We start from the raw sequence: 278,742 nt of genomic DNA, 5'->3' as shown, positions 1-278,742 counted from the left end.
TCCCTACGTTTGTAAAATAAACAATTAAAATATAATAACAAATTTCTGATTTTCTTTCTTGCAAACAAACGGACATATTTTTTAAATGAAATCAATTAACAAAATTCTGTTACAGAGAAAAGTTTCCTAATAGTCTAAAGAATGTGTGTTCTAAATTTCATGTATGTATATTTAATAGTTCAGAAATTATATCCATTTTTGTCTGGCAATGTAGCAAAAAAATGAAGTTACTGGAAACCGATAAAAGCGGGCGTGTAATTTAAAAATCCATAGCGCAGGAAGTTTAAAAATGACGTCTCAACATCCAATAAGGGCACAAATACCCACAAAATGTTATGCAATACATTCCACATATATCAAAGGGTATTTTAAAGAAGAAGAAACATTTTTTGAAAATTTAATTTACCGGAAACAACAATAAAAGTGGGCGAGTGATTTAAAAATCCATAACGCAGGAAGTTTAAAAATGGCGAATCAACATCCGATAAGGGCACAAATACCCACAAAATGTTATGCTATGTATTCCACACATATAAGAGAGTATTTTAAAGAATTTGTTTTTAATTTACTCATTTTTCACCAAAAAATACCATCCTCTCCCCTTAAGAAGTGAAGACACGAGAGGTTTATTCAGTTTACATTTACATTTACTTGAACGTAATTCACAGAAAGTGTTCAAAGTGTCTGCCGTTGCCCTGACGACCCAATTCCATTCGTCGCACCCGAGGACCGTTGGACACCGTGTGCGTTATCGCGAACTTCGCCTACAGCAGCGGCAATTAGTGCCACTAGGTCTTCCTCAGTGTCTACTAGATTCTGATATACCAAAGTCTTCATGTGTGCACACAAATATAAATCAAGAGGCGTGAGATCAGGTGACAGTGCTGGCCAATGAACCGGCCCACCACGACATGTACTCCGTCGAGATGACAAACACAACATTAACTGGAGAGCAGTCATCAGATACACTACATAGCACTACGTAGTCGAAAGGTGGTGTAGCAGTGTAACCAAATTAAAGGTGCTCTTTTCAATGCCGGTTGCCTAACTTCCAGGCGGATAGACAGCATGTTAACATTGGATAGCGTGAGAATGTGTCATCACGGACACCACGTTCTTTTGCGAAACATAAACACATAGGTACAACCTATCGTCCCTAAAAAATTAGGTACTTATTTCTGAAATACTTTATACATACGTTTCCTATATTAAATATGCCCTTCATAAAATGAATCGTTACTTTTGGGACACTCTGTATTCTGACCAATTTAAAAGTTTACGCTGTTTTATCTCAAAGATATCCGCCATTAGTGAATCATAAGCTAGTTCTGTTGAAATAGAATGGCCCAGGACTGTACACACCTCAACTTACCAGACAAAAAAATCCAGGACATGGGAGAAATCGAACTCCTACCACATTCAGCTTATAGCCCTGATCTTGCGCCTTCGCATTACGATTTGTTCTAATCCACGGCACATTTTCTACCGGGAAGAAAATTTCCAGGGCTTCGAGGAAGTCGGAGTCGGTATCCGCGAATTCCGAATACTTCGAGTCAAAAATTAGGGACCAGAACTGTCAATCAGCGTATTCCGAATCTCACCGGACCGGTGGACAACAATGACGTCACGCTGCAGCGAAATAGGAACAAAACTGCTGGAAGGATCGATGGCTGTCATGGCGACTGTACAAGTTGTTGTCTGTGTTACGCTAGCAAAATTTTGCGAAATTTCTGTACTGCCATCTCGTTCATAGAGAAGAGAGCATAACAATTTATTTCTTGAACCGGTAGTAATAACTGGTCCGTTGACATGTTCGCTCATAAGCTATAACATATTGTTTTTATGTTGTGCTCATTACAAACAATAAAGCAGAACCAACGCAGAACACACCGCCATGACACAATAGTGCACGATGTCATTCGTCTGCTAATTCCCGCCCTATACAAGAACCAATCAGATTCACTGATGTGCCACCACCTCTGCAAGCACCGATAGGTGCGACACCGGTGCAGCATCAGTGACGCCATCGGTGAAATTCGGAACACCGTGATGCCATCAGATTGCTCAGCGCTGAGATTCGGAATACGCTCAATGAATCATGAACTGGTTGATCAAGACCATGGAAACAAACGATCCTTACTTTAAAGACTAAATAACTTATATTCTGTATCACGACTTAATAGGTCAAAAATAGTTTTAAAATGACAATATTTACGAGACAATATCTTTATAGTTTATGCTCGACCATGCCGAAATGTAGTAATTATACACCTGGTAGCAGTCCTTTAATGCATGTCATTAAAGTACATCTATTCATTAAAGTTCAGGTTTTCTATTATTCTCCGATATGCAATCGAAAGACAACGAGGGAAATGTCACGAGGCTGAAAATCCAATACTGTCGCAGAAGGTTATGTTCTGTTACTATAATAATTAGTGTTAATTGTAAATAATATTCAAATAAATTCAATTTGTCATCTCGTTTTTCAATTCTAAATCAATTTCCAGGTTATATCAAGACTAATGTTCTCTCGGTTATATCAAGGTCAATGATATTCGTGCCTCGGAAAAAATAAATACTTTCGCGTCTGCGCACATCTCACAATTCCGTTCCGTTCGTGACTCATAACTATAACAAGAAAACTTAGAATAATTTCAAGTTAGAAATATGGTCGAGCATAAAAAGTCGTATGAAACTTGCCTATAATGATAATTAAGACGCTCGTATGAAAATTATGAAACTCGCTTGCGCTCGTTTCATGAACTAACATACTTGCGTCTTAATTACTACCACTATAGGCTCGTTGCATAATGTACTATTATTGCATGTTCTTTATTAATTACTTTGTCAACATAGACTCATATTCTCCGTTTGTAAACCGAAAAAAAAAATAAAGCATTCAACCAACACAACTGTAGTTTCATTCCCGACACTGGGAATTGTATTCTACGTACCGGTGTATACCTGATACAGCGCAGAGATTTTTGTTTGCAAGTCATTAACATATTATATTGGCGAAGATTTATAATCATATTATGGATCATCCTTTTTAAATACAGATATAGATTAAACTGCTTACAACAAACTACTATGAACTCAGCGTTTTACAAAGCAGAACAATAAATATGAAATATTAGACGGGTTTATTTACTCTTTCTGATGAACACACATCATAACGACTACACTAGGACGTTTTAAGTGATAACCTCTGCTAATACCAGGTTAAAGAACAATGTTCCAAAAGTGAAGTAGTCCTAATAATCCCAGCACAGGCAAAATGAAAAAATTCTGTTGTTATGTGTGTCAACCGGATAACTTGCTTATTAGATAATTAGGGCCGTATTCATAGACATTCTTAGCGCGGGCTTTCGGTGGATGATCAGCGATCTAACGTTTTTCGTATTCATAAACCAGTGTCAGCGATATGATATGATATAAATCCTGTTTAGCACGCTCGTAGCGCGGGCTAGCGAAATGTCTATGAATAGCACCCTTAAACTTCAAAGAACGGATTAGTATCACAATATTGCATAGAAAGACACGAAGTTACTCAGTTTTCAGGAGAGAAAGAACAAAGTTTCTACCTCTCTCATAAGCCAGGGTTTAACTATTTGTAGTACGCGAAAGTCGCCTGTGCATACCAAAGTACAAGGTGGTTCAGAAGGAAGATAAAATACTTCACGATAATGCAGTTGGGTTTAATCTAAATCGATATAACCTGATATACCCAGCGTATAGGGAACTACAAGTATGGACACTTCGCGTCGGTACCTTTGATGTAGCAGGACTGATTTAAATGATCTTCAAACCAGCTTGAGCGTGAGATTCTGCTTTTCCCAACCGCTGACATCACACCAGCTAGCAGTCGACATAGCGGAATATAACAGAGATATGAGGGGTTCACAACCAAAGTGGACCAAGTCCATCTGGAATAGTTCTGAGATTTTGAGTCTTAAAGTTCCTGGCTCACTCTTAGCAACCTTTACCTTCCATAGGAAATGCTGCCCTCTGTGGAGTAACAAATGAGTTATAGACTTTGTTTGTTACGGCAATGAATAAATCTAAGTTTTCTTCATCCGAGATTGTATTAATCCACAAACTGATCACTGGTGGACTTTGTCCACTCTGGTTGTGAGCCCCTCATATAACAGACATACATCTAGGTACATTATGTAACTTATTCAAATAAAATAAATTGGACCGATGAAATAATAAATCCGTCATTATCTGTAATGTCTAGACTCTAGAGTTCCTTTATAATGAGAGTTAAGACGTTGACCCCATCAACAATATTAAAATACGTAATGATTTGATAACGCTGACAATGGAGAAACAAAACTCCTATGAGAAGTAAAACCATACGCATATATATATATATATATATATATATATATATATATATGTATACAAATATTAAACAAATCTGATATATAATTTTATAATGTATAACTTATTATTTTATAATATAATTTATTACATATAAAGCACAAAAAATATTATTACAACTATGATAGTTTATCTGTTAGGAGAAAATACACAAACGATTAGGGAAAACACGGAAATTTTACTTGAAGCAAGTAAAGCGATCGGTTTGGAAGTAAATCCCGAAAAGACTAAGTATATGGTTAAGTCTCGTGACCAGAATATTGTACGAAATGGAAATATAAAAATTGGAGATTTATCCTTCGAAGAGGTGGAAAAATTCAAATACCTTGGAGCAACAGTAACAAATATAAATGACACTCGGGAGGAAATTAAACGCAGAATAAATATTGGAAATGCGTGTTATTATTCGGTTCTGCTGTCAAAAAATCTGAAAGTTAGAATTTATAAAACACTTATATTACCGGTTGTTCTGTATGGTTGTGAAACTTGGACTCTCACTTTGAGAGAGGAACATAGGTTAAGGGTGTGTGAGAATAAGGTGCTTAGGAAAATATTTGGGGCTAAGCGGGATGAAGTTACAGGAGAATGGAGAAAGTTACACAACACAAACTGCACGCATTGTATTCTTCACCTGACATAATTAGGAACATTAAATCCAGACGTTTGAGATGGGCAGGGCATGTAGCACGTATGGGCGAATCCAGAAATGCATATAGAGTATTAGTTAGGAGACCGGAGGGAAAAAGACCTTTAGGGAGGCCGAGACGTAGATGGGAGGATAATATTAAAATGGATTTGAGGGAGGTGGGGTATGATGATAGAGACTGGATTAATCTTGCACAGGATAGGGACCGCTGGCGGGCTTATGTGAGGGCGGCAATGAACCTTCGGGTTCCTTAAAAGCCATTTGTAAGTAAGTAAGGATAGTTTATCATTAATAAATAAGGAGAAGCTGTTAACTTGAACCAAAGCTTTACTGGATTATGCAATAAAGTAGGCGATGTTTGGATCCTGTGTCTCAACTCTTATATTCAATTATTATCTTAGAATGTGCTCGATTACACTAACATCTAGTGCTTGAAAATGGAACTAAACGCCGACGAGAAACAAAACAGGAAAATTCGCTCAGTGTCCATTATATTATATAATCCCTATTCGCCGGTGAAACCGCCAGCATAAAGCTAAAATGAAACGGAACACCATTACAAAATCCGTTATCGGCTAGATAGAAAATATTCCCGCTATGTTAAGGTCGGAATCCGCCAGATCTGGCGGAAATTCCGCTGTTCTGGTAACATGTCAGTACAATGACCTCTGTTGTGCAAATTTTGTCTGAGTGTGCATACGGCACTTGCGCAAGATGAAGTTGTAAATAAACTTATATGCAGATGTGATTAAAAAAAATAATCTGTGGCGTGACATCCCGAAGTAAACACTCCGCATTTACGTGTTAATCCACAAGATATTATAAACCGGTTGCCGATGCAATTGAGTCCTTTGATTTTTCTAGTTTCGTGCAGTCGCCAAAACCTGCTGCGTGGTCAACAATAGAGGACGAGATTGTTTCAAGGAGTAAACGCAAGTAGCTCATTTATCTGCAGTTAAGTCAGTTCGATTAATGACATTCTGAAAATTTACACACACATTATACATACAGGGTGTATCAACAGGTAAGAGAGATCATTATGGGGGTAATAGAGGATCTGATTTGCTGCAGATATGTTAGTATCATTTTTATTTTCGAATTCGGCCCAGTTTCCGAGTTGCACAATAATACACGTTCCTTCGATTTTCATAAGCTATGGACACCTTTGTCGTTTTATTTTGCTAATTATGCAGTGTTGTGACGAATTTACTGAGTTTTTATAGCCTACATTCGGTCTCTCCAACTAATAGTGGTTAGTAGGGTTCGAATGTTCATGATCAAAATGTTAAAATGACACTGATTATACAGGGTTAGTTAAAAGTCTCGCCCCACCTAAATAACTTTTGAAGCATATGGTTCAGTGACATGAAACTTGCTATGTGAGGATAACCATATAGGGTAAACATTAGTAATTTCGTGAAAATTTCATGAAATTTTAATTTAAAATGCAAATGTGCAAATATATCCTTATTCCGATTTTTTCATCTAAAACAGTGTTGTCAGACAGAGACTAAACGGAGCGGAGCGCTCCACTAGATTCGTTGCGTGCTCCGGTGTTTCCACAGACATAAGCAAGTTCACGCTCCGATCTAGCTCCACAACCGGTTTTGGAGCTTACAACTCTGACACTACTGATCTAAAAGACGATAATGTGCTGTACAATTCTGGGCACATAAAAGATTGGACACGTTCATGAACAAGTGCCAAAAACCACTTTTACAACTTAATCTAAAAGGTTGGTTATTTCGTGATAACCTTGGTAATTTCGTGATATTACATTGATAATTTCGTGAGAGTTAGAAGAATTGTGTGAAAATTCATTAAAGTCAAATGAAATTCTCATTTTTGTTACAAGACTTCAAACATAGTAATTCCGTCTAAAATTCATAGCAATAAAACATAGATATACATATCAACACATAATAAGAATGAAATCAAAGTAAAATTTGAAATTGAAAAGGCATCTTCTTTGCCCTAAAAGGGTGAACACTTTTATTACGGACTTTACTATAGCCTATATTACTAGGGTAACTCCAAAAGTAATGCATAAAATTTGTTTAAAAATTATATTTATATCCTACAGCTTTGCTATTTTCACAGAATGTAGATACATTCCTTAGGAACAAAATGTCACTTTTCCACATAATTCCCGTCCCTTTCAACTGCCTTACATAACCTAGGAACGAGGGCCTGTAGACCAGCACTGTAAAAGTCTAGACCAACACGTCTGAGCCACTCTTTAACAGCGTGCACAAGGGAGTCATCTTCTAACCTCGTTCCGCGAAGGGATCCTTCAGTTTACCAAAGAGATGGTAATCGCACGGTGCCAGTTCAGGACTGTAAGACGGTGTTTCAGTGTTGTCTATCCGAATTTTCTGATCTGGTCTGCAGTCTTGTGACTGACATATGGCTGTGCGTTGTCGTGCAATAGCAGAACATCCTGCTTCTCCCGATGTCGTCGAACACAACTCAGTCGAGCTTGAAGTTTCTTGAGAGTTGCAACATACCCGTCAGAATTAATGGTGGTTCCGTGTGGCATGATGTTCACAAGCAAGAGTCCTTCTGAATCGAAAAACACAGTAGCCATAACTTTTCTTGCCGAAGGTGCACTTTTGAATTTCTATTTCTTTGGTGAATTTGCATGATGCCACTCCATTGTCTGCCCCTGTCTCCGGTCCAAAATGGTGGAGCCATGTTTCATCTTCTGTCACAATTCTTGCAAGTAAGTCATCTAGCACTTATCATTGACACTTAGCATGATAACAAATCAAACAGAAGTTACACTGAACCCATTGCGTTCCCCTTTTCTTTTTTGTTATCACATCTTATCTTCAGATTTCTAAAATTCGTATTGTAATACCATTTTTAAAATAGTATAAAAGTAACGCTTAATACTCAACAAAATTTCTCCTCAAACAGCTAAGATTTCTATCAGTAAAGCTAAGCCTATATGGCGACTACAGCTGTATCTAAAATTCCAAAAACATTTCCTAAAATTTCATTAAGATATAATAAATTTTTGTACCAAATTCATATGCTTACCTTTAGTAATAAGCCTGTAATGTAATTACAAACATCCACAAAATTTGTACGCCTGAGAAGTCGACGCTAACTTGCTCTCTCCAAACATAAAAGCTCACTGAAGCAGCTACAATAGTCACACAAAGCGTAGCTGTATGTTTCTGGAAACTGGACAACATATGCAATCCCTTGGCGGAAATTTGAATCTCGTAACACCATTGGTTAGTTCACGAAAGAGCAAAGAAAAAGTATCACGAAATAACCACTGCCACGAAATTACCAATGTTTACCCTACTAAGAACTCAATAATGGTATTACAGAGTTTTTTCTATTTCCGGTTTAACCGGAAGTAACTCCAACTCTCTTATTTTAAATGGAACACCCAATATTTCTTTTTATTATTGAATAGTGCTCATTAAGAGCTTTTCAAAAAGTACCCACATTTGATACTTCTGTACAAATTCAGTGTCACTAAGTCAAGAAAACTGAAAAGTGTATCGAATATTAAAATAATAAAAGCACTATCTTAATAACTTTTGAAGCATACGGTTCAGTGATATTAAACTTGGTATGTGAGGATAACCATATGCTAAGAACTCAATAATGGTATTACCGAGTTTTTTCTACTTCCGGTTTAACCGGAAGTAACTGCAATTCTCTTATTGTAAATGGAACACCCAATATATATTTTTTTATTTTTGAGCAGTGCTCATTAAGAGCTTTTCAAAAAGTACCCACACTCGATACTTTTGTACAAATTCAGTGTTACTAAGTCAAGAAACCTGAAAAGTGTATTGAATATTAAAATAATAAAAGCAGCACCTAAATAACTTTTGAAGCATACGGTTCAGTGATATGAAACTTGGTATGTCAGGATAACCATATGCTAAGAACTCAATAATTGTATTACCGAGTTTTTTATACTTCCGGTTTAACCGGAAGTAACTCCAACTCTCTCATTTTAAATGGAACACTCAATATATTTTTTTTATTTTTGAATAGTACTCATTAAGAGATTTTCAAAACGTACTCACACTCGATACTTCTGTACAAATTCAGTGTTGCTAAGTCAAGAAAATAGAAAAGTGTATCGAATATTAAAATAATAAAATACTCCTTCCTTAACAAAAACAAAACAAAGCTAGCTCACCTTCTAAATTATGTGTTCAAATTGGTAGCCCTCAGCTGCTTTACAATGTGTCACTCGATCATAAAAACCATTTAAGGAATGATTGAACCAGGCTTTAGGAATATCTTGCACCACTTCCATTTTTATTTAGCAACACTGAATTCGTACGGAACTACCAAGTGTGGTTACTTTTTGAAAAGCTCTTAATGAGCTTTATTCAAAAATAAAAATATATATTGGGTGTTCCGTTTAAAATAAAAGAGTTGGGGATACTTCCGGTTAAACCGGAAGTAGAAAAACTCGGTAATAGCATTATTGAGTTCTTAGCATATGGTTATCCTCACATACCAAGTTTCACATCACTGAACCGCATGCTTCAAAAGTTATTTAGGTGGTGCGTTTATTATTTTAATATTCGATACACTTTTCTGTTTTCTTGACTTAGCAAAACTGAATTTGTACAGAAGTATCGAGTGTGGGTACTTTTTGAAAAGCTCTTAATGAGCACTATTCAAAAATAAAACTATATATTGGGTGTTCCATTTAAAATAAGAGAGTTTGAGTTACTTCCGGTTAAACCGGAAGTAAAAAAAACTCGGTAATACCATTATTGAGTTCTTAGTATATTGTATATTGTTTCATGTCACTGAACCGTATGCTTCAAAAGTTATTTAGGTGGTGCAGGACATTTAACTAACCCTGTATATCATTGGTTGTGTTTAAGAATATGAAGTGTTAGCGCATGATTTACACTGCTTTGAAATTTAGAGTATTTTGCTTAACATTTCGTCATGCGGAAATTGGCTGGGCCACTCGATAACAAAAAAACTCTCTACTGAAGGATGCACTGGAAGGAATTGTGAACGGAAAGAAATCTCATAGCAGAAGAAGATATTAGATAATAGACATTAAGATACACGGATCATTTACGGAGACTAAGAGGAAGGCGGAAAATAAGAAAAATTGGAGAATGTTGCGTTTTGCAGTGAAATACCTGCCTGCCCTTGGACAGAACGCTATGAATGCATGAACTAGACTTATTTTAACAGATTCTTCGATATCGGTATCGAAAGTTTCCTAACCATTTAATAGCCCCATGTTATGACTCTCACTAGAAAATTAGATTAGTTCTTTTGAGGATATCACAGGCCTACATAATTATAGTTTACTGCTTAGAATGGTATTTTAAACAACAATGTTATGTATGTTGCTTTTAAATAATAAATTTCATAAGATGGAAGACAGCACAAATCTAGACATGTGTTGATACAAATTAGCATATAATTCAACCGCTTCTGAAAAAGCGTGAGCGTAACGAATGGCATTAACCGTCACGGGTTGATTTACTCGGGCTGATAAGACGATAACGTCCGGAAATTGATGAACATATCGACCATAAACTAAATGTGGAACACTACAGACTTAGTCTCTTTCAGGTTATGAGTTGTGTATGCATATAAAAATGATAAAATTAGACCTTTATCTATGTGAGCTATGAGAGCGTTCCTTCAAATTACGATAATGTCATAACAATTCTATAAAAGTAGATGTCGCAGAGACTCTTTGGAAAATTTGCAGAACAAGGTTACTATCAGTCATCCCCACCCCGAGACACTAGAGTCTAGTCCAAGCCATGCAACTAATAAGAACAGCACGACAAACAGCAAAGTCACATGCACGACTTTGCTAGATTCACGGAGCTCGACATTAAACTACTTGTAACTACATACTGTACGTCTAACCACCGATACTTGCATATCAGTAGACATCAATGAATTTTGAATAGTTAAGTTAGAGTGAAACTGGTTACAAATGAAAAGCCCATCAAGGTCTTAATAACAACATACAGTATAGACAGAAATTCTGTGACCTCAATAAGTGCTTCGTTTTCCAGACAATGATTTTGAATTAGGACCAGCAAAACCGCCCTATTTAACGGCGTAAACGATTGACCAACACAGCCATTCCAACAAGTGTACATGGCTTTTTACGTGTTATATTTTATATAGTTTTTTTTAAATTGTTTAAAACTGTATCTTATTGTATTTTATATTACACCGTTACTGTGAATTCCGATCGATACATTAACAACGTTCAGATCTTTTTGGCCAATGAACTGGAGAGGTTCGCAGAGAATGAACCAACTTTATTTCAACAGGTTTGACCGAAGGTTCACATTGCAAGAAAATCGAACGCCGCTGTACGGGAATTGTAAGGTTTATTTAAACCATAACATTTGCAGCAATGACGATATTTTTTGGTCAGCGGGATCCCAATATCTTTGTGTCGTGTGATTTCTCTTATGGAAATTCGTGAAAAGCTGTGTTTGTGCGAGATCGTGCGTATTTGCTTTTTTCCCGCACAGAACCAATACGCGGTAAGTGTGAAATACCGCATTCAGTATTCCCAACGTAACACACATAACAATTTCCCTCTTCTTACCGCTTAAGCGCGACATTCATTTTACTGCTTTAGGCTTTTAACATATTATTTTTAGAGACGTTTAACATAGTAATAATTATAAATTGGAAACTTACCACTGCAATTTCACCTAAATTGCAATGTTAATTATTGTTTTTAAATATTTGCAAAAATTAAGTAAAGTCTACTACTCCACGAAACTTATTGCATTCCTGATACAAGTAACATTAAGGAAGCCGTGAAAAAATCAACAAGATTCCAGATGCCGATGTTATTACTGCAATATGTTATATAAATAATATTGTTAAAATATTAAAATGAAAAGTAAATCATTACATAACCTTACCGTTTGTTTTAAGTTCGCATTTATAGACTGGGGGGGAAAAAAAGACAGACGTTTATCACGGCCTGCTGGAGTATAGTAAACACAGAAAACATTTTACAGCAACAAATTTGAAGAAAGATATTTTGGTGTTTCGAAGTTGGCGTCATTAAACAGAAACCAACACGGAGATTTCATTGCAACTAATTATAAATTCGTTTTTCAGGTATGTAATAAACTATCTTCGCACAAAATAATGTACGATACACGAGCGGTATGTTTGTTTTCATGTTTTCGGAAATTAAAAAAGCTCAACTACGTTTCGCTTTTTCAATCTTTTCCTCGATCATGAAAACGTCAACATACCGCTCTTGTAACGTATATTACTATTGCACGTCGTCCTAACGACATTAATTAATTGAAAAGATTTGCTTCATCTCCGTTGAGATTTTGCAATTGGTTATGGGGAATCTGTGTTCGCGAATGTGGGTAGGCGTATGTAGATTAGATGTTAACCTATGTAATCTTAAGAAATGATTTTGCCGTTAGGTAAGTGATAAATGGCACAGTTACATCACTTCAACAACCATGGTCTTATGAAAGTCTGATGTATCTTAAGATCTATTACACGACTATTAAAACTCCCGTTACTTCGCGCCACCTTGTTAAAGATATAAACATGCACACATTTGATAAATATTCTATTCTTTGCAGGAAATGTTAAACGCAGAGCAATTCTACAAGGAAAACCAACTCACAAAAGGAAACGCCGAACAAAACGTATCTGAATACATGCACTTGATGACATGGAAACCTGGCGAGCGGATACTGGATCTGGGATGTGGTCCAGGGACGAACGCTGCAGAGGTTCTGCTACCTCGCCTACCAGATGACTTCGAGATTCTGGTGGGAGCAGACATATCGCAGCCCATGCTGCAGATTGCCTCCAGCCAGTACAAGCATCCCAAACTCAAATTCTTACACCTGGATCTCAGCAAGAACATACCAGCTGATTCCCAATTCAGGACTCCAGGCTTCGACAAGATATTCGGCTTCTACATCCTGCATTGGATTCCTGACCAGAGGTTAAAGAACAATATCATTTTTCTCTCACAGCAAAAACGTGTCTAACATTTCACAGAACATTTCATGAATTTTGTATAACGTAAAATAAAAAAAAAAAAACACTCTGGCCTCTGTTAGAATTTTATATTCACATATTTAATTCAGTCTCCATGCACTAATTGTATTGTTAATACCGCTACATTTCAAGATATTCTAATATAAGAACTAATGTATAGTTAGGCCTACTAAAATAAAGATTGGGATGTTGGAATATTCGAAGTCCATAAATGAAGAGTCCACTGCAAGAATGATAGATGTCACTTTCTTGTCGAAAATGAACCAAGACTGTCAATGCATAGCTTAAGATATATAGACTGTATACAGAGAGTTATATGGCATTAACACGGATAGCCATTGTCCAGTAATGATTGGAAAATTACAGTTAAGCTTTGAGCGCTAAGCATTTCAAACTTTCAATTGCTTCTCCTGCAAAATGTACTCCAAATGACATCGATCATTCTTGCAGTGGACTCTTCAAATATAAGGCACTGCAAATGATCGGAGAATCCAGAGCACAGGTACACAAGACAACACATAATTTAGTTACGATAATTAATTTGCCTGCACTAGGTATGTTGTTTCAACTCGTTTCGAATCTCACTTGAAAAACTGCGAGAAAATGTTAATTAGTTGTAAATAATAAATAATATTATAAAAATTTATTCTTAGTAAATGTGAAAGCAACTGTTATGAGTTTCCAAATGATACAGGTAAAAAGATGTTAATTTTTAAATAGTTTATCTGTTAAGTGTTATAACAAGGATACTGAACTTGTTGAATTGTCAAATTATATGCTGCTGAATCGTTAAACACTTGACGTTACTCAACCTATATCTTAAATTGGTTGATGAAAGAGATCTTTGATTTCTGTTAAGGACTCTCTGTTTCTGCACTGTTTTCAGGATAGCTATAACTAATATATACAACATGCTGCGACCTGGAGGACAGGCTGTGCTTAGTGTCTTGACAAAATCTGACATAGTGGCAGCAATGATTAATCAAAGCAAGAGAAATGAATGGCAGTCTTATGTAAAGGTGAGAATCGTTTTAATAGTACGCCTATAACCATGCATCACTATAAAAGCTCAAGGAATCTTATGCCTGCTACTTACGGTCAAATTTTTCGTTAAATTTATTTCTCACTAAATTCAATTCAGTTGAATTGTGTTATATTTGTGTTGCTCTCGGTCAAATTATAGTAGCTAAAACAGAGTTTTGTCAAATACTGAACACAACTTTTCTTTTTTTTCGTCAAATATTCAATGAAAACCACCAAAAAGCGAAGACGGTATGCTGAAGCAGCGCTATCTGGTGTGCAGATTGTGAAGTTCAAACAAATATTAAACATGGCCGACTATATGTGGAACCAACGAATATCTTCTCGCTCGTTGGGTGGATCAAAGAAGCTGTGAGTCTTTTACTAGACCAGGGCTGGGCACCAAGAGCAAACTTAGTGTAGGCCTACCACATGAGAACGGAAGTTAGTTTAAGGACAGCCCTCATACAACTATTGAGAAATGTGGGGTAAAGGGTTCGGTTTACATTTTGTCATAAAGCCAGATCACACAGGTAAGAAACTATTCTTGAGCTTTGGAACAGACAAAAAGAAAACTTGCAGTATTTACCATTCTATGGACGTAATAATAACCACTATCAGTTGCGTAGTTTATATGTGGTGAATTTCTTAAATATTTCACGAACTTACGAATAACAGTGTACGAGTATATGCAGTTGGATCTTAATACTACTTAATTTCTGGCTAATTATATTTATTCAGAAAACTTTTATGACTGTTTCAGGACGTTGAGAAGGCTGTAGCACCTTATCAGCATTCAAAAGAACCTGTTGAAGAGTTGAGAAGCCTCTACAAAGATGCAGGGTTCGAGATTGTAGACATTAAATGGAGAGAACTTTCGTTCGATTTCAAGCTCACTAGCAAAATGAAAGGTGAATGTTTCATTCATTCATAGTTTTCTGTCCAAAGGCGGGTATTTCATTGCAAACCCAGCATCCATATACCTTAATGTTGTCTATGATCTGATATCTTCTTCTGCCCCGAACATTCCTCCCTTTCAACTTTCCTTCCAATGGGCAGTTTCTTCTTAGCCAGTGATCCCAGCACTTTCTTTTTCACTTAATTATTAGTTTTAGTATTATACTTTCTTCATCCAATCTTTCTAGCACAACTTCATTTCTCATTTTTACTGTCCATTTCTATCTATTTCACACGCTCCATTCTTCTGCATATCCACATTTCAAAAGCTTCCAGTCGTTTCTCTTCACTTCGTCGTAATGTCCATGTTTCTATCCCATACAATGCTACACTCCACATAAAGTACTCCACCAGTCTCTTCCTTAGTTATTTTTCTACAAATCCGCAGAAGACGCTCCTTTTTGTATTAAAAGCTTCCTTTGTCTTTGCTATCCTCATTTTGACTTCCTATCAGCAGCAGTTCTTAACACTCAAAGTAATATGAAGTTGTTCACAAGAATTATTATAATACATTCTACAGCAGACCTGGGAGTAAATAACTCGGTTGGGTCACTGCAAATCAACCCTTAACTCCTCACTCCACCTTCCCCAGCTGAGACAGTAACGTTTTGGTGCGGTACGAGCAGGCAGGAAGTTCAGTGACGGATTGTATCAGGAAGACATCATAGCTTTTACGAACTTTCGACTCTTGCTGGTCGCCTGAAATCCACCACTGATGCACAAAGCCTTACTGAGCGTTTTTATAAGGCGGTGTAAGCAAAATGGGCATGGGCGGTAGTTTCTCCGTCCCTTTCACTTCCCCTCTTATTCCTAGGGCTATTGTAGAGTAATGCACTTATTTACACGAAACACTTCGTCTGCACATTTATTAGTATAGTGAATAAATAAATTATATTTTATGTAACGACGCTCGCAACTGCCGAAGTTATATCAGCATCGCTGGTGTGCCGGAATTTTGTCCCGCAGGAGTTCCTTTACATGCCAGTAAATCCACTGGCACGAGCCTGTCGAATTTAAGTACACTTAAATGCTATCCACCTGGGCCGGGATCGAAGCCGTATCCTCGAGAACAGAAGGCCAGCACTGTACCGACCGCGTCACCCAGGCCGACAGTAAAGTAAATATTTACGGTCTTACTAATAAACCGTGTATAATTTTTATACGAGACTTATGCGGAGTTGAGACAGAAGACGTTATTAATAAACCATGCATAAGCGATGGATGTATAAACAGTCTGTAACTACACAATGGAAATTGCTTTGCAGTAGTTATATACACGAAACCTCTTGTTTAAGCGTTGTATATAGAGAAAAAATGGCCGCCCCTCTAACAGCTGTTCGTATCGACTGTCATTTTATGATGATGGCTGCCTTGTAAGCACAGAAGAACAAACCAAAGAGCATAGAATAATTAGAGTAATATTGCTGTAGCTTGTACTCTTTGACCAAAATATAATGTGGTAATCGATCAGAGCCAGTTGTACTATCGATACTTAACATGGCACAGTAGAGCGCTCTACCGGATGCAATAGGTAATCTCAGATATTCTATTACCTTTCGTAATGAAGTAATGACGAAACTATGACGTAGTTGTGTAACAGTTATACTGTGATACATGACGTATGTAGTGATTATTAGTAAGAAATTTACACACGACTTACAAACGAGCTACTCATTGTATAAGACAGTTAAACATCTGTATATAGAGTTTTTATTAGTAAGATCGTTAGTGTTGAGAAGGAAAGAAAAATGTGTATAATATTCTATAAAACCGTTTATATTGTGCCGCTGTATGCTAGCTGGCAAGTCCAGATGGCACTGCAGAAATATTGTAGTTGTGTTCATTGGCCCGTACCAATTGGTCAACTCGAACCCGACTAATGTCGGTCCAGTTCTGAAAAGAGTAGGCCTAGGCAGTGGGACGTGCCGATTGGCTCATGCGACTTTAGTCGAGATTCAGCTCTCAAACAAGATGGAGCGGACAAAGGACAAAGTCACGTCATTACACCACAGTCTACTATATACAGTCACGAAGCTTGAGTTTTGAGGGTGCTAGAAACAATAGACTGTGACGGTACTATTCTGCATTGCCTGTAATGAGGCGATATTAGCGATCCTAGTGGTGAGCAACTACCTAATGTTTGCATATTTACTACGTATTGAGCTTCGCGACTGTATATACTAGACTGTGATTACACCTAATCCAGTTATAGTTATACCGCGATTGGTCTGTTTCCTGAGATTGTAGATTAAAAGTATAAGGATCGTAACAGAAGGCATGGTGCGCTCATGAAAATCCCATACAGTTTGGTATTGGAAAGACAGAAGATGAAAGAAAACTAAAGAATTTAATTTGTCAAACACAGAGTAACAGCTAGATGTTCATGAGACAGAATGGCTCTTCTGAATGAAGTGTCACTCTTCCTGATTTTCAACTCTGTCAAATTGAGAACAGTCTCAAAATTACTACTCGACATCCAGAAAAATTTGCAACGCGATATATTTGTTCGTAGCTGGCTTTCGATGGCCACTGTGATAAAAAGCACAGTGCGGAAATCAACATTGAACAGGAAATGAGGATCGCTGTGTACAGTTTGATTCCAAGATTTGACAAGATGTGCAGCAAACAATATGCTCGTTCGTCCAACTCATTATAGACCATCCGTTCATTACACCTAATCCAGTTATACCGAGATTGGTCCGTTTTTCTTTTTTTTATTGTTGAGTAAGAGTAAAAGGTTCGTAATAAAAGGCATGATGCTCTCGTGAAAATTACACACAGTTTGGGAAAGACAGGATATGAAAGAAAACTAAAGAATTTTCAACCGTAGCGTAACAGTACACTCTATACCAGATGTCTTTGGAGCGGATATAAACAACGGAACGAAATGCAAGTGAGCGCGGTTCACACGATACTAAGTGTCTGTGTATGAATTAAGTGAAAATTAAAGTAATGTCTTTGAACATACCTTCTTGCATCAGTCATTAGTTGTACTGCTGTCGTCTGCTCTCACACCGCACAGATGCTAGACGCAATAGAACTGTAGTTGTGGACGCGTCCCTGAATACCATATCGTACTGTTCTCCAACCAGGAGATCAACCGTGAAAGGACTGTGCTTACTATTGCGTCATCTATTGGAGCGAAGTAGATAGATAATATTATCGTTATAACGTCAGTTTAAAAACCATGCGCTCTCCTGCATGTTATTTCTTATATGGAGGGATTAAAAGACCAGGGCCGTATTCATAGACAATTTTTAGCGCGGGTTTCCGGTGGATGATCAGCGTTTTTCGTATTCATAAACCAGTGTTAGCGATAAGATATGATTTGAATTCTGTACAAGTAACCAGTGGATAGCCGGGGCTAGCTTAGTACGCTCGTAGCGCGTGCTGCGAAATGTCTATGAATAGCACCCCAGGAGATTAACAGTGATCTAATTTTGTAGCTAGGGTAGTATAAATATGTGTGTAACAATGTTATTGTTTGTGCTGTGAGAGCGAGGAATAGAGATAAGAGTACCCACGTGTGTGACCTTATGACATCAACATTCATTCACAGCATTACCCCGCTCCGTTTCATTCCGCAAAGACTTTCTCGTGGTTGGAGCACAGTAACCAGGATATGCACGCGCTAGTGTCTACAACGCTCTCAGCTAAGTAATGATTTGCCAACCAATGGGAGCGCAGTGATAACATGAGATGCATCGAGACCCTTGTTACGGTCTGCTCCAAAGACATCTCGTATAGAGTGTAGACGTTCATGGGAAGGAATGGCTCTTCCGAATGAAGTGTCACTCTTGCTGATTTTGGACTCTGTCAAATTGAGAAGAGTCTCAAAATTACTACTCGACATCCAGAAAAATTTGCGACGCTATAGGCCTATGTCTGTTCGTAGCTGGTTTTCGATGGTCACTGTGACAAAAAGCAAGTACCGTGCGGAAATCAACATGGGACAGGAAATGAGGATCGCTGAGTACAGTTTGATTACAAGATTTAACCAGATGTGCAGTAAACAATATGCTCACTCATCCAACTAATTATAGATCATCCGTTATTTCGCGAAACTTATGGTGGCAGGGGAAGAAAAAAGTGGACTGAGAAACTTCCCTCCCTCGCTGCACATCTACTAGCGCACTTATCCCACCACAAGATTCTTACTGTAAGGCCTGATCACATAGTTATAAGCTACGGCGCATTCATGTATTTAGTTTCACGAGATAACGAAAGAACTATACTATTTATTTAATATATTTTATAATTGTTCACAATATGAAGACCTACTTCTTTAAAACGGTTTACATTAACTGTTTGTGAATTTAAAACATGTGCTTAATTTCACTCACCAACGTAACCATATCAAGTGTTAGGTAGGTCTATGTTCTGACTTCGGGCGTCGCGGGAAAAGCCTGATACACATAGACGCTGTGAACCACTGGCGTAATGAAGGTATATTAAATAAAAAGTACAATATTTTTAACTTCCTGGTTCCTTTTAACTCTGTAATTTTTGTATTAAATAGAGAGGTACTGCACAAAATGAACATCTCTGTGACTGAAATTCTACATATTAATTTTACACTCTTGTAAATATATTCACTTTCTTTATTACTGCATTACGTCATTAGTTGATTACCATCATACGCTTCACTAATTTGTCCAGAACTGACATAATTACGGAATTACTTTGCCGTTCTTCACATGAACTACTGTTACAATTATTATTTAAAAATGTTTCTTTCCTTTACCAGATTTCATGACTGGAGTCAACCCTTTTCATCCCAACATACCAAAAGAGCTGCAGGATATTTACATGACCGACTTTCTGATGGAATTAACGAAGGCCAAATTCAAAAGAGAATTCATCGATAACGATAACATCACTGAAACGAAGTACGAACAAACAGCTGCATTGCTCAGGAAAACATGAAGTTGAACAAACAATACCGTTGTTTCTGTGTTAGTGAAGTTAGTTCTGCTTGCCTCCTATGGATTGGTGCTGGTATTTGTTATTTTTGTTTATGATATGTGAACTTGAGCAGTTAATAAGAAATGGGTCTCATTTATAACTAGTTTGGAAAATGCACACAGATAATCAAATTAAGCATTCCAGTAGAATAAAGAATATTATATTTTTGAAAAGCTGTATCAACAAATTATAGATCAGAATTAACATTATTTATGTTTTTATTACAGTGATTGATAATGTCTTAGTGCAGAAGTTCTCAAACTGTGGTACGCGTATCCTCAGAGATATGTGGAGATTTGGTAATTGGTACGTCTTGGATTTTTGTTGAACCCAGTTAAAACTGAAATTGTGACTTTTACTCTAAAGAAGACCGATCACGAACAAAGTCAGTTAGGAATTATTGTTGATTCCAAGTTGACATGGGAAAGTCATATTTCTCATATTTCTACTACTTTCAAGAACTTTGTTTCTCCTTAAGAGATTAAAAACTATTGTATCTGAAAACTATATTCGTGATGCTTATTTTGCTTACTTTCAACGTACTCTTACCTATGAAATATTGCTATGGGGCAACAGTGCTTAAATAGAGCCCTATTTCTTCAAATAGGGCCATAAGAATTATATCAAATGCTGCTTTTAATGAACACTGTAAACCTTATTTGTGAAAAACAAAATCATGGTTATAATAAATTTGTATTTTCTAGAATTAATTTTGTATGTTAAGGACAATCTCCCAACTTTAACATTAAGAAATTACATTCATTCCTATGACAAAGGAGAAGGAAATGATTATAATATCTTAACTTGTTGACTTGCTAAATCGCAAAAAAAAATTTTTTGTCAAATGTCATTGAAGGTTGCAAATAAATTTCCAATGTATATTTTTAATTTAAGCAGAGTTGCTCTCAAATTTTACACCTACAGTTGCTTAATTTTAAATCCTTTTTTTTAACCTTGACGAATTTTTTTATTGTACAAGCTCTTTGTAATTGTTCCATTATAACTAACCTTGTCTATACATATTGTTTTAGACATATAATTTGAACTATTAAAATAATTAAATTTGTAAAAATAAGAAGCGATTTTATTTAAAAGTTCGCTGTAAGCAGCTATTCCTCTGCCGTATGCAATAATGCCAACCCTCTCTTCAACGACTTACAATAGGTTAAAAATAGTTTCAAAATGACATTATTTATGAGACATTATCTGTATTGTCTACTGCATGTCTTTTATTAATTACTTCTGTTAACATAGACCTATACTTTCCATTTGTAAACCGAAACAAAATAAAACATTCAAACCAACACACTGTAGTTTCATTGCCGACACTGGAAAACATATTCTACGTACCGGAGTATACCTGATACAGCGCAGAGATTTTTGTTTGCAAGTCATTAAATATTAAAATGGTGAAGGTTTATAATCCATATTATGGATCATCCTTTTTAAATACAGATATAGAGTAAACTGCTTACAACAAACTACTATGAACTCAGCGTTTTACAAAACAGAATAATAAATATGGAATATTAGACGCGTTTATTTACTCTTTCTGATGAAGACACATCATAACGTTTTAAGTGATAATCTCTGCTAATACCAGATTAAAGAACAATGTTCCAAAAGTGAAGTAGTCCTAACAATCCCAGCACAGGCAAAATGAAAAAATTCTGTTATGTGTGTCAACCGGATAAGTTGCTTATCAGACAATTAAACCTCAACTAACGGATTAGTATCACAATATTGCTAAGAAAGACACGAAGGTACTCAGTTTTCAGGAGAGCAAGGACGAAGTTTCTACCTCTCTCATAAACCAGGGTTTAAACGCGAAAGTCGCCTGTGCATATCAAAGTACAGAGTGGTTCAGAAGGAAGGTAAAATACTTCAGGATAATGCAGTTGGGTTTAATCTACATCGATTTAACCTGATATACCTATGTCCGAAATGTAACGCTTCGGAAGTTATTGATGGGCGATCATTTAAATGGAGAGAAACATTGTAGACGTATTTGTACCTTTCAGAACATTGTGATATGATACATTATTGAAAATGCTTAATATTATGTTGTTCCAATAAGTTTATTTCATAACCTATATATATATATATATATATATATATATATATATATATATATATATATTTTGAAATGGTAATGGAAATTACGGGAAAACGGCTGAACGGATTTTAATAAATGACCCCTCATTTTGTTGGAACCCAAAGTTTTTCAGAAAAATATTAGTTTCCTGTGAAATGTCAATTTTCCTACATCATTTTCCTATTTTCCAAAATCCATCTTTCGTCAGTTTTGAGAATTAATTAATTGCATTTCAGAATAAAACAAAACACACACTACAATAAACAATAGACTATAGTATTACACGAAGGCCATGACCTACACGATTGCTGACATAGAGTTCAGATGGCTTAGATTCTTTCACATCATAATGCCAATATGTCGATCTTCATTTGTGTAATTTTTTGATAACGTACAAAAAATAATTTACAGGTCTGATTCTCTGGTCTGTAGTTTTCCGAGTACAGCTGTGTATTGGATATTAAGAACTACAAAACTTAAGAATGTTTGATGACATTATTACCATTAAAAATGAAATATTATTAGTTAATGCAACACATAGTGGTATACTGATGATATGAAAATGAAACCTTTTGGGGCTTTAAGTAAGTAGACGCAGAGAAAGAATATTTTATATTAAATCTTCATTTCTATAATTTACTGAGTAACGGCTATATAATATGTTACTGAAAACTATAAAACTTACGTAAGGTAACAATATTGTTATTCAAAATGAAATACTTTTATAGTTATTAATCAAGTAGTGTGGGTCTTTCTCATATATTTAATGCCAGAGTGATATAGATATTTATATGTCTGATTCTTTCATTTTCCTTGGTAGTAATTGAGTCATGCTCCCTATTTTAGCTGCGTCTTTAAACTACATCAAAATTAATTTCATATTTCTTTGGTTTAATCGATTAGATTTGTGATCGCTGACAAGCATATTTTGTTGTAGGTAAAATAGCATGCCATTTCACTTCTTGCTACCGTGATGAGTAAGTTTATTTCCCGCAACCAGCAACGAATGAAACACTGAAACTTCCAACGATTTACGATGGACAATTTTATTTAGGGTGCATATAAGATTCTACAACTCTGAAATATCATTCACCTCATTTTCCACATCTCAGCAATAGATTCCTCAGAACAGCCTATATTACAGAAAATATACGGGATAACATTCATTGTTACACAAATTAATCCAGCAGTGTTTGGTAGATCAGTATTGTCTGGAGGAAGCGCAAAAATTACAATTCCTAAGAAAAGACCAAAAGGTATTACTTACTGATAAAATAAGAGGCCTACAAGATTTTGTAGTCTCTTGATCACCTCAGCAAGATCTCTTAGTGGGGAAAAAGTGATTCTGCCCTCTACATTTCAGGGTAGTTCACGAAACATGCAGCAGCTATACCACGATGCTAAGTCTTTTGTTCAAAGCATGACAAACCTTACATTTTCTTAACTTTCACCTACAATCCGCAATTATCTGAAATGGCTACTGCATTACTCCCACATGAAAAACTCACTGATCGTCCTGACATTGTTACTTGCGATTTCGCATTGAAACTCAAGAACGGAAGACGGATAGATTCAAGGAAAAGTATTTGGCAAAAAAAGAAACATTCAGAGAGAGTATGTTTCACTATTATGGAAGCAAATAACTTTCAAAATGTCTGGTATTCTTCATTGAAAATAAATCTGAACAATTTTTATTTGAACTTCTTATGGACTTAGTTTGCAGTATTTGCTGCACAAGCCACTAGTCTATATATATATAATTTGAACTGGTAATGGAAATTGCGGGAAAACGGCTGAACGGATTTTAATAAATAACCCCTCCTTTTGAAGCTCGGAACCCAAAGTTTTTTTTTTTTCAGAAAAACAGTAGTTTTCAGTGAAATGTCAATTTTCCTACATCATTTTCCTATTTTCCAAAATCAATATTTCGTCAGTTTTGGGAAATAATTGTATTTCAGCACGGCCGACTTGAAGCTCCCTTCGCGTAAAGGAGAAGCGAAGCGAGCATCAAGTCGGCCGTGATTTCAGTATAAAATAAAACACACACTACAATAAACAGTAGACTATTACACGAAGGCCATGACCTGCAGGATTGCTGACATATTTAGAGCTCAAATTGAATTGGTTATTAAAAACTTCAAGACTTGCTAGAAATAATTTACCGGTCTGATTTTGCGGTGTGTAATTTTCTGAGTACAGCTGTGTATTGGATATTAAAATCTACAAAACTTGAGGTGGTTTGATGACATTATTACCATTATAAATGAAATATTATTATAGTTAATGCCATGATGTGACTATTTTTCATTAATTATACATATTAATGCTATACTGACGATATGAAAGTGAAACGTTTTGGGGTTAAGTAAGTAGATGTAGAGAATATCGTAAATTACATCTTCATTTCTATAATTTACTGAGTGTCGGCTATAGTATAACTACAAAAATTACGTAAGATAATAATATTTTTATTAAAAATCTAATATGTTTATAGTTATTAATCAAGTGAGGTTGGGTCTGTTTCATATACTTAATGGCGGTGTGGTGTAGATATTTATATGCGTCATTCTCTTTCGTATTGGCTCGAGAGAGAGCAAAAATTGCAGTTCCTAAGGTAAGACCAAAAGGTATTACTTACTGATAAAATAAGAGGCCTACAAAATTATGTAGTCTCCCGATCATTTCAGCAAGATCTCTTAGCACAGCCTTGGCGAGAACGTGACTCGCGAGACATTGTGGCTCGCAGTGAAAGCTGTGCATTTCGCTTGCTTCTAACCTCCGCCAACCCCCACCCTCTCACTCACTGGAGTCAAACTCCGTTCCATTTGTATTTGTCTCTGACCTGCGAGTGGCATATGTCTCTCTCGAAACCACGTACGAAAGTTCCAATAGGATGGAAGGACTCATTTTTTTGCTGTCAATATGATGAGAATATTAAATGTATGATTTGTTCACAAGTATTAAAAGGAAAACGGTTGTATAACATAAAACGGCATTATACTACATTTTACTGTTGAAACATTAAAAGGTTAAGTGTTATCATCATCATCATCTCTGTACGTCGACCCTTTTTCAGCAGATGTACGAATAATGCGGTTAGCTCTTCAATTTGAACTCACTGATTTACTATGTGATGTCAAATGAAAGCTAGATGTAAGGACTTGACAAATGTTGAACTTTCAAATCTTTGCCAAAAAATAAATATCCGAAGCTTCGTTCTTTCGCTTGCTCCGTTGAAGCCATGTTCGCTATAACTTACGTTTGTGAAAAATTATTTTCAACAATTAAAATAGTAAAAACCAAATTTAGACCACGACTGACGGACAAATACCTTCGTGATCAACTACGACTGGCAGTAAGTGACATAATTCCTGATTTCGAAACTTTGTCGCAGAGACATTCTGAAGACAGTTAATTTTAGGTTGTGATATTGTTCATTTATTATTCATTTCTTTCTTCGTTACACGTAGGTACTGAACATTAGTTTGTAGCCTTGTACTGTATAAAATTATATTTAAGTGCTTGACGTAAGGAAAATGAAAATCCGTTAATAAGTCAGACAGTTGCTTGACTTCCCCTTCGGGTGTCCGCCTCTCTCCATAGGTGCTATGCACGTTGCAGGTTACACAGTGGCTCGGCGCACGATTACATTTTCGCCACCGCTGTCTTAGCAGGATAAAATGATTTTACCCTCTAAATTTTAAGCTCTACATCCAGCAGCTATACCAAGATGCTATGTCTATTGTTCGAAAGCATAGCAAACCTGACAATTTTTTAACTTTCACCTAGAATCCTCAATGACCTGAAATAGCTATTGCTTTACTCCCACATTAAAAAACTCACTGAACGTCCTGACATTGTTACTTGCGTTTTCGCGTTGAAACTCAAAAACTGAAGGTGGATAGGTTCAAGAAAAAGTATTTGGCATACAAAACCATTTAGGTGGAGTATGTTTCATCATTACGGAAGCAAATAACTTTCAAAATGTCTGGTATTCTTTATTGAAAATAAATCTGGAAAACATTTTATTTGGACGTCTAATGAACTTAGATTGCAGCATTTGCTGCACAAACCACTAGTTAAATATAAACTCAGTAAGAAAAAAATAATTACAAAACACAAATTACTAAGGTTTCCCTTCTTATGGATTCCATGAATTGTAAATTCGTAACATTTACCGATCTCAGTGAAACACTTGGTACTTTACCAGTTTCAGATAACATTCGGTAAACACGGAAAAACACACAGCTAGATGGAACCCTTCGATTGGGAAATGTTATCTGTATTCTGCAACAGCAGCCAATGCATTCCCATCACAAAATCCATAAACAGAAAGCATATCCGCATAATTATTCACTATGTGAATGCACGAATTAAATATCTAGTGATCGTGTACTCAGTTGTGTTTTGCGTTTGCGTTCGGTGCTCAAATACTTAATTTCTCACCAACCGTTAGATTTCGAACATAAGTAGACTGTATCAGGTTAAATCGATGTAGGTTAACCCAAATTACTTTATCCGGAAGTATTTTACATTTCTGCATATCAGAGAGTTAGGAAGTACAATGCAGTGTCTAATTCGTTTGTGTTGTCTTGATCTAAATTTGTTGCTATGCCAAAAAGGGCATAACAAAATATTTTGGTTTTCGTAAGGGGGCACGACAGTATTGAGCTCACAGGTGAAATGTGAAATCACCTGCATTAAGCTAAAATGAAACTGAAAACCACTAGAAAATCTGTTATCGGCTAGATAGAAAATATTCCCGCTATGTTAAGGCTGCAATCCACCAGAACTGGCGGAAATTCCGCTGTTCTGGTAACATGTCCGTACCTTTGTTGCGCAAATTTTGTCTGAGTGTGTACACGGTACTTGCGCAAGATGAAATGGTAAATATAGTTAAGTACAGATGTGATGAAAAAAATATAATCCGTGGCGTGACATCCCGAAGCAAACACTCCGCATTTACGTGTTAATCCACAAGATATTATAAACCGGTTGTCGGCGCAATTGAGTCCCTTGATTTTTCTAGTTTCATGCAGCCTCCAAAACCTGCTGCGTGGTCAACAATAGAGGACGAGATTGTTTCAAGGAGTAAACGCAAGTAGCTCTTTTATATGCAGTTATTAGTGATATTCTGAAAATTTACACGTACACATTATACATACAGGGTGTATCAAAAGGTAAGACCGATCATTACGGGGGTAATAGAGGATCTGATTTGCTGCAGATATGTTAGTGTCATTTTTCCAAATTCGACCCAGTTTTCGAGTTGCACGATAATACACATTCCTTCGATTTTCATAATCTATAGACCCTTTGTCGTTTTATTTCGCTAATCATGCAGTGTTGTACCGAATTTGCTACATTTTTATAGCTTACATTCGGTCTTTCCAACTAATAGTGCTTAGCAGGGTTCGGATTTTCATGATCAAAATGTTTATTTTTATTTTATTGGGTTATTTTACGACGCTGTATCAACATCTAGCTTATTTAGCGTCTGAATGATATGAAGGTGATAATGCCGGTGAAATGAGTCCGGGGTCCAGCACCGAAAGTTACCCAGCATTTGCTCGTATTGGGTTGAGGGAAAACCCCGGAAAAAACCTCAACCAGGTAACTCGCCCCGACCGGGATTCGAACCCGGGCCACCTGGTTTCACAGAAAGACGCGCTGACCGTTACTCCACAGGTGTGGACCCTCAAAATGTTAAAATGACACTGATTATAATTATAACTTATCATTGGTTGTGTTTAAGAATATGTAGTGTAGCGCATGATTTACACTGCTTTGAAATGTAGAGTATTTTGCATGACACGTGGCATTTCGTGGCATCGTTTTCTGTGTAAATCGCCACTACAGATTTTGTTACTGTCAGTGACACAGCTCATCTGCCCTGGAAGGAATGCGGAGTTGGGGTAGTAGTTTCGCACTAGTAGTGGATGGAGAGAAAGTTAGAAATACAATGTAACATGCATTATAAAAACATTGATTTACCAATTCCGCGCCACGTTACTATGGAGTACACTACATATGAAAGTTATATTGCTACGTCTTAATTTTGAATATATATTTACACTAGCAATTCTATTAAGCAAACGTTTACCTTCGTCTTCCAAGTACAAATGAAGAGAGAGAATTTTTTTTTTTTTTTTTTTTTTTTTTTTTGGAGAAAATAGAAACGGGATTAAGCAGAGGGTATTCACACCAAAAGTACCGTTAGCCAGCCGCTTGCTCCAAAGTTAGCCTCACACCCCTCTAAACAACACCCCTAACTTCCCCAAGGTTCAGAGCAGATGAGCTGTGTCATCGACAGTACCTGCGTGAAGAGTACTACAGTATTATCTTCCTTTAGTTTACGTTCACTGCCAAAGAATTTAGTAAATAGATTTCGGAGTCAATGTTCACCGGACAAATTACCCCGTGATGTGCGACAAGAATGAGCTTGTTGTACCAAGGCAGATTCTTTACTTTATTTCTCAACGAACCCACTTTTTCTTTGAACCATCACCAAAAATGTGGAAAACCGGAGAAGAGACGAGAAAAATCAGAACAAGAATAATTCCGGAATATGTATTATATTTATTTCTCGTGTTAAATTTTACCGTACTGGTTAACTTGTTTCAGCCTGTTGTGAGTCATCTTCAGAACTGGTCGGTGCTGATCTTGGCGCCTTTTGTTTGTGTTTCCTGTGGAGATTTGTTTGTGTAGTGTAATGTGGAATCAAAGAGTGTGTGTTCTGAAATTGAGTTGTGTGTTGAGAATTTCATTTGGATGTGTTTTTGTGTGTCTGTATAGGCTATTTCGTATTGTTCTAGTGTGTTTAGATTCTGGCTTTTTGGTTGAATATGTAGAATTTCCATGTATGTGTTTATGTCTCTGTAGGTGCGATTAGCATTTGTGATGTGTTCTGCATATGTGGAAGAGTTTTGTAGTTTCGTTATGGCTGTGATATGTTATTTGTAACGTGTTTGAAATGATCTGCCTTTCTGTCTTATGTAGAAGTTGCTGCAGGTGTTGCATTTGAGTTTCTAGGGCCTGTGTGGTTCTATTTTTTTTCTTTGATACTTAAAGCTCCAAAAGTGCACGTGTTCATACAACTGTTGTATAGTTTATTATATTTTATTGCATTTTATGAACATTAATGACCACTCTTGAATATTGACCAAATTGCGTACTTTATTGTCAAAATAAATATTATTCAACGCCAGAAATATTAAGGACATTGCTAGAGAGTTTAAGGTGATATTTATTATTTACTTATTTAGTAATTTAATGATTTATTTATTTGTTTACTAATTTAGTAACTTACTTATTTAATAAATTAGTTCTTTAGTTTTTTTTTACAGTCTGCATGCTCCATTACTGTGGAGTAATACTACATGCATTGGTTTACCTTAAACTATGTTCATATAATTACTTTATATTGTTCTAAGAATTACATTATAGGCAATATAGATGGATGAATTTTGTACTTTTCTTTCATTGTAATTTGTCAAACTGTATATTGTTAGTAAATTTGATCAAGTTCTTCTGGTATTTGTGCACTAGTTTGTCTTTATTCACTGGCCAGTTTTCAGACTTTAGAACTGCCGCTTTCAGAATGTCTCTTTCTCTCTCAAGTAATTTACAATCAAATGATCTATCGTTTGTTCGTCATTGTTGCATGGACATAATGGGCTATCTATAATTTTATATTTATGTAGATAAGATTTTATATTTCCGTGTCCTGTTATTATAGTTATGAAGTTTGGGGTTATGTTAAGTTTCAATTTTAACCGATCGTTTATATTTGGGAAGAAAGATTTTGTGATTTGTCCTTTTGCTGAGTAGTCCCATTCGTTTTGCCACTTCACTAAACTGAGAGTGTGTATTTCACCTTTCACTGCACTTTTTGGTGTCTTGCTGTAGCTCTCTTGAATATCCTCGGAGCGTGCTGCCTCCTTCGCAAGTTGATCTGCTAATTCATTCCCCTCGTGTCCAGCGTGGGCCTTAATCCAGTTGAATTCTATTTTCCAGTTCTTCCTCTCTGCTTCCTTTACTTCTCTTCTGATTTCTTCTATAAGATGCGTATGATTTGTTTGACTTTCTAAGGGAGTCTAATGTTATCCTGCTGTCTGTAAATATTGAAATTGTTTGCTGTTGACTTTCCAGAGTCTATACATGTTGAATAGCTTTTAATATGGCTAGTTGTTCAGCCTGATTGTTGGAACATTTGCCATAGTTCTTTAGTTATTTACATATTTAGTTATTTACTTACTCAGTTATTAGTTACATATTTACTTAATTATTTACTTATTTCCTTACTTACTTCCTTACTTACTTACTTTTTCACTTAGTTCTCTACTTCTTTCTTTATTTGTTTACTTATCGTCTGTCTGTCCATCTAGCTGCTTATTTACTTAATCACTCACTCAATGCTAAAACTGAAGAGGAAGAGAAAAAGAAATTGGCTTGGCCACTGGCTAACAAGAAACTGTCAACTGAAGGATGCATTGGAAAGAATTGTGAACGGAAGGAAGTCTTGTAGCAGAAGAAGATATTAGATGATAGACATTAAGATACACGGATCATTTACGGAGACTAAGAGGAAGGCGGAAAATAAGAAAAATTGGAGAATGGTGCGTTTTGCAGTGAAAGACCTGCCTGCCCTTGGGCACAACACTATGTATGAATGAATGAACTAGACTTATTTTAACAACAGATTCTTCGATATCGAAAGTTTCCCAACCATTGAATAGCCCCATGTTATGACTCTCACAAGAAAATTAGATTACTTCTTTTGAAGATATCACAGGTCTACATAATTATAGTTTACTACTTAGAATGATATTTTAATCAACAATGTTATGTATGTTGCTTTAAAACAATAAATTTCATAAGATGAAAGACAGCACCACTCTAGACATGTGTTGATACAAATTAGCATATAATTCAACCGCTTCTGAAAAAGCGTGAGCGTAACGAATGACATTAAGTGTCACGGGTTGATTTACTCGGGCTGATAAGACGATAATGTCCGGAAATAGATGAACATATCGACCATAAACTACATGTATAAAACTACAGACTTAGTCCTTTTCAGGTTGTGGGTTGTGTATGAATACAAAAATGATAAAATTAGACCTTTATCTATGTGAGTTATGAGAGCGTTTCTTCAAATAACCAGTACCTATAAATTAGGGTAATGCCATAACAATTCTATAAAGGTCGCAAAGACTCTGGAAAATTTCCAGAACACGGTTACTACCAGTTATCCCCACCCCGAGTGGTGAGTTGGGTGAAGGAAAAGGAAGGGAAGGTTTTCTCTTTCGCTTTACTTTCCCTATTTTCTTTCCCCGTCTGTCTCCATTCACTGGCTTTCTGTACTTCACTCTTTTGTGTTAACAGTAGTCCTAATACAGAGACATCATTTTATTTTTACTTCAATTTTTATTGCATCTGAGTTTTTGAATATACTTCACTCCCACCCCTTCAACTAATGAAGTTCAACCGTTCTCCACACAGATCCAAGACAGTCTTACGATCATAATGAACAGTACGTTCCAAAAATATGTTCGCATTTTCCAGTGATGAAAGAGCTTTCAATATTGAATCATTTTCGCACAGGTACTGTCGTCCATTTGCCTACGTCGTATTCCGGCTTCCCCACCAGCTTTTATTCGCCAGCTAGTGGCAGAGCTGTCGTCTTAGCTCTTTTGTGAGAACATTAATTTCTGTTAGGAATTGGACGTATACGTAATATTATACAACTGTTTAAAATAACTTAAATAAAAGGGCCTCGTCAAGTAATTTACTGTCACGTGATGTCCTCCCTTTTTACGACCCTACGACATAACCAGTTGGATGGACAGTAGATAGTATGTCTGAATAATTTTATCTTTTCGGATCGGGCAGAAGTGAAGATTGAATTTACAGTACGTAAGGTCTCTTTTATAGAGTAGGTACAGAATTATTTCAACATGAGTTACTGATACGAAGTACGAACCTGGTAATTGGAATTACGTACAATAGTCTATAGTGCGATAATATGCACATCAGAACTGAAGCCTGTATCGAAATGAACGGCCACCATTTTAATAAATGTGTTTAAATATCCATATTAATTTATTTTTCAATTTAACTTCATTCTCTATATTGTACGCTAATGTACTGTAGACAGTATAATATACACTGCATAATGAATACCTCCACATGGACAGCTCAGTTCGTGAGTAAAAATACTCACTGTTAATACTATATTGTATTTTGATTAAACAAAAACCTGATGAAAGTGATCAAACTCAAAAGCGCGATATTTCCTAGTTCACGTAAATGGATGAACTACTTTTCTTCCCTCCTATACTAGTAAAGTGATTTGTTTGTATATTACGCCAGTATCATCGAGCTCCAGTCGTGGAATGGGGTAGCAAACGGCGTTGATCCAAAGGTATAGCCAGGTTAATATTAAAAATGTTAGTAAAAATAAAATGATGTCCCTGTACTTCGTAACTACATCCACGATGCTTTGAACAGACTGTAAGTATGCTGCACAAAGTACACTTAGAAGCAACACAAGTGCATATAATAGTAATTCTAGATAACCTACAATCAAGACGCTTAAGTGTCATAATAAGAATTTTTCTAAAGTAATTTGTAATCAAAATTTAATTATGGGAATTTGAACAAGAACTTCAGACTCGTCAAATTATGTATTTAGAAATAAATATGGATTTATCTTAATCATTACCAGCGGTGCTATCGGTACCTTACTCATAATCCTATTCCCTCAAATAGCCTCTATTCATTCGTAAAACGGTGACATATAGAGACCTAACACGCATTGACAAGACAGTTTTAGTAAAGGCGCAATCGTGATTCTCTGGCACACAATTTGAAATACTCCTATTCTAGACGACAAGGCTTCGGTTTTTAACAATTATATTACCGAACTGTAGGATAAGCATGCACTAATGAAATCGAAGTGTGTGAAAAGTCCAGAAGTTCCACGCGCACTATGACGACTGAACGTGACGCAGGTTACCTTAAGTACACAAGAACAAGATCTGAGGACAATCTGAGTACAAACAATTACGTAACAAAGTTACCCAAGAAATAAGAAATTCGGAACTACAACACATGTATGACTTTATTGGACCATCTTCAAATCCATCAGCGTTATGGCGAGACTTGAAAACAATGGACATAGGAAGGCAGAAGAACCAGGCAAACATTTCTATTTCACTTGACGCTCTTAATGACCATTTTACCACGATATAGTCATAACTAGGGCTATGAAACGGGAGCAGTTACAGCTAGTGATGGTACCGAGTATAGCTGTGGAAAGTGGAATGGGGTGAATTTCCCCTACAACTTGACGTAAGCAGTGATACAGTCTGTACGCTGTTTACGTCAAGTTGTATGGGAAATTCACCCCATTCCACCCTCCGCAGCTCTACTCGGCACCATCACTAGCTTTAACTTCTCCCTTTTCATAGCCCTACTCATAACCAATGGACCCCAAAAAAAAGAACAGTTAATGCATGAAATACTGCAAGCGATCTGTTAAACCAGCGAGAAATTTTTCTTCATATACGTAACAGACTTAGACGTAAAGAAAGCTATAAAACGGATAAGTATTAAAGCTGATGGTGTTGACTTTATCAGCATTCGATGAAAGAGTAATGGAACGGAGAAAAATTCTCTCCGGCGCCGGGATTTGAACCCAGGTTTTCAGCTCTACGTGCTGATGCTTTATCCATGGGTATCCGGTGTGGCTTAGTGGACAAAGCATCAGCACGTAGAGCTGAAAACCCGGGTTCAAATCCCGGCGCCGGAGAGAATTTTTCTCCGTTCCATTACTCTTTCATCGTATGATGATGCAGAATATCTGCATGGAAATATCATATGTACTTCGGTACATTAAAATAATATTTATCAGCATTGTTCTACTGCTTGGTATCATAGACGTAATATTGGCAACAGTGACACACATCTTTAATGCCTCGCTTATGACCTCGACATATACGACCCTACGGAAGAAAACTTATGTACCTCCCTTACCTAAAAATAATAGTTCTTCAAACTCAAACGATTACCGGCCTACAAGCATCTTGCCCAACCTGTCAAAAGCTTTGGAACGCATTGTTCACAAGCAATTGAAGTTCTTGAACGAACTGACATGGCACAAATACAACATTACTTAAAGTTACGGAAGACATACGGGGAGCCTCAAACAAACAAAATTGGACCATTTTGACACTTCTTAACTTCAGCTTGACTTATGTTCTGCACGGTGACATGCCGTTTCTTTGGGTTTGTCACATCGAATTTTGGGCAGAATATTGCCAAAAGTTAACATTTCCAGCCTTATAAGATTCAGGTACTTCAAGAACTGAAAACTTGTGCTTGTGGTTTGAATAACAAACTTACTTTTGTTGAACAGTTCTTCGCAAAAGTGAATGAAAATTAAAGTTTCCTAAAAAATCTTTTGATAACAGATGAGGAGCACTTTCATCTGAATGACTGCGTGAATAAACACAATTTTAGATATTGGTCTAGGCAGAATTCTAACCATTTACATCAACTTCCATTACACAGTGAAAAAGTGACGGTGTGGTGTGAAGTATTTACGAAAGGAAAAATTGGATCTTATTTTTTCAGGATGACAATGCTCACACCGTTACTGTGAATTCCGATCGACAAGTTAGCAACGTTCAGATCTTTTTGGCAATTGATCTGGAGAGGTTCGCAGAGAATGAATCAACTTCATTTCAGCAGGATTGACCGACGGTTCACACTCCAAGAAAATCGAACCCCGCTGTACGGGAATTGTAAGGTTTATTTAAACCATAACATTTGCAGCAATGACGATATTCTTTGGCCAGCGAGATCCCCATATCTTTGTTTCGTGTGATTTCTCTTATGCAGGTTTGTGAAAAGCTGTGTGTTTGCACGTCGTCCTAATGTCATTAAATAATTGAAGTGATTTGCTTCATCTCCGTTGAGATTTTGCAATAGGTTATGGGAATCTATGTTCCCGAATGTAGGTACGCTTATGTAGATTAGGTGGCAAACTATATAATCTTAAGAAATGACTTTGCCGTTAGATAAGTGATAAATGGCACAGTTCTATTACTTCAACAACCATGGTCTTATGACAGTCTGATGTACCGTATCTTAAGTTCTATTACACGGCTATTAAAAGTCCCGTTACCACGCGCCACCTTGAATTAAATTTAAACATACATTTGATAAATATTCTATTCTTTGCAGAAAATGTTAAACGCAGAGCAATTCTATAAGGAAAACCAAGTCACAAAAGAAAACGCCGAACAAAACGTATCTGAATTCATGCACTTAATGACATGGAAACCTGGCGATCGGATACTGGATCTGGGGTGTGGTCCAGGGACGAACGCTGCAGAGGTTCTTCTACCTCGTCTACCAGATGACTTCGAGATTCTGGTGGGAGCAGACATATCGCAGCCCATGCTGCAGATTGCTTCCAGCAAGTACAAGCATCCCAAACTCAAATTCTTACACCTGGATCTCAGCAAGAACATACCAGCTGATTCCCAATTCAGGACTCCAGGCTTCGACAAGATATTCGGCTTCTACATCCTGCATTGGATTCCTGACCAGAGGTTAGAGAAGACGATCTTTTTTCTCTCACAGCAAAAACATGTGTAGCATTTCACAGAACATTTCATGAATTTTGTGTAACGTAAAATAAAAAAAAAACACTCTGGCCTTTCTTAGAATATTATATTCACATACTTAATTCGGTTCCAATGCATTAATTGTATTGTCAATACCGCTACATTTCAAGATATTTATTCTACTACGAGAACTATTCATAAAGTAACTTCAGTTTATTGTTTACAAACCTGTGAATGACGTTATAGAAATGGGTTACAACACGTTTGAAAGTATACACTCTAGTTTATTTTTCCACATAGTTTCCAGTCACATTGAGACACTTGTCCTAGCGTTTGACGAGCTTTTAAATTCCGCAATCGTAGAATTCGGCCGCATGCGACTGAAGCCGACTTACGACGCTGGTTTTCAACTCTTCGTCATCGCCAAAGCGCTTCGAGCCAAGCCACGTCTTCATGTTCATGAAGAGATGGCAATCGCTAGGCGCCAAATCTGGGCTATAGAGAGGGTGATCCAATACTTCCCAGTTGAACTCTTGCAGTTTGGTCGAGTACGACGCGCTGTGTGCAGCCGGGCGTTGTCATGCAGAAAAATCACGCCAGAGCTCAACATGCCACGACGTTTGTTTTGAATGGCCCTTTTGAAGTTTGTTAGTGTGTTACAGTAACGCTCAGCGTTAATTGTGGCATTCCTCTCCAAGAACTAGGAAAATTCCTTTTCTGTCCCAGAAGACAGTTGCCATGAGTTTCTTCGTCGAAAGTGTTTCACGACACTTTGTGGGTTTTTTTTCGGGGAGTGAGTATGGCCCCACTACATTGATGGAAGATTTGTTTCTGCATTCACATACCGCACCCAAGTCTCATCTCCTGTCACAATCTGATCGAGAAAAGCATCACCTTCTCTTTCGTAACGCTCAAGAAAGGACAGTGCTGCTCCCATCCGCTGAGCCTTTTGTTCCTCAGAAAGGAGTTTAGGCACCCATCTGGCAGAAAGTTTCCGGTAGCTCAAATCTTCGGTAATCACTTTGTACAGAAGAGTGCGAATAATCTGTGGAAAATCCTCACTAAGCTCCGACATGGTAAACCTGCGGTTTGGTATAACCCTTTCATCAACCAAATGAATCAAATCTGCATTCACGATACTCGGTCGACCACTTCTCTCTTCATCATGGACACTGGTTCGCCCATTTTTGAACATACGGCACCATTGTCTTACACCACCTTCACTCATTACGTCTGACCCATAAACTTCACAAAGTTGGCGATGGATTTCACCAGCTTTACAGTTTTTGGCCACAAGAAATCTTATTACAGAACGTACCTCACACCTGGTGGGACTTGCGATTGCAGCACATATTTTGACAGCACGTGACTCAGAGAGAAACAAAGACACGACCTTGACTCTACCGCTGCTCGACGCGTAGTGCTTCAAGGTACACTCCACCGCAAGAGTGGCGCCACTGTCTCTGTTGTTACGCAAGCTATATGAATACGGAAGTTACTTTATGAATAGCCCTCGTATAAGAACTAATGTATAGTTAGGCCTACTAAAAGATTGGGATGTTGGAATATTCGAGTTCCCACATATAAGTCACTAAAAACGATCGGAGAACCCAGAGCACAGGTATACAAGACAACACATAATTTAGTTACGGTAATTAATTTGACTCCACTTGGTATTTCAAAGGCATGTTGGGTCCGATAAGTATAATGATAAAATTTCAAATATGTATGGATTTATTACCGTCAGAATTACTTATCAATAATCAACCATTTAAATTATTAGATTATGACATAAAATGGTACATAATAATGGACGAACGTTTTCGCCATGAATATGGCATCCTCAGGTCTCATAGAAGCAAAGACACATAATGAATACTTATGATTTCTAGTTTAAATACAGTCATTAAAAATGTTTGGAAAAAGTTAAAATGATAGGCAGTGTAAACATATGTAATTATGAACATACGTGTACCATAAAATTTAAAACCATACAAGGTATTATAATAACAAACAATGTGCTAGTGAGTAAATGTACAATGAGATAAAATATTGTAGTTTGACAATCTTCATACACCTTCAACTTCTTCATAGTTTCATACACAGCTCATTAAGCAGCACGAGCGAGCTATATACCATAGCATGTTCTACTATTTTGTGATTTATGACCACCTGCAATTGAAGATTGTCAAATTATTTTATCTCATTGTACAGTTGTCAAAAAAAAAAAGTGGTCGCACTCGTGAACAGCAAATATTTTCATAGTCCACTTCGGGTCGCGGCGATGTTACACGATGCATGTGCTTGTACAAGCAGTTCCGGAACTATGAAAGTGTTCCATGTCTGCGCCTCGTACACCAGCGGTAGAGTGCTTGTTTAATGATTCAAAGGTTGTGGGTTCGGGCCTTCTTCAAGTTTTCATTTTATTTTTTAATCGTTCTTTCGCGATGTAAATGATATTCAAATTATCATTTATATCCAGTTGTCGTTCTTTATGGATATCACGTTATTTATATTTTGTTATCGTTCTTTAGAGATATGAATAAAATTCAAGTATCATTTGTATTCTGTTATCGTTTTATAACGATATGAATAATAATAATTATTATTGTATCTCCAATGGGGGTTAGCCCTATTTTACATATGCATGTTAGGGCTATAGTTTTATACACAAAAAGATAAGCATAAAGAGAAATGGAAAAGAAAATTAAATTAGCTTACGCGATGTAAACAAAACATAAACAATCCGTAAATTAGGCATTGCGATTGCAAAACAAATATCAGTTATCAATTTGAAACATATAAAAACATTAACAACACACATACGTAACACTTCTATAACACAAATATGCAGCTTTCCGTACCATACATCATAAATTAATACACAATAGCCACACAAACACAATCAAACTATAATTACGACATTGCGACGACATCAAGTATCCCATAACTGACTCACATACATAACAAATCAAGCATCCGTTACAACACATACACTTCAACATAGTAACCACACTTTTAAAAATTACAAATTTGGCTCCAAGAAGAATAAATAGGACACTGTTACTAATTACTATTCTTCTACAATTTCTTAAATACATCTGTAATAAATCTGTGAAATTCCGATATGAATAATATTCACGTTTTTTATATTGTTATCGTTCTTTAGCGATATAAATAATATTCAAGTTATCATTTATATTCTGTTTTCCTTCATTAGCATTATAAAATAATATTCAAGTTATTTATATTGTTATTGTTCTTTCGCAATATAAATAATCTGTATTTTATGTAAGTAATTATTATAACACAAATAACCATCTTTCTTTGTAAAATAGGTTATTTTATTTAGATAATTAAATACGTATTATATAATATCTTATATTAATTAAACAAACCCATATTTATCATTTATATTCTGTTATCGATCTTTAGTGATACTGTATAAATAATATTCAAGTTATTTATATTGTAATCGTTCTTTAGCGATATAAATAACATAAATTTAATATTAGGTTTGGAAAAATCCAGTTGCATAATACTGCTATTAGTTTTTCTTTTTGTATTATTACATTATACTATCTTGAACCGCAATAAAATGAAAAGGAGTAACGAGGAATTGAACCTGAGACGTTGACATCTAAATTCCGACGTCCGTCCGCTGAGCTACGAGGGCAAAAGTGTGGAAACAGTTTCGGAAAAATTGGCCCAATCACACTCTAAGATTTTCTGATGATTTAGAAGCTAGTCCAGGATGCGGGGGGCAAAGGCTAATTGAGATTTCCCGGTCTCTGATCGGGTCAAACATCCTGATAGAATTAATATTTAACCCTTGCCGTGACTTTCGGTGAAGTCCGGAGGGCCCAATTAGTCAAATCCACTCTCCTCATCTCCACGCTTGGGCCCCCTTGGAATTTAATAAGATGCGAAAGAGATACTGGTGTGCGGAAAGCAACGGGATGTTACCGCATTTAGGCCTATCCCTCCCAAGAAAAACTGCAAACATGGACAAAGGAAGCTTTTAACAGAAGAAGAAGGATCTTCTGCGGACCTCTGGAAAAAGAACTAAGGAAGAGACTAGTGAAGTGCTTTGTGTGGAGTGTGGCATTGTATGGGGAAGGAACATGGACATTACGACGAAATGAAGAGAAACGAATTGAAGCATTTGAAATATGGATGTGGTGAAGAACGGTGCGTGTGGAGTGGACAGACAGAATAAGAAATAAAATTGTGTTTGAAAAAGTCAGTCCACACCTGTGGAGTAACGGTCAGCGCGTCTGGCCGCGAAACCAGGTGGCCCGGGTTCGATTCCCGGTCGGGGCAAGTTACCTGGTTGAGGTTTTTTCCGGGGTTTTCCCTCAACCCAATATGAGCAAATGCTGGGTAACTTTCGGTGCTGGACCCCGGACTCATTTCACCGGCATTATCACCTTATCACTAAATAACCAAAGATGTTGATAAAGCGTCGTAAAATAACCTACTACTACTACTACTACTACTACTACTACTACTAATAATAATAATAATAATAATAATAATAATAATAATAATGAAAAAGTGAGTGAAGAAAGAATGATGCTGAAACTGATCAGAAAGAGAAAAAGGAATTGGTTGGGTCTCTGCTTGAAAAGAATAATAGACATTAGGATATGTGGATCATATGCGGAGACTAAGAGGAAGGCAGAAAATAGGAAAGATTGGAGATTGCTGGGTTTGCAATGAAAGACCTGGCCATGGACAGAACACTTATGTATGTATGTTCAGAATGCCTGGAGTATCGTATCGAAGAACAGTCGCTATTTGCAAAGACTAGTCAATTCCATGCCCACTCGACTGCAAGATGATCGAGATGAGAGGAAGATAGACTAAATATTGAATTGTGGCTTTTTGTTTTGTTTTTTGAACGCTTAATTGTTTTAATGTTTTAAGGCCGACGCCAGTAAATTTGTTTTGTTTATGCCACGACAGATATTTTATTGAGAATAAAATCTTTTTTCTTTCCATTTGCAGCCACAATATCATAATGATAAAGTCATGGCATAATATATTAATGAACCTGATTTTAATTACTAAAATAATCGTAAAAGAGAAAGGAGCCATTATGTATAGTTTGTCTCTCTCAAAAACAGAACAAAAAAGAACATAAAAAGCATGAGGTTGTAGTCGAACGCAGAGCCTCATGAATAAGAGGCCTGAACGCTACCATTACGCTATCGAATAACACACAAAATGCTTCAATTATAACTGTAGATATCAGGCAACGTGGTCCAACAACATGTAACATCGCCTATCTCCGAAATGTAGCGAAGATACCCGAAGGGAATTTTGTTTCAGGAAAGCGGCCACTTTTTCTTTTGACAGCTGTACATTTAACCATTAGCACATTGTTTGTTATTTTAATACTTTGTATGGTTTTAAATTTTATGTTACACGTATCTTCATAATTACATATGTTTACACTGCCTATCATTTTAACTTTTTCCAAACATTTTTAATGACTGTATTTAAACTAGAAATCATAAGTATTCATTATGTGTCTTTGCTTCTATGAGACCTGAGGATGTTATATTCATGGCGAAAACGTTCATCGGTTATTATGTACCATTTTATGTCATAATCTAATAATTTAAATGGTTGACTATTGATAAGTAATTCTGGCGGTAATAAATCCATACATATTTGAAATTTTATCCACTTGGTATGTTCTTGCAACTAGTTTCGAAACTCACTTGAAAAACTGCGAGAAAATGTTAATTAGTTGTAAATAATAGATAATATTACAGAAATTTATTCTTAGTAAATGTGAAAGTAGTTTTTTATGAGTTTCCAAATGATACAGGTAAAAAGATGTCAATTTTTAAATAGGTTCTCTATTAAGTGTTATAACAAGGATATTGAATTTGTTTAATTGTCAAATTATACGCTGTTGAATCGTTAAACACTTGACGTTACTCAACCTTCTTAAATTTGGTTGATGAAAATGATCTTTGATTTCTGTTCAGGACTCCCTGTTTCTGCTCTGTTTTCAGGATAGCTATAACTAATATATACAACATGCTGCGACCTGGAGGAGAGGCTGTGCTTAGTGTCTTGACAAAATCTGACGTAGTAGCTGCAATTATTAATCAAAGCAAGAAAAATGAATGGCAGCCTTATGTAAAGGTAAGAACCGTTTTTAATAGTACGCCTATAACCATGCATCACTATAAAAGCTCAAGAAATCTTATGCCTGCTGCTCACGGGCAAATTTTTCGTTAAATTTATTGTTCACTAAATTTAATTCAGTTGAATTGCGTTACATTCCTGTTACTTTTGGTCAAATTTTGGTAGCTAAAACAAGTTTTGTTGAACGCTGAACACAACTTTTCTCTTTTTCGTCAAATATTCAATTAAACCAACCAAACAGCGAATTGGGTGTGCGGAAGCAGAGCTATCTGGTGTGCAGATTGTGAAGTTCAAAGAAATATTAAACATGGCCTACTCTATGTGGAACCAATGAGTAATTTACTTCTAGCTCGTTGGATGGATCAAAGAAGTTGTATTTTACTAGACAAGTGCTGGGCACCAAGGGCAAATTCTACTTTCTCACGGGGAGCCATATGACTTCTCTTCAACCACTTCCTTCCCCGTCGAAACCCGCGCAGCGTTGTTGTCGTTACGGATGAATATTAAACATCCCCGTTTAGAGTTTGGATTCGTTCCCGGTGCCCAGCCCTGTACTAGACGAATGGCAATCACAGATTTGAATTGAGAAAACAGTATAAAATATTGCTCATAGATGGTAGGGAAATAGTATCCTGCGATACAAGTGTGGTAAGTGAGATTTACAGAGACGAGGAAAAGCTTACAAAGAAGAGACGAGGTAGAGTCTTTTCAAATTCCATGTTTCTGTAATACACTTAACACACATGTATTATTGCACACTATTTTTTGGCCGATCTGAATAAAAAAATTAAACTATTATTAATCATTAGCCGTACCCGTGCGCTCCGCTGCACCCGTTAGAAATAAATATAAAGTAATTACATAATTAAAATAGGACATTTGATCCAGGGAAGATTCGTGTTTGATAGAAGGATAAATCGTTTAATATGTTACTTAATTTAAATTGTATTTAAATAATTAAAATGCGATCATTTTGGTCCAGAGACCACTCATTTGGTGCAATGACAATTCCTTTAATATGTTTCTTAATTTTTATTACATGCATCCATACTTTAATGAAGACTGACATATCATTTAGATTTAATGTGTATATTTACTTGCTATATGTTTCCATTGAATTATGATAACTTAATTTTAACTCTTGTTTTCTACGTATTCAGTAAATGGCGCTTGGGCCACTATGGTTCTGAACCCTTCAAATAACTTAAATAACTTAAATTATATTATATTATATTATATTATATTATATTATATAAAAAATGTGTTGATAACGGATGTACACCGATAAGTAAGTTTTTAATATGTTATGGGGCTCTTGAATCTCAGGAGGAACAAATTTTATTTTACAACAGCGCAACATAATCTGCTTGGCTCATTACCCAATTTTTTTGCATTGCATTTAATGCATATGTATTTTATGTATTTTAACACGATTCAATTGAGCATAGTTAAAATTTGGATTATAAAATAATGGAATGCTAAGCTAACATATTATTACTGCATACTAAATCAATACACTCTTGTGGTTCGTTAATTCTCTGAGATAAACATTATTTTAAGAAATACAGGAAACGAATACACAGAATAGCCTATCAAGTTGTTTGTGCATAAGAAGCTATTTTAATCTTACCTGTCACTCCGAAGTTACTGTAATAACATTATAGCATTATGTCCATATAGATAAACTACACTTTCCAATGGTGAAATAATAATTAATTATACAAATCGGTTAATTTAGCTTCCGATATTACTTCATACAAACACAGAAACATTCTCTGTAGGCTATGATTCATAGCTTTCGATTGTTGTTGACCAAGGCCCCTTATAGACGAATTCATTTGTTTATTTCATTACACCGCCTTAGATGGCAGTTATTTTAATTTTGAAACTCATTTATCTCATTAAATATCAGTCCTATCAAAATTTGTCAAAGAATAAAACTTATCGGAAATGATTTTTAAAGAAATTTTTGTTATGTAACATTTTTCACAAAAATCAATAATAAGCGAGATATTTCGATTTATTTAATTCAGACCCCTTATAAATAATGTATTTTGAATGTCATATAGCCTAAAATCTAAGTTACAACGAACTTAATTTATATTCCAATTTTCATCGAAATCGGTTCAGCCATTATCGCGTGAAAAGGTAACAAACATACAGACAGACAGACAGACATACAATCAAAAATTTAAAAAAAGCGATTTTCGGTTTCAGAGTGGTTAATTATATATGTTAGGACCAATTATTTTTGGAAGATCGAAAATTACCAGAAAAATTTCGGCTACAGATTTATTATTAGTATAGATTTTCATGTATATATAGTTTCTTTTTGTATGTGTGATCGCCATTTTTTTATTTTTCGTATTTGTCAATAGGTGTTATTCATTTGTTATTTACTTACCGTACATGTGTTTTAAGTTTAACTTACAAGGCCTATCAAGAACGTCGGTAATGTTAAAAAACACAATCGGTCAAAAACCGACTCTAGTGTCATAATTAATTGCATACCCATACATGGAAATAGTGTTTTTCAGAGAAATTTGATGAAAAATTTGACCGTGAGCAAGGAACCTATTTCATAAAATAGGTATGAAAACTTTTAACAAAAAATTTGACCGTGAGGAACCTATTTCATAAAATAGGTATCAAAACTTTTAACAAAAAAATTTACCGTGAGCAACAAGCATTAGAAATGCAATAACATTTAATTAAGGCAGAAATACAAAATCCATCCGCAAAAAATACTGAAACCTCTACCTTCAAAGAACTCTAACAACTACGAGAACCTGTAAATAAGAAAGATTAAAAAATTGTTTGTTCAGATGATACAAAATTCCTCAATATACTAATTTACTTACTTAGACAGTTTCCAATACGAACATGAACATTGTTTTTTTATTCCTATGCGTACAAAGGCTATTTCTGAAAAGTAACTTCCGTTACATCATTAAAAAACACCCATACAGTTACAGACTTTTTAATATATGGCCTACAACTTCAAACTACAACATTCAAATATTTCTCAATACAGTCTCCACCCAAGTCGAGATATCTGTCTTAGTGTTTCACAACTTTTACGATACTCTCGTCATAGAAGACTGTCGCCTCTGATTTGAGTTATGTCTGAAAGCTCAATGGCCCACCTTAACTGCTTTAATGTCTGACAATACACCTCTGCATTGACTGTGATGTCTCGTTCCATGAAATCCACCAGCAGTATTCCTTTTCTGTTCCAAAAGATAGCAGCAATGAATTTATTGCAAGAGGAAGTTCCGTGTAGCTACTTTGGTTTTATTGATGAGAATTACGACTCCATTCCATTCACTGATGTTTACCTCTACATACTCTCCACAAGATGCCGATAAATTTCAATTCCTTTAGAGTCTTTGCAAGAAGAAATCTTCTTACTGACCTATCTCACAGCTAGCGGAATTTTCAATCGCAACACTCTCTTTGAACGGTCGCTTTAAAGCAGTGGTCGGAAAAGATGACGTCATATTAAATGCAACCTGTAATACACAGCAAATGGGAAGATAGGAGGGAAGGATACCCAGATTGCTCAATGTTGAATAAACAAGTGATGGCTAATGGGAGAACATGCATTATCCTTCCGCCATGCTTGTGTATTAAGACGTTTACTCGCGAGTTGCGAAACGCAGATCTCTGCTGTAAAGCAACTAAAGGCGGCATTATCTTGAATCGACCGAATCTTGCTGCGTACTGAGTCACACTACATTCCTACGGATAAAACGGCGTCGTTACCGACAAAATTTAGTGTACCACATGAAAACGGAAGTTAGTTTACGGTCAGCCCTCATACAATTATTGAGAAGCATGGGTAAAGGGTTCGGCTTACATTTCGTCATAAAGACAGATCACAATTGAAGGAACACAGGTAAGGAACTTTTCTTGAGGTTTGGAACAGACAAAAACCAAACTTACAGACTTCACCATTCTATGGGCGTAATAATAACCACTATCAGTTGCGTAGTTTATATGTGGTGAATTACTTAAATATTTCACGAACTTACGAATAACAGTGTACGAGTATATTCAGTTGGATCTTAATACTACTTAATTTGTGGCTGGTTATATTTATTCAGAAAACGGTTTTGACTGTTTCAGGACGTTGAGAAGTCTATAGCACCTTATCAGCATTCAAAAGAACCTGTTGAAGAGTTGAGAAGCCTCTACAAAAGTGCGGGGTTCGAGATTGTAGACATTAAATGGAGAGAACTTTCATTCGATTTCAAGCTCACTAGCAAAATGAAAGGTGAATGTTACAGTCATTCATAGTTTTCTGTCCAAAAGCGGGTATTTCACTGCAAACCCAGCATCCACATACCTCAATGTTGTCTATGATCTGATATCTTCTTCTGCTCCGAACATTCCTCCCTTTCAATTTTCCTTCCAGTGGTCCTTCAGTGGACAGTTTCTTCTTAACCAGTGATCCCAACACTTTCTTTTCTCCTCTTAATTATTAGTTTTAGCATAATTCTTTCTTCATCCAATCTTTCTAGTATAGCTCCATCTCTCATTTTTACTGTCCATTTCTATTTCACACGCTCCATTCTTCTCCATAATCACATTTCAAAAGCTTCCAGTCGTTACTCTTCGCTTCGTCATAATGTCCATGTTTCTATCCCATACAATGCTACACTCCACATAAAGTACTCCACCAGTCTCTTCCTTAGTTATTTTTCTAGTAATCCGCAGAAGGCCCTCCTTTTTGTATTAAAATCTTCCCTTGTCTTTGCTATCCTCATTTTGACTTCCTATCAACAGTAGTACTTAACACTCGAAGTAATTTGAAGTTGTCCACAAAAAATAATTATAATACATTCTACAGCAGACCCGGGAGTAAATAACTCGGTTGGTCACTGCAGATCAACCCTTAACTCCTCACTCCATCTTCCCCGGCTGAGACAGTAACGTTTTGGTGCGGTACGAGCAGGCAGGAAGTTCAGTGACGGGTTGTATCAGGAGGGCATCATAGCTTTTACGAACATTCGACTCTCGCTGGTCGCCTAAAATCCACCACTGATGCACAAAGCCTTATTGAGCGTTTTTTAGAAGGCGGTGTAAGCAAAACGGGAATGGGCGATGGTTTCTCCGTCCCTTTCACTTCCTCTCTTATGCCTAGGGCTATTGTAGTAAACGCACTTATTATTTACACAAAACACTTCGTCTGCATATTAAATGTTATGTTTTAATTAACGACGCTCGCAACTGCAGAGGTTATATCAGCGTCGCCGGATGTGCCGGAATTTTGTCCCGCAGGAGTTCTTTTACATGCCAGTAAATCTACTGACATGAGCCTGTCGCATTTAAGCACACTTAAATGCCATCGACCTGGCCCGGGATCGAACCCGCAACCTTGGGCACAGAAGGCCAGCGCTATACCAACTTGCCAACCAGGTCGACGTCTGCATATTTATTACTATAGAGAATAAATAAATTATGTTTTATTTAACGACCCTCGCAACTCTCGGGAACAGAAGGCCAGCACTATACCGACTGCGCCACCCAGGCCGACAGTAAAACGAATATTTAGCGTTTAGAAGGAAAGAAAAATGTGTATAATATTCTATAAAACAGTTTACACTACAAATCCAGATGGCACTGCCAGAAGTGGTATAGACGTGTTCATTGGCCCGTACCAATAGGTCAACTCTAACCCGACTAATGTCGTTCGAGTTCTGAAAAGAGTAGGCCTAGGCAATGGGGACGTGCCGATTGGCCTCTGGCGACTTTAGTCGAGATTCAGCACTCGAACAAGATCGATCGGACAAATGACGTCATTACACCTAATCCAGTTATAGTTATACCGCGATTGGTCTGTTTTCTGAGATTGTCGACTGAGTAAAAGAATCGTAATAAAAGGCATGGTGCGCTAATGAAAACTGCACACAGTTTGGTATTGGAAAGACAAGATGAAATAAAACTAAAGAATTTAATTTGTCAACAGCAGCATAACAGCTAGACATTCATGGGATGGAATGGCTCTTTTGAATGAAGTGTCACTCTTGCTGAATTTCGACTCTGTCAAATTGAGAACAATCTCACAATTACTACTCGACGCTATATATTTCTTCGTATATACTTGGTTTTCGATTATCACTGTGATTAAAAGCAAGCAGGCCTACCATGCGGAAATAAACATGGAACAGGAAATGAGGATCACTGTGTATAGTTTGACTCCAAGATTTGAGAAGATGTGCAGTAAACAATATGCTCGCCCGTTCAACTAATTATAGGCCATGCGTTATCTCGTGAAACTTGCGCGTCAGTGGAAGATAAAAGTGGACTGAGAAGCTCTCGTCCTTCGCTACACATCTACTAAAGCGCTTTCAGAATAAGAAGGCATATAAGGCGGAGCTAGTTCAGGCCGGTCTATCTCGACTAGCCAGTGACAATGAAGCGGTGTTGCCTAGTTAAATCGTCGCAAAGTCTCGCTGAAGCGTCGCGTATTAGTTTCTTTCTTGCGCGCACAATACTTATGGCTAGGAATGAATTTTAAGCAATGGCATTCGATAGAGCTCCGAATTCTGAATCCAACAGTACAAGAATGGCAACTGTATGTCAACTGGTTCGCGTGTTATCGCTTTAAGACTAAACAGAGATATCCAACCTACAGCATAGAACATATTTTGCTCTGAATTCAGTCTCTGTAAACGAAGATAGATTCTGTTTATTTTCAAATTGAGATGTCGACTGTTTTGTCTTGTGTGATGTGTAACTTACCGTAACAATGTCTCTTGAAGGGATTGCAATTAGCTCTGGTGTTTCATCTGTTATACGCAAAGGGATAGTCCAACACTCACAAGCGAGGAGTATGGTATTTTTGTATATTATTTTTAAAGAACTAACTTATGATTCAGTGCGTGTCAGTTTTTCACGAACAAAGAATCTGACTGCAGAGGTGTGTGGTTTAGAAGTGCATACGTTATCTCATATTCTCGGACAGGACAAAGAGACAATTAAAATAGGCGGTATACTTGAATTTACCTCTCCTGGAAAATAACGCAAAACAAACGTGTTAATTATTTGTACAATTTTCAGAACCGTGTATTACTTCATCGTACGATATTTTAAATACATTAGTAGTATGTGTTAGCAGTGTCATTATAATAGAACGTGGAAAGAAGAAGAAAGCTGAGAATAGTCATAGGTACGATTTTCACTTTTCATTGAAATATTATACATGGTATAAGACGAAATATTGCATAAACATATGAGATATTTGGATGATATTGTAAACATAAACACTCCTGCCTCTTTTTCATGAATTATACGAAGAGCATTAACAACATTCTTCCTTAAGAGCATTAGAAACTTAATAAAATGAAGCACATTAACTACATTTCACTTTTAAAATAACTACCTTCACTCGTAGATTTATATTGCCACAGGCCAGAGTGATAGAACATGGAATCCTGGACTTCTAGGTAGGTATAAGCTTGAGGATTAAATTAAATTAGATAGGCTTGATTAAATAATGTAAAAGAAAGTAATCTTCAGTTTCAATATGAGTACTGAATTAGGCTACATATGAACAGATATGCTTATATTCTTATAGCCGGATTCTTAGCCAGAATATGGAACACTGGACCTCTATATATGTAAAAATTATATGATAAAATAAAATTAGATAGACTTAGTTTAGCAGAGAAAAATAAAACAATCTACAATTCCAGTATGAGTACTGAATTATATATGAACACACAATATGATTAAGTTGCATTATAGCCAGATTCGTAACCAGAATGTAGAACCCTGGACCCCTAGGTATGTATAAGCTAGAGAATTAAATTAAATTATGTAGGCTTCATTTAACGGAGGAAAAATAAAAGACTTTCCAACTTCAATGCTAAATTACGTATCTACAGATATGTTTTCGTTTTGTTATCGCTAGATTCTTAGGCTGCCCCTACAAACAAACTGTACCTTAACTTTCCTCTGGAGAAATAAACAATAATAAATTCAGCTTTGCTGTACAAGGAAGTCTCAGACTCTGAGTAAGAATTAAAACATTCTTTCTCAGACATTAGCAAAGTAAATTTCTACTATCTGTCACTTTATTTCGCAAGTCAGTGACTCCAAGAGCTACTGATCTATGAAACGAAGAAGTAATAAAAATTGAGATGACATTTACTTCAGTGAGAGTAATTATATTTAAACATTACACACAATGAAGAAACAGGTCTCGACCCGCTCGCTCAGCGAGAGGGCTGCAACTGATATGTTCTGTCCTTATCTGTTGTCTCTGTCTTCCACGTCTCGTGCACCGTGCACTGTGTGACAACGTCGGACTGTTGCTAGCACTCAATTGGCTTAGGCCATATGCCTTCTTATTCTGAAACCGCTATAGCGCACTTACCCTCACCACAAGGTTCTTACTGTAAGCCCTGATCACATATAAACTACGGCGCATTTATGTATTTAGTTTCACGAGATAACTAAGACATACTTCTTTAAAACTGTTTACATTAAATGTTTGTGAATTTAAAGCATGTGCTTAATTTCACTCACCAACGTAACCATATCAACTGCGCACTACGACTGTTAGGTAGGTCTATGTTCTGACTTCGGGCGTCGCGGGAAAAGCCTGATACACATAGACGCTGTGAACCGAAAAAGTTTCGGAACCACTAGAGTAATGAAGTTATATTAAATAAAAAGTACAATATTTTTAACTTCCTGGTTCCTTTTAACTCTGTCATTTTGGTATTAAATAGGTAGGTACTGCACAAAATGAACATCTTTGTGACTGCAATTCTATCTATTAATTTTACACTCTTGTAAATATATTCACTCTCTGTGTTTCTACATTACGTTATTAGTTGATTACCATCATACACTTCACTAATTTGTCCAGAACTGACATAATTATGGAATTACTTTGCCGTTCTTCACGTGAACTAGTGTTACAATTATTATTTAGAAATGTTTCTTTCCTTTCAGATTTCACGACTGGAGTCAACCCCTTTCATCCCAAGATACCAAAAGAGCTGCAGGACATTTACATGACCGACTTTCTGATGGAAGTAACGAAAGTGAAATTCAAAAGAGAATTCATCGATAACGATAACATCACTGAAATGAAGTACGAACAAACAGTTGCTCTGCTCAGGAAAACATGAAGTTGAACCAACAATACTGTTGCTTCTGTGTTAGTGAAGTCAGTTTTGCTTGCCTCCTATGGACTGGTGTTGGTATTTGCTATTTTTGTTTACGATATGTAAACTTGAGCAGTAAATAAGAAAATGGGTTTCATTTATAACTTTAGAAATAATTTTTCTAGTTTGGAAAATGCACATAGGTAATCAAATTTAGCATTCTAGTAGAATAAAGGTCCCGCGCCGTGGCGTCGTGGTCTAAGGCATCCTGCCTGGGACTCGCGTTACGGAATGCGCGCTGGTTTGAGTCCTCATGGGGGAAGAAATTTTCTCATGAAATTTCGGCCAGTGTATGGGACCGGTGCCCACCCAGCATCGTGATGCACCTGGGGATCTACGATAGGTAGCGAAATCCGGTTGCGAATGCCAGCTATAACGGCTGGGGGGATCATCGTGCTAACCACACGATACCTACATTCTGGTTGAATGATCGTTCACCTCAGCTTCGGCATGTGGGTGTGAGACCAGCAGCCGTCTGGTCGGTCTAGGCCCTTTACGGGCTGTAGCGCCACGGATTATTATTATTATTATTATTATTATTATTATTATTATTATTATTATTATTGGTGAAATAAACAATATTATATTTTGGGAAAGCTGTATGAACAAATTATAGATAAGAATTAACATTAACTTATTTATGTTGTTTATTACAGTGGTTGATAATGGCTTAGTGCAGGAGTTCTCAAACTGTGGTACGCGTATCCTCAGAGATATGTGGAGATTTGGTAGTTGGTACGTCTTGGATTTTTGTTGAACCCAGTTAAAACTGAAATTGTGATTTTTACTCTGAAGAAGGCCGATCATGAACAAAGTCAGTCTAATATGTTAGGAATTATTGTTGATTCCAAGTTGACATTGGAAAGTCATATTGATCATATTTCTACTACTTTCAAGAACTTTGTTTCTCCTTAAGAGATTAAACACTGTTGTATCTGAAAACTATATTCGTGATTCTTATTTTGCTTACTTTCAAAGTATTCTTACCTATGGAATATTGCTATGGGGCAACAGTGCTTAAATAGAGTCCTATTGCTTCAATAGAGAGCCATAAGAATTACTATATCAAATGCTACTTTTAATGAACACTGTAAACCATTATTTATGAAAAACAAAATCATGACTATAACAAATTTATATATTCTAGAGTTAATTTTGTATGTTAAGGACAATCTTCCAACTTTAACATTAAGAAATGATATGCATTCCTATGACACAAGAGAAGGAAATGATTTTAGTAGGTTATTTTACGACGCTTTATCAACAGCTTAGGTTATTCAGAGTCTGAATGAGATGAAGGTGATAATGCCGGTGAAATGAGTCCGGGGTCCAGCACCGAAAGTTAGCCAGCATTTGCTCATATTGGGTTAAGGGAAAAGTCAGGAAGAAACCTCAACCAGGTAACCTACCCCGACCGGGGATTGAACCCGGGCCACCTGGTTTCGCGGCCAGTCGCGCTGACCGTTACTCCGTGTGGACGGAAATGATTTTAATATCATAAATTGTAGACTTGCTAAATCGCAAAAAAATTTTTGTCAAATGTCATTGAAAGTTGCAAATAAATTTCCATCAAATATTTGTAATTTAAGCAGAGCTGCTTTCAAATTTTACACCTACAGTTGCTATATTTTAAATCCTTTTTTTTTAACCTTGGCGAATTTTTTGGTTGTGCAAGGTCTTTGTAATTGTTCCATTTTAATTGACCTTGTCTATACATATTGCTTTTAGACATGTAATTTAACCTCTTAAACTATTTAAATTTGCAAAAATAACAAGTCATTTTATTTAAAAGTTCGCTGTAAGTCATAGACTTACTAAATAACCGCGCTGTAAGTACTGTCAATGACACAGCTCATCTGCCCTGAAAGGAATGCGAAGTTGGTGGTAGTTTCGCACTCATGGACTGTAGCTGGCTACATTGATTGCACATATCAAGGCTTATGAATACCAAACAGAACGCTTCCGAACATGAGTTCCTATATGAAGAGTCCACTGCAAGAATGATGGATGTCACTTTCTTGTCGAAAATGAACCAAGACTGTCAATGCATAGCTTATATATATAGAATATATATATATATATATATATATATATATATATATATATATATATATATATATATATATATAGAATGTACATAGAGAGTTATATGGCATTAACACTGATAGTTATTGTCCAGTAATGATCGGAAAATCACAGTTAAGCTTTGAGCGCTAAGCATTTCAAACTTTCAATTGCTTCTCCTGCAAAATGTATTCCAAATGACATCCATCATTCTTGCAATGGACTTTTCATATGAAAGTAATCCACGTCAATCAATCTGAGAATTGGAAATTATGATGAATTGTAGTCAGTGAACCATCGTGCGACATTTACATTCCACGGAAGAATTAAAAAATCGGGTGTATGGGTACCGCACACTTTAAATGAAAGCAACAAAAATCAGAGGATTGTCATCTGTGCTCGTCATCGATTAGTTCATGAACAACGAACGTTCCTATCCAAGACTGTTACTGGTGGCTAAAAATTGTGCCTTTATGTCCTCCTGTTCTATATAGACTTGTAACATTCCAAGTACCAAATCTCAAAACCTTATTCCTTTGCTGTGGTCGTGCCAGAGAATCAGTCCCATTCCGAGGCTTATTTGAAGGATTCGTAACAAGCTTTTTTTTTTTTTACGGTGATGGGTTGTTAGCCCTTCGCCTAACCCCCAAGCTGGAGGACCACCCCTCATTGGCTGTCCGCAACTGCTCATTCAATATATTCACAGCTACCCTCCATATCTGGAGGCCGTCTCCTCGATCCGCAACCTGAGGACGCGCCATGCCGTGGTGATAGGGACCCACAATACATGGTATATAAATATACTGAACAAAATGTCTAGTGAAATTTAAGTATTTATTATAACTTTATTTTTAATTTGTACAATGCCATGTTTTTAAGATTGATAATATTCTATTTGCTGCATTTCGAGTGAACATGAATGCCCAACACATATCAATGCACAACAGAGACACAAATGAGTAAACGACTGCTTCACTGCTTCAGCGTATGTATCAGACAAAATAAATAATGGCTGCCTATTCTCATTTCCAAACAAAAAAAACCTCATAAAACATATTTCTTTACTAGGAAAACCTTGATAGTTACAGAAAAACATTATTGACTTTCTTCTTCAGTTATTTATGCTTATACTACCAGTATTTTTTGACAATTTGTATCGTTTACACCCTGTATATTTGTAGTTACTTGATACTAAGTATTAAACATTTATTTTATTGGTACATGAATTGTTAGACGTTATTTATGATCACTATATTCCCGATATTTGTACTCATCGCATAATTCCCTCTCGATTTTTCGCCTTCGAAGTTTTAGGAAAAAGGTGGGAAATTACGCCATTAAATACGGTGTGTTATTAAAAACTAATTACAAATTATATTAATAACTAGTTGCTTGTGCAGCAAATGCTGCGAACTAAGTTCATTAGACGTTCAAATAAAAATTTTTCAGACTCACAGTATTTTGAATGACGAATACCAGACATTTTCAAAGTTATTTGCTTCCATAATAATGAAACATCCTCCCTCTGAATGGTTTTTTTATGCCAAATACTTTTTCTTGAACCTATCCACTTTCAGTTTTTGATTTTCTGCGCTAAAACGCAAGTCAGGACGATCAGTGGGTTTTTTTCATATGGAAGTAAAGCAGTACCGTAGCTATTTCAGATTATTGTGGATTGTAGGTGAAAGTTAAAAAATATCAGGTTTGCTATGCTTTCGAACAATAGACATAGCATCTTGGTATACCTAGATATTACATGTAGAGCTTGAAATGTAGAGGGTAAAATCACTTTATCCTGCTGAAATGATCGGGAGACTACAACATTTTGTAGGCTTCTTATTTTATCATTAAGTAATACCTTTTGTTCTTTCCTTAGGAACTGTAATTTTTGCGTTCTCTCGAGCCAATACTGAAGAGAATGACGCATATAAATATCTACACCACACCACAATTAAGTATATGAAAAACACCCAACTCCATTTGATTAATAACTATAAAAATATTTCATTTTTAATACCAATATTATTATCTTACGTAAGTTTTGTAGTTACATATACTATACAGCCGCCACTCAGTAAATTATAGAAATGAAGATCTAATTTAAGATATTCTCTACATCTACTTACATAACCCCAAAACGTTTCACTTTCATATCATCAATATAGCATTAATATGTATAATTAACGAAAAATAGTCACATCATGGCATTAACTATATTAATAATATTTCATTTCTAATGGTAATAATGTCATCAAACCACCTAAAATGTTGTAGAATTTGATGTCCAATACACAGCTGTACTCACAAAATTACACACCGCAGAATCAGACCTGTCAATTATTTGTAGTAAGTGTAGAAGGTTTTAACATTAATAACCAATTGAATTTGAGCTCTAAATAATATGTCAGCAATCCTACAGGTCATGGCCTTCGTGTAATATCCTATTGTTTATTGTAGTGTCTTTGTGTTTTTGTTCTTTCTGAAAAGCCATATTTCTCAAAACTAACGACAGTTGGATTTTAAAAAATAGGAAAACAATGTAGGAAAATTGATATATCACTGAAAACTGCTATTTTCTGAAAAACTTTGGGTTCCAAGCTTCAAAATGAGGGGTCATTTATTAAAATCCGTTCAGCCGTTTTCCCGTAATTTCAATTACCAGTTCAAACTATATATATATATAGATTTACCGAATGTTTTAGATTATTTACAATATCTTTACCTGTCACTTATTTTTATACAAGACATTTAGCAGTTTTGGATGTATTTGTTTAGACAGAATAAAAACAATGAAATTAGTATAGTTAGAACTGGAGACATACCGGTAACTCCAAAAGAATTCAATGACAAAAATATCAAAATTACTTCTACGATTTCAAACAATAAGAAATAGGCACATAGGTCGACCAAAAGAAATAGATTTGAGGTTGGAAATGGTCGAGAGGGAATTAATCCCTGAAGAACAAAAGAGAACCACAACCAGATAGTGAAATTCTGTCATCATTACATACGGAAAATGTAGGTCACAATGGAGGAGTATGCAAGGCTAAGAAACGAAAGGAGCTAATAAAGGAAGTGGGAAGAAATGAAAGCAGTGCATAATTCACTCCACAGAGATCAGCAAATGATTCAGTGCAGCTAGTCATTATAATTGTTGTGAAAGTACCGATTTAATGTCGTAAATTTTTACACAATGTGATCTATTTATTGCTAAAACTGAACAGGAAAAGAAAAAGGATTGGGCTGGATCACTGGCTAAGGAGAAACTGGTTACTGAAGGATGGACTGGAAGGAATGGTGAACGGGAGAAAAGTTCGGAGTAGAAGAAGATATCAGATGATAGACGACATTAAGATATAAGGATTGTATGCAGAGACTAAGAGGAAGTCAGAAAATGGAAAGACTGGAGAATGCTGGGTTTTCGAAGACCTGCTCTTGGGCAGACAACTACACCAAATATATTTAAAATAGCGAACAAATATAATAACAGGCCTAAACATTTACAAAAATACTGACGTAAAAACTCAGCAAAGAGGTCTATGCACTGCCTTACATTTAAAGATTTACATATACCATACAGACATTTGTGAAATTAAAATATTTTATAGTTTATTTATGTTAAACAAGGCTACAATGATAATAGTGTACCCATAAAAACCTTTACTCTCTGTGGAGAAATTTTAATAAACTAATCACTTACCCCATTACCTTGCAATTTATATTATAAGACTTCAAACTTTCAATTCTCCTGAAATTTAATAGGTGGCAAAGAACTTTACAACATGTGTATGGCAATATTTTGTATATTTAAATCACTTTTTAAACATTTAGATACTTGAGATGATGTACCAGAAAATCTGTGCACACAATCTCTAACTTCTTTTTTAGTTTTTTTTTAGTGTATGGCATACCTTTAAAAGAATTGCACTCTACACACAAAAAAGAAATATAATATATACAAGTAAACTATTGCTGTATATGGGATGGCAACTACATAATATGAGTAAGACAAGACTGCCTTGTAAGTTTAAAATTTCGCCAATGAACAAGTAATTAGGGCTTACAATATCGAGATGTATGGTTTCTGATCTTTTGCTCCAGTACTCGATCAAGTATTGGCATTCACAGAAAAATTTCTGGTTTTTTGGTACTAACTGAAAAATAGTTATTATTTATTCACAATGTTACATTATAAATAAAATCTAAAAATATTTTGTTATAAGATTAGTTCCAGTGCTTTTTTTCTGTAAAAAAGTTTACCGGAACTCTATCACTCTATCACATTATACAACAAAAACATAGGTTTAAAAACATTAGGCCTACATACCTTATATTACAATAAGTTCCAAACGGAGCTCATCGATTTTAGGCATAACGGAAATTTTGCGATTTCGAGCTATAGTTTCAGGATCAATAACGGAAGATGTCAGCACTAGATTGCATGAGTTACTTTTGCACCAACGATAATAATGATAAAATGCAAACTCTTGGACTCAGCAGTGGCGGCAATTTTAATTTTCAATTTCGCTTATAAAATATATCTCCTTGGAATTTGTAATGGCAAAAAGTTTACTGGAACGAGTTCCGGACCGTACCGGCTGAAAAAAGGGCTGTTTATAACAATGTTTCGGTCATGACAACAGTAATGGAAAAAATTATTTTCTGGAACGGTTTTATTTTACCTGTATTACCAGGTATTCTGTAATTCATTCTCTCATATTTAAGGCTGGTTCACAATAAACCGGGAATGGAAACGACAACGAGAACGGAAATATTGTTAAAATAAATGTATTTAAATGTGAGCATTCACAATTAACTATTCTGAATGCTCACATTTAAATGCATTTATTTTAACATTTCCGTTCTCGTTGTGGTTTCCATTCCCAGTTTATTGTGAACCAGCCTTTACAATAAAACTGTGCAGACACTTCAAGACTATTGATACCAGAAGTTTTCTAGAAAAGTGAATTTAATTTGAATTTGCGTGAAAGTCGCAGATTTGGCATAAATTCGTGTTGCAGCTTGTGCTTACTGCTGACACACTCTTAAGCATCAATTCAAAGAAGCCCACGAACAGAGCACCAATCAAAAAACCTCTTGTGACAAAATGACTTTCGAAGTTTCATATTTTTCGTCCCTACTCTACACTTTTCGAAACTTCATTATCTTAAATTATGCACTTAATGGCAACCATATACAGTAAAACCCCGATTATCCGTCACCCTATTAACCGATTGGTGGATTATCCGACTGTCTTTCTCGCTCGCAGAAAAAAGTATGAAGTACTGTACATTATATTAGTACGAATTTTTTCTACAGAGTGTTTTTTATAAATCTTTACCCTTACGCATCATGGCCGTACTGTCTAACTTGTATGCAAAATATCTTCTACAAGCGCCAAAAGAAAACATGTTGTACTACGGAAAAAAGTGCAAGTAATTGAGTGGTTTGGAAAAAGAGAAAATGTGGTTCATTTCACATCACAATACGAGATAGGAATAATACAACTGTACGCGATTTAGGCTAATGAGAAATAAAATATAAACTGTATAAAATTTGTAAATCTACAACATGAGACCTCTACCATTCCTATGTTTCCACAGTCGTCATAAGGAGTTTCCTTAGCCATTAAAAACCCGTCATTGAAAACCAGACTTAAGTACAATAAATAACGTTTTAATAACTGACTTATCAGAAAATCAAACATGAATTGGATACTTTAAAGTAGAAAGGTGCAAAGTGCCAAAATCATAGAAAATGAAATTATTATGCAGAGAAGTGCAATGTGCCTAGGAGGATGATGTATGAAAGAGGCTACATCCACTTGTGTTTCTTAAGCGAGATATTTAGATGTTACGTTGCCAGCACCATGCAGTTTCAGACAGTAAGCGCCCTCTTGAGCTGCATCATAGAATGCAATGGATCTTCAACAGATCATGTTTGTGCCCAAACTTACACACAGAGAAATGTTTTACAGATGTCAGCTTTCACGTTATAACTTTGGAGTTTGTGTATGGGATACAATGCAGCCTTATATGTGTATGTGGGATGAAAGCATCGCGAGTAGAGGTGCCAATGAGATTGCCTCGTGTCTGCTAAAACTGGTCATTATGGACATAACAAACAAAAAGAATCTGATAACTGTGCAGCTGAAAACAAAAATCGTGTAATGGTTTTCATGTGTCTCTTTTTAGTTGCCATTGGTTTATTTGAGCACATAGAACAACATTTCCTTCTCAGCGGTCACAGTTTCTTGCAATGCGATTCTGATTTCGCTTTGATTGAAAAACGACAGAAAGTGACAAAAGCCTTCATTCCTAGTGACCTGCTTAAAATCGTACAAGACTCTAAAGTTGTAAAACCATTTCAAACCGTTTCAATGCTAGAGTCATATTTCCTTAATATGCAAGATGTTGCTGATCAACTAATTTCCATCAAGAACTTGAATATTTCTAAGGCATGTTGCATTCAGTATGATGTTAGTAAAGCAGGTAGTGTTTCTGTGAAATAGTCCCATGATAATGAAGCAGTGCATACCATTAAAGTGCTTAAAAAAGAAAAAAAAAAACATGAAAGATGTGCAGTCAGCATTGTTTCAAGTTAAAGTACAAAATAGAGAATTTACTGAAGAAAAGAAGGAGATTCTACTAGCAATGACTCCCTATTTTCCAAATGAGGAGCATAGGCAGTTCTACAGAAAGATCTGTGAGTAAAAATTGCTCCAGAATAGAAAAAATAGGTATTGGACTGCACCATTCTACTGCAACTGTACCCATTACTTAACCCTTTTCACAATCTGTGTTATATAATTAAATATGGAGAAATAATGCCATTACATACCACTATTATTAATGAGTAAACACTGTACTATTGCTGTTTTCTATCAGTAAAAAAACGACACAAATATGTGAACAATTATTCTTATAGCTACATTTTTTTATCTTATCTCTAATGTTTCATTTTGGCACTTTGCACCCTTCTACTTTAGAGTATCCAATTGTAAAAAAAAAAAAAAAAAAAAAAAAAAAAAAAAAAAAAAAAAAAAAAACCGACTTAAATTAGTGAACTTCTAATCCACTACCTAGCGTATTAAAAGAAAAGACCATGGAGGAAATTACGAAAATATTATGTAGTTAGTTTATGTAAACTTTTTATGGTACGGATTATCCAATTTTTTCGATTAACCGTTCAGTCCACCCCCTTCATTACCACGGATAATAGAGGTTCTACTGTAGACTACTTTAAACTAAGCATTGATGCATATTGCCAGCACAGTTTGCAAATTTCTTTAAGATATGAATTATTTTTAGTAAGTTGGATTACATACTGAATTCTTATATCGTAAGTGTTAATGGAATTGTATTGAAAAACATTTGTGAGATATAAAAAGGGTGAATAATTATGATGTATGAAAGGAAGCTATGGAAAGCGCAATTATTCTAAATGGTACAGTAGTTACTGTGCATATTTAAAGTTAGTTAACATTTCTTACACAATGTGAAAGAAAGAAGTGGGTCATATTCAAAGAAACAAAGAAAAAGTTTACGCAAATATTTGCCCCAAAACATCACTTTTGCCATCTAACATTTCTTCAACGATTGTGGAATACTGAAGGTGTGGCTTAGAGCACTGCAATGCAAATTTTTTTGCTTCCTTGTATTCGTTCGAAAGTCTTGCACTCGAGGACATTTCCTTTGAACGAAGAGCACTATAAACCACGTTGATGAGCAAACTATGCTCGTGTAGAAGAACATTCAGATAAATGTTAGTAACTCTTTTCTTTGTTCAAGTTTGTGAAACCATAACCTGAAATTATGACCCAATTTTCTTCTCTCATTCAGTATATTAATAATTTTTTTCTTCCAAAATACAATCCTGCACGTATGTGTAGAACTATTAGTTGTGAATGAACAGACCCTTTCCTAACATACGAAAATATTTTAGCTAATATACAATATATTCAAAATAATCAGAATTATTTTTCATAAGGGGAGAGGATGGTATTTTTTAAAACTTTTTTCCTACTTGGTGTAAAATATTAATTTTTTGTGTGTAGAGAGCTCATAGATGTAGAAACTCAACCGAATATAAATATTTAAAAAAAAAATATTTGATGGCCCAAATTTGAAAAAAATATTCCCAATGCAGGATTGTACTAAAACCGATATATCTAAACCGTTTTCAAAGATAGATTCAAACTTTTTTTTGCAATTTATTTGCAAAAGCATGTTCTACAAACTGTCTGTAACAGAATTTTGATATTAGTCCTTACGTTTGTAAAATAAACAATTAAAATTTAATAACAATTTTCTGATTTCTTTTCTTGCAAACAAACGGACGTATTTTAAAAATGAAATCAATTAACAAAATTCTGTTACAGAGAAAAGTTTCCTAATAGTCTAAAGAATGTGTGTTCTAAATTTCATGCATGTATCTTTAATAGTTCAGAAATTATATCCATTTTTTATCTGGCAATGTAGCAAAAAATGAAGTTACTGGAAACCGATATAAATGGGTGTGTGATTTAAAAATCCATAGCGCAGGAGCTTTAAAAATGACGTCTCAATATCCGATAAGGGCACAAATACCCACAAAACGTTATGCAATGCATTCCACACATATCAAAGAGTATTTTAAAGAAAATTTTTTTTTTTTAATTTAATTTACCGAAACAATAATAAAGGTGTGCGAGTGATTTAAAAATCCATAATGCAGGAAGTTTAAAAATGGCGACTCAACATCCGATAAAGGCACAAATACCCACAAAAGTTATGCAATGCATTCCACACATATCAAAGAGTATTTTAAAGAAAATTTTTTTTTTTTTAATTTAATTTACCGGAAACAATAATAAAGGTGTGCGAGTGATTTAAAAATCCATAACACAGGAAGTTTAAAAATGGCGACTCAACATCCGATAAGGGCACAAATACCTACAAAAGTTATGCAATGCATTCCACACATATCAAAGAGTATTTTAATGAAAAAAAAATTTTTTTTTAATTTAATTTACCGGAAACAATAATAAAGGTGTGCGAGTGATTTAAAAATCCATAATGCAGGAAGTTTAAAAATGGCGACTCAACATCCGATAAGGGCACAAATACCTACAAAAGTTATGCAATGCATTCCACACATATCAAAGAGTATTTTAAAGAAAAATTTTTTATTTTAATTTAATTTACCAGAAACAATAATAAAGGTGTGCGAGTGATTTAAAAATCCATAATGCAGGAAGTTTAAAAATGGCGACTCAACATCCGATAAGGGCACAAATACCCACAAAAGTTATGCAATGCATTCCACACATATCAAAGAGTATTTTAATGATTTTTTTTTTTTTTTTTGAAAATTTAATTTACCGGAAACAATAATAAAGGTGTGTGAGTGATTTAAAAATCCATAACGCAGGAAGTTTAAAAATGGCGACTCAACATCCGATAAGGGCACAAATACCCACAAAATGTTATGCTATGCATTCCACACATATCACAGAGTATTTTAAAGATTTTTTTTTTTAATTTACTCATTTTTCACCAAAAAATACCTTCCTCTCCCCTTACAGTAACAGAGAGAGTAAAATTTTCTCAGATGTGGGTCAATTATAATAATTTTAAATAAGCACAGTAGACTAACCACCTTCACCTTGTTTTTATTACTCCCACATTTTGGTTCTTTGGCATGCATTATTACATACCACCACCTTACTAAATTACCACACCATGATGTCAGACTACATGTCGGGTGCGTGGCAGTTATTTCTTCAACTCTTCTTCACCTGAAACATTAGTGTATACAGATCCAAAGTACAATTACTGTTATTAACTCGTCACATGTCCATCAACTTAAATAAAAGGAGAAAACATTTAAACTAACTACATTATTTCAACCTCTAAAATTACACAACACACATTCAAACTACACATATAAGAGGTTACCGGTATTCTTTGTATCAGAGGAACACCAGGATAATCACGGTTTAGGTTCGTTTTGATCTTTGTTTGCCTTCAAATTATATTAGTCGTGGTTATCTATAATTGCTTAAAATGTTGCTATAGTCCGATCATCGGATCTGTGCCCCCGTAAGATATGCGAACTGAACCTTAATTCCTTTTCAGCCTCGGCAATTCATTTCTCTCCCTGTATTCCTATTTCTCTCTTTTCTATCCCTCTCTCTTTCTCTCCCTCACTACGCACAATTTTGAGCCTTCTTGCGGGACAGTTTATTTGCACTTAGTCCAGTGTTGTCAACTCAACATGAATACTGTAGCACGGAGTGGTGAAAGAAATATTATTAAGCAAGTAATAGCATTTTGCGATGAAGAGAAACAAACAGGTCAATATTTGTTTCCTATAAATCAGGCAACGAAAAGAGCAACTGCGATCACAGGTGAGGCTTATTGTATTTCAATTAATTACGTTTTAAAATTACATACTTCACTAATACTAATATAATACAACTTTTTTATGTAATTTATATAGGCAGGTCAGAGCGCCTAATAAAGAAAATCAGGAGAGAGGGAGTCTGTACAGGAGATGAAAAGCTAGAGTCACCAGGGAAGAACAGACCAAGGGAACCTTTAATTCTTGTAGATGATATGGACAGATGTATTTTAAGAAGAAAGATACAAGACTTTTATACGATGCAGAAAGAAGTTCCGACATTGGAGAAATTATTGAAGGTTGCGAGAGAAGCAATAAATTTCCAAGGAGGGAGAGAAACGCTACAGAAAGTGATTCGAGACATGGGATTTAGATTTTAAAAATGTAGAAATACAAGATGTACTTTGATTGAAAGACCTATTTAAATTAAATTATGAATAAGTAATAATTAACCTTACATTATTATAAGCAATATTCAAGAGACATGACACTGTTTGACAGAAGTTTGGCAACATCCCTATTAGGGAAGGTTCGTGGTCTGCTGTTTGACGTAGTGGGAGAGAAATGGGTGGAATGGGGTGAGAGAGGCGTTAACTTTTCCAAGAACGACGACAGCGCTGTAGGGGCACAGATCCGATGGTGCGACAATACTATTGGTCATTCCATTTCGTCTTTGGGTGCCCTACATTTCTGTATCCCCAAGGGATGTATTTTTGTATTGCTTTTGGTAATCTGTTATTTTCCATTCTTGATATTATGTTCTTCCCATTTACTCCTATGATTTTCAATTATTTCAGTAAAACTATTCATACCTAGTTCTGTACAAATAATATGCCAGCTCTTACGGTGTAGGCGAGTATACCCAGCTACCGCACTCAAGAACCACATTTCAGAGGTTTCTAATCTCTTCATTTGAATTTTCTTGAGGCTGAGACAGTACCGGCCAGAGGTCTGCATAGGACATTTTCGCTCAAGCGCCAAGTAGTTCATAGCGTAATCCGATAGGTAGCGCACATTCATGATGGGTAAAATTGTCACGAGCGATAAATCCTCGAACGATATAAGCCAAGCGTTAGACATTCGTTCTTGTTACAGTGATGAACTGTGTAGTAACATCATAGATGTTTATCATTTCAAAACTTTGCAGTGTTTAACTAACCTCTCCATACAAAACTTGCTTTAAAATGTAATATAAATGTTGTAGATAAATGTTTCCCCCCCACACAGGAGTGATTTTGTTTTTGCCACATCTGTTAGATGTTATTGGATGTAAATGTAATTATTATAAACGGAGAACACAATCACGATAATGCAAGAACTGTATCAAGTTTCTAGTAATAATAATAATAATAATAATAATAATAATAATAATAATAATAATAATAATAATAATAGTAATAATAATAATAATAATAATAATAATAATAATAATAATAATAATAATAATAATCTCTAATAATTAGTGTATCAATCTTTGCGTCTGTAACAGTTGTGCAGCATGAATATTCGTTTTATTATATTTTCTGTGACGTTATCTCTGTACTAACATTGTTATTAATCTACTGCTATATCAATAATATTTTGTAAAACGTTTCTACATTGTCGCAGTACATAGGCGGAACACTATGTGTGGACCTATCATATTATATATGTGGTAAATCAAATATTGAATAATTATTAATTAGCAATAATAACTGTATATCGAAGTTTTTCATACTATTTTATTTATAACTTCATGTTACTGTTTTGATATGTTCCATTAGACTGTTCCATTAAACGTTTGTCATAAACGCAGAAAATAAAGCCTTATTTTTACCGTGTGAGCAAAACATATGTGTACCTTATCTGTCACCTTCCATACAAGATATGACCTTGTACTGTGCTTCTATTTATTACGAGCGTATCACGACCGATTTTTTCTCATTTGAGGGTGCAACACTCGACCGAGTTCAAGCAAGCGATTTAACTCCAATCCAGCACTCTGGTACCGGCTATTAATTTGGAGAATCTAGGTAACTATATTTTCCATGGGAGAGTTACCAATCCTTCGCATGTCAGGTTTTATCTTGGGGTTTCCTTTCCCTACAGGGTTGGCAAAGTAATTTACTCGTTGCGTTTGTTACGTAATTTACTTGACATAAAATACGCAGATGTAGAAAACTAATTTTATCTGTATTTATTTATAGTCGCTGTAACTCCTAGGGCATATCATGATTATCTGCAGTTTACTATTGGGAACGCTTCTTGCTGATGTACTGTGTGTCTATTATTTTGTGATTAGCTTTTTCTTTGTGAATGTGAAGGCTGGAATTAAAACATAGAAAATGGTGTGCACGCACTCGACTCGCGATACTTACATAATTATGATGCGGATGTGGTAGTTTGTAATGTTCCAATAAAAGTTTAGAGCAGACCTGCAGAACTGTAGCTCCTCAGAACAACTGCTATTGTACCCCTTCTAACCCCACCCACCTTTTCTACCAGTGCAGTCGTAGCGTTCTAGTTACGCTCGGCTGCATCAACATTCATTCTCGCGGTGGAAGGTATAAAATACGCTATCAAAAATTACAAATGAACAGATAATAAAACTCCTTAGGAACATACCTTTAGAAAGTTGAAAAATGAATGAGGGAAATAAATAAGTTAAAAGACATGTAAAATAAATGTTAACATGTATGTGTGCAAATAATGTAAGCATATATATCATCCTAATACTAGTAAAGCCGATTAAGTCCATTTTTTGTGTAAAATAAGTCCCCGACTTGTCTTTCCATGCTCTGTATTCTACTAAAATGAAATAAATCCGAAATGTTGCATGCAGGTAACAAATCAATTACTTTATTTGAAGAATTTATTATGATTTTCGTGCATTAATAAAGCTTTAATTCCTGCTTTTACAAAACTTGCATTACTGATCTTAACTGGTTTTACTAGTAATAGAACGATAAATAAATTGTACGTTGATAAGTGAGTGATAGCTATATGATCGGATGTCAATGCTGTCATTCAACATTGTAACGCACTCCAAACAAACAAATAAATAAATAAACAAATAAATAAATAATAAATAAATAAACAAATAACTAAATAAATAAATAAATACACAATCCGCATACTGCAGTTTAAAGAGAATTGGAACGTGGCAAAATCTAAACCCGTGAAGAAATACTACTTCCAAAGGAAATGGGAATATGATTATTTTGTTGTTGAAGACGAAAGAATTCCTTGTTTATTGTGTCCCATGCAATTTATTTCTACTCGTCATTTCAATATTAAACCATATTTCAACAAAGCCCATATTAAGAATTATGGAATGCGCAAACTTTCGGGTAAGTTAATTATTACGAACTGTATATTGATTATTTATTTATATACTGTAAAATTAAGGACGTCACTCATTGTGTTCATTTTGAATTGAAAGTAATAGTGACTTTCAAAGTTCATTACTTAAATGCTATAAATTTATGTTTCCATAGTTGATGAAAGGAGGAAAGTTTTCGAAACTCTAAAGCATGTTAGGTGCAAAGAAATCTCAAAGAAACTACCGACAGGAAATCTAGCATAAATTATAAACCTTGAAATGAGATAACGCTTTATAAATACAATGAATCCTTTTTGAAAATTACTGTGCCACTACTGATGGACCTTGCATGGACAGAGAATATGAACAACTCCAGGCGGAAGTCGATCATCCCCAATAGAAGTGGAGTGAGGCTGATGTTATATTTCCCCAACTTACGAGTTCTGCATTTTTGTTTTCTGTCATATGTAATAACAATAACCATCACAAAAACCATGTTTCCTTTCAATGTTTAATTGTTTTGTGGTTTTTACGTACTTCACGTTTTGTACATATCTTGCGTATTCTACGCGTAATTTATGTGTCACATAGGAAAAAAATTAGTTATGCATAATTGTACAACTGTGTTTCCTTAGAAGAGCTGTCTTCACTATGACTATGGAATCTCTCCTATCTTCCTTGTAACCCTGAGGAAGAGCTCCTCACCAGATACTACCCACTGAACAAGTGTTTGAAATCACCAATTTTGAAGATTCTCTTTCATGTTAACTGACAGAAAAAGTTGCGGTCTGCTGCCTCATTAGTTTATGCACACTTCTTCCGGCATTTACCAAAAATCTACAGTAACCCAGAACATCAACACCAGACTGGTAATGAAGAGGTCTCAACTTTGAGATTTGTCTAGTTTGCTTTTCCTTTCTCGTTACATTAAGTATAAAGAAAAAATATAATCATTTTCGCAGCAATATACTTTTTCCACATAACCAATACCAAAAAAAAAATGGCTTTAGGTATCCATCTGTCTACAGCGATTTCTCGTAAATTATTGGGTGAGTTTTGTTCATATTCAGTATTTTTAAATGTACAGGACTAAATAAACATGGACTAAACTTACCTCTGTACAGTGCTCAGCGAAGCAATGTTGAAAACTTTTCTTCATATAGAATCATCGTCGAGGAAATCATGATCATTGCTGTGATCAGGAAGGCAAACAAAGAATTCCAGCAAATTGAGAATTGGTCCACGAGAAAATGGATTCTGATACCGGCCTCTCTTATCTCTCAAATAGGAGTAACGTTTGTAATTGAACATCTCATTTGTTGTTAGATTCATACAGGCATGTAGTATCTGAAATCAAAAACGAAAGCAGTCAATCAAATGCTAATTGATTATGCGAACCGAAATGAAATCAGTCTATCCCATAATATTATCTGGTCCGAAATTGCTTGCGATATATTTTTCTTAACCACAAGTGTGAAAGAATGCTTGTAAAAGTGCAATCAGAGATGGGATGTATGGTCAAACACATCCAAAATATCAATGAGCAACAATTCAGTTTCTCAAGTCATAGGCTATGCAGCTACATGAATTTGTTTTTTTCGAATGAGTCAAGAACCGGTACCGGTACTTCACAATCAAAATACAGCAGTGCTACAAGGGTCTAACTCTTGCTTATTGCGATTTATAAAAACTTCACTTCACAATCAGGATATAGCAGTGCTACAAGGGTCTAACTCTTGCTTATTGAGATTTGTAAAAACTTCACTTCACAATCAGGATATAGCAGTGCTACAAGAGTCTAACTCTTACTTATTGTGATTTGTAAAAATTTCACTATAAGGATCTAACTCTTACTTATTGCGTTTTTTAAAACTTTTAAAGAATCTTAAAAAGAAAAATTCTATTATAAACCAAAATACAATAAAAAATGTTTGTTGCCAACATTTTGGAAGAACTTCCCTGAAAGGAAGTTTAAAATAAGATCTCATAATGACTACTTATTTTTGCTTTATGATGAAAATTCCGCTATATTTATTTCATTTTTAAACGGTATTATCTAAAACTACCTGTAGATCTACCAAATAAGTTAAAGGTTCCAGTTTTAGAGAAACAAAATATTTCACTTTAATCTCTTTTAAGCATATTTAATATTATACTTAATTTTCATTTGCTGAGGAAACCTTCCCTTACTTATGTTTTCAATTACATTTTCTTCTTCATTTTAAAATAAAGCTTGATTTTTTCTGAAATATTTTTAATTTCATTGAAATAAGACATATTTAAAAAGTAGGTTGAAGGACGAATCAAGAAAGGTGGTACACTTACTGATGTGCAAGTAAGAATCCAACCCAGGCCACAGAACACCAGAGCTTCTATGAGGCCGAGGACGTATAGAATTTCAAATCCTTCAATAGCAATGCAGTAACAGGCAAAGTAGATTGTGAAGGAGCAGTTAATAGCAATGCTCATCACAAACAGGAAGAACCACATCCTAAGGAGACAAAAACAAGTGCATTACTTACATTCTCGAAGCTAATTCCGGAATATTGAACTGTTTAAATAGACAAGTGAGGGCAAAACACTAAACTAACCAGAACAGAACTTAAGGGGAGAGGATGGTATTTTTTGGTGAAAAATGAGTAAATTTAAAAAAAAAAAATTTTTTTTTCTTTAAAATACTCTGTGTTATTTGTGGAATGCATAGCATAACATTTTGTGGGTGTTTGTGTCCTTATCGGATGTTGAGTCGTTATTTTTAAACTTCCTGCGTTATGGATTTTTAAATCAATCGCCCACTTTTATTGTTGTTTCCGGTAAATTAAATTTTCAAAAAAATATTTTTTTCTTTAAAATACCCTTTGATATGTGTGGAATGCATTGTATAACATTTTGTGGGTATTTGTGCCCTTATCGGATGTTGAGAAGTCATTTTTAAACTTCCTGCGCTATGGATTTTTAAATCACACGCCCACTTTTATCGGTTTCCAGTAACTTCATTTTTTTGCTACATTGCCAGACAAAAATGGATATAATTGCTGAACTATTGAAGATACATGCATGAAATTTAGAACACACATTCTTTAGACTATTAGGAATCTTTTCTCTGTTACAGAATTTTGTTAATTGATTTCATTTAAAAAATACGTCCGTTTGTTTGCAAGTAAGGAAATCAGAAAATTGTTATTAAATTTTAATTATTTATTTTACAAACGTAGGGACTAATATCAAAATTCTGTTAGAGACAGTTTGTAGAACATGCTTTTGCAAATACATTGCAAAAAACTGTTTGAATCTATCTTTAAAAACGGTTTAGATATATCGGTTTTAGTACAATCCTGCACTGGGTATATTTTTTTCAAATTTGGGCCCCCAATAATTTTTTTTTTTTCAAAATATTTTTATTTGGTTGAGTTGCCACAGCTATGAGCTCTCTGCATACAAAAAATTAATATTTTACACCAAATAGGAAAAAAGTTTAAAAAAATAACATCCTCTCCCCTTAACAAATCAAAACTTCAGAATTAGAATGATAAACCTAATTTCGAAATATATCCAAAACTAACACATCTTCGTCACTTGCACACCTTTATTAACTTACGTCCTTCTTTTTTTTGTCTGATTATAATCAGGGTAAAGAAGTTCATGCATTTGCATATTATTTTTTCAAAGGTTGTTATTGATATGTTTAATTGATATGTTTATGTTAATTGTTATTAATATGTTTGTGTAAATCATACACTTTCTAGTCTTTCAGATAAATTTTATTTTGCATATTTGCATTTTTAAATAACTACAGTATATGATATATGTTTTCATAAATGTATTTTAATTTAACATATTTTAACACTGCCATCGTAAATAAATTTAAAATTTTTAAATACTCTTGAAAACGGCTTTAAAATTAATCATTTTTGTCAACTAACATTAAGACTTCAGCTAAGCTTACTAACAGATTGAAAGAATTAGCTCTCTCCATACTTCAAGTTTCCAATACATACTGTCTTTGAATTTTCCTTCTCTCTACTGTATTGGTCGTCATACACCAGACAATGTTCCCTCATAGTACGAGGTTCATTTCATAAATAATGCACAGGTTGGCAGAACTGTAAAGTGGATGACGCAACATCAATGAAAATTACGTCGGTTGCTGTTGAAGGACTGAGGAAGAAGCAAGTGTGTTCGTTTTGTCCATAGCCTACTCGGTGTTTAGGTAACAAGAGCTTTAAATGGGGCCTATGTGTGTCTCGGGTACTGCGACGATTGAAGATCAAAGATCTAATCTTTATGTGGCAAAACCTCACAAAAATCCGGAGTTTGTGGTGAGCTTATAGTGCACCGCAGTATATTTCTCGTTGGACTACTCGTTTTCGAGTCAGCTTAGACGATGATGCAAGACCAGGAAGGCTGAAAACATCAACACATGAACAAAGTGTGAAACTTGCTGCAGATGCTCTTCAAGAAGATTGTCGAGCGACGTGTGAGGAACTTTAGAAGCTACAAGGCTTTCACCAGTATTCCATATTTTGACAAAGAATTTGAAAAAGAGAAAAATTTCTGCACGATGGGTCCCTCACTGCTTGACTACTGAACAGATGCAGAAACTCCTGAACATTGCAAACTTGCTGACAGGACAATCACAGAAATGAGTAGCCCAACGAGAAACTGTATTACGGCCCACTCTAAGTTCACCACAAACTCCACTCAAAGCACATTCAGAGAGCAACTTCTTTACACGTAGTACATTTAACCTGCATTTCTAGCAGTCTGCTATCACCAATATTTCCTCTGCTCTAATGATATTAAAACAAAGGATAGCACTTACCTATTCCGAAGACCAACACAGTTGTAGATGAAAGGGCAGTGATGATCGAAGTACTTCACACATCTGTTACAAATACGGCAGTGTTTTGCTCTCAGTGGACGCAAGCAACGACAAGTGTGGCACAGACGAGAGAGGACCAGATTGCGTTTCTTCCATTTGTCGAAGTATGGAATCTGTTTGATAGCTCGGTAGTATCCGTCTGAGTTGAGAGGCAGATAACCTGGGTCTCTGCGGTTGGCTACCACCCAACTCACCCACATCAGCAAGTTCCAGTAGATAAAACAGTAGTGAGAGCCTCGTAGTATGTTCCATGTGATGGGTACACACTATAGAAAAGAAGATGTGAGATCATGAATAATATACAACAATAGATATTTTATGCTCGACCATGCCGAAATGTAGTAATTATACACCTGATAGCAGCCCTTTAATGGCCTCATTAAAGTACACCTATTCATTAAAGTTCAGGTGTTCCACCAATCAGAAAACACCATTGTAGCAATATGAAAGCGCAAGTATCGATTATTCTCGGATATGCAATCGAAAGATAACTAGTGAAATGTCACGGAGGCTGGAAATCCAATACTGTCGCAGAAGGTTATGTTCTGTTACTATAATAATTAGCGTTAATTGTAAATAATATTCAAATAATATGAAAAAAAAACATATGAGAGAAAATACTGATGTGTTACATCTTATTGTAAGAAAACACCCAAGCCTACAGCTACACACGGTTCCATTGCTCTGCACATTAAAATGAATATAAACAACTTGTGATCGTATTGCAGTTTATTCCATTAGACCGATTACGTGCAAAAAACACATTCCTTCTGTTCAACAACCCATGTATGATGATTAGACTCGCATGATGTTATACGAGGGCATTGAACATTTAACGAGAATTCCAATTGCTCTACGAAATTAGTTATACACGCTTTTATAACTCCACATTTGATAATATTAGGTTTTAATTTTGTATAGTTTTAGTATTTTTAATGACTTTATTGACAACAACACAATATATTTGAGATACCATACAAGGGGATCTACTTTGTATAGCTAAGCAAATTCACATTGTTTTAAATTAAATTTGTTTTTAATATTTTGACAGGACATTTAATGTTGGTATAGATAATATTGTCACTATGTCATATTTTATTCTAGTCAAGGCATTTCCAAATGTAAAGCTTGTATTGTAATTGATTTTAGATGATACTTATATTTGTACCTGAAGATGCCCCATTAGGGGCGAAAACGTTTCTATCAAGATTAAATAAGATGTAACACATCAATATTTTCTCTCATATGTTTTTCTTTCATATGTAATTCAATGCTTAAGCCATATTACGGAATAATAATTAATCATATTTTGATATACGTTATTAACTGCAAAGCTGACTGCAAAAGTGCAATGAAATGTGAATAAGGAAGAATATTTCTATTTACAGCAGGAACAAGCATGCAATTAAAATAATATGGCTAATAAGACAGAAAATAGATGCATATAAGAAAAGTAAATAGAGAAAGAAAGATAGATTAGACGGCCTTTGATAAGCTGAGAACGCAACAAAAAAGACATCTCGTGAATTGTAAACAAATATTTTCTTCTGTAAATGTACTGGAATCATAATGAAAACGAAAAGCAGCTAAATAACAAAAATAAGAAAACAGTAGAAGACAGAGTGACTTGTACTTTATGAAAATGAAGAACATCGTACCCTGAGAAGATACATGGGGTAACCCCACAAGAGGACAGATCCCATGAAGAGAAGAAGAGGGCCCTTGGAGTCTCCTGCTCCACCAAATAAAAGGGCCCTGAAAAAATACAAAAGAGAGGAGAAAAATTGTAACACTACCGGTACAGCATGTCAACTTCTTGGACGAAGCTGACAAAGAAAACAAGCCTACTTTTCTTCAATCTGCTGATAACAAACGACACCTTCATGTGCTGTCATGCCATGGATTACTTTGCATAACCAGTTACAACTGAAGTTCCTGCATGGCAGTTTCTTTTATGATCCCAGCCAGTAGATCCTGCTAATGCTTTCATAAATAAATTTTCTTTTGCTGTAATTCTATTTACATCTTTATTTCTCACTATCAATCCTCACTTTCGTAACATATTATAGGTCTTGTTAATGCTTTATGTACCCTTATTTTTTGTGTGTCGTAACAAGGAAGGTTTCAATACTCTGTTAAGTATTCTCATCATTTTACTGTACCGTTTTTACTAATTTTGTGATATACCAGGTGTTTACAAATTTACACCCGATTTATATTCATGCAAACGTACCCCTTGTACAGGTATTAGTATGATTAGTATTATTTTTATTATTTTGTGAAACTATAGATGAGTGTCAGTAGAATAATTATTATCATGGTTATGATTATGGTTTGTTTCAGATAACCATATTGTTGGAAAAAATAATTCTTGCATTCAAAATCGGGCATAACTTTTTGCACACTCAGTATACCGTAATTAATAAAAAAATGATAAATATATCAAAGATATGTAAAATTAATTACCGGTATTCTTTCAATTAACTAAAAGTTTAACTTTCAGTATTCAACTATACATTGTAACTAAAGAAATAAGTGAACTACTAAAAATTTATGCAAATATTTATTTGTGCAATGCAATTCAAAAGGTGTTTTAATTTCCTTATAAAAATGTGGAATTATTTAATTTGAAGATGCCAAATACTTTTTACAGGTACAATTCTACGTGGCAAGCTTTCTTTTCCTTTTATTAGGAAGAACTGTTGGATATATAAAATTAGACAAAGTTGAATAGGTTGTTCTGCAATAGAATAAGATGTGCCATTAGAGCAGGGTAGGTTCTTCAAAGGGTTAGGTACAGCTTACAGCAGTAAAATTTTTGGAAATATTCAACATTTTTTTTTTCTCCATTACTGTATCTTGTACAATAACGAAAATTGGTACCTGTAAAACACTGTCCATCTACTATATGAAAAAAATATTTTTACGGGTTAAAAAAAAAATATATATATATATATATATTTTTTTTTTTTTTTTTTTTTTTTTTTTTTTTCAAAATTCGAAATGGTGGCAGTTTACTGTGCAGTGATGAAGCGTTTTCTTCATAACTCATAAACTTGTTAACTTTTTCATGTTCTCTCTCTTTTCTTTTATTGCTGAAACTCATGTTTACAATATCATGCTCTTTCAACTACATTCCTTAACAAATAATATTTTTTTTTATTTTGTGTTAGAAGAAAATACTGATATTTGACCATTTTTTAAATGAATTTATTTTTTATCAGACGATCTATCAAAGGTAGAGAAGTGATCTTGCATCATATTGTAGATATTACATACATAAATACACACAAAAAATTTCATCACAGAATGGTCGATAGTTTTTTAGTTATGTGGGAAATGCTTCATCACTGCAAAGTGAACTGAATTTAAAAAAAAAAAAAAAAAAAAAGTAAATAATTTTTTTAAATCGTAAAAATAATTTTTTTATATAGCAGAAGAACAGTGTTTTACACATACTAATTTTCATTATTGTACAAGATACAGCAATGGAGGGAAAAAATGTTGAATATTTCCAAAATTTTACTGCTGTAAGCTGTACCTAATCCCTTAAGCTGGAGGATTCCGCATCTGCATTATAGGTTCTACGAGTGTTTAATTACACTCTGTGTTAAGGTCAAGAAAGCATGGAAACTCTTTATCATTCTGCCTTCTTACAGGTTTTTCCCAACAAGTATTCAATTGAAGACAAATTTAGCAGAAAATACTTTTGCTTTAACCTACAAATTATTTAAAACAAAATGTGATTCAGAAGAAAGTAATACAGTCCAGAGATATCCATTTTGTATCAATTCCATCCGATTTTCGTAATATGAAATTAGACCTACTTCAATTACAGTATAAATGTTTAAATATTATCTGTGTACCGGTACTTCTTCAGCAAATGAATATGAATTTATCAGCAGCACAATTCATGGTCATATGGAGAGACAGCTGAAAATTTAATTTCACTATCAACGAAACAAGCATAATGTTCATAGTCTTGAAGTAAATTTTATGCATTCTCCTTATACCTTCCCTATAAAGTGTAAATAAATTGCTAAAAAACACTCCTGTCATACTCTTCAGAATTGTCATGAAAGCAAAACCTGTGCAAGACAAGCAATGAGACATGTTTACTATATTGATCGAATTATTTAACGCTGTACCAAATATTTTCAGTAATCACTTTCAATAATAATAATATAAAACTCACCATATTTCAGAAAGTGGGGGCATCCAACGAGCTCTCCTCTTCTGTTCAGTAACCAATACTTGGACAATGTCGCTATGACGATGACTCTTAGCAAGTAAGAGTGGTGTCTTCCCATTTTTATCCTTAGGTTCCAATTCAATTTTACTCTATAGATAAAATAAAAAATTCATGTTATAAAACAGTCTTAAATGCGTCAAAAGCAACGTTAGTTACTCATATATAAGTAGGCCTACATTTAGTACTATAAAACTGTGTAAAATATATCTAAGGAAACAATACATTTAATAGTATAAAATAGTGTCAATGTATCTAAGGTTAATACTGTAAAACAATATCTAATATCGATATATATATAAGGTCCGATATTATTCAATGTAGGCCTATATACTTCGGACATTCCTGCAACACCAACTGCACAAATTGCTATGTAGGCCTATGTAGACGATACAGCTATTTATGCGACCCATCGCAACATTAACATAGCCTCAAATCACCTTCAGGAAGCCTTAAACATCATATGCCCTTGACTTGAAAATTGGCGCATCGCACTGAACTACAATAAATGCGAAGCAATGATATTTACTTTGTGTCGTCCTGCTAATCCTCCATGCATAAATCTTTCAGCCAACGTGATACCATGGAAACCAAAGGATGAAGCTGTAAAATATCTTGGAGTGCACTTAGATCGCCGTCTATCATGGAAACATCACATCAACAACAAACTTAAATTGGCCTACTCAAGATTCACTGAATTATATCCGCTTCTCAACAAGAAATCATCTCTAAAGCTACAAAATCGCATGCTACTTTACACATCTCTATTTCGACCTCTACTGCTTTATGCCTGTCCTGTCTGGGGAGGAGCTGCAATAAGTGAAATTAAACACATCCAGCCATTTCAAAATAAAGTCCTACGAATTTCACTCAATTCTCCTTGGTTTGTCCGTAACAGCCAACTACACAGAGAAACTGGTATTGACACAATCAGTTTATTCATTCACAAGCTAAGAAGTTCTATAACAACCTAGAAAATGTTCCAGGCGCCATCCACTACTCTCTCGGAAGGAAGTCCACATTTCCCACCAGAATCAAGAGCCGACTTCCAATGGACCTCATATTATAATCAAAATTTATCATCACACCAACCTATGTAAATAATTATTTATTAACAATTATTTTTGTTCCTTGAGGAGCCCAAACTAGGCTGCCCTCAATTTAGTGTCATGTATTGTATTTATACTTTATTTATGTACAGCGCTAAATGCGCTGATCGATCAATAAATTATTTAAAAATAGGCCTATATATATGGTAATCATGATTCCCCATATACACATTTAATACTATAAACAGTCTTAATTGGAAATACTAAAATTAATTATCTGAAAATTTGAAATTTCTACCTATAGGCATTAATCCATTAAACTTGAACAATACAATCATTGGGTTAAAAACAATTCTTTTATGTTGCCAAACTTGAAAGATACACGTACATTTACAAAGCACCGGAAAAGGAGTAGTTGTAATTAAATTGTGACACACTGTACAGCAAGGATACAGTTAGTCAAACGGGCTAGAGTGTCAGCTTTCCATACTGGTGACCTGAGTTCAAATCCCAGAGATTCCAACTGGAATTTGTGGTGGACAAAGACGGTGTATCCTCTGATTGAGGTTCTGGCTGATATGTACATTATCAGGCAGTACATCTCACTTGACGATATTTGTCAGAGAAAGAACAATTGTTTGTATACATCTGAAATCTGACTAGTGTAATGTAGCTAATCGCCGATGTATGCAATGGAGGGGGGAAAGGAACTGGTCACCCTACCCCATTATCTCCTGGCCTAGTTGCCTCATAAGTGGTGCCTTCTTGGTATCACTTGTGAGGTTCAGACCTGTCTTCAGACAGTTGACCCAAAAGTTGACGAGAACTCAGTTTTGAACAAGGAATAACATTGTGGTGTTCCTTTGAGCGAATTACGGGCTATTCTGCACTCTTATATCAATAAATTCAAAATTTACTGCTCAATACAAATACGATTTTTATTGGCTTTTTACAGGTGTTTCCTTAAAAAATTAACAGCTAACCAATCATGCCTACACACTTCCTACTGTGTTGTGAATATGTTCTTATATATTACAATATCGATTTTAAAACATTTCTGGTTATATTTTACTCGCCTTTTCGCATAATATCTTGACACAGCTAACATTTCCTGAAAGGCAGGCTAGATGCAAAGGTGTTGATCCGAAATTATCTGGTTTCTGCAAATCTACTCCAGAATACAACAAAAGTCGTATTAAATCAGCGTGACCTGTAAAGAAATTTTAAAAATTAAACATTTTTACAATCTTGTTTATAAAGCTAGGCTATATTTAAAGTTAATACAATTGGATACTTTAAAGTAGAAAGGTGCAAAGTGCCAAAATCATAGAAAACGAAGTTATTACGCAGAAAAGTATAATGTGCCTAGGAGGATGATGTATGAAAGAGGCTACATCCACTTGTGTTTCATAAGCGAGATATTTAGATGTTAAGTTGGCAGCACCATGCAGTTTCAGACGGTAGGCGCCCTCTTGAGCTGCATCATAGAAAGGCAGAGTGTGCACAAAATATTATGAAGACTGACACCAGTCTTTCACAGTTGCCTGATAGTAATGCTTGTTCCCTTGCAATGGATCTTCAACAGGTCATGTTTGTGCCCAAACATACACACAGCGAAATGTTTTTACAGATGTCAGCTTTCGCGTTATAACTTTGGAGTTTGTGGATGTGATAAAATGCAATCTTACATGTGTATGTGGGATGAAAGCATCGCGAGTAGAGGTGCCAATGAGATTGCCTCGTGTCTGCTGAAACTGATCATTATGGACATAACAAACAAGAAGAATCTGACATTCTGGAGCGATAACTGTGCAGCTCAAAACAAAAACCGTGTAATGGTTTTCATGTGTCTCTATTTAGTTGCCATTGGTTTATTTGAGCACATAGAACAACGTTTCCTTCTCAGTAGCCACAGTTTCTTGCAATGCGATTCTGATTTTGCTTTGATTAAAAAACGAGAGAAAGTGACAAAAGCCTTCATTTCTAGTGACCTGCTTAAAATTGTACAAGACTCTAAAGTTGTAAAGCCATTTCAAACAGTTCCAATGCTAGAGTCAGATTTCCTTAATACCCAAGATTTTGCTGATCAACTAATTTCTATCGAGAACTTGAATATTTCTATGGCATATTGCATTCAGTATGATGTTAGTAAAGTAGGTAGTGTTTCTATGAAACAGTCCCATGATAATGAAGCAGTGCATATCATTAAAGTGCTTAAAAAGAAAAAAAAAACATGAAAGATGTGCAGTCAGCATTGTTTCAAGTTAAAGTACAAAATAGAGAATTTACTGAAGAAAAGAAGGAGATTCTACTAGCAATGACTCCCTATTTTCCAAATGAGGAGCATAGGCAGTTCTACAGAAAGATCTGTGAGTAAAAATTGCTCCAGAATAGGAAAAATAGGTATTGGACTTTGCACCATTCTATTGCAACTGTACCCATTACTTAACCCTTTTCACAATTTGTGTTATATAATTAAATATGGAGAAATAAATTGTCAAACACTTGGCATTAGAAAACAACAACAACAACATACCGCTATTATTAATGAGTAAAAACTGTACTATTGCTGTTTTCTATCAGTAAAAAAGACATGAAACAAATATGTGTACAATTATTCTTATAGCTACATTTGTTTATCTTATCTCCAATGTTTCATTTTGGCACTTTGCACCCTTCTACTTTAAAGTATCAAATTATGCATCCACCTTGTTACAATGTAGGCCTACAAACCCAGAAACAAAATTTGGGCCACTTGAATTTTCCAAGTTTCAGTTACAGCATACCGCGCATACTCAGTGCTTACTATTATCATCATTTTTAACACTCTTAATGCTTACTGAGTATGCGCAGTATGTTATAACTGGAACTTGGAAAATTCAGGTGGCCCAAATTTTGTTTCTGGGTCTGTACCAGAGGACTGCATCAGACGTTTTCGCTCGAGTGCCAAGTAGTTCATAGCATAATCCGATAGGTAGCGCACATGCATGATGGGTAAAATTGTCACGAGCAATAAATCCTCGAAGGATATAAGCAGAGTGTTAGACATTCGTTCTTGTTACAGTGATGAACTGTGTAGTAACATCATAGATATTTATCATTTCAAAACTTTGCAGTGTTTAACTAACCTCTCCACAGTACAACTACAAAACATGCTTTAAAATGTAATATAAATGTTGTAGGTATTTTTTTTTGTTTTCGACACAGGAGTGATTTTGTTTTTGCCACATCTGATAGATGTTATTGGATGTAAATGTAATTATTATAAACGGAGAACACAATCACGATAATGCAAGAACTGTATCAAGTTTTCTAGTAATAATAATAATAATAATAATAATAATAATAATAATAATAATAATAATCTCTAATAATTAGTGTATCAATCTTTGCGTCTGTAACAGTTGTGCAGCATGATTATTCGTTTTATTATATTTTCTGTGACGTTATCTCTGTACTAATATTGTTATTAATCTACTGTTATATCAATAATATTTTGTAAAACGTTTCTACATTGTCGCAGTATATAGGCGAAACACTATATATGGACCTATCATATTATCAGACATCGGATTCTAGGGCAAATGCCTATTTTGTTTCTTTAGGAGAAAAGTAAAGATAATTATTAATATTTGTGTTTCATGGAAATTGAAAGATATTGAAAGAGTTTCATAGTGCCCTAAAATGCCCTAAAACGGTTATTAGAGCCTAATTTGTTAATATTCGCCTAAAAATGCCTAACTCACTGTAAAGTTTCGCATTTTACTCTTACTTTTTATAATTTATACATGCATTCACTGCGAAATTTAAGGCATTTAAAAAGTGGAAAGTTTGCTTCACATCGGCCATTAAACCATTGATAAAGGAAACAAAATGTTTTGAATCTCACGACACTCGCAATAGATTTCACCGAATTTAACATGTTTGGAGGCATAAATGCCGACAAAGAACCAACCTTAGTTTTGAAGCAGGCAACAATCACAACATGTGCTGCTACCGATTCAGAGATATACTATACTATAAAAATGACTGTTTTCGGTCTGAAACCGATTAGCTGTACTGCCCTTCAGAGTGTCATAAAATCACAATTTTTGGAGAAAGAGTGTTTTTGAAATATCTATGAAAAGTCGTAAAACTGCGAATTAGTAGGGTAAACCTTTACAAAATATTTAAAAGAATGGCCCTCCTAGTGTTAACACTACCACGAAATGCAACAATAAGTGGAACTTTGTATTTTTGTCCAATTGAATCTCAATAACAACGGTTCATTTGAATGCTCGTTAACAGTTGCTCTTTCCCTCACCTTATTTGTGTTGAGAAGTTTTGAGCGGTAGGACGTTTTCCTGTGAAGTTTAACGCGATAATGCCGAAAAATATAAGTGCAAAATCTACATTGATCCGGCAATGGCTAACAGAATATTCAGAATTCACTTATGATGGAAAAATAATATTCTGCAAGATTTGTAGCAAACAGGTATGTAACAATAGTTGAAATATATAAATTCTATTAATTTTAATGAGTAGGCCTATACATTGACTGAGCTATCCTGAGGTATAATTCTTTTTAAGACCACTACACTTTAACCTTTTAAATTCCGATAGTTAAAGTATTTGCAGGTCATTAAAATTTTGATTGTTCGAACCCACTAACTTTGTGATAGAAATACGGCAATACAACAATTAGCATTTTATTTTAATTCAGTTTACTTTACATTTTTAGATTTTGCAAGAAAAGAAGTGCCACCTAAAGCAGCATGTGCAAGGAGCGGCTCATAAGGCTAAAGCTCAGCAGAAAAATCAACTGCAACAAACTTTACTAACACAGCCTACTTCATCCAATCTCAGCAGCAATTTCTATGCTGATTTAACCAGAGCGTTTGTTGCTGCTAACATTCCCTGGAATGCAATTGAAAATCCGGTTTTAAGACAGTTTTTACAAAAATACTGCAAACAAAATATCCCATCTGAGTCGACCCTAAGAAAAAATTACTTAGACAGAATATACAATGAAACTTTAGCTTCCATTCGGGAGGATATAGGTGATTCTTACATATGGGTCTCTGTGGATGAAACCTCAGATCCTATGAATAGGTATATAGCAAATATGGTAGTAGGAAAACTTAGTCCTGATGGACCTTCGATTCCACACCTCGTATGTGTTAAGGAACTTTCGAAAGTGAATAGCCAAGCCATTGCTTATTTTGTAAATAAAGGCCTACAGTCTTTATACTCAGGTAATATAGACGATTCTAAAGTTCTGTTGTTTTGTACTGATGCTGCCTCATACATGGTTGCTGCAGCTCCACTTCTTAAAACATTTTATCCTAACCTCACGCATGTAACCTGTCTAGCACATGGCCTTCACAGGGTTTCTGAAACAATCCGGAATGAATTTCCTCTTGTCAATTCGTTTATTTCTAACACAAAAAAATGTTTTTGTAAAGCCCCATCCAGGATTTCAATATTCAGAGAGAACTTTCCAGATATCCCACTCCCACCTCAGCCGGTTGTTACACGATGGGGAACCTGGATTCAGTCAGTGGTGTATTATTCTAAGTATTTTAAAGAAGTGGTCACAGTTATTGATAAATTACCTGAAACTGATAGTGCAGCGTGTGTGAAAGCAGTGAAAGATTGTCTGAATGACTCACGAGTGAAAAACGATATTGCCTACATAACATCAAACTTTTCTTTCATACCTGCAAGCATTGAACAATTAGAACGTGAAAAACAATCTCTTTGTAGCCAAATAGCAATAGTAAAGGAAGCTCAAGTGAACATACGAGTACATTCTGCTTTGGGCGAAACTGGGAAAAAAGTTAAAAATAAGTGGGACAACGTATTAAATAAGAATGTAGGATTTTCATTGTTGGAAAAAGTATCAAGAGTGATATCGGGGGAAAGTGTAAATGTTCCAGTAAGTATTGATGTTTCTATTGTACCTAATTTAAAATTTGCGCCTCTCACATCAGTTTCGGTTGAAAGAAGTTTTTCTGCTTTCAAAATGATTCTCAGTGACAAAAGGCAAAGGTTAACTGTGGAGAATTTAGAAAAAATTCTGGTGGTGTACTGTGCAGATAATTATAATAAAGTCTGAGCATGGAACTGAATTTCAATAACTTAAAATGAGTAATCTTGATATCAATAATCATTATTTCATTAGTTTCAATATATTAAATTTGTGCAGCTCTGTTTATAAATATAATATAGTATTCTTTTTTAATGTTTAAACATACTTTTTTGTGCGTATTTTAGTGTATAACTAAAAATTTCAGTGAAAGAAATAAGTATGATACCTTGATGTGCCTAAAATGCCTATTTTCATTAAAATAGAGCCTAATTTTACAAATTTTGAGCTTATTTTAGGCGCCTAAAACAGCAATTTTTAGTGCCTAAAAATCCGATGTCTACATATTATATATGTGGTAAATCAAATATTGAATAACTGTATATCGAAGTTTTTCATACTATTTCATTTATAACTTCATGTTCCTATTTTGGTACGTTCCACTGACTGTTCCATTAAACGTTTGTCATAAACGCAGAAAATAAAGCCTTATTTTTACGGTGTGAGCAAAACATATGTGTATCTTATCTGTCGCCTTCCATACAAGATAAGACATGTCTGTGAGATGACCTTGTACTGTGCTTCTATTTATTACGAGCGCATCACGACCGATCGTATCTCACTCGAGGGTGCGACACTCGATCGAGTTCAAGCGAGCGATTTAACTCCAATGCAGCACTCTGGTCTGTACAAATCACCTACTTCAATTTTGAAAGCTACTAAATATAATATTTAACAATATACAATATGAATTTAAATACTATTATAGTCACAATCATGCCATGGCATGAATGAAAAATTTCACAACCTCGAGCGGGAATCGAACCTGCGACTTCCTGTTCTCCGGTCAGGCGCTCTACCACTAAGCTATCGAGCTATTTTTAAGTTATTTAATAATACCTTTGTAAGCTGCCCAGTGAAGTGCTGTGTCACCATTTATATCAGTAAGGTGATTCAGGGCTCCCATTCCCAAAAGGAAAGCAGCTGTTGCAACTCGACCGAACATGCAGGCTGTCATAAGAGGTGTCAGACCCTTGAAATCAGCAGCATTTACAGCCACACCAGCCTAGAAAAGAAAACTGGACTAATAAAGTATTGGCCAAAATGTATAGGAATAATTCTGACCAACTCCATAGAAAGTAGCTGATCCATTTATCCTAAATTTTTCCTTCTCGACATAGGAAAATGCAATATTAGAATGGCAAAGTTTCTGAAGATGAACAGAAAGATCCGGAGAGCTAATTTGGAATAAATGTATTCTTCTGCACCTTCCACATAATCAAAACACAAATTTTATCGAGTGTCGTTTCAATGGTTTGAGTGAGATGGTAAAAAAACTTAGTTGTCTATCACCTGACTCTCCATAAATGTTAAATACAATTGCACAAAGCTAAGCAATTCACGCAACTTACGGTAAAGACATCTTCCCAAGGGATTCTAAGTGTGTGATTCATTTTCAGTGATTTGATCTCAAAAGTAACAATGATTAATCAAAAAACTCTTCCCTTTTCTCTTAAGAAATATCAATTTCTTTTATTTGATTTTGCAGAAGTTTGTCAGGCTTTAGCATTGCTCTGACAATTCCTGTTAAAATGCTATAAAGCTGGAAAGTGATTTCAATCAACTGATTTTTTAATCTATGATTTAAATCATTTTTTAGTTTTTACATTTATATTTTAAACATATAAAAATGAATTCTGTGGTGGCAGTTTGAGCTTGTAACTGAACCAGCAAAGTTATCTCCTATGCTAAAATATGCAGAGTTTTAGTTTTGTTTTGCTACAATGTCTAATGTAGGAAGAAAAAAAGATCCTATATGGGGAAATTTTATAGAATTTTCAACAAACAGTGGCATAGGTTCCAAAGCAAAATGTAAAAATATGTGGTTCAGAAAGAAAAGTTTAGTAGCAAGAATGAAATCTCATCCTTTGAAATGCAATAATTTGCTGAGTTTTCATCAATTTGTGGTTGTGGTGTCTTTTAACATATGTTGTAGTATTTTTATTGTTTCACGTATGGATGTTAGTGAGTGTATAGACTAGTGATGTCAATCAATGCTAGTGTTCAATTGTGGGGTATGTGTTTGTCCCTGATGTGGTTGACTAGGTCTGTGTTGTTCTTGACTGCAGTGTGATAGATGAATTGTATGTTGTTTCTGATTATGTTTTCCATGTATTTAGCTAGCTTGTATACTGGTCAAAGATTTAATTAACAGGGGTCTGATTGGTATATTAGGCTTGTGTATTTTAGGTTGAGCATTCAGTTGTGGAGCTTCTGGTTTCACTTGTTTCAAGTAATTAGCCTATGTTTTTTTAACTTAAAACTGGAAAAAGTCTAACTTCTCTTTGGTCATTGATGTGATTTGTTATTACTTCAATAAATCCAATTTAAAAAATAAATTTAAAGTGTTTAAGTACTGTAAAAGTTTTTATTGAAATAAAAAAAATTGATTTAAATAAAAAAATACTGATTTTGATTTATATTTAAAAAATCATGATATTTTTCCGTTCTGCCACCAAGTGGTTTGTAGCCAGGCAACTAGACTTCGAAAAAGTTATAGGCAATTTCTCTGAGGACAAAGTCGAAAGAAACTATGAAGTATAGGAAATGTTTATGATTTCAAAATTTAATTAAGTTAGGCTATAAATTATGAATTACTAATTTTCATTTTCTACTTAGCACATAGTCATACATTTCTAATATGCATTATATAAAAGACAACCGGTTAAACGAGCGTTAAGCGACTTCTGCCGATTTTGGAATAGACGCATTTAGGTTAGGTTAGGTTAGTTTAGGCTTTTATTATCCCGTCAAGATGAAGGTGAAATCGATTGAGTGTGATTTTTTTGTTTTCTATGTTGGCAGTTCAAGTGCGTCGGTGTCTATTCCAAAATTGGCGGAAGTCGCTCAACGCTCGTTTCACCAGACAACCTTGCTCAGGATAGGGACCAATGAAAAGCTTATGTGAGAGAGAAGCAAGAAGCACTCGCATAGTAATGTGTAGGCCTATATCTGTAAAATGTATTACTTACCGACAGCAAGACTTGTACAACGGCAGCATGGCCCTTGCGACAAGCCCAGTGTATTGGACGAGGTCCTTGTGTGCCAAGACATGACAAATCTACAGGGGCAGAGCGCTCCACCAAATATCGCATGACCTCAACATTTCCGTCCAGTGCTGCCCAATGTGCAGGAGTGTAGCCCCATTCGTCTCGAGAACTTAGCGCTTCTGATCCTAATTTTTCTACCAGCGCTTCTATGTCACACACTTCACTGAGAAAAAAATAACAAAATGGTATTATTCAATTTTCATAATTATTACATAACGATAGCCTAGTTAAATATTCAATCTTCGCCAAAACGATAAATATTGTATTACTGGTCCAGGGAAAATAACTCGCCTTTTACGAAAATACTCAGAGCATCTATAATTATTTACCTACCGCTTTGACGAAGTTTATCTATATTCATAATTATTGAATTAAATTTTGTATTATTAAATATTAAATTCAGTATTGATCCTTCATTAGGTACCTAAGTAAGGGTAATTTGATAGGAGAGGTCGTTGCATATGGACCACTTTTACACTAAATCTAAAATTTGTTTTTGCAAGATATATTTACTAAAACCCTAAACTGACATAACCTAACCTTTTCCTTAATCTGTGACAGGTTACGTTAGGTTAGGTTAGTGTTTTGGTATACGTTGTATACGCTAAGGTTATGTTTAGTGTAAAAGTGGTCTATATGCAACGACGTCTCCTAGCAAATTACCGATTTTAAACTGACGCTGTCAAATTAAATTTCTGTATTATTTGAAACTAAAAATGTCACATAATTCTATTGATAACCTACAGACAGCTGTCAAATAATTTTTTTTTTCTACTTGGTTACCGGTACCGTATTTAATGACGTTGTACAAATTACTGGGTTATTTAGCGTCGATGGAATTGGTGATAGCGAGATGAGGCCGAGGATTCGACATGGATTACCATACATCGCCTTACGGTTGGGAAAACCTCAGGTAAAAACCCAACCAGGCAATCAGCCCAAGCGGGAATCGAACCCATGCCCGAGCGCAACTCCGGATTAGCAGGCATACCGCCTGAACAACGCCAGTGGCAAACTCCATTCTTGCAACATTTAAAATTCTAATTACATATTGGCAAGTTAAATTTCTATAGTATTTACAAATCTAACGAAATCCTTACCGTAGCTAGATACTGTATTAAATAGCAGCAGTCCGAACCTAATCTGTCAAAATGCATTGACAATGAATCAAAGAATAGGAACATTCACTTATGATAATATATGTACAAATTTGCCTTACCCAGTTCTAACGACATCAAAAATTGATTTGCAGGAATGACCCATATGGAAATCTGTGCTGTCAGAGCAGCACAGAATATTGCTATCCTTCTCCTCTGTGACAGTTGCAGATGCATGTTCGGCCACCATGTTGCAGGATTGCCCTGTCGTCGGTAAGCCCCAGACACTTCGGGCTGTGCCCGGGCTTGGATATACTTTGCACAGCGTCCTGCTGTCTTGAAATGCAAACGTTGAGAAGAATTAGTCGAACTAGATGCTAATAAAATGTACGTCAACGTATTTCTAATGTTATTTCATAAATGATTGGGTAAACGAACACTTCCGCGTCTAGCAAGACGCCATATTCAATCGACGCTTGCATCGCGCATGCACAAGAATTGTTTTGCATTGCGGATGCGCGTGAAACTAGACGCAAAGGTAATTCATTTGGTTGCATGTCAGAGCCTTCGCTCTGATTATGTTGAATTCGTGTTTGCGTTTGGTTACTATTGCTTATAGCGGCCAAACTCAACTCACACGGCCGACAACTTTGCGATTATTTTGCAGTTTGTGGTCGTGCTGTGGGTGGTCAGGAATTAGTATTGAATTGTATGGAAACAGATGATGCTAACTCACACGGACCACAAAGTGAAGTCATTGTAGACGTCTGTGATCGTGAGCCGCGTATCTTCCATAGCACAACTGCTGCAATGTCGCTGTCGGTGGTCGAGCGCAACTCACATGTGCGAGCGACACACCAACCACTCGCCGCCGACACTGTATCCTTGAAAACGACAGACGCTTTCTTGACAAATAGCAAGCTTGCGGTTTGGTTGTCTGTGATTGATATGGACCACAAAAAAAGAAGTTCGCGTGTGGTCAGTTCCGCCGACAGCACAACCACACACAAACTGCAAAATAATCGGAAGTTGTCGACCGTGTCAGTTGAGCCTAATGCTTTAGCAGTTCAAAGACAAGCAATTGTCATTAGGCCTAAACAAGCCAGAGGAATATGCGAGAGGACTACAACACGTCCTATTGTTTACACGAGCAGGCTAACCACTTCTAAGCAGGCGTGATATTGTTGTCAGGAAAAGATGCGAACAAAATACTTACAAAACGAGAATTTAGGAAGCAGCAACGATGCTATGTCATTGTTCTCTCTCGATTTGCGGCCGATTATCATTAATTGTTACGGATTCTGAACGCAACACGGCATTCTCGCAGCCAGGCTTCGACATATATCCCATATCATAGTAATATGTATAATTACATAATACTGTAACCTTATATTTTACAATGAATTAATAAATTATTATTAGAAAAGAACAAGAAAATATACTGTATACTGTAATCTCTAGGTCTAGTCTGTAGTAGCCTACTCCAGATCAGAGGTAGTACATAATACCACAGTCTAGTATATACAGTCGCGAAGCTCAATACGTAGTAAATATGCAAACATTAGATAGTTGCTCACCACTAGGATCGCTAATATCGCCTCATTACAGGCAATGCAAAACAGTACCATCACAGTCTATTGTTTCTAGCACCCTCAAAACTCAAGCTTCGTGACTGTATATAGTAGACTGTGATAATACGATATCTATACAGAAACCAAAAGTAGCCTATACACTTTATTATCTTCATTGGTCTGAAAGGTCTAACTAAAGTTTGCTTTGTTGCGTGATATTAAGATTTTGTGTTTTAATTTGGGATGAGCATTAACAATATAAAATATTGTGAAATTTAATTTTGAACACATAAAACGTCATCAGTACAATAGCAGATACCCGCACGGTACCTATAAGAAACTTACTTAGGCCTACTTATGGCTTTTAAGAAACCCGAAGGTTGGTTGCCGCCCTCACATAAGACCATCGGTCCTTATCCCGAGCAAGATTAATCCAATCTCTACAGTCATCCCACCTCCCTCAAATCAATTTTAATATTATTCTCCCATCTATGTCTCGGCCTCCCCAAAGGTCTTTTTCTCTCTGGTCTCCCAACCAACACACTATATGCATTTCTGGATTCGTCCATACGTGCTACATGCCCTGCCCATCTCAAACATCTGGATTTAATGTTCCTAATTATGTCAGGTGAAGAATACAATGAGTGCAATTCTGCATTGTGTAACTTTCTCCATTCTCCTGTAACTTCAGCCCTTTTAGCCTCAAATATTTTCCTAAGCACTTTATTCTCAAACACCCTTAACCTCTGTTCCTCAAAGTGAGAGACCAAGTTTCACAACCATAAAGAACAACCAATAATATAACTGTTTTATAAATTATAACTTTCAGCTTTTTTGACTGAATGATAAAAGCTTCTCAACCGAATAATAACAGGCATTTCCTATATTTGAGTTTAATTTCTTCCCGAGTGTTATTTATATTTGTTATCGTTGCTCCAAGATATTTGGATTTTTCCACCTCTTCATAGGATAAATTTCCAATTTTTATATTTCCATTTCGTATTATATTCTGGTCACGAGACATAGGCCTAATCATATACTTTGTCTTTTCGGAATTTACTTCCAAATCTATCTCTTTAATCGCTTCAAGTAAAATTTCCGCGTTTTTCCTAATCGTTTGTGGATTTTCTCCTAACATATTCACGTTATCCGCATAGACAAGCAGCTGATGTGACCTGTTCAATTCCAAACCTTCTCTGTTATCCTGGGCTTTTCTAATGGCATACTCTAGAACAAAGTTAAAAAGTAAAGGAGATAGCAAATTTTTGCAAAACTTGACTTTCTGCGAAAAATCTTCATTTCTACAATAAAATAAAAAAAAAAAAGCATTTTATTTTAAATAAATACAATATATTAGTTTTGAAGATGTAAGCTGCAAAAGATCTGGGAGACAAATTATTTGGGAATTATATTATTTGTTTTAATAAGACATCCTCGGCAGCCTAGTGGTTGCCACGCTTGCTATTGTATCCGAGGTTTTGAAGAACAACAAAAATTTGTAGTAGCATTTTATTTAACTATGCTTTCGTATACAGAGATTATTCAGCTTCAGAATTCAATATGAACAAGAAATGTCTGATGGATTTTGCCTGTAGCCCTCTTATCAGGAACAAGGTTCTACATGCCATAAGTCTATGATACAGACCTCCAGCTTTACTTCCCTCCAGAAGGAAGTCATGGTAAGAATTTAATGGCCGTTTAAAACGCAATGTTCTCAGTCAGATTGGAACCCCCGAAGTTTGAATTCAATGGCTAGTGTGATAACTAGGGAGCGGATTTTTATGTGCTAAAAAATTTAAATATATTTATTTTTTATGTGCTAAAAAGTACGAAAATATTTACTAAAAATAAGAAAATATTTTTTTTAAATATGACAAAAATACCTTACTTAGCTTGAAAAAAAATGTTACTAGGTACTCACTAATCACCAGGGAACGGATTTATATGGACTAAAAATATATGAAATATGTAAATATATATGTAGTTATTTTTACCAAAATATGGAATTAAATATGGATTTTTACCAAAATATGGAATTAAATATGGACTTAAAATTATAAAAAAATGACTATGTACGTTAAATATTGGTACATTTTAATCAAACTAAACAAAAAATATAATGGACGTACCTTATCTTCCAATGTAGTTTCAACAAAACACAATTTTTATTGTCTGTTACCATAACAATAGGTTACAAACATTTCTTTCAAGTGCTGAAAAGTGAATCTTCTTCTATTGTCTCTGAGGATAGATTTATACTGACTAAAAGAGCGTTCGACGTCACAAGAAGTAACTGGTACATAATTCAATTTCACAATGTCTGCTGGGGATAAGTCCAAGTTAATCTTCACTGTTGATTCACCACTCATCACAGCAACAACCTTTTGTAGTTCTTCATATCCAGGGTTTTTTGAAAGTACAGTGTCCACCTTAGCTCTTACTGCATCTGCAACTTTACCTCTACCACGATTCAGTTGTTCCACAGTACTATTTATAATTTCAAAACTTTCAGATAGTGAAAGGTGCCTATTTTGGAGACTTTTGAGCGTTTTTATGATGCATGAAAATGTATGCTGAATGTGAGCTAAGTCATTCTTCACACTTATGTCACAGGTAACTGTTTTCGCAGTATCAATTGAGACAGCATCTTCAGAGTCCAATGCAAGGAGAACATTGTTAATAGAGTCTATATGTTCGGCATAATTTTCAACTGCTTCTAGCCATGTACCCCATCTAGTTAAAATTGGCTTTGGTGGCAATGGAATTTCAGGGTACATTTCTTTCAACACGTTAACTCTACTGGGAGCTTTGAGAAATACTTTTTTCACTGATGAAATCAACAAATCTACTTTAGGGAAATTGTCTCTGACCACTTCTGCCACACGATGAAATGCATGCGCCACACAAGTAAAATGAGTCAATTTAGGATATACAACAGATAATGCTTGTCCAGCTTTGACCATATAAGGGGCAGCATCGCTAATAAAGAATAACACATTATCGTACATAATACCCTTTGGCCACAGGATACCCATAGCTTCGTTGAACAGTTTAACTATAGTTTTGTTATTGCACTTTTCTAGAACATCACAATGTAAAAGAATTCGTTCAGAATATTGTTCACTTAACAAACCGATAACTACATTACCAACAAGTCTACCTTCTTTGTCGGGAGTCTCATCAATGGAAACCCAAATTGAACTATCTTTAATTTCATCTCTTATCTTCTGTATTGTCTCATCGTAGATGGATGGAGCATATGTCTTCCTAAGTGTTGACTCATCCGGGATTGTATGTTGAGTATATTTTTCAAGGAATTCCCTGAAGACCTTATTCTTTAGTTTGTAGAGAGGAATATCAGCAGAGATGAGAGAACGGCACAGGTCGATGTTAAACTCAGATCTTACATTCGATGTTGTTGGTTGTGTTAAAAACAATTGTCTCTGCTTGGAATTTAGTTGTTTGTTGGCCTGATGTTTACTAGTTGTAATGTGTTGTTGCACCAGGAACTTTTGTGTAGATGATACTGCACACTGACACAAATTACAAAATAATATTTTATTGTCAGTTGATAAACCATCTTCTTTAAATTCTGAAATGTAACTTGTTAGTTTTGATTTTAAATTGACTGAATGACGTACTTTTGGCATATTTACCGTCTTTATAGTATGATTTACAAAACTGAACCTATGTGTACTCTGACTGGCATTTAACTGTTGAGCTGCACAACTGAAGTCTGTTAAAAATTTTAAATTAAATTAATACAGTTTTGTAACTTACTTTCCCATTGTTGATAGGACTGCTAATTTTCAAATAACTCTGATGTTAAAGGGATTACTGAACATGTGTTTAAATCTCTATTGTTGAAATGTATTTTTAAAAGTTAATGGAATTTTGTTTTGTTTTATTGTTAAACCTAATATAATATGGACTGTTTTATATGAAATATGGAAAATATATGGAAATTAACGAAAATATGTACTAAACTCTAAAATATGGAAAAATATGGAAAATAAAAGTAGGATTTTTCAACCCTACACATTGTGAAACATAAAGATAATGCAAAATATAAATTATATTAGCTTTATAAGTAAATATGTATTTACATATAAATCCTTTCCCTGCTAATCACACTTGAGTATCAGTTGCTAGTAGTTGTCCGAGAATTGCAGTGAACAAAGGTCATTTCCAAATTCTCCATCACAAATGCATGCCCATTATCTTTGAACAACGACTTATAGTACTGTAACAACGATCTTTCCACATCACAGGACGTCAGACGTGCATATTTAAAGAGAGGAATGTCACAAACACCTACACCGTCAATTTCACCTACAGGCACACCATCCAATACTTGAGCAACTTTACACATTTTTTTATATCCACTGTTTGCCTTGAATGCACACGTGAAGCAGCGGCAATGTGCTTGTTTCCAGAAAAATGTTAGGTTACCTGAGAGCTCTGATCTGCACTTACTGATTTACCACATGGTTGGCAAAATAACACTTTTCCGTCGGTAGTAAAAATGTTTTTAAATTCATCTACATAGTTCTGTAGACGCGATCTTAAACTCGATTTGATTTTAGGCATCTTAAGAGGCATCTTAAGAATGACGTCTTAACGTAAATAATGTATCTAGCTACTGACCGACAATGTCGGAGAAAAGCTTCCTATAGCGACGCCACCACGTCTACACTACGCAGCTTATGCTTAACAAGATGTATTTCCTCACTTCATAGGCATGAGCGAGAGGCGAGAAATTTGTTTAAATTAAATAATGTTTATACCCGAGCTCTTATCCGTTGTGTTTCACAAACAAAGCGCGGAATGAAATCGTCTTCAGCAACAACAAATATTCCTAATTATGTGTTGCAAAATCTCTCCTTGTCCATGTTAATTTATTCTCGTATAATAACACTGATATGCTACTTAGTAGTTCTCAGGCGATACTATTACAAAAATGGATCACGGATACACCACACAGCCCATAGAAACACGAAGCAACCAAGAATTCTTAAAAAGATAACGTATTTCTGAGTGATATAATTGATTTAGTTTTAAAATATTTAAAATTTCTTGTAAAAAATTATTTAAGTAAAAAACTCCAAGATTTATGTGTTTATAATAGATTTCCTGAAAATATGTATTTACATACATTTCTTGTGAAAATATGTATTTTTATGTGAAATAAAATTCGTGTTTTAAACTTGAAACTTGACATTCGGAATTTTTAACTTTGTTAATTGTGTTTTATCACACGCAAGAAAAATATTTAATTACATAGGAATCCGCTCCTTAGTGATAACCATCAGACCACTGAGACACGAATAAAATTTTTAGCATGGCTTCCTTCAGAAGGGAAGTCAAGTTAGGGGGTTCCAAGTCGTACATTTTCGGCTTGACTGAGAGCTTCAGGCAAAATTTGCTGGCCATTTCTCGCCACGTCAAAGTTGGAGATAACACAATAGGCCCATGTCTATTCTGTAAGCAGAGTGATCTTAACCTATCCATAAAAAAAAAAAAGTGACAGCGGAATCATACAATTCCTGTAATTGAGTGAAATGTTTAAAATATTCTCGGTTGGAAGTTATTGTGATATTTATAATTTTAAGCAAATTATTCTTATTTATGAGGATTGTGAATATAATTGAGAGTGAAATAAATTTAATGCAATTTATATGTTGTATTAATACTTTTCTTGTATTTCTATATTGAAAATATACCATATATTTATACCTGCATAGAATTGGAATATATCAGTCCCCTAACTGCCCATTGTGCAACTTAAACCAAGAAATGGATTCGGAACACCTCAAAATCTGTGCTTCAGTAGCTGGTCATGATAATATCTTTGAAAAATATTGGAGTGCAAGAGGTCAAATGACTTTATTGTCAAACGCCTGGCATTAGAAAACAACAACATATTTATACAAATATTTAAAATGGAATTACTGTGTTTCATTTGTCCTTTGAATGACAGTTGAAAAAATAAAACTATTAACAATAGTATCATTGGTAATACGATAAAGAACTATAATACTGAAAAATGTGCAAAACATGAGAAACTATATTGTGTTATCTTCATGATACTGATTATTAAACTATACAAAAATGTACTCACCACAACAAATTAAGTCAGCTATGCACTGATCCAAGTCTGGTCCGGTCCGGTATTTCTCAAATACTAATATTATGCAAAACATCAGGATGGTATTTAGCGAAATGAGGCCGAGGAGTCGCCATGTGATTACCTGATATTCGCCTTACAGCTGGGGAAATTCTGCATAACTGAAGTTTTTAAAAATTTAGTCTCTTGTTAAAATAAAATGTCAGACTTTATTATAAAAAAATTTCGTTATAAATATCTCAATAATTATTGTAGTAATACAGCAACCCGCGTGGCTCGATTAACATCAAAACATAAAAATTATTTTATAAGCTTAGTAACAGAAACATAGGCCTATGTTGCTGAACGACAAATAAGACACTGTGCTTCGTGTTCATTCCTCCGTGATGTAACCATATATACTTCTTTGCTAAAACCTCAGTTAATCTACATTTTCTTTTTGGTATCTTGACATACGTGTTACAACTGAAACATTACTCACAAGTTCCGTACTTCAGCACTCTGTGTCGACCAAAAAGCAATGAACCAGTGCAGTGTTTGCATTGCTGTCCCTTCCAGCATGCTTCAGAGGGCCATTGCACTCTTGCGATATCATTTGTCCACTGCCACGACAGCAAAAACTATGATCTCTGTTGATAGCCATGTTCCAATGGTGATTTGCCCTAATTGAAGGGTTCAGAGCCATAGTGGACCAAGCGCCATTTATTAAAAACAGAGAATGCAAGGGTTAAAGTTAAGTGAATACCATAGTTTAATGAAGATTGACATATCATTTAGTTTTAATGTGTATATATTACTTGCTATATGTTTCCATTGAATTATGGTAATAACTTCATTTTAAACCTTGTTTTCTAACTTTTAGTAAATGGCGCTTGGCCCACTATGGTTCTGAACCCTTCAATTTCATTCTTTCCTGGGTCACTCATCTATTTTAAAATTAATGACTGTTTTTCTGCCAACAAAATGTAGGACATTCAAGATTTTTCAGAAATTCCCCCGAGATGTCGAACACAAGGTTAAATTGTAGGGCATGTCCGGGATTTTTCGGATGCCTGGTAACCCTAAGTTAGAAGCTTACCAGTATGTAGGCCTAATTGTATTTTTCATGTAGTATGTAAACAGTGGTATACAAAGGTACAGACAATTATGTTTAGCCCTTAAAAGTATTTCACCCTAAGTTAGAAGCTTACCGATATGTAGGCCTAATTGTATTTTTCACGTAGTATGTAGACAGTGGTATACAAAGGTACAGACAATTATGTTTAGCCCTTAAAGGTATCTCAATCACGCAGATTGATACAGTCTAAAACATGTCAGCGACATTATAACACACAAGAACACAATGTGCGGTTCCCAACAATCTCTTGAAACGTATCTGAAATGAAGTCATGGTACTGTCGTATTGTGTGTGGCCTTCTTTCATAAACCTTATCCTTAACCATATCCCAAAAGAAGCCACTATTGTATACCTAACTTTGAGCCACTTGGTTTAAAACCACTATAACAAGCAATAACTCTCTCAAGAATTGCACACTCGAAACACCTGTTACAGATGCTATTGGTTAAGTGGAAAGAAACTCACCCTACTCACCTCTGTATCACACTCCATGTTCCTTGCACATACTTCTCAAAGCCGCATTCCGAACTACTTTCTAGTCTAGTGGACACATTAATGATCTTTCGAAGGCTATCTCCAATAATAGGTAAAAAAAAAAAAAGTGTTATGAGGCAACAGGCGAGAAAAAGAGTTCTGGGGGAAGGAAGGTACACTATTTGTTAGTGCTCCTAATGCTGGTTTTAGAAAAAATGTTCGGTTGATTTGGCTTAAACTTAAAATAGTCTTGTATCTTCAACTATCTCTTCTTAACAAACTGTAGTGAATATCAGTATATTGACAATAAAGTAAAAACATGCAAGTAATTGATTAACTAATGGACTTACTCGTGTTAACCTTTCAACAATCAAACGCACCCACATAACAGGCAGAGAAGTTCGAGATGACGCCGAGATCTAGTAGGCTCTGAGGATGGTGTGATGAAGCACCGAAACAGCTGTAAGCCCCACAAACTTACATAATTAACACGAGTAAGTCCGCTAGTTAATCAATTACTTATATTCAAGTGTTAAAAGTAGTGTACACAAGATTCAAAATGGATTAAAACATGCATTTTAATATGTTTTTTTTATTATTTGATGCTGTATCAATTACATTATTTAGCGTCCATGAAATTGGTGATTACTGAATCAAGAAAGCCTGTAATATTTACTATCAATCAAGTAACTTAATATTTTAGGAAAAAGTAATACTGCCTAAAATAAATTAGAGAAATACAAACCTGTTATATAACCAACCCTGCTGTATGGAGGGGAAAGTTGGCCAGTGACAAATGAGAGATCAGCAATTGAAATGAAATTCTAACAGAGAATAGTTCGAAAAACAAAGAGGGATAGAGTACGAAATGAGAGAATTAGAGAGAAATTAAAACAGAAATCAGTAGAAGAGAAGTTAAGAAGAAAACAACTAAAGTGGTATGGTCACATGGTACAAATGGAAGAAGAAAGAAAACCAAAGCAAGTAATGGAGGCAATGATGGAAGGGAGAAGAGGTAAGGGACGACCAAGGACGATGTATATGGATAATATTGAGATGATGGCAAGGAAAAGAGGGAAAGGAATTGGGGAACTGAGAAGAATGGCGAGGGATATAGAGGAATGGAGGAGATGGATCGAGGCAGACCCGACACCGTGAGGCAAATAGGAAAGATGAAGAGGAAGAAGAAGAAATTTGTGATTACAAGATGGTATTTGGTGAAATGAGACCGAGGATTCGCCATGTGATTACCTGACAATCGCCTTACAGTTGGGGTAAACCTCGGAAGAAACCAAACCATGTACTCGGTCCAAGTGGGAATGGAATCCACACCATGTGCAGCTCAGTATCAGTATACATGATTTTCGTTCTTATTTACTCATTTCAAGGAAATTTTATTTTTAACAACAAAAGGCAACTAGTTCATTTCAGATTTTTAATTCATCCACTAAAACTCCCACTTGGGACCACTATAAATGTTGAAATCTCTTGGCTCACAAATAACTAAGAACAGGAGGCGAGAAAATAAATTACTGCAACTAAAATTACCTGTGTGGAGTTGCTCGTCTCCCATCAAGTGCTTCCCGAGGTGGTGAATTGGAGAATGCTCATCAGATATGGCGGGTACCGGGAAAATAAAATACCCGGAGTGGACCAAAACAGCTGCTGCTACTTTGTAACATAAGGAGTTGGTTCTCCAAAGGTTAGAGGAAGATAACTCTGATCAAAAATTACCCGGTCCTCCGGGCAGGGGATCTGGTGATGGGCTGACTACCCATCACAGTAAAAGCGTATAGTTACGAAACCAACATGAATAGAAGCCGGACTGTCTAATGGAAATGAAAAAAAAAAATTGTTTTTTAAATCATGGAAGAGGCCAAGGTTCACATTGAACTGCAGCGCCAAGAAAGAGGAAGAAGGAGAAGAAGCAACTAAAATTAAAGCTCGCCAGAGCCACAAAGAGTCCCAAAAAATATACACACTCTTTGAATACCCAAAACTCTCACATAATTGAAGGCAGACATTTTTCCCTTCTACATAGATACTACATATTCACAATGTTCGAAGTGTCCACCATCAACAGCAATATATTTCTGAAAATAAAAGCACATATTTTAGATTATTCCTAATTGAAAAGCAACAGCACAAACAGATTTAACTTCGTGTCATAGGTCCTCCAATGTGTACGGTTTTGATGCGAACACATAATATTTAATGTGATCCAAATACAAGAGAGTCCTGCTCCATACCATGATCTTAGGCACAGTGGCAGTACGTCAATAAGAACACAAGAGCACGTGAACACCTTGTTTCCATTAATGCACGACTAGTTTTATTATTTAATACCGTATTGACGTAGTGGGGATGTATAATATCAGGATCGAGCATTTTAAACTTCCCGCATCTTGCATAAACTTCTTATGTAAACTTTGCAACATCCGTTCACGTACAAGCCGTGCTCTTTTCAAGAAGGTTACAGAAATTTCACGCATGCGCGGGAGAAAATTGTCTTTCGCTGTCTGCATATGACTTGTCAAGAGCACAAAGCATTAAGTGAACAGTGAATCTATCCTACAGATGTCAGGTGCATCAATGCCTATCGTTTACGTGCTATATCTCGAGGAGAAAATTTAATAAGTCTGTATTTTAGCCTGCAGGTGTCAGCATCTCACTGTCGGACCATTTACTTTATGTGGATGTGTGTACAGTGCTGCTACGAGAGTGTAGTTTGTGAATTATTATACTTCAGTGTCGGCATATAGCATAGCTTGGCTTTCAAAGACGTGCTGGCTGAATGTGATGGTGGTATGAATTTAAATATCTGTATGGTGGTGTATATTATTTAAGAATAATATTTACTGGCATGTATTTATAGTAATCAATCTATGCGAATGGGATTACAGTACTGGTATAGGCAATAGTGTATCAGTGTGTTGTGAATGAAAATACTGTATATTACTGAACACACGCTTTTGTAAATTGTTTTATGTATTAATTTTTAACAAACGTAAACAATGAACTCTGTTCAAGTAATTTTGAAGAGTAAAGAACTGGGTAAACTGGCTTTCCAGGAAAAATTGGAAATAAAAAGACTAGGTTTCATTATTATTATTATTATTATTATTATTATTATTATTATTATTTATTATTATTATTATTATTATTATTATTATTATTATTATTATTATTATTATTATTATTATATGTTGTTTTGAATTTATATACGGTTTTTTCGACAGTGAAACATTGGAATCATGACATTTCATATTAGGCTAAAAACATACAATTTCAAATTCTCTTCGATTTTGGAACACAAAATTTTGAACACACATAATATTTTATCACGGGCCGCCACTGCTTAGGCATCATGCCTGGACCTATGTTATGGAATGCACACTGGTTTGAATTCTCATGAAATTTCGGCCAGTGTATAGGACCAGTGCTCACCCACCTGTGAAACGAGTGGGCCAGGTTTAAAACCTGGTTGAGGTTTTTTCAGAGGTTTTCCTCCCTTAATCAAGTGAAGCAGAATTGCTGGGTAACATTCGGACTCATTTCATCTTTCAATAGTCTCAGGTCGACCGAAGATACAGCAGATGCAGTACCATGATTTGCATATAGATAGCATCTAAGGGAGTTGCATACGTCCCAGGGGGACAGATTTTCATAGTGTACTGCGTCAGACCTGGGTGCTGTGTAGCTGAATCAACAGACGACACCACAGTGAATCAAACACCTTCAGTAATGCGATCTTGAGATCAATATAGGGTGCAGCAGAATGTAGTAACGTGATTTGCGAACAAGTTGCAGAATTCCCAGGGGACAGAGGGCCATTCTTTGCTGACCAGGCAGCCTCTGTCGGACCTGGATGTTGTAGCTGAATTGATAAATAAGACCAAACAGTGGATCACGATACTTACAGGAATGCGGTCCTGAGAACTTCAACAATCATCCCATAAAAACAAGGTTGACACAATAAGCCTGCAGGCCTTCCTCAGTAGAAAAAAAATCTCTGCACAAATGCCATAAACTCCAAATCAATTGTGTCCGAAATACATTAAAACTGTGCATATGTATTTTTAGCTCACTCTGTATTGTACAAGAGACATCTTGATGCTTTCGAATATCCTGAACAGAATCAAGGTTTCTCTTTATCTAAAAATTATGAAACAGTTTACATTACTTACTTACTTACAAATGGCTTTTAAGGAACCCGCAGGTTCATTGCTACCCTCACATAAGCCCGCCATCAGTCCCTAACCTGTGCAAGATTAATCCAGTTTCTATCATCATATCCCACCTCCCTCAAATCCATTTTAATATTATCCTCCCACCTGCGTCTTGGCCTCCCCAAAGGTCTTTTCCCCTCCGGTCTCCGGTCTCCCCTCTATATGCATTTCTTGATTCGCCCATACGTGCTACATGCCCTGCCCATCTCAAACGTGTGGATTTAATGTTCCTAATTATGTCAGGTGAAGAATACAATGCATGCAGTTCTGCGTTGTGTAACTTTCTCTCTTCTCCTATAACTTCATCCCTCTTAGCTGAAACAATTTACACATCTCTTCAAATTTGAATTATTCATATTTTTATTATATAATACAGTTTAACAACTTATTGTAAACTTAATTGTTTCCACAGTTTGTAGATAATACTTGTTGTATCACAGTCAAGTTAAGCTATTTACACTTTCTCATCACAGTGAATCATCCCAGTCATCGTGCTGCAAGACATTGTTGCTGGCATATTTCTGATACTTCATCAGATCTGTAGGGCTCGGTTCAGAGGCACCTCGTGTTCCTTTCTCCACGTATTGCCTATAGATTTCCCGTGATGCTCTATTCACTTTTGGTGGCATTACTTGAAATGACGTATCCAAGGAAAATGCACTTTGCTGTATCAGTTTCACAGACTTTGAAATACCTGTTCCTTTCTCACTCTTCAGGGCACAGCGACCAATTAGTACATATCTGGAAATAAATCAAATATATTTTCATAATAAATTCATTAATGAACATAAAAATACAGAGTCTAAACATCCATAGTTTCAGAGTGGTTAAAATTATTGTTCTATTAGGTATACAGAATATCCACCACCTGTGGCACACACTGGATGGTCTCTGACGAATTAAATGATCTATACATACGAATATATAGAGTGGAAGGGAATCTATTACCACAGTCTAGTATATACTGGGTGTTCAGTTCAAAGTGTGTCATGGCTCGCTGTATGCCGCCATGTGGCTAGTCGATGAGCCTAGAGAATTCAATCTTCCTACACTTCCGCAGAGGTGTATTACCCAGAGAAGTTGCCTAGAAAGTATACGGCGTTCATTCTGAAGAGTACTTACCGATACATACGGTAACGCCGGTAGTGGCAGGAATGTGAACTGTTTCGAAACATGTACTTGAGTTTTTTTCTTACTGTCGAGATATGGGGAGAGGGTTAAGACGATTACTTACGTATTTGTTGACATTAATTTCGACGGTCAACATGGACATGGAGCATTTGATTTGTATTGTGAAATGTTGCCATATGCAACCGATGATAACAAATACCCTCCGCACAAAACACAGTTCGAAAGAGGTTATGGTAGCACATAGACCGTACGGACCGCCATCTGTTGCCACGACGTTCAAGTTATATCGTACACGTTCTCAAGTTCAGATTGAATGCCTTGATTAATAGGCAACTTCTCTGACATAAAAGCTGAAACTCGCTTCTAATCGTTGACTCATCAACAGTGACGTCATGACACACTTTGAAATGAACACCCAGTACAGTCACGAAGCTCAATATGTAGTAAATATGCATCCATAGATAGTTGCTAACCACTAGGATTGCTACTATCGCCTCATTACAGACAATGCGAAATAGTACCTGCACAGTCTATTGTTCCTAGTACCCTCATAAACTCAAGTTTCGTGATTGTATATACTAGACTGGGCTATTACATTAATTCACAAAGGTAACAGATTAAGTCAATGCGAACAGGTTTTGTCAAATAAGTTTTCTGATACGTCCCATAGTTTTGAGAATACGAAATGTAACAGTTGCAACGCTGCAATGAGTAGCAGTGTTCCTTGAGGTCATTGCTCTGCAGTGGGAGTAAAGTGTACAGCTCTCGTATTTTATCTCTGCCTCTGTGCAACGTCACAATTGCAGCGGGGATGCAAAGAGACACAATTCAAAAGTTAAATACATCTGTCTCAAGGACTGACCTGAAAAATGTCACAACAGGGATATCAAAATTGGTAGTGGCTATTACTTACAGTATACCACATCTTACTGTATTTGCAGATAGAAATTACTCAAAATATTGAAGATGCAATATATATACTTACAAATGGCTTTTAAGGAACCCGAAGGTTCATTGCCGCCCTCACATAAGCCCACCAGCGGTCCCTATCCTGTGCAAGATTAATCCAGTCTCTATCATCATACCCCTCCTCCCTCAAATCCATTTTAATATTATCCTCCCATCTACGTCTCGGCCTCCCTAAATGTCTTTTTCCCTCCGGTCTCCCAACTAACACTCTATATGCATTTCTGGATTCGCCCATACGTGCTACATGCCCTGCCCATCTCAAACGTCTGGATTTAATGTTCCTAATTATGTCAGGTGAAGAATACAATGCGTGCAGTTCTGTGTTGTGTAACTTTCTTCATTCTCCTGTAACTTCATCCCGCTTAGCCCCAAATATTTTCTTAAGCACCTTATTCTCAAACACCCTTAACCTATGTTCCTCTCTCAAAGTGAGAGTCCAAGTTTCACAACCATACAGAACAACCAGTAATATAACTGTTTTATAAATTCTAATTTCCAGATTTTTGGACAGCAGACTGGATGATAAGAGCTTCTCAACCGAATAATAACACGCATTTCCCATATTTATTCTGCGTTTAATTTCTTCCCGAGTGTCATTTATATTTGTTACTGTTGCTCCAAGATATTTGAATTTTTCCACCTCTTCGAAGGATAAATCTCCAATTTTTATATTTCCATTTCGTACAATATTCTGGTCACGAGACATAATCATATATTTTGTCTTTTCGGGATTTACTTCCAAACCGATCGCTTTACTTGCTTCAAGTAAAATTTCCGTGATTTCCCTAATCGTTTGTGGATTTTCTCCTAACATATTCACGTCATCTGCATAGACAAGAAGCTGATGTAACCCGTTCAATTCCAAACCCTGCCTGTTATCCTGAACTTTCCTAATGGCATATTCTAGAGCGAAGTTAAAAAGTGAAGGTGATAGTGCATCTCCCTGCTTTAGTCCACAGTGAATTGGAAAAGCATCAGATAGAAACATATATATATATATATATATATATATATATATATATGTGTGCAATAATCTCGCAAAGGAATATTAGAAATGGGAATCAGAAATTAATTTGGATGAATGTGAATATTCAACATTAGATCAAAATGAATAACTTGTAATTGAAACTGAAACTATCGAAAGAGTAAACAAGTTTATATATTTGGGATAAATTTTTAACTGCAATGGAACATCCACTTTAGAATTTGGAAAAGGATAAATGACGAATGATTGGGAATAGTTATGTTGCATGCAGTTATACGGAGCAAATATATGTTAAAGAAGACAAAACTAGATACATACAGAAGAGATTGGTACGACCATGTGATCAGAATGCCCCCAGAAAGAATACCACAAAATATCCTATACTACACACCAATAGGAAGGAGAAACATTGGCAGACCAAAGAAGCGTTGGAGGGACCAGCTGAATCCAGGAGATGAAACAGGTCCAACGGCCTAATCCGAAGAGCATTTGATGATGATGATGATGATGATGATGATGAAGACAAAACTCTCTTATCTATCAGCATTTGTTAAAAGTAATTTGTTATACAACGTTAAAACATAAGACAATTAGTAGATATTAAAGTAAGAAATTCGAAATTATGCAACATACATAGATATTTAGAGAAGGACCATAGAAAAACCGCAGAAAGAAAAGGTAAGAAAAACTACTATTCGAAAAATTATGAAGGTTAAAAAGATAGTTTTTGATAACATTGACTTAATTTTTGTGAATGTGTTAAATGGATTATGAACAAAAATGTTATGTTAATTCGTTAATTATTAACAATTTTATCAGCTATACCATGAGAGGAAATCGTAGAGAATAACACTGTCAGGTATTTTGTATTGTAATTTACAATACCTTTTTCAATTTATATTAATTAAATCGATAATAATAGTAAAATTAATACAACATATAATTCATGTTTACCTCATTTTATTTTCGGTCAGAAAGCAAATCCTATCTCTTATATAGAATATACTGCTATCAACATTTCATTGTTTATTATAAAAATAGTTGTTTTCTTTTTCGCCTATAAGTATCTCATACCAATAGTGAGCCAAGTATGTAGATGAAGGAAACCATACCTCTTATACATGAGAATGTCGGACTTCTTGGGGTGCTGGATCTCCATTCCATACACCTGGCGCATGGATGGGAACAGTGACTCGAATGTGATGTTGCCAGAAGAGCTGTCTTTGGAAGGCGTGAGCTGCGAGTCAGTGTTGTGATCATTGTCCTCCTCATCACTGTCTTCGCTTTCAGGACTTGAGCTTCAACCACAAGATAACATCAGTCTTTGGCGCTCGGTTGTTATTAGTGTAGAGCCTGAATATATATGCATTTATAAAGGATTTATATATCTCAAGGGAAAAAATGGAACTCTCTGCACCATAATCCACAGTTAATTCCCGATTTACCACGAAAATCATCTGTAGTTGCATTTAGATTGGCTACAGGCCATGATGCTTGATCAAACACCTGCTTAGAATTGGAATATATCAGTCCTCTAATTGCCCATTGTGCAACTCAAACCAAGAAATGGATTCGGAACACCTCATAATCTGTGCTTCAGTGGCTGATCATGATAATACTTACTTACTTACTTACAAATGGCTTTTAAGGAACCTGAAGGTTCATTGCCGCCTTCACATAAGCCCGCCATCGGTCCCTATCCTGTGCAAGATTAATCCAGTCTCTATCATCACATCCCACCTCCCTCAAATCCATTTTAATATTATCCTCCCATCTACGTCTCGGCCTCCCTAAAGGTATTTTTCCCTCTGGTCTCCCAACTAACACTCTATATGCATTTCTGGATTCGCCCATACGTGCTACATGCCCTGCCCATCTCAAATGTCTGGATTTTAAGTTCCCAATTATGTTAGGTGAAGAATACAATGCGTGCAGTTCTGTGTTGTGTAACTTTCTCCATTCTCCTGTAGCTTCATCCCGCTTAGCCCCAAATATTTTCCTAAGCACCTTATTCTCAAACATCCTTAACCTATGTTCCTCTCTCAGAGTGAGAGTCCAAGTTTCACAACCATACAGAAGAACCGGTAATATAACTGTTTTATAAATTCTAACTTTCAGATTTTTGGACAGCAGACTGGATGATAAGAGCTTCTCAACCGAATAATAACACGCATTTCCCATATTTATTCTGCGTTTAATTTCCTCCCGAGTGTCATTTATATTTGTTACTGTTGCTCCAAGATATTTGAATTTTTCCACCTCTTCGAAGGATAAATCTCCAATTTTTATATTTCCATTTCGTACAATATTCTGGTCACGAGACATAATCATATACTTCGTCTTTTCGGGATTTACTTCCAAACCGATCGCTTTACTTGCTTCAAGTAAAATTTCCGTGTTTTCCCTAATCGTTTGTGTATTTTCTCCTAACATATTCACGTCATCTGCATAGACAAGAAGCTGATGTAACCCGTTCAATTCCAAACCCTGCCTATTATCCTGAACTTTCCTAATGGCATATTCTAGAATGAAGTTAAAAAGTAAAGGTGATAGTGCATCTCCCTGCTTTAGCCCGCAGTGAATTGGAAAAGCATCAGATAGAAACTGACCTATACGGACTCTGCTGTATGTTTCACTGAGACACATTTTAATTAATTGAACTAGTTTCTTGGGAATACCAAATTCAATAAGAATATCATATAATACTTCCCTCTTAACCGAGTCATATGTCTTTTTGAAATCTATGAATAACTGATGATAATGATAATATCTTTGAAAAATATTGGAGTGCAAGAAGTCAAATGACTTTATCTGCCAAGAACTCAGCACTAGTTAACAACAAAGTATTACCAAACTGACAAGGGTCTGGAGCTGTTCTTAACACATACCTCGCACTGGAAGTCGTTGAGCTGGTGGAGCTCTGCCCAGTGAGAGATGGATTCTTTATTGTTCCGCCTTTGGAAGATGTCTCTTCTCTTCTTCGACCTGGACGAATACGCACTGTGAAAGGACTGAAGTTGGTGGTGAAGTGTGGCATGAAGTCTCTGAAATCATAATACGCTCATAGATGAAGATTCACAGTCTAATGTGTACCGCATTGTCATGAAATAAACTGAATTGCACTGAATGGAAGTCAGCTGTATACTAATGCTTTTACTTTGACGTCCATTCAGCGTGTGTTATCTGTCCAAACTACGCAACACAAAACCTTCCCATGCTCGATCCTGAGAAAATGTACATACTATTTCCTTGGCAATCATGTTTGATCTACAACAGTAAAAGGCTGACGGCATTTATCTGAGCGAAACCTGTTTCCTAGCAAATGCTCTGTACAATGCAGTGAGACTGTTTTTGTGTCTAGGCATTATTGGCAATACAACAATAACAGAGACTCGTATTCCTATAGTCAGTAGCCTAAACTTAATTCTGCATACAGAAACCTAATTTAGAGTGATACACTTCTGAAAATGACAGTTACTTACTTATTTTCAATCAGACCTGCATTCTATTCATATGATTCAGATACATTCTTTTACTGAAAATTATTTCAAGGGGGAACGGACACTAAAATGCAGAGCTGTATTCAAATTCTTATAACTTTCAAAGCTTTATAAATACAGTAGAATGCCTCGTATCCAGCAACTGTGGGACAAAGCCAGTGCCGGATAACTGATTTTGCCAGATAATTGGAAAATACGTTTATAGGTTATGTAAAGACACACTGTACTGCACAAACATTTTTTTTCCATGTTGAAATTTAGTAATTTTCATATAGATAATTAAAAATAAAGTTTCGAAATACTTAAAATGTTTATTTTTTGTACTGAATACAGTAATGTACATTCATCATTTCATAATTATTGTAATACAGCAATACATAATAGCGTAAAAAAATGCTCAAAATTTTCGTAACCTTATGACAATTCTAAATGGCAGTCATGTGACGTGAATAGTAGTGTAGCCAACGTCGCTACTATAAAGATTATGAAGTAGTGCTCGATTTGAGCATAAGAACATTTTGCTTGCATTTTGCAGAATCCATTGTGCAACAGCAGCACTTAGCGGTAATAGCCATTATACTATCCATCACTCGAATTAAATTTTTACGTGCTATAGGAACAGAGAATTTCACACTTTCGTATTTAGACTCATCCAACACCCCTTCGAGCTTTTTTAATTGGTTATTTAACGACGCTGTATCAACTGCTAGGTTATTAAATAACCTACATTTTAGCGTCGATGAGACTGGTGATAGCAAGATGATATTTGGCGATATGAGGCCAAAGATTCGCCATAGATTACCTTGCATTCACATTACAGTTGGGGAAAACCTCGGAAAAAGCCCAACCAGGTAATCAACCCAAGTGGGGATCGAACCCGTGCCCGAACGCAACTTCAGACTGGCAGGCAGGCGCCTTAACCGACTGAGCTACGCCGGTGGCTAACACCCCATCGATATGGGCGAGTTCAAGTATTAAATTGAAAGGTATTGTCTCTGTGCATTATTTGCAAGGTTCAAGTGACAGATTATCAATGCTACTCTCACTCCAGGGACATAACAGGTTTTTTTGTCTATGTTTTCATGTGCGAACAATGTAAAGAATAAACACAATATGCGGCATGTGCGAACTACGAAAACCATTTACATCTTCGTCAGACTCTTCTCTTTCTTTCATATGAATGACTTTTTTTTTGCCTAGCCAAAAGTGCCTTTGTTTTGGTATTGCCGGTTATTTGGGTGCCAGATAAGAGGGATTTTATTGTAGGTGCTTCAAAATTGGTATGTTTACTAAAAAAGGCTTACTTTATATTCCCTAATTTTTCACAATTTTTAACGAAGGGAATTTCTTTTTTTTTTTTTTTTTTTTTTTTTTTACTAGAGTACGGGTATATTATAATGTAAGAAATAACTCATTTCCACCCAAATTTTCGAAAAACTACGGTTTATATCAATCTGGTGTTTTTCACAGCAGTTTTAATAGTTTAAGAATGATCATGGTGGTTCTGGCTTTTGTTTTTGGCTATATCTGATCTTATAAAAATAAATAAAATATAAATACTTTTTGGAATGAAAAAACATATATGTATTTTACAACACCGAAACCATACTATAGCATACCATTAAATTTTGAAATCAACAATATGTTTATTACTGTCTAAAGTAGCTGTATATAAAAATTTCATTATCCTACAATAAGTAGTTGCTAAGAAAAAGATATTATAAACAACACTCCATATTATTTTAAGACCATAAAAAATGTCCCTCTTTTGCCATTTTTACAGCTTTTTCCCCTTAAGAATAAGCTGTTTAAAGGTAAAGACCAAATTCTGTGAAATCACCCTTTAGGTTTTCTCATTCCTTCCACAATGTGGTTTTTGAATCCTTAATACATAAACAGAAATACCTGACAGAGTGACTGATCTTGTATGCGAACATCTCACTCAGCAAACTGAATTCATATGGACGGTGGTAATCCAAGTACCCATCTACCATTTCTTCTTCTCTATTCACTTGCACAATCTCACTGCAACTCTTGTACACTTCATCATATGCTCGAGGCAAGCATTTCAGCACCTCAGAATCCCACCACTGGCTCTGGGGCACTCTGTCACATAAAACATAATATTCAACTATTACATTAGGCAATAGGATTTTCAACAGCAATGTAAGCATTTCAATACATTTTATAGAGTAGTTTCTAAATGATGCCTAAAACTGTCCATCGTCTCTCAATTCTTTTACACATTTTGATTATCGACTGCAATTTGTAGTTATTCACTACAAAGAAAAAATATTTGATTCTTAGATGTGCAATATTTATTAAATTATTAGATTTTAATCTGTCATTTGTTGAGCTTAACATATTTGCATTTTTATAACATGAGTTAAGGGCACCATACACGCAAAGGCTTATCAGAGATATCTGCACAAACTTACTTCAGAGAGGTGTGTTGAATTGGATGATTGCCCATACACACTTAGACTAACCTCCTAGATATATAGTTCAAAAAGAATTCGTAAGAGGTCAATGAAATCAATAATTCCCCTTGGAGAAATGCGATCAATTGAGAAATACTACGGTTCTACGTCCATAGAAATGCGTGAGAATAGTTTCTCAAATCTGTACTTTCATAGCTTATCACTATTCCCTACACAGAACTGCTAAAAACGAAACACTGACGAAATTTCCACCACATGCTCGTAGTATTGTTTGTTTCTATTCAGAAAAATTCAAGCAGCTGCTGAAATCTGGAAACTCACCTCAAGACTGAATGTCTTAATACTTTTCGCCCATACAGACTTACAGTACCTCCAGGTAAGCGTCTGCGTGTATGGGGTCCTATAATGTACTTGTCCAAAGTGCAACTTAAATTGCATGCAATGTCGAGTTACACAAGAAAAAATTTAGTTGCATAGGCTAATGTAAGCAAGTGTGCAACTTCAAGAACTGCATATGCCACTAGCATCATGCGCAAATTTAAGTTGTGTAAAATTTCAAAAACGACATGTGTACAAAACAATAAGGACAGGATTGCGCCTTCGTGCTTTGAATCAATAGCTATACTTCTGCATACACATTACAAAGTGCTTATGAACATACACATAACAATAATATTTCAATTATCAGAGTAAAATAGTGTGAGCAGACATAAGGAAACCTTCTCAACTTCTTTTGTCCAAGAGCTTGTGGATGATGAAGATAATAGTCCGTCATAATTTCCCAAATTGGTGGCTTGTTTTCCTCAGGAATAAACAATCCCAGGAACAGGTTCATTGTGTGCTGCTTTTCTGCATCTGTAAAACAGCAAAGACAAAATTCACAACATGATAATTACTCAACTCGTCAACTAAGAAGTGAATAAGCAGTCACGGACAGCCGATAAGGGGTGGTCCTCCACCTTGGGAGTTGGGTGAAGGGCTAACAACCCATCACCATAAAAAAAAAGCTTAAGCCTCAGAATGGACTGATTCTCTGGGATTATCACAGCAAAGGAAAGAAACTTCGACCTCTCACTTTGAGGAACAGAGGTTAAGGGGTGTTTGAGAATAAGGTGCTTAGGAAAATATTTGGGGCTAAGAGGGATGAAGTTACAGGAGAATGGAGAAAGCTACACAACACAGAACTCCACACATTGTATTCTTCATCTAACATAATTAGGAACATTAAATCCAGACGTTTGAGATGGGCAGGACATGTAGTACATATGGGCAAATCACAAATGCATGTAGAGTGTTAGTTGGGAGGCCGAAGTGAAAAAGACCTTTGGGGAGGCCGAGACGTAGATGGGAGGATAATATTAAAATAGATTTCAGGGAGGTGGAATATGATGGTAGGGACTGGATTGATCTTGCTTAGGATAGGGACTGATGACAGGCTTATATGAGGGTGACAATGAACCTCCGGGTTCTGTAAAACCCATCCATGAATTGATTTAATCTAAACTAATATTGTAATTAGACATAAGAGCAAAATATATCATCTGAAGTGCAATTTTCAATAACTCATGTAACTGCACGTTAGGACTTAATAATTTTAATGGGGGAAATCTTTTTGTCCATCAATGTGTCACCCAATGGTTTGTCAATTTCATTACATTAGTTTAAGAATATAAACAACGAAGGATTTAAGTGCACAGAACAAAATGTTTCAGGAGAGACAAAAAAACATGTTTCCATCCAAATCATCTACTACTGGTGACTAATGTGCTTACATACATTAAGTAGCACCTACTTTCACTTTGAATTTAACATGTCTTTTGTAGGTTACTTGGCTTTATATCTGTTTTGACAGTCACTTAAAAAATGACAAAAATGGCCCTTACAACCTTTGCTATTTAGAGTCTAAATTGCGGACTTATCTATACCATTAATTTATCCTTACTTACTTACTTACAAATGGCTTTTAAGGAACCCGAAGGTTCATTGCCGCCCTCACATAAGCCCACCATCGGTCCCTATCCTGTGCAAGATTAACCCACTCTCTATCATCATATCCCACCTCCCTCAAATCCATTTTAATGTTATCCTCCCATCTACGTCTCGGCCTCCCCAAAGGTCTTTTTCCCTCCGGCCTCCCAAGTAACACTCTATATGCATTTCTGGATTCGCCCATAGTGCTACATGCCCTGCCCATCTCAAACGTCTGGATTTAATATTCCTAATTATGTCAGGTGAAGAATACAATGCGTGAAGTTCTGTGTTGTGTAACTTTCTCCATTCTCCTATAACTTCATCCCTCTTAACCCCAAATATTTTCCTAAGAACCTTATTCTCAAATACCCTTAATCTCTGTTCCTCTCTCAAAGTAAGAATCCAAGTTTCACAACCATACAGAACAACCGGTAATATAACTGTTTTATAAATTCTAACTTTCAGATTTTTTTACAGCAGACTAGATGACAAAAGCTTCTCAACCGAATAATAACAAGCATTTCCCATATTTATCCTACTGAAGTATTTAAATAAATACACAACTTAAGTTGGGCTAACCTGAGAAAGTATTGCTGTAATATCTGCTGAGTGTCTGCATGATATCGTTGCCTTGTGAGGTCCAAGGAGCTGTTTTTCTGTAGGTTTTGATTCGATGGACCAGCTGAGAGCCTCCATATTGTAGAGCCAATGTATCTCCATGATCTTCATATAATTCTTCCAGCATTCGAACACAATCAGAATCAAACTCAAGAGTTGGTGATTCTAGGACGCCAAGAGCACATAACTGAAAATAGTACCTGATGTTACAACAGCAGTTACAGCAAGCTTTTTTCCTTTGGGAGAGGAATGAAACAGGGAGAGGAGTATAATATGAAGTTAATAAACCATGGAATATATAGGCTGATCCATTTGGGTATGGACAATATTAATTTATTATTATAAAGCTATTATGATAGTAAGAAAACCTTATTTCTCGTAACATTATGCTTAAAAGATGAGAGTTTCCATACATGGCAAGACTGAAAAAGAACATTGCATGCGAAAATGAGTTGGGGAAATCTTATGAAAAAACTCAACCAGGTAGTTGGTCCATGCAGGACTTGGGGACACACACACACACACACACACACACACACACACACACGCACACACGCGCGCACACACGCGCGCACACACACACACACACACACACTCCCCCCCCCCCTGGAATTTCACTTTGAGAGAGGAACAGAGGTTAAGGGTGTTTGAGAATAAGGTGCTTAGGAAAATTTGGGGATAAGAGGAATGAAGTTACACGAGAATGGAGAAAGTTACACAACGCAGAATTGTATTCTTCACCTGACATAATTAGGAATATTAAATCGAGATGTTTGAGATGGGCAAGGCATGTAGCACGTATGGCCGAATCAAGAAATGCATATAGAGTGTTAGCTGGGAGACCAAGACGTAGATGGGAGGATATTATTGAAATGAATTTGAGGGAGGTGGGATATGATTGTAGAGACTGGATTAACCTTGTTTAGGATAGGGACCGATGGCGGGCTTATGTGAGGGCGGCAATGAACCTCTGGGTTTCTTAAAAGCCAGAAGTTTTATATATATATATATATATATATATATATATATATATATATATATCAGTGGCGTAGCGTCAATGTAAGCTAAAAAGCTCAGCTTCCCCAGTTAATAATAATAATAATTTCATAACAAACTTGCAGTTTATGAACAAAATTATTTATTAATTAGCCTAACCCTCAACTGGTATCTATGGGTCAATATAGACCCATATCGATAGATACCTTAACGTACATTTAAAAAGCAATACCAGTTGAGGGTTAATGCAATTTATATTTACGTGTTAAATATTGTGATGCGGCAGCTCAGGATGATTTATGATGCAGCAGTAAACATGAAGCCTGCACACACTAGCTTCCAATCCCCTCATTCTTCTGTGTAACCCACCCCACAGATTTTCCATCTCTTTCTATCAAAACTACCCTGGTCGCAAGGCTCGCAAGAAGCTAGCTTTAACATTGAAAATAATTTAGTTTCTGAGTTATCCCTTTCGTGAGTTGTGTTTAGTTGAAGTGTTAGTGTGCATTGTGGCTGATATAATAAATAATGAGTGAAATAACTGTTGCTGACACTAATTTACTTGAATTTTTAGGACAATTCCATTATCAAGACTGACTTATGAACAAAAATGTGATTTAAAACAGAAACAACCTTGCTATCAATGAAGGACACAACCAAGACAGACGCATACTTACGTAATTACTAATACTGTGTTTATTGACCGTTAATATTGTGATTTCTCTTAATATGACAGAGAGTGAGCTAGTGTTAAATTATACGTACACGTGTCTATTTGTTAGAGATATATGTAAACCATGAACTCATAATTAACTATGTACCATTTGAGGTGATGCCTTATTGGTGTTACTTACGAGGTTCCAATCAATCTTCGGACTGCTGACTTGACATTGACTACTATTTATTTTAAGACTGTATTTTTCCATTATCTCATATGTACATGGAAGACAATTTAAGTTAGCTTCCCCTGCTCAAAATTTCATGCTACGCCACTGATATATATATATATATATATTTGATCTAGTGACATTCCAAATAAAATAAGTAAAGATGAATCTTATTTAAACAATCCAGTCTTTAAGAGGTAACAGAAATACAATGCACTTACATTGCTCAAAGGTTATTTCCTCCTAGACTCATACAAAGGAAATTACCGAGGATAGTTATGGAGGTTACTTTAGAATCAGTTGACACTAATTATAAAAACCAAACTGCACAAACCTGGAAGCCGAGTGCGCATTTTCCTACTGCAAATTGCGCAGTATTGGTTCTGTCTAGACAGTCAACACAATTGACTCTTATCACTCCAGTCTGAAGGCGTCTCTCCACGCCATGAGGTCCAACAAAAGGCTTTCCCAAGATGGCTTGAGGATTCTGAGAATAGTAAGGCGTCTGGCTCTGAAATATTCCCGTCTTGCAAATAGCACTGTGCGCTATCTTAGCCAATCTCCCCATAACATTTGCTTCTTTTCTGAAAATGTGAATATAAGCAAATCATTAATCTCTGAATGAAGGTATTTTTTTCTGTTCTGAAAGCACTACAGCCTGAAGGCTTATTATGCTTGTCAGTGGAACCAGTTATGGCAAGATGGTATTCGACGAGATTAGTCCAAGGGTTTTCCATGGGATTACCTGATATTCGCCTTACAGTTGGGGGAAAACTTCGGAAAAAACTCGACTAGGTAATCAATCCATGTGGAATTTGAGCCCACACCCGCGTATAGCTTCAAATCTCGAGTCCAATTCGTTACCATATCAGCTACACAAATTATCAATTTTTCAAAACATTTCAAAAAGATCCTATAATGTTCATTGTTACTTTTATTTTGAAAGTCAATAAATTTATATCTTTTTTCTACATTGGTAAAGATATTACTTGTGCATGCCACAAAGGTTTTTTTTATTTCACTTAGTTATTTATCAACGCTGTATCAACTACGAGATTATTTAGCGTCAATGGGATTGGTGATAGCAAGATGATATTTGGCGAGGTGAGGCCGAGGATTCGCCATAGATTACCTGACATTTGTCTTATGGTTGAGGAAAACCTCGGAAAAAACCCAACCAGGTAATCAGCCCAAGCGGGAATCGAACCCGCACCTGAATGCAACTCCAGATCGGCAGGCAAGCACCTTAGCTGGCTGAGCAACGCAGGTGGCTGCCACAAAGGTGCATGGGGGACATTGAGGTAGAGCTACATGCTTTCAGACCTCGTCACAGAATAAAGTGAAGTGGTCATCAGCATCACTTTCTTACTGCCTTTCACCCCTAGGAAAAACGCAACATTCAATTTGAGAAATTCCCACTTTGTGTATCACCGACTTTTGTCGGCTGCAGTGCACACATGTTCAACAGTTTGTTAAAGACTTTCCAGAATGTCTGTCACTTTCAATGGATTCCCGGCCAAATTTGAAGTATCAGTACCACAGTTATATCTGAACTTAGTCAGAGGATGATACTCAAAAGCCTTCTTAACCATTCAAATACTTTCCACGAACGAAAGTCCAAATAGGAAACAAACTTGATGCAGATTCACTGATCTAGACATTATTACGAATGTGAAGATTACACAGAACACGAGCTCATTCAATGGTACCCGTTTTTCCCAACCGTAAGGTGAATGCCAGGTAATCTATGGTGAATCCTCGGCCTCATCTCACCAAATACCATCTCGCTATCACCAATCTCACCAACGCTAAATAACCTCGTAGTTGATACAGCGTCGTTAAATAACCGACTCAATGGTACCTCACTGCGAACTAATCAGTCTAATGGGAAAATGAATATTTGCGCATGCACATTAAGATCCCCTCTGACTTTCTACCAAATAACATCAAGGCCACGTAATTGGTTCTCAGGATATTGAAAAGGACTTGATACTTTTTGGTCAGACCTGGTATAAAGAACGTTGGAGGGAATCATCAGTTAAAACTGGTTAAATATGTTATTTCAGAGCTATAAGTATATCAATGCATTAGAAATCTTTATCTATACTCAAAAAATATATAGTAACATAAATTATAATGCCAAACTGTTTTGATTAATTATGAATAAACTATCTACCAGTTTAGACTTCTTTGAAGTGGCATAATTTTTATCACACCAAATTCTGGCTTGTACTGACCCTTTATTCATGCGAGCCATGTCAAAGCTCACATACTGTATATGGTGATCAGGTGGCAGGAACTGATTCAGGTACTTAACAGCAGTGCTAAATTCCTCGCTTAACATGCTCTCGTGCTTCTTCTTTTCTCGTTTCTTCACCAAATTCAAAATACAGATTGGTGAGCCATAACGTCTGAGAAGCTGGTTAAAATGTTCACCTAGATATGAGAGTTACGTATTACTGACAAGATAATAATAATAATAATAATAATAATAATAATAATAATAATAATAATGATTTATTTAACCTGGCAGATTAAGACCATACGGCCTTCTCTAACACTCAACCAGGGGCGTATTTTGCGGGCTACCGGGGCTACCGGTGGTAGCCCAAGGAAATTACAAAAGAAAAAGTTTATAATATAACATAATGTAATAATTTTGTATTATTAGTTTTACCATAGTAATTAAAATTAAAGTAATTGTTAGATATATTTTGTGTAATAATAGGGTCAGCAGTAGCCCAAACCCTTTAACCAGTATACGCCCCTGCACTCAACCAGGAGTAAAACTGCGTTACAAAAAACACTACAAATTTACAAAGTACACTACAATTTTACACACAAAACTGAATACGATAATAATAATAAGATGTAAACAATAAGTAAATAGAAATCAGACATAATATATAACATATAAAGAAAGAAAGAAAAAAGCATAATAAAATGTGAACAGCAGGTCAAAATAAATGAGACATACAAAGTATAAAAAAATAAGACAATTATTGATAATAATAATAATAATAATAATAATAATAATAATAATAATAATGATAAAAATAAGAATAGTAATAATAATAATAATAATAATAATAATAATAGTAGTAATAAAATAGTGCTGTACAAAGCATACAATAGAATACAATATTTTTAAGTACACACAGTAAGGAAAATTATGATTATATAATATAGCTCAACTTATCACATTATAGATATACCATTATCGGAAAATATGAAAACAAAAATATAGAATAAGTTAAATATCACTAGAACATAAAAAAAAATGTGAATAAGTGGAAACATGCAATACAACACTTGTCATAATAGTAAGTTAGTTTGGCAACTCGTCATAAGATAATTTTCTAACTTGGATTTGAAAGATTTCAATGTTCGGCAGCCCTTGACTTCAGGCAGCAGAGAGTTCCAGTGACGAGAGGTAGCAACAGTGAAAGATGAGGAATACAGAGATGATGTGTGAAGAGGAATTTCTAGCATGTTATCGCGTTGTGATCGAGTATTAATATTATGATAGCGAGAGAGAGTATGAAAACGAGCGAATAAATAATAGGAGGATGAAGTGTGCATAATTCGATATAAGAGAGAAAGTGAGATAAAGTATTATCAAATATTTATTCCATATAATATTTGTAAATTACTTATTTATTTATGCAATATCACTTTCAAATTATAAAGAGTTGGCTTAAAAATAATATCATATAGAAACATTTCGAAATGGTGCAATATGAATGGTAGATAGAAAAAAACAGATTAGAAGCATCTGAAATGGGTAATCAGCAGAATGATTCATAAAGGCACGTATAACCGAGATTCTACTGTAGTAATTTATTATAGAGATATCTTCCTATAAACTACAATATTGTTTTTAAATACATTATCTTACCAGCAGTTTCACAAAAGGGGTCACTCAGGTCGAAACTTATGGCAGGTTTGGGGACCATTTTACTTATGTCTTGGCTCCACTGAGAAGGAACAGAGCCCCGTAACTGTACAAAGGAACTGAAATGCCCTGATGTCAAGGATGACAGACCAGAATCGTGAATCATTTGCTCTGTTTCCACTTCGTTTGCGACATCACCCTGCAAGAATTTCATATTCAGATCACAGTTGTATCTTCATTTAATAATCAGATGGTATTGTTAAATTTTCGAAATACATTTAATGGGCTCATGTAGAGTTTTGAATAAAGTTGCAAGATGGAAATAAATCCAAGTGGTTGTAAGCCAAGTCCCAAGTTCTTTATACAACTCAAACAGAACTTGTTTCTGTGCCACGAGAATTAAGTCGTAAACTCTAAGATATGGTAAGAATACATACCTCGAAGTTAGCTCCCCGTTTGAGGAATCTTGTGCCAGCATATCTGTTGGAGCGGCGCGCTATTATGGTTACATACACAGATCGTCCATATATACACATGTTGGACTGTCCGACAAAGCCATGAGTCACATACAGAATCCAGTCTGGGTGTAAACTGGCCTCTATTTTGTGCAAAAGATGAGAGTTCCAAACAAATCTTCTGTTTGGTTTGTTACGAACTCCATAATCCATAGTCTTATTTTTACTATATATAGTTTCTGGCCTAGATAAAAAAAAATTAATATAGATTTGATTAAAGACTTCACATGATATAACTGAATAACTGTCTCAAGTAAGAATACAATGAGGTGAAATTTTTATTTTCTTAACCATCTGAGCTACATCTTTGAAATTTTGTACACATATCATGATGTATATAAATAACCTTTGTAGACAGTTTCTCCCATTTAATCCAAAATTATATGAATTATTATAATTTCTGTAAATTTAAATTGTATTTTGAAAAATCATAATTATAATTACTCCTATAAATTTCAAAATTTCTGCCTGAAATTTACTTCACATACCTTTCAAACTCCCTGAAACATAACTTTTTTTTCAGATTATTCCTTAAGAGCTAAAAAAAATATTGATGGTGGTGGCAGCGGCGGCAGTGGCGGTGGTGGTGGTTGATGGCAGTGGCGGTGGTGGTATGAAGAAAAAGATTAAAATGAATATGAAGAACTAGCTGGATATGGAATAGACTTTGTGGGAACACAGGAACGACATAACACAAATAGGAAATTACTTGTTGTATTATGGAGAAGGAAACGATTGTCACCAATTAGGAACAGGATTCTTTATTCATAATAGAATAAAATCAGCATTAAAAAAGGTCGAATTTATCAGTGATAGATTATCGTATTTAGTACTTAAGGGTAGATGGTGCAATATTGTAGTTATAAATGCTGATGCCCCTACAGAAGAGAAAGACGACCATATAAAGGATAGCTTCTATAAGGAATTGGAACAGACTTTTGATCAGTTACCTAGATATCACATGAAAATTTTATTGGGAGATTTCAATGCTAAAGTGGGACAGGAGGATATTTTTAACCGACTAATGGAAAAGAGAGCCTACACGTAACTAGTAATGACAATGGAGTTAGGTTAGTCAACTTTGCCACATCAAAAAATTTAATTGTCAAAAGTAGAGCATTCTCCCATAAGGATATACATAAATATGATGAAGAATAGAAGATGAGAAATAAAAATGAAAAATATAGTCATGACAAACTTTGTGAAACAATATTGCACATTACTGCTCACTTGTTCTTCTAGCATCATACTCAAAGAGTCGGACATCAAAGTCATTTCCAGGGATTACTATGAATGTTAAGATAAGAATACGATAATGATATGTCGAGAAATAATGGAATAATCCCGCACACCTATCTCTATCCATCAATTCGTCTTACATTTGCTCGAATTTGAACTCTGATCTTCTGCATAGATTGCAGAGTCTGAGGAAGTCAAAATATATTTAGTTGTATATTCTTTGCACTTACTTTTTCTCCTGCTGTTTTTCTTGATCTGCGGGGAAATTCCAAAACGAAAAGAAGTCATCTGCAACTTGTACAGAATCATTGTCTCCTCCATCTGAAATAGACAAATCAGACAGCTGAAAGTTTCAGAGCATGACCATTACATTTGCACATTTAAAAATAAAGACATTCAAAATTATCAATTCCCCTTCCCTGTAATTGAGGAAATCACAATTATAGTCACAAAAATGTTGCACATACGACAACTTTTCACATTACTCCTGTACTCTGTGTAATAAATGTGTAGTTTTTCTACTTAAACTTTAAACATTTTATATTATAAAAGAAATTATCTGGAGTAACATGACTCTGTTACAAGGAGAAGAAAAGAAATTGGAAAGATTTTTACAACGAAAATGATGTACGATTTTGGAGTAGTATTAAGTCTACTGCTGGGTCTAGTTTGCTTTAAAAAAATACACTCATGTTACCAGTTTCTCTGTATGGTTGTGAAACTTGGACTCTCACTTTGAGAGAGGAACAAAGATTAAGGATGTTCGAGAATAAGGTGCTTAGGAAAATATTTGGGGCAAAAAGAGGGATGAAGTTACAGGAGAATGGAAGAACTGCACGCATTGTATTCTTCACCTAATATAATTAGGAACATTAAATCAAGACACTTGAGATGGGCAGGGCACGTAGCACTTATGGTAAATCCAGAAATGCGTATAGAGTGTTAGTTGGAAAACCTGAAGAAAAAAGACCTTCGGGGAGGTCGAGAGATAGATGGGAGGATAATATTAAAATTAATTTGAAGGAGGTGGGATATGATGCTAGGGACTGGATTACTCTTGGATTACTGATGGTGCCCGCCATCTTTAAATAAGTAAATATTAAGTCTACTGAACCGAGAACTATAATCTTAAGAGAAATTTTCTACAATTTACAAGAAAGAAAGTATAATAAATAAAATTAAAACAAACATATTGTAATATAGACAATGTTATTTTGGATGAATTTTCAATTTTTTTCCATAATACACGGATAGTTCAGTTGTTATCAACAATTCAAATTTCCTTTCAGAATGAATTAGAGACTGATACACCCATCCACTTCTAATATCTACTTATTACCTAACTACCAACCAACAAATAAATTAATAATTTTAAACAATTTACACTTTTCATAGCATTTATCTCCCAAAGAAATATAGCCTAATGTTATATTTAAATACTTGAAATCTGATCATTCATCTGTCCTGCAGCTATGTCGTCTTTTTTTTTTTTTTTTTTTTTTTTTTTGGCTACAGAAATGACTCATTTATGCCACTTACCTTTGATTAATGCTATATAAGTAACACAAAAATACAATTATTAAAATAAGAAATAAGTAAACATAATGAATAAACAACCCAGAGGCCTATTAGATGTATGGGCTAATAAAAATTCACATAAATGACTATGTACGTAATTAATAAAATAGTGTTTCACAAAAGATTACATATAAACATATAAACTTATATTTTATGATACCACACTTAGAAGTATAAACAAGCATAATAAACACATTTCATACCATGTTGGATTCACTTCTTCAATGGACAGGAGAGACAAAAACACTGAAAAAAGTTCATATTCACATTTGTCTCGTATGATCTTCTTGCCGAGTTAAAGCCAATTTATCTGTAAATACACCAGTGGCGGCCGGTGAGGCATTCTGGTGATGGTGCCAAAAATGAAAAAAAGGTTTTACGCAAATTACCCTAGTGAAACTGATAAACGCAGCTCACGTTTACATTATGTTAAATAAAACACATTAATTAAACCAGCTATTTTATCAGGTGTATAATTAATAATGCATCTAGTAACGGTTACAATAACATTTCCGAAACTAATAACGAAATTTACAGATACAGATAATGCAAAACTTTCACAGTATTGTTAGTCAAATACAAATAAATTTTATAACTAATAAAATTACTGGCAAAAACACACGAGATAAACAGTGATATAGATAATAAACGAACAGGTTTGCATTTTATTAAGAGGCCGATGAATCCAAGGCAGCGACCTGAATAACACATGTTCATGTCCTGCACAGATCTCATGTATCGTTAACAGAAGCCTCAATACTATAGCAAAGTGTAGTGATATTTAGTTGCCGCAAAATAAAACAAATATTACACAACATTAACAAACAGTGTTATATAATATGAAAAAATATTTATCTTTCTAAAAAGAACCATGACTATCTCTGCATTCAATATAGTTAAACGGATAATACTTTACACATTCAAAACCAAGTTATGTGTATTAGTTTTGAATTCGCAACATTACATTAAAATTTGGCGCGGAACTTTAACTTGTGTTTTCGTGCAAGTCTCCGACAACCCTGCCATCTAGCGAAATTTCTGCATTACTGTGCTCTAGCGGGCGGAATATTAACTACTGAGTCAAACTGAATTCGGCTCAAAGTCTGCCATAAGAAACGTATATAAACTAGAATCAGTAGCCTTTTGTACAATGTTATATGGACGTAAGCAGTGCCACACAGAAGTGGCTCCAAAGTTCGGAAAAACGCTGCAAGAGTGCGTCCCGATCTGTGCGCGCGCTCGTTCAGATGAAATACGAATAAAAGTGTAGAAATAAACTATTGCAACTGCTTTGTAGGATATTATTTTTTGTTTATTTCATTGGCGGTGCCATGGCACACTGGCACTACCCCAAAAGCCGCCCCTGAAATATACACTATCTCTCGACCTGTTTACTAGTATGCATGGCTGACCTGCGCGTTCTCCAGACCTAAATCAATTGGATTTTTATTTGTGGGGCCATTAAAAACAACTGTTTATTCACAACCCATTCCCAACATTGAAATTGAAATACTTTGTCAGTGTATCCAAACAGCTGCCAATTTATCTGGCAAACCCCTGGTATTTAAAAAAAAAAATATGGTAGTCTATAGCAAAGAAACTGTAGACCTGCATTTAGGCTGAAGGTGGACACAGTTCCACATTACTGTCATACAAACATGACTATAACTTGGAACCAAGATCAAATGGGACAGATGTATGAACATTTTGCATTTTTTTGTCTCTGCTGTCCATCGATGAAATGAGTCCAGCATATTGCAGAATACTCTGTGTATATTTAACGACACTGTATCAACTACGCATTCATTTCGCATTGGTGAGATTGTTGATACTGAGACGTTTGTTGTTTGGAGAGATGAGTGGGAGGCTAGCATAATGATGGTACGAGGAAAATCACTATTTACCTGAAATCTTGTTCTGTTGCATATTTGTCTCTTCAGATGCAGGTATGATGTTGCGTGGAGGACTCATATTATTTTGTAATGTGTGGGTAATGTCATAACTGTAGCTGCAAAATGAAAGTTAGATATAAAATCTTATCAGTTTTGTTTGTTACATCTATACAGGAACTGGGGTAATGGAATTAGGATAAATAAATACAATATTCGCTGTAAGATTTAAGTGAGTCTAATGAACGAAATGAAATATGCTATGAATAATAGTCAGTCCTCCTCCTCCTTCTAGAACTACAACAACAGCAGCAGCAACAACAACAGCATAGCAGCAGCAGAAGCGGTAGTAACAATAATAATAATAATAATAATAATAATAATAATAATAATAATAATAATAATAATAATAATAATATTGTACTAAAACAGAACATACTGTTTCATTTTTTCTATTAGTACAGATCGAATATAGACGTTATAGGTTACACATTAAGATACAACTACAGATATAGTATTACTAGAATAGTGCAGTGAATTTACAAAAAGTTGCAGTACTTAAATATAAGCTCGTAACCAAACAAAATATATATATTGCGGTGACTGCAAGTAACGAAACTGTACCATAATGGCACACGATCCAGAAGAAACGAAATTGGTAGAATTTTCACGAAAATAAAATTTAATTGTGTATATGGCAAACGACAGTTAATAGAATAATGATAGTTAAGAGACAATAATTTGAAGCACTGAACATTTGAGATATTGGGGAACCTTACTTACTTACAAATGGCTTTTAAGGAACCTGAAGGTTCATTGCCGCCCTCACATAAGCCCGCCATCAGTCCCTATCCTGTGCAAGATTAATCCAGTCTCTATCATCATATCCCACCTCCCTCAAATCCATTTTAATATTATCCTCCCATCTACGTCTCGGCCTCCCCAAAGGTCTTTTTCCCTCTGGTCTCCCAACTAACACTCTATATGCATTTCTGGATTCGCCCATACATGCTACATGCCCTGCCCATCTCAAACGTCTGGATTTAATGTTCCTAATTAAGTCAGCTGAACAATACAATGCGTGCAGTTCTGCATTGTGTAACTTTCTCCATTCTCCTGTAACTTCATCCTGTTTAGCCCCAAATATTTTCCTAAGCACCTTATTCTCAAACATCCTTAACCTATGTTCCTCTCTCAGAGTGAGAGTCCAAGTTTCACAACCATACAGAACAATCGGTAATATAACTGTTTTATAAATTCTAACTTTCAGATTTTTTGACAGCAGACTAGATGATAAAAGCTTCTCAAATGAATAATAACACGCATTTCCCAAATTTATTCTGCGTTTAATTTCCTCCCGAGTGTCATTTATATTTGTTACTGTTGCTGATATTTGAATTTTTCCACCCCTTCGAAGGATAAATCTCCAATTTTTATATTTCCATTTCGTACAATATTCTGGTCACGAGACATAATCATATACTTTGTCTTTTCGGGATTTACTTCCAAACCGATCGCTTTACTTGCTTCAAGTAAAATTTCTGTGTTTTTCCTAATCGTTTGTGGATTTTCTCCTAACATATTCACGTCATCCGCATAGACAAGAAGCTGATGTAACCCGTTCAATTCCAAACCCTGCCTGTTATCCTGAACTTTCCTAATGGCATATTCTAAAGCGAAGTTAAAAAGTAAAGGTGATAGTGCATCTCCCTGCTTTAGCCCGCAGTGAATTGGAAAAGCAACAGATAACCAGTAGGGAATCAGTGATAATATTTTCAAAACTATTGAGCTGGAAAAAGTACAATCGTCAATTTGAAAATATAATTTAAGTATGGTTGCTTCTCCATAAATGTCGATTATCCAGCTCACTATCAATTCCATACTTGCTAGATCACTAACACACAATTTCCAATGTATGTTTAGAATAGTCACATACCTGAAATAGAAGTTGCTTGACAGATCAATACTCTGGAACATCTTAACATAGCGCTGCTCATCAGGATGGCTCACTCGAATGCCGTCATTTGGAATGTAGATCATGCTCGTGTCCTCAATCTTGTAGATCGTGTGATAACCGATAAATGCCACACGTCTTCTCTTTGTAACGAGGATTATATAGTAACCTTCCAGGAACTTCACAAACCCTATGGATTATATTTGTCATCTATGAATTAATAGCTACCGATATCTAAATAAATACATTATTGTCTTCTGAAATCCCCAAAATGATGATGCAATATCAACCCAGAGGACATTGACGGTTAGGAATACCCTTTAAAAGACTGTTAGATGAGGCCGAAACAGGCCTACACAGGGCTAATTTGTGACAGATGATGATGATGATGATGATGATGATGATGATGATTGTCTTCTGAAATTTGAATGGTGTGGGTATCATGAACAGATGCTGAGGAGAATATCTGCAATTGTGATTTGAATGCAAAAACAAGGAAATCTGAAATGTCTCAACTGACTTTTACTGCCCATGTGAGGTTCAAATTTGATCTGGAATTTATTTGTAAGCAGTACGTAACACATTAAAAATTCAAACCCTGATTACTTTTCAAAATAGTTTCCGAGTTCAGGAACACTTTCGCCAGCAACCAGGTAGCTTCTTTAATACTTTTTTAAAGAACATCTTTGGTTGGTTGTACAGCCCTATCTGCACTTCTTTCATCACCAGGTCATTCACTGAAAATGTTTTGCCGTCTGAGCTTTTCTTCAGTGTTTCAAACAGTTTAAGTCGCACATTCCAGCTATATGGGGGAAGATGTGGTAACACTTCCCACCCAAGCTCAGTCAGTGTACCTTGTGTGATTTTTGCGCACTGAGGACAAATGCTGTTATGAAATAAGACAATGCTATTAGACAATTTTCTATGTCTTCTAAACCTTATGGCTTCTTTCAATTTGTCTTTCAAAATACTACAGTGGACTCCAAAGTATCGCACCGGTAGATTAGATTATATTAGATTTGTATTAGCCATTGGAATACAGTTTTATTATTCATGGCATCGTCAGTGTACTATTAACCTGAAACACTGCATTATAAGTAAGTTCATACTTTCCATTTACAAAATGTTATGATGCAAGAACCTTATTTTCACGTGCCTATATAAAAAGTAATTTAAAAGACAAAATGGATGTTTTAGTATACTAAACAGTTTCGTTCTATTACTTCGTATATGTAACCCAACTGAAAATAAGTGTTATCAATGCGATGTATTATAAAAGACGCCAAATTGAATCTAACAACCTGAATGCCTCATCTTGACACCTATGTTAAGAAATTTTGATTCACAAACGAATCCAGATGTACTTATTCGTACTAATTAATCCTCACGTTCATTATTAAAAATTACAGCATACCAATACACTACCAGTACTGTAATATTAAAGTTCTATAATTTGTAATGTCAATTTTTTCCTCTGACTGTACCTTTGAATTTAAAATTACTGAATATTATATCAATTATATAGTCATTATAGATACAAGAAAGGTACCGTACTTATGATGAAGTTTAAGCCTTATTTATATTTGTATTTAATGTCAACAACAGCAATACAAGCTATGGCGTGCCTTCACATTTTTGTTTAGGCTTTATGTATTCGTTCTCACTGAACTATGAACTTCTACTACCACATGGCGGAATGATAAAATAAATGTATAGCAGGAAAATAATCATTTCTGAAGATAAAAAAGTAAAACTCTGACATCCATAAACTTAATTAGCCTTCAACAATAGTTATTTATGGTACTTGTGAGGTAAGTGTATCTTTATTGTGGGAGTGGAAAGATTTAACCACAAGGTGTCAGCCAAGCAACATGTTGAATTATTTCAATTATGGTTTGTTTAATGACTCTCGCAACTCCAGAGGTTATATCAGCATCGCCGGTGTGCTGGAATTTTTGTCCCCCAGGAGTTCTTTTACATGCCAGTAAATATACTGACATGAGAAAGTCGCATATAACACACTTAAATGCCATCGACCTCGGCCGGGATCGAACCCGCAACCTCGAGCATAGAAGGCCAGCACTATTCCAACTGCGCTACCAAGGGCGATGCAACATGTTGATATTTAATCCACAAATTGATATAGAAAAAAGATTTTTTGCTGATGAGCATAGAAACAATTACATAAAGATAATCTAATAAATATTCTATTGATATTACAACTGCAATATGACATTGTTACATGAAAACCTAAATCTACAATTCACAATAATGAAATAAAAACCATACTGACTACTTAGCAGTCCCAATTCTTTCCACATATAAAATGCATTATATAAAACTTAGTGTTAATCGACTGTTATCTCAGAAAAAAGAATTCTCAAAAGTTAATGAAGTATTAAAAGAATATATTGTCAAAATAGCACGAACAAATAGACATTATCCAAAAAATAGTTACATGAACCAGACCCAGGTTTTTGCAACCTCTTATGCTTTAATAATACACAGAAACGTATGCCCAAAATGCTACATAAATGAGGCCAACCACACAATTCTATGCAAACAGAGATGCTTCCAATAAGTAGAAAGTTCTGGACAAAGTAGGATTCTGATTTTCATTTTTTTCTTTAAATATCTTTTTTTAATGTATAATACTTTATCATCTACAATAATTTCAAAATTATAAATATAAAAAAAACAGTTAAAGTATAGACACTGAAAATTGTCCATTGTGATTTTAAAATGTCTATTTTGAAAATGAGGTATGACTTTATAGTACTGTACATAATATATCATACCAAGTAGAAAAATATGTCTAACATTTTGAGAAATCTAGAGGGATATAAAAAAAACTTAATATGGGCACATTGCTACTCTCACTAATCTCATGCCATTTCTTTAGATGAAGCAATAATTTAATTATGTTGTTTTCGAATAATATCTTCAAATGTCTTATTAACCATCTGGCATCGAAATTCTATGCTCCTACGATACATAGCTAACTGGATTTAAATACTATACTAAATTTAAATTTAAAATCTAACTGAATTTAAATAAAAAGAGATTTAGATTGGATTTATTCTATTGCTGTTGACAATAAGACAGCACAAAGATCAGGACAAAAAAAAAGGTGAAAAAGGACACATACCAGGTACGAGTTTTTAAATATAGCAGCACCTTTTTAAAACTACTTAATTGCTTTGAAATTAGTTTAGCTGTTGTTCAATGAAAAAAAGTCCACATTGGGATGTCTGATTCTTGAGAAATATCACAGAACACAACAGAAGTTCAGGTGGAATGGAAGAAGAGTAATACCAGCTTCTTTTCATGGAAGGCACCATTGCTTTCTTCCCCATTTAAATCGATCTTATTGGATTTTGTTTTCATAAAATCAATGGTAAAATTACCGAAAAATTAAATTTTAACTTTTTTTATATCACTATAAAAGAAATGCACTTTCTATCCCTATAAATGTGTGTGTGTGTGTGTGTGTGTGTGTGTGTGTGTGTGTGTGTGTGTGTGTGTGTGTGTGTATATATATATATATATTTATATATATATTGGAAGTTACCGTATGAAAGTCTTTGACAGATCCTACTTTGCATTGTATGAAGCAATTCTGTGCATAAGAATATTTCCATCAGGTCTCAATTAATTCCACATATCTGACCACAGACGAAGCTACAGATGCGTACAAGAGGCATGAAACATTGCATAAATTCAAATGAAGATTGTCATATCATGACATTGGCACTTTAGCAATATGTACCGGAACTGCCAAGTTACACCCTCCCTCGAGAATGTTCCATGGAAGTGAAATTTAAATCATGCAAAAGAAGTTAGGCAGTAAACAACTTCCCAAACTTAATTCTCAACCAATTCCAGAAAAACTCAAATTGTTGAAAACGATAATTATAATATTATAGTTATAAGTCCGGAAATCCCTCAAGCAATGCAAATGCACTTCGTTAACACAAAACTCATGCAAAACTTCTCTTACAAAGAATTTAAGTCCATGCAAGTTGCCATGTGTGATCTTATGGTAAGTGCACAGCGACATATTCTGTAAGAAACACATTTCAAACATGAAACAAAAATGCATTGAGTCACAGCTGAGTATTGCAACTTGACCCATGAACTAAATACCCATATATTGCAAATCTGAAAACATACAGAACAAGGAAATGTTATTTATTTGAAGCTAAGACTAAATACAAACAAATTTTTCGTTACGATACTCATTTTATACTGACTAGAGCTCGGATTTATATGCAAAATACATGTTGAAACATATGCAAAAATAGGGTGATCAGACGTCCTCTTTTGTCAGGACATGTCCTCCTTTTCAGGCCTTTGTCGCGGTCTGGGCGGATTTTTAAAAAATTAAGAAATATCCTCCTTTTCGTAACTTGTATGCCTGATATTTCGAAATTATCTGCTTTGACGTCTTTTCAAGTAATTTGCCTGCAGTTGGCAGAAACATCGAAAGAATATACTCTTTGCCAACGATCATAACTCCCTTTGCTCCTCCTTGTTATGGTCGTTGCTCAGAAGTAGCTAGTAAATCGAGGTGCGAATGTGAATCTAAATACAGGGTGTCTGGGAAAGATCTGACGAAAAATAAATAACTATATCTCTGAAACTATTGCATTTATTGTCGTGATGTTTTCACAGTTACAAAGAGAAACACAATAAGTTTTAATATACCTTAATATGAGTACCATTTATGGACAGTATTATGTCCAGGCGATACTCAATCTCTTGCCACACACACGAACGCATTTCCGGTGTGACTAGTCCTATTGCTTCATAGATTCGGCCAAGAAACTCATGTCCTTCACAAACCCCACAGAAAGAAATCCAGTGGGGTTACGTCCGGCGACCATGGTGGCTTCTTCCAATTCAACGTTCAGGTAACGTGTCATCGAGGAAAGTGCGCACATGGTTAGCATAATGTGGGGACTCCGTCCTGTTGAAACACGGTTTCTGGTGGTAGTTGTGGGACAGCGTAATTTCGCAGCATATCCAGGTATGTGTTACCTGTTATTGTGAGCTCTTGTCCGTTTAGAAACGACGTTGTACATGCATGACTGACTTAAACTCAGCCAGTCACAAAACACATTCTGCTTTTTCTACTGTGGTAAATATTGCTCGGCTGTTCACTTGGTACACGCACAACTTGCATTCCCAGCTCTGAGAGCAAAGCTGACTATATACCCTGCGCAGAACGAGCTTTTTCTTGTTTTCTCCTATCGTAATGGTACGCGCACGCATGTAACATGTTGCTAGATAACAAAACTTATTGAGTTTCTCTTTCTAATTGTGAAAACATTGAGATAATAACTGTAATAGTTTCAGACATACAATTACTTCTTTTTCGTCAGGTCTTTCCCGGACACCCTGTAGATATTTTCTGTTCTCTTTAATAATTTTATTATAGTTCCCATGATTTTCATATTTAGCTGTCAACTGCAGAATCCCAATATGTGACAAATAGCTTTTGTCCTGTTGCAGTCAGTATGTCTATAATGGGTTGTATTAAAGGATCTCCCAGGAATAAGACTGCAAGGTAGCTCCAACTCTATGATGTATGTTATTCTGTAGCAGTTCGCTTTTCCTGTACTGACATATTCAGATGGTGAAAGAGGTTTTTTGCTGAACATCTATGAATTAACTTTTGTGCACTCGGCAGTTGACACCAAACTTGGAAAGAACTAGTTCTCAGAATTTCCCCCCATGAAGAGGCTGAAGACGATTGCAGGTATTAAAATGCAGTATACTGGCTTCCCATTCTGCACACAGTATACCCAGTCCACGAACATTTCTAGATGAATATAACAAAGAATTTGAGGTGTCGTCTGATAACATTATAATTTCTTTAACAGCACTTCTAACTATTTCGTCAAGATATCTTAGGAACACGGTAGATAATTGATTTAAAGGAGGATAAAGCTTCCATAGAAACATCTCTCTCATGTGTATGTTCTGGAACAAAAAAAATAAGACTACGGATGTGTGTAAAATGTGTTGTCTTTATGTCTAAAACTGGAATATGCATTTTATAAAAGAGTGTAAAAGGTACATAGTTCAGTATTTGTTTTTGCATATAATCTGGACTCTAGTGATCTTATTAATCATCTAGTCTTTTAGTAAATTCATTTTAGTATGAATTATTTTATAAGTTGAACAAAATACAGTATTAAAGTAAAGAATATAATTTCATTATGTGACAGGTGACAAAATATTTGCGTTAATGAATACTGAAACTGTAGATCGTAACTGTGATGAATCTATTAACAATTTCTAAAATGTTTTTAAATTATTTGAAACCAGATACAATGAATTTCAGTTTACAGTGCTGGATTGGTGTGAAGACAAGTGCTGACATGAAAATTATTTCTGATTTCACTCAAACATTTCTTTTATTAAGCATCCTCCACCAGCAATTTGAAATCTGTTAGCAACAAAAGGTGGATCCACAAGGACAAAATTTGCAGAAATTTCTTCCAATACAAATTAGCAAACTAAGCTACAATTTCTAATCTCTCTTTGTAGAATCTTATATCGCATATCTGATATAAACATTATGTATACCTTTCCTTTCCGTATGCTCTTTTATTACAAACACGCAAACGATTTTTAGGAACAGCATTTATGATGGGAGTAAAAGTAGAAATCTTATATAATTTAGCCACAATATATTGAATAAGTAATGATAGTTTCAAAATCGATCTGACAAACAAAAATTCACCTAACTACACCAACTAATATAAAAGATATCTAAGTAGGTAATGGCTAACAGTTCTACAATTTGACTATATTCATGTGGTTTATATTTTAAAGACAGTATAAAAAGCCTATTTATTTCTTTTAACTATAAAATAAAAAATTAGTTATACAGCGTGATTACAAAAGAATACTCCAAATTTGAAAGGCTATATTTATATTACTGGAAAACTTACAATCTGGGTTCACCATTCCCATCACTAATTATATTGTAAAGTTTAATTCTGATTATCATAACTTCACAAAAGTTTGATTTTCACTTCACAAATGTTTGATGTGACAGCCATGAGAAACCCGAACTATATTAACTCGGTAATCAAACTCAGCCCACATTCTTTGTAGCATGTCTAGTATTACTGTTTGGATGGCTGCAGACATTCGCATTTTTAGTTCGTCAATGTTAGCCAGAAATGTTGGAACAAACACTTGATCTTTCATATAACCCCACAGAAAAAAATTGTGTGCCGCTATCTGATTGAAAACAAACTCACAAAAATCAATTCTCTGTTCTTTATCATTTTCGGTAAGATGTTGTACCAGCTGTAACCTGTATGGTTTGAAAAGCAATCGCTTTTGCAATGCTTTCCACACCGTTGGTTGAGGAATTTCAGTTCCTGTCTAGCTCATTGAGTTGACTTTCTTGGACTGGGAGCAAACATCTGCTGAATCTGTTGTACATTCAACCAAATGACAGTTCAGAACGTCACCTACACAATGATATGTCCAGTGGTGTTCTAAGTTGTTATGTTGCCGAAATATAGCCTTTCAAAATTGGGGTAGTCTTTTGTAATCACGCTGTACTACAACATTAAATTATACCTACAATACCGGTACATATATTTATTTAGAAGTCAGGACACTTTAGAAATAACTGAAGCTCTGCTAAAACTGAAACACCATTTCATTAAAAAAGAATGGAGTTTTGAGCCACAATCCTTATAAGCAATTGTTTAATTTCGAAATACAATAAATCAAAGCTTTTAGGCTAGGTTATTCTTGCATTCATTATTGCTGTCACATTGTAGATAAACTGAAAGAATGTCAATTGACAAGATTATATGATGTTGTTTCCGTATGCTTCTAAGGTATACTACTAATATTTGCTTGTGACTGTACACTTCACCACATACAGTTCAGAGCACAAGTGAAAGTGGCGACGTAACAAAAAACAGTACAAAACAGCAAAATGCAGTTACATTAAACAGATAAACAATACAAAACAGATATACATTTAACAACATTTCTAATTCAGACTAAAATATTATTATAAAATAAGTACTGTATAATATACCAAATTTCACAATAATTTAATTGATTTGAATTTTCAATGACATGACATAATTCTGCCTTCCACTTTCTTCCGATTTGTCAGCAACTGATTTTCAGTTCTGTTTCGTATTTATTAAGACGCGAATGTTTTTCAGATCAAAACTTTATCCTCTGCGCAAAAGAAAGAGATTGTGTGTATATTCAGAGAAAGTCTACACTTGGCTTTATGAAAGATGAGATCCAAGTTACTTTAAATTTTAATCATATTTGTCATTCATTTTTAAGCAATTAGAATAGATTCAACCTTGCTAGCTAATACTAAAAAAGAAACGAAATATCAATAACTACAATATACTTTGTACTCTATAATAACTAATGCGATAAATTCAGTTTATAAAAATGAATATTTTTCATTAGAAATCAGTAATTTTATTGGAAAATTTAGTATCACAAAATCATTTCAATTGTTTTTAATCTAAATTCAAGTTCCAGATATAACATATTGCGCAGTATGTTATAATTATTGGACTTGGAAAATTCAGGTGGCTCTGATTTTGTTTCTGGGTCTGTACTACCAAAATAATTTTTCCTATGAAACCAATTATTTTATAGTCTTATCAACTGAAATTTCCACCCCATATTCCTCACAAGTAAGTTCCAATTGAAAAACCGAATGTTGGATTTTATCTTCAGAATCCATCAATAAACTATTGAACAAAACTTCAGTGATTTTAAGTGTCCTGATTACTGAATAATTATTCCATACAATTGAAAAACAAAACAGATATAATGACACAAGTTGCACAATATTTTCCATACGGCAACATCTTTATTTTATATCTGCAAAAATATAGGCCTACCAGTTCAGATGAAACAGATTTTTAATTCAAATCCTTCAAATACAATGTTTATATAAAGGTAGTAAAATTAGCTCAGTATGAGGCTCCGTACTTTGAAGTAAAATGTGTTTAATTTAATTTGTATCACTTTATACAAACCCTTTGAAATATCATCAACAAAGAAATCTGCACATGAGACTGCTGCATAAGTGTCCTACAAATTTGAAAGGAAAAAATGTCATATGAATCCACCTTTGTTTGACCAGGAGGAAAGAGCCTTACCGAGCAAGCCAAATGCTGGTACTAGTCGGGGGAATGTGTTGCGTTTCCAAATTGAACGCCAAAGGGAAACTTTGGTCCGAGAAGCAGCAACATTATCTGTGTCTACATCATCCATTGCTGCTTCATCGTCATTCACTTTCTTACCCCCTGAGTGAGATGGAAACAAAGAAAAGGTAATATGCATTAAATCATAACAAAAGCAGGTGGCATGTTTGTCCTCCACCTTATAAATTCTTGTCTGTTGTCATAGAAAAATAAAAATTCACGAACGATCAAAAGTGCGAGATACAAAGCTGTATCTATTGTAATAAGGAATAGATGTACTGTCTAGAAAACTGGTATTAATTACGAAAAACGTATCATATAAAAATATAAAATTCGTATTTAAATTTATTATGTAAAAAAGATAAATGAAAACAGAATCAAATGAAAATGAATGGCATATGATTCGTTGACTTCTATTTAGGACAAAAAGAAGTTCTAGTGTCTATGTTAAGCAGATGTCGTAACAGTGTAAAACTGAGGTTCTTTGTTTTTTAAGTGGCTATTATATTGGTTGTTCACTAAGGAATTTGAATTGATTTAAATTTAAAACTATTTTTACAATATTAGATTTCATGAAATACAAATAATTATTGTGTTCTTTTAAACAGTTCCACACAATGTCAAATATTTTTCAAATTTGATACTTAAGAGCCCTTTCAGACGCGGCCACTTTTAAAAGTGCTGCTGAAATGCTGTCGTTTGTGAATAATGGATTTAAATGGAGGACTTCAGGCACAGTCACAGAATAGTGACACTGCAGACACTCTGAGTGGTTGGCTTTGCCGCAGGTGGCGGCCACTAAAAGTGGTGCTTCCAATCATAATACCAAGAATTAAGTTGTAGGTTTCACATAGCACCACAGCAATGCCACTATTTTAGAGGCGCGAGAGTGGCACGTCTATAGCACTGCTAATGGACAACTGTTGGGCCACTAATTCCTTACACTGCCACGACAGTATATAGCCTATTATGCCATAGTGTCTTTTTTTTCGAATTTCATTGTCAATTCCATCTAGAAGCTCTTGAAAAGTCTTCTTAGGCATGCGAAAATACGAAAAAACTTTTTATCGTCCTGATGTAAATCATCAAAGTATGAAAATATTGTAACTTTTATACAAAACAAGACTAACTTTTATTCAAAAGAACAATAATCACTTTCTATAATTGAATGTAAACACTCCCGTCAACAATGGGATTTCCACTCCACGCAGCAACACAGTATTCGTTATTGCACTCCACAGACACAATGACAATTTACTTGGATTATTGAGAACAACAATGTACTGCTAATCTTAACTAATGTTCACAAAGCACTATTTACAACACAGAACTGTCAGTTCTCAGTTCACAGTTCGTTTGCCTTGGCTAATTCTTCTAGCTCAGTCACTTGGGTTCACAGTATCTCGAACCCCAGACCTTCAGAGACAGTCCATTGAACTTCGAATTCAGGTCCCCCAACTGCGGTCCACTGCACTCACACAGCTGCGGACACACTCCACAAGTCGAACTCCGGTCTCGAAGCTGGCTTCACTGCTACACTGACTGGCTGACCAAAAACTGAGGGCTGCAACAACTCACTGCTCACTGTTCTCTTATTTATAACTAAACCATAGTTTCCAGAAAGTACGATTTTTACAGATGCCGAGAATATGGCACCTTTCTGGGCTTCTCTGGATTTCTCCCCTCAGTCGCAGGCGCATTACTTCCCCCTCTCAGCGCGGAACAGCGTGCTGTCGTTCCCCTTACGTCGTGCCACACCGTAGGGACCAGCGTTTCCTCTGCGCCGCGCCCTCAGCGCTCCACGGAGCTCGCTCTGCCGGCCGCGCACGAAGTTCCCCGAAGCGCCGAGATTATTCGGCCTGCCGTCACAATATAGTCTTCAATTCAGTCTTTCGAAAACCAATGGATGAACCTAGACTTTTATTCTATTTTTACGTCTATTCTTTCTCCATATGAGCAAATTTGCCAAAAGTATATCTCTTTCTATGTCCATGTTCACTAGAAGACTGAAATATCTTCTTGTACAAAGCAGGGATTCAAATGCACGTTGCAGCACAACTAACACTCGTTTGCAGTGCCACTAATGCACATTCACTGCGCCACTAACGAGCCACTAGTGGCACTACTAAGTGGCTTCGTCTGAAGGGGCCTTTAGTGTCTTGTATTAATTTTGTGTTACATTTAATTTCCTTCAAAGTTTACAGGAATGTGTGTTTCAAATGTAGGCTATATACAAATTTATTTTCAATAAAATATTTAATTTATCTTAAGATCAGAGTAGTGGAAATTCTACGTGAATCAAAAACTAAGAACTGCAAATTACGAGCTTCCATTTCATGAAAAAGAACTAGTTAATAAAGTGTACAATAGAACATTAACTATACACAGAAAAGTACTTAATCTGAAATTACTTTTAGAGGACATTCAATCTGAAGCACATAAGCTATTGCACGAATAACCAAGCATAGATTAGAAGTGGTGAAGTGTTTTAATTGAAGCAAAATATAGCATGGAATTATTCCTTTGCAATAACAGGAAAGCCATATCAATAGTTATTTTCTGACCGCGAAATAAATTTAAGTTATTTTAATTCCATGAACTGTCCGTTTATTATCTCGAATTTACAATAGACAGTTGCTCCAGAAAATCTCTTCAAGTATATCTGTACAAGATTATTATGTAAACTGTAACTGATTATTATGATTTGTATACAATTCTTATAATTGATTTTATTTCTCCTGAAAATGTCCCTCTTAATTTTCGAACTGCACTACTCACACATTGCTTACTGAAAAGGGCTAATGTTGATTTCAAGTTAAGCAGACGCAGTTGTTAAAATTGAGATTAATGATATTAAATTATGCATAAATTCAAAATATCCCTGACGGCTTCAGAATTGTTTTTGCTTTTAAAAATTGTCTGTGAAGGACTTACATTTCGTGATAAATAAAATGGCGTATGTATTTTTAAATTTGAGAATTGGTTCATGAAATAATTTTCTTACAAGTCATAATTTTTGCTTGATAATTTTCTTTAATTTTTAAAAGTTAAAAATTCATACCATGAAAAGTTTTCAGTGAAGAGCTGATTCCATGCACAGTTTTGTGTATTGAAGTATGCTGTATATTCTTGCAAAATTTCATGTAAATCGGAGCAAATGGAAACCATTAGGAACTTTATTACTGATTAAAAACGTAGTTTTGAGAAAACTTCATTTTTAGTGAGTGTGATGGGTTTAAAAGAGTTGCGTGTAGCATTTTAAAATTGGTCGCCAGACCTTTAAAAGTAGTAGTAGGCAGGGACTAGATATAGGACAATGTTTAACAGGGCTATTCCATATGAAATCGATCAGTAAAAAACCTCGCATTTTTTTATACTCTAATTTTTTTCCCTATTTATACAAGGTGCTGAGGAGAGTGCATTTTCAAAAATATACTATCGAAAATCAAACGGTTTTCGTATTGTTGAGCGACAAATTCAGCGTATTTTAGAAAAAACAAGCCTCTTTCAGGGCTCAGAACTCTGGAACCATTTACTGCAGAACATTGAACGAGAGCTCATTTTGAAGCTGACATTTGGTAGGTTATGATAAGTAGTAATCCTTATTTACAGAGAGACAGATAATCTGATTTTACTAGTTTTAGGCTTTTTGCCCATTTGTAAAAATGTAAAAAAATATTGAGAAAAAACCTTGCATTATTAAGAGGGATTCGGCATTGTTTGCTTAGTGTCACGGCAATAAGTTTCGAGGGTATTAAATAAATTATTTTCACATGCCTAGACTTGAACGGCGCAGTACCGCACAGACTGGCCAAGAGATGAAGATAAGCGAGCGCTGGGCGTCATTTTACTCCTGTGTTTATGAAAACCTGTGATAAAGCTAGTCCAGCTATGCGCTACTAGACGAAACATCACGTGTTTATGTCTCCTGGCCTTGCTTGCCTAGGCTAGCTCCCACCTCACAGTCAGCTGGTTAGCTCACACGCGTACTATTTATTTTCTTTATTTGATTTTTCAATACTTTCTTATTAACGTTGCACCAGTAAAAAATACGTGTTTATTTATACTTTCAATATGGAATCTAACCATATATTTTTAAAATATTTTTTTCGTGTCTTAATGAAGAAAAATCTTAATTTCTCCATTTCCATAAAAAGTAAGAAAAACTGTTTACATGTCAATATAAACTTTAATTTTTCAGCATCAAAATAAACCATGATTTTGATCACTGGGTGAAAGGGTTTCGGAGCCACAACAGTTTAAAGTTGCTAATTTTATGAAAATACGATAAATTAAAATATTTTTAATTTAAACACTATGAAGTTCTGATGCCTCAAACTTTGCACAAAGCATTGTATCATAGTTGTCTATGGACAGAAAAAGTTTCATTGTATTTAAAAATTGCAAGGTCAATTTTCTCTATATTTCGGTCGATTTGAGATGGAATAGCCCAACAAATGTATAAGGTAATTATGAAGCAAAAAACAAAAAGATTTATTTTTACCATTTTGGCCAAGCATAAGCATCCGCTAAGTGGTGAAGAGGGGATATGGTCGATGGAGTTTGTCCGACAATCCTCCAGGCTAGGACATATGGATTCACAAACCAACAACAGTTTTGATCCTTCAAGCAGTTTGGGAGTTATGTGTAGGTCCCATAATATAAAAATATGGTGTCTATTAAAACAGTTATATTTTTTTCTACACTGTATGTGAGAAATACTAGGCAAGAGAGTTATCACTTTACTGCCAAGAACTCAGCATTAGTTAACAACAACAACAAAAACATTTTGAAACATTCGTTCTAAGATGTAGACATCATAATTTAATATTTTCGTAATTATTTAGTACACAGTTACATAAAAAAACAAAAGATAGCACACTTGCTGACAGGTCAACTGTAACATCACAAAGCATGTCATTTGGTTTTCAGAACTGAAAGGTAATATTCCACTCATAATGTAAAATTCAACCAAGCAAACAATTCCTCATTTCACATATTACAATACTAGAAGTTTTTATGCAAGAAAACAATGACTAGTTTAAGCTATATCCAGACATAGCATTTAAAAAATGAAGTATCACATGATTCCATTTCTCAATTCTATGTGAGTATAACCCATCAATGGTCACACAATGATACAAAAATCTAAAAATCCCATAAAAAAAATCACACAAAAATGCAAAACACAAAATTGCATGCCACTAAACTCACTTTTGAAGAAAAGTCACATTCTCAATTACACACTCAAGAAGATCATACAAATTTTGTGAAAATACATTCCACGAACAAGATATTCAAATCGTACATGCTAAAATTAGTGCTTAATTTCGCATCTTTTTTAAATAACAGACAGTCCACACATTTTGTCATACTACTTCATAGCATCAATGCAGCAAAGTTTTTTATGTGGTGTGCCGTGGCTATAACATCACATCCAGTGAAGAAAGAATGATGCTGAAACTGATCAGGAAGAGGAAAAAGAATTGTACCTAACTTCTAGATAATCATAGTACATACGTGAATTCGGGAAGTTTCAAAGCGTTTTTCATTAGCATAGACAAAAGCTTTAATTGATATTTTAATTAAGAACGTCCAACATAATGCAGGAGTAACATCCTTACTGCTACTCAGTGCTAATTGTTTCGTGAAATTGGGGACTTAACATCCCACCACTCTAAGGACTTTCTGGGGGCTTGTAATGGGATAGTTTTGCTAAAAATCTTGTGTACACAAACAATAGGTAGACAAATGTCTGTGTAACTGAGACTGTAGTACTTCTTTTATTTTACATAGCTTATCTGAAAACAGAAATGAGATTCAGGGGTATTTCCTTAGGGGTAAAGACAGTGGCTATGAAGCTAGAGCTGGGGACGGAGCGAGTAGATCCGTTGAGTTACTCGGTTCTATCGGTTTATGTGCTTGACAGCTGAGCACCAAAGTTACTCGGTTAACCGTAGCCGTTACCGGTCAGTTCAAACAGAGTTCTCGTGTTTTACTTAATTGTAGCAGCCAACAACGTAGGTACTGTTGTATTTAAATATTTTCTGCTGCAGGACAAATTATTTCCTTATCTCCAAAGCGGGCTGAAAGGCCTCTAATATTGAAGAGGAGTTCATTCTATTATATGACCTGTCAAGTGGGCCTAATGAACACTGAATCTGAACATATTACTGTACTGTATTGTTATTATTATTATTATTATTATTATTATTATTATTATTATCATCATCATCATATTAGAGTGTTGGTTAATATTAAAATATGTTAAAAAAAAAGAAGTGCATTATGTTTTTCTTCTATATGTGTTTATTGGATTTGTGTTACCTCATCAATCATCATTTTATTTGTATTTATTTCTACGAATTATGTTACCTAATTACTTTAGTTTATCAATAATATTACTGTTCACCAAAGAGAACATGGTTGTATTGAAGGCTAGTAATGTTATAAAATAAATAAGCATTATGTTCTTCAGTTTAAGATTCCAAGTTTTATTGACTATTTTATCCACTTTCCATAATAGTAAATAATTCTGTGTGTTATTTTTAAGTGTTTTAGGCAGCGCTTCATGGAGCCTGTTTCTTTCTATCTTCTTTTTTACTTAGCTGCAGTGTTTAACGTTTGCTTCACATGTTAATTTATTAGCTGTTAGTATTATAAATTGTTTTATCAATTTTATTTCGTCTGTCATACATAACAACACTGAGAGTTAAATAGGCCTTTCATACAAAATAACTCCGCAAATAGTTGTAATCACGCAAATGAAATTTGCAACCGCCATTTTCCAATGAAGAGAAGCACTTTTTTATCGTCAATCGGCAAAGCAAAAGCGCTTTACTACAACTCTTTTAAAACACACTTAGTTTTCACTTTCAAAGTACGTTCTAAAATCGACTCTATCTAAATTTTAAATCTGCCGCCACAAATTTGTACTCGGTACTGTACTCGGTTCCACTGAGTAATGACATCACAGTAACTGCTCCAAACCGAACCGCTCCATCCCCAGCCCTATATGTAGCCATTAATACCGATTATCTGTACAGGTAGGAGCCTTAACATCTTGCCTCTTTGTGGACCTTCATGGCATGTAACAGCAATGACTTTACCTTCACCTTTTTATTTGAAAATACAGTTCTCTCTTGTTTTTTTAAATAACTTGATCAACAACAGATGGTTCCAACTTCACTATCATGAGTGTTATAAGAAGAAGGAGTAACAGTTTGTTTTTTACTATCCTTATATTGATTTAAAGTGTTTTTATTTGTTTGGAAGTATAAAATGAATAATTAGTAAAAAAAAAAAATGCAGCGGATGTAGTGTTAATGATCAATCTTATAAGAAAACTCAAATACATTTCATCAACCAGAGGCTGATGCTAGCTCATTGTTCAGAGCTTCACTGGAACTATACAACTTTTGTTTAGGAACATAAGAGTTAGAAGGTGGGGGATAAAACCAGGAAAGATACCATATTAAAATTGTATAAAGTACTGATAGTGCCTGGCCTTATCTGTGAAAGTGAATATCGGACCTAAAAGATAACAGGAAAGGAAAAATAGTCTGCAGAAATTCACTTTCTAAAGCAGCCCTTTGACAATCAATATTACTGCACGAAATTTAAGGTTGCGCAATAATATTGAGCATAAGTTTGTTTGAAAGAATGTGCAATATTGTTTAGAGTATCAAAACTTTTTTCGATTTGGTGCTATGGATTGAGCCTCGGCATAGCTCAGTGGTTAGAGCACCCAATGTGTAGAACTAGGGGTCACAGGGTCGATCCCCAGCCCAGAGCGAATTTTTTTCCATTAATAACCAATGGTAACCATAACAAATGAATCATTATAGTATTTCACTACCTAAGTCTTCTCTGGTATACTCATTTAAAGTAGTTTCAATGTTTCTTTGGTAATATTGTTGTTCATTTATGTGAGAATATCCGAGTAAGCAGACAATGCCTAATCTTAGACTATGTTGTTTATGAAGATGAAAATACACATGAAATTGAGTGAAGCAATGTCCTCAAACATTCCTCGCAGGACTCAATGGACGACATCTACTTCATTACTACTGGATAATTTTGCACATTTGACAAGAGACCGAATATGACGGTTTCTATTCACGAGATTTTCTCCAAAGAGGTTTCATATTATTTCATTTCCGTCAGTATAACAATGATTGCAATTTTCAATATGCATATTTGAGTGGTAAAAGAGTTTGAAATAGGCATAAACATTGAGTGGAAAAAATCGCGAAAAAATTTGTCCCATTTCACAAATAAAAAAAACTGAAGTAAAAGCAAATATTTCGCAATATATAAATATTTCGTGAATGAGATCTTTACATTCCATCTCTCTCTATCACCACAAAAGATGAAATTATCAAGTTTCATACTAACTCTATTCATATCCCTTTTCGTCAATAATGAAAACTTTGAATATCTAGTTATGAAAATATTTCAGCCATCTTACTGTGTTGATGTTTCTCTGAATTGCATCAAATTAATTAAGTTGACGCAAATTAAGTGAACAAGAACAACACAGAAGATACTAACAAAGAATTAAATTAATTAACTTACTTGCAACAGAGAAAATTGAAAATGTAAGACGCAAAATTTATACAGTTATGTATGTAAATGATATTACTTACTTAATTCAAAGTTGAATTAGGCTTTACCAAAAAATGCATGATCTACAATACGTACTCTAAGTACTCTGGAATAAGTATGTGACGAAATACGTATTAGTGTAGGGTACTTACCAACAATTCCAAATGCTGACACTACTTTGGTTACCCCACTATTTGATGATCGTTGACCTGCACGAGTACGATTGCCCACATCAATCATGGTGACCAGATCTCGAATTTCTTCTTGAGAATATTCCACTTTGTCATCTGTAACTGATAACTCATATGGTTCCATGCGATCTATCTTCAAAACACGGAACCTTGTCTGAGTGTTATTGGAACCAATTAGATAAAATCTCTGTAAAAACAAAAAGTGACAGACAACTCCTATCAGAAGTGAATTAAGACATTAGGTTAGGTTAGGTACCAGTAATCATAATGGGCGTATTTCTTGTTCAAGATACTCCAGATTTTTGTTGCATGTCAGGTAATTTTTGAGTCAGAAATCTGTGTTAAACCATCTGTGAATTACTTCTCAAACCACAGAGATAGCAGCAAGTTGTCTTCACTCATACTGTTGTTACTATTCATTTTAATTTCAATATTAACTTAAAAGATGCTCAACAGCATTGCTATAGCCACATAGTCTAAAGCAGGGCTGCCCAAAATATGGCCCATGGGCCACATCCGGTCTGCCATGCCTTTTTATGTGGGTCACCTCTATTCTTGTAAAAATTGAAAATTGTATTCTAAATTCCTAATGACTTTTGAGTTTTATTTCTTGACTAAGGCTCTTTCAGCATGTCTTGACAGAGAAATCTGGATGCAGAAGTAAGATGGCAGAGATGCGGATACATATCAGCAAGGTTTTTTGCTCTACAGGAGTTAAATTCTCAAATTCCTTAAAGAAAATGGTCGCCAGTGGGCATTAAGTGAACCTGATTGGTTATCCTGCTTAGCAATTCTTGTTCATTTAACAAAACACATTAATGATTTGAACAATGTATTACAAGCCAATGGTAAACTAATCTATGTTGCATACAGTGCAGTGAAAAACTGTCAGTTAATATTAAGATTATTCAAGAGACTTTTTTTTTTAATTTGGGACACTTTCTTACAGCAGTGACCTACAAATCCAATGTTCTGAAACATCTTTCAGAAGTGATTCTTTTATGGGAGTTATTGAAGGTATAGAAGAACAATTTATTAAAAGATTTGTAAATTGTATGAATATGGGTTCTGAAATTTCTTTCTTTTCGTCTCTATTTGCCTGTGATGTTAATAGTGCACCACAACTGCCATTAGAACTGCTAGATTTGAAGTGCGATGATGCAGTGAAAAGTGGCTCTGATCCTGAAGATCTGGTAATATTCTATAAATTAATATGAGATGAAAAGTATCCAGCTTTAAAGAACCAAGCCCAGCATATGATCACTATCTTTTCTTAGACATAATATATAAGTGAACAAACATTTTGAAAAATGAAAAATTCAAAACTGAGATAGAGTTTGAGTGACGAACATCAAGATAGCTTGTTCCTCAGCACCACTGAACATAAACCAGATATCAATATCTTCAAAAAGCTAATTCCACATTTCTAATTAGACAATTATGCAATATGCATGCACCATTCTACCAAAATTTGCAAATTTAGCTAGTAGGCCTATCAGAAGTTTTTTTTTATTTATTTATTTTATTGGGTTACTTTACGACACTGTATCAACGTCTCAGGTTATTTAGCATCTAAATGAAATGAAGGTGATAATTCCGGTGAAATGAGTCCGGGGTCCAGCACTGAAAGTTACCCAGCATTTGCTCATATTGGGTTGAGGGAAAACCCCTGAAAAAACCTCAACCAGGTAACTTGCCCCGACTGGGATTCGAACCCGGGCCACCTGGTTTCGCGGCCAGACGCGCTGATCATTACTCCACAGGTGTGGACTATCAGAAGTAAAATTAAATACATGATATTAGCAAAATATTTGCTCAAAATTATTATACAGCCTATATAAATTTATTTTAAATTACAGGAATTATCTTTAGTATAACAAATGATCCGCGACTGATCATCCTTGTAGTTTCTGATCTTACAAGAAAAAAAACAAGTTAGGGTGCCCCAGGTCTTAAGTGTCATGGCTTAGAGTAGCGATACAGAATGAGTGTTGGTTCGAGTCCTCATAAGGAAAGAAATTTTTTCATAAAATTTCGGTCAGTGTGTGGGACCATCCAGCATCATGAGGAATTTGGGAAGCTACAGTGAATACCGAAATCCAGTTTCAAAAAGTAGCCAGTGGCTCATCGTACTAACCACACATTACCCCTGTACTGGTTAGTTGATAGTTCACCTTTGTTAAGGCATGTGGACGTGGGAGTATTCTTAAAAATCTTGATTCACATGAAGACGTACAAGCAAGAGAATCCTTTAATGTACAATGTTGCCCAAAAGAAACATTTTCTAAATTACTCGTATTATGATGAATACTGAGATGATAAAAATTATAATCAAGTCAATTTTTTTTTTTCATATAATGTAGAAGAAACAAGTTTTATAAATGAACTGAAATTTAGTAATGGGAAAATAATTAAAATGGTAAATTTCCAGAAGGGAACGGACTAAACTCCGAACAGATATGCTAGAGAGGAATAAAATTCACACCAGATTAACTTACTTCACTTTGTCAACAATTGGCCTATATTCAACAGAAATCCCTACGAAATGAAGAGGAAGTATTCTTACCCCCAGTCGATAAAAATGGGATCAAGACATATTCTGGAAACTACCATGGTATGAATTTATCAAACTCCTACCACAAAATATACAGTCTGCTATTAAATTGTACATTAAAAATATTCATGGAATAATTCACTCCTGAATGCCAAAATGGTTTCAAAAGAGGAAGAGCATGCAGAAAACAAATAGGCTAAATAGAGAAGTCAAAGAAGGATGTCCTCTATCCCCACAGTAGGCAGCTGGTACTCTATTCAATATACAGAATAAACAATAAGTATGGAATATTGCTAATATGTAACGTCTTAAATTTTAATTTTACAAAAAAAAAGTTTTATAGAAAAGCTGTTGGAGATAAACCATACAATATGATATCAGTGTTCGAAAAATGTTTGTTGTTCATGATAGGTACTGAATCGTGGGCTTGTAGATTTTCTTTTTCTCTTTGCTCACTTCAGATGGTTGAGTGGCTGAGATTTCAAATCTGATCGTAAGATCAATTATTTCGGCTGTCTGTTTATTTCTATTTATAGCTATGATATCAATTCTACGACTGTTCCCACTATCAGCAATACAATTAACTTCCTCGTGAACTTCTAGATTTTTGGAACGAAGTGCATCTGCGATCATAGAACATAGCCTATGATGTTGTGACGTTTTATTCTGAGTACTTCTCCCTGTGGGCAACAAAAATGTGTCTGTGTTGCATCGCTTCACCAACAGAGCAGGAACTGGAGTGTTGGCAGGCAAATAATGTATGACTGTAGCCATGGCACCACTGAAAGTGAGTCTGGATAAAATTATAGCTCTGCATATATATATATATATATATATATATATATATGTATGAACGAAATCGTCACAGAACAGAATAAAATATATACAATCAAAGAATTACAATTTAAAATCATACATCTTTAAATACGCATCACTGTATGCTGATGACCAAATAATTATACATTATTCAGAGGAAAACCTGCAAATAGAAGTAGGCCCACATACTTAAAACAAAATTCTAACATATTATGGAATGAAAATATCTTACAATAAATCCAAAATGAAGGCATTTTAGGCCAATAATTTGTAGGCCTACGACGTAAGATTATGATTGAAAATAAAATTCTGGAACAAATTAATAAGCCTACGTTTAGTTATTTGGAATACAATTTGTCATTGGTAGACGAAAAAATATCAAAATAAAAATTATACAATTCCTTAACAACGTAGACTTATTAAAAAATATTTAGAGACCCAATCAAGTAAAACAAAGAGCCAGATTAAGTGCCTACGACACAATGGCAGTTCCAAGCTTAATGTAAATGAAAGTGAAGTTTGACACATTCAAAAACAAGATAAAAACAAATTAGCTACATCAGAATCCCCTTCGGTCAATGTAGAGTATCCACCGCCCACTGAGTGTTGACTTCGATTTTGGAATAGACACCGACGCACTTAGGTTAGGTTAGTTTAGTTTAGGCTTTTATTATCCCGTCAAGATGAAGGTGAAAGCGATTGAGTGTGCTTTTTGTTTTCTATGTTGGCAGTTCAAGTGCAGTTCCTATAGTGGGCGGGACATAAGTAACATTCACCTTAAATTCTTCGGGAAAACAGAGGGATATAGGCCTACCTTAACAGATCACAAAATAGACTAACCGAAAATACATAAATTAGTCTACACCAATTAAAAATTTGAAAAATATTGAATTGGATACAGCATATTTAAAAAATATTACAGAAGACAGGTACCCACGCATAATTCTCCAATAGCAACCCTGAGGAAAAGAACACTAAGTGGTAGATTCCTGAAACGACTGACAGATAAAAATCCACTTAACTTAGTGACTTTTCTGTTTCGATCATGACGTCTTAATTCGAAATAGGATACCGATATTATAAGCATTGTTTCTGAAGCCAATTATTATTGAATATGATGGATAATATAACTTTACGGCCCACAAATGATATGTAACGTGTGTACAGTAAGTACGGCGACAAATATATTAGTGAGTAGTAATAGGAAGGATTAATTTATGTTGAATATTAAGATATAGAAATGCAAAAAGTCATATATGTCACCATCACGTACTGAACACGTTTACCAAAATTTTAACTAAAATGTCAAAATAAATGTTTAGGATTCGTCGATATGCCCATTTACCTACAGAAAAACAAACAAACCTAACCTCATTACAGTGATGAATGTGAATGGATACTAACAGAAATTCTGAAAATAAAATTGGTTAGAATAAAATAAGAATATATAGCAAATCATCTCACGTTTTTTCGAAAAATATTCACTATTATACTGAATAATACAACGAAATATAACTTACAGCTTTCGTTTCATACAAAGCTATCTTCTGGATGGAACTTATAATAGGATGAAACATCACTTTAGGTTGTTCCATCTTGTTTCTGCAATTAGGAAGAAATAATCGAATAGTTTATTAGGATTATTTATCTTTACGTTTCACTTCTGGCCCATTTTTGTCTCATGGCCATAATCATAACAAAAATGTCACATGCACTTGCTGTATAATGACACAAACATGAATGACATTTTTGACAATCGCAGCCACAGTGAAACCAAGGAATATTCACGATCACGAAGGCAGTGACCATGCGCATACGAATAAACACCAGTATGGCACAGTCTAGTATATACAGTTGCGAAGCTCAATACGTAGTAAATATGCAAACATTAGGTAGTTGCTCACCACTAGGATCGCTAATATCGCCTCATTGCAGGCAATGCAAAATAGTACCGTCACAGTCTATTGTTTCTAGCACTCTCAAAACTCAAGCTTCGTGACTGTATATAGTACCGGTAGACTGTGGGTATGGAATGGGGCAGTGACAGATAATTTACGGTCATCAAGGTGTCTTGAGATTTACAGCCATCTATACTTACAACTTACTTATAAATGGCTTTTAAGGAACCTGTAGGTTCATTGCCGCCCTCACATAAGCCCGCCATCGGTCCCTATCCTGTGCAAGATTAATCCAGTCTCATAATCATATCCCACCTCCATCAAATCCATTGTAATATTATCTTCCCATCTACGTCTCGGCCTTCCCAAAGGTCTTTTTCCCTCCGGTCTCTCAATTAACACTCTATACGCATTTCTGGATTCACCCATATGTGCTGTCTGGATTTAATGTTCCTAATTATGTCAGGTGAAGAATACAATGCGTGCAGTTCTGCGTTGTGTAACTTTCTCCATTCTCCTGTAACTTCATCTCTCTTAGCCCCAAATATTTTCTTAAGAACCTTATTCTCAAACACCCTTAATCTCTGTTCCTCTCTCAAAGTGAGAGTCCAAGTTTCACAACCATACAGAGCAACCGGTAATATGTTTTATAAATTCTAACTTTCAGATTTTTGACGCAGACTATATGACAAAAGCTTCTCAACTGAATAATAACAGGCATTTCTCATATTTATTCTACATTTAATTTCCTCCTGTATGTCATTTATATCTGTTACTGTTGCTCCAAGATATTTGAACTTCTCCCCTCTTCGAAAGATAAATCTCTAATTTTTATGTTTCCATTTCGTACAATATTCTGGTCACGAGACGTAATTATATAGTTTGTCTTTTTGGGATTTACTTCCAAACCTATCGCTTTACTTGCTTCAAGTAAAATTTCTGTGTTTTCCCTAATCGTTGTGGATTTTCTCCTAACATATTCACGCATAGACAAGAAGGTGATGTAATCCATTCAATTCCAAACCTTGTCTTTTATCCTGAACTTTCCTAATGGCATATTCTAGTAGAGCGAAGTTAAAAAGTAAAGATGATAATGCATCTCCTTGCTTTAGCCTGCAATGAATTGGAAAAGCATCAGATAGAAACTGGCCTATACAGACTGATGGTAGTTGCAACTAAAGCGTAATATAATGGAAATAGAAGTAACTTACACTATATGAAAGTCTGAATACGCGGAAACCTACCCTTCTCAAAGCCATATGCCTTGCCAAAAGGAGAAATGTTGCCAACACCTAGTGGAAAAAAGTGGCTAAGTTTAAATTGCTAATAGTGATAGGCCTAAGAATGTCAGGTACAAACACATTTAAAAAGTGTACAGTATTGTATCATAATAATATGCTGAGAGAGAAGGAATTAGAGAAATAGACAATTGTTAATTATAACTCACCTAATAGAAATACACATCATCATCATCATCATCAATGCTGCCATCTTCCTCGTCCCTCATTTCCAACATACTTTCAGAAGTACTAGGATCATTCTCTGATGATGTATGTATATATATATATATATTTTTTTTTTATTTTATTTTATTGGGTTATTTTACGACGCTGTATCAACATCTAGGTTATTTAGCATCTGAATGAGATGAAGGTGATAATGCCGGTGAAATGAGTTCGGGGTCCAGCACCGAAAGTTACCCAGCATTTGCTCGTATTGGGTTGAGGGAAAAACCTCAACCAGGTAACTTGCCCCGACCGGGATTCGAACCTGAGCCACCTGGTTTCGCAGCCAGACGCGCTGACCGTTACTCCACAAGTGTGGACTATGATGTATACGATGCAGTTGTTCCCACAAGGTGAAGAACTTCATATGAATAACAACACTTCTGCACACAATGTAATCCAAACTTGATATTCAAAATAGCCGACAATGTTTTTGTTTTCATCCTGTTCCTCAGTTTGTTTTTAACTATACTGACTTGACTGAAAACTCCCTATACTTCAGCATTCAAACGGAGCAAAGTTAACATAGAAAATGCCAAAGAAACAAATTCTGAACAAGGGTTTTCTCCTGCGGTGTCTTTATATCTATTAATCTCTTGCCAAAATTCAATTATGGAAGACTTATTTATCCACTTTTGGAAACATATTTCTCCAATGATTTTCTATTTTATCAACACTAGATTCAAATCCTAAAGGTAATGCTAAATCTGTGACAGACTGTTTAAGTGTTTTGAAAGCTTTGGTCACACTAGTAACGATATATTGCGGAGAATTTCTATATTTTCTGGCAATCTATTTTGAATTTCTTTAACTAGCTTTTTGGTAAAATTAACACACCTTCCCCTCTTAATTTCTTCTGACAAATTGGAGATTTTTATTTCATTTTCAACTGAGTAACCAAGATATGGAGAAGGGTCTATATGATTGTCAATTCTACATTTAAGAGGATCAACTCTTGCAGTCTGGTTCAAAATCCTATCACTTAAAGAACGCACCAAATTTGCCAAATTTTCTAAAAGTTTTGTGGAACCCGCGTTTCCTGATTCAAAGAGTTTATTAACCCTCTGCACCTCATTCAAAATTGATTGTATATAAGAAAAGTAAATCTATCGCTCCAGTTTACATCATAGACTACACTGTGTATCTGATTATATTTGTTACAATGAGAACTTTTTAATTTCCTACGAGAATAAAAGAAATAATTGCTTCGAGATGACAGCAAGGATCTGAATTTGATTTTAGTTAGTTGCAGTGTACATAGTGGTCAAGATCTTTAACATTGTATATCGAGGTAATCTAAAGCCATGGTTTCAAACTCCCCATAGCACTTGAATATTCATTGCTAAACGATATTTCATACAAGTTGAGAGGATGCGAAGGCATTTCTTTCCCCTTCTACTTGCCCTGAGTCCGTCAGTGACAGACTGGTAGCTGTTACCTCTTATACCTTCACCCCCCAAGCTGTACACACAAGAAAATAAAATATTAAATAAAGTACATAAGTGGATATAAAATACAGTGACACAGATGTTTGACAATTACATGTTTCAGTATATTTTAGTGTCGTTCTTACAATATTTTCAACTAATAATTAATTTGATTAAGGAATGTTAGTTTGTGTTATGAAGTCAGGGGGAGCGACACAGTGCAGATTGTCCCAGTGTGTATGCTGTAGAGTAGCAACTAGCGGTGGAGAAAACATTTATCTTCTGTTGTCAGTAAATTTTTTATGTGCCTGTTAATATAAACAGCGATAAATTCAATATAAACACTTAGTATGGACTTTCGAAATATAGAGTACTGGTAAACACTTTCAGAAATAAAATTTTTCACTATGTAGAAAGTTAATTAGTCGAACGTTTGTGAGACGGAGAGTAGCATCTTCCCCTTCACTGTTGGTAGGAGTGTGAGTAGAGGGGAAAGCCTCTCAACCAAATTGAAATGGGGTTTAGTGTGATGTTCTATGTTCTCTTAGTTTAAAACCGAATGCCATGAGAATCCCACCCAATTCTAATTTTATTCTAGTGTGAAGTGTTAAGGTCAAGGGGAAAGGAAAGCAAATATAGGCTTGGATTAGGATCCTGTCAGCAGTGAAAATTCCAAAGAATTTATCTTACCTACAATTTTCACTAATGAGTATTTCCTTGTTAAATATGTTCTACATTGCAAGAAAATACTCGTTATGGAGTATCTACATATGTCGAAATAATTAAATATTCAAATCGCAACAAAAACAAGTTCAAAGTAAGATTTTGATTTTATATTTTCAATATGCTCTACACAACTTTTCACATCATTGCGAATTTCAGTCATGCTTTTGTATGATCATACAGGTCTAACATGCAACACTAAAATAATTCACTACTGGAATAAGCACTGGTAATAACAATCCTACATCTGGAAGCTTGAAACTGTGAGCATGTATTCTGTTTTCATTTGGCATTTTTTAATAATAGTGCAAATTGCATTACATATGTATATATTTTTATTCAATTATATTTTATCTTAAAGGAACACAAACAGGACACTTAGTGCTTCAAGCTAAGACTACACATACATCGTATAAATTAAAATGTATTAAAATATATTTGCTGCAATAAATAAATCAATTGCTATCCTGCAATAACATGCAAAATAATACAAATTACATGTATATCAAAACAATTTCAATGAAATATTTTGATTGAACACAAGATTCACATGACCTGAAAATATTATTTATTGTCTAACGAGTTAACTCTTATCAATTTTTTTCCCCTATAACTGCCTGCAGTTATCAAATATTAATTCAAATATATCTCTAACATTTTGATAAATATATATTTATATAAAACAAATATGGTAACAGTCCTGCAAAGATACATTTTCCTTAAAAATATCATTTACAAACGTGTACATTCATTTCTTTATCACTGACAGCAAAGTATTGACGTTTCTATAATATCCCAAGGAGAAACTTTTTATGTGATTACAGTATTTTACATCTCAAAATAATTGTTTCATCATATTACTACAGATATATTTCATTAAGTGTGAAAATTTGAAACACTCATTAAAACAATTCCTTCATAAAAAAAATCTCTCAAAATGCAATAAATGGCACAAAGAAAAGTCTCAAGGTAACTGTTAATGAACTTCTGCCAAAACCTTCCCTCAAAATGTGCGCATATTAACATCACACTTGATAAACAAATACATTTCGAATTTTGCATTAAACAATTGTCAGTACACTTGGAGCAGTAGAGTCGCCTTTCTCAGTCAATCTCTAACCTGTCACGTAACATGTGATACAATGTCGTGTCCACAACGTGCTCAAACAGCTGTGTGAGCACTTTTATTTTAAGGCCTAGGGTTAGGTACTCAATTTTTCGATAATCTTATTCAACTTTACAATTAGTAGGCCCTACCGGTACAGGCAGTTATTTTTTTATGTATTTGTCTATTTGTTGCGATATTAACTATACACGCAGTAGGAGTGAAGGTTTCCTTGTCTGCTGAAAATGGAATTAGATATTGTTTTGTGTTAGTTTTATCTTCAATAGCAAATTTGGGAAAAAAAAGTCTCCTATATCTTAGACAAATGTCTATTAACCAAAGCCATTTTGTAACAACTTTCAATAAATTAAGTTTATATTTTGTGATAAGCGCAATATGCCGACATTTCTAACTTCACAATATTTTACGTAAAATATTATGGAACTATGGTAACTAAATTCACAATAATTAACAAGATGGATCTGGAACAAATCTTCTACTGTCTGATACCATTCAAAGGACTTCATTATCTATCCATAACATCACATATTTCACAGAAACTTATCAAGTGACTTGATTTTAACAAATACAATTTCAAAGGCAATAGCAGAATCAATGTATTCAATAATATTAAAAACCAATTTCCGTTCACTGAATGTATGTTATAATAAATCAATTTCGGTTCACGAGGTATTTTATATTCGTTAATATTATGTAGTTAATAAATACAAAACCCTATTTTCACATTTATTTCGTAATGCATTGGATGTACTACAGTATTATAAGTAATATTCGCTAAGACGAAATTTGAAGTTGTATATTGTCCAAATTACATATAAGTTACATATAAACATGAGAGTATTCTCTCATCTCTTGTCCTTAACTACAAAATCTATGTAATATTTTGAGAGAAAACTGCTCTTGTGTATTACTTCAGCGTGTTGTGAAATAAATTCTTGATAAACATAATATCTTTTTTTTATTTTAATTGCCTATTTCATGTCCTTAAAGTTTACCAATGAAGACAATTGACACAGCAAGTTTTTGGTAGCAAAATTTAGAAGATTATAGTATGTGAATTATTTTTGTGGAAAACAATTTTAAACAATGAACTTCAGCCACAACACCATCATGGTAATATAATCAAACTACAAATTTCTGTTTTAAATGTTGGTTGGTTTAAATGTAATATAAAATATAATCTAACAACATTCCATTTACAAAACTGCTTATATTATTTAATCACCACTTCTTGGCACTTTTGTCAATTAAGGATATTTTGGAGACATTTTATATTAGTGTGACAATAGATCATTTAAATTCCTCTGTAACGTAACTCTGCATTAAAGAGAGTATTACCTATTAGAATTAAAGAATACATAAACGGTTTAAACTAAGAAATGTATAAATTTCTGGCATACTGTATTATATATGCCTTAGATGTCACTCGTAATTTCAAATACACTCAATGTGCACTATATATACCGGTAACAATCCTTTAGTTAAGAATTTCCTAACAAAATACAGTAGCGCCATAATGAAATGTACACAAATATGCATGACACATGTGATGTATTCATATTTAAAAAGAGACTAGATATTAATGCTTTGATGGCATTTATATCCCAAAAAGTTGAGTAGTGAAGTGATTATAGGAAAAGTTACAGCATGTTTACCTACTAGTTATTTCTGATATGGGTAGGTAATTCTCAATCTAAACAGGACCTAAAAGTACATTGTAAGAAGAAAAATTTACGTAAAATCTCAAGCAAGTTTCACTGTAAATATTAACATAGGTTTGTGTCTTCCAATCTTATTTGTACACTGATCCAAAATAGATATGTCGACGAACTTAAGTAGTTATGAAGTACAGACATACATGTTCTGTGAATTAAGAGTTATATTCTTTGGTAGTTATACCATTTTTTTTTAGTCAATACAACTTACTGGCAACACTGCTTAAAACACTACCAATCAACCTTGTCAGTAATTCAAGAATGCATACAACGCATTCTATCAAAAGAGAAAACATTTAAAATAATACTTAATGGCAAGGCAGTATTATCACTTACAACTATGAGAACTTTAAATTATACTGTCAAGATTTTTGTTTTTAATGCCTGATAATTTAGTCATTATTCTAAATTTATATTCAGTACTTAGAATATGATTTTAGAATCTCTATAATATGCAAGATCTTAAATTGACAATATCACTATTTTATAACCATAAGAAAATAAAGAAAAATAATTTAATCGTTCACAAAAAATTCAAAGAAATTGCTCCGTATGATGAATCCTATTACTGACAACATGATGGACTTCACAAATGTACGAAAAATATTGCAGAAAAAGGGACAATACATTTTTTTTCATTCATTCATTCCATTCCATTCATCCCCTTAACATCAATTAAAAGCGAATTATCGCAACTGTCAATCTAATTTTATGGCATCACAACACACACTCATACTACTTAAGTAATAATAATGTAAAATGTACTAAAGTATAAATAAATTAAGTTTAAAATTATTTTACATATGAATTCCTGCAAGAAAATATCAAAACCAGGAAGTTTCAACAATTTGGCATATTTGAAATCAATTGCTTTAATGTGCGATTTTATTAATAAATTATAAAGCAATTACAGTATTATGCCAAATAAGAATCCAAAGACAGAAATGGCCACATTATAAATAAATTGTGCAATGAGATACTGATATAATTCATTATATTGAATAATAATACATTTTGGGTGCATGTTTAATCTGAGTACATGCGCATAAAATTTACAGATTTTGAATATTTAATATTTATGGTACGGTAAAATATTAAATAAAGGAACCTGAAAACAGCAACATAATACGAATAATTACAACAAATTCTTGCACATTTAATACTACCGAGAAACTTTATTTTCTCATTTGTGCCTCGTATGTTCTATTAGATTGGTACACTTGTAATATGGTACCACTATTTCAATAATGTACAAATCAGTTTGGGGATATATTACTGGTACAAGAATTACCATATAAACAACTGAAGGGTCCAGGGAAAAAACACGTTTAGTCCAAATTTAGTAAATTTTATATTTTAATTAAATCTGGCAGTTAAAGTTTAAATCTTTAAGATGTCCTAATCATACAGAGGACTCGCCTGGTTCCACATTATAAGCATATTAAGGAAAGGCTTACACAGGAAGAAACTGTCAGTTCTTCAGTCTGTGAAAGCTCTTGTGAAAAATTTGCAAGATGCGACTAAACGTGCTTTTCCCCTGGACCCTCAAATTATAAAAGTTCAACATTTTTAAATATGTTTCAGTAACTTAGAATGTTTTTAAAATTTTAATAGAGGCACTGCACCCAAAATGTCAGGAACACAAACACTAACTCAAGTCCCTGCATGTCATGAAGTGTTCAAACTCAAATTGCAAAGTTATTGTTAACTATCTTGCAAATATTCAAATGATGATTATCCTTTACCATTTCTGTACTACGACTGAAATCTTATTGCATGAAATATATACATGTATAACTTGTATATATATATATATATATTTATATATATATATATACATATATATATATATATATATATATATATATATTTTTTTTTTGTTACCGATTTAAATTTTTTACTTTTGCTAACTTAGCATTTTTTCAAGAGATTCGAGTTCATTTGCCTTCACTACTATGTATATAAACACATTTTGTACAAAACAACGAAGAGAGTAAATACTGAAAACAGTTGTATACACACAACCATTCCACTCTTATCTTGCATACATTCATTTATTTTACTTTGGCACAACCCCCACTAAAACAAGCCTTTACGTAACATTTAAGAATAAATCTATTCTGAATTATCACAGGCTTATGGAAGATATTAAAAGGAATAATGCAACCATGGCCACATTGAAGATATCATACAATTATGGTAATAATCTAGTTCAGCACAACACATCATTCTTTCTTCATTCTCAGAAATCACCGAGGCTTACGTCTTAGGCAAGTCAACATTCCTTTACTTTTCATTGACCCAAAGACTCGGTATGTTCGTATCTTTCAGGAATCACGATTTTCAATATATCTGAACTTACCTCACCAATGCTAGAGTGATGAAGTCTCTAGATGGTGCATTTTAAGTCCACGAATTTTCTCCGATTTTCTATATCAACTAAGTACGAAAAGGTTTCGTAGTATATGTCCAAACTCATGTTTTATGCATTTTAAAACATGTCGATGTCTCACTGAATTGAACAGCCTCTGTCATAAGATAATTCCCGGAGATACCTTAGGACATTTCAATTAGTAAAGGAATGCCACTTTAATGGGGACTGCTGCCCCTTGTGGTCTGCCGAGTACATTTCAAAGCCATCAAGAAATCTAATATATTGACTTAGATTTCTGTGGCTTCATTCAGGGAAGCACCACAACCTTGTAATATAATCAGACTGAATATAATCTCCTTCACTGTGTTGAAAGATGAAGCATATTCCAAACATTGACGTAAGTACCAAATCCGAATCCCAATATACCGAAGATCATAATGGCGATATCCTTCCAGAATGTTACTGTTCTCACAATATTTCCTGCATCCCAGAAAGTGATGATATGGATGATAGGAGGCAAGATAATTGCAAGAGTCGAGCTGCTCACGGCTCCAACAAACGAGATTACTAACCCCAAGTTTGGGATCATAGCAGCAAGGGCAACTGTGAACAAAACAATTACAATTTTATTAATAATTTAATAATAATTTATTTATTTAGTCTGGCAGAGCTGAGGCCAGTAGGCCTTCTCTTCCATCCAGCCAGACTTCTAATTCTAATTGAATACAATTGGTTACATAGTTATTACAATAATATCTAGACCATAAAACAACATGAAAGTAAACAATGAAAGTTGGCTAAGTAATTAGTAGTATTTATTTATGTAACCTGGTAGAGATAAGGCCGTCAGGCCTTCTCTGCCCCTCTACCAGGGGATTACAACTATAATATGAACAATAAAATTACAATTAATATTAAATTTACAATTACAATTACAATAAAAATTAAAGTACGACAAGATTACCTGATTAATGAAAGCTAGACATTTTATCATAGAAGTTAAGAACAAAGAATATTTTTGTATTTACTGAATTACAAATTAAACCTACAATAACAAAAATCTATAGTAATGAAATTACCTGATATTGAAATATTTTGTGATAGATTAAGAGAACTATTTACAAGAAACCATGTCTGAACAAGTCTCAATTACTGACCAAGTGCCTAGTAAGTTTGCGTTTGAATTCAGTTTTATTTCGACAGTCCCTGATGCTAGCAGGTAACGAATTCCAGAGTCTTGGCAGGGCTATTGTGAAAGAGGATGAGTATGAGGAGGTGCGATGGGATGGTATTGTTAGTGTTGTTTCATGGCGAGAGCGTGTGTTCAGATTGTGGTGGGAAGAAAGGTAAGTGAAGCGAGACGACAGGTACGAAGGAATAGAAAAGTTCAAGATTTCGAAGAGAAGGAGAAGTGAATGTAAATTTCTTTTCTTATCTAGGAGAAATGCAATATGTGAAAGAGAAGGGAAAGACAGTGGATTTTCCTATGATCTTCTAGATGGAGCCAGGACAACATTTCGAGGGATGGTGTTACGTGATCAGCCCGGCGAATTTTGCAGACTAAACGGACGCACATATTATGAACACGTTGTAGTCTCTGCGCCGAAGTATCGCTTAGGTCAGTAAGCAGAATATCACAGTAATCAAAGTAGGACATCACGAGTGTTTGCACTAACATTTTTTCATGGAAAAGGGTAGAAAATTCTTCAATCGCCTGAACGAGTGGATTAATGAGAATACTTTTTTGCAGGTTTAAGTACCATAATTAAAAAAAAACAGAGTTGAAGGAAATATTGTTCCCGCAACTACTGTTAGATGTGGGCCTACAGGGCACACACCAGCTTGTAGGGTGACCACCTCCATAGGTAAAGAATGAGGAACACAGCACAGCATGAAATTGAATCGTAATTCTACTGTCTTCCTTCTGTTATAAATACAGAAATTGTTTTATTACAACTCGCACAGCCAACATCTGAGCCTCAACAGAAAGCAGAATGGAGAAAAATTCTCTCCGGCACCGGGATTTGAACCCGGGTTTTCACCTCTACGTGCTGACGCTCTATCTACTAAGCCACACCGGATTCCCATTCCAATGCCGGATTGAATTCTCTCAGTTTAAGTTCCACCTCTTATTCCATCGGATCCCGGCCACTTAGTCATTCGTAATGAGTGCACCTCTGCACATTAATGTGTTGGACATTGTGCCACTGTCACACATCTGTTACGCAGTGCATGAGGGTTGACCACTAAAGGGAACCTAAGAGGTGGAACTTAAACTGAGAGGATTCAATCCGGCATCAGAATGGGAATCTGGTGTGGCTTAGTGGATAGAGCATCAGGACGTAGAGCTGAAAATCCGGGTTCAAATCCCGGTGCCAGAGAGAATTTTTCTCCATTCCACCCATTTTTCATTGTAATGTTTGCCTAGCTTCATATTACTTGTCTATATAAAATAATTAAACTTATAGAAATTTTAATAATTCATATAATTTTGGGCCAAATGAGATGAAACTATGTACAAAGGCTATTTATATGCAGCATGATATCTATACATATTTTAAAAAATAAGCTGTTTTATTGAACCAAATATTCTTGATCGGTTGATGCTCCTCATTATGCTACCAAAGTAAAGGAATATACTTTCAGCCAATTTCATTGAGGAAATAGATCGATTAGGAATTGTGGAATGCCCTCCATGTTTCTGTGACTAGATCCCACGTGACTTTTCCTTGTAAGGAATTTTAAAATAAGTCTATTCTGAGAGATAAACATATGTAAACCATGACCGTGAATTAATCATGGAAACATGGAAGCCTTTAAAGAAATTCACGTGACTTTACCTTGTGGGAAATTTTAAAATAAGTCTATTCTGAGAGATATACATAAGTAAACCATGACCGTGAATTAATCATGGAAACATAAAAGCCTTTAAACAAATTCACAGTGAAAACAATTGTGTGAAAACTTCTGTAAAATTGTATCAAAACATTGTGAAATATTTTTACCTAAATTGGAAGCCATTTTGAGCAAAATTTGTAAAGCTGAATCTCAACAAATAAACAAATATTAATGTAATGGGGAACAGACTTATGTAATTAAATTACTTACATGTTGCAATTACAAGACTCGACCTCAAAAAATATTCGGCAAACCACCGAGTTCGGTCATCAGGAAGATAGTCCTTGACCAACGGCCAGATAATATTCATGGGTACATAAAACTGCAAACCGTATGAAAAGAAGATCGCCACTGCCATAATAATACGCACCAGTTGCGCCATTCTGCAACAATGAAAGCAATTATAACAATACAAACCTTTATCTTCGAAGACATTTGTACCAGATTTTGTCTGTAAAATATCGTGTTAATCGAATCTCACGTACATTCTCTCTTGTCCCTTAATCTAGTCCCTGATATACCGCAGCTTACTGTCTTATTGTGCCCGTCCTCGTAATTTGTCTGTTTCTATCTCACGACAAACTTTAGCAGACTCAGTCTTAACTTCAGCCCGAACAAAAGCTCTTAAGTTTGAGTAAAAATGATTGCTGGTAAATATTGCCTGGACTCCTCTGCAGGGTTTTCACCTACAAATTTCTGTTTAAACATCGAGCAAAGTATTCAGGAGACCACAGAATGATTCAGAACAAGTGGCTATGTCCAGGTGTGGGCAAAATACTGACATCCCAGTATTTTATGTATAAATACAAAATATTTCAAAGAGTCAGTGGTGATATTTGGCCGGTTCGGACGAATTCGTTGTTAAATTATTTCTAGGTAATATTTGCAATTACCATGGACATATTCTGTATATGTTTAACATAGGTGCATATGAGAGAACTGGTTAATATCACCACTGCAAAGAGTAGTATTCTAAATACAAGTATAGATTGACAACTTCAAGTGAAACCCCGTAAAACACGCCAACTTCTGGAATCTCTTTCTTTCTTCTCTCTCCCTCGCTCCTCGTCATTCAGTCACCAATCACCACGTAAATATCTAAGAGGGTGTGTGTGGCCATCGCGACCAATAGAAGAACCACTCTGCAGTATTACCACAATAACGGATTCTTCATTTTTGCCTCGACTGTCGGCTAGGAAGGTTCCATTATGCTAGCATTGCAGGCAACTAGTCAACCTTTTAATGCTTTTGTTAGCAGGTTTGACAAACTGTGAGTGGACCTGCAAGTATAGTGCATAGTGCTCTCTCCCTTCCCTCCGTGCTTTGTCACTTGCTCCTCCCCAAGACAGCCAGCGCTCACGTAGTAACTCTGTCAGGGTTTCAGTTCAATTTGTCAATCTATACAAATACTTAAGAAAAAAAAAAAAAAACTTACCAAAATACATCTGTATTTCAAACATTCGACGAAATACCATATCAAGAAATATGAATATTTAGTTTCAGAGCTCATGATTCATAAAAAATATTCCTGCTGGCATCAGGAATTTTACATCATTCAGCACTCATCAAACAATCTGTACATTCTGATTTAGGTGTTTGTCTGAAACTACCATAATTATTATGTATTTTTTTATATAAATATGACAAAAATGAAAATGATGAATTAGATACATATTACATTGTACAATTTGTGTAGAATTCTACAACAGGTAAAAGAAAATGTTTGGAGTTCCTGCGAGACAATATTGTTTTTATACAGTTATTGAAAATCTAAAATATTAACATAAAAACTATACCTGCTGGATTATTGAAAAAATGAAGCAAAATATTATTTATTTATTTATTTATTTATTTATTTATTTATTTATTTATTTTAGTTGGTTATTTAACGACGCTGCATCAACTACTAGGTTATTTAGCGTCGATGAGATTGGAGACAGCAAGATGATATTTGGCGAGATGAGGTCGAGGATTCGCCATAGATTACCTTGCATTCACATTAAGGTTGGAGAAAACCTCGGAAAAAACCCAACCAGGTAATCAGCCTAAGTGGGGATCGAACCCGTGCCTGAACACAACTTCAGACCAGCAGGCAAGCGCCTTAATCGACTGAGATACGCCAGTGGTGTGAAGCAAAATATTTTTGCTAACTAGTTCCTTAACATTTTAACTCAACAGGGTATCTGGACTTCTTTCTTTTTCCAATTGGCAATTAAATTATCGTAAACTTGATAATTTCCTTAAAAAAATTCTCAAAAAATTTATCAAATATAAGTTCCCTTGCTGGTGAATGTATAAATCCTGCAAGAAAATATAAGGTCAACAATAAAAGCCATCTTAAAAACTTTAGCAGGATAGCAGAAACAGAACCGGAAATATGCACAAAACTCCATTTTTAACTAGAGTAATAAACCTTAAACCCAGTAGAGATAAAACACAAAAAAAGTTTAGAGTATTTTAAATACAAAATATATCAATTTTATGTCTTTAAATACCGGTAACAAATGAAAAAATACTTCCGAAAATCCTTTAAAATTACAAAACACAAACGTATTTTAAATGCCACGATACCAAGGCATACGTAAATTTAGTCTGAAAATTTAATAACTCAGTCATAGGCTGTTGAACTGATAAATCATACCCGTTACAATTAAAATTATAATAAATAATATGTTATGGAGCCTGAAATGCATTAATATAAGTTACTAGTAACACTCAGTAATTATTTTGCATGGTACAAGGAAAGCTTAAAAAATCTAGGGAAATATGGGAGAAGGGAGATTGCAATAGAATGAAGTGAAATACAAAATACCGGTACCATGGAAAATACGGGAGAGTTGACAAGCCAATTTGAAAATCAAATTCCTGCACCAGAAATATAATAGGAAGCTAATAAAGGATTTCTGGGAAAATAAGACATATAATTTACAAAAATACATACGTATCATCAATGGGAAGATTGAGTGTAACACTGCCCAATGCTTGATCGCCATATTTAAGGTAACCAAAGAATCCAATTGCTGTGTACAAGATCGTCACGAACCCCATGCCAGCCGAGAGCACTCCATTCCAACCACCAAAATCCTGAGGATTTTTCATGTTATTTTCCAATGGCAAAACCTGGAAACAGAATATAGATCATGGTAATTTGAAACATCCTTTCAATATTTCTACAATTTCTAGAAAGTAATAAAAATAAATGATTTTATGTCAGGGACAAAATGTATTTGTAGAGCATAACAAAGAACAGGAAATATTTTTAACGATGAAAATGATAAGCCATATATAACGCTGAAAGTCAAGCGAAAATGGCTGAAAAGAAGGATCATTTATTGTTAACTGCGCGAAGTATTACCTACCCAGTTTCTTTCATGAATGAAACTCATTTTATTTTCTTATCCAGTTGCTTAGTCTATAAAACTAGTAGAATGTGAGTACCAATAGTTATTTGCTTCATATATACGGTTTTATTACCAGTCTTTGTATAAAGAAATTCTTAACGAAGATAACAGGGTATACTATGGAAAATTGAGAAAAAGATATATTTTCTAGAATTACAGATTCTACCATCTGTGTTAACGAAAATAAACACAACTGGACAGAACTATTTTTTTATTTCGGATGAAAAATTCAAAATCAATCTCCGCCAAAATTTCATGTTCAATATTCGTCAGACTTAAATTATTTAAGCATGGTTGTGTCATGTGATTTCTTAATAAAAATTAATCTTTTATTAAGAAAATTATAGCTTGGAAAATGAACATTCTGCAGATGCACTGATCAGGAACAATGTTAGAGAAATTCTAATAGCAATTTCCTACTCGAAGTTGAGGATGCAGAAATTGGAATATCACTTATATATTATATTATTAATTTTAGTATTATCATTAGTGGGACTGAAATATTATATAGTTAATTAGTTTCGTAATTTTCTTAATATTTTCTTCTTGTTCTTTAGCTCCCTCCTCTCTACTCCGCTTCACACAACCACTATTACTTTTGAAACACTTCATTACTAATGATATAAGTTAAAGAGAAGAGTGTAAAAATAGAAAATAAAATTTAATAACTTAGCAGACTCACTGACACGATCGGAAAGTCGAACGAATACTGTCAGATGGTTTATAGTGAAATTCCATTATTGTAACTATTTTTAAATAATATTTTATTAAATAAAATTTTTACAATAATACTTCGATACATTTTTTCTTTCTCTTTTACTGAGGAGAGACCTAACAATAAATAAAAGGAATTTGGCATCTTTGGTATAATATAATACAAACAGTTGAGACAGATTATTTGAATGACTATTGTTACATACCATATTGAAATGGTCGTAAAATGAGGGGAAAGAGCTTGTGAGGGAACTGAAAAGTGGAAAGTCTCAGACTTGTCAAGCCATGCTTCAAGCAAGACGAGAACAGACAATATTATAGGGCAGTGTTTCTCAAACTTTTCTGAAGTGGGGACCACTTTTTTAAGTCAGAACAGTTTCGCAGACCACCTACTCTTGTTCCCTTCGAAAGCAAATTTATCATTTATGTAGCATATTTTAATACCAGTATACTTACATTTTAATGTAGAAATAATTAATTAAAATTAATTTAATTCAATTAATTTTATATTAATATTAACTAATTAAGTTAATGTTAATAGAAAAAAATTTCTTATATCGTCATCTGTAAAACCAGAAATAAAAAAAAATTAATGCAGAAACATGCCCGATTTTCAACAAGTAAAGGTACAGTTTTGCACGTTCTACTATTGGTGTATGACGTACAGTACGTGACTATTTCAATGTGCAGACTGGGTGTCGGCATATTATTAAGAAAGTCATAAATACATGAAAAGGTTTGGTACTATGGTCCTGTTATGAATTCGGGTGATCCCTAGCTGGGTTACAAGCATGACACAAGATGTGCAGGGAAAAGATAGCGAGAAACACCACGTTCATAGTGCTTTAAATCCCTCTTTTGATGCTGAGAGTAGAGTGGGAAGTCTATAGATGGGTAGGGTAAATAAATTTCATAAAATGTCGGTACTGGGAAAAAAAGTGAAAGGCGGTTGCCATGTGTCATTTCCAAACTCTGAGATTTTTCAGCTATAGTGTGATACGCAGTTCATTTGAATTTTATGTTTTCTTCTGTCTTTTTTGAAGGACCACAAGGGCAGACCTCGAGGACCACAGGTGATCCGCAGACCATAGTTTGAGAAACGCTGTTATAGGGGATTGTGAGAGAGAGAGGGTGCGTGTGGACACAGCTGAGATAATATTGTCGAAGCATGGAGGATGAAGAGGCAGCAAAAAATACCGTTACTGTTCAATGAATAAAGTTTAACTCCAAAAATTAATAGTCCTATATTTATGAGTACTGTTGTTACTATTACTATTGTTGTTGAGGCTCCCTTAAAACCCAAGGCCCTTAGTGGCCATCGTGTTTCCCCAAGCATTACAATGGCAGTGATGATAAGGTTACTAATACTATTCGAGGGGAGAGAATATTTTTGAATTTAATATTTTCCTTACAAGTCACAGCAACAATTTTATATAGCCTGGGGCATGTCCAGACGGCCTGTACACCCACTTTGGAATCATGCCCGGACTAAAAAGTAAAACTATGAAGGCTTTGTAGATTTACATAATAATTTAAATTAAACCTAACCCTGAATGAAAGGGCTCCAGATAAAATTAACTATTTATTGTCTACCTCAAAATTAAAACTTTCGAGATAGTACAATGGAGCCAACTAGGAAGTTTAAGTGAGTGTAGGTTTTGTCCCATCCTCCATGTCAACTCCATCCATCATTGGCCAGATTCCAAATAGTTGCATCGCTGCTTTCCATTTTGAGAATTACATAATACTGTGAACCAGACTTTGCATCAACAGACTTATCAAATATAGAGTGACCAGACATGTGCACAGTGAAGGCGTATCCTATGAACCGGGCAAATGGTCCTTGTATCTCTCAAGGCTATCTATATGCGCAATTTGCACTCATGTAGATAGAGCAGGAATTACAACTTTAAGTTTTCTGTGAATGTCGTATTGTGTACCAAGAGTGAACTCTCGCATGAAAAAAAAAAACATTTCGCAATCACTTCGAAATACCCTAATCCAACCTGTAATTCGAACTATGAATTAACTTTCAGTTGTGAAACCGAATATAGCACCTACATTTGAACTTATTTTCAAGTTAGTTTAATTTTGATATACTGGTACTGTATTATAGGTTAATATGTACTTCGAAGGCAAATGAAGGTTTCAACCCTGAAAGAGAACTCTAACTCAAAACCATATCATCCATATACAGAGTCCTTAATTATATGGCTACCAGTGCCATAGAACGGAATCTGGTTCCCAGACAACAAGTCGAGCATCAGCCAATAAAATTCTGCAAGCAGAAATGGATTATGAAACCGATCTTAAGTAGATGTTGGAAGAGTTGTCCTTCCTACTTTCATACAAGCTTCATATCACGAGAATATATTGTCACTCACTAGTCTAAGCTCATCAACTGAAATTCTTTTTATTTCATGTTCAGCATCAGTCTGGAGTTCCTTTAATGTGTGCAAATTTGTGCGAAACCACTTTTATTTAACGATGCTGTATCAACTACGAGGTTATTTAGCGCCGATGGGATTGGTGACAGCGAAATGATATTTGGGGAGATGAGGCAGAGGATTCGCCATAGATTACCTGACATTTGCCTTATGGTTGGGGAAAACCTCAGAAAAAACCTAACCAGGTAATCAGCCCAAGCGGGAATCGAACCCACGCCCGAACGCAACTCCGGATTGGCAGGCAAGCACCTTAGCCGACTGACCTACACCGGTGGCCGAAACCGCTTTGTCTTGCCTCCTTGTCTTCATTAAAATTGTTCCTGTTCGGGAATGTTTTTTGTCCAACATTCAACCTGTGATTCCAAGCTTAATCATTGGCCTTTGTAAAGCACTTATTGAAAGGGCATTGCATCGGGACAGATTTCAACAAATTCTCTTCGAGGAGAACAGTTTTTAAAGTACCATACTGCTACCATAATGTTCACAAAAAAAATACGAATAATTTTAACAGAGACAAAGTGTTTCGCACTAATCCGCACACATTACAGCAACTCTAGGCTAGCATTGAGCATGAAATAATAAGAATTTCAGTTGATGAACTTAGACTGAGTGACAATATATTCTCGCGATATCAAGCTTGTATACGAGTAAAAAGACTGCACTTTCAACATGTAAGATAGATTTCCTAATCCATTTCTGCTTCTGCCGTCGTAGGCTGATGCTCAACCTGTCCTCCAGGAGCCAGATCCCATGGTACCCTTTATCATAACTGTTACAACACATCCATGTTTGGCAATAATGCATTTCCTAAGAAACAGCGTCTTTTGTTTCAGAACAGTTCGCTGTTGCTCCATAATTGGTGATGTCCGTTTTTATTTTCTCTTATTCCCTCATTTTCATGAAATGCTAACGGCCATTTTGTTTTTATTTCTTGGTCATTTAACGATAGGCCTACTATCACCTAGAATTTGCGGAATTAATGGTAAATATGGTATTTTGGCAAGATGAGTCCGTGAAATCGCCATGGTATTCTTAACATTTGCGTTACAGTTGAAGAAACCTCGAAAAAATGCCAATCAGGTGAACAATACAAGCAAGATTAAAAAATCATACCTGAACACACCTCACGTGCAGTATAATTGATTATTTCCATGTATAATTATTGTCTTTTTGAAATTTTATCTTTGTAACATCTAAGATGTGATATTATGTTACTACCAGTAAGTAGGGAATTTCAAGTAACTGAAGAAGTGACAAAAATTACTACTAGAAACATCGCAAATGCCACTGATCCATGCAATTGATTGATTTCCAAGATCTATGGTTTCATTAACCTTCACAACCTGTCTCCTTCATAATATTTTTTCTCAATTACACATAAAATTATGACAAAAATTCTTTTCTTTTCCAGACTAAAAATACATGTACATGTTTTACAGCTTCATAAAGAAAACCTCTCAACATTCTGTATTATATAATTAGGCCTAAGTAATAGTTATTAAAATACATTTCGTCAGCATTTCTTAGGTTATTTTGTATTTTTACTTTATACGAAATATAAAGAGAATGTGATGCTACAGAAAACTGATTTCGAGATTTTTGGGGGAAAGATTTTCAGAATCCTTAATGTCGAGAAAATGGTTTTGGCTATGCCGTTTGTCTGGGTACAGTATTTCTTCTGAAATATTATTATTACTCCCCTTCCCCCTCCTCAAATTGCACTACTGAGTTCAATATTTCAATATTTTCCATATATCAATTTTCTCACAAAAAAATCATTTGGTTTATGAGAAATATTTATGCAAAGTTTCATTTCATTATTCGAATTATAGGTGACCTAAATATTAATTCTTTTAAAGGACTGTAAGCTAACGTGGTCAGTTAACTTTAAATGCAGTTTCCCAGATATGAAATTTTTACATTTTTCAGTCTAAGAAATTGGATTTCTAAAAAAACTAAGTAAATAATACAATGATATTTTTACCACACATTTTAATTAATAGTGTATTCAATGAAAATGTACATTATTTTTATATGAGTTGAAAAATTCAGTCAGTTTATTGCTATGCATGACCTTAAGGAAAAAATGTTAAAAAAATTCTGTCGCAACTTTTTCATTCCGAACAGAAACAAAAATCAAATATACAATTACATTAGTCAATTATTCAGCTACATGTTAAGCTATGAAACTACAAAAAATCTTTATTCATTCATGTTTAATCGGATGCATTTTTTAACTTAATTTTTATGGACCAAATGTACAGATTAAAAATCTGAAAATTTTAAACATCATTTAATCTTAATGAAAGAAATTAGTGATTAAAATTTCACTGAAATCAGATTAAAATTATGGAAGTTTTAAAACTCAGTAGAGCATACCCTTAAGATTGAAATTTTTATAGCACTGAATTTTTAGAATAAGTTCCATGCTCATAATAGCATTTTAACTGGTACATTACTCAAAAGAATAAGCTTGTATGTACCAGTATAACTTCGTGAATCCATATGTATATTAACATTCCAAATTTTTTACTCACCATACCAATGCCTTCAAAGGCATATATGGCCGTGCCAAAATACAGCGGCAGACTACTCCAACCAGCAAAGAGCTTCACGGAGTCGGTGGATGGAATATCTTGCAGCATGTACATAAATGTGATACCCAGGCCAACAGTGGTGAGAGCTGTGGCCAGCATTGATATTGGCGACAACGTCTTGAGTTCACGCAGCCAGTTCAGAGCGATCATGGGCACCAGAATTATGAGCAGGTAGTAATGCACGTTCCAGTCGATGTGAAAGTACTGCTTCATTGGCTGAAACGTAGAGAAACGCACATTAAGAGACTTCCAGCCAGGTAACGAACAGGACTCCTAATATTAGATCTACTAATCGTGGAAAGAAAAGAAATCGCCCAGAGTAAAAATCAAATTAGCATGAATGGAGTATGAAAATTATTTCACAGTGCTTTTCAAGTGAAACTTCTTTATGCAGATTACGATTGGATTGGAAAATTCTGTGATGGAAGTTTTAAGAAGGCTTTGCTATTGGTTTGTTTGTGTATATTACAATGTTAATGTGTAAATAAATTTACGATGTTCACAGCTTTCCACTAATTTGCACCAATTATTGTGAGTGGGATTGTCACTGGGCAATGTGTCTTCAGTGTAGTGTTGTGACGCTACACAGTTGAAAGTTGAAACCAGTGAGTGAAAGTACATTGTTTAGAGGCTCTTTGCTAAACTAGTTTCTTCAGTGGAACTATTTTCTATGATTATAGTCGCGAAGCTGTTATTCCCAGCGTGACTCCTTCTCTTTGCTTACGTCTTAGGAAGTGAAGGCTCTATAAAGTCTAGGTAGGTAGTATCGTTCGCCATTTTTGTTCTTTCGTTGCCGAGCTACCATACGAGGAATCTATTTGCCACACCGTTAAATATTATCATGTCGTAGCTCCTATGATAATAAATCAAACACACTGTAATTCAGCAAATAATTGAGTGGCAAATAATGTATTCGTGTGCTTTCTGAGAACGCCAATGAAAGAGCCAAAATGGCGGGCGATTATATTAAGTATTTATCGAGCCTAAGAAATGAATAACGTCTTCCTCAGCAAGTCACAAGGCACACACGTTTAAATGTAGCCGACCTGCAAAACGATTGGCTGCCGGAAATTAGAGCGACGGAACTATAGTAATGAATGCAACATATATGCTTCTCTTTCCTTACCTTCTCTGATTGAGTCAATAAGTAATTCAAAAATGTCCAACATCAACATATATGATACTGTACAAAATCCCAGAAAAAATTCGCATTATGTAATACAGTTTGAATTAAATGTATACTAATGTGTAGTGCTAACATTAACTTCAGCTTGTGAAAGATATTTATAATACAGTACTGAATCTAATAAACAGACCCAATTCCTGGCAAAAAAAGAAAAAAGTGATCTTCATGGACGATCCCTTTTATTGAGCATGACTTACAAAGGAACAGTTAATGAACTCGTGTCGAAATCTCCACTTAAACTGTGTACATTGTTATATCTCCATAGTAGACAGACAAATACAAAAAAAATATAGGCGCTCATACTGATAAAAGGTGTGAAATTAAAGCCTGAAAAAAAATTTAATGGTCTCAAATGTTGAATACATAGTGCTCGCTCATCTGCTCTCTTACCTCTTGGAGATTTGCAGCCACGAAAACAAAATATACGCAGCAAAACCCGAGTTGCGTGACGCAGAGGAATGTGTTCACCAATATCTTGGCAAGTTTTGAAAATCTTCTCAGGGACTGAGGGCCCGTCTCAAATGCCACTCTGCAAGTATCTGAGAAACCTAAAAATGCGACGTTGCTTCTTCTACATAATTCGTGGGCACAATCAACCTATGGAAGAAGGAAATAAATGTTACATTTACAAAATAGAAACTACTACCAAGTTTGATAATTCAACAGTAATCACAAAACTTCAAACCTTTCAAAATATCAGCAAGTTATAAACTTCAAACTTCCAAAAACTAAGAAAATAAACAATTTATCAACTTCAAACATTCCAAAAATAATAATTGTTATTTATGAACTTACTTCAGACCTTAGGAAAAAAAATAATGTGAACTTCAAACCTTCGAAAAAATTAATTAATTAATTAATCAGCAACTTCTAACCTTCCAAAAAAGTAAATAATTTAGCAATTTCAAACCTTTCAAAAATAAATAATTTATAAATTAAAACCTTCAAAAAAATTATTTATGAACTCAACACTAAAAAAATCTACAAATTAAAATTTCCATAACATTATAATGCTACGAGTATCCAAAACATGATAACTTTTAAAACTTCAGTTTTCCAAAATTAATTAGGAATTCAATACTTTTTTGAAAGATTAGTGAACTTCGAATTTCCGAAATTTTTTGAGAAAACTTAACTATAAATTACCAAAATTTCTTATAATAGCGTAGGTCTATAATAACTTACCAAGATAAGCATGCAGTGAGTACAGATTATACCCATTATTATCGTTCCGAAAGTTCCAACAACAAGACCAGCATTCTTAAACGCATCTGGCATGGCTAAAATTCCAGTTCCTATGTTTCCCTTCAGTAAATGGATCATTGTATCCAAGTTTCTGAAAATAATAAAAGATAAAGTTATGTTAATTGGAGTGGTAAGCACAATAAGCCTTGGGCTGCAGTGCAAGCCTTCGGGTCCCTCCTCCGTACAAGAAAAAAAAAATAGTAAAAAATTAAAGATACCGAATTTTGAGCAAAAAAGTGTTCTACTACGTTAGAGATGACTGAGGAAGAAGTGAAAAAATTCAGTAAGATTATAACTAGCATACACTACATATAAAGGATACACAGAACAGAAAACCTTGAATTAAGATGACACCAAGGCATGTCCGCTACTACGATCACATTTCGCCTTCATTCGATAAATTATTGTGGCTCAGGTTAAATGAGAGAAGAAAGTTACATTCCCTTTCTCTCTTATACCGAATTTTGCACACCTCTACTCCCTCTTACTTATCTGTCCGATTCCACAGTCTTTCTTGGTATCATAACTTAAATACTCGGTCACAATATGATAACACGCTAGAAATACCACTGCACATATCATCTCTTTATTCTTCATCTTTCACTGTTGCTACTTCTCGTCACTGGAATTCTCTGCCGCCTGAAATCAAGGGCTGCCGAACTTTAATTTCCTTTAAATGTAAATTAGAAAAATATCTTATGAGGAGTTGCCAGACCTAACGCGTTGCAAATATTTAATGGAATGTGTTCCACTGTATTTATTTTTATTTATTTTTTATTTTTTTTTATTATCTAAATCGTGTTTATTTATCACTTAACGCCAATATGTATCCCACTGTGTTATTGTTTTTTTATTATTATTCTATTTTTTGTGTACACTTTATTCAATTGTTGGTTTGTGGTTTAATTATGTAAATCCTACTTAATTGTAATCTAATACTAATATGTATACTAATGTGTATACTAAAGTGTTTATTCTTATTTTTACTGGTATTTTTTATTGAATTATCGGCTTCTGTTTTTATGTGATTCGTATTTGATTCTAATAACATTAATATGTATTTTTCACCATGTTTATTTTTATTTTATGAGGTAAATTTTATGTAACTACCTCTTTTGATCTCATTATGTACCTAAATTGTATCAGTATGTAATTACTTAATTCCGATCCAGTTTTATGTTCAACTGTGTAAGCAAGTTTTAATCCTGGTTGAATGTAAGAGAAGGCCTTACGGCCTTAACTCTGCCAGGTTAAATAAAGCCATTATTATTATTATTATTATTATTATTATTATTTTATTTTACTATTATTATTTTATTTTACTATTATTATTTTATTTTACTATTATTATTTTATTTTACTATTATTATTTTCATTTTCATTTATTATTATTATTATTATTATTATTATTATTATTATTATTATTATTATTATTATTATTATTATTATTATTAGCAGATCATCACATGCTCTACCCAGTATTGATGCGAACATTCTTACAATCTGGGAGAAGGAAGGCAATCGAGTGAAAAAACTTATTCTAGGTTGTAATCATCTTTTCTTGTGCAACTGCAATTGTTATAGATTTACAACATTTCTAGTCTAGACAACTTTAATAATATTGAATATTAGCATTGATTGTCATAAGATGATCTACTTAACGCATTTTCTAAAAGTAGAACAAAAATGAATCTGTTGAAGATGAAATTATCTGGAGATTTAGCAAATTCAACCAGGGAGAGGTCGTTATATACAGTGTCGTTTGGGTAGTCGAATACCTGGTAGTTTGCCAAAGCTAGCACCACACTAATTTATTTTTCCTGTTTTAACTTTTGAGGGGGATGAAATGCAGAGTTGAAGCGACAGTAAGCTACGTGTTTTCTCAAGACTTTGGGCGTTCTTTTTTATTCATCTTAATATATAGTATAGTTTCTTTGGAAAGAATGTCCACACCTGCTTTAATACTTCATATACTAGGTGTTCATTTCAAAGTGAGTCATGACGTCACTGTTTTTTTTGAGTCAGCGATTTGAAGCGAGTTTCAGCTTTTGTGTCAGAGAAGTTGCCTATTAATCAAGGCGTTCAATCTGAACTTGAGAACGTGTACGGTATAACTTGAACGTCGTAGCAACAGATGGTGGTCTGTACGGTCTGTGTGCTACCATAACCTCTTTCGAACTGTGTTTTGCGCGGCCAAGTCGTACGCAGGGTATTTGTTATCATCAGTTGCGCACGGCAACATTCCACAACACAAATCAAATGCTCCGTGTTCATGTTGACAGTCGAACTTAATGTCAACAAATATATAAGTAATCGTCTTAACCCTCTCTCCATATCCCGACAGTAAGAAAAAACTCACCTCAGTACATGTTTCGAAACAGTTCACATTCCTGCCACTACCGGCGTTACCGTACGTATCGGTATATACTCTTCTGAATGAACGCCGTACTTGCTAGGCAACTTCTCTGGCAGATAAGTAATACACCTCTGCGGAAGTGTAGGAAGATTGAATTCTCTAGGCTCATCGACTAGCCACGTGACGGCATACAGCGAGCCATGACACACTTTGAACTGAACATCCAGTATGTTCAACTGGCTTTTGTACTGCAAAGTACACGTTTTTATTTTATTTAAGAAAAAAATAAGTTTTCTGGCGAAATACCTGCATTCAAGTAAAGATTTAGGAACTTTTAAAGGGAAATAATAAACCCGAACAGGATTATAAGTTCACTAACTTACGAAGACATGATAGCAATTGAAAACTGTGCAAAAAGCGGTCAAGTCCAATTTTTTTCAAAATCGACATTTAGTATGCACTGCATTGAAAAATTATTCTGCACACTTATGTGCAAGTATCCTTCAAGTCTGACTTTTAATAACGTCTCTACAGTTGAAAAGGACTCGACGGTTTCACTGATTTGCGTAAAAAAGCACACAGATCTTCCCGCTAGATAGAAGGTAGTCAGTATTTTTTCTCTACAGGCCTATATTTCAGTACCAATTTTAACTACAGCTTTGGTCCTCCAATATCATATACTAGTAGCGCGTTTGCCTGGTGATCCGGAGTTGCACTCAGGCGCGGGTTCGATTCCCGCTTGAACGGATTAGCCTACCTAGTTGGGTTTCTCGAGGTTTTCCCCAACCGTAAGCAAATGTCAGTTAAACTGTGGCAAATCCTCGGCCTCATCTCGCCAAATACCATCTTGCTATCACCAATTTCATCGAGATGCTAAATAACCCAGTAGTTGATACGGCGCCGTTAAAAACTATTATAAGCTTATTCTTATTGGCTGCACTAAATGCTCTAAGCTTTAAAATATAGTACAATAATAATTGTTTGAAAATATATAATTATATGCACTGATTAATCCCTCAACGGAAAGTCACCTGAGACTGAAGTAAGTTTCGTAGATTTGTTTTCGGGACAAAAAACATTCAAGTCCATCATCAAAAAAAAAATTATATGGACGAAAGAGAACTAACGAGAATATTGGTAACCACATAAAAATCTACTGATTTTCTGAATTATCGTGTACAAAATCAGTTTGAAATTAATGCACATTCAATTTTTGTGAAAGTTTTTTTTTATCTCCTGTAAAATTTTCATTTCTGGACTTGACCCCGGGTTTTGCACCGAGATCTTCAATTATTCATCATAACTGAGCTACTGGTCTGACAGATATTTTCTCTACGCAGTACCTTGTATTGTTCGAAGAAAATTATTCTAGCGAGTAATAGTCAACACTTACGACGTCAGCTAGAGAAAAGGTCAAACTTGCAATCCCTTCCATTTTAGTGTGAGTGTCATTTGAATTTGATACTTAGTAAAATGCTCGCATCGCAACCAGTGTCGGGTTAAGTATGAAAATTGCAGATTTATGCAGGATAACAAAGAAAAAAGGGCCTGTAATATAATTGAAAAGTAACAGTTCTGGAAATAAATATAACATTAATGCAAGTCGCTAATGCGTAAATTAGGTTGGAAGAGTCTTCAAATAAGATTTAGCTACACCTTCAAATATTTGTGTGAATGTGGAAGGAGAGGGAACAGAAGGAACTTTGTACGGATACTGGCCGACGGAACACGGAAGTTTCTTTCCTGGTGCCTCCCCTGGCCCTACTAGCAAGTTTTGACAACATTAACTTCCTCCTGATAAACTCTGGCTAGTCACACTATAAACCATCTAAAGCTATGGTTTGTCTACAACGATCTTCGCCGAACGATCAATGCTGACGATTGAAATCGTCAGAGAGTGGTTTCTTTACCGGCGAAATTCGTAGGTGGATAGTAAATTCTTTTATATAGTTGAACATGTCTGATCAGCTGATAAGTGGATGATTATGATAACGTTATAATATAAGTTTTGCCTTGAAAAAAAGTATGGATCTTTAAAGTTTCTAATATTATGTTTAGAAATAGATATACAGGCGGCTCTCTTAATTCATTGATATTAAGACATCTTGAAAATGACCCCACCAATTTTAAGGAATATTTCAGACTTTCTCCCGAACATTTTCATTTTGTTTTAAGTTCAGTTGAAAATGATACTGTAAAATTACCCACAATATTTATTCACAAACCAATAAGCCAGCTGAAAGATAAGCAGTAACTTTAAGTTGAAAACCAGTGTACAAACACTTTATTATTAGTAATTGATTAACTAGCGGACATGCTCCTGTTAATTATGTAAGTCTGTACGGCTTACAGCTGTTTCGGTGCTTCATCACACCATCCTCAGAGCCTACTAGCTCTGAGGATGGTGTGATGAAGCACCGAAACAGCTCTAAGCCGCACAGACTTAGATAATTAACACGAGTATGTCCGCTGGTTAATCAATTACTTATATTCAAGTGTTATAAGTAGTGTACGCAAGATTCAAAATGGACTTTATTATTACTTTTTACAATGTTATTTTTTTCATTTGGGAGCATTTATTTACGAAATAATGTTACAAATAAAAAAAATAATGTGAGAAGGAGGTTGTTGCACTTCTCTCCTTTGCTCGGCATTCCACATTCCACACTCAAACTTTTGCTTCAGTAGCTAAACCTGCCGCATAGTGTGTACCCTTCAATTATGAATAATTTTACTCTATTGAATTAACAGTTCTGGTTGTTGCAAAATATAGATTTGTTATTGTTTACGTTGATTCTTCTTTTTGGCTCATGTCGAACGGGGATTTGTGTTTAGAGTCATAATCAATTAATATCTCGTCTTCATTAGTGGAGAAATTGCAGAAAGATTTCCGTTTTACCGCCATTATGGTATGTATAATGCGTAAATCACATGTTATTAAATGATTTAGTTCATCACCTACTATATTTTTATAATTGGTTTCTCGGCGATGGTCGCCAGGTTTTTGCCTCTAAGGCAAACTCCGACGATGTTCGTCGAGCCCAGCGATGTTCGTTGACGTTCATCGCCATAAAGAAACCATGCACATTCAAATCAACGGGACAGAATCCCATCGAAGATCGCCAGCGATGATCGTCGGCGAAAATCGCCATAGACAAACCGTAGCTTAATAATAATAATCTACTGAAAATGTATGCTTACGAGGTAGGGTTTTGCAAGTCTCTGTCTTCCATTGGGATGCTAACCGCCTTCATCTCTTCAGACGCGCCAGATTCCAGTTGGCCTGGCATGTGTAGGTGGGGACTGTCTGGAGAGGATCGAACAACAGGCCTGGCAATCGACCGCTCATAGGTATCGTTCAGAGGTTCCGCAGTGCTCAGTAGTAAAGGCTGCCTTTCTTCTTTCTTCATTTTCCCTGGTTTTGATGTTCCTGCTATATTCGGGTTAAGCTGAAAATAATTAAAGAAATCATTACATTACATATACTTACAAAATCAAGTTGTGACAATTATTTGGAGCAACGGTTCTCCAACTTTAATGAAATGGTACCCACCAAAATCAGCATTTTTTCGTGACCCACTTTTTAGACTGTTTATTTAAGTTTTTACACTGATAAAGTTTTACTATACAATTCTCTATTAGAATTTTGTACTAGTATTATTTCACCTCCTAGACATTAGAATTATATCAATTAAGTTACTGATTTAACACACTATTAATAAGCACTGTAATAACATTAACGTTTCTTTCGACTTCTGACAGCTCGCTAGCAGCGTGGCATACGAGTTTGCTGTCATGGCAACGTTCCAACTTTCTGCTAGAAGCCAGTCAGTTATCACGTACAATATTATGTTCGATTAGTATGTGGCAAAATTACCCGCAAACCTGGATGAAGAGAGAAAGGGCCGTCAAACATTGATTGGCTACTTCCAAGATGCCGTGATCTTAAGCTTAAAGAATTCGAATTAAATTTGTATTTTCAACATCAGTTTGAGTAGGAATTTAAAGGGGAATAAACATTTATCGACTTATCTAATGCTGATTAACCAATCTCTACTGTATCCAAGTTTTTTAATACACGTCCTTAAGTCACAAACCAATCACACAATGGTCAATGGTGATTGGCAGAGAGGAGAGAAGGCTCGTTAAGATATCTACACATACATATCCCTTGTTGCCAGAGTCTTCGGCACTCATAAAAAATCTCTAACTTACATTATGACTTTTTTAAATCTGTTAAAATACGACAATGTATCAATGATGCAGTGTTAACTCTTTTTTAACCTGCTGATCTAACGACGCTGTATCAACTATGAGGTTATTTAGCGTCGATGGGAATGGTGATAGCGAGATATTTGGCGAGACGAGGCCGAGGTTTCGCCATAGGTTAACTGACATTTGCCTTACGGTTGGGGAAAACGTCGGAAAAAACCCAACCAGGTAATCAGCCCAAGCGGAAATCAAACCCGCGCCCGAACGCAACTCCAGACCGGCACGCAAGCGCCTTAGCCGACTGAGCTATGCCGGTGGCCAACAACTCTGTTAACCAGCGTCAGTGGAATTAGTCAAAATGAGATTATCCTTTGATTTGCTATGCAATTACTACCGATATACAATCTTCTTTCAGTTGGAAAAAGCACAGGAAATAATAAAATAACTGCAGCATTGTTTATAATACTTTTTAATTGATTATTTTACGACTCTTTATCAACTGTTAAGGTTATCTAGCATCTGAATGAAATGAAGGTGATAGTGCCAGCGAAATGAGCCCAAGGTCCAGCGCCGAAAGTTACCCAGTATTTGCTCTTAATGAGTTGAGGGAAAACCTCGGGAAAAACCTCAACCAGGTAACTTGTCCCAACCAGGATTTGAACCCGGGACTGCTCGTTTCAGTTTAGGCATGCTAACCGGTACTCCACAGCGGTGGACTGTCTTTATTCTAAATAACATTTTCAATATTTTGTAATTATTGTACTTGCGTTTGTAACTGAAGTCTGTAAAATTCGTTCCTTTTGCGTTGCCAATATTTACACACTTTCACAAACTCGTTTATTTCCATTTTCATCTTGATCATTTAATTTCCTTTTCTTCTTCCTCGACTTCTTGTTAGTTTTCATTAGCCTATTAGCAAAATAACTAGACTCACCGAGACCAGCTCTGTATAATAATTTTATATAAAGCATTGACATACAACTTCTAATAAGTAGTTTAACGAGTGCATCCATTAAAGATGATAATGTTTGTGCGGGTGACCAGTAGGGAACTAATTTTGTTATCTACAGAGAGAGAAAATGGAGTTAACATTCCAAATTTCAACACGCAAAGAATAGAAGATTTCGCTGCAGCTAATGCGTAGGCCTAATTGAATTTAAATAGACAAGAAATGGAATATTATTTGAGACCACCGAACCTTCTCTTCCGTATCACCAGAAATGGCATGATTGAAATTCAAATTTTGTTTGTTGCCACGTTCTTTTAAAAGTCACAAGCCGCTACTGTTTCCTCAGCCACGAAATGCCTTTCTACACAAACGTATGAAAATCACTACCTACAATGTACAACGTAAGCCTAATTCTGTAAGTCTAAATAAATACCTTAAAAATACGTTACTAACAAGCGACCAAGTCTGTTACAAACAACTGTACAAACAACTGATCACGACTGATCACCTGACGATGTACTTGCACAACATTATGCAGGATGATTATCTCTCATTATCAGTTCTTGGAAATAGATGATAATATACGATAGGCTGTGACGCGTTTCTCAAATTGTGGGAAGAACATTTCAAGTGGAGGAAAACGTGATCATTTTCCTCAAAGTACCTACAAATTTCCCTTATATAGGCCCTACATGCCAACAAGTCGAAGAAATTTAGAAAACTACAGTTCAACTTCATTATAACGACATAGATTTATACCGGGACGGAATACCTAACATTGGTAGAACATTGGCCCTGCATTCTGGAGGTACCGTACCGGATTCATATCTCGGAGCCAGCCTATAAGATCGAGATTGTTGGTTTCCTTGGTCATCAAATAACTAGATTTGTCACATTGGTTCCCATTTCCACTACAAATCTAGAGATGTTTCCCTACTGATTGTACTGATTTTTTGTATTTATTTATTTTTTTATTTTATTGGGTTATTTTACGACGCTGTATCAACATCTAGGTTATTTAGCGTCTGAATGAAATGAAGGTGATAATGCCAGTGAAATGAGTCCGGGGTCCAGCACCGAAAGTTACCCAGCATTTGCTCGTATTGGGTTGAGGGAAAACCCCGGAAAAAACCTCAACCAGGTAACTTGCCCCAACCGGGATTCGAACCCGGGCCACCTGGTTTCGCGGCCAGACGCGCTGACCGTTACTCCACATGTGTGGACGATTTTTAGTACATGGTGGACACGACTGCAGATGTATTCAATAGATGGTATAGTGATTCGCGGACGTGGCGGTAGATGGTAGCAATTGAATGTCAGCAGTCGTGAAATGATCTCGCATTTAAATCGACAATAAATAAAACCAATTAAAATTATTGTCCTAGCAAGTAATAAGATAATAAATTTATCTAAAAACTTATCATTTAATCTAAATCAAAAAGAGTTTAGATAATTACTGGAAGTAATAAAATTGAAATAGAGGACTATTCTTAATAAATGGTCTCTATTTCGGCTGGATTTTATCCTAAATATTTAGTTTTGGATATCGTGCATTTGATATATTAGTATTTTTGGATCTCTTATTTCTTCCTCATTCACAAAATAAATAATGCAGTTTATGTGAGAAGCGATAAATGTCAAATTAATTTTCTTTCGTGATTAACAGCCTTTCTTATAGCCATTTTAAATAATCTCAGAACGATGACAAACACTATTGCATTCGTAACAATGAACAAAACTAATTTCGGATTTCAGAGACAAAATTTTCTGGAATGCATTGAAGTAACTCCATACAAGATAACTTGAATAACTTGGATTTCTTTAGTTTTCAAAATTATGCTGTCAGAATAACAGAACTAAAAGGTTTTAAATAAATATAATGACGTTAAACCCTATCCTTTTCTTTAAAAAATTGTTTTTATGTGAATTTATTTTTAACGAAGTTCCAACGATTTCAAAGGTAAATTCTTAAGAACTATTATGTGGATAAAATAATTTCACGTTTCCCCACTATCTGCTTATGTGAAATCTCTCTACTACTACAAAATGTACTGCTGGCCTCACGTCCACACACGTCAGCATAGGTAAAGTATCATCCAACCAGTACGTTGCTAACGTTAGGTCAGTACCGTTATTTCCCATAACTACGGTCCTGGAGCACAACTATGGTCCACGATACAACCATTCAAAGAACACTGTAGAAGTAACATAGACTGTTCGTACAGGGACATCATTTTATTTTTACTTCAATTTTTATTGTACCCGAGTTTTTGAATGTACTTCACTCCCACCCCTTCTACTAATGAAGTTCAACCGTCCTCCGCACAGATCAAAGACCGCATATACAGTCATAGTAGCCTTACGGTCACAGTAAACAGTACGTTCCAAAAATATGTTCGCGTTTTCCAGTGACGAAAGAGCTTTCAATATTGAATCATTTTCGGACAGGTACTGTCGTCCATTTGCCTACGTCGCATCCCGGTTTCCCCCCACCAGCTTTTATTCGCCAACTAGTGGCTGGGCTGTCTTAGCTCTTTTCTGAAAACATTAATTTCTGTTAGGAATTGGACGTCTACGTAATATTATACAACTGTTTAAAATAATTTAAATGAAAGGGCCTCGTTATGTAATTACTGTCACGTGATTTCCCCCCTTTCTACGACCCTACGACAAAACCCCTTGGACGGACAGTAGATAGCGTGTCTGAGTAATTTTATCTTTTCGGATCGGGCAGAAGTGAAGATTGAATTTACAGTACGTAAGGTATTCTTTTATAAAGTAGGTACAGAATTATTTCAACATGAGTTACTAGTACGAAGAACGAAACTGGTACTTCAAATTAGGTACAATAGTCTATAGTGCGATAATATGCACAAAAAACTGAAGAATGTATTGAAATAAACGTCCACCATTTAAAAAAAAGTGTTTAAATATCCATATTATGATTATTTTTAAATTTAGCTTCATTCTCTATATTGTACGTTAATGTGCTGTAGACAGTATAATATACACTGCATAATGAATACGTCCACATGGACAGCTCACTTCGTGAGGAAAAACACTCACTGTTAATACAGTACTGTATTTTGATTAAACAAAAACCTAGTGAAAATGATCAAACTCAAAAGCGCAATATTTCCTAGTTTACGTAAATGGATGAACTACTTTTCTTCCCTCCTATACCTAGTAAAGTGATTTGTTTGTATATTACGCCAGTATCATCGAACTCCAGTCTTGAAAGGAGGTAGCAAACGGCGTTGATCCAGAGGTATAGGCAAGTTAATATTAAAAATGTTAGTAAAAATAAAATGATGTCCCTGTAGATAGCTGCAGTGACTTGACTTCAAACTACAGTACAACAAAAATACAGATAAACGAGATACTACGTTATGGAGTACAAAATTTGAATGGTTGTATCGTGGACCATAGTTATGGGAAATGACGGTACGTAAACAACTCTTGCCGTCATAGCCGGTGTACGCTACTCAATTCCCCGAATTTCTCACGACGCGACGCTGGATTGAACACTGGTACTACATAACAGCCGAAAATTTCATGAGAACATTTTTTCTCACATGAAGACATATTACAAACGCTTATCCGGTATGGTTAATGCAAGGCATGACGCCCTAGACCACGCGGCTCCAGCGCGGGATGTTGCCGACGACTGCTATCAAGAAAAACGGGGACATTTTCCGCTCCTTTAATTCCGCATTTACTGATTTCCCCATAACGCGATGGACTTTGACAACGGTCTACGCAAGATCGCTCTAATAAAAGACAGATGTAGGACATTGTCATTTGTTTCTCCTTCCAGCCAGATTGACTGGTGGTTGAGTCTGCATGTTCCATTTAATTCTCATGAAGTTCAATGAACTAATCTCGTATGGAAAAATTTACTTCCTATTTATCAATTAGGCGATGTGAAAACTAAACGTCCTTGATTACAAACAATCTCGTTTCGACCCAATTGTGACCGATTGTAATAATGAGAAAAATTAATCAGCTTAAGGAGGCCTACAGTGTACGCCAAAACAAACATTACTAAAATTATCTCTCGTCTACTGTTTATGTTTGCCTAACAACCAAGTATTTATTTACTTATTCATTTATTATTTACTTATTCAGTTATTATTTACTTTATTTATTCATTCATACCAGAATATTTAGACATATTGTAGATTCAATGCTTGGCTTAATGCTGCAATAATTACGGTTCTCACAACAGATGGAAAATATTTATTGTTGAACATTATTTCACTTCATACGGATTTGGACATGCAAATGGCTCAAGTGTGAAACATGTTTCAGATGACTTTCATGAAATGTTTCACAAGCCGCCACTGAGTTAACACTATTATATTGAAAGTTTTTGACACGGCTATAAAAACACACTCTTTTTTCGAGGAACACTTTGGGAAATGCATAATTTCCGTTAAAAACGTTTCTTTATTTATCGCATTCACCTGATCTTACATCACCCGATGTCTACAAAAAAAAAAAAAAAAATATATATATATATATATATATATATATATATATATATATATATACACAGGGACATCATTTTATTTTTACTTCAATTTTTATTGTACCTGAGTTTTTTAATGTACTTCACTCCCACCCCTTCTACTAATGAAGTTCAACCGTCCTCCACACAGATCCAAGACCGCATATACAGTCATAGTAGCCTTACGGTCATAGTATACAGTACATTCCAAAAACATGTTCGCGTTTTCCAGTGACGAAAGAGGTTTCAATATTGCATCATTTTCCATTTGCCTACGTCACATCCCGGTTTCCCCCACCTGCTTCTATTCGCCTCTCTGTAAATGCTAGTGGCTGGGCTGTCTTAGCTCTTTTTTGACAACATTAATTTGTTAGGAAATGGACGTCTACGTAATATCATACCCATACAATTGTTTAAAATAATTTAAATAAAAGGGCCTCGTTAAGTAATTAACTGTCACGTGATTTCCTTCCTTTCTACGACGCTGCGACGTAACCACTTGGACGGATGGTAGATAGCATGTCTGAGTAATTTTATCTTTTCGGATCGGGCAGAAGTGAAGATTGAATTTACAGTACGTAAGGTCTCTTTTATAGAGTAGGTACAGAATTATTTCAACATGAGTTACTGATACGAAGTACGAACCTGGTAATTCGAATTACGTACAATAGTCTATAGTGCGACAATATGCACATTAGAACTGAAGCCTGTATCGAAATGAACGGCCACCATTTTCAAAAATGTGTTTAAATATCCATATTAAGATTATTTTTCAATTTAACTTCATTCTCTATAGTGTACGCTAATGTGCAGTAGACAGTATAATATACACTGCATAATGAATACGTCCGCATGGGAAGCTCATTTCGTGAGTAAAAACACTCATTGTTAATACTGTACTGTATTTTGATTAAACAAAAACCCAATGAAAATTATCAAACTCAAAATCGCGATATTTCCTAGTTTACGTAAATGGATGAACTACTTTTCTTCCCTCCTATACCTAGGGAAGTGATTTGTTTGTATATTACGCCAGTATAATCGAACTCCAGTCGTGGAAGGGGGCAGCAAACGGTGTTTCCGATTCTTAATCGTTGATCCAAAGGTATAGCCAGGTTAATTCAGAAATGTTAGTAAAAATAAAATGATGTCCCTGTACAACAGAAGCCTCAATAAAATATTTACTGTACAAGCTTTAGCATCAATTTCATCAAGTTCTGATATTACATGGGGCTAGCAAGTCAATGCGTTGTTGTGTTCTGCACATGGGCAGGTATTTCTCTGCAAACCCAGCATTCTCCAATCTTTCCTATTTTCTGCCTTCCTCTTTGTCTCCGCATATGATCCATTTATCTTAATGTCTTCTATCATCTGATATCTTCTTCTGCACCGAACTCTTCTCCCGTTCACAATTCCTTCCAGTTCATTCTTCAGTAGGCAGTTTTTAGTAGGTTATTTTACGCCGCTTTATCAACATCTGAGGTTATTTAGCGTCTGAATGAGCTGAAGGTGATCATGCCGGTGAAATGAGTCCGGGGTTCAGCACCGAAAGTTACCCAGCATTTGCTCATTTGAGGGAAAACCCCGGAAAAAATCTCAACCAGGTAACTTGCCCCAACCGGGAATCGAACCCGGGCCACCTGGTTTCGCGGCCAGACGCGCTAGCCATTACTCCACAGGTGTAAGCACTACCTATCACACACTTAACTGTTCGTCTACAAAATATTTTTTTTTTCCATTTCATCTTATCTCTATATCCAATATCTAATATTTTAAGGTATGAAGTACATAATACATCTCGCGAAGATAATAACCCTTAATCGTCCAGTTGATTTTATCTTTGCTGATACAGTATTTAAAAATAAGAAATATCTATATACATAAAAAAAAGCAAGCAGTGTTGCCATTAACGGATACAATTTCACCAAATTTTTAGATCTTTCGCCTTCATGGTAAAACTTCTGTAATTGGCCAAATCTGGTCAATCGTAAATGTTCCTCTGCAGTTGTTTAAAAAATTAATTTGCATCACAGTTGTAATACACGCAAGAAAACACTCGTAAACTTGCTATAATTTCGCCTGTTGCAAGATGTAATATAAATAGAAAATCATTTAGCCACCGATTTGGTCCAGGGAGATTAAGCAACACTTTTGGCTCGGGGTTGTGCTGGAACGCATGGTTTCGAATCCCGATCGTACTGATTAGCAGTTGGTTTCCTCAAAAGTAAAACGAATGTCAGATAAGTACATGGCTAATCATCTGATTCTCATCGCCAAGTTACCGTATCGCTATCATACCCATAAATGCCAAGTTATTTTTTTTTTTTACTTTTTTTCTATTCCTGTTATTGACAACTATAATGTACTTATTTATGTACAATAAAGTCTATTTAATTTTAAAAAACTAAAGACCATTACGTTTGTACTAAAGTTGCTGTAATTTCGCGTGTTATCATTTCCATGTAAATTGAGTCGTAAATAATGAATATGAACTAAAATCAAACAATGATTTAGGAAAATCTCTATGCACAGACTGCATCCCCATAAGCATTTCTTTCGCTATTGGAGATGCAAAGTTAGTTGCGTGAAAATGTCGGAATAAAAAAAAATAGCATTACAATACTCTCTTTGTGTTCGTATAATAAGAAAACGAAGTATGTAGACAGACGAAAAGACTGTAAATGAAACTGATTTGTTAAGGGAAATAAAGTGGATGGGGCCTTCCCCCTCTCACTGCCTGAATTATCCCCATTTCTGCTTATACATTACTATCCCAGCTAGAATTGTAATCCCAAACATTTCACTGGATTTTCTTATACAGGATCATTCATAAGTAACCGATCACAAGGATGATTTTCAGACACGTTATATAATCTTTGCCAGTAAAAATATTTCCTGGTGCCGTACAGCCAATCTTAGTCACAAATGTGTCCTCTAGAAAGCGCCATTTTTCCATGCGTAGTGTGCATTTTTGTTGGTATGCCTGGTGATTTGACATCCTGTGCATCGACACACTATTGGCGTGAAATAGACTGACAAGCTGACGCGCAGACGTTTAATTCTGATACAAAGAAGAAAAATTCCTTGGCTTCCGCGATCTCCAGACCTAACTCTCTGACTTTTTATATGAAATTTTGAAGGATCGTATGTATGCAACAAAACCACCAATTATCCCTGTAGTGATGGAACGAACCATGCACATGATAAAAGCGGTCACTCGAGACACCCTTCAGAATGGGAGACATGTTGAAAACTGTAAACCATAATATTAGTGTACGTTTAGGCCTACTGTAATCTGTACATAATTTAATTATGTTTCTCTATGTTTTTCATGACAACTGCTCTAAATTTTTAATTCAGTAACGATTGTTTCATTCATCACTACATGGAAAAGTGGCGCTTTCTGACGGGCACACTTGTCACCGAATCGATTGTCTGGCACCAGGAAAGGTTCCTACTATTGTAGATGTATAATATATCCATAAAAAAGATTTTCAATTTTACAGAGTAACCAGTTATTTATGAAAGACTCTGTTTATTATTTTATCAATGTATTATTTATCACTACTAAATTACACTAAAATACGCTTTTTAAAAATAATTTCAAATATATTTTAGATGTACGGCAGAGACCCATATGATGGACTGAAGAATGGAAAGGAGGAGGAAATTTAAGAGAGCAAATGTCATTCTTCCCTCTGAAAAAAATGCATACATCTTATGTCAAAGCTGATTTTCGGTAACCGAGATGGTGAAAACATACTATTTTCATGCAATTCTCGAAATTATTTTTGCACTATTATTTTTGTTCTCTTTATTTTGTAGATTAATAGAATGTTATTGTAATAGTGATTCATAATAATTCTGGATGTAATATGACTTACTGTTAACAGGAGTGCAATTTCTATATAAAAATTAAAAATAAATAGTACGTTGAAATTAAGAAGAATCGGAATGGAAAATTATGCAAGAAATGAAGTTGAGGGTGTGTTAAAAAATAGAAACAATCTTGCCTCATTTGTCTTATCGCCCGACACACATTCATGAAGAATCACGAGTGCAACTAATGTAAATTAACATTATCTCTTCGAACTTGACCTATCTGCTTCCTATGGAAGATTTCAGTTACTACTAAAATGAGGCGGTGATGTCGAAGTCCGTATAGCGAGTGCTTATAATTTGCGTTTTATTGAATATGACATCATATTAAGAAATAATTCACACATACATACAACTGGCCTCTAAACTTTATCGAATCTATAAGACGCAAAAGTCTATACATTCCACATAAAGATAGCCAATTTTCTGTGCTAATTGCTTGCGTGAGTTATTACGTAAACATTTTGCAACAACGCATTAAGAACACGATGACATTAGTTCAACGATTTGTAAATATATTTTGTTTCGTATGATTATATACTCTGTTACATATTTTTGGTCGACTATCTTCAGATATTTGTATTTAGCAACAAACTAACTCATTAATCATTGTTGAAGCTCTAATGGCGTTTATAAAATACTAAATGATTTATCCAAGGGATTGAGCTATTTTCCGAGCTATTTGTTTATTTACAAACATTATTAGTATCTAAGGAACTGCATGAAACATCTATTCCAGTCACACGACCATCATAAAAAGTTTCGTTCGTACTAACTGCCAGACCAAACAAGAAATTTAACTCTCTTCCCTAACCATAGGCGGAGTTATGGGGGGGAATGGGTGCACTAAACTTTTTTCAACTCTTTTTTGTCTGTTAACCTTAGAAAATATTGAATGCAAAAGATCTTTTTTGTTTTTATGATTAAGTTTCTATGCTTAAATGGTTGAATTAATGTCTTCAGATCATATGTCTGGACTGTAACATTTATTTTAAATTTCTGAATGTATAAGAATTTCTGTGCCTTATTTGAGGAATGAAAACACTGTAATATTTCTTTTGTAACAGCCTGTACTCATGTGTTAGAAGTCTGCAGAAATATGAATAACATACTGCACAACAATGTAGAAAAAAGAAAAGTGATCCCGGTATAATGTGTAAACTTAAAGACGAGATTAAATAAAATAATTAGGGTGCTATTCATAGACATTTCGCTAGCCCGCGCTAGGAGCGTACTAAACTAGTCCAGGCTATCGATTGGTTACTTTTTTTTATTGGGTTATTTTACGACGCTTTATCAACATCGAGGTTATTTAGCGTCTGAATGATATGAAGGTGATAATGCCGGTGAAATGAGTCCGGGGTCCAGCACCGAAAGTTACCCAGCATATGCTCGTATTGGGTTGAGGGAAAACCCCGGAAAAAACCTCAACCAGGTAACTTGTCCCAACCGGGATTCGAACCCGGGCCACCTGGTTTCGCAGCCAGACGCGCTGACCGTTATTCCACAGGTGTGGACGATTGGTTACTTGTACGGGATTTATATCATATCATATCATATCATATATCATATACCGGTATCATGTATCATATATCATATCATGTATCATATATCATATCATATCATCTATATCGCTAACACTGGTTTATGAATACTAAAAACGTTAGTTCGCTGATCATCCGCCGGAAGCCCGCACTAAGGATGTCTATGAATACGGCCCTTAGAGTTTACACTTCATACGATATCTTCAGTAAGATAAACTTCATATAAAAAGTTTCTGTTAGCACTGTTACGTAGTTTTATTGATGCATGCATGTGTTTCTGTACGAGAGAGAAAAAGAGGGAGAGTGTTTTAAGTTATATCCTATTATAATTTGTAGTAGACCTACAGTTCAAGTCCTATACAACTCGGTCCGAAACATCGCGGATATGGATGTAACACTGTAAGAAACATGCCCCGAAAATACCTTTATTAAATGATCATATTCCGATAAACTGTACCACGGTTAAGCTATAACGGGGGGAGGCGATAAATGATGTTCCCCATAACCCCGTTACATGGGGATTCTATGGTTTTGCTTTGCCCCCGTCCCCCAAGGGAACTGTTCTCTCTCCACCTATGTCCCTAACTAATTATTTAGTTTTTATATTCTTACCTCAGATCTTGATATTAGCAGCCTACACAGGGTGAGGCACGTAAAGAAACTCTCAACAGCTGTGAGAGTAAGTGCCGTTTAGTAACCAAACAAAATGATACATCTTATTCTCATCGAGTGATCAGCCACTCAGTTACGTTTGAGACTCTCATTCGGGAGGTCTCGGGTTTAAACACCGTAAATGGTCAATATGACGGGGTTTTTTTCTGTCAATATGGCTGGGGGTTTTCATCGTTTCCCCCATTGGAAATTGACATACCATTATTCATCAACGTCTTAATCACCAATATCACAAACATTAAAAACAAATATTTTTTGTTTCTGTTTACTAATGGCGGGTACTTGACTTTTCGTCATTTACACATATGAAGCCAATTTACCGACAGAGTAATTTCTTAGGGTGCGACATAGACCCGCAATGAGATGAGATGATTGAGATTTCACAGGGGAACCGGAGTTCCCGGAGAAAACCCGTGTTACCTGGACCACGGGCTTGTCCAATACAAGTTATAAATCGGGAGTACACCGGGGATCGTACCTGGGACCACTAGTGGCTTAAAGCAGTTATATGAACACAAACCATCTATAACACACAAAAACAAACTGAAGAATAGTAAACGGCTACTGATATATACTCAAAGATCCTACACAAGCGATATGACCATAAATTTTAAAGCGCGTATAAATAAACTTAATAAAAAAAACCTATCCTCATAGTGGCTAAAGTTTTTACGCAGTCAATTAAAAACAAACTAAACATTTGAACAGTTGAAACTCGAGAAACGGTTACGAGAAAACTGTGTAACAGATAATGATAAAATGTGTGATCTTTAGGCATATTTGTCTTTCTTGTGAACATACAGTAGAAAAAAGTGTAGGCTGTTTTCTGTATGGACTACTAAAATAAGATATTTCTGTATATATCTTTAAACCTAGAAATTCCGCCTTACATTATTGTATTCGAAAACGTTAATGGAAGTTATCGTTGGAAGAGTTTGTAGTTTGCTGCGAAGCGTCTACTACATTACCGGTGGGAACTGCGTCACATGTTCTAAATTTGTAGTCCGTTTCGAAGCTTCAGAGAGGATTAATAAATCCAGACAAAATTCCATACCAATATACAAGGATGAGAGCTTAAACTAAGTAGCTACAGGTTGTCAAATGTAGCTTGCATACGAAACAAGTGTAAAGTGTTAACACTCACGATGAATAAACTGTGATTATATATTTGGGACATTTCTCCAATGATATTTGAATAAACATCGCAGTCGCACTTCCCGAGTGACAGAATGGCACATATTTAAACCCACAGTATACAGGATGGAAGTGAAATAGCCTTGCAGATTTTCAGAGCAAATAGCTCAAGTTTTTGTAACAAAAAAACTATAATATATTGGTGAAAGGTTCATAGTTTTTCAGAGAAAAATGTTTCCTCAAATGTTTAACAACCTCCTATTCGGTAACTATTGCGAGTAGGATCGTGATTTTTGGCCATATCAACAGGAAAACTAATAATAGTAATATGCGTTACAAGAGCGGTATGTTGAAGTTTTCATGTTCGAGGAAAAGTTTGAAAAGCGAAACGTAGTTGAGCTTTTTTAATTTCAGAGAATTTAAAGAAAACATACCCTCGTGTATCGTACATTATTTTGTGCGAAGATCGTTTATTACATACCTGAAAGAGGAATTTCTAATTAGTTGCAATGAAATCTCCATCTTGGTTTCTGTTCAATGACGGCAAATTTGCAAAACAAAAATATATATCTTCAACATTGTTGCTTTAAAATGTTTTCTGTGTTTACTATACTCCAGCAGGCCGTGATATACGTCTGTCTTTTTTCCCCCCCCATTCTATGATGAGTCTGGAATCTTGTTGATTTTTTCGCGGCTTCCTTAATGTTACTTGCATCATGAATGCAGTAACTTTAGTGGAATTGTAGAGTTTATTTAATTTTTGCAAATATTTAAGAACAATAATTAACACTGCAATTTAGGTGAAATTGCAGTGGTAAGTTTCCAATTTATAATTATTACTATATTGAAAACGTCTCTAAAAATAATATGTTAAAAGCCTAAAGCAGTAAAATCAATATGTCACTTAAGCGGTAAGAAGAGGGAAATTGTTGTGTGTGTTAGGTTGGGAATACTGAATGTGGAATTTTAGACTTTCCGCGGATTGGTTTTGTGCGGAAACCAAGCAAATACGCACGATCTCGCACAAAGAATAATTTATCTCGCTAGCGTATTTCAATATGGAGGGTAGCTGCGAATATATTGAATAAGCAGTCGTGGACAGCCGATAAGGGGTGGTCCTCCAGCTTGGGGGTTGGGCGAAGGGCTAACAACCCATCACCGTAAAAAACAGCTTGTTACGAATTCCTACAGTAAGCCTCGGAATAGGACTGATTCTCTGGCACGACCACAGCAAAGGAATAAGGTTTTGAGATTTGGCACTTGGAACGTAACTAGTCTTTATAGAACAGGAGGGGTAACATTAGTAGCAAAAGAACTAGCTAGATATAGAATAGACTTTGTGGGAGTACAAGAGGTTAGGTTAGATGGGAATGGCATATCACAAATAGGAGATTACTTGTTGTATTATGGGGAAGGAAACAATAATCACCAATTAGGAACAGGATTCTTTGTACATAAAAGAATAAACTCAGCAGTAAAAAAGGTCGAATTTATCAGTGACAGGTTATCGTATTTAGTACTTAAGGGTAGATGGTGCGACATCATAGTTATAAATGCTCACGCCCCTACAGAAGAGAAAGACTACTATCTAAAGGATAGCTTCTATGAGGAATTGGAACATACTTTTGATCAGTTCCCTAGATATCATATGAAAATTTTATTGGGGGATTTCAACGCTAAAGTAGGACGGGAGGATATTTTTAGACCAACTATTGGAAAAGAGAGCCTACACGCAATTAGTAGTGACAATGGAGTTAGATTAGTCAACTTTGCCACATCGAAAAATTTAATTGTCAAAAGTACAACATTCCCCCATAAGGATATACATAAATATACTTGGACTTCTCCAGATGGATTGACACACAACCAAATAGATCACATCTTGATAGATAAACGGAGACATACTAGTATAGTAGATATTCGAACTTTCAGAGGTGCAGACTGTAATTCTGACCATTATTTGGTGATTGGAGAATTAAGAGAAAGATTATCAGTAGCCAAGCGAGTAGAGCAACAAGTTAATATTACTAAATTCAATATTTTGAAATTAAAGGACGAGGAAGCTAAGCAAAATTATCAGGTCGAAATTTCGAATAGGTTTGCCACTTTAGAAAGTTCCGACGAAGTTGAGAAAGAATTAGATGTTAATAGCGTGTGGGAAAATATCAGAGATAGTATCAAAATTGCAGCTGAGCAGAGCATAGGTTATTATGAAACTAAGAAAAAGAAACCGTGGTTTGATGAAGATTGTTGCATGGTAGTAGAAAGAAGGAAACAGTCAAAATTGAAATTCTTACAGGATCCAGTTGAGGAGAATAGAGATAATTATTTCAATGAAAGACGGGAAGCAAGTCGTACACTTAGGAATAAAAAGAGAGGTTACTTGAAGGAAAAACTGAATGAGGTAGAAACAAATAGTAAGAATAAAAACATTCGAGATTTATATAAGGGTATAAAGGAATTTAAGAACGGATATCAGTCAAGGGTAAACGTGATCAAGGATGAGAATGGTGACTTGCTTGCAGACTCTTCATCAATCCTAAACAGATGGAAAAACTATTTTGCGCAACTACTAAATGTACATAGGCCAAATAGAAATGATCGGGATGATATTGAAATACAAACTGCTGAGCCATTTATACCCGAACCCACGATTTCAGAAGTCGAAATTGCGATAGAAAATCTGAAAAAGTACAAGTCTCCAGGTATCGATCAAATTCCAGCAGAATTAATACAAGAGGGTGGAAGTGCATTATATAGCGAAATTTATAAACTTGTACTTGCTATTTGGGAAAAGGAAATTGTACCAGAACAATGGAAGGAGTCCATAATTGTACCTATTTTTAAAAAGGGGGACAAAACCAACTGTGGTAACTTTCGAGGAATATCACTTTTGTTGACGTCGTACAAAATTTTGTCCAATATTCTTTTGAGGAGATTAACTCCGTACGTAGATGAAATTATTGGGGATCATCAGTGCGGTTTTCGGCGTAATAGATCGACTATTGATCAGATTTTTTTGTATTCGGCAGATAATGGAGAAAAAATGGGAGTATAAGGGTACAGTACATCAGTTATTCATAGATTTCAAAAAGGCATATGACTCGGTTAAGAGGGAAGTATTATATGATATTCTTATTGAATTTGGTATTCCCAAGAAACTAGTTCGATTAATTAAAATGTGTCTCAATGAAACATACAGCAGAGTCCGTATAGGTCAGTTTCTATCTGATCCTTTTCCAATTCACTGCGGGCTAAAGCAGGGAGATGCACTATCACCTTTACTTTTTAACTTCGCTTTAGAATATGCCATTAGGAAAGTTCAGGATAACAGGCAGGGTTTGGAATTGAACGGGCTACATCAGCTTCTTGTCTATGCAGATGACGTGAATATGTTAGGAGAAAATACACAAACGGTTAGGGAAAACACGGAAATTTTACTTGAAGCAAGTAAAGCGATCGGTTTGGAAGTAAATCCCGAAAAGACAAAGTATATGATTATGTCTCGTGACGGGAATATTGTACGAAATGGAAATATAAATATTGGAGATTTATCCTTCGAAGAGGTGGAAAAATTCAAATATCTTGGAGCAACAGTAACAAATGTAAATGACACTCGGGAGGAAATTAAACGCAGAATAAATATGGGAAATGCGTGTTATTATTCGGTTGAGAAGCTCTTATCATCCAGTCTGCTGTCCAAAAATCTGAAAGTTAGAATTTATAAAACAGTTATATTACCGGTTCTTCTATATGGCTGTGAAACTTGGACTCTCACTCTGAGAGAGGAACATAGGTTAAGGGTGTTTGAGAATAAGGTGCTTAGGAAAATATTTGGGGCTAAGCGGGATGAAGTTACAGGAGAATGGAGAAAGTTACACAACACAGAACTGCACGCATTGTATTCTTCACCTGACATAATTAGGAACTTGAAATCCAGACGTTTGAGATGGGCAGGGCATGTAGCACGTATGGGCGAATCCAGAAATGCATATAGAGTGTTAGTTGGGAGACCGGAGGGAAAAAGACCTTTAGGGAGGCCGAGACGTAGATGGGAGGATAATATTAAAATGGATTTGAGGGAGGTGGGGTATGATGATAGAGACTGGCTTAATCTTGCACAGGATAGGGACCGATGGCGGGCTTATGTGAGGGCGGCAATGAACCTTCGGGTTCCTTAAAAGCCATTTGTAAGTAAGTAAGTAAGTATGTAAGCGTATTTCAATAGTGTGGACGGTTTTCGTCTAAATTTAATTTTAAAAACTTCTAAATTCAAGCCTCTGCACGCTGCGAGTTGGTTGCAACACAGCACCAGACAACAGCTCATCTAGCGAGACATACCGAGTTCATTGACCTCTTACATCTGCATCACGAGAAGCGTGTGTTCACGGCGATGTTGTCGGACTGTTGACACTTCAAACTTAATTTTCTAATTAACCGTGCATTTAATCACAAAACGTAATATAGGTTTTCTATTCATTTCAGTGTACTCTATCGTCCCTTTCAATCTGAAAGGTTATTTCGCTTTCACCCCCCTGTATTAATATAAAAATCTGCAATTAAGGAATCACTACAATTTGGTATAAATAATAGCGCGTGGTAAATTATGGTAATGGAATTAATGGAGATCTAATGTTTTAATAAGATGCTTATTGTATTAATGAACGTAATGAAAATCTGGAAGTGTGTATATACGAATTTTAAGTTGTTATACCGCCAAATCTCCTTTATTTCGGCATAAAGATTTAGATATTAACCCCCTGTACTATATTTGTTACTTAAAATTGGTGAAACTTCGATATCACCCCACAATGCACACAGAAGATGAAACGTATTTAAATCATTGAAACCTTTTCACATTCCTGGGTCTCACGTCACTTAGCTATCCCCTCATGTAACTCATCTAACCCTTCATGAAGCGCAAATCAGACGTTTATTTATTTATTTTATTGGGTTATTTTACGACGCTGTATCAACATCTAAGTTATTTAGCGTCTGAATGAAATGAAAGTGATAATCAGACGTTTATTTATTTATTTATTTTATTGGGTTATTTTACGACGCTGTATCAACATCTAAGTTATTTAGCGTCTGAATGAAATGAAAGTGATAATGCCGGTCCAGCACCGAAAGTTACGCAGAATTTGCTCGTATTGGGTTGAGGGGAAAACCCCGGAAAAAACCCGACCAGGATTCGAACCCGGGCCACCTGGTTTCGCGGCCAGACGCGCTGACCGTTACTCCACAGGTGTGGACCAAATCAGACGTCAGTCAGTGTGGTGTGGGAAGATATCGAATATTGGCTCTTAAAATTTAATTTTTAAGCATTAACCTATTTTAAATAATCAACAAACGAGGCACAAGTCAGAAGTGACTAGTACATTTTTGGACTTTCTATACCTGTAAGATGTCAAATTGTCAACTGTACATAATTGTTAGGCATTTACCGTTTGAAGATATAATATAAAATCATAACGTAACGTTCTTTTCTCGTTAGTTAACTACTTTATATAAACATCCACTACGTAAAGTTAAAAAAGTACATCACAATTGAATACCACAGGGGAAAAACATGACAAGTCACGTTTTACTGTTTTTACAGGAGAGCAAGTCGAAAGTTTCGAAACCCATTATATTGTGTTGTTTTTGGTTTATCATTCTTCAAATTTCTTTGGGCCTATAAGATTCTTATTCTCTATAGTTAAAACTACACAAATCTACACTGTCCGAGCTATTAAATTACATCTAAAACATAAAATCGATAATTTTGGACTTATTAAGTTTTTCCCCTGTGGTCTTTAACATCTTCCAAAGTCTTTGTCTGTGGGGATGTTTCATTGTCAGTAATGCTATATTCCATTCCCAGGTCTTAAATACGAATTTGTAACGTTCTTTTGTATAATGTATGTATATATATATACACACATACAATGTCGAAGTTTAAATACTGCAAGTTAATGCTTTATCGGTAATGACAAGCACAAAGATTTCTTCTTAGATAACTGAAGATAGTGTCATATAGCTTATTTCTGTAATAAAGCAGTTAATATTCATTCACAATTTTTTAGAATGTAACACAAATTCAAAGAGATTCAATTTGCATGCTTCACGTATTTAAAGTGGTACCACGTTCAAAATATGCTAGATATTTATAATTTACCTATTTGTATGTCTTTATTTCTTTCAATAATATTTTAATGTATATTTAGTCTCTGTCGCGAACCTTCCTTTACCATCACTGTCCGATCTTCCAACTAATAAGTTAAAGTGTACAAACCCAGGCAATACTTGGGCCTTTCCTTTCCTTTTTTTTTTTTTCTCTCTTTTTTTTTGCGCTAAAGAAGAATATTTTTCCTGAACCAAAAATAGTAGGCCTACTATAAATTTGTGAATAATAGAAAGAGTACTTTTCTAAAAGACGAATATTTCTCCCGGACCAAAAATACAACAACTGAAGTAAACATTAGTGTTTTACCGTGAACCAAAATAATAAAAATGGAGTATTTTCCCATCACTATAATTAGCAGCCTGTACACTTGCGAAGTTTATGGTGCAGGTTATTTCAGAGCAAAAATGATATATGTTAAGTTTCTTTCTTTAGTCGCGTGAAGATGTCAAAGCGTAACAGTCTCTATTCTATTCTTTTTTTTAATTCATAGTAGTATTTATGTAGTGTGCGTTGCATTTCTTAACGTTTGATTGATAACGGGATGTTTTCTTTTATTTTTTATACATTCTATACTTCATATATTTTTTCACTGAAATAATATCTACAAATCATAAAAGATAGCCTACTGAAATTATGAAGAACGGAAAGGAATTAAAAAATTGGAGCAAAACAAGAAACTAAATACAGCAAAAAGTAAACAAAGGACAATTATCTAATCCCAATTTTAATGCCATTAAGAGTTGTTCACAGTAAGTTACGTCTTTCCTCTTGTTTTGACAGTAAAACGATTAAAGAATTATAATTTTATCGCTGAAATGAGATAAAGTTTATATTATGAAATGATTCCTGGATACCTCTTCATAGTCGGGAGGAAGTACGGCGGCCGTGATCCCTGCAGGTTGTTGGTAGTGCGCCATGACTTATCTGTTCGACCACCACCCACCAACTGACAGGTACGAGCAGTCAAAGAGCTACACACCTCTACTGCCCTTATCAGTGACTCATTCGACCTATCAATTTCGTTCGGAAGATTTGTCTCGAAACCGATTCCACACGCATTGCGTACATAATGTGTTTGCATTAATACATATTTTCATTAAGATAAAACTTTAAAGTTTCTTCTTATTAAATAAAAGAGAAAGAAAACAGTATACTTCGTGAAAGATCAAGGAATTGGTATTTAATATCTCCCAAATTATATTGCGTATCGGCAATATGTTTTTAATTAAGAGAATCTCAAATAAAAACATGTTTAAATATTAAACTAAGGTACCAGTACAAAAAAGTCCACCGCTGTGGAGTAACAGCGCGTCTAACCGTGAAATGAGCGGGCCCGGGTTCAAATCCCAGTTGGGACAAGTTACCTGGTTGGGGTTTTTTCCTGGATTTTTCCTCAACTAATTGAAGCAGGATTTATTTTTATTTATTTGTTTTATTTTATTTAACTAGCTAGCTAGTGAGTACAAATTAAATTTATAAAACAAAAATGTTTCTAGCCACTACCGTAAGAGCCAGGTTCGTGTACGGTGTGGTCTTAGTCAATAATATAACATAACATTTACAAGAACAGTTTATTAAATATAGTAAGTAACTTAATTCAAACCAATATATCACAAGAGCAAGAATAAAGAAGAAAGAGAAAGAGAAAAATACACATTTACTATATATTGACAATCCGACAGAAGCCAGTGATATTCAATAAAAACATGAATATAGTCGACAGAAATAAAAGGTAAAAAACATACATTTGTTAATATTATATATCATGGATAATTTTACAAATTTCTTTTTTAAAAGCTTCAATTTTAAAATATTTCCAATTTGGAAAATGGTTTGTAATTTTATTATAAAGTCTTGGGCCGAAACTAGCACCATGTAAATTGATAGGTAACTTTCGGGCTTGGACCCCGGGCTCATTTCGTCAACATTAATTCACATATCATCATCATTACCATCATCATCATCACCATAATCATCATCATCCATACCACAGGCCGGGTTAAGCTCAAGATGCGGCGTGTTGTACTTGTACAATGCCATTCAAAGACATCTGACCTACGATTTTATGATCATATAAGCGAACTTTCTAAGGACGGGATAAGCACAGTCTAGTATATACAGTCACGAAGCTCAATACGTATTAAATATGCATCCATAGATAAACACTAGGATCGCTAATATCGCCTCATTACAGACAATGCGAAATAGTACCGGCACAGTCTATTGTTCCTAGCACCCTCACAACTCAAGCTTCGTGACTGTATATACTAGACTGTGGGATAAATCAGAACCAAAGATATAAAAAAATTCACAAACTCTGAAAGAGTTCAGCTAGTTCTCAATAGGTGGCACTATTATTGGAGCGGTTAAAAAGTGTCAGGGAACAGAATTATGTAGATTAAGCATAAATTATTCTCATAATTGGCAATATCAGCGGTTTCCAGCTAAACCCAGTGTTGTTTTATAATCAGTAAAGTGGGATGAAAAACTGAATTTTATAAGGCGGGTATATTTATCTACGATTGGCAACAGTGACTATTATCTTCGCCATCTATTCCTATAAATAATAACTAAAGAATCCACACTTACACCAACAAATTATCGATCACTATCAATTAGTAGGATTAGATATCTTTGAACGTGTACAAGAACACGGCCGTTCGGCTACCCAATCATTCACAGAATAGGAGTGGTCTTGTATTTTCCGAGTTTTTCCAACAGGAAGGCAAGTGTCAGATAATCTATGGCGTATTCTCGGCGTCATCTCGCCAAATACCAACTAAAAGAATCCATATGGTGAAGAATGGGTAGAACGAAGAAAAAAATTCTCTCCGGCACCGGGACCCGAACCCGGGTCTTCAGCTCTACGTGCTGATGCTTTATCCACTAAGCCGATGCCGGATTGAATCCTTCTCAGTTTAAGTTCTACCTCTCTGTTCCCCTTTGATGGCCTACACTCATGTACTGTGTCACAGAATATGTGACAGTGGCACAATGTCCAACACTATGTACAGAGATGCACTTAAGACTAAGCGGGAATCGAACCCACGCCCGAGCGCAGCTCTGGATCAGCAAGCAAACGTTCCTGTCGACCGAGTTACGACAGTGGTTAATACTAGAATTAAATATATGTATCAAAAGAGAGCAAAAACGTATTATTTTACTCTGAATATGACACTTCATGTAATTAGTTCGAAATATAAAATGCTAAATTGCTAAACTCTGTTAATCTTTTTGTATACAGGTAATTCCAGGTTAAGAAAAAAACACTGGTTTTATGGTCCTTGTCTAGTACACTGTAGAAACTCTGTGGTAGTTAGGAATTTCCATGACAACTGGTCACTATTGATGGAATAGCCTCATATGCCCAATGCTTTTTTCTTAACCTGGAATCTATAATATATTATACAGTAATTATATTCCAGTTTCATCATTGCCTGCTAGACATTCAAAGTATGGGCAATCATCAGAAAAAAAAAATGGCACAGCAAATATTTTAAATTTTTCTCGACGAAACAGGATGTTGACGCGGCACTTATCTAGGTAATAAATAACAAAAGAGGTCTATATCTTGTCGATAAGTTCACAACCGCAAAGCGCGTATGAATTTATCCGAAGGAAATGAAAGTCTCGCGTGATTTTTCTAAGACTATTTATTTTGGCGAACAGAATAATAAACAAAATAAATATAACAGCGCATACAATTATTATATAAGATATTTGATTTGCTTATATTGTATCGTATTTCTATTTGCTGTCATTGTCTACGGAATTCATGAACAAAGAACAAATAGTAATATGCGTTACAAGAGCGGTATGTTGAAGTTTTCATGTTCGAGGAAAAGTTTGACAAAGCGAAACATAGTTGAGCTTTTTTAATTTCCGAGAACATGAAAACAAACATACCGCTCGTGTATCGTACATTATTTTGTGCGGAGATCGTTTATTACATACCTGAAAGAGGCATTTCTAATTAGTTGCAATGAAATCTCCATCTTGGTTTCTGTCCAATGACGGCAAATTTGAAAAACAAAAATATCTATCTTCAACATTGTTGCTTTAAAATGTTTTCTGTGTTTACTATACTCCAGCAGGCCATGATATACGTCTGTCTTCCCCCCCCCCCATCTATGATGAGTCTGGAATCTTGTTGATTTTTTCGCGGCTTCCTTAATGTTACTTGCATCACGAATGCAGTAACTTTAGTGAATTTGTTGAGTTTACTTAATTTTTGCAAATATTTAAAAACAATAATTAACAGTGCAATTTAGGTGAAATTGCAGTGGTAAGTTTCCAATTTATAATTATTACTATGTTGAACGTCTCTAAAAATAATATGTTAAAAGCCTAAAGCAGTAAAATCAATATGTCACTTAAGCGGTAAGAAGAGGGAAATTGTTGTGTGTGTTAGGTTGGGAATACTGAATGTGGAATTTTAGACTTTCCGCGGATTGGTTTTGTGCGGAAATCAAGCAAATATGCACTATCTCGCACAAAATATTATTTGGAAACATGACAATAGCCATCTAGTGCTAACTATTCTAACTAGGCCTACACATGAATGACAGAAACAACGAGGTAATGGAAATATTTATTTTACCATAAACACAATGAAATTTAAAAATAAGGAAATTCAATTAAAGGTACAATAACGGAAATGGAATTCCGTAAAGCGAGTTTATTGGGTTTATTTGATATTAAGGAAATCGATTATTTCTGAGTTTATTAGGAATTATTGATTAGATTATGCTGTTCCTTATTGATAGGCAACGTACAAATTTTCATTGACTTCTAAATACTTAACGTAGCTTACCAAGCAGGAAAGAACTGCGAATGATCAGGGACAAGACAAAAGTGACAATAAAAAGTTCACATTTGAACACATGAAAGTAATTATTATAACTATATTCCTAAGTAATATAAAATCGGCAATAATTCTATGACAGATGGCTCTGATTTGTTGAAATTCAGCAGATTCTTACACTTCACTGGTGAATTGCTGTAAATAAACGAAATAGTGACAATATCCTAAAGGTGCATCTACACGGTTCACCTTTTCTTTCAACTTTACACATTCAAGCAATGCATGCAAGATTGAACGAAACGCACTCAATTGTGCATGCCTTTTTCTTCTAAAAATGAGAACGTATGCAGCAATTGAAAGCTACCCATCGCCGGTGGGTATCTTGTGCGTTATTTCGTTCAACAGGAGCATGTAGCGAACAGCTGATTGTTCTAGGAGGCCGCTTGTTTTGATTGGTGACTGTGGACCTTTTAAGCTGAAAATGGCGACAAGTACGATTAGCTTTATTGAAGGTTATAGAAAAATATGAGTGCTTACGGAATGTGCAATCACAATTTGAGGATCAAGTATACCTAAGTATTGGATTGATATTTAATATTAAGTACCTAATTAACATAATATATACCGGTATGTAATGAAGATGACGTTCAACACGGCGCACCATGTAGACACGAAATCTGCATGCATCTTAATTGAACGTGCGTTTTCAACATGATTCTTTCAATATTCCCCCCAAATTTAATGCGTACACGCATGGAAAACTGAACCAGCTTAACACTTTCAGAATTATCATAATAGCGCACTTTATTATTGTTACGCCAGATGTCTCAAGATTTTTTCGCTACACAGCGCGATTTCGTTCACTTCGACTGAAATTCATCTACTCTCCATATGAAAACTAGCAAATTTGTCAAGACCTTGAAATCTAGTTGGCAATGGTTATCCAGATTTATCAGAAGAGATTATTATGTACTAATTAAGTCGAATACGAATTTAATTAATCTGTATTTAATATTCGTGCCAAGTCCTTGTCCCAGAAGATACTAATATGCGTTAATTCAAACTGAATATGAGTACTACGCAATGAAGGTTTTAAATTCGAAACTTAAATCGTTGCCGACAGTTCCGTTATTTTATATCACAGTATTTTCATACAATCAAGGACGTCGTTTTATAAAAAAAAAAAATACGACAACCAACCGACAAAAATTAAAGAGTCAAAGTTTCTTAACGATTATACAGTTCAGCACATTCTGACATCCGTTTTGATGACGTAGGGTTGTCTAGAAGAGAATAAAGAACATTGCATTATATACAATTTTAAAAGATATAGTGATTCTGAACAGACGCTTCGTAGTTTTTGTAACAAATAGCGTCATAAAACAAACCACCAATCTCGGCAGTGTCAATATCCTGCTAACCCATTTTAAATTATGTCACATAATGATAATAGTAAGCAAAAACAAATAAAGCGAGTACTGACTTCAATATATCTTGTTAATTAGTCATGTCAGACATATTTATGTTTGTTATAAACTAATGTACAGTACTTGTCTCTTTAAAGAAAAAATAATAATAGTAATATACTACTACTACTACTACTTCTTCTTCTTCTTCTTCTTCTTCTTCTTCTTCTTCTCCTTCAGACGTTACAATATTATCTGATTATTTTGAATTTTCTTTGCACCAACACTAGACTAGTTCACATGGTAGCCCTCCCTGCCGTGTGTGATCACCACGAGACGTTACAGGACAAGTACAAGATGAAAGAGTAATGGAACGCAGAGTATGATGACGCAGAATATCTGCATGGAAATATCATATGTACTTCGGTACATTAAAATAATATATAGGACAAGTACAAGACAACGGACGAACACCCAATCCCATGGCGTGGAGATAAATCTCCATCCAAGCCGGGAAACGAACTAAGAACCCGCTTGTATTTCCATCCATACTGGGAATCGAACCAAGCAAACATTCTCATGCGGGCAAATAAAGTTATTTTTTTCTTCCACCATGTTAATAATGTCAAAACAGCTGCTTACACAAATATTGGCCACTCGAGCGCAATTACAAGGACCGTGAAGAAAGTAAATTTCTGTGGCGCCGTTTACAGAAAGAAAACATAATTTCATGGAAAGATTAATTGAAAGAGATACAGCTATTGCTGAGCTATTTTTCAACATATTAGTCAAGGAATTGAGACATTTGTCATACCTTTTTTTTTTGTAGATTATTTTACGACGCTTTATCAACATCTAGGTTATTTAGCGTCTGAATGAGATGAAGGTGATAATGCCGGTGAAATGAATCCGGGGTCCAACACCGAAAGTTACCCAGCATTTGCTCATACATTTGTCATACCGTGGGATCAACGTTTGTAGAAGTTTGTCGCCTGGGATCGGAACCAGTGTGTGACAGCCGTCTGTACCTCTCTGCTGATCTCACAGTATGACAAATTTCTCAAATCCTGTGAGGAATATGTTGAAAAATAGCTCAACAATTGCTGTATCTGTTTCAATAAATCTTTCCTTGAAATTGTGTTTTCATCCTGTAAACAGCTCCAGGAAAACTTACTTTCTGCACGTCTCTTAATTGCGCTCGAGTGGCCAAAATTTGTATAAGCACTTGTTTTGACATTATTAACATGGTGGAAGAAAAAAATCAAATTTTTTAACTGCATTCATGAGAATGTTTGCTTATTAGTTCAAACGCGCACGCTCTATTCACTGAGTCATAGCAGCGTACAAAACATATTACTGTACAGTACTTCAAACTGAATATCACATCACATAAAACACACAATATTGGAACTCACGTAAAGCTAGAGGACATACTCGTACAAATAGACAATATATTATAAAACACATAAAGACGAACACATAAGTAAAATAAAAACATAACTTACTCCATGAGCTAAAGCCACATGCTTATTGAGACTCCCATAACCTCTGCCTGTAGCCATTGTTGCAGATACTATCGACACTATAGGCTACATATAGAAAAGAAATAAAGAAATAGATAAAATTGCAGTAACATGAAAGTGCAACATATATCTACGTACATATAGCTATTTATCGTTAATCAGCAAACAATATCAAGAAGTAACAACATTGAACATATTACAAAAAGTGCAAGAAAAGACAAATCTACAGTATTAAATGAAGGATTTTAATTTCTGTATACGAAATAAAATAAGTAAATCATGTTACCAAAATCAATCTACAATGTACGTAGAGAAATTGTCTTAAGATAATTTAAAAAACACTATATATAAAATAAATAATCACACAAAAACGTACCTTTAAACTAGTGTTTCCAAAAGTGGGTATTTCTGATTTTCAGAGGGTAGTGACTTTTAAGGGGGCAGTAGGAGGCGTTTAGATTTCTATGCATATTACAGAAACAATTTTACGTTAATTGGGTAACAAAACATTTAACAAAACGGTCTTGAATTTGTTTTAAAATGAAATTTCTATAATTTTGAATAGTGTGTTCAGTTATTTTTGCTTATAAATATTCAATATAAGCTAATATGTTTTAACGTGTGTTTGATTCATGAGAATTACAAGTTAAAACAAGAAAAATAGTTATTTTGTGATCATGTTCCTTTCTTTAACGGGGATATGTAGTCCGTCTGGAAGCATATCATTTATTTACGCGAGAATGTGAGAGTAGGGCAGGCATTGACTAGAAGTGTGGATTAATTTGGGTCTTCTGAAAGGTGTTGCAATTATATTTATTCTTGTACTGGTTTTATTATTATTATTATTATTAGGCCTATTATTATTATTATTATTACTATTATTATTATTATTATTATTATTATTATTATTATGGCTAATACAGAGTGACTCAGGAGGAATAATAAATATTTCGATAGAGTAGTAGTACGGACTATTATGAATAAAAACGGACTATTATGAATAAAAAAGTTCATACTGGTATGTATGCGTTAAATTTTCAATGGGTGTGGAGGTATAGATTTTTTTAAATTACACATAACAAACGTTACAAGTAGCAAGAAGGAGAGAAAAATTACTTAATGATTATATTTATTGCTTATTTACATGGTACGAATATATTTCAATAGTTCAATGCACTTTCCGCTCTGTAGAGATCAGTAAGCTTTATTCTTCTGAGGTCGCCTTGTTCTTTTATGAGAGCAGCATTGCATAATGCGAGCGACCAATTCGTCCCTTGCGTTTACTTTATTTTTGTATACTACGTCTTTCATTCATTCCCACAGACAAACATTGACAGGAGTAAGATCTGGGGATCTTGGTGGTCAATGCGACTGATCCATCATTCGGAGAATGTGAGATTTAGATGATGTGTCACCTGACGGGTAGTACAGAGGCTCCGTCATGCTGGAAAAACATGCTCATACTTGTAGGCAAAGACACTACAAACAGCTGTTTCTCTACACTCATTATGAACAGTGCTATCCTCAGACGATTTTTTACTTGGTCATTTAACGACGCTGTATCAACTACGAGGTTATTTAGCCTCGGAAAGACCCAACCAGGTAATCAGCCCAAGTGGGAATCGAACCCACGCCCGAGCGCAATTCCGGATCAGCAACCAAGCGCCTCAACCGACTGAGCTACGCCGGTGGTCTCTTCAGACGATCTCAGAAGAGCAACACGTACGTAATTCGTAGTATAATTTGTAAAGACACGCGTAACATTCAAACAGCTGTATCTCCACACCCAGTGAAAATTTGACACATATTTATATGAACTTTTTTACTCAGAATAGTCCATATTTTTACTCCATAAAAAATACTATTTCTCCTGAATAATCCTCTATCTTGAAATAGCTCTATTTTCCTTTATAATGTAATACACTTAAGGGTATATGTACGTGAACGACCACAAATATTATCAGAAAATGCAGGCTCTAAATTTCTAAAATTTTATAAGAAAATGAACTCACAATTTAACAAAAATTACAAGCTACCACAACAAGACTTATTAGAACTTAAATATCTGATAAAAGTATAAAAAAGGTTACTAATAATATTTTTCAAACCAGTTTTATCAAAATATGAAAAAAAAAGTTCTCCAGTTACATCATTTGGTAATCATAACATTGTTATGGTCTATCTGACATCTTTAATATTTTTCCTGCATGTAATAAACACTTATTTCTGAAAAGTAGACTACTCTCAGACATGTACAGTTGTTTATTTTAATACAATTAATTTTTTATTTGTTCTATATAAAATATATTAAAATTTACAATAATGTTTTATGACCTAATTTTTCTATTTTCAAAGAAATGGGCATTGTTGTATAGTCTACCTTTTGCATAAATGTATATTAAATCAGTGTACAAAATGTCATAATTCTATCTCTAATGGTTGTGGAGTTATGAAATAATGTGTGAAAATTTTCAACTTAAAGTAAAAAGTGAATTCTAAAAAATATGATTAGTAACTTTTTTATACTTTTATCAGATATTTAAGTTCTAATAAGTCTTGTTGTGGTACCTTGTAATTTTTGTCCAATTTTGAGTTCATTTCCTTACAAAATTTTAGAAATTTAGAGCATGCATTTTCTGATAATATTTGCGGTCGTTCACGTAATGTACCCTTAAAACAACTTTGCATCATGCAACTTAGAACACTGAAAACATTGAATTGTTTTGTCTGTTTTTGTGTGATATTATAACTTAATTAAATTTTGCACAAAATCATGAGTTTGTTAATAATTTTTCAATAGTAGTAATTCAAACTTGCTAAACATACCTGAAGCAACTTGTAGGAAACGGCCAATATGCTTCAATCTTACACACACAAAATTTAAATCAGTTACAAGTAGACGAGAAGTAAATGTTGCAGCTTTTCATATTACGAAGTAAATCATGTTAACACGATTTTATCTATGAATATATATAGCTAACAGAGTACCGCAGGGGGCGTTAGAATCCCTTCCACTAGAATTTCCCCTCAACATTATCAATTCTGCAGTTGGTCAGCAGTGTGAGTGTCCGTCGAGAGTCATGTGTCAGACATCAGGGGTCATGGTGGATCACCCAGCTGAGGTCAACTCTCGGCAAACTCTTGACTGTTAACATTGTTGGCAGAGTGATAAGAAAACGTTTCTTTTTCAAACCCAAACGAACGGCTCTTTCACATATTTCACGTGACACGGCGATGTCTTAATAGCAGATCAAGGATCGGTGAACGTCCACTTCTATACATTTCCTCTTTTTTTCGACTTTTAAGACCCGACCTTGTTCCACTGTGTTACTTCGGAAGACATGTGAATGTACAAGAAGACATCAATCATTTTTATTTAATTTATTACTAATTCACCCCTGTATAGTTGGCAAGTGTCTGTGATTACACAATTTGTTAAAATTACCCCTTCCAAAACGATATGAATTTTAAAATAACTTCTTAATATAGTGATAACATCCACGCTGCAGCTGAGAATATGTGTGGATAATTATGGTCAGGCATCAGTACAAAAATAAAATTATAAGCTAATCACGCATAAAATTAATATATGGTGTTAAAATGAGTCACATATCGTGTTCGACCTCTACTAAAGTTGAAAATTTCTTCCTCATGTTATCTTATAGCTATTTACAGACTTTACTGTTCACTCACTCAAGATTCCCTAGTTAACAATTTCAAGAAACAAGGTAATGTACGAGTATGTTAGGACCTATTCACGATGAAAACCTTAACATCAACGCGAGAACATAAACCTATGAAATAATATACTCGTATATTCACCAGTGGCGAAGCTAAGGTGTAAATACAGTAAAACCTCTCCTTACGGACACCTAAAAATACGGACACTCCTCATATACGGACAGATTTTTATGTCCCAACTGAAATAATATAGAAATAATGATAAATTTAACTCTCGTTTACGGACACTCTCAGACACGGACACGGACAGCTGTTTCACAATCCTAAAGTTTGCTTTACCTCCTGACTGCGGACAGAACTTGGATTTCAAGACCTAATGTGTTACAAAAATGGAAAATTTAGTTTTGAGAACTGTACAGAAATTCCTTAACATGAAAGAAGACAATAAGGGTCTCGTAGGCTACCACTAGCCTAGCTGGCTACCCCTTGTTAGCTGGAAGTGGCTGGATAAACAAAGTCATAAAATTTAACCTGTCTGATGGGTCCAAGGTTTCTGCTATCGTGAAATGTATTCGACACATGATAGGGTTAATAGGACTATTCTCTTCACTTCAATCAGTTGTACTATTTCGAGAGAAATGGCACCTGAACGTAAAGGTCAATTTGAAAACTGTAAATTACATTACTGCATAATTGTAGACCTAGAATGAAATGGCATGGCACAGTACTGTATTTTCCTTTTTCGGTCTTATCTACTGTAGTTCGAAGTTGCAAAGAATTTACTGTAGTACTGCAGACTGTATTTAGAATTAAACTACAGTAATACATTTCATTTAAAGCGTGAAGGGATACATAATGCGTATTATAAATTTACTGTTAGATTGGGGAACCTCCCTCCCAATAAAGGACACCTCCCAGACGCGAACAGATTGTTACGTCCCTTCGATGTCCGTAAATGAGAGGTTTTACTGTACTGGGTAGGCTGAAAAAATCTGCTTACCTTATATCTTTTTAAATGCAGCAGATGTTTCTCGGCTTTTCTATCGAAATATTTTCCGCGACACAGATCCCACAAGCAGATGATGACCACTCATTTTCACCCCCAAACAGAATACAGATATAACAATATAACTTATTTTTCTCAGAACACTCTGTCAGCCAAGGATATTTCTCATAGCACGAAATTTATATTTTTTCTTCTTCCATCCGCTATTTTAATATGTAAATATATTGTCGATCTTACATCTTTGTAAGCACATTTTCTTTCATACGCCCACCTAAAACAGTTTCTCTTTCAATTCTACAAATAAGTGATAATGATCTCAATGTTATCTCAGTATGAGCCATTTTACATAAAATTAGTATACAATACACACGCATGCACTTTTGATTAAACTAACGCTCAACAACACAGCCCATTCACAGAACATCAATATAGCGCGACGTATTATTCTGACGGTAGGCTACAAGGCTAGCCTCGTTTAGCACGCAGCTGTAGCGAATCGATATCCCCTGTATCGTTTCGCTACAGCTCCGTCCTAAGCCGGTCCTTCCTCAAGCTTAAGAGTCAAGATCGTACCCATGCCTTTAAAGCAGCGGTGACCAAACCGGATGTCGTGATTACATCGTGTAATCACAGACATTCAAACGGGTACGAGGAGTTTCCTGTACACTGCTGTGTTTTTCATTCACGTACTGAAGGCAAGCAGTGGCGGTATCATGTCCTCTACAAACTCTTTCTCTACAAGCAGTAAGAGGTGGTTTCGTAAAGAATGAGAAGGAGAACTCTTTTGTTGTTCTGGCCGACAAAATGTAATATGTTTACTTTGCTCAACGGTTCAATTAGGAGTATATAGAAACATTAATTGCCACGCTGAATAATAATAATAATAATATATTATTATTATTATTATTATTATTATTATTATTATTATTATTATTATTATTATTATTATTATTACTGACCATTACATGTTTCTATAATTCTTCTCTACGTGCATGAATATTGATATTTTTAGATCTTCTCCTTAGAAGAATAAAATTATTAGGTTTTATCTCAATTTTAATCTTCTTAATCTTTAGATGATGGTAACTATTTATTAGTCATTCATTTAATAATAATATTATAGGAAAACTGTTTCAATATTATGTACCAAGGAACTGTTAAACGCCAGGAATTGACATGTCTTAAATCATAGCCAGCAAAAGAAAGATGATATAAATAAATGTAAGGAAGTCAGCTATCTAATGCGGTTTGAAATATTTCGTGACCTAAAGCATTTTAATAGAACAGAACTTCTCAAAAGAGTAATGATTAAAATAGCTTAAATAACTTGTCCACAAGAAGTTCTTAAGTTTTAAAAAAGTACGAATATTTCGACCAGGTATCGAGAGAAGAATTTAAAAAATTTTATATATTCAAGAGGAAGGTTAAAAAAAAGAAGCAAGAAAAATCGTATATTATTCACTGGGTCTTGATGACAGCAGTGACATTACTGATACAGCAAAGCATGAGATTTTTATCCGCGGAATTGATCAAGATGTTAGTACAGGAACTTTTCGAGTTTTGGTCACCGCTGCTTTAGAGGCTTGTGGTCACAAGCCTCTCCACGCACTGAACTCTCGGATCCTGGAATGACGGCCAACAGTGTAGAAGGATCGGCGTTAAAGTATGTGTTACGATACATCGTTATTACGAACTTATACTGTTACTAGATATAATAACTTAAACTTATTGGGTAGGCTAATCCTCAAAAGCCTCTTAAGAGCTTCGCCACTGATATTCACTTATGCTAACGTTGAAACAAAACAACTGAAGAGTGTGGCAAATAAAAATGGATGATTCTACGATGAATGACGTTGTAGCAGAGCAAACAAACTGTATTGGCTTCCCTTGGTTTAACGAGGGATAGACCCGGGACGGCTTTGGCCCTTTGTGCTTCCTATATTTGCGATGATTCTTCGTCCCGCAAGTGACCTGGGTGGCATTCGTGAATCCGACGCTGACAGGTAGGCTATCCTGCCTCATCTCCTGATAGAGCCAGGTCCCGCTTAGTGAACGAGTAGCCTGATAAGTCCCAGAGACCCGGAGTCCCAAGCCCTTCCTCTCATCGTCGGCTGACAGGTGGGCCATCCCGTCACAGCCCTTGATAGAACCAAGTCACGTTCACACATGAGTAGCCTAATAAATCCCAGAGATCCGGAGTCTCAAGACTTCACACCAGCCTATTTTTACTATTGCAGACGACAGATGAAATGAGGGGAGGTGGAGAGTGTCGTTGGAATTATAGAGAGAAACGGGAATATCCCGAGAAAAACCTCTCTGCAACGTCTTTGTCCACCACAAATTCCATCATGACCTGGCCAGGAATCGAACCTGAGTCGCCTGGATAGAAGATCAGCGCGCTAACACTTGAGCTACAGACACCGGCAAAACTGTACAGTAGAACCTCTATTATCCGTAGTAATGAAGGGGATGGACTGAACGGTTGACCGAAAAAATCGGATAATCCGTACCGTGAAGGATTTTATAATTTCCTCCGTGGTCTTCTATTTAACTCGCTAAGTAGTGGATCAGAAGTTCACTAGTTTAAGTCTGGTTGTCAACGACGGGTTTTTAAGGAGCAAGGAAGCCCTTTTTAATTCCTCTCTCTGGAAAGAATAAAAATAAATAAGTTCTCATGTTGTAGATTTACATACTTCTTTACATTTTATTCTTGTTTTTTTTTTATTAAATCGCGTAGTTGTAACTCCAATCTCGTATTCTGATGCGAGATGAGCCACAGTTTCTCCTTCTCAAACCATTCAATTATTTAAATTTCTTTTTCGATTCTTAGCACAAGTTTTCTGTTAACACTCGTGGAAGACATTTTATATACAAGTTATATTATAAAACGGCAATTCTAACAGTAGACAATGCTGTGTAATGGTAAAGGCTTGTAATAACACTTCTAGCAAAAACATATGTAGAACCTACTAATATGTTGTACAAAACAGTACTTCATGTAAGTTATTTATTTCTGAAGAAAAAAGCGCGAGAAATAGAGTCGGATAATCCGCCAATCGATTAATAGGGTGACGGATAATAGGGGTTCTACTGTATTAGATTGTGTGTACGATAGTTTTTTTTTCTAGACTCACGTCAACGCGAACATGAAAGCTTGGAATTCTCAACGTTAGCGTCTAACATTATTAGACCCCTAATGTTTATCTAAGTAATTGTGAATGGATCCACAAAATAACCTGACAGCAAGCTTCTGTGTTCGCGTTGCGTTTACTTTTCATTATGAATGGGCCCCAACTTTTCCGATCACGAGTAGGGGTGGACACTATTCTAAATGCATGAATAATTCCTTGGGTATAACCAGGAATCAATGCTGGTGCCATTTTGACTTACAAGTCACCAATTGGCCTCTTTTGTAGTTTGAGCTGTGATGCATCTGGCTTATCTTCGTTAAAGACACGTAGAAAGATGAAATAAGCTCCACTACTGTGGAGCAACGGTTAACATGTCCGACCGTAAAACGAGCGAGTCTGGTTCAAATCTTAGTTGGGATAAGTTATATGGTTGAGGTTTTTTTTCCGAGGTTTTGCCTCAACCAATTTAAGCAGAATTGCTGGGCAAGTTTCGGCGTTGAACCTCGGACTCATTTCGCTATCATAATTACACTTCCCCTATTTCATTATTAGGCCTATCTCTGTTTCTTTCCTATATTTCGGACTTGCTGCGATGTAGAATCGGCTATCGGCCGCCACCCTTGGACCTCATGGTATATGGTTGATGGAAGTGATATGTACCATGGGCTCATATTGCTCGTGAGACCTAGGGTGATGCCGACGCGGGAACATAAAGGAATTCTGTATCTGTAGGGTAGTTTGAAGGCTGCCCGCAGGGGAATCTGTAGTACGTCATTCCATTCCGGTTAATACAATAAACCAATGGAGAGCGCCCACGGTGCATAGCGCTACCACCAACAACGAATGACCACATATCTACTAAAAAAGCAAGCCTGAAACCTACGAAAGGAACGAAGACGATCATGAAAGAGGGGGAAGTGTAATTATGTTGAGGAAAAAGCTCGCAAAAAAACCTCAACCAGATAACTTGCCCCAACCAGGATTTCAGCCCGAGCTCGCTCGTTTCATGGTCAGACGTGCTAACCGTTACTCCACAGCGGTGGACTTGATGAAGGGATATACAGGGTCGCTTTCCCCAAACACTTCCTTACATTTAATTACATTCCATTTACATTTGACTAGACATTCCTTTATAGATTTTGTTCAAAATGGAGGCCTGTTTCTCGATACACAATATGTTCTTATTAGCAGTTATTGCACAAAACAACAATAAGACATGACATAGGAAAAACAGTTAACGCACGAACGTGGTTGTCAATCCACCACTTATTACACCAGCTAACTATTCGTTTAAATTCAAGTTATGACATCTGTATATGTGTACAAGTATGAAACCTAAGAATGAATATTGGGGAAAGGGACTTTTGACCTACCTAGTGTCAATTAGACCCACTGTCAGTGGTAAGGTTAGATAGGATTTGATGAGGGGATACATTAGTAACAAGTAGGCTCACTTTTAGCGACAAGGTTTGGTGAGGGGTTATATTATTGACAAGTGATTGTTGCAAAAAAATTACACAAGTGAATGTTACGTCCATTATTCCTTTGATATAATATTTTCGTTTCTCAAAGTAGTCGATTTCAACGATATTCCCTGGACCACATCATTTCTCCTTCATTTTGCTGTGATAAAGCGTTATTCATTTTCTTTTGGTGCACTAAAAATTTCTCGTTATACTCCATGAATCTTGCACTTGACTAGTGCAGTGAATTCTTAAAAAATACAGTCATGCATTTTACTAACAACATTTCGATTCTCTTTTGTTTGACATGGCTCGGTACGGCCCGGTGACTAATGGTGAGTGTAGTCGGCGCTGCTGTACTGTCTGAATTATCCACTTGTTCCGAATTCTTATAAAAAATCCTCATTTCTCTTCCGTAGGATTGTGAAAATACGAGTATATGCCTGCGGTACATAAATATTAACACTGGCATCATTAATTTGTCTACCAATTTCCTATTTACAGTTGTAAAAAATAACTTGTAATTAAATTCCACAGCTTTGTTTGTGATATCCGTCAAAATCTCTATAACTGGAGGTCAAAACAACTGACAGTCACAACACGACGTAAAAAATAGTTGAAGAATGAACGAGTGGGATATAAGAATGGAAATTTCTGTTCGTTATACAATCAACAAATTCTTCTGATATATGTGGAATGTATATGATAGCAGCACATGTTCGTTTGTTGGCGAATGGCTGTCAAGATAGTCTAAAATGTCCTTGTAACTTATTATGCTCCCAAACAACAACAATTTAGAACGTTTAGTAGTGTGTAATTGGAATGATAATTAAATTTATTCACATCATAGTTTATAGAGATTAGTCTTTAGAAATCTATAAAATAAATCTTTCTGGTAACTGGCCGTAATAGAATTAATTAGCCTCCTTTATAAGCCCAAGAAAGCTCTTATTTGAAGCAACAAAATATCGGTGACAGTTCTACAGATACGTATTATTCAGTAAGTCACGATTTCTTTAAGAATGCTAAGCTAGGATTTGTATAGTCTACTTATTGCACTACATTTAAATTCTTCTTAGAGCTATTTTAACTTGCCTTTTATTTGCTTATTCTCTTTTTTCAAAACCGTTTATTCCTCTCTTAAAGGTCCCACACATGCAAAGGCTTATCGGAGACTTATCGGAGGGATGTCTGAATTGAATGATTGTCCATACATGCACAAATTTACCTCTTATACTTATAGTTCTCCAGTAAGTCGTAACAATCGTTGAGATCAATTATTTCCTGTGGTGAAATGCAATCATTCGCTGAACTATGGAGACATGCCTCCGAGCCGAAAGTTTTAATACTTTTTGGCCATACACAAGGGGATTTACCTGTGGATTTAGGTAAGTCTTTGCGTGTATGAGGTCCTTTAGCACACTGGTTCTCTTCGTTTTCATATTTTCCTCTATGCAGTTCCTTCTTCTTTCCCCTTACAATATTTTTTACTTCTTTTTTCCTCTCTCCTTCCTCATATCTTCCCTTCCCTTCTCCTTTCTTTTCCTCTTATATTCTCTCTTTCTCCTTTCCTTTGTCATTTTATTCACATCTTTTTTTTCAATTTTCCTATGCAATTATTTATCCTTTTCCCTTCTTCCCCTAATCTATTTCACTTTTCTTCTCCCCTCTCCTTCCTCATTTTCCCTTCCATTACTCCTCCTTATCGTCCTCATCATTATAGTTTTTCCTTTTCTTCATCATTTCTTACTTTTCCGTTTTCATCTTCCCTTTCCTTTTTCATTTTACGATTTTGATTGCCATAACTGTTTGTTATATGTAATGCTGGGATTGTATAAAATGCTTTGATTTACTGCAACAAAATAATTAATATCTAAAGAATTGAAGATTTAAAAAAAAAAAAAAAAGAAAAAAAGAAAAGAAAGAAACAAACAGCCATAGTCCAAAAGCATAAATTTTCAGAAGAGACATGGGTGTTGTTGAAACTTCAAGTATGAAATTCATCATGCCATTTCTTAAGGTGTTGTAGAAACTTGGGAAAACTGAAATAAATTTATAACTTAAATTGCCTCATACAAATACATGTGTAAAGTAGGTAACTGTGGACAATGGTTGTTTTAAGAAAAATACTCTGTTGTGGCTGAAGTGTGCCTCTCCTTTAATTTTTTTCTTTATTATATCCTGGTTCTTCTCCTTTCGTTGCTTACATTTATTCCATGGGGTTACTTCCAGCACCTAATACAACAATAAACGCGCCAAAGTGACTTTTGGCGCGTACGTAAGAAGCAGTACTGCCAATCTACTACAGTTCAAAATTGTATAGATAAATGTTTCAAGATGGTATGAATGGGTTATTTGTAAATGCTACCATGGTCCTGGCTGGACAATGACTGTTTTCACAAAAAAAAAGTCTTTGGACTATGGTTGTTTTATGAATACCACTGAAAATTTTCACTCCTATAACATAGTCTATAGCAGCGTTTCTCAAACTATGGTCCACGGAACACCTGTGGTCCTCGAGATTTGCCCTTGTGGTCCTTCAAAAAGGGCAGAAGAAGAAATAAAATTCAAACGTATTGCGTATCACACTATAATTGAAAATCTCTGAGTTTGAAAATGACACATGTCAATTGCCTTTCACTTTTTCTCCCAGTACCTACTGACATTTTATTAAATTTATTAAGTCCACACCTGTGGAGTAACGGTCAGCGCGTCTGGCCGCGAAACCAGGTGGCCCGGGTTCGATTCCAGGTCGGGGCAAGTTACCTGGTTGAGGTTTTTTCCAGGGTTTTCCCTCAACCCAAGATGAGCAAATGCTGGGTAACTTTCGGTGCTGGACCCCGGACTCATTTCACCGGCATTATCACCTTCATCTCATTCAGACGCTAAATAACCTAAGCTGTTGATAAAGCGTCGTAAAATAACCTACTAAAATAAAAATAAATTTATTACCCTACTCGTCTACCGATTTCCCACTCTACTCTCAGCAACAAAAGAGGGATTTAAAGCACTATGAACGTGGTGTTTCTCGCCATCTTTTCCCTACACATCGGTTGATGACATGTGGCTAAGTACATTGGCATATCTTTCAGATGTATTCTCAAAACTAATCGAACTAAAAAAACAAAAATGAATTTTCTTCTAATAACATTAACTTAATTAGTTAATAATATAAAATTAATTAAATTAAATTAATTTTAATTAATTAATTCTGTTTTAAAACTGGTGTTAAAATATGCTACAAAAATTATAAATTTTCTTTCGAAGGGAATAAGTGTAAGGTGGTCCGCGGAACTGTTCTGACTTAAAAAAAGTGGTCCCCACTTCTAAAAAGTTTGAGAAACGCTGGTATATAATATTTCCCCCTAATAGCTAATTCAGTAGATGGCCACTACAATATGCTCACCATATACTTAATACCTCAAATTTGCATTTTTTGGACTATGGTTCTTTTTAAAAAAAACCCTTCAACTGTTCCTTGAATAACAATACGAATTAGTCATTAGTCTAGTTTTAAGGCTTCAAGAAACCTATACAAATTATTTAATAACATTTCAATTATTTAATGAAATTAATATATTATAATTTAAAAGTCAGGAATTCTAGGTGACATGGTATCAATACAATGCCGAACTCCATCTAAATCATCAAATCGCACTGACAACGAACAAAAATCTATGCCATTGGCGGCATTCCTTGTTCTTCACGTACGGTCTACGTAATACACAACTTCAGAACGTGATCCTTCATCTGTTTAATGTGAATGCTGCGCGTCAAGGTTTACTCAGAAGCATTTGAAACAAAGACGCGAAACATATCAAGCTAACGAGATTAAAATACAATATCGATGTTTTATCTCTTCCCAGTAGAATTATCAAGTGTTGAACATTGAATCCTGGAACTTAAGTGAGGAAAATCGTTTATCAAGTAATGCCCGTAGACGTATTTACCACTTTCAACTGTTCAAATGAATTTGGAGCATATTTGTCCTGCAATTCCAGTATTTCCCAACACTGAGAGGAAAAGGCCGTATTCAGCAACATCACTTTAACTTCACTTTCATTTACATCCGATTTTGGTAGGTACTGTATAAAACGCAGATTTTATATTCAGAGTTACACTTCAGTTGTAACTTAATCGAAAGGTAGTAAGATTAAAACAAAAAAAAAAAAAAACTAAAAATAATGCCCATGGCTTGTCAGTATATTTTTTCATTAATAAACTTCCTCGTATGTATTCGTGAAAATTTTGTAACTAATACAACAGTTCGTCAGCCTGGGTGGCGCAGTTGGTATAGCGCTGACCTTCTGTGCCCGAGGTTGTGGGTTCGATCCTGGCCCAGGTCAATAGCATTTAAGTGTGCTTAAATGCGACACGTTCGCGTCAGTAGATTTACTGGCATGTAAAAGAACTCCTGCGGAACAAAATTCCGGCACACCCGCAACGCTGATATAACCTCAGCAGTTGCGAGCGTCGTTAAATAAAACATAACATTTAAATACAACAGTTCATAGCATAAATACTCGTCAAAAAATGACATTCATACTCCATCGGCAAGTCTATCGTGCTATGAAAAAGGAGTGCGTTATATGGCAGTAAAAATGTTTAATAGCCTCCCTATGGATATAAAAAGTCAAACTCAAAACATAAAATATTTTAGCTGTGAAGCGATGTATGAATACCATGAAATGTAAATAAATAAAATACAATACAATACGTGAAGACCAGCCTCATACCCCCACTTAGTGCAATCATACATACATACATACACACAAACAGACATACACAATACATACTTACATAGACACATATGTACTGCACATACATACATACATACATACATACATACATACATACATACATACGTACGTACACACAGACATACACAATACATACTTACATAGACACATATGTACTGTATTGTACATACATACATACATACATACATACATACATACATACATACATACATACATACATACATACATACATATTGCAAGATCTACTCACAACTGTGAGCTGGTTTCTCAAATTATTCAAGGTTCGATCTCCGGAAGGTTCTTTGGAATTTATATTACACAGCTCTTGTGGGACAGGTTTTCTCGTAATTTTTCGGTTTTCCTGTAATTCTAACCTTCTGTTATCACTGTACAATAATCTTATGAACTCTGAATAAACACTATAGTAAATAAGATGAAGTTCAATAAAGAACAAAGATAAATCTTGTCTTAGTAACAACGTCAAGGGAAACCGCACAAAGATTTCAAGATTCCTAAATAAGTAAACAGCTTCTGGTTCTTTGAATTAAACCGCAAATTGAGTAACAAGGGCATTGCCACCCGCCCACGACAAGAATAAAACGATGACGCATCCTCGGAGTTTCTTCTTGCGGTTGTATCATCCACTTGCAGCCTCTCCACACTTCCTGTTTATTACTCTGTCTTAGACTTTCGAACAACTAATGGCTTGTGGAGACTAAGAGAAATGCTGACAACAGTAAGTTTCCTTCAATACGGATAACAAAATTTTATTAATGAATCCTACCGGAACTATTAAGAGCGGCGCGAACGAAACTACTATTTAATAGCCGGAGCCACCTGTGGCTGCCGCAGTGGCCACCTGTGGCTAACCATGACCACTGGCAGCCATGTTCCCACTTTATGAGTATACAGACGTTTTCTCCAACCGCTCGTCAGTAGCAAAATGGACTCCGATTTGGAAGCATTGGTAGCAATACTAATAATACCAGAGCAGTGTATATTGGAGAGTACCGCATTCTTTTGATCCGACAAATGCCGACGCGGAGGCCATATTTACTCCTGCGGAGACTCAGTACACCGTAAGACTTGCGTAGGAACACAGGTTTCTAGTGTGATTTTCCATCGTTAGCATGAAGAATGCTGTGTTGTTGTGCAGTTAATCAATGTGTAATCAATTGCTGTTGTACTTAATTAGCATTACAGCTTATTGTCTATGCGGGTGACATGAATATATTAGGAGAAATACACAAACTATTAGGGAAAACATGGAAATTTTACTTGAAGCAAGTAAAGCGATAGGTTTGGAAGTAAATCCCGAAAAGACAAAGTATATGATTATGTCTCGTGACCAGAATATTTGAAATGGAAATATAAAAATTAGAAATTTTTCCTTCAAAGAGGTAGAAAAATTAATATATCTTGGAGCAACAGTAACAAATAAAAATGTTATGTTTTATTTAACGACGCTCGCAACTGCAGAGGTTATATCAGCGTCGCCGAATGTGCCGGAATTTTGTCCCGCAGGAGTTCTTTTACATGCCAGTAAATCTACTGACATGAGCCTGTCGCATTTAAGCACACTTAAATGCCATCGACCTGGCCCGGGATCGAACCCGCAACCTTGGGCATAGAAGGCCAGCGCTATATCAACTTGCCAACCAGGTCTACAGTAACAAATATAAATATAAATGACACTTGGTAGGAAATTAAACGCAGAATAAATATGGGAAATGCCTGTTATTATTCTGCTGAGAAGATTTTGCCATCTTGTCTGCTATAAAAATCTGAAAATTAGAATTTATAAAACAGTAATATTACCGGTTGTTATGTATGGTTGTGAAACTTGAACTCTCACTTTGAGAGAGGAACAGAGATTAAGAGTGCTTGAGAATAAGGTACTTAGGAAAATATTTGGGGCTAAGAGGGATGAAGTTACAGGAGAATGGAGAAAGTTACACAACGCAGAACTGCACGCATTGTATTCTTCACCTGACCTAATTAGGAACATTATATCCAGACGTTTGAGATGAGCAGGGCATGTAGCACGTATGGACGAATCCAGAAATCCATATAGAGTATTGTTGGGAAGCCGGAGGGAAAAAGACCTTTGGGGAAGTTTGCGATTCTGAACAATTAGTTGAGTTTCTAGTTACAGATGTAAGTAAACCCGAAACAGAAAGGTCTAGTGAAGATGAATCTGAGCAAAAGAAATTGATATAGACTAAATTTTAATTTAACTGAAAATGGAAATATTGACTTTAGTGAACAACAAGCTCTTTACTATTTGTTGGGATCAGATTTTTTTTCAAAATAAAACAAAATAAGTTACCGGTATATAATATTTGTGAAAACTGTATTTCATATCTAATAACTGATAACAGGGATGTATCTATAAATTTTATTAGCATATTAGTGACTCTCAAGTCGTACATGGAAATGTTACGTATACCCTTATAAATTCGTGTTTGATATAATTCTGAATGCAGAAAAATATGAAACGTTGGTAGAAAATGTATTCAGACTAAAGGATTTGAAGTCTTTATTCATTAACACTTCAACTCATACGTTCTCAATTCGTTATAATATATTTAAAAAAGTCTTACCACTATTTTAGGACTAGAATATATTTATTGTTAAGAAAATTGTCTGTTATAGCAAATGCACGACAACAATTTGCTAAATGTGGCGGTCGAAATGTTGGTGTGAGAATTGTACTAGAAAATTGGACATAACATAAATAATAAAGTGTTATCTCTCATGAATCATTTCGCTATGACAATAATGTTTGTTAATTCTTGTCTCCTGTGTTCAATAAACTACAACAACATGTATGATATCGCCTTTAATCACCATTGTTCTAGCATTACTGCTTACGCTTCTGTGCCCAGCAAGGAGTAAATATGGCTGTCGCCGTCGAGAATGCGGTACTCTCTAATATACACTGCTCTGAATAATACGACAACGCCTACAAAAAAAAAAAACAGCTCGTTTTTTTATGCATCCAGTATTGAGAACTCGCGGCGAACATGGCTATTTTCTTCCACTTTTCGAGAAGCTAAAGAGGCACGAAGATAAATTTAAGCATTTTCGAATGAGCCTGATAACATTGAACGAATTATTATGCGAGGTGTTGGTGGCGAACTAGAAATGCCGTGGCGGACACGAGTGGCTGCGTTTGCGCCGTATAAAGTTTATACTATAAACGGTGGTCGAACACAGTCACAAGCAGCGAAACGCGGTCACTACTGTGCTCCAACCACGAGAAAGTCTCCGCCGGATGAGACGAAGGGGGGTAATGCTATGAATGAATGTTGATGTCATAAGATGTCATAAGGTCACACACGTGGGTACTCTTATCTCTATTGGCTAGCTCTCACAGCACAAACCATAACATTGATACAGACATATTGATACTACCCTAGTTACAAAATTAAATCACAGTTAATCTCCTGGTCTTTTAATCTCTTCATACAGGAAATAACATATGCGGGAGAGCGCATGGTTTTTAAACTGGCGTTATAACGGCAATATTATTTATCTACTTCGTTCCAATAGATGAGGCAATAGTAAGCACATTCCTTTCACGGTTGATCTCCTGGTTGGAGAACAGTACCGTAGCGTCTGGCTCGGATGGGCCACTACGAACGCTATGTCTGCGCTGAGTTTATTAAAACCGCATACAAAATATTTTACTTTTTTATACTGTTAAATTTAACAGCGATGTCTATGAAATGTATGATATATGTGATAATATATATGACTTTGTCATTATCTCTGTTTCACATAAATTATCATGCGTTTCAAGTATTGTTAATTAATGATGTACTACCAACTTAACCTCCAGTTTTGTGTTGAAATATTTATAGACGTAGCATTGAAGTGAAACTGGACTGAAGGCTATATGGAAAATTCCCGACATGACCTTGTGTCGGCAATAAACGCGACATGTGTGACACATGCGTTGCTATGTTCTTCTTTCCAAACAATTACTACATTTACAGGAAGACTTTAGCGAAGTCGGAGGTTATGGGGCAGTTTTCTTCTGATTCACCTGCTACCGTCACTGCCATTAATTCATTACTGGAATGATATCGTCTCGTAATGAGCTACGCGATTTAAAAGGCACATTAAATAGATTTTCCGATGTGAAAATGTTGAATTCTCCATATTTGGTTAAAATCGTATGTTGACTTTCTTTCGTACGTTGTACCTGAACTACATTTTGAGGGTTTTCTTGCACAGTTTGAGATATGATTTAAATGCAAAGGCGATGGATAACGAGACGATGGAGATATGGCTTCGGGTATTTTTTTTTCGGGTGATAAAATTATTGGGTCAATGTTATCGTTCAGTCTCAATGTTCGCCTTGCAAATTATTCATATTGCAGCTTTCATGCTTCCTGATTTATGGTGATCGATGGAAAATCGCCAAGCAAGCACGCATTGTAGGGTACATGAATGTGAAGTATAGTAACTTATACATCACTAACATTAAGGGGAGAGGATGATATTTTTTTAAACTTTTTTCCTATTTGGTGTAAAATATTAATTTTTTGTATGTAGGGAGCTCATAGCTGTAGCAATTCAACCACAAATAAATATTTTGAAAAAAAAATTATTCGGGGGCCCAGATTTGAAAAAAATATACCCAATGCAGGATTTTACTAAAACCGATATATCTAAACCATTTTTAAAGGTAGATTGATCCAGTTTTTTGCAATGTACTTGCAAAAGCATGTTCTACAAACTGTCTGTAACAGAATTTTGATATTAGTCCCTACGTTTGTAAGATAAACAATTCAAATTTAATAACACTTTTCTGATTTCCTTTCTTGCAAACAAACGGACGTATTTTTAAAATGAAATCAATTAACAAAATTCTGTTACAGAGAAAAGTTTCCTAATAGTCTAAAGAATGTGTTTTCTAAGTTTCATGCATGTATCTTTAATAGTTCAGAAGTTATATCCATTATTGTCTGGCAATGTAGCAAAAAATGAAGTTATCGTAAACCGATAAAAGGGGGCGAGTGATTTAAAAATCCATAGCGCAGGAAGTTTTAAAAATGGCGTCTCAACATCCGATAAGGGCACAAATATACACGAAATGTTATGCAATGCATTCTATAAATATCAAAGAGTATTTTAAAGAATTTTTTTTAATTCAATTTACCGGAAACAACAATAAAAGTGGGCGAGTGATTTAAAAATCCATAACGCAGGAAGTTTAAAAATGGCGTCTCAACATCTGATAAGGGCACAAATACCCACAAAATATTATGCTATGCATTCCACACATATCACAAAGTATTTTAAAGAATTTTTTTTTTCATTTACTCATTTTTCGCCAAAAAATACCATCCTCTCCCCTTAATAATAATAATAATAATAATAATAATAATAATAATAATAATAATAATAATAATAATAATAATGGATAACGTTCATATTTGGAATAATATATAGCCTAATAACAAAATAACGGAAAAGTTCACATTTCATACAATTCATAGCCTGAACCATATGTGATAGCCTAATATCTATGTGTAATATTAACTAGTATTAGCAGGCTTTCATTTCAAAACATCCAAGTCTAAATAACTATTTATTTCAATTAAATTTAATTAAATAAAAAACACGTCAATTTAGATACTGAGGGGAAATTTATAACCAGTGTTAACTGCATATTAGATTTCACTCTCTCACCTCCCCAACACCTCCCATGAAACTTCAAATGGCATCTCTATATTATGATACTTTAATTTGAAAGAGTATTCAGTTGTTTATACATCTCATTCATATTTTGTTCTCGCATTTTTTGTTTTCTATCGTCGCCTGACAACCTGGACTGTTGTTATTGCCAGTTATTTATAGGATGAAAATATAGATTATTTTGGGTACTTTCCTAAGTTAAATTAATTAAATTTATTAAACTAAATGTTCAATATGTGCTTCATTGTTGGCTAGACAGTAATACAGCCTATTTCAGAACTTCTCTACATAGCATTGCCATAGTACAGGGTTGGGCAGATAAAACCGGCCCCATCTCATGTCATATGATTTGGAAAATAAATTATGTAGGGTATTGATTTCTTTCCTTTCTTTTTTCTTGAAAATGTAATTATGTTGGCTATACTGTATCTTCCGCGTGTTTTGTGTCATTGTTGTTGCGCCATTGTTGCTTATAACCTTTTCTGGTTGCTGTTTAAAAGTCAGACGTTCTAAACACATGTAAAGAGTTGTTCTTTAAATAAGCATGACATATTCAATACCAGAGCGAATATTCATTGTGGAGGCGTACGTACAGACCAGCTCTATTAAGGAAACACAACAATTATTCAGAGACAAATATCCGCTTCTCTCAGTACCAGCGAAAAGCAGCATTCAAGATTTGGTGCGAAAATGGCGTACGACTGGACCCATCAAAAATGTAACAAGGAACAGAACTCCTTCTGTCCGGACTCAACTTACAGCGCGAATTAATGAATTTATGACTAGGAGTCCTCGAAAGTCTACCACGAGACTGGCTCAACAGGTTCATGTTCTCTACCCCGTTTTAAATTTTTTAAAGAACAGTTTTATAATACATAACTGATCTAATGCCATATTTAGTAGAATTTGATGTTATCAGGTCTAGTACAGTGGTGACGAATTTCAGCGTTGAGTTGGAATTTTAAATTTAAGTGGGTAAGATTATTTATAATTTTATAAATGAAAATTACTGAAGACGTTTTTAATAATATTTTAACAGAAGAAATTTTCGTATTAAGTTACAGTTCTCGATGAAGTTAGAGCGATTGGTGGTGATGCAAAAAATCCCATCTCTTGTGTAATATGCCAGTGCAAGAATTTGTAATATTATGTAGAAAATGAAGAAAATATGAGGAATTACTCATACTGATTACTTACTGGAGATTTTCGCTTTTGTTACCAAAATCTGTTGGTAAAGATAGGCCTAGAGTAAAATTTGTTAGTAAGTTAAATAAAAATGTTCATACAAGTGGAATAAAATGTCAGTAAGCGCAGAATTCTGTATGGATTAATACACCGCATGAACGAGTTGCCTCCGAATCGCAATTCAGTTAACGTTGTGGAAGCTGTTATCTCAGCCGTTTCTTTTTTCGAACGATGACACTTGTATAAATATTAGCTCTTCATGTGTGTACCACACAGACGAAACATATGGCAAAGATGGATGCTTTAATCTTGTGCAGATTCAGCAAATCGTGTTCAAAACTACGTTCTTGTGTATTTCATCCCACTACAGATGTAGTAAATATCGTATTTACTGGAATCTAATGCGCACATTTGTTAGAAAAACGCTGCAATATGATCGACGGGAAGTTGCAGGAAGTGTTGATACTTTAGATTTCTTCGAGCTCGCTAAACTCGAACTTCGCAGCCTGTAAACAAATTGCCTAATATAGATATGATAATGCAATTTTCCGTGTTTTACTTGTCGACATGGCAAATCAGAATATTTTATACAGAGTGGACCGCTCGAATATGTGCCTAATTTCAATTGTATGTGACTGGTGAACGGTTGAAGATAGAACCTTACGGCAACGTTTATATGAAAGGAAAACTCAACAAGTTTCGAATCCTGTCGGTAGATGGTGCGCAGACACGGTTTCTTTTCGTATATTGTATCGATTGTCAAAATGGCGACACGGCAGATGAAAGCGCAACTGTGTTGTGGTATGCGGAGTTTAAATCAATTGTTAGAGTTCAAAGGGATTATCGGCGAGTGTTTAACCATGATGCTCCAACTGAAGTGGCACGATACATTTTTAGCTACAGGATCGGTGTTGAAGAAGCTTGGCCCCCGAGATATCCGGATTTAACACTCCTCGATTTCTTTCTCTGAGGCTACGTCAAAGATTAAGTGTACGCCATCCCAGTCAGAGACCTTCGTGATCTTCTGGAGCGCATCATAGAGGCTATTGAGAGCATTCCAGAAGACATGCTCCAACGTGCTTGGCAAGAAATCGTTCATCGCCTCGATATCGTCACAGTGACAGCTGGAGCTCACGTAGAGATATGGTGATGTGCATATCGAAACTTGTTGAGTTTTCCTTTCATATAAACGTTACTGTAGGTTTCTATCTTCAACCGTTTACCAGTCACATACAATTGAAATTAGGTACATTCGAGTGGTCCACCTTGTGTATTGTGGTGGCATGTCAAAGAAACTTCGACAGTGTGTTAAGAGTGCACTGTATTTTAGAATAGCTTAGCCTTAAGAAAATTATTAATTCTGAATTAGTTTTATCAACGATGGCTAACGAAAAGTGTCCCAGAAGTGTACTGCTTAAACAGTGGGTTAAAGGACACGCAACTTTAACAACTGACGGTGTCTCAATATTCTTATGCCTAGCAGAAAAACCATTAATAATAGTAAATTGCTTAAAATAAAATAGTTTTTATATATATTATTGGATATCTTATAACTTAGAGAAAGAACTGTTTTTGATAGCTTATTACATTCTGTTCACTAGACACACTTAAATCTTATAATAAATTGCATTTATTTATCCTAATTTCATTACCCTAATACCTACATAAACGTTACACCAGCGAATAGGGATTATAAAGAATGGACACTGGGCGAATTTTCCTGTGTTTTGTTTCTCTGTGCACCAGCGGCTAGTTCCACTTTCAAGGGCTAGAGGTAGTGTAATCGAGCATACGCTGAGATAATAATTGAGAATAGAATTAAGGCACAGGATCCAAACATCGCCTACCTTATTGCATAATCCAGTAACGCTTTGCTTCAAATAAATTCAAGTTAACAGCTTTTCCTTATTTCTCAGTGACAAACTAGTTGTAATAATAATATTTTATATTTCAGATATCATAAATTATATTATAAAATAATATAATACATTATAAAATTAAATATCGAATTCGTTTAATATTTGTATATAATATAATATAGGTATATGGTTTTACTTCTCGTAAGAGTTTTGTTTTTCCATTTTCAGCGCTATCAAATCATTACATATTTTAATTGTGTTGGGGTCAACGTCTGAACTCTCATTATAAAGGAACTCTAGAGTCTAGACATTACAGTTAATGAAGGATTTATTATTTTATGGATCCAATTTATTTTATTTGAGTACATAATGTACCTAGATGTATTAATTGTATGTGTTATATTTCCGCTGTGTCGACTGCTAGCTGGTGTGATGTCAGCGCCAACTCTAGGGAGAAGGCAGAATCTGACGCTCTAGCTGGCTTGAAGGTCATTGAAATCGGTCCGGCTACATCAAAGGTACCGACGCGAAGTGTCCATTCTTTATAATCCCTATTCGCTGGTTACACTATACAGAGTGATACACGAGGAAAGGTAAAAAATTTGGGATGTGAATTCTGAAGTATTTCCTCAAATCTCTTGTTACTTTTTTTCTCTTCCTCTTCGTCATCTTATTCTTTCCTTTTCATTTCTTTTCCTCATCTTTGATTTTTTCCTTTCTTTTGTTCATCTTTTTCTTTCTCTTTTCCTCGTATTCTTTTCCTTTTTGCTTTTTTCCCCCATCTTTCTTTTTTCTCTTTCATTTAACACTTCCCTTTGCCCTTTCTTGCCTCTTCGTTCCTTCTCACTTTCTCTTCCCGCTATTCATCTCTTTTTCCTTTGCTGCTCTTCCTCCTCGTAATCCATTCCTGATATTGATTTCTTCTTTCTCTCCTCTTCCTCACGTGCCTTACTTCATGACTGCTTTGTAGACTTATCTCTTATGATGGAACAGACGAAGTAGACCCCAGTGTATTGTTTACCCTCATCTCCGATTATTTCCGTTGAGAATGATCTGAACCTCATACCTATAGCCTTCTTCTCGTTTCCAGAGACTGTCACTTAACCCCAGCAATAATAATAGGATTAAAATTAAACCTTTTATGAGAAGAATGGCTTATTTTCACTGGCAGAAATATATTTTCACTCCACGAACTAGAGATATTTTTCTATAAATAAATGTCTAACTTTTTTCGATAGTACCAGAAGTGAGTCGTCTTCTGTGAGACGGATTATTCAATATCAACGGAAAAGTTGGTCTAAGAGAAATTAATTATCAAATACCGGTACCGAATTGTTTCTGCTTTCCGTTGTGAATTAAAACTAGTTTTTTACAGGCCAAGGGTACAAAACAGGGCAGGTCTAGAGGAGCACAAAGGAAAGCGGTCTCATTTTTCAAAGGATTTACCATCCTTCGTAAACACATTTGCTACAAGTGTGTGAAGCAATGAAACGAAGTGAAAGCTTTAGAATTGAAAGAGTCGCAATACTACACTACTAACACATTCTAACATTTAAATCACTTTTAAATGCCAATTTTCGTTATAGAATTAAATGTTAAGCACAGGAACGCCATTTCGTAATTTCAATTAAAAAACACGCCAAAAAAAATATTATTAGAAAATTCTTACAATACACATAAAACTATTTTATGTAGGCTACATTTTTATGAAAAATTAATTACAAATATCCACTTAAATCATACAATTTATAAACAAAGTCAAATGTATCAATTTTGGAATTAGTTCCATATAATTTGTATCTGATATAGAAAATGAAGGTTAGCCTCTTTATTTGAATGCATATTAAATTCTTTAATTTAGATATGGAAAATGGGAGTACACCTTCTTATTTGGATGCATATTGAATTACAGTATTTCATTTAGAGAGGGTGAAGTTGCCTAATTCCGCGATACTCCTAATCCCGTGATACTTTTTTTAAATTGCATGTCAGTCATAGCTTTGCCGTTCGACCATAGTGCCAGACATCTTTCTCGAAAGAGTGCATCTTTCACCTACTTTTGAGACATCGGTGAACTTCCTAGCAAGATACCCAATCCCGTGACATTCAGTGAAGGAAACATATCACGGAATTAGGGGTATCACGAAATTAGACTACTTTACCCTATAGCTCTCCAAGAACTTAAATAATAAATTTATATTATTCTTAACATGATAAAAGAAACAGAATTTTGTAAAACGTGTAAAAGGTATAATGGAGGGGGTAATGACTGTGTAGCCCCTATGCGCGGCAGAAGCGTAACTTCATAAGCTGTCAAATAAATGTAGTAATCTTTTTAAATTGTTGTGTAATGAGAGACGATAAATAAGAGTTAAATTTAACACCTTTATATTCAATTATGGAACAGATGCATTATAGGGGCCACCCATCACACGTTATCCGCAAAAAAAGTTCAACGGAAGTAATGGTTCGATTAGCGTTTTTAGCATTCGATATTCGATAAGCATTAAATGCTACCAAATTAAAAAAAATAAATAAAAAAAATTTAAACAGTTTGTTACTACTGATGTGATTTTAGTCCGTTTGTATTATATTTCTGGTCCAGGGAAAATATATTTTACTATTATTGCCGTTATTTCCATTTTGAAGTAGGCTACAAGGCAACAATATAAAAGTGACTGTTAGTTCAGAAGTTGGCAACATATTTTATGTCGATTACAACAACAATACATATCAATAGTAGCATTCATACCGTTCAACCAATAAGGAGATTGGCCCCTATAGTGCATCTGTGCTTCAATTATATATATTCTGAATTTAAAATGAAATAATAATTGGTTTATGATACCAATAGCTACAATAAGATATGAAAAATAAAGCACACAAAACCTAACTGATTCTGATTCTTCATTATTTATTTTATTTTATTTTATTTAAAGTCTTTACTGTATATAGTGAACTTTAACTACGATTTAACTCTGAATCACAGACACCAACTGGATCAGGCATTGCACTCGTTGATTGTTCGTTGTTTGACGGTGTAGGAACATTTACCAAGTCGTTGAACTGGAGAAGGAAGGTTAGAAAATGTATCCTTTTTTTCTTATCCTTCATTCCGGCTCTCGCTACAATCTACTCTTTTTCCGTTTTTGTCTCAATTTTCGGCGGTTCATTTGTAATGCTTTCTTCCACGTCATGCTATCGATCGTTCAGTCCCTGATTTCGGCATATTTTCCTGCAAAAAGCTTCTCAACAATGTAATTTCACTCACTGGTTTCGACTGTATAACGTCACAACACTGCACATAAGACGCACTGTTTGGCGGCAGCTCCACTTCCACTAATATATGCATTAATTTCTGTAAATTAAGGGTATATGTTCGTGAACGACCACAAATATTATCAGAAAATGCAGGCTCTAAATTTCTAAAATTTTATAAGGAAATAACTCACAATTGAACCAAAATTGCAAGGCACCACAACAAGTCTATTAGAACTTAAGTATCTGATAAAAGTAATTAAAAAAGTTACTAATAATGTTTTTTAGAATTCACTTTTTACTTTACAGTAAATTTTCCAAAATCTGAAAATTTTCACACATATTATTTCATAACTCCACAACCATTAGAGATAGAATTCTGAAATTTTGTACACTGATTTAACATGCATTTATGCAAAAGGTAGACTACAATAATGTCCATTTCTTTGAAAATAGAAAAATTATGTCACAAAACATTATGTAAATTTTAATATAGTTTATATAGGTCAAATACAAAATTAATTGTATTAAAATAAACAACTCTACATGTCTGAGAATGGTCTACTTTTCAGAAATAAGTGTTTATTATATGCAGGAAAAATATTAAAGATGTCAGAGAGACCATAACAATATTATGGTTACCAAATGATGTAACTGCAGAATTTTTTTGTTTTTGTTTTCATACTTTGATAAAACTGGTTTGCAAAATATTATCAGTAACCCTTTTTATGCTTTTATTCAGATATTTAAGTTCTACTAAGTCTTGTTGTGGTACCTTGTAATTTTTTGTTCAGTTGTGAGATCATTTTCTTATAAAATTTTAGAAATTTAGAGCCTACATTTTCTGATAATATTTGTGGTCGTTCACTTACATATATCCTTAATGGAAAACAGCAAATATCTGTAACTTTATTTACACGATAACAGCAACGTACACAATCCCACACAACACGCAAAGTCTTCTAAAACTTCCGTCCGTCACAGAATTTTTGTTGACAGCGTTCGACTCGTAGCCTGCCTAAATGAAGTTTTTTTTTTTTTTTTGCACACGTTCTTAATACTTGTTTTTAATCACAAAATCTCTCCTTAGAAAAATTAATAGCGTATTTCGATTATTTAGCATCTTGTGTAGAGCGTAGGATGGAAAAAGTAGAAAATCGCTGTTATGAAATGTAAACCACCAATTTAGTTTTTGAACTTGTGAGTTCTCTTCTTTCTACGAGTCATTCCCTTGATTTTATTCTGAATGACACAATCTCAATATTATGAAGACACGAGATTGAATTGAAGGTCACAGCGGTGTATCAATATTGCAATATCTTATTCAAAACAAACATGTTTCTCCTCTGTCTAATAATATCAACGCCTCATTTATTCCAATGACACGTGCTACAACATAGCGGGTTCCAACTTTCATGTTGCAGTTGTCCTTGCTGAGGTCATATGGTTACCATGCCTACCGCCCGAAATTCGTAAATAATTCGTTCAAGGACAATTAAATTTAAAAACTGATAAGTCATAGACAAATTTAAAGGACAAAACTAAAATTCTTTCAATCATTTATCATCATAACACACTGCTCTCATAAATTGACTGAGAATATCGGGAATTAACAGCCTAATTTATACAATCCCTTGGATTTTGTGAAACGTTTTATATTCTTGGTATGTAATTTTTAGGTTAAGTAACGATAGATTTAAAGATCAAATAAATAACACAGGCTGAATGAGTAAGGTCTACAAAATCAATCAATAAAGGACGGAGAAAGGATAAGGTTACCAAATTTTTTTCACAATTTCCGGGAACGATATGTTTTGGATCTCCACATCATTTTCATAAAGAAAAAAAAAAAAATTCCCTTCACTGAAGCATTACTTCACGGAGATATTTCAATCAATTCCAAAGTTGTGCATAGAAAATCATTTTCTCAGAGAACATTAAAAAAATTTCACTCCATTTCGATCAATTTTTTTTTATTTTATTGGGTTATTTTACGACGATGTATCAACATCTAGGTTATTTAGCATCTGAATGATACGAAGGTGATAATGCCGGTGAAATGAGTCCGGAGTCCAACACTGAAAGTTACCCAGCATTTGCTCGTATTGGGTTAAGGGAAAACCCCGGAAAAAAACCTCAACCAGATAACTTGCCCTGACCGGGATTCGAACCCGGGCCACCTAGTTTCGCGGCCAGACGCGCTGACTGTTACTCCACAGGTGTGGACATTTTGATCAAAGAGATCAACATTTTCTTTAGTCTTCTTCTTCTTCTTCTCCCCTTCAATTATTAGGCCAAATGGCCTGTTACGATCTCACAGTTGAATTTTCAATCCAGCGCTTCTTTGGGCGACCGAGAGATCTCTTCCCGTTTGGACGATAGTGGAGCATGACTTTTGGGATTCTATCTCTATGCATGCGATGCAGATGATTTATCCAGTTGTTCTGATAATGTTTTACGTAATTAATTACAGGTTCTAGTTGTAATTCTTCCATTACATCTTCATTGCGTTTGTGATCCCATTTCGTACATATATCATTTTCTTTACTCAATTTTGCTATTTTCTCTGAAGTCACATATTTCTTCAAACAAGACATTTCATATGTCCTTGACTTTAGAAGTTTGTCAGTTATGGGTTTCAAAAATTAGTTCTCACATAACTTTTTTCGGGTGAAATGGCCATATTCGACTCACAAGGGAGAAAAATAATTGTAACTTCTGATGTGAAAGGTTTACTCTGACGTAACTCGTGGTAGTACCATGGAAACAGAAGTTTAAGATGGACTTTGGACTTTGTGGTTTTCTATGCGGTCCGTCTCGTTCCATTCTATATTTTTTGTGTCTCGTCTTTCTTTCTCATCCAATTTGAGTTGACGGGGCTGGCCTCGGTTCTGGCAGCCCGAATAGAACGTTCGGAACAGCGTGAGCAGCGACATACACTTCTATTGTATGCATGAGGCTCCCGACTTTGATACACCCCAAATCAGCTTAAGTCAGGCTTATCCCACCCATAAACCTTTCCAATTTGGGCTTACGGAGCGAATTCGGTTACTAGTGGCCCGGAATAAGCATCGGGAACGACTTGAAAAGCGACATCGCTTGTTCGAGGCTCTTGATCAGGTTCCAACCCAGCCAATCTTAAGCCAGAAACCATCCACCCCCAAAATTCCTGACATATTTTCCTATTTGAGCTGACGAAGCGAACTCGGGTCTTTGGCGACCCAGAATAAGCGTTCGGAGCAAGCTGTGAAGCGGCAAGCACCTATGGCCTGACAAAGGCTCAGGATCAAGACCCATACCCGCCTCATCTTATGCCAGAATCACCCCAAGATCTTGTATCGTGATGAAATTCAACTCGGGCTATTATGATAACAATAACACTCACCCTTTCCAAATAATCCCCACAGGATCGATCGTGCTATAGGGTAAAACTTCATTTCTTACATTAGGTTATTAAATCGTGTCGGACTGTAAAGAAAACAACTATAGTAATGTCCATATTTTATATGTTGTGCAATATTATAGTACTGTGAAATTTTAATTTTCCTACCAATTTTTTTATATTGTTCTATTAAAATTGTAGCGTATAGCCTATTAACCTGTTGTATCCTATAGGACAGATTGCCAATTTTAGGGTTAATAATATTGTGATACGAGTAATATTGTGATAGTTCTTTTTGAGAATTTATTACAATTTTACTGAGCGAGTGAAGGACCGATTTTGTGCAGAAACTTGTCCACGAACATTACCTTAATAAGTTTAACCCAAAAAACCGATCTTCCTCTCGCCCAGTAAAATTGTAATGAATTCTCAAAAAGAACTATCACAATATTAATCATATCGCAATATTACCAACCTTTATCCTACATTAATAAAGTGTCTGTTAGGCAACTGGCTAGTCTCCCAATTGAGACAACTCACCCTGCCTGTGATTTTCCCCATGGTTCTCCTAAGGTGCTAAGACAAATGTCGGGATGAACCTTACAATAAATGGGATACAAACCTATATCTCCCTCCCCCACACACGTTTCGAAATTTTTCCAAATTAAAACCTCTTTAAACAGCAGCCTTGGTTTTCGCGTATTGCCTTCGGTACTTGCGGAAGTTTACTAGAGTGTCATTCGCACAGTGCAAGGGTTCCAAACTCTCCTCTTGCGAGGACTGCGGCAGTCCCACTCAATGTGCAGGCTTTTAACATCCTTCGGTTTTTCTCAACCTGTTTGCTGTTCTTTCATGCTTCTCCCCCCCCCCCTCATGTGGTAGCTACTCGTTTTAGGTTAAGTTTATTTTCAGCTTTTCCCTCCAAAATTCTCTAAATTCCTTCATTAGAACGACGAAACTCGGACTCGGACAGCTTTGGAGCTCACATATTCAGTTTCTTTCAACTCCAAACTCCCTTGTAAGAACGAGTTTTCGTGTACTTTTTTAATTTTTCACCTCCCATTTCCCCATTGAAATTGACATTCCATTATCCAATATTATTGGATAGGGTGTACTCATCCTGCCTGTGGTAGTATCTATATTTTATTTAAATCTTAAATCAATCTTTACGTCGACCTAGTTGGCGAGTTGGTATAGCGCTGTCCTTCTATGCCCAAGGTTGCGGGTTCGATCCCGGGCCAGGTCGATGGCATCTAAGTGTGCTTAAATGCGACAGGCTCATGTCAGTAGATTTACTGGCATGTAAAAGAACTCCTGCGGGACAAAATTCCGGCACATCCGGCGAGCGCTGATATAACCTCTGCAGTTGCGAGCGTCGTTAAATAAAACATAACTTTTTCAATCTTTACCTAATCCAAAAATAACATACATAAATCCCCTATAACTTATCTGTAAAATATATTAAGATTTTTTAATAAAAGAGACAATACAAATCATAATTCATAACTTACTTTAGATTTTCCACAAGCGCAAAACATTGTGTGCTGTTAATATAGAGTTGGAATAAACGTGTACCGTAAATAGGTACTACAATCCCCACTAAAACGACTAGGACACTGAGCAAACATTTGGCCTACAACTGGAGACACAAGAGTGCTATCTAGTGAAAAGGGGCGGCGAGAAATAGATATGATAACAATGGAAGGGAACAGATAAATAACGTACTTTTGTTTCCAGTCAGGAAGGTCTGCCGTAGCTATGAGCTGACAGTTCCTCAATAAAAGAACAAGGGTTTGATGCCGGCATGACTTGTGAGATTTGAGGTGCACTAAGTTGTTGAAGAAGAAGTTTCCTCCAAGTATACAGTTTTCCCTCCAACTCTGATTCCATCCCGGACTAGCAGTACAAAATGAGAGCTGGTTCGACAAAATTACATATTTATTTAATCTGCAGAGCTAAGGCCAGTAGGCCTTCTCTTCCGCCCAGTCAGACTCTAATTATAATTGAATACAATTGGTTACATAGTTATTACGTTAATATCTAGACCATAAAACAACATGAAAGTAAATAATGAAAGTTGGATAAGTAATGTTAGTGAGGCAATAATAAATATTGGTAAGAAACAGTAATAATAATAATAATAATAATAATAATAATAATAATAATAATAATAATAATAATGAGATAATTTAAATATTTATTCTGTGATATATATAACCATTAAATATTGAGAAACCTGAAAGAGCTATTATTGTTAACCAGAATTGTTAGAAAAATATTTCGTTAGTCTATTCTTAAATTGGTTTGATGTCTGACAGTCCCTGACATTACACGGTAGGGAATTCCAAAGTCGAGGAACATTCGTCATGCTTGTAGGAATCTTGTATGAGAAGAAATGTGTTACGTTTCTTATCTATTCTCATGTCAATGCTTCCACTATGGTCCATTAATAGAAGAAAATTAAATTGTTTTATTTAACGACGCTCGCAACTGCCGAGGTTATATCAGCGTCGCTGTCCTGCAGGAGTTCTTTTACATGCCAGTAAATCTACAGACATGAGCCTGTCGCATTTAAGCACACTTAAATGCTATCGATCTGGGCCGGGATCGAACCCGCAACCTCGAGCATAGAAGGCCAATGCTATACCAACTGTGCTACCGAGACCGACTTAATAGAAGAGGATGAAGTGAGGATTGTATTACCAACTTCGTCATGAAGTACAGAATTATTCAAAGGTCACAAAAGAAGTGGAAGTTCAATAACTTTGTTATAGGTATCCAACAAATTGGAAATTTATCTTTTGAAGAAGTGGAGAAGTTCAAATATCTTGGAGCAACAGTAACAAATATAAATGATACTCGGGAGGAAATTAAACACAGAATAAATATGGGAAATGCCTGTTATTATTCGGTTGAGAAGCTTTTATCATCCAGTCTGCTGTTCAAAAATCGGAAAGTTAGAATTTATAAAACAGTTATATTACCGGTTGTTCTGTATGGTTGTGAAACTTGGACTCTCACTTTGAGAGAGGAACATAGATTAAAGGTGTTTGAGAATAAGGTTCTTAGAAAAATATTTGGGGCTAAGAGGGATGAAGTTACAGGAGAATGGAGAAAGTTACACAACGCAGTACTGCACGCATTGTATTCTTTACCTGACATAATTAGGAACATTAAATACAGACGTTTGAGATGGGCAGGGCATGTAGCACGTATGGGCGAATCCAGAAATGCATATAGAGCGTTAGTTGGGAGGCCGGAGGGAAAAAGACCTTTAGGGAAGCCGAGACGTAGATGGGAAGATAATATTAAAATGGATTTGAGGGAGGTGGGATATGATGATAGAGAATGGATTAATCTTGTTCAGGATAGGGACCAATGGCGGGCTTATGTGAGGGCGGCAATGAACCTCCGGGTTCCTTAAAAGTAGGCATCCAACAAGGAAAACTCAGTGCGCAGAAACCAGCGGGCGTGACTGTCTCGCGCAGATGACGTATGCTCCCGTTCCAAGCATGCTCTCACGCCTACTGCAGGGGAGTAAGAGGGGTATAGTATGCGCGCCGCGAGGAGTCCGAGCTGAGTTTTGCTTGTAGGATACCTATAGCAAGTAAGTAAGTTTATAGAAAAATAAGACAGATTTGTTCACAAAGAAATGAAGTTTATTGGAATATAAATCAATTGAAGAGTTCAGAGCCATAGTGGGCCAAGCGCCATTTATTAAAAACGGAGAAAGCAAGGGTTATAAGTGAATACCATAGTTTAATGAAGATTGACATATTATTTAGTTTTAATGTGTATACTTTATATTACTTGCTATACGTTTCCGTTGAATTATGGTAATAACTTCATTTTAACCCTTGTTTTCTACGGTTTTATTAAATGGCGCTTGGCCCACTATGGTTCTGAACTTTTCAATTTCAAAACTTTTCGATATGGTCGCCACACTATGAAGTATTTTACGTGCCAGAGTATCCATGATACAGGGCAGATGTTTTTTTATTTGCCACGGAACCGCTATCTTCAAATCTTTTACAGGCTTCCACAATGAAGATAAATTCCAGAGTCCATACCTCAATTAAAGTTCTGAATCTTCACAGTTCGCTGACATAATCTGTATTACATTTATAGTAACACTGCATAAACATAACCATTATTTTCTGGTATGAATTAGCAAAATAAATAATTCATTAACTCACAGAAGAACAGCTTCAAATGCTGTTTATTTATTTCACTTGCCATAGTAAAAATAGTAAAAGAATTGAAACAGAAGTTTCCGTAACAAAACTATTATTTTTCTGTAAACTTACTTGTTAATAAAATTACGAGACTTTAATATCTTTCGTGACTTTTGAATAACCCTGTGGTAAAAGGAAACTTGTTTCACTCGGCCAACGGATGGTGGATTTATAAATGCCCATGTTGTTAAACCGCCCGTATGTTTACGGCAAAAGGAAGAAGCTGAAAATCATCACTCTCAACACGGCCGCTAAAGATAAGGAAGTAGGAAAGTAGAGACTTATGATTGAATATCAACTTCTCTTAGTATAGGTCGCGCCAGGGATTTTGGCAGATGGATTTTCTTAATGTGAACTGGAGAGCGAGTCCTCATCGCTGCAAGATCGGCTGTTATCTCTGTCGCAGTGGAATGGGTAGGACATAAGAGTAAACATGCACGCCCGAGTATTTGTGCATTCTAGACAGTCACCTCCAAAAATTAAACAAATATTACAGTAGTCTATATGTGGCTTTGGTATTCCCAAGAAACTTGTTCGATTAATTGAAATGTGTCTCAATGAAACTTACAGCAGAGTCCGTATAGGCCAGTTTCTATCTGATGCTTTTCCAATTCACTGCGGGCTAAAGCAAGGAGATTCACTGTCACCTTTACTTTTTAACTTCGCTCTAGAATATGCCATTAGGAAAGTTCAAGATAACAGAGAGGGTTTGAAATTGAACGGGTTACATCAGGTTCTTGTCTATGCGGATGACGTGAATATGTTAGGAGAAAATCCACAAACTATTAGGGAAAACACGGAAATTTTACCTGAAGCAAATAAAACGATCGGTTTGGTAGTAAATCCCGAAAAGACAAAGTATATGATTATGTCTCGTGACCAGAATATTGAAATAACTTCAGTTTTTTTTTTTTATACTTCCGAGCAGAGAGGAGAGAGAAAGAAGTCGACGATTTTAAAAATTCACTAAAGTTGATTTAACTAGAGACGTAAAATTTAAAATGAAGGTTACTCTCTATACTATTGGTTAAACATTCTTAGATTTTTTAAATACCATATCCTAAGGTACTGATGAAAAGGCAGAAGGGAGTGAGAAATCTCATGTCATCCGATCTCGATGAAAGTCGATATCTGGGGATCTTTGCGATCACAGAATACGAATAAGGTATTATTTAGTCCGACTTTATCCCTAAAGTGGTGGAGTGGGACAAAAATGGGTGAAAAATTAAATTAGATATCTTAGGGGTTTTCGAGACGAAAATTACGAATAATACAATTTGTGCCAATTCAATATGGCAGTTTCAGTACTATGAATTATATTTAAAAAAATTAAACATCGGATATCGCACAGGTAAGACATGTACAGTATTTAAGGGGGTATGTAACACCTTTTGATAGTAGGCCTATACATTTAGTAAAATCCAAAGTGTAATTTCTACATATTCTGAATGAATGTCGTGCTGGAATTTAATATAGTCATCAGCCAATACCTCTAGATTAATAAACAACTTTTTAGAATCCATAAAATACAATATTTATTGTGAATGGTAATTACATTTTTCAATTGGTACAATTTGTGCAGGGAATTGGTTTCTCCGATATTTTGTACGATTTCGAATATTTTAAAATGCTTTCTTCTCTGTTCTATTCACAATGTGCGTGTGAAGAAATTATTGCCCTTGTAATATCCATTATAATCCTATTTATTATACTCTTATATAAATATAACTTTCGCAGCATGCAATTTTACCCAATTAACCAAATTATATTTTGATTCTTAAGAAGAATCGTAATTTTATTAACTTGAATTGTCGCACCACCAGTAGATGATCCCTAGATTATTACTGGACAGATCTTGTATATTGATCTGGTAAGGGTAGGATTATATATATATATATATATATATATATATATATATATATATATAATATATATATGCGCAATCCAATGCTTTTTCCTTTTAATTAAGAATTAATTGAATTTAGAAAATGTAGGAGACGTATTGTAAAATCATTGCGTACGGAAGTCATTTACATTTATTAAAGGTATTCTTTGAGTAGGACTGTACCGTGGTGTGTTTCATAATAAGGATAATTGATATGAGCTGCTGTTATGAAAATATGAACGACTCAGAATGTTATCGCATCTCATTCTCGCAGCTTACACAAACAATATTGGCTCGCCTACTGGAAATGTCATCGAGGTCATCTGCCAAAATCGGTGCCTCCGACTTATACTACATACATACAATCTCCATAAAGTATTAAAGGGGAACTAGATATCTCGCATAAAGACCCGAGTTTGGGAAATTTTGTGACATATTTTACAATATTTTCTGACAATAGAAATTAAGCTCATTTCCTTGTTTCTGACTTGCGATACTTTTATGGCAATGAAATGAAGTTGTTTCACTCATTTTCTCCGAACTTGGGTCGATTTCTAAAACACGGACGAAATCGTGGTTCCAAATCTCGGCTTTTAAACTCCATTCAACCATATCGTTAATAATTGATTAAATGGCGATCTTACTCGTGTTATTTGTGTAAGCATGTGCGGCTTACAGCTGTTTCGGTGTTTCTTCACACCATCCTCAGAGCCTACTAGATCTCGGCGTCATCTCGAACTTCGCTGCCTGTTGTGTGGGTGCGTTCAATTGTTGAAAATTATTTATATTCAAGTGTTAAAAGTAGTGTACGAAAGATTCAATATCATTAAGCTCTAATTTGATGAAATTTTATATGCTTAATGTCTGAAAATTGCTCTTTAATCTAAAAGAAAAAATTGGCTATATAAAATAATTTTTGGAAGTTTTAATTACTTTCAAAACCTTCAACATTTTGTAGTAATTATTTTTTATCTTGAAGGTAATATTCATGTTATCAACCCCTAGCTCAATGGTTACAATATCTGCACTGCAAAGAAAGAAATGCTTTTTTTTTCATATCGTCGTTGTTCCTGCAATAACTCCTATGTGCAAAATATAAAATTTTTCAATAGGAAGAAAAAACACATTTATTCATCCTATGGCAGCCGTAGATAGGAGACTGTGAATTGTTACATTTTCGAAACAAATATAATTACATATAGGAGATTTTATTATTTGTTGTATCACTATTTAAGTTATTTAATAGAGCAAAAATCTGAAAATAAATAAATATGTCACATAGGAGTTATTGCAGGAACAACGACGATGTATTTGACTCGTAGACATTTGGTTTTTCAGCATTAACTTCCCATGATTGTATGAGATGATTCGAAGAGAACGTCAGGATGTAGACCTTCGGCTCCCCCCTACTACCAATAATGCATCACAATGTCAATACGGCGGTTGCTGTCGTCTGCGATACGACGAACTTTTTTGTTCATTTTCGAGTTCGTTATTTTTTTTTCTGATTATTACATGTTGATTTAAGTTGTGTTAACTCTCGCTAACTTAAGTGGTTTTATTATTTTATTTTATCAGTCTTAGTATCTATTTTATTATTGTTAATATTTTTGTTTTATTATTATTATTATTAATTAATTAATTTGTATTACTATCTTTGTATTATCTCCGTCACGGTTATTCTATTATTATTATTATTATTATTATTATTATTATTATTATTATTATTATTATTGTTACTATTATTTCTATCATCAACACTATTATTGATGTCTATAAAAGGTATGTAGACTCTATGTACCCGAGCACGAGCATATGCTCATTTCGGGTATCTATTCTTATGCACCATTTCAAATGTATATTGTGAATAAATTTGAAATTTGAAAATTTGAAATTTAAATTTTTAAAAATTTTTCTTTTTTTTTCTAAATTTCTTTTAAAGATAAGATAAAGGGTGAGGTATAGTTGTTGATCATAGTAAGAAAAATGCTATGCAAAATTTCATACAATAATCAAAAAAATTGTGGAAGATGTAATTTAAACAGTTTTTGAAAAAAAATACAGTTTTCAGAAAATGAGCAATAACTTAGAGATTGCTGGCTGCATGGCAGAACATTTTAATGCATAACGTTGTCAATTTTAGAACGCTGAAAGCTTATATTAAATTACCATTAAAATAAAAATTAATTTTTTTGCCCCTCAAAAGGTAATATCTAACTCCTTAGCGAAAAACTGAAAAAATACTGAGCTGAGATTCTATAAAACCTACTAAATATTATGTAAACAAATCGTTTACTATGGTACGAAATAACTGGGCACGCTATATAGAGTCGGCGTTTGCCAACATTTTCTCAATCACTGATATGACCTGACATAAATAAAATCTACGTCCCAATCATTGTTTATAAATGAAATACGTTACAAAACACCCAAGTTACAAACACGTTTCGGAGAATGTGAACAAGATTCTGACCGGTTTGCTGAAATCATACAGGCATAAAGGAGCAACCGTACCCTTTCACGGGTATAGACTAGTATGTAATCCCTACCGGTCTGCACGTGGATTTTATCTGTCGGTCGTTTTAGTGTGAAATATCTGGGATAATAACGATCGAATAATTCTCTAGGTATAGTCTGGGCTTCCTTACCTTGTACTCTAAGGTTGAAACCTAACCATTTTCCTTCCCTCTATTACTACATACGAGCTATTCCATCTCAAATCGACCGAAATATAGAGAAAATTGGCCTTACAATTTCTAAATACAATAAAACTTTTTTTTTGTATGTAGAGAACTGTGATACAATGCTTTGTGCAAAGTTTGGGGCATCAAAACTTCATAGTGTTTAAATTAAAAATATTTAAATTTATCGTATTTTCATAAAATTAGCAACTTTAAACTGTTGTAGTTCCGAAACCCTTTCACCCAATGATCAAAATCATGGTTTATTTTGATGCTGAGAAATTAAAGTTTATATTGACATATAAACAGATTTTCATACTTTTTATGGAAATGGAGAAATTTAGATTTTTCCTCATTAAGACGCCTTTGCCACCGAAAAAATATTTAAAAAATATATAGTTAGATTCCGCATTGAAAGTAGAAATAAACACGTATTTTTTACTGATGGCACGTTGATAAGAAAGCATTGAAAAAATCAAATAAATAAAATAAATAGTACGCGCGTGAACTAACCAGCTGACTGTGAGGCGGGAGCTAGCCGAGGCTAGCAAGGCCAGGAGACATAAGCACGTGATGTGTCGTCTAGTAGCGCATAGCTGGGCTAGCTTTATCACAAGTTTTCATAAACACAGGAGTAAAATGACGCCCAACGCTTGCTTATCTTCAGCCCTCGGCCAGTGCGTGCGGTACTGCGCCGTTCAAATCTAGGCGTGTGAAAATAATTTATTTAATACCCTCGAAACTTATTGCCGAGCCACTAACCAAACAATGCCGAATACCTCTTAATAATGCAAGGTTCTTCTCAATATTTTTTTACATTCTTACAAATGGGCAAAAAGCCTAAAAGTAAGTAAAATAAGATTATCTGTCTCTCTGTAAACAATAAAAATAAGGATTACTTCTTAGCATAACCTACCAAATATCAGCTTCAAAATGAGCTCCTGTTCAATGTTCTGCAGTAAACGGTTCCAGCGCTCTGAGCGCTGAAAGAGGCTTGTTTTTATAAAATCCGCTAAATTCGTCGCTCAATAGTACGAAAACCGTTTGACTTTCGATAGTATATTTTTTAAAATGCGCTCTCCTCAGCACCTTGTATAAATAGGGAAAAAAATTAGATGTAAAAAATGCGAGGTTTTTTATTGATCGATTTCATATAGAATAGCCCATACGCTAGTGAATTATAGTGATTTTCTAGTTGTCAAGTTGAATTTTATTTTGCCAACTTTGTTTCGAATTTCGGTACTAACAAATATTACAATTCGCAGTTACTTTCTAACTGTCATTTTGACAGCATCGTTTCCCTCTGAAGAAGCTCCCAAGTCAGGATAGGAGAAGAAATGTCAGAAGAAAGTGAACATCTACTTGGAGGATTTAGTGAAAAACTGTTTTCAGAACATGGAAGGACTGATAGTAGGAAGAAGAAGAATAAACTGTATATAGATTTGCTGATGTTATGGCGTTGTTAGCAGGAAAGGAGATGATACTAAGGGATATGCTACTGAAGCTAAATGACAGCTGTGAGCAGTATGGGATGAAGATAAATGCGACTAAGACGAAGACCATGGTCATAGGAAGAAAAGTAAAGAAGGTAAACTTGCGAATTCTAAATGAGGCAATAGAGCAAGTGGACAGCTTCAAATACTTGAGATGTAGTATAAGCAGTAACATGAGCTGTTGTCAAGAACTCAACCGGAGAATAGCAATGGCAAAGGAAGCTTTTAATAGAAAAAGGAGCATCTTTTGCGGACCTCTGGAGAAACTAAGGAAGAGAACGGTGTTCCGGTACCATTTTATTGTATTTTTCATTATGGGACCGAGAAATGTGTTATTTTGTAAATTTACCATTTCTTTGCATTGTATTTTTCTGGCAATAAACAATATTATGTTTATTAAAAAATATTTTTTTAACATAATTTTTTCTGAACTCTGCTTAGGCCTTGAAAGCCTTAAAGTTGGACACAAAAGAGGTTAAAAACGACAAAATTCCTGTGCACTGGACAGTAATAATCTCCCCATCTCCTATAATATATTCTACACAGAAACGAAAGTTCCTAGTGAGGGTTATTTGAATTCGAACATAATTAATAATTAATATTTCTAATATTAATAAATCATATTGAATTGTTACCCACTGAGTATATAACTTTCTCAGTGACCATAACGTGTCTCTGGATTGGTGTTGTTAATTTGCGGTTATTTTTAATTATTTAATTACACTTTTTCTCCCATATGGTGTGGGAGGATATCAAAGTTGCATATTATTTTGTAATGTAGGTTGGATATTAATAAATTATGTGTCCCATTTTGAATGTTCTATATATCAGATGATACTGCACAGTTGTTGTCCCTACTTTACCGAGAATCCGATATATTTTTATGCTGAAGAAAAGCACTGAGTATAGAGCTCCATATAGCAAATATAGAAATATTGGCGTTACTAAGCGAGGGTTGTTACTCTCAGCTGGAAGAAGACTTCCAATTAAATTATTTACGCTTCAACTTTAAATGTTGGCATAAAATTGTCTTCATATATTTCTTACTTGTATCAAACGATGTCACTTGAAATAAAGTGCTGTAATGTCTTATATTACGGTATTTAAAAATGTGTTGATAACGGGTATAAATAAGTTGTCAATTGGTTGTGGGGCCTCTTGAATCTCAGAAGGGACAACTTTTCCAACAGCGCAACATATCCGTTTGGCTCATTACCCCATTTATTTTGCATTGAATTTCGTGCATATTTTATTCATTTTACCTATTTGACTACAATTCGAATGAGCATAATCAATATTTCCTTGCTAACTAATGTAAGTTCACTCTTAACTGATAGACTACAAAGTGTTCATAATATGTGCACACGATTCATCTGCAATACTCGTAAATTTGACCATATAATACCTTCCCTCCAGTTACTTTCATGGGTGCGTCTGAAGGAACGAAGAACAATACATTCACTGTCTCTTCTGTTTAGAATCATGCATACTTCTACTCCGAATTATTTGTTATCGCGCTTTCAATTTCTTACAACTCTTCGAAACCGACATCAAGCACTTCTTTCTATCCCTCATCATAGAACGTCTTTATACTCATCTTCCTATACTCTAGATACATCGCCTTTGGAATTCGTTACCCAATGACGTCAGGGACTGCCGGACTTTATCACAATTCAAAATCAAATTGGAAAATTTTGTCTTAGTTAATGTTTTTTAGGTATTGCTAGAAGTATTGATTTGTGTTTTTTCTTTTTCTTTTTTAATCTAGATTAAAATTGCAAGTTTCTTGTTTATGTTAGTTAATTAGTTAGGATACAATTAATTATGATACTTAATCACTCATTTAAAATTTGTGTGACTGCAACCTGTGTATATTTTTGTGTGGCTTCACTTTGTTTATAGTGTTTCTCTCTCTCTCTTTCTCTCTCTCTCTCTCTCTTCATTTCTTGTGTAGCTTTACTTTGTATATAGTGTATTTTTTCTGTTTATTCCTATTGTTGTATTTGTATTCCTGGTGTTGTGGAAGAGAAGGCCTAACGGCCTTAACTACACCAGAATAAATAAATAAATAAATAATAAATAAAATAAATAAATATTTGGATCATAATGGAGTGCTAAGCTAACATATTAATACTACAGTCTACTAGTATATACAGTACGAAGCTCGAGTTGTGAGGGTGCTAGGAACAATAGACTGTGCCGGTACTATTTCGCATTGTCGGTGATGAGGCGATAGTAGCGTTCCTAGTGGTTGGCAACTATCTATGAATGCATATTTACAACGTATTGAGCTTCGTGACTGTATATACTATCCTGACGCTGTTATTTCCGGCGTGACTCCGCCTCTTTGCTTACGTCTTGGAAAGTGAAGGCTCTATAAAGTCTAGGTAGATAGTATCGTTCGCCATTTTTGTTCTTACGTTGCCGAGCTATCATACGAGGAATCTATTTGCCACACCGTTAAACATTATCATGTCGAAGCTCCTATGATAATAAATCAAACGCACTGTAATTCAGCAAATAATTGAGCGGCAAATAACGTCTTCGTGTGCTTTCTGCGAACGCCAACGAAAGAGCTAAAATGGCGGGCGATTATATTAAGTATTTATCGAGCCTTAGGAAACGAATCAGCGAATCACAAGACGCACACGTTTAAATGTAGCCGACCTGCAATGCGATTGGCTGCCGGAAATTAGAGCGACGGGACTTATAGACTGTACTAATAATGCATACTAAATCAATACATTCTCGTTGTTCGTTAATTCTCTAAGAACGTTCAGCACTAGTTCCTCTTTCTCGAGCCTGGTAAGTTCGAATTCTGTTATCGGCATGTCGATTAAAATGTTCGATACTAGTTTCTCTTGGTCGAGCCGCTGAAATGATTGCATTGTTAGTTCGCAAATGAATCTTCCGTTTTTCCTCACTCTTAAGGAGTCCGAATTTTGTTTTGCCTTTAAGTCAGAAGTGTTTCGGGATAACCGAGACTTTTGTTTTGGGATTTTGAAGTACGTAGACTACTATATAAAAATCAACAGACCTGTCTACCTAACGTTAACGGTTAGAACCCGAAATTATTAATGTCCAACTTATATTTATCCACTAAAATGAACGAAGCACAAATCGAATTCAAAGCCCCATACGCACTGCCGCTCCTCTAGGAGGCAGCGGAGCCTGGATGCTGTCTGCCATGATTCGCGATTGACAAATTAACTGAAACAAAAGTCACGAACATATTTTTTAACGATATTGAATAAAATCGTTGGTTCATATTTCGTAGTTTTTGCGATACAGAGAGTATATTTCGTTATTGACATATTTCGCACAATGATCCGCATTTCACGAGTTTGTTTTGTTTAAATATGGTATTTTAGGTACCTGGAAGGATAAGTGTAATTAAAAAAGTAATTGTGGAAAATTTCGCATTACCATAAAATATTTATTTAGTATTTAGTATTTATTTCTTTAACCTGGTAGAGATAAGGCCGCCAGGCATTCTCTGCCCCTCTACGAGGGGATAACAACTATAATAAAACAATAAAATTACAATTAATATTACATTTACAATTACAATTACAATAAAAATTAAAGTACGATAAGATTACCTGATTAATGAAAGCTAGAAATTTTATCATAGAAGTTAAGAACAAAGAATATTTTTGTATTTACTGAATTAAAATACGATCCCTAATAATTAATATATTTTATCACTTCATGTTACGAAAAAGAAAAATTAAAAATAAATGTTATTACAGCTAATTTTGACTGAATGATTATTTTGAGTCTTTGATTTCAAATAAAAATTCGTTATATTAAACAAAAAACTAAACTGGTTATATTTCATGTGGATCACTCCCGGTTAAACTGACTTAAGTCTTTTCAGTTACTTTTAACGTTATGTAAGTTTTTTGACGCTTTGCCACAAGCAATGTCATTGAGCTACAGTGAACAATATCACTCCGGTTATATCAAACCTGCTGACTGGACACTTAAGTTGCTTGCCAATCCTGACTGGACGTTGTACTTGTAGTTCGTTAACAACTCTTTCTGCTATATGAGACAAGTGAGAAGATACAGCACGAGCCATGCCATATTAATATAACACTTGCTGTTAAAACTATTTGCAAATGCATTTGGGTTCTTTAATTTTTTAGTGAACTGCAAATTTCATTTCTAAAATTATATTCATGCGACAATTTTTATTAGATTTTCTTGTCCGTGCATCGTTTTCAAGACTGTTAAAACGTTGGCTTTTCATACCAGAGATTCAAATTCGAATAAAATTCTGGAAATATCAGGCAAAAACTGTGGAAGATAAAAATGATGTCTCATGATTAAGTATGCACAGATGTTGTCTCATAAGTAGACTTCGTGGAATTGCTACGAGAATCGTAAGGTTTACTGCGCACGCGGTATAGACTGTATGAGAAGGGGGCAACGGATGGAGTAAGGCTCTAATGTAAACACTGAGCAGTATACTGCGGTTACAATAAAACCTGTATCCTGCATTCAAGAAATATAATAAATGACCATTGAAGTAGGAAACGTCTAAACATGTAAATACACAATTATTTTGTAGTGAGATATATTAACTCCTAAAATTTAATGTAAAATATTCACATCATCCTTGAATATGTGTATTGCAGTGAAGAGTTACGTACATTTTGAGCGACTGCAAAGTAACCTCCTCCGATGGTCACTTAAACAGTTTTTATTTTGGGAAAATATACGTTCAACATCACACGATGTAATACGTACATATTTGAAGAACGGGAAGTCACTACTTTTTAGTACACCAACTTCAGGTGTCTTGTGACCTGATAGTACATCATTTATTTATTTTATTTTGTTGGGTTATTTTACGACGCTGTATCAACATCTAGGTTATTTAGTGTCTGAATGATATGAAGGTGATAATGCCGGTGAAATGAGTCCGGGGTCCAGCACCGAAAGTTACCCAGCATTTGCTCGTATTGGGTTGAGGGAAAACCCCGGAAAAAACTTCAACCAGGTAACTTGCCCCGACCGGGATTCGAACCCGGGCTACCTGGTTTCGCGGCCAGACGTGCTGACCGTTACTCCACAGGTGTGGACTACATCATTTATAATACGAAGTTGTTAATAGATAGAATTTTTAGCAATAATGTTTCTCAGCTTACATCTTTTTCTGAAATTAGTGAAATGTTATTTTGGATAACGGTTTGTGATACTTTATCCACTATATTAGGGGCTTCTGAGAGTTGTAGTTTAGGCGATTCTAACAGGATGATGCTTTTGGACACGATTTTAAAATTAGAATCAATGAACAGAATATCTTCCAATAGCTGTTCAGAAGGCAATGATTTTACAGCTGCAACAGCGGAACTGTCTGTGCTATCCAATGCATCAATTACCTCCATTTTTTGTCATAATGTTCTGCATAATAATTAACAGCATCCAACCACGTTCCCCAACGTGTCAAGACTGGCTGCGGGGGTAAGGGTATTCCAGGGCCAATTATTTGGAACAGCAACACACTCATTGTAGTATGTTCGATTGAATTCTTGTCTGCACTGAACAAATGTTAAGCTTTGACTATTCCAATCACAGTAATGCAAAAACAAGTACTTACTTAGATATACATTAGCTATAGCTGCTCTATCTATTTGGACAGGTCACAACTCTTAACATGAACTGCTTATACTACGAGACCGGGCGGTCGCTCACCTCCTCTATACTACCGTACATCGGCAACCTGATTGCATGCTGCGTGTGGCAATTCAACGAAGTCTACTCATAAGTAATGTAGGTTATGGAGCAACATTTTAGTTGGAGTCTGTCATAACAAGAAATTAACCTAAACTTCAAACTAAAGATCATTACATTCTGTGGTTTTGAGCCACCTTTCAGCGAAGTTTGTTATCTCGCGACGGTACCAGTTTCTGGTTTTTGATGCGAAGAATTCGGTGAGCTAAGGATCGAAACAGTAATTTGAAGGCGAAAGATCAGGGATATATGCCAGGTGTGGTGGTAGTTCGATTCCTCCCAATTCCTGAATTGTTCCGTGGTTGTTCGAGCGGTATGGGGTCTCACATTGTCCTGTTGCAAGAGAATTCTATTTTGATTAACTAATGCCGGGTAGCTCTCTCTCTCAGAACTTCGTGATCTCATTCTAGCTGTTAAGACTAAAGATCCACATTAACTACACGTCCGTTTTGAACAAACTGTCAGTGAATCACACCTTCAAAATCCCACCAGACACAAAACATTACTTTGAAGACGAACCGATTTTATTTAACGGTGATTTTGGCAGGCTGATGAGGATCGAAGCACTGTTGCGATAATATATCCCGATAAATCTATTATCCATGGAATTAGCGATAAGATAACGATAGATATCCACTCTGCGTTGAGCCTGTTCAGGTGTCAATTAATGAGGTACACATCTACAAGTTCTACATGATTTTCTAAAGATATTAATTTGGTGATGTATTGCATCTTTTGAAGCACCAAACTCTTCCGAAAACCTACGAATACTTTACCTGGATTTCAAAACTCTGCGTGTATTCTCAATTCACACCTTAGGTCAGCGGTCATCAGCACAGTGTACCCTCGGGCTAGCGTCTCTTACCTGCGGATAAGACATTGCACTAGCGTGAATCGGTGGCTGCTGGCGGGTATGCTTTCTGCCTCTCTCTTCTGCACGACGGAGCATATTACGATACACTCGTTACCCTTTACCCATTCCACCGAGTGCTGACGACCATTGCCTTAGGTCTTCCAAAATGTTGTAAATCTTTATAGTCCTCTTTATTATTGAAACGCTGGAATCATCGTTGTGCTATAGTACGCTCACTAACGATACCTTCACCCTCGGCTTCACATATTCTTCGAGTCAAGGCAGCAGCTTTTATTTTCTTGGTTGTTTAACGATGCTATATCAACTATGAGATTATTTAGCGTCGATGGAATTGGTAGCGAGATGAGGCCAAGGATTTGCCATAGATTACCTGACATTTGTCTCACAGTTGGGGAAAACCTCGGGAATCGAACCCGAGCCCGAGTGCAACTTCTGATCGGCAAGCAAGCGTCTTACCCGATTGAGCTACATCGATGGCCCTGGAGCAGCTTCATGAACTTGTTTCCAGTAGCGCTTTAGAAGGACTCTAATCTCAGACTTTATCACTTCCATTTTATAGTCTTTGTATTAACAATTGACGACTGTTACAAGCTCACAATACACAATAATAACAATAGCGTCGACCACCTCTTTGATGTAGGGATCAGCATGCTGGTCTCTTATGCAGAGGGCCCGGGTTCGATTCCCGGTCGGGTTGAATTTCGTGGTTGAGGTTTTTCAGGGTTTTTCCTCAACCGTAAGGCAAATCCCAGGAAATTTGGCCCACAACATCCCTGAATATCACCGGCCTCATTCATCGCCAAAATCATATCATGACAAATCAGTAATACATACACAGTCGCCATCTAGTTCACAACAATAGAACCAGTCTCAACAATAGTACACAGGCCTTCGGATTTCAACCAGAGATTAACTCGCGATATGACCAGAGATGTTAAAGCCAGTATAATTAATAACAGCGAGAAAAAAATGATAGCGTCCTGTAAATCCCATTACCCAACTGAAGAAAATCATTAAAATCTTACAAAACACCAAACTAAAAACCGACATTACTTATGAGATGACCTAATAATAATGATAGTAGTCCCGATCTGGCCTGGAATTTTTCATGTGAAAAATGTACAGTGACACTTGCAGCGGAGAGGTTGCAGTTGGGGTTTTTCTAGGGTTCTCCACTTTTCCATATTAGGCATTTATGCCATACTACCCGTACCCGTGCGCTCCGCTGCACCCGTTAGAAATAAATATAAAATAATTACATAATTAAAATAGGACATTTGATCCAGGGAACATTCGTGTTTGATAAAATAATAAATCGTTTAATATGTTACTTAATTTAAATTGCATCCAAATAATTAAAATGCGATCATTTTGGTCCAGAGACACTCATTTGGTGCAATGACAATTCCTTTAACATGTTTCTTAATTTTTATTACATGCAACCATACAGTAGTTTAATGAAGATTGACATCATTTAGATTTAATGTGTATATTTTATTTTACTTGTTATAGGTTTCCATTGAATTATGGTAATAACTTAATTTTAACCCTTGTAAATGGCGCTTGGCCCACTATGGTACTGAACCCTTCAAATAACTTAAATTATATTATATAATATTACATATTATATTATATTATATTATATTATATTATATTATATTATATTATATTATATCATATTATATTATATTATATTACATTACATTCATAGCTTTCGATTGTTGCTGTCCAAGGTCCCTTATAGACGAAGTCATTTGTTTTTTAATTCATTACACGGCCTTAGATGGCAGTTATTTTAATTTTAAAACTCATTTATCTCATTAAATATCAGTCCTATCAAAATTTTTCAAGGAATAAAACTTATCTGAAATTATTTTTAAAGAAACTTTTGTTATGTAACATTTCCCACAAAAATCAATAATAAGCGAGATATTTCGATTTATTTAATTCAGGCCCCCTTATAACCCCCCCCCTTTTAAATAATGTACTTTGAATGCCATATAGCCTAAAATCTAAGTTACAACGAACTTAATTTATATTCCAATTTTCATCGAAATCCGTTCAGCCATTATCGCGTGAAAAGGTAACAAACATACAGACAGACAGACAAAAATTTCAAAAAAGCGATTTTCGGTTTCAGGGTGGTTAATTATATATGTTAGGACCAATTATTTTTGGAAAATCGAAAATTACCAGAAACATTTCGGCTACAGATTTATTATTAGTATAGATGTCACTTGCATTCAAGTAGCAAGGGAACTTATTCGCTACGATTTCCTAGACTAATGATCATTGGTGTGTACCAAAGACTTCGGGATACAGGATCTCTTCGTCCTCGGATCGTGGACCGCAACGTGACGTTTCCTTTGGTAATGTGACACATTTCTAAAAAAAACTTCTACATTAATTTAAAAAAATATATTAATTTTTGTTAACAATCGAGAGATTTTTTTTTATTTCGTATGTTTCTTTTATTTCAATAACGTCCACACCTATGGAGTAACGGTTAGCGCGTCTGGCCCGATTCCCGGTCGGGGCAAGTTACCTGGTTGAGGTTTTTTCCGGGGTTTTCCCTCAACCCAATATGAGCAAATGCTGGGTAACTTTCGGTGCTGGATCCCGGACTCATTTCACCGGCATTATCACCTTCATCTCATTCTGACGCTAAATAACCTAAGATGTTGATAAAGCGTCGTAAAATAACCTACTTAAAAATTTCAATAACAACAATTTGTAAATGTGAATTTATTTTAATTCTTTCGTGATAGTTTAGAAGTGAACGCCACATCGTTCATAAACCCTTTTATTACTTCAGTCTATCATTCTTAAGAAAATAAAAATGTAGGCTGTATTCGAAATTCGAACGTAGGCCTATTACACTACAAAATGGATAATAAATTTAATATCATATGTTAATGTAAAAATATATCACAAAACATGTTTGTGTTTGGAATATACACGTTAAAGTATTTAGTTGCTTGGTACAGTTTTATAAGGTAAAGTTGCCTAATTCCGTGATACTCCTAATTCCGTGATACGTTTTTTTTCACTGAGTGTCACAGGATTGGGTATCTTGCTAGGAAGTTCACCGATGTCTCATAAGTAGGAGAAACATGCACTCTTTTGAGTCTGGCGCTATGGTCGAAAGGCAAAGCTTTGACTGGCATTCAGTGTTTCAAAAGTATCACGGGATTAGGAGTATCACGGAAATAGGCAACTTTACCCTACAAAGACCTGCATGGTAAGCCTGGACGACAGCAACCCCCCACAACCCTGATCTCTGCGTAACTAGCCAGGTGTTCAAAGGGAAAACAAATTGCCTGGACGTATTAACGAACCTAAAAACATGTATTTTTTCATGCCTAAAATTAACTCCGAAGATTGATCATTTTTTTTTACATAATATGGTTGTTTATTCTACCCGATTATCTCTAATTTGCACGTTTAATCATAACACACAATAGGTACACCTATTGAAGCCATCAATGAAAGATGGTGACAGAGTTAAAGAAACCATTTGATAGCGTAGATAATTGATTATGACCCTGATTGGCCAGCCCCATGTTAAAAACGGTAACATGTGGATGAAAACAACCATCAGGATCGCCACCGTTGATTGAGAACGACCGCTAGATGGAAGGACAGTTGCTCCATGCAATTCAAATGAGAGTTATAACGTGATTTCATATCCAGTAGCTAGATGGCAGCATAGTAAAATTGATAAAAGTTTTTGCCATCAAAGCCTATAAGGCTGAGAAATCTGTTGACTAAATTGTTATCAGGGATTATGATAGCCAGCGAGTACAGTTGCATACAAACCGAACTGAAGTGTGCACCAGTATCTACATCAGAACATGTCCCCAAATACGACCAGTTCAGTTGGTTTTGCTCTGCCCACTGTTTTGCCTTGTGTTACACGTTGCTATGACAACTGTCCAAGTCATATGTGCTTAATACTCCACTCTCCTTCCAATCTCATCTCCATAATACATCATGTGGTCACACAGCAGCCAAGCGGCGCCATCATCCTCGTGTTCCACATTGCCAACAGTCAGTATTTTTATGAATTTCAGGTCAATACTCAGCAGAGAGGTATCAGCTAGAACATCTCAAGAACGTAACGTAATACTGAGGTAGTTTCAGATATTATTTTGATAATCTTAATTTGTAGTTTGAATAAGTAGTTGGTCAGATGTGATGTCCGTGAGGATATCTCGGTTCTACTAGACTGGTCAATGTTTCATTGTTCTATATTTGTGGTCACTTCGTCACAACGGCGATACTTACCATGCGGCGGAAATTTGAATCATTTTATCGATGAGTATAATCGATAAAAATCGTTAACACATTAATGATTTTATTAGTATTGCTATAAGAATTCTAAAATTTCAAGCCATGCTATTATGAAAACAAAAGGAAAATTTCTTAAGGTCTTAAAAAATTTAGAACTTTTTTCTTTGTAGTTTAAGACAAGGTCCATGTTCCAATCGTATTTATAAGAAATTAATTAGGAGGTTTGAGGAAACTGATTCTGCTGATGATAAGAAAGCTCTAAGGCCAAAGGTAATCAATGATGTCACTGCTGCTAAGGTGCTTCAAACAAGTAATGAAATAAATATAAATAATTAACTTATTATGGGATTAGTAACGTTAATCAGGTGTCCAGGCATCTTCAGGAGAATTATAGCACAGTTTCGAGAAGTATGTGCCCTTGTAAACTAAAACTAATGTTCGCACTAAAAAAAAAGTAACAAGCTGATAATGATAACTAGAGACAGTCAATTTTTTTTAATAAAAGGGACCAAAATTTTTTATTAAAAAGGATAAAAATTCTTACGTGAAAACGAAAATTTCTTCAGTAAACCTGAAATTTTCACCCTGTTTTATTAAATTATTATGTTGCTTAAGATAGCTGACAAGACAATTATAATTATATATTCAAAGTTTTGCGTTGACAACAATTCTAAGATATTTAAAATTATTTAACATTCAAAGTTGTACGCAGACAAAGTTCTAAGTTTATCATTGTAAGGTTTGTTCTTCTATTTGTTAGCACACACGAGAACTGTGAAGAAAAAAAAAAAAAAAAAAAAAACATTCACAGTCAACATTAGAAACTGGAACCCATATAGCTTGGAGTGCTCCGTCCACAAAATCACTGTGATCTTCACGTAACGACAGCAAACCTTCTCGCACTGAAAGTCCAGGAATATTTTTAACTATATCCTTCAGTTCACTGTATGCATGTACTGCTACATCAGGTGATAGATTCTTTAAGGTTGGCTACCTAATCAAAGAGAGGTTTCAAACTGCTTTCAGTTGCATCAATGCTTAACAAATTCTGTTTGTAAAACAGTTCTGATACCGGTTGAAATAGTTTACTACACAAGAAACGACATATATCGATCGACGATCGATAGTTTTATACCTCTTCAATAGCGTCTGACACTTATCAAACCGTTTACGAACCATTCCAGTTCACACCATCTAGCGCCACATTCCAAACCTTGTGCATTTTTCAAACAGAACTTCTAAAATTTCCAAATTTAGATAATGTATTTATCAATTGCTGAAAAATTGCGTCTTTTCGCGAATAACGACAGAAAATATGCTACATTCGCGAGTCATAGGATTTTTGCGATTTTTCGCGAATGTTTCGAGAGTTGAAACGTGTAAATATACGATATTTTTTATGTGAATCATGTTTTAAACTATGTTTATTTGGTTTTTAGGTTTTTCGCGATTTCGAGAGTCACGAATTTTGACTATCTCTAATGATGAAATATGATTTTGCTTTATTTATGCTATCAAAGATTCATCTTTCTTAATGGTGGAGTTAACACGTGTAATTGCAGAATTTGGTCTGGAAATGACCCCTGGTTTTATAATACTGTAGTAGTAGGCCTAATAATAATAATAATAATAATAATAATAATAATTATTATTATTATTATTATTATTATTATTATTATTATTATCATTGTTATTAAACTAAATGATGTCTAATGAAGAAGGTACGGACGGAGAGACACAATTTTAAAATTCTATAAAAGTATGACACTCCCAACATTATTAAATGACTCCATATATTTTAGTAAGAGTCTGTTGTAACAAGAAATTAATCTAATCTTCAAAGTAAAGACCATTAAACTCTTTGGTCTTGAGTCACCTTCCAGCGAGGTTCCTTATACCGTGACGGTATCATTTGTTTTTTATGCGAAGAATTCGATGATATCCATTTCAACGGCTTCCAAGTTTTGGACATTTCTTTCACGCAGGAAGTGGGGCGTGGATTGAAACAGATGGCAATCTGAAGACGCAAGATCAGGGCTATATGCTGGGTGTGGTAACAATTCGATTCTTCCTCCCAATTCCTGGATTATTTTCTCTGGTTGTTCGAGCGGTATGAGGTCTCGCATTGCCCTGTTGCAAGATAATTCTATTTCTATTAACTAATGCCGGATACTCAGTTTCAAAACTTCATGACTCCGAAATGCGGACATTAACAAATCAACAAAAGAAACGAACTGATGTGGCAGAAATGAGATTACTGAGACCTCTTGAGGGCTACACCCTTCACCACAGAAAAACTAATAAGGAAATACGAAAGGAATTAAATATGGAAAATACTGTAGTAAAAATAAATTCATACCAAGAAGACTGGCTAAATCTCATAGAAAGAAAGAGCCCCCAATAGAATTCCATACAGGATATACGATGCGCATCCAGAAAGTAAATTTCCTTAGAATCGTTTAGAGAAAGAGAACACAGTATTATAAAAAGATTTATTGGAACAGATACAACAATTGTTGGGCTATTTTTCAACATATTCTCCATCGGAACTGAGACATTTGTCACACCCTGGGATCGTAGAAGTCTGCCGCCTGGGATCGGAACCAGTATGCGACAGCCGTCTGCACCTCTGTCACTGTGAAAATGTTGACTGGACAGGAATTTCTTGTGTAAGAAAAGATGGTAACCACTGAGAGCGAGATCCGGGCTGTAGGGTGGACGTTGAAACACCTCCCAGCGGATATCCTGCAGAAGATCTGTTATGCGCCGAACCGTATGTGGCCGAGCGATTACCATCGTTTCTTACACCTCAAGAAATTCCTGTCCGGTCAGCATGTTCACAATGACAGAGAAGTGCAGACGACCGTCACACTCTAGTTTCGATCTTAGGCGGCAGACTTGTACGATACAGGGATAAAAAAAAGTTGATCCCACGGTATGTCAAATGTCTCAATTCCGGCAGAATCTGTGCCATTAAATCCTTCCATGAAATTGTATTTTCTTTCTCTAAACGGCCTCAGGGAAACCTATTTTCTGGACGCGTCTGGTACATTAGATCTAAGAGTAAAAGGTCAATTAATTATTGGAAAAATCATATTTTCTTATATATGGTCCCTGTCAATCTTGTATATCGATTCAGAGGAGATTTGGATGTAATATTAATTGTGAAAACGCTGAATGGCAGCTTCCTGCAGCGATATCCAGAAAGACTATTTCTTTCCTAAATCTTGAAGACGGAACAAGCCAAATGAATGGCCTAAGTCGTGATACAGTATTTATTATTCTCAGCGTATTTTGACTTATTCATTATACGAGTAATGGACTAAGTAGTAGCACAGTCTAGTATATACAGTCACGAAGCTTGAGTTTATGAGGGTACTAGAAACAATAGACTGTGCAGGTATTATTTCACATTGTCTGTGATGAGGCAATAGTAGCGATCCTAGTGATTAGCAACTATCTATGGATGCATATTTACTACGTATTGAGCTTCGTGGCTGTATATACTAGACTGTGGTAGTAGGCTGCATCATTTTGGTAGCCCTTTGGGGGGCAGCTATTCTCATATTGGATTTTCTCTCTATTATCATCATCTTCTTCAATCTATGGTTTAGACATCATTGTCTGTTCCGACTTCACAGCAATCCTTCCATCTTCTGTATGGTCTGCCTATATCTCTTTTATCCAAAGGTCTGTAATAATTATTGTAAATTTATTTTGGCTGCACGCAATGTATTCTTCACCTGACATAATTAGGAATATTAAATCCAGACGTTTCAGATGGGCAGGGCATGTAGCACGTACGGGCGAATCCAGAAATGCATATAGAGTGTTAGTTGGGAGACCGGAGGGAAAAAGACCTTTAGGGAGGCCGAGACGTAGATGGGAGGATAATATTAAGATGGATTTGAGGGAGGTAGGATATGATGATAGAGATTGGATTAATCTTGCACAGGATAGGGACCGATGGCGGGCTTATGTGAGGGCGGCAATGAACCTTCGGGTTCCTTAAAAGCCATTTGTAAGTAAGTAAGTAAGTAAATAAATTTATTTTGGAAGTCTTGTGTTATCCACCCTGTCTAAATTTTGCAGCTGTTTAAATCTATATTATTATTATTATTATTATTATTATTATTATTATTATTATTATTATTATTATTATTATTATTAAACTTCTGAAACCAGCCTAAGAGCCTAGGTTGGACTTCTTTTCAACGCCCTCTCTTCAGTATCGACCAGTCTGCAATGTCATAGAATTTGCGATTTTATTATTTTCTCCCCTACGTTATTATTATATGTTTGTTTCTCGTACCGTTTGTTTTACATTCGGCCCTCATGATTATTTATGAACAGATAGCAACATGTTACTCAATCAGTTAACCCGTTTGAAGCAAATTAACCCGCATTCCGTATTAATATAACCCCTCGAACTTCAGATAACCCGGCGAACTTGGACGAGCCACACAGTCTGCCAATGGTGAGGCGATATCTCGTCCAATCCAGAAACGCTATCGCTTACAACAACCAATTAAGTAAAAGATAGCGGGATTACAATACGCATTATTGAGAAAATGTTACGCGCCATATTTGGTCAAAACATGGCCTTCTGTAATCAGCGAGGCCAGGGTTACATAGACAGAGAAATATGTATATAAAAAATATCTTATTTTGTTGCTGTGGAGAATGATTCACTTAAAAACTGTGTATCCGAAATAATAGACTAACTTTGGAATTTCCACCACAGCTGCAGACAATGCAGTATATACTCGTATTCTGTTATTTGATTACACAGAAAAATGATGTTATGACTTGTTCAATTTTCAACTGAAAGTTATCACCAAAGCCCACATTTTGATGGCCTAAGAATTGCCCATGTAATACAAATAAATTATTTTAAAAAATGACAGGGAAATCATAGTATCCCTGTAATTTTGTAAAACTTTTACGTTACACTCTCGCATTTTCCTTACTCATGTAACGGCTGTTTTAGTCAGCTTCTTTCACTACTACACAACATCGCTAAAATTTATAGCCTACAAAGTTAGGCGGTAAGATCCATTTTTATTCGCCAAAAAATTAGAGATCCGGTCGCGGTCAGGATTTTCGGCGATTTCAGATGGTGAAGCGAATATTGCGCATAGCTTGTACGAAGTTGCAGAGGGGAAAGAAATTCGAGTGTCGGGAGATAGCACTTCTGTCGATGCCACTGGATTCAAGAACGGTTGGGCGGACTGTAACATCTACACTAAACAATTAAATCGATCTGGAAAGTCCCTGTCTGCTTCAGAAACAATAGTTCCCCACCCTACCCCACTCTAGTCCTCTATAACTTAGCTGCAATGACACACTAGAAAGAAGGATTTTCCAGTTACTAGAGTAAAGAGCGTACAAATTTCACTTCAAGCCTACATTATCTTCTCAGTCCGATAACTGTTTGGTGATACCTGACGAGAATTCATGCTTCTGTTTTAAACTTATAAAATCCGTAAGTGCGTCTGTGCCTGAAAATGGCTGGAAAGACAAATTCTGAATGCATAAGAAAATGATTAGTAACAGAGGATTTAGGAAATCCCTTCGAGTGCGTGAAACGACTTTATTCTTGGTAACTTATGTAGGACCATATTCATAGACATTCTTAGCGCGGGCTTCCGGTGGATGATCAGCGAACTAATGTTTTTCGTATTCATAAACCAGTGTTAGCGATATGATATGATATGATATGATATGATATGATATGATATGATATGATATGATATGATATGATATGATATGATATGAATCCTGTACAAGTAATCACCCGATAGCCGGGGCTAGTTTAGTACGCTCGTAGCGCGGGCTAGCGAAATGTCTATGCATAGCACCCGTAATGTTTAGGCTATTTAAAGATGGATTTAAGGATTAAATAAATACTACCACAGGGAGGATGAGTACACCTATGAATGCTACTGATCAATCAGGAAGAGAAAGAAAGTGTAAACTAAAAGGTACATGAGTTCGCTTCCTTGCAAAGGTTCTTGGGACACAATTCAATATTTATGCGAGCTCCTAGTCTAAAAGTCACTTGTCTCACTTCGTTCACGCTGTCCCTCTTAACGGACTTAAGTAAATTTTGCAGGCGGAAAAGCCGAACGACTAGACAAATTGGCTGTGCAGTTAAGCTACCTGCAACAGCAAAGACCACAAGAGTCCAGACCCAGTCGTCAAGCCGGAGAAGGAAAGCAACACCGCCAAAACAAAGTCCCTGACGGCAGGAAATTCAAGACGCACAGCTGATACCAAGTTTTCATCGTCAGACGAAGATAAGTGAACAACAGAAAATGTATACTGGTGGTTGATAGGTACGTGGCCATTTTTTTTTCAGGGCTCGTCCCGGCTTTTGTCTTAACGTCCTAGACCGACAGCATACTGCATTCTGTCTCGAACAGGACGGTTTTGTCCCAGACCATCCTATGTGAACGCCATAAGAATGTGTGTAATCACCTTCACATCGAACGATCCGAAAGAGGATGGCAGGACGAGCGGAAAACCTAGAGACAGATTAAAGAAAGAATGGAGCGAGACAGACCACATGAAAACCACGAGGCTTGAAGTTTATTTTACACTTCTGTTTCCATGGTATCGGTACTACGAGTGACGTCAGAGTAAACCTTTCAAGTCTAACATTGGGTTGCACAAACGTGAATCTCCAATCAACTTGTCTCAATTTACTAATTATTGATTTGAGAAAGAAATACATTTGACAACAGTGCTATTTAGCAACCATAGCCAATTTGATGCTCTTTAAAAGTCGCGAAACGAATGCATCAAGTGGGCGGTGATTAGGAAAACAAGTGAATGTTTTGGTGTTTTGTTGCTTTTTGTAGAAAAGAAACAGGCGGATTCTATTTGTATATAGATTACAATATAGTGAAAAAAAAACGTTGAGGGGACTTCTGTTGTGGGATTTGCTAGGGGAGTCTACAAGAAATTGGAATATGCATAGCCTCCATAACCCAAAATAATTCCATTTCCCATCTCTCTGTTTACAAATGGAGCTCGTAACCTACTCATTACAAATATTGTGTTGTCATGTGTAGAACCCTGCCAACGGGCTACAACAGTCCAGAATTTCAATGATGGTGTAGACTACATATTGCCTGTATATTTACAGAAAAGAAACCTTTTCTATTTCGATAAAGTTCGGCATCATTTCAACCAGGTGATTGGATGGGGATGTGAGCAGTCTATACAACCAATATTACGCTACTCTTGGAAATCCTGACATGGCTGAAAATTCTCTCTGGATTTCAAATCGTTCCCTGTTTGAAGTTTGGGGATTTATGAGACCATTCCATAACAAAGCAATTTCATACGTAACATTCCTAACTACTCTTCAAATAGTTGATTTGTGGACCCTAACAAGATAACCCAAGACCGCCTGAAAAATTCCAACAGCATAAAATCTCAGCATTATTAGAATTTGGTTCATAGGAGAAAGTGGAAGGTTTCGATTTGTCTGTCTGCATATATTTGTTTCAATTTTTGAAAGTAACGAAACACACGAATCCTTACTTAACCTAAATCTTTGCTCAAATTTTCTGTCATTATACATAAAAACAATTCATGTCTGTGACGGAAACGCCTTCTTCTTAATAACATTTTTTTTCATTCTAAAATTTCTTCATCAGAATAATCCATTATGTCGAAAACAATATTGTTACGCTATAACTATTTACTATATACATTACAGTAACTGCATTATAAACAGAACAACATAAATAGCCTACTTGATCGATGATCAGTGACTTAACCAGCAAAAATCTGTTGATCAGATCTGATGGAAGACTGATCTCCGATCAAACACTGATTGTTCTTTCTGCAACAGAAATAGAACTGATGGCCAATCAAACCCTCCTTGATTGCCAATCGTCTTTTGATCCGTGTTTCTGCAACCGGGCCTAAACGTTACAATTTTTTTTTTCTCTTATACCTCGAACATGGCGTTCCATGTCAAAATAATAATAATAATAATAATAATAATAATAATAATAACTTTATTTATGTTTAACATTCTGTCCTCCTTAGCCAGGATAAATATTTTCTTATATTGTCTCTGTCAATCTTATAACGAACGATTCAGAAGTGATTGTCAGTTTCCTGCGCTCTCCAGAAATGAACATAAAAAGGAAAATATATTATAGGGATAAAAAAGTACACACAGTGAGGACATCCGTCAAAATTTACCATATAGCTTGAAATGATGTGAGGTTTCATGATTTTCTTCTGTAAGATCAACAATAATTTCTTAGGCCGAACAAAGAAATACAATAAATTGAGACACTCTCTAGGATAACAACTTAATGTACGTTACGTCGATTTTCCGTTTCCAGCTTATACTGAATCCTTATAACACATCTCCCTCCTAACAAAATATTATTTACCTCCAACAAACACAGTGCCCCCTAGGGTAATATCTGAATGCAATTCTGCGCAATGCTGTTATATCATACCACATCTAAAATGTTTGATGTTCTATCTCAAATCCAAGGTTTTTTGGTTGTTCTTGTCCCACAGAACGCCTCATTACAACATTTTTACTAACCTGTCAACCATAAGGCCTTGCCACACTTGTGAAAGCTGCGATATGCTAACCAGCACGAAACAACTCTAACTGAATTCTGTAAATTGAAGCTCGTTTTCTGAACTTGTAGATACGGTCTGTTTATCTTACAGGAATGTATAATGAAGTGGCGTTAATAAATTATCTAAATGGCACAACGGCATTAAGTACAGAATTACTGTACCTGGTAACATTACATGTCTGACTCACATATTCTAAAGTACTAATAATGTGAAACCGAAGCATATCATCAGATTTATCCTTCTGAAAAATGGGACGACTCCCGCAACCGATAAGTTACTTATGAAGACCACTATATTATGAGTAGGGGGCAGAGTTTAGCATATTTGCATGTTTTATTTTTTATTTATTTATTTTATTGGGTTATTTTAAGATGCTGTGTCAACATCTAGGTTATTTAGCGTCTGAATGAAATGAAGATGATAATGCCGGTGAAATGAGTCCGGAGTCCAGCACCGAAAGTTACCCAGCATTTGCTCGTATTGGATTGAGGGAAAACCCCGGAAAAAACCTCAACCAGGTAACTTGCCCCGACCGGGATTCGAACCCGGGCCACCTGGTTTCGCGGCCAGACGCGCTGACCGTTACTCCACAGGTGTGGACTGCATGTTTTATTCCTTGTATGAAAATCATATGCTATTAATATAGGCTATAAATGCGTTTCAAGCTTTTTGCAATTAAATGTCATGATTTTATAGTGCATATTCAATGGACTAAAATTCATATTTCAGCTTTTGGAGCATATAAAAGCATATTTTATTGTTTTTAAACATTATACAGTAGATAGACAACCCAAGATTGAGAACACGGAAAATCAGCAAAAATGGAATACAAAAGAAACGGATACATTGAAACACATTATAGATAGGTATTTTATTTATTGCAATATAACAACATACAGCGCACTGTTATAAGTGAATCACTGTGAGCAATTCCTCGGCAATCAACAAAGCCCTCTGATGTTGAAAGGAGCTTGTCATCATTTAAAAATATTATTGCGTGTAGATAATATAAATAACTTGTTGCCTAACAATTTGGAAGAATATGCAACTCCAGCAGAAATAAATGAAGTTATGTCTCAATATCCCTATGTATAACAGGAAAACCATCAACAATAGCAAATTGCTTAAAATCGATTCCCCCCCCCCCCCATTTTAACAGTGCATGTTTTCTTGAAATTTCAGTGCATAATATACTGGTTTTTAAGTGCATACGTCATGCATATTATTTTTCCGTTTTTAATGCATATGAATCCGCCCCTAATTATGAATTATTACTGATTACAAATGGTATATTCAGAAACGGTCCATAGCTTTTACCTATAAGAAACAGTTTTCAATGCTACGGGATCTTTCTAAGAAGTTTATCATACATTTAAACGTAAGAATATTTACACTGAATTTCACACTCACAAGGGAAAGTTCAACACTGGAAGGTTGCGTAGGACCTTCAAATTTTGCACACTGATACCTCTTATTAGTGTAAGATGTGCCAAAAAAGTTGCGAAAATAATATACAAGGTATTAAAATGATGTTCCGAATATCGCTGTGAATCTATGTGAATTTAGTAGTTTTTGAGTCTTTTAAGTGTAGTGTGTGGCAGAGACGAGGGAGAAACAAGGCGGCAACTCAACGTCTGTAAACCCAGAGTTAAATAGGATCCATCATTACGAACAAAATATGAACTGATTTCATGGAAGGTTATTCAAAGTAAGTTCCCATTTTGAAACAGCTGTATTTTCAGTACATATCAGCAATTTGGTTTCATATATTACTGTTTAGAAGGTCTGGTTTTTTTTTAATCGGTGCGTGTTTCGTTGCTATGGTAACTGTGTCACGCTTGTACTGCAGGGGAGTGAAACTGAGAGAGGAGTTTCCGATAGCAAGATTATGCAGACTGTTGTTTTGTTGCCTGATCACCATAAGCACTAAACGTTTCAATGGAATTTTCCGATTGGATGCTAGCGGGAAACACCGTTGTATACGAGATATATCTCGTACGCAACAGAAAACCACACAGAACAACAAAATAAACGAGAGCCTGATGAGTATTTTATGAGTCGTTTGTATGTTTATGTTATTTAATTTAAAAAAATAAGTGAAAATTTCATCAGCTCAACTAATATTTTATTTAAGCTTGTTCTGTTCAAATTTTTACTTATTATCTTAATTAAATAACATAAACACACAAAGCCACCGGCGTGGCTCAGTCGGTTAAGGCGCTTGCCTGCCGGTCTGAAGTTGCGCTCGGGCGCGGGTTCGATCCCCGCTTGGGCTGATTACCTGGTTGGGTTTTTCCGAGGTTTTCCCCAACCGTAAGGTGAATGCCAGGTAATCTATGGCGAATTCTCTGCCTCATCTCGCCAAATACTATCTCACTATCACCAATCTCATCGACTTTAAATAGCCTAGTAGTTGATACAGCGTCGTTAAATAACCAACTAAAATTTAAAAAATAAACACACAAAAATAATAACATTCATCTTTATCAATTTTTATAATTTGATCAACAAAACCACCAATATCGCGCTCAAGTTTGGCTGCGTAACAACTTTTTAATAATATCGTAATTCAAACAAAAGAATAACCTATAGGCCAAAACCCTAATGGACTCTTCCGGGAACATGGGACACCTCCAACGAAACTGGTCCCGGATAATTCGGGACGTACGGTAAGCTTTGAAACCTTTCCAGACATAAAATACAAATTTTTCATTTATGTCTTCTTAAAACTGGTCGCGTAAGTTTATCAGTCAATTCTAATGTTAAGAATGCCAACAGAGAAATTTACTTTCAGAATATACAGACGTTATTAACTATGAATTAAATCCACAACTAAACTCCAAATCTAACCAAATTTAGATTTGAGAATCTCTTCTTCTTGACGATTTGCACAAATGTTACGGACTGCAAGAACTGGTTTAAAAACTACTACGTACGTAAAAACAATGGTAACTCCATCATACAAATCAAAATAAAGATTAAAGAAAACGCACTTAAGAAACAGTAATTAACTTATATTGGTGCTGTATATGTATAAATGCGATATGCTTCCCAGAGCATAACTTTCCAAATGGTTAACATCTTATCTGGTCTAGTACAATGTTCCATATGTACAGAAAAAACAACTAGGTTGAAGTATATACAAAAAAGATAATAAAAAACTTCACAACATCTGGCACACACGCACACACAAATCAGTACAAAACAGCAAAGCAAGTATAAAGCTGTTACTGCTGCAAACAACAAAGAATGCATTGTAAGAAAGCGAAAACAAGAGTACCAACGTAGTTTTATTGGTAGAGATAAACTACGAACATATTTGAAGATATTTAGTAATAATCTCATTCAAACTTCAGGAAAGATATAGGGCCTACAGTAGATATTCAAATTGGAAAAAATACTTACGCAACTTCTTAAGTTGGTACTCATGTCAGATATTTATGACTAATTTGTATGTTAAAGGCATAATAAAAACATCATGGCATGCATACACATTTCTAAAATAATTACAACTCCAGAAACTAGCGTTATATTTTATAAGATAGAACATGACTGGCAGTTTCATCGTAGAGAAGGAGCACAATGGTCCCGTGGTAAATGTACTGAATTTTTTAGTAACATTTAATGAATTAATGCCAATGACAAAACACGCTTTCCTTCATCTGCAATTTGATAAGTTAAATATTTATTCCAATAATTCATCCTGTAAAAATCAAAACAATAAAAAAAAAGAGTGATACAAAGATGATACATACTTTTTAATTATATGTTTTACATATTTCTCAACATATCAGTTACTTTATAATGGTATGAGAGATAATGCTATTTACTTTCTTTCCTTGAACTATCTTTTAAACATATAACTTATATACAAATGAAATCATTTACTATGACCGACTGAAGAAGATATTTTCCTTCGGTACGAAGAAGGGGCACGGTACAAAGGATAGTACTGTAACCTATAGTGGGCTTATTTTGCCTTACTGCCCCTATACCGGCAATTCTTTTTTTTTTTTTTTTACATTCGTACAGTCACGCGTTTGTAGATATCGTGATTCTGCTTTGAGATATCGTCTGTCGATTAAGTCTGCAGGTGTTAAGGCTCCTGTGGAGCCCCATTAGAGTGCCATTCCACCTCCCAGAAAACACACTACATCTCCTCTGACTAATGCCATCTGTAAGCCAGTCACAATAATGAAATATCTTACATAGGCCCTATTAACTGAATTAATTCAATAGTCACATTAAGGTACGCGGTATCATGACCTGTCCTGGATTCATGATGAGAGAATCTGGCAACCCTGGAAACAGGGAGAACTCTGAGAAAAATCCTAACGAAAAGTGAACAGTAAATCTCTGGGTATTTGTAACTTAATCTTCAGAAAATTTATGTATTTGTAGAAAAACAAATTCAATAAATTCGTAACAACTACACTTATATTAGTTCCTTAAAAGTCATAAGTAAGTAAGTAAGTAAGTATAGATTTAAACCATTATAAAAATATTACAGTAACAGTGAAATGAAGGTGGGAAACAGGCAGGGTTGCCAGACATCCTGGATTTCCCAGGATTGTTCTGGATTTTAACTGTGTGTCCTGGGTTGAGTTGTATTTGTCCTGGAATGTAAAAAATATTGTAAAAAAAGTGACTTTTTTTATATAAATGAAGGTATTGGTACAGTGTTATTATCAAAGTTCAGTGTGTTTGTAGAATGCAGGATGCAACATTAACCGTCCTAGAGCGTAAAATTTATTCTATGAAATAGACCTAAATTACGGCTTGTTTATCTGCTGAAAATAAGTTACGTGTATTCTGCATATTAGGTGCCTTCTCTAACTAAAATGTTCATTTTTACCTAAAAAAATAGAACTGTCAAAAACCACTTTTTCGATCATGGATAAAACACATATTTCCGTAAAGTTCTCGAAATCTACCTATTCTTTTGCAGCAACACAATAATAAACAAACAAATAAATTAAGAAAAATATATAGGTCATCATTTTGGTGACTAATTATTAAAAAAAAAAATAAATAAATAATAATAATAATAATAATAATAATAATAATAATAATATAAAAACTGTATAAACGCGAGAAAAGAGCTATTTCACTCAATTAGTTACCATTAACAATCAATTTCGAGGCGGGGTAGAGGAATCACGAAAAAAAATTATATTCCAGAGGAAGAAGGATTTAATTTTACTGGGTAAGAAAAATGTTCTCCAAAACCACTTCTTGAATTCATAACTAATAATACCAGCGGGAAATCAAAAAAAAATCTTAAATAGATGGCACTCATGCTCGTTTACACCTACTGCATTCACCTATACTACCAAAACATTTTTAATTTGCTGTGACAATACTTAAGACCTAATACTGAAGCTCCTCATCTCATATCACCTTCGTCAACTGGAGTTGCTGTATTTCAGAAATGAGGTTTTGTGTTTTTGCTAATGCATGCAAGGTAACCACAACAAAAAGTATGGTTATGCAAGGCATTAAAACAAAATAAAAAAATATTCACTTTGATTGGCTGCAGAGGAGTGAGATCTCCCATAATTCCTCTCTTAGTAGGCTTCTTTACGTGTGATGTGCTAGATGCAGAAAAAACTGCGTTAAAATGTGCAAAAATCTAACAAACAAATCAAAAGTATACAAAGTGCAACAACTGTTACAATGTAACACTAAAAGTCTCCCATTTGTGACAACACCATACCTATGTGCTTAAATGATAGCTACATATAGTATATTAAAAAGTACAGTAGAGCGTCTCGTTTAGACACAGTGAAACCGTAAACAAAGTGCAGGTAACTTTGGGGGGGGGGGGGGCCGAGCCGTACGATAAACACGAGGGATGCACTATGCAAACCGCTACAGGATTATTTTTAGCAATACATTATTGCCCAAATATAGAAATAGCATTTTCAAGTTAGTTACAACATTCATGGAGGAGCATTAATTGAAATTATATTTTCCCAAAACACACAAAACAAAAGAACACAAATTGCATAACGTTATTACATACACTTTTTAACAAACAAGCAATTGTAACGTTGAACCAGGACGAATATTCGTCCTGGTTGAACTAATTCAATATAACAAATCAAATTTTGCTATGTACTTATATGATGTTGCTTTCAAACAGCATTTTTACGGTCATGAAGTCCACACCTGTGGAGTAACGGTTAGCGCGTCTAGCCGCGAAATCAGGTGGCCCGTGTTCGATTCCCGGTCGGGACAAGTTACCTGGTTGAGGTTTTTTTCCGGGGTTTTCCCTCACCCAATATGAACAAATGCTGGGTAACTTTCGGCGTTTGTCCCCGTACTCATTTCACCGGCATTATCACCTTCATCTCATTCAGACGCTAAATAACCTAAGCTGTTGATAAAGCGTCGTAAAATAACCTACTAAAATAAAATAATAAAAACGGTCATGAATTTCATTCTCTCTATGACTAACATAATATCACCGTCTTATGTCACCGAATTAATTGACTAAACTACAGTACTGTAATTAAGTTTAGGAAATAGTGGTCACTTCAGACCAATATAATGTAGTTTTGTTACTTCGGCCACAGAGGTCGGTGATGTTATGTTAGTCATAAAGAGAATGAATTTCATGATCGTAAAAAATGCTTCTTGAAAGCAACATTACGTGAGTAGCAAAATTTGATTTGTTATATTGAATTATTTCAACAATTGCTTGTTTGTTAAAATGTGTATATGATAACGTTATGCAATTTGTGTTTTTTTGTTTTGTGCGTTTTTGGAAAATATAATTTCAATTAATGCTTCGCCATAAATGTTGTAACTAAAACCTTGTGCATCCTTCGTGTTCATCGTATGGCTCGTCCTCACCCCACACATTACCTGCACTTTGTTTACGTTTTTACTGTGCCTAAACGTGACGCTCTACTGTATTTATATATTGAACTTAATGGGTGTACATAAATATGTAAACCTAACTATTTCCTGCATTAAATTTTGTGCAATAATTTTTAAGAGCATCAACAAAGATCATTAAATTATTAACTTAATACATAAAAAGAAACATGAAATACATAAATGAAGATTTATTGTTTTACTTAAAATGGAGAGATAGATATCACTTAAATCTACTTTTAGTACATTTATCATAATTCCCCATATCTTTCAATTACAAATCACGTTGCATTTTTCATATTGTTTATATGATAAAAAAAGAAAGAAGGTGAAGAGGTCAACATTAATTATTATAAGTGATTAAACAAAATCTCAGGTTTTTATAGGGTCAATGACATGACATGAAAGAGAGTGAAAAGCTATGAACTGGAGGACAAAGACCAATAAGATGGCAAAGAAAGACATAGATAATATAGAAAAAGTTAAAACAATAATATTGCAATTTATAGTGTATATCAGCAGTCAGTACAATATTGTGTTGTACGTATATACAGATAGTGGTTGCATCTCTATTAATTAAAAAATAGTATTATAATTATAGTGAATTAGTGATGTATAAGAATAAAAGGAGTTTCATTTGGAAGTATTTCGTAGAAATTAGTCCAGGACGTGCTGGCTGGAACTACCTCGAATTTAACACGACATTTAAAAAGTAAACATCCTACTGCTGCCATAAGACCTAAAGAGCCAGAAGAACTAATTGAACTCGAAAAAGTAGAACCTATACCCTCCACGTCATCAGTGCAACACAATCGCAGCCACCACCCAAAAGACGGAATTAGAAAAATTAGCGATTACCAGTGTCAAAAAGTAAAATTATTGAGAATATAATTTTGAAATTGATCGTGAAACAGTTTCACCCATTTACACTTGTTGAACAACCAGAATTTCGAGAGCTACTGCACAATCTAAATCCAAATTAGGCAATAACCTCGAGAAAGAATCTGTCAAATGCACTTCTGGATTCGACATATAACACTGTCAAACAGAGAATACAGACGTCCCTAAAAAGTGTTACCTCATGTTGTATGACTACAGACAGCTGGATTTCATCTGCAAATGAAAGCTATATTGCAGTAACTGTACATTATTTAGAATTTTAGATGAATAATATAAATTAAGCAGTGCTCTTCTAGGTTGCTTCATGTTCAGTGAAAAACATTCTATTGAAAATATTGTCAATGGAATCAAACGGCTATCCCAGGAATGGGGTGCGTGTAATAAGGTTGTCGTCCTGTTATCCGATAACGCTGCATATATGGTTGGAGCCGCAAGACATTTAGGGTGGATTGAAATCTGGAGATCGCGGAGGCCACATTGTTGGAAAGTGCCTACTGATGACACGATCGCCAAACATCTGCGTAATTAATTGTTTTGCAAGGATAAAGATTTGGAGTGGAGTGCCATCTTGCATGAATATTAGTAGGCCGGATTGAAATCTGGAGATCGCGGAGGCCATATGTTGGAAAGTGCCTACTGATGACACGATCGCCAAACATCTGCGTAATTAATTGCTTTGCAGGGATAAAGATGTGGGGTGAAGCGCCATTTTGCATGATGATTATGTTTTCCATATCGTGATTCCTCAGTCCAGCAATGACAAAATTCTGTACATGCTGTAGTAGCGCTCCCCGTTTACTGTAACAGTCTGTCTTATTCCATTATTGTCCACACCTGTGGAGTAACGGTTAGCGCGTCTGGCCGGGAAGCCTGGTGGCCCGGGTTCGATTCTCGGTCGGGGCAAGTGAGGTTTTTTTCTGGGGATTTCCCTCAACCCAATATGAGCAAATGTTGAGTAACTTTCGGTGCTGGACCCCGAACTCATTCACCGGTATTATCACCTTCATCTCATTCAGACGCTAAATAACCTATGTTGATAAAGCGTCGTAAAATAACTTACTAAAAAAATTAATGGAGTTAACACGCGTAATTGAAGTTCGTTTTCCGACCAAAGTCATCAGTAGGCACTTCCCAACAATGTGGCCTCAGTGATCTCCAGATTTAAGTCCGGCCGACTTTTGGTTGTGGGGTTACCTTAAAGAACGAGTTTTCCTGACACATCCAACAACCCTACTGCAACTGAAAGATGCCATCTCGCAAGAAATTTTCAATATTCCAAGACATCTGCACAATGCTGTGCATGGTGTCGCGACAGAATGCTGTACGTTGAACAAGAGACCGGCGGACATCTTCCCAATATTTTGTAAACCCTGTTGTTTGCCCAACACTGTGATGTTTTTGTTTTTTCCCTATCTCAAAAAATATTAAAATATTTATAGTGATTTAATGTTTGAACTGACTTTTGAAATACCCTATACTACACTTAACGATTCATTTGAACGACGATTACTTGTATAGACGAATCGATTCCCACGATTCTTTATTTCGATTCGTTCAAGAATCGACCCAACTCTAATGGATAATGGGCAATTAGATAATGGATTATGAGTCATAGATAATGAGTGTGATATATGATGGATTTTTATGGATTATGAATTACAATTATATAAGTAATTTATGATAATGATGAACGATGATGAAGAGTGACTGATGGTGAGTAATTATAAAATAATATTAGGTCTTGAATTATTTTTGAGACATGAGAATTGTGTGAAGAAAAGTACTGAACTACGGTGATGGATGATAGCTTATAATGATGGTTAAAGGTGTAAGTGATGAAAGACAATTTTTTTGGAATGGAACTTCCGTGATGGTTGGAATAAAATATTTAAATTACAAAAAGTAACTATGGGTACTGTCACAGAAAACATTTCTATAAAAATTACTTAAATACTGAATATAGTAGGCCTATAAAATTCAAAAAGGAAAAAAAAGAATACTGAAAAAAAAAAAGATGCAAAAAAAGAAATAATATTAATGCCTTTAGTAACAGATTGAATGTTATTCAATGTTTGGTGCATGAAAAATATGTTAAAGCTTAAAAATGCATAGGTAGTCATTATTATTTTAAAATCTATAAAACTGTCTTTTCTTAACTGCCCTTTCTTCTGCCTACATTAATTCCAGCCTCATAACATGCCCCAATTTGTAATGCAATTAAGACAATGACAAAAGGCATGACATCAAGTCCGGACTTTCATTTATGAAAACACAACAGTTTTCAAATTGTGTTACAAAATTTTGAAGTTTTTAAACACCGGTATATCAGGTGTCTTGTACATTATTTATAAATTATATCAGATATCAGAAATCCTTTAATTGTTGGCACACATTCACAATACAATCCTACAACATAATATAAAACTGAAATGTAGGCTAAAACATAAATCTCTCTTTGAAGTACTCTGTCAAATCCTATATAGGCCTACTACATTATTTTAGCATACTTTAAAGATTTAGGTACTCCTAGTCCTCAATAATTTCTAATAAAAATTACATTATTATCATAATTAAATTCAGCAATGGGTTCATTTATTGAATAATAAAGACTACATGAAACATTTTGCAATTTGCTTTATCATATGCCTAGGTATTATAGATCTTACCTACTACAAGCCTTGAGAAGTTGGGTAAACATACGGGAATATAGTATTTATGTCAACATTAATGTAGACTACATATTTAATACTTATAAAGCCGCATCTCTATTTATTATAGTAAAATGATAGTAATTCAACAAATTAAGAATATATGAATGCTTCTATACAACATGCAATATCCAAGCGAAAATAAAAAGAAAGAAAAAGTTCTGTGAGTCATCGCTTCTAAGTCCGCACCCATTCAATGTTTTTCTCTCACCTTGATGTTTACTTCGAAGATGAAACAGATGTAAATCACTATCTTCTCTGTGATTCATTAAGAAAAATCTTCCTCCCCCTACATATGATAAATTAGCTTATATTTTGTTTACTATCACAATCACTCCATCAGCTGCTACCTGTCATTCACCCACAGCCTTCTCACGCGATATACAACTGTGGTTTGATTTTGCACTGCAGCCAATGTTATATAACTTGATTCCCCTGGTATGAATTAGCCAAGACAAAAATAATACAGGTGTTTTCAACAGAACAGTAGTGAAAGTTGAAGTTTTAGTGTATAATTAGCATGTATTAGTCTTGTAGAAGTTCCAAAATATTTGCATTTCATACGATTGAAATAACACAATGTATGATTAAGCATATTGCTTCGTTTCGTTAGAGCTCTGATCAGGGGTTAGACAGCATCGGGTTTGTTTCAATTAAGTTCCAACAAAATATTTGCATCACGAAGCTATTTAAATGTTGTTACAATGTGTTGTTACGGATGGTCACTTCTGACAGTAGTTGTATTGTTTACCTTACGGAATGTCCAGTGACGGAATATCGTTAACAACGCCATCTATGACCTAATAATGAAATCATTACTAAACATCAAATAGCTGTGAATATGATCGAGTAAATATTGAATCTCAGAAACATTGACCAAAATTTTATTAGTTATAGATCTAGTTCTCAAATATAGGAATTTACATCTATAAATATATTTTTTTTCTGAGAAACCTAATTTGAATTACGTTACTAGCTAAAGCAAGATCCTGAATACGATCTCAGTATATGGGTCATCTTTCTATTTGGGCTCCTGTTTAGCTAACATTTTATTTTACGAAAATATTAGTAAAATGTTGGCTTTTCCTTCCGCTTAACACCAAAATACCAAGAGTCTTAGAATTTCCTAAATCATTGCTTATTTTTTATTATTATTCATTCCTTCATATACCAAAATCTCCTACATGAAATCTCTGATTTTATTTCTCAGAGGAAGACATAAAAGTATTAAGAATTTCTATCACTCTCGACAGGATTTGAAACAACAAACACAGGACTGAACGGTAAACATGGTATTTATTAGACGGCAATGGTAAATACTTTCTTCCTGCGAGCAAGTGAAAATTGTGAAAGTAATATTACTGCTATCATGTCCTTTTGTTCCTTGCGTCAGAACAAAAGGGTTTCAAGAAATCACCGCCAGCAGACTCTGTTTTAGGCCATTGCCCTCACCCCTTTCCATGACTTTCCTGTTCCTCCTACCTCCTCTTCCATTTAAATCTCAGTCTGCGCTTCCTCGCAGACTCAGCCTCTCTTTACAGCCTCTACGGAGTGTATGTTCAATCCATTTCTATTTTCGTGCCTTTATCTGCCTGTGGAGGACTGTCATTTGTACGGTTCCACAGCTCTACATCCGAGGTAACATTTAATTAAGACACTTTCAAAATTTTCCTTAAGCACCAGTTAATGAAGATCTAATTTTCTTCAGTGGCATATACTGGTTAAAGGGTTTGGGCTACCGCTGACCCTATTATTACACAAAATATATCTAACAATTACTTTAATTTTAATTACTATGGTAAAACTAATAATACAAAATTATTACATTATGTTATATTATAAACTTTTTCTTTTGTAATTTCCTTGGGCTACCGCCGGTAGCCCCGGTAGCCCGCAAAATACGCCCCTGATTTTCTTCATAATTGATTTTATTATTTTTCAAGTCTCACGTACATAAAGCAACGCCGATTTTACATGACTGCTAAATATCCTCAAAATAAATTAGCTAGGTCACTGTCTGAAGAAACTGCCTACTGAAGGATGCAATGGAAGATAGAAAAGTTTGAGACAGAAGAAGATCTCAGATAATAGACAACATTAAGATACATGGATCGTATATGGAACTAAGAGAAAGAGGGAAAATTGCAGAATGCTAGGTTTGCAGTGAAAGACCTGCCCTTGGGCAGAAAACTGTGTCTGAAATTAATTCTCAATTTCGTTTGTACAGATAACTCAGTGCATTTCCAAATGGGGTAGACTACAGTTAGATAAAAATCACATTTGCCTTTCTGACCTTACTACACACATCTTCAGGACCTCAGTTTCTGAGATATTTTAAGTCTTTAACATCCTCTACCAAATACATCGTTTTCGTTGATCTGAAACTTGCTATCAATAATATTATTATGGTCTTTATTTTTAGTGATTTGATCTTCTCTGTATTTATACTTAAACTGACCTTCCTTGCCTGTTTCTGTATATCTTTCAATTTATTCTCAATGTTTCTGAAGTTCTATGAGATCATGCGCACATCAACAAAAAAAAAAAAAAAATGTAAAACTGTTAATATTTTATTTAATGATGATTTCTATGGAAGAACTTATTATTCAGTGTCGAAATTCAACATGGGAGAGAAATGGCCCACAAATTTTTAATACAGCCCTCTATTTCGGACAGGATTCTTTCATGTGACTTAAATCTACGATAAGGGACATGCAGCTTCACTTCTCTCCCATACGAAGTCCATCTAAAGATTTTATAGCCCTTCAGAATCCATCGCCTATGGTTGGGTTTGTCATGAACTTGAGATTTGATAGCTAGCACAGTAAATGTGAGCTCACCAAGAATAACGAAAATTGTAGAATGTTATTCTCCTGTATTGATTTTATTTACACGAATGTTCAATAAAGACCAATGATAATTTTTATTTTACCAGCACAGTTTTCACAAGACAACGAAAGATCTATGCTCTACTGTTAATTTCATCCATAATTTATTACGTCATAGTGGCAATATCATCTTACCTCGTAGGTGTATTGATGACTGGTGAGCCTCGTGTATGATGGAGATACAGCAGAATCCTATTTATCCCATCTAAAAGGGCAGAGCTATTTCAGATAATTTGTTTTTTCTTTTTAAGATAATCAAGGGTTACTATTTTCGGTAGCTTTCCAACAATTGCTTAACATCTACAGCACCACAGAAGTGAATATGTGGAATGAGTTGCCACCTCTCATTGAGCCATAATTGGTTCCAAAATTCTTAGGTCAGGTGGAACAAATGGTAAGTAAACAAAGAATAACTCTCACTTGGCAGGTACAACTTACACTATAGTCCCGTCGCTCTTATTTCTGGCAGCCAATCACGTTGCAGGTCGGTTAATTTAAACGTGTGAGTCTTGTGATTCGCTGCTGATGATGTTATGCACTTCCTAAGGCTTGATAAATAATATAATCGAGCGCCATTTTGGCTCTTTCGTTGGCGTTTGCAGAAAGCACGCGAGGACGTTATTTTCCGCTGAGTTATTTGCTCAATTACAGTGCATTTGATTTATTATCATAGGGACTATGACATGGTAATGTTTAACGGTGCGGAAAATACATTCCTTGTCTGGTAGTTTGGCAACGAAAGAACAAAAATGGCGAACAAGACTACCTATCTAGACTTTATAGAGCCTTCATTTCCTAGGGTGTAAGCAAAGAGGAGGAGTCACGCCGGTAATAACAGCGACGCGAGTATAGCTGGCTGCTACCAAAAACAAACCAATGAACTTATGGTGTGGAAAGCAGATTTCTCTAGTACTCGAAAGGTGGATA

General features: G+C 35.2%; 5 protein-coding genes across 20 annotated transcripts; 2 read left to right on the top strand and 3 right to left on the bottom strand.

The window, feature by feature from the left end:
• The first annotated feature begins 5,836 nt into the window (after positions 1-5,836).
• Positions 5,837-21,312, top strand: LOC138694872 (juvenile hormone acid O-methyltransferase-like). Of its 6 annotated transcripts, none has more exons than XM_069819016.1 (5): positions 5,837-5,964; positions 12,640-13,010; positions 13,953-14,085; positions 14,850-14,997; positions 19,791-21,312. In XM_069819016.1, the coding sequence occupies exons 2-5, from the start codon at positions 12,643-12,645 to the stop codon at positions 19,967-19,969; spliced, it is 828 nt and encodes a 275-aa protein (XP_069675117.1). In that variant the 5' UTR covers positions 5,837-5,964; positions 12,640-12,642; the 3' UTR covers positions 19,970-21,312. The 6 variants fall into 6 exon arrangements, with proteins under 6 accessions (XP_069675117.1, XP_069675118.1, XP_069675120.1 ...); XM_069819017.1 differs by having other exon boundaries at positions 5,904-6,056; XM_069819019.1 differs by having other exon boundaries at positions 5,924-5,986.
• A 5,739-nt stretch (positions 21,313-27,051) lies between these two features.
• LOC138694875 (juvenile hormone acid O-methyltransferase-like) lies at positions 27,052-52,032 on the top strand. Of its 3 annotated transcripts, none has more exons than XM_069819026.1 (5): positions 27,052-27,200; positions 35,355-35,725; positions 41,770-41,902; positions 46,034-46,181; positions 50,873-52,032. In XM_069819026.1, the coding sequence occupies exons 2-5, from the start codon at positions 35,358-35,360 to the stop codon at positions 51,049-51,051; spliced, it is 828 nt and encodes a 275-aa protein (XP_069675127.1). In that variant the 5' UTR covers positions 27,052-27,200; positions 35,355-35,357; the 3' UTR covers positions 51,052-52,032. The 3 variants fall into 3 exon arrangements, with proteins under 3 accessions (XP_069675127.1, XP_069675128.1, XP_069675126.1); XM_069819027.1 differs by having other exon boundaries at positions 27,133-27,283; XM_069819025.1 differs by lacking the exon at positions 27,052-27,200 and adding an exon at positions 34,751-35,009.
• A 10,657-nt stretch (positions 52,033-62,689) lies between these two features.
• Patsas (palmitoyltransferase Patsas) lies at positions 62,690-87,767 on the bottom strand. Its single transcript, XM_069819014.1, has 10 exons — positions 87,412-87,767; positions 86,115-86,355; positions 83,983-84,148; positions 78,092-78,225; positions 75,913-76,058; positions 73,376-73,472; positions 71,658-71,983; positions 69,161-69,326; positions 67,950-68,182; positions 62,690-62,929 (listed from the first exon to the last, which is right to left on the bottom strand). The coding sequence occupies exons 1-9, from the start codon at positions 87,537-87,539 to the stop codon at positions 67,991-67,993; spliced, it is 1,596 nt and encodes a 531-aa protein (XP_069675115.1). The 5' UTR covers positions 87,540-87,767; the 3' UTR covers positions 62,690-62,929; positions 67,950-67,990.
• A 13,376-nt stretch (positions 87,768-101,143) lies between these two features.
• Positions 101,144-148,548, bottom strand: FIG4 (polyphosphoinositide phosphatase FIG4). Of its 3 annotated transcripts, none has more exons than XM_069819011.1 (16): positions 148,285-148,548; positions 143,356-143,581; positions 134,552-134,698; positions 125,358-125,565; positions 123,437-123,540; positions 120,185-120,275; positions 118,638-118,899; positions 118,204-118,399; positions 116,543-116,741; positions 114,640-114,889; positions 112,384-112,609; positions 110,553-110,688; positions 109,298-109,498; positions 106,781-106,936; positions 105,005-105,190; positions 101,144-101,548 (listed from the first exon to the last, which is right to left on the bottom strand). In XM_069819011.1, the coding sequence occupies exons 1-16, from the start codon at positions 148,357-148,359 to the stop codon at positions 101,275-101,277; spliced, it is 2,937 nt and encodes a 978-aa protein (XP_069675112.1). In that variant the 5' UTR covers positions 148,360-148,548; the 3' UTR covers positions 101,144-101,274. The 3 variants fall into 3 exon arrangements, with proteins under 3 accessions (XP_069675112.1, XP_069675113.1, XP_069675114.1); XM_069819012.1 differs by having other exon boundaries at positions 110,562-110,688; XM_069819013.1 differs by lacking the exon at positions 134,552-134,698 and having other exon boundaries at positions 148,285-148,547.
• Positions 148,549-157,027: 8,479 nt separating this feature from the next.
• Positions 157,028-275,322, bottom strand: LOC138694869 (proton-coupled amino acid transporter 1). Of its 7 annotated transcripts, none has more exons than XM_069819005.1 (9): positions 275,139-275,322; positions 269,962-270,031; positions 177,578-177,825; positions 171,961-172,111; positions 171,166-171,372; positions 169,530-169,805; positions 163,372-163,550; positions 160,641-160,813; positions 157,028-158,135 (listed from the first exon to the last, which is right to left on the bottom strand). In XM_069819005.1, the coding sequence occupies exons 2-9, from the start codon at positions 269,992-269,994 to the stop codon at positions 157,891-157,893; spliced, it is 1,512 nt and encodes a 503-aa protein (XP_069675106.1). In that variant the 5' UTR covers positions 269,995-270,031; positions 275,139-275,322; the 3' UTR covers positions 157,028-157,890. The 7 variants fall into 7 exon arrangements, with proteins under 7 accessions (XP_069675106.1, XP_069675105.1, XP_069675109.1 ...); XM_069819004.1 differs by lacking the exons at positions 269,962-270,031; positions 275,139-275,322 and adding exons at positions 205,161-205,244; positions 208,005-208,151; XM_069819008.1 differs by lacking the exon at positions 269,962-270,031.
• Between the last annotated feature and the right edge of the window lie 3,420 nt (positions 275,323-278,742).

Source organism: Periplaneta americana, chromosome 2 (genome assembly GCF_040183065.1).
Source record: "Periplaneta americana isolate PAMFEO1 chromosome 2, P.americana_PAMFEO1_priV1, whole genome shotgun sequence".
NCBI lineage: Eukaryota > Metazoa > Arthropoda > Insecta > Blattodea > Blattidae > Periplaneta > Periplaneta americana.
This window is presented reverse-complemented; position numbering and strand designations above follow the sequence as displayed.

Excerpts from the sequence above, each read along its gene's own strand:
- FIG4 (XM_069819011.1), bottom strand. The coding sequence starts at position 148,359 with ATGGAACAACCTAAAGTGATGTTTCATCCTATTATAAGTTCCATCCAG. Across the intron at positions 123,541-125,357 it reads TCAAGCAACTTCTATTTCAG|CTACAGTTATGACATTACCC; the intron begins GTATGTGACTAT and ends TTCATTTTGCAG. Across the intron at positions 114,890-116,542 it reads ATGGCTCGCATGAATAAAGG|AAAAGAAGCAAATGTTATGG; the intron begins GTCAGTACAAGC and ends TCACATTTTCAG.
- Patsas (XM_069819014.1), bottom strand. The coding sequence starts at position 87,539 with ATGGTGGCCGAACATGCATCTGCAACTGTCACAGAGGAGAAGGATAGC. Across the intron at positions 78,226-83,982 it reads TCACTGGGCAGCTTACAAAG|GTCACGCTGATTTAATACGA; the intron begins GTATTATTAAAT and ends ATTTCTTTACAG. Across the intron at positions 69,327-71,657 it reads TGTGTTGGTCTTCGGAATAG|GATGTGGTTCTTCCTGTTTG; the intron begins GTAAGTGCTATC and ends TTGTCTCCTTAG.
- LOC138694875 (XM_069819025.1), top strand. Across the intron at positions 35,726-41,769 it reads CATTGGATTCCTGACCAGAG|GATAGCTATAACTAATATAT; the intron begins GTTAGAGAAGAC and ends CTCTGTTTTCAG. Across the intron at positions 46,182-50,872 it reads GCTCACTAGCAAAATGAAAG|ATTTCACGACTGGAGTCAAC; the intron begins GTGAATGTTACA and ends CTTTCCTTTCAG.
- LOC138694869 (XM_069819003.1), bottom strand. The coding sequence starts at position 198,362 with ATGGCGCACTACCAACAACCTGCAGGGATCACGGCCGCCGTACTTCCT. Across the intron at positions 172,112-177,577 it reads GACTTGCAAAACCCTACCTC|AAACTTGGATACAATGATCC; the intron begins GTAAGCATACAT and ends TATTATTTTCAG. Across the intron at positions 171,373-171,960 it reads CTCACTGCATGCTTATCTTG|GTTGATTGTGCCCACGAATT; the intron begins GTAAGTTATTAT and ends CTTCTTCCATAG.
- LOC138694872 (XM_069819015.1), top strand. The coding sequence starts at position 11,485 with ATGGAAATTCGTGAAAAGCTGTGTTTGTGCGAGATCGTGCGTATTTGC. Across the intron at positions 13,011-13,952 it reads CATTGGATTCCTGACCAGAG|GATAGCTATAACTAATATAT; the intron begins GTTAAAGAACAA and ends CACTGTTTTCAG. Across the intron at positions 14,998-19,790 it reads GCTCACTAGCAAAATGAAAG|ATTTCATGACTGGAGTCAAC; the intron begins GTGAATGTTTCA and ends TTCCTTTACCAG.